Source organism: Pipistrellus kuhlii, unplaced genomic scaffold (genome assembly GCF_014108245.1).
Source record: "Pipistrellus kuhlii isolate mPipKuh1 unplaced genomic scaffold, mPipKuh1.p scaffold_m20_p_11, whole genome shotgun sequence".
Lineage (NCBI taxonomy): Eukaryota > Metazoa > Chordata > Mammalia > Chiroptera > Vespertilionidae > Pipistrellus > Pipistrellus kuhlii.
This window is the reverse complement of record NW_023425416.1, coordinates 10,887,912-11,162,332: the sequence shown is the minus strand read 5'-3', so window position 1 is coordinate 11,162,332 and position 274,421 is coordinate 10,887,912. Positions and strand designations below refer to the sequence as shown.

The 274,421-nt window shown below is 38.9% G+C and overlaps 1 protein-coding gene and 2 pseudogenes across 5 annotated transcripts; 2 read left to right on the top strand and 1 right to left on the bottom strand.

Annotated features, from left to right (window-relative positions):
• Positions 1 to 35,840: 35,840 nt before the first annotated feature.
• On the bottom strand, positions 35,841 to 243,068 carry CFAP20DC (CFAP20 domain containing). 5 transcript variants are annotated; one of them, XM_036430673.2, is made up of 17 exons: positions 242,698 to 243,068; positions 240,035 to 240,124; positions 238,414 to 238,507; positions 228,908 to 228,980; positions 166,150 to 166,264; positions 152,634 to 152,790; positions 144,186 to 144,350; positions 126,585 to 126,721; positions 125,757 to 125,919; positions 124,077 to 124,199; positions 122,800 to 122,919; positions 120,124 to 120,443; positions 106,437 to 106,814; positions 89,474 to 89,677; positions 79,884 to 79,945; positions 48,294 to 48,388; positions 35,841 to 36,413 (listed from the first exon to the last, which is right to left on the bottom strand). In XM_036430673.2, exons 1-17 carry the CDS (start codon positions 242,716 to 242,718, stop codon positions 36,301 to 36,303), a joined length of 2,430 nt encoding a protein of 809 aa, XP_036286566.1. In that variant the 5' UTR covers positions 242,719 to 243,068; the 3' UTR covers positions 35,841 to 36,300. The 5 variants fall into 5 exon arrangements, with proteins under 5 accessions (XP_036286566.1, XP_036286567.1, XP_036286571.1 ...); XM_036430674.2 differs by having other exon boundaries at positions 124,077 to 124,193; positions 242,698 to 243,067; XM_036430678.2 differs by lacking the exon at positions 106,437 to 106,814 and having other exon boundaries at positions 124,077 to 124,193.
• LOC118715810 lies at positions 67,586 to 67,734 on the top strand (annotated as a pseudogene).
• Positions 243,069 to 250,996: 7,928 nt separating the features above from the next.
• Positions 250,997 to 251,547, top strand: LOC118715068 (annotated as a pseudogene).
• The last annotated feature ends 22,874 nt before the right edge of the window (positions 251,548 to 274,421 follow it).

Here is a 274,421-nt window from a genome sequence, read left to right as displayed (position 1 = left end):
CAGTATTTGAAGTGGGAAAATCGCTTTAAATGTTCTAAGAATTATACAATCAATGCTTGTTTATGATAAAATATTCAGAACAGTGCACAGTGCACAGCTATATGAAATAACAATTTAAATGTCCACCTTTATCTGTTCTCCAAGATGGAACTACTTTCACACTTTTTAAGCATCCTCCTAGAATTTCCTATGCACGCACAAGCATCTATGCCTCTCTCTCTGGTCTCTGTCTCTGTCTCTGTCCCCTTCTATGCCTCTGTTTTTCTCTCTCTCTCTTGCCTGCTATCCATGCTGTCATCCATCAATCTACCCACCCATTCAGCTGGTATGAATTGTGCTCCACACCACGGGTATGAGAAATGCCACGTTTCTTTATTTCTCTAAATCAAGTTAAATCTCACTCCAAACCTCTACTTGTCAGGGTGCAGAGAATTTCAGTACCAACCATCATTCTGGAACTCCCTTCCTCCTTGTCAAAAAAATGGGGGAGGGAGGAGCTTGGAGATGTGGAAGTGGGATCTGGCCTCTCCCCTTCTTTCCCACAGATTTCTAACAGCGTCTGCGAAGGAGCCCAGTAACGCAACGTGAGAGACAGGCAGGCACATGGATGGAAGACAGCAAGGCTGCCAGGACCAACAGCTTGTCTCTTGGAAGTGGGACTATAGCGATTTTAATTTCCTTCTTGACACAGCTCTTCTCCCCCACACTCCTTACATGTTCTAGGCCAGTGGTCAGCAAACTCATTAGTCAACAGAGCCAACTATCAACAGTACAACGATTGACATTTCTTTTGAGAGCCAAAAATTTTAAACTTAAACTTCTTCTAACGCCACTTCTTCAAAATAGACTCGCCCAGGCCGTGGTATTTTGTGGAAGAGCCACACTCAAGGGGCCAAAGAGCCGCATGAGGCTCGTGAGCCGCAGTTTGCCTACCATGGTTCTATGGTTAATAGATATCTCTATTTTTTAAAAATATACATTTTATTGATTTTTTACAGTGAGGAAGGGAAAGGGATAAAGAGCTAGAAACATCGATGAGAGAGAAATGTCAATCAGCTGTCTCCTGCACCCCCCCCACTGGGGATGTGCCCCCAACCAAGGTACATGCCTTGACCGGAATCAAACCCGGAATCCTTCAGTCTGCAAGCCGACGCTCTATCCACTGAGCCAAACTGGTCAGGGCCAGGTATCTCTTTATAATTATTACTGTAAAGCTCATTATCAGTTTCCTACGTCTCCTCTGGCCTCTCCTTTCAGCTGAGAGCTGGCTCCCCAGGGCCACAGAGTGGCTGCAGGCACAGGGTCAACAACGCAGACAAACCCTGGGAACGTGAGCCCAGGCCGCCTGCTTTCCTAGGCCCGGGGTGGGGCACACAGGGGGAGCTGGAGCTCCTTGGTCTGGAAAGAACATGGTGTTTATGGTCACCTCAGAGCTTTTCAATTGGAGCTCAGAGCGGCTGTCCTTTCCCTCTGAGGGAGGCTCGCCTTCTCCAGCTCCCAGCCACCACACTCAGGAAGAGGAGTCTGGGCTCTGCCTCCTGGAACCCACGTCCTCTGCTTTGGGAGCACCCCTGCCACCAGCTCAGGATGCATTTCCCCAGGACAGAGAACTCAGGTGGTAACCCCATTCCTGCGGCTTCACTTCGGTCTTCATCCCAGCCCAGGCTTCACTCTTGGCTGCCTCCCCAGACGCACGTGGCCACTGGGGACGGTGCTTGAAATTCGTTGCAGAGGCCAACCTTGACCTAAATCCATAAAGAGAGCTGAGTAAACTCACTGACTTGAGTCCCATTTAGACTCTCTATTGGAGGATAATAGCTTGTTAGTTTTGCTAAGCCTCCAGTCCTTTGATGAGAAGTGTTCAGAGAAAATATTGATAGAGGTTTTGTCCCTATGTGCATACAATTTGTCAACATTTACTTGTGAGTCTTGCTCTCTCAGGGACCGGCAAAGTGACAGATTTCAGCAGATGGGTAAGCAGGACCACAGAGAATGGGTGTGCCAGTGTCTCTTTTTTGTTCAGCATTAGTCCTTCTATTTCTCTAGATTTCACCCATCTGTTAATATCTTGGTTTACTTTCCCCCCATTTGTGTGCATATGACAAACATCTGGATCCAGCACTAGTCTGCTTTGGGCTGTCATTTGCTAGAAGCCTTGGCCTTAGCCTCCAGAATTCCCTTAGCTATTAATTGTTAAAAATAACAGCCAGCCCTGGTACTTGCTTATCACTTTATGGTTGACACATTAGTTCCTCCTGCATTGCTCAACTTGACCCCAGTGAGGCAGGAAGTAGTGTGTCCAATAATTAGCAGCATCGGTTTTGCGGTCAGAGAGACATGAGGCCAAATCCCAGTTTGACTACTGACTAGCAAGCTGCTTAACTTTCTCATCAGATATGAGGATTCTGGGAATAAACCATAGCCTACTTCCTGGAGCATGGCTGATAGTCAATATACAGGGACTTCCTAGGACCATTGTTCCCATTTTACTGATAAAAGCAAAGAGAAGCTAAAGAACTTGCCCAAAGCCATACACTCTCAGTCCTGGGTTCTTTCCTCCCCACGAGGCTTCCCAGCTTCCTCCAGAATGCCAGGCACCAGGTATCTGATACCTAAAACCCTCTCAACACTCACCAGTGCATCCGGAGGGCATATTTCATTGCATGTTTCCCAATGGGATGGAATGCAACGTCTGGTGATGTATAGACTTTGCCTCTCCCAACACCCTACTCAGTGGTTGAGCTTATCCCCATCTCCTGCCCAGCTGATGAGGACCTGCTAGTGCTTGGGGCGGGGGGTGGGGGGATGGGGGTGGGGAATCCTGATTGGAAATGGGTCCTCTTGCCTCCTGCTCTGCTCCGTCTGTCTCTGCTCACACCCACAAAGAGTAAACATTCAAAACAAATGTTTGGAATAAAATGGGTAATTTGTATGTGAAAAAACAACAGATGTTTGGCTTCAGTAAAGGGCATTGGGAAAACTGGACAGTCACATGCAAAAGCATAGAACTGGATCACTATCTTACGCCGGGCACAAGAATTGACTCAAAATGGGTGAATGACTTTAATAGAAGACCTGAAACCACAAAATACATGGAAGAAGCATAGGTGCTAAGCTCCTGGACATCAGTTTTAGTGGCGTTTCTGCAGATTCAACTTCAACAGCAAGGGGAGCAAAAGCAAAAATAAAAAATGGGCCTATATCAAACCAAAAGCTTTTGCACAGCAAAGGAAACTACCAACAAAACAAAAAGGCAGCTTATGCAATGGTAAAAGATATCTGTAAACCATACATCCAATAGGAGGTTAATATCCAAAATAAAAAGAGAACTCATGCTTTTCAACAACAAGAAAACAAACAACCCAATCAAAAAGTGGGTGGAAGATCTGAACAGACATTTTCCCAAAGAAGATACACAAATGACCCAACAAGGCACATGAAAAGATAACCACCCTCACTGATTATGAAGAAAATGCAAATCAAAATCACAATGAGGCATCACCTCACACCTGTTAGAATGGCCACCACCAAAAAGATGAGAAACAACAAGTGCTGGAGAGGATCCGGAGGAAAGGGAACACTAGTGCTCTGGGGGTGGGGGTTAAATTGGTGCAGCCACTGGGAAAACAGTACGGAGGTTCCTTAAATGAGTAAGAATAAAATGGTCATAGAATTCAGAAATGGTCACAAGTACTCTTATGTTCATTGCAGCATTATTTACAATTACCAAGATATGGAAAAATCTACATGTCCATCAATAGACAACTGGATAAAGAATTTGTGGTACACACACACACACACACACACACACACACAATGGAATAATATTCAGTCATAAAAAAGTGAAATTCTTCCATTTGTGCATGTGTCCTGACCGGGAATCAAACTGTGACCTCCCAGTTCATAGGTTAACACTTAACCATTGAGCCATACCGGCCAAGCTGTGACACACGGATGGACCTTCAGGACATTATGTTAAGTGAAATGGAACAGATGGAAAAAGACAATTACTGTGTGATTTCACTTATACTATACAAACAAAAGCATCCTTCCATCAGGACAAGACCTTCAAGTGAACATCTCTTGCCATGGCCTAGCTGCCTGCACCCATCCTTCAGGGAGATGTAGGTCATTAAAGGAAACCAAACACTGAAAAAAAAAAAAAAAAAAACACAAGCAAAAAAATGAAAAATGAACAAACAACAACAAAGCAAACTCACAGAGGCAGACAACAGATCAGTAGTTACGTAGGGAAAGGGGTGTAGGGAGGGTGAAGCAGGCAAAGGGGGCCACGTGTATGGTGACAGATGGCAACTGGACTTTTGGTGGTGAGTACAGAAATCGGAGTATAATGTTGCCCACCTGAAACTTACATAATGTTATAAAGCAATGTTATTGTGATTAAAAAATTGAAAACAAGGACCAAATATTTTAGAGGCCACATTCATAGAGCTGGATGGCTTCAGGTTATATATAGAGAGTAATCATTACCAAGCACACTTCCGCCCTAATTTCCTGCTAACAAACATGCCTTTTATTGCTGGGTGGATTTTCTCCACACGTAACCCAGCTTTATCAGAACTGGAGGTTATCTGGGTTTTTATAGGGTTTCCACCTGGCTGCCTGCGGCACCTCTGCTCATGGAGCTGGAGCAGGAGGAGGCAGGAAGGACCATGATGTTTGGAGAAGGGGAGGATTCATGTGGCTTTTATAGGCCGGACTTGGGAGAAACGGGAGCCTTACAGGCCAGGTGCTCTGGCTGGAAGTGGAGGCGTAGCTTCTGGGTGTGTCTGCCACCTGGGGAGGAGAGCACCAATATCGTGGCTGCTCCTGTCACTTCCCTCCTCCCCTCCGTGCCCCTCACCATTCAGGGATCCCACACTGGGTTCGAGGTGCTTGACGGCAAACGCATCTTATTGTACATCTGGGACCTGGGCACACAATGTAGATACCCACGCAGCCATATGGTACTCAAACTGCAGATCCATACTGCCATTTGATGCAGCCTGCTGCTGCTTCCTGTGGTAAGGAGGCTGGTGCACGGTGACAAATAGGGGGGATGCTGTATTGTTGGGCTCACTGGTGCCCCACCTTTGACAACTTTATTAAAGGGTCCTTTGGTGACTCAGCCTTGGTATATTAGTTATATACTTCTGTGCAACAATTACCCCACAGTGAGCAGCTTAAAAAGACCATATATATATATATATATATATATATATATATATATATATCAATTGTGTGTCTACCACAGATGATGTATTATAGAATTGTACACTTGAAACTTATACCATTTTATTAAACAATGTCATCTCAATAAACTTAATGAAAATAAAAGGCGGTCACGGTTCAATACCTGGTCAGGGCACTTGCCCAGGTTTTGGGCTCCATCCCCAGTGTGGGGCATGCAGGAGGCAGCCAATCAATGATTCTCTCCCATCATTGATATTTCTATCTCTGCCTCCCTCTCCCTTCCTCTCTGAACTTAAAGAAAATAATATATATATATATATATATATATATATATATATATACACACTCATGTATAGATAGATAGATAATCTTTCACATTTTTTATTTGTGGGTCAGGAATTTAGGAGAAGCTTAGATGTCTAATTCTGGCTCCTAACTGGTTTGCTATAAACTAAATGTTTTTGCTCCTCCCCGCCAATTCCTATATTAAGTCCTAATCTTCAATTTGGAAGTGGAGCCTTTGAGAGGTGATTAGTTCATGAGGTGGAGCCCTCAATAATGGACTGATTAATGCCTTTATGAAAGAGGCCTCAGAGAGCTCCTCCTCCCGCCCTCCCCCTATGTGGGGACACAGCGACAGGATGGCCATCGAAGAACCAGGATTGGGCTTTCACCAGAAACTGAATCTGCCAGCACCTTTATCTTGGACTTCCCAGCCTATAGAACCGTGAGAAATAAATTCCATTGTTTATGAGCCACACGCTTATGGCATATTTGTTATAGCAGCCTGAATGGGTTATGACAAGGTCATAGAGAAAATGTTGGCTGAGGCTGCAGTCATTTGAAGCTTTGATTGGGGCTGGATAATTCGATTCTAAGCCAGCTCACTCACAAGCCTGGCCACCATGGCCTGGCTGCTGGCTGGAGGCCTCAGTTCTTTGCCTTCTGGGTCTCTGTGTAGAGCGGCTCCAGACCTCCCAGTACATGGCAGCTGGCTCCTCCAGAGAGTGACCTAAGAGCGGGCAAGGCAAAGCCACGTGTCTTTTATGCCTCAGCCTCAGGGGTCGCGTCACTTTTGCAAGATCCTAACGGTGACCCCGCTCAGCCCTATCCAGTATGGGCGAGGGCACTGAGAGGCAAAAACCACTGGGGCTGCCTTGGAGGTTGGCTACCATGTTTGCTGCACACATTTTAACAGCAGCCCCTTTTCCTACCTGCTCGCCATTTCCCCGGGAATGTCGGTGTGGATGACCCCTGCCCAGAGACCTTCCTCCGCCCCCCCCCCCCCCCCAAGCCAGGACCTGGGGGCACAAGGGCCTCTCCCGGCACCTTCCTGCTTATCTGTGTTTCACAAAACATTTCAGGAAAATGCAGGCGAAAAGGGAAAAGAACCACATTTTGCTGAGCACTTTTTATGTTCTAGGCATTGTGTCGAGCAGTTTATATGCTCATGTAAATGAGTATACATGAGGCAATGTTGTTATTAACCTCTTTTTTTACAAAAAAGAAAACGGAGGCACAGAGCAGGGCGACAGCCCAAAGTCCCGCAGCTGGAAAGTGGTGGGTGGGGCTGGGCCACAGGAGTCTGTGGAGGGCCCACCGGGTGCCTCCTGACACGTCTCATCACGGCCAGAGCTCAGGGGGCTGAGAGAGCATTGGAGACAATGGCGAGGCAGGCTTCCCTCTTACCCCAAACGCAGCCCAAGTCAGGGGGCTCTTCAGAGGTTGCTACAGATGGACTTACATTCTACACGTGGACTTCTGGAAACTTTAAACCAGATCTCATTTTAAGAAAAATAATTTTTTGGCTCAGCGGTAGAGCATCGGCCTGCGGACTGAAAGGTCCCAGGTTTGATTCCGGTCAAGGGCATGTACGTTGGTTGCAGGAACATCCCCGGTAGGGGGTGTGCAAGAGGCAGCTGGTCGATGTTTCTCTCTCATCGATGTTTCTAGCTCTCTATCTCTCTCCCTTCCTCTCTGTAAAAAATAAATAAAATATATTAAAAAAAAAAGAAAAATAATTTTTATATCTCTTTTCTCTCTCTCCATAAAACAAGCTGTCCCACTCATTTCCAAAAATTGGAATGTAAACCCAGAGAGAATAATTAAAGCCACATGGTTCTTCTCTCCGGAAAAGAAAACATTTTGAACATGTTGGGGTCCAAACTGTGCCCCCCTCAGGTGGGCGTTATTCCATATACGTGCTTGAAATAAAGATGGGCAAAGGTGAGAATCTTAACCAGCACATTGCGCAGCCACCCCGGACACGTGACCGTGCCCGTGGCTGATGCACAATTGAATGTGACCTTCTGCTTTGGGGTTGGGCATCATGGGTTTCTAAGCACTGCTGGCATGTGCTCTCTTAAACAAATGGATTCTTCTGCCTGGCCCGACCCCTTTGGCAAGGCCAAGATCAAAACCTGTGAGAAAGAGGAAGAGGGGAAGGCCCAGGGAGGAAGGAGGGTTGGGGGGGCACTTTGGGGCTCAATAGAGGGGCACCTGCCTCTCCTTTGCTACAGAAAGAAGCCCCCTTATTCCTCTTGCGCTGTGGTGCTCAGCTGAGGCCCCGAGCAGCTTGGGCAGCGTCTCCCTCCTGCCTGGAAGCTCCAGGGGTGAACACGCTAAATGTGCTCCAACAGCAAGGAAACTGGGAAACCCGTCCTGGGCTACTAGGGACAGTGCATTCAATTACTAACCAGCGAAGAGGGTTTGGTGATGCCCTCGGGTGGTGTGCGCCAGAGTAGGAGCCCTCCCATCCGGTCTGATTAAGATCTGTAGTGGGAGGTTAATCAAACATCAGCTCAAATGAGGGACTGGCTGGAGGGAGCAGAGAGCACCTTCGAGCTGCTGAGGATGTTTGGAGCGGGGTGGGCAGCCGGCACCATGCACCTGAGATGTCAGTGAATTGGGTGGGTGGGTGCGTGTGGTTGGCGACACCCTTAGGCGACAGCCAAAAACCAAAAAAGCACAAATGAATTTTGACCTAAACCTGACACCTTGTAAAAAAAAAAAGAACTCAAAATGGATCATAGATCTAAATGTAAAACTATAAAACTTTGGGGAGAAAATAGAGAAGAAAGTCTTTGTGACTAGACTAAGGCCAAGTGATCTTGACACTAAAAGCACAACCCATAAAAAAATAATAATTTGAAAAATTGGACTCCATCAAAATGAAAACCTTCGCTCTGTGAGAATCCCTGATCAGGGATGAAAAGACAAGCTAAAGAATGGGAAACAATATGTTGAAGTTACATACTGAGAAAGGACTTGTATCCAGAATACACAGATAACTCTCTAAACACAATTTACAGAAGCAGTAGGAAATGGTCCTATTAAAAATGGACAAAGACTTGAACAAACATTTCACACCTGGATGGGGATACAGGTGACAAATAGGCACATGAATATTTGTTCAACATATTATCCATTAGAGAAATGTAAACTAAAATCATGATGAGATACCATAACACACCTATTATATTTGTTCAGATAAAAAATACTGACAATTCCAAGTGCTGACATGAACACAGAGAACGTGGATCACACGTACATTCCTGGTGAAAATAAAAATTGGTACAGCTATTCTGGAAAACAGCCTGGAAGTTTCTTGTAAAGTTAAGTATATATTTACCATGCAACCTAGCAATTGCACTGCTGGGTATTTATTCCAGGGAAATGAAAACATTATGTTCACACAAAAACCTATTCCCAATGTTCATAGCAGCTTTATTTGTAATACCTCAAAACTGGAAGTTGGCCAAATGTCCTTATCTTTCAATAGGTGAATGATTAAACAAGAGGCATTAAATCTGTACAACAAAATACCATTCAGCAATACAAAGAAATGAGCTGTTAACACAGCCAACAACGTGGATGACAGATTATAGTGATGGGTGCCAGGGGCTGGGAGTGGTAGAGGGTGTGACTGCAGAGAACATGAAAGAGTTTCTTTGTGGTGATGGAACAGCTGTGCATCCTGTTGTGGTGGTGGCTGCACAAATCTCTCCATATGATAAAATGTCATAAATCCATACACCACAAGAAGTACATGTAAAAACTGGTGGAATCGAACATTAGTTTAGTTAATAGTGTGCCAATGTCATTTTTTGGGTAAAATGTTAGATGTTACCATGTGAAGTGTAGATGGGAACTCTGTACTGTTTTTACAGTTTCTTGGGATTATCACATTTCCCCCACAAAATAAAATATGATCAAATACACAAAACTGCAAAACAAAGCACTCTGGGGGTCTTCTCACTCCACATCTGGGCTCTGCCTACCTGGCAGTGACACCCCCATCTGAAGCTTCATGATTTGCCTTTGCCAGGACATAGGAATTAAAAAGAGAGTAAACTGACATTTTGGATAAAACAGTGTTTCCCAAAGGGTTCTGTTAAACACAAATTCAGCAGGAATTCTTATTAGGCAAGAATAACTATTCTGTGTCCAGGCAAATTTGGGAAACTCTGGGTTAACTAACTTCCTTGCTGAAAGATTGCTTCGTAAGGACATGAACTTACGTTGTGGATCTCCAAGAGGGGGCTACAGAATATAGCAATTCCTTAACATTTGTCCACAGAATCTTTCCCCCCTCCTCTGGTTGTCCCAAAAGACTAGAGGTCCATGTGCTTAAGAAACATTGAGCTAAAGCACTCAACAGAGAAGAGAAGAGTGAGGCGGGGTGTAGGAATCCAGTGTTTACTCTGGAGCCGGGCCTATGGTTTCAGGCAGGGGATCTGTCAGCTTTTGCCAGGTGGTGAGTATAGCGACATAGGAGATATTATACGTTGGAGAAAGAGAGTCAGTACTTATATGGAAAGGTCTGAGTTTTATTTTTTTGATTCTCCACGTTGAGTTGAGGCTTTGGAGAAGATTGTTCCTCCCCTTCCTCTTAGGGATGAAGGCCTTCACAGTGGAATTGGATGGAGTAGAGACAACTCACCTGGAAGCTGAGCATGATGAGCTGGCCTTTGGGAAAGTGGGGTGGAGGGGCATGAGGAAGCAGATCCATGGGTGGAGTATTTTTTGATGATTAGAGGGTCGGTCCTATGGAGTGAAACTTGGGGATGGAGGAGACTGAAGAAGTCACCCCAAATCTCTATCTTTCTGTGCACTTCTTATGGGTTATAACATATCTCTAGTGCACTCACTCTCTCTCATTGCAGCACATTACCATAAAACTTAGCAGCAATAACATTTAAAACAGAAATGACATTGACTAGCTCCCGTAGTGTCTGTGGGTAAAGGGTTCAGGAGTGACTAAGTGGTTCTGGGTCATGGTCCCTCAAGGTGCTGTGATCATCTGGAGGTTGGTTTGGGGCTGGAGGCTATGAATCCAGCATGGCTGGCCGGTTCATGCTGCCTGCTGGCAAGAAACCTCAGTTCCTCCAGGAGGACCGCTCCTAAGGCTTCTTGAGTGTTCTCATGACATGGCAGCTGGCTTCTTCCAGAGCAAGTGACCCCAGAGAGAGCAAGGTGGAAGCTGCAATTTTTTTTATGATGTAGTCTTGGAGGCCACACTCCATCACTTCAGCAATATCCCATTGGTTACACACATCGACCCTCGTCAGTCCTATTCAGTTTGCTTTGGACATTTGCAGAGGGAGCCCTACTACAGAAGCATATCCCAGGGGCACGGCCAGGAACCAGGCGGGCAGGCTTAGGAAGAAGTACCACCTTGGCTGGTGACCAGACCTGCATACCTTGCCAGCTATTCTCGTCATTCGAAGCAGGGGCCTCGAGGTGCACACCAGCAGGAACAGCACTTCTTCCCTCTGTTTGTTGGCCAATGACTTCATTTCCAGTGCTCTGCTTAAACGGTCACCTCCTCGCTCCCTCCTCTCTTTTTGGTCATAATTCTTCCTGTTCCCATTTTACTTGCAGACGGGTGCCCTCCAAACCACACTCCCCACATGTACTAAAGCTAAATATTGTAGTTTCCTGCTGCCTTCTCCCATATTTCTAAAAGCAAGCTCCTCTTTCCTCACACAGAGAGCCTACCCCAATGGGGAACTTGGTTAAAGCAATTTGCCTCTTCCCTCAGGCTATGTATGTCTCAGTCAAAAGTCTTGGTTGCCAATGAGCAATAAAATTCTGCCCATCTTAAGCATAAAGGTATTTCTTAGAAGACATCTTGAGTTCTCAGAATTGATAGATGTCTTGAAGGTCAAGCTTAGGAAATGGGTGCAAATCCACCTGGTCGGCATCGCTCAGTGGTTGAGCATCGACTTATGAACCAGGAGGTCATGGTTAAATTCCCTGTCAGGGCAAATGCCTGGGTTGTGGACTGGATCCTCAGTGGGGAAGTGTGTAGGAGGCAGTCGATCAATAATTCTCTCTCATCATTGATGTTTCTCTCTCTCTCCTCCTCCCTTTATTTCTAAAATCAATAGCTATGTTAAAAATAGATTTAAAATGTTACAAATGTAAAAAAAGAAAAAGAAATGGGTACAAACCCTGGACCTCCTGCAGGGCCAGGCAGCAGGGGCGATGTGGTCAGCGCACCACTGTGGCCACTGTACCAATGCTCCTTCAAGTGCTCCTCCTCCTCCTGTTATTGCTTCACAGCCTAGGATCCCAAATCCTGGAAAATCGCATCTTTGGTTTGGTCAAGGTCAATACTGGCCTTAGGCTCCAGGAAAAAATAAGAACTGACCCATTTTGTATAAAACAAAATGAAAATTAAAAAGCCAATGTTTTTACGTTTACTAATTCTTTCAATGGCTCTCACTGATCTGTCACCACGTCTCCAGTGCTCAGTGAGTAGACAATTATTTCACCATCCTTAGGATCCACCCAAACCTTGCATTTTTCATAAATGAGCCCTCTAAATTGGCAAACACTCTCGAGAAGTGGTTTAATTGGATGTTCTGTTAATTTACCAATAATCATCTCCTAATGCCATTTATTACAGAAAATTAGATGACTGTAGAACGAGCAGAAAAATATTGATTGCCGCCCTCTGAATTTTTAATGAGTATTTGATTTATGAATTAATTCTTCATTTCATTAATTAGAGTAGCAAGGCAGTCTCCCAAACAAGGCCACGGTGCTGAGGATTGTTGTGACTTTCTCATCAGCAGTTTCAGATAACGATTCATTAAAATGAATTTCTTTCCTGGCCCTGGTTTTTTTTATCCTGCTCTAGCAGGAGCCTTATGCTTTGTGGTTTTTTATGTTCCTTCACTCATCCTTTGTTTTTGATCTATTTGCCCATTTTGGGCAGCTTTTTTCATCTCCCAGAAGGGGTGGCCTGGTTGACCTCTACCATGCCCCGGGGTCCTGTAAGTTCACTCAGAAGAGCATTTGGTCCTAGTTGGCTCAAAGACCCAGGCCCCTAAATATGCAAATACCTGTCCCTAAAACTTAGCCGCAGCTTGGTATGTATTATAGCAGGGGCACAATTAATTACTTGAGGAATGATTGAGAGACTCAGTGAACACACGCTTTCTGTTTTCCAGAGATCTCCCACATGAGTATCCTGTTCCGTCTTTTAAATCACTGGTAGAAGAGGAGAAAAGATGGCCTGGTTGACTGAGAGTTCAGGTCCTGGGGTCAGACAGAATCCTGTCTGTGCTATATGCTAACCATGTGATGAGGCAGGTAGATTTATCTCTCTGGTCTTCTGTTTCTTCATCAATGAAATGGGAAGAATAGATTCTCTGTCTCATGGGGTTTACTTTGTGGTTGCCCTCTGCAACCCCCAAATTGGTTCAGATTTGAGACGGATGATGTCACAGATGCACCAAAAGGGTATAAAATATTTATTGCTGCACGATACTTTCTGGGGAGGACTGGGCAGGCACCTAAATTGGTCTTACTATGGTTAGGGGTGAGGCTGGGGTGAGAGTTTGCACACATGAGCAGGGTTTGCATGGTCTGAATTTCCCCGTGGGAGGAAGTGTCCGGGCTTTTATCAGCTTGCCCAGGTGTGGGGCAAAGGAAAATGGGAATAGTGGGGGCTTGAAAGCTGTCAGCAGGCAAACATTAAAGATGGAGTCTGACTCTCATGAGAAAATAGCTGCTTAAAGCACATTATAGCCCAGTGTAGGGCTAAGTGTTTAATAAGTGGATTATCAGTGCAATGATTGGTTTAATCCTTCTAAGAAACTTCTGCACTTATTAAGTCATTCTCTCTGTATATCAGTGCAAGAAATTGAGAGACCTGCTCAGAAGTTGTCCTGGCAGAAAGAAAACAGCTGACAAATGGTACCTGCTGACCTCACTCTCACCATTGCCATCCTTATCACCAGCTTTATCATCACCATCACCATGATCATCATCACCATCGCTATTGCCGCAATCAGCAGCAGCAGCACCAACACCAACACCATCCCATCGTCCCCAGCAGTGCCCCTTCATTGCCACCACCAGCAGCAGCACCAGCGCCATCATCACTATCTCCACCACCACCACCACCATCACAGGGTTTCTCTTATATTACGTATAGATCTACTTTCTTAGTTTGGAGAACTATGTTGCAGACAAAAGGACATAACAAAGAATAAAGGTCCATCTTGCTTATGAACAAGGAATTTAGCCTCTCACGTAGCAACAAGTCCAAGAAGGGTGGTTCCAGGAGCTCAAAGACATCTTTAAAAACCCAGGTTCTTCGTTTTGCTCTGCTATCCGCATCGCGCTATCTAGTCCTCCTCGGTTGGTTTACCATTCACACATACAAATGCGTGTTTTGGTAGAAAAGAAGGATGTTTCTTCCATGAGTTTCTTTTTCATCATCAAGTAAAATCTTTTACAGAATCGTCTCCCCACAATTCCCCTCCCCCTAGCAGTTTCTCCCGATGGCTAGAACGATGTCACATGGTCATGCATAAGCCCATCACTGGCAAGAGCTGTGCTTTAGCCCAATCCTGGTGTAGTCCCTGGGCTGTGGAGTGGAACTGATTCCTCTGAAGTTCACAGGGGGTGCAAGTCAATCCAACAAGGAGGAAGGGAGGAGGGGCTCCGGTGGGCAGTCAGTGGAAACTGCTGCAGGGTCTATTGACTGAGCTCCTGTGCCAGAAAGACAGAACATGGCGGGACCTGCTCCTTTGGCCAAGGTAGGCAGTGATCTGTCTTCACCAAACATCATTAGGCTGTCAGACAGAGAAACTCACTCCAGTGAGCCGAAGAGAAAAGAAAACTTATTGGGATGATACCGGGATATATCAGAGTCTTAGAAAATGCAGGCGTGAGGGCAGGTCTGGGAACTTCATTCTAATGCTCTGCCATCAGTGTGTCAACCATCAGACATCTGGACACAGAGGAGCTGCATCCTCCCAACTTCTCTCTGTGCATCTGTTTCACTCTCCTGCCTCTGCCAACTTGTGTTGTTGGCTGTGCTCTGCCCGCACCATGCCAGCCCTGGCTTTATAATGCCTTCTGTTCGTAATTCCAAGGGAGCTGACTGCAGGTTCTGAGGAGAGAGAATTTGATTGGTGCATCTTGAACCAATGTGGCCCACCAGTGTTCACCCCAGCTCCAATGGGCAGAGACTGGAGGTTGGATCATATTGCCACCTGGTCACTTTGCTCATCCCATCAGGGGCCACGTGAGAAAGTCCTCTGAGAAGGGGTCAGGGAGTTTCTCTGGAGGCGTCAGGCAGGGAGGAAATGACTGTGGAGGAAATGTGGGGCCCTTCTCTTGTTGTGAAAGGCTGAATAAATACATTGGAGTCTGCACACCACAGCAGTAGCCATGCCTCACCTGAGGGACCTGTTGGCATAGTGGTGTCTCCCTCGTATGTGTAATATGTAGTCAGCAAAGACCCAAGAAAGGCACTCCAGCGAAAGGAACAAGCTCCTTTATAAGTATTATTCTGAGCACTCTCACAATGACAGAGTTCTCACTGATATTCTTGAAATCTTATTTTATAAACCCCTGTCATCTACTTCCTCCCATACCACAGATTCTCTACACTCATAGCCCTCCAAAAACACAAAACCAAAAGCCTTCTTCAGATTTCACCTTGCCTGCCACCTGTTAAACTGCTCCACCCTCTTTTCCTCTCAATTTCCCCATCCCCAAACCCATAGAACCCTCCTTGGAGGGTGGAGTTAAGAAGTGGGCTACAGCCCTAGCCAGTGTGGTTCAGTAGTTAGAGTGCCAACCTGTGCACGGAAGGGATGTGGATCAAGAAAATGTTCCTGGATTGCAGGTTCGATCCCTGGCCCTGGTCAGGGTGCATGCAGGAGGCAACCAATCAATGTGCCTCTCTCATATCAATGTTTCTCTCTCCTCTGCATCTCTCCCCCCTTTCCCTCCTCTCCCCTCTCTCTTTTCAAAGTAATGGAAAAAATATCCTCAAGCAAGGATTAACAACAACAACAACAAAGAAAAGTGGGTTGCAAAGGTTAATTCTATGTGCAATCTTGGATAACCATGGAAAGCAGATATTTGCTGAAACATTATTCTGAATGTTCCCATGAAGGTGTTTTTTGAATGAGGTTAACATTTAAGTCTGTGGACTTTGAGTGAAGCAGATTGCCCTCCATAATGTGGGTGGGCCTCACCTACTCAGTTGAAGGCATTAATTGAACAGAGGAAAAGGTATTCTGACAACACACTTGAACTAAAACTTTCTTAAGTATCCAGCTTGCCAGTCTACCTTGCACATTTTGGACTTATCAAACCTCCATTATTACATGATCCGATTCCTTATAATTAATGTCTCCCACGCTGTATATGTACACACATCTGTTGGTTCTACTTCGCTGGAGAACCCTGACTAGTGCATTGGACCAAGCCTGAACTCTCTTGTGTGGGCAGGGGGTGAGGAAAGTCTAGGAATACATTTACAGTTAACATTGATGACATCACAGGTGGGACGATTCTGGAAACTGCATTTTGATTTCTGCAGCTGCAGGTCAGATTTCCTGTCCTGAGCGGATTCCTTCCCGGGGCAACACTGAACACCCTGCCAGCGCACAGAGACGCTGTGGCCTGTCTACTCCTTGTCTTCTGACCCCATCGATAACCTCCAAGAGTCTAATCTTGGCTTTAGATCAGTGTCTCCATGGGGACATTTGGATAAGTGTGGAGACATTTTTGGTTGTCGCACCTGGGACGCAGGTGGCATGTCCGGTATCTAGCAGGCAGAGGTCAATGATGTATCTAAACATCCAACAATGTACAGCACAGCCCACAGCCACCCCAACAGAGAATTACCTGCCCCAAATGTCAATAATGCCAAGATGGAGGAACTCAGGTCTAGACAATTCACTGACATAGAGCAGGCCTCCTTTCAACCCAGGCGTCCTCAAACTTTTTAAAGTGGGGGCCAGATCACGGTCCCTCAGAGAGCTGGAGGGCCGGACTATATGAACTACTAATTCCTACTGTAACACCTCGGCTGCGCTCACTGCCCAAAAAACCTGGCTGGCCGGATCAGACTCCTCTGCGGGCCGCATGTGGCCCGCGGGCCATAGTTTGAAGACGCCTGTTTCAACCCAACTTCCGGGAGATATTTACTGTTCCTTTCTGTTGTGCCCCCCCCCCCCTGACACACACACACACACACACACACACACACACACACACACACAGTCTTTTTCTAGCGTCACTCTGTCAGTTGAGAGAATATGACAGACACAGAAAAGACAGCATTTTATTTCACTGTATCTCTTGACCTGTAACACGCCAGTGCTCACTGCCCAGGGATCTGGTACCCCAGCATAAAGTCTGTGGGTCTGCGGAGCCGTAGAGAACACACAAAATATGAGGTGGCGAGGTCCATTCCCAAAGCCCTCCCCCGCACAGAGTCGCCAGGTGGCAATCCGATCAGGGCTTTTGTCCTATTAACATGGGTGTGCGACACCACCCCCGCCCAGACTGAAGCGGTGTGGGGCAGTCAGCGCTGTGCATTCCCTCCTCTAGGTAACGGGCTTGGCTTTACCCAAAATGAGCACTAAAGAGGCACCGGTGTTTCTCACGATGGTTCTAAGTGCCTTGGGAAACGCGAGACATTGCCACATGATGATAACAATCATTATCTTCAGGCTTATTCTGGGGTTGATGGATTATTAGAATGCTGTGGAAAATTATTTCCAATAAATGTTGAGTCCGTGTTTTTCTGAGCCCCTCTCTCTGCCATGTTTAGTGTTTGCGCCTGCATTAAAGATGTGTGATTCTCAGACTAACGGCTGACAAAGGCTGCTGTGTTTTCTTTACCGTTTCTGACTCTTTTCAAAATATGTACCATGTTAATTATTAGGTGGTATTGGGGGAAAGGGATGGGATTTGGGCAGCCATCATAACACACATCATGCACAGAGTCAGCTACCATAGAGCACGGGGACTACCAGCAAGGCTCCCAGGGACGGAGGGCTTACCTGCTGATGACAGCACAGGGGGGGAAAGCCTCCATTCACTTTAAACCTCTCTGGCCCTGGGTGAGGGGCTCCGCACTGACAAGAGGAAGCCAGTCCCAGCTTGTCAGCTGGATGCTGTCCTGTGAGTGGTAGGCAGGCCCAACCTCTTTCACATGCTCTGCATGGGCCAGGAGAGGGTCCTGTCAGAGCAGGTGAACTCTGAACAAACTAGACACATAAACTGAAAAGAGACCTTTCAAACCCTGAGGAGCAGAGGAGGCGCTTATGGGGGAGATCAAATATAGATCTGTTTGCAGGAAACAGACAGCAGCGTTTCCTTCACCATCTGGGGCACCGTCACCTGCCGGAGACACCTCCTCATGCTGGGGGCCGTGGCGCAGGGCGGAAAGCCCACCCCAGCCTCCTATGCGTTTCCCGTTGTCCCTCAGTCACCTGGGCCACGTGCCCAGGGCGTCCTCTCCTGGCGGTGGGTGCACTCTGCTCTGTTCCACTGGCTGCTCTCGGTGTGTTAGGGAAGAGCGTGTTAGTTAGAAATGGGTTGGTCTCTTCCACCAGATAAGCCAAACCAGTAGGCTCTGACCAGTCTCAGCATTTGTAGGATCTGGGGAGCAGCATTTAGGGGTGTGTGTGTGTGTGTGTGTCCGTCCATGCGTGCATTGATTGACCAGAGAAGGTGGGGGATTAAAACACATGGCTTTGCTATTGGCGGTAGATCATCACTTTCACTGGAGGAAAGAAGAAAGGAAGGAATGAGACCTGTGTGCACACACGCCTGGCTAGGACAGAGGACTCAGGGGCGTGTGGTGGGGAGAAGGGCTTGGTGGGTATTTCCTTTCCTTCAGAAAGCATTCTCAGATAACAAGGCTATGTTAGGGGCCCCATTTTCTCCCCCAGAGCCCTTTTATTCCGACTCACATCCCCTAGGTTTGTCTGTTTATCATGTCTCCACGCCTATGTGAGTTCCAAGATGGCAGAGTGGGATTGTATTTGCACCCCAACACAGCACCTGGTGGATAGGACACACTCATTAACTAAATAAATCTATCCCACACCTGCTTATAAACCCCTTTTCTGGGCCAAGGAGTCCATAATTGTGTGTGTGTGTGTGCGTGTGGTTTACAGTGGTCATAAAAAATAGAATTATTGACCTTATTTACAGTCCAGATGAGAAGATTGACATTAAATATTAAAAAATTATAACTCGAATAAGGAATGTAGTGCTATGAGTGCCCCAGTCAGGGGCCTCAGGAAAGTTCTTCACAAAGAAGTGGCGGGTGAGCTGAGGTCTGAAGCCACGTGGGCATTGACAAGCCGAGGGGCCCAGGAACAAGTGCAGCCAACCCACGCGGGTCAGTGGCCGAAGAGCGAGGGGTCGTGTGACCCAGGTGAGTCTCGTGGGCGGGGGAGGACTGTCTCACGCAGGACCTTGACGGCGAGGACACACCGTAGCTGGTTTGTTGATGGAATAAAGAATGTTCTGAAAGCCGCCTCTCCAGGGACCTGTGTTCCTTCCTCAACACCGTCCGGGCGCCAGGGCTGGAATCCCCGGAGGAGACTGTGTGCTCTGGCCCCTGGCGCTGCCTGGGTTTCTTAGGATTGCCGCTGCAGCAGCTGCCACTCCTCCTGTCCTCTGCAGCCCGGCCCTGCCACTGCCCCCTGGAGCCTGGCAGGCTGAGCTGCCACCAGAACACAGTGACTCATGCGGCTCTCACCGGGTTCTGTGGAACACCTGCTTCCTGGTGCTCCCTCTTGGGGAGCCCCCTCCAGGCGATAGCCCCAGGCACAGCCAGCCTTTGCCACCCAGTCCTGGCACCCGGCGTGTGCATGAAGAAGCCGCCAGATGGTTCCAGCTGCCAGATGCCTGTCACCTCCGCCTGTTTCAGTCTTTCCAGCGGACGCCCCCTCAAGGTGTTGCTGAGTTAAGCTGTCCAGCCACCGCCTCTGAATGTCTGACCCACAGAGTCTGTGTGCAGAGTAAACACCGTGGCTGTGGTTTTACACCACGTAGGCGTGGGGTGGTTTGCTGGGCAGTCGTGAAAGCAGAACACAGGTCAAAGGGGCCGAGATAAGCCGCTTTGCCAAGAGCAGCAGGAGGGAGCTATCACTGGGCTCTGAAGGTCAGCCTGGACCTCAGGGGTTCTCTCACAGGACCCTGGTTCTGCTTGCTGATGGGAAACCTGCGGGAAACCATCTTCAACGCAGAAGCCCACCTCGCCCCTTCCCGGCAGCGTTGAGGCAGGAGCGGGTGTTGAGCTGATGGAGCACTTGCTTAATTCTTTCTTTTTTTTTTTTTTTTTTTTTACCATTCTCCAGGTGTGGAAGTCACACACGGGCTGCGGTTGTCCGCCCGAATCCTTATTTAATTGTTGTTTTCGGATCAGTTGTTTCTGAAAGATCCCTCACCTGATACACACTGCTGGCATTTTGCCAAGAGAGATAAGCCGTCCCAGCTTGTACTGCGGTTGGGTTCAGTGGTAGCAAAGGGCAGCAGCTGCCTCCATCTGCCCTGGATCCGATTCAAACTCACCTCTCTCAGCCTTACCTTGCCAGCCAGCCTGGGTAACCCGGAGCTGCCACGGGCCGGCCACGGCCACGTGATCAGGGTCCTAAAACCTCAAGAAGCTGCAAACCCCTGAAAGACAGGCTGGTGAGCGACTCCTCTGATCACCACAAGCACCGGCCACGATCCTTTCCAGCCAAAAACAGGGACACAAAACCCGATGCTAAGCAAGCGTCCGCTTTTGTGGTCTTTCACACGTTATGCACTAAATTGAAAATATTCAGCACGACAATAACTTCTTCCTGAGTGTTGTTATTCTGCACATCAGGTGGTAGGACTGTAGCTGTGAATAAATTGCTTATAGTAAGTTCCCCCCTTCAGCGCTGCCGCAGCAGATGGACTAATAAAGAGGCAACACTTTGTGCCCACATTTGCAATTTCAGAGGGAAAAAGGCTCCCCCATTCACACGCACAAAACGCACAATCATCCAATGTTATACTTTTTAATGGAGAAACCTAACTCGTAATGTCAGTAGCGCCCCCACTTGCAGCCATTTCCCTAGTTTAACGGCAGTTAGAATGCGGAAGAACACATGAGCTGCTCTTGACGTCCTCTCTTCGCAAAACATCGTCTTTCCTTCTTGGAAACTTTTCTGAAAAGTTTTGAATTTAGGGCATATTCTTGCACCTTAACTGGCAACTAGGTGGGTAACCGTTTCTCACGTGGCCCACTGAGCCCAGTGCATGAGGCACCTGCGCAGTGGGCAGGAGCAGGCTGTGGTGACCGCAGGTCTCTGCCCGTCATCCGCTGGGTGACCTTGGCAGATCCCATTCTGTCTCTGGCCCTCGGTTTTCCCATTTGCCACAGGGGGTGTAAGTGGTACAGTCACTGCAGGGCTAGTGTGAGGACTAATAACATGGGTAACAAGGCAGTAAAGCCTGGCCCGGGGTAGTACCCAATGACTGTTGGCTTTCATGATGATTAAGGCAGTTGAGTGGGGTAGAGTTTAATAAAAACTTTTTTTTTTTCCCCTGAGAAAGGGCAACCACCATACAAAATATGCTAGTGACTACTTATGGGAGAGACAAGTCCCTCAAGCACACATTTGGTTGCCCTGGTGGAGTATCTACCATGGAAACGGCACACAGTCCCTCGCTGGGCTCGGAGGAGGGTTGTCAGGGTGGCCTATGGACGTCAGGAGGCTCTCCCTCCTCCCGGTCAGACCTGGGGCTCGGCTCCAGTGAGCAGCCAACTGAGCTGATTTGCGGAGCCTGTGAGCACTGCTGAGGGAGTCCCAGGAAGAGCAAGGTCACATTTTGATGGTGGAGGGAGGAGCAGAGGGGTCTCTCATGATCATCCTGGAGGGGGCTGCTGAATCACTAAACATTGGAATTATGTGACCCGTATTTTCCGGTGTATAAGACGACTTTTGAAACAAAAAAAAGTCAACCGAAAATCGGGGCAAAAGACCAAAATTGCACAAAAATTACCTGCAGATCTTGACGGCAAAGTAAGTCTTTTCTTTGAAGTGGGGGGTAGTCTTATACAGTGAATATAGGCCTAAACCTATGTTTTAACTGTAAAATTAGGGGATTGTCTTATACGCCGGAAAATACGGTATTTAAATTTTTTTTTTTTTTTTGAGTTGATGAGTATGCACCTACATAACCAGAAAGTAGTGAGATTAAACTGTAAAATTAGTGACTTTTGTTATTCAGGCAAGTAGGGTAAGACTAAAATAGCACGTTTATGAAACAAAGAATGCCGGGACCTCTCTTGAAGGTCTGCACCGGGTCTATGCCTTTGGCTGTCCTATGCAGAGGTCATTGAAAGAAGGTTCAGTCCTCACGGCAGAGGAAAAGCTGGCAAGAAGGAAGGATTCTTAATCATTGGTTGTTCCAATAGGTTTATGCCAAAGACTAAGGAAGTTTGGCAATTTTGTTGTTATTCAAGCCATTTGGTTGGGTTATAAAAACATTTTCACATGGTTGTAGATAAAAATGCCTCCGATGTTATTTCGGTTAATGAAGAAATTAGACATGACGCTGGGATGAAATGAAAGGGAGGTACAGATTTTGATCACTGTTGAATTAACACAGAGCTAAGTAACCTAGAGAAATGGATGAGTGGCAGCATTCCATTGATTTTAGGCTCCTGACATCAGAGCTTTGATAAACGTATTGGCGCTGCACGTCATAAAGGAAAGAGCTGACATGCGATAAAGATGTATCTGTTCCTGTGGTCTTTTATGCTTTCTTGCTTGTCAGTGATTTCGATTTGTCTCCTTGTACGTAATTTTTGGGGATTAAATTTTAGAAAACTTGTAAAGGCTAGCAGGAGGCTCCAGGTAGTGGTATCCTCGTACAGAGAGGGCTGTTCGCTTGCCGTGGGCAGTGTGGATGGGTGTAGGTAACTGATCCAGCCAGCGACTGCAGAGTGAGTTTCCGTGTTTGTGAGACCTAAGCTGTCACTAGGGCACTGTCTTCGGGTCTCAGAAAGCTGGTGGTGCCGAGCAGAGCTCCTTCTTGGGAGGTTTCCCTGTCTCTCTGGGAGATAGGACTTCAGAAACCTCTGCTCACGTTCTCAGGTTGTCAGCAAAGGAAAAAGCAGGGATGTGGGAATTGCCCCTTCTTCCTATTGTTCTATCTTCTTGTCCCCTGAGTACCTACTGTCATGTGACTCTCTGGTGCCTTCCAACAGGTTTCAGTTGGTTGCTGTGGACTGAATATCTGTGTCCCCTCAAGCCTTAATCCCCGATGTGACAGTGTTGAAGGAGGGCCCTTTGGGAGGGGATTGGGTTTAGATGAGGTCATGGGGCTGGAGTCCCCATGATGGGACTGTGACTTCAGAAGCAGTTAGAGAGACCAGAGTGCTCCCCCCCCACCCCCCCCAATTCCCTGCCATGTGAAGATACAAGCCAGGCCGAGGGCCCTCACTGACACTGAATCTGCCAGCACCTGATCTTCAATTTCCCAGCACCCAGAACGGTGAGAAATAAATGTTGTCCGTGTCACACAGTCAGTGGTATTCTGCTATAGCAGCCTGAGTGGGCTAAGACAGATTTTTCGGGGATGGGGGTAGGCTTTCCAGTTGTTCCCAATAGAAGGTTTGGTGTACACCTAATTAGTCACCATTACTGAAAGTTATTGAAATCCCCTGGGGGCTTTTGCACAGATGAGCGTTCTGATATGCTGTATTTTAAAGGGTTGCTCTGGCTGCTCTGCTGAAATGGACTGGGGTGGGGCCCCGTGGCGCTGGAGGGAGCAAGCAGAGCAGCTGCAGGCTGTGCGATGCCACAGGAGAGAAGACAGTAGCGGGAGTGGCCAGCTTAGTGAGGAGGAGTCAGGTTGTGGATATATAAGGCGTGGCCTGAAAGTGAGGTGAGAAAAAGGGGGAAGTCAACATTGCTTCCCAGTTTTCTGTCCTCATGGATCTGCCATCAGATGAGGTGGGGAGACCGGGGCTGGAGAAAGACTGAGTAGTGGTGCTGGTTTGGTGAATTCTGAATGTTTGCATTTGACAAATTAACCCTTTCAATCTTTCCAAGTGGTGAATGCTAGGCAATTGGGTGCTCATAAAATAATTATAGAATTTATTCTTAAAAAAGTAATCCATCATCCACTGCAGGTGAGGTGGTTGAGGAACGCAGAGTCATTTTGAAGATGAAGGATGCCATTCTCTTTGCGGGGGGCTGTTCAGTCCCCGTGTGTGTCTCGCCCAGGAGGCGATCAGGAATGTGTCTTGTGGTCACGAGGCCCGTTAATGGCTCTTCTGCCTCTGCCACGCCAGTGCCTGATTCTAGAGGTTATTTGATTATCGAAATGACAATAGCCTGTCATATACTGTTCTGGAGACAGCAGAGTTAGAGGCTTGACAGGGGAAAACCCCCAAAACATGGACTTCAGAAACTTTCTTTTCTTGGACGTGACTGTGTCTCTGGTCAGTTTCGGTCTCCATCGTGTAAGTGGCAGGAGAAGGGGGCAGGGGGGGCGGGCGAAGGTTGACGCCCACGATCCCAGAACCCAGCTTGGTTCTTTTTATTGGTTGTGAAGCTGAAGGCTAAATCCTCCAGCACTACGCTTCTTGGTATTTTCACTCTCCTGAACACGAGAGTTTCAAGATGAGAAGTGCTCCAGGTCCTGTTAAACTTACACACTGTCGGTTGTGTTATGAAGTGGAGGCACATTTCAGAACAAGTGGAGGACTGATTATAAACGATCTTTTAGTGCCAATGAAAAGGTGGAAGCCAAGGATGCCAGGTTACTATAGAAACACCAGGGGAGTGGGAAGAGCATTGGAGGGTGCTTTAAGGAGAAGAAATTCTTAAAACGATACCTGTAAACATCTTCCCTTTACAAAATGTGCAGATAATAGGAAGGGACACTCCTAATATGCAAACATAGCGATAGCTTTAAAAATGATTTAGGTATATGTAGTAAATTTCTCATGGACTTAAAATGTGTGTGGACTCTTCTTTTTCTTTTTTCAGTATAAGATACAACAGATAAACAGGGAAAGTATTTTTCAAGCTGTAACCATGGAGTTCACACGTAGTCAGGAAGCAAGGTGCCATAACGAACATGTTCCTCGGTTAACAAAGCCTCCAGGGTGGGTCGTGGCCATCACAGAGCCATTGCTGGCCAGCAGCACTGCCCACAGGCAAGCCGGGAGATGGGACCGGCCTGACCTGAGAGATCCTGCATCGTCACTCAGGAGAGCTCCCAAACCTGCCTGTAACTCAGCTTCCTGAGTTACAACGGGGACGAATGAGCATTTCAGAGCTGTTACGAGAATGAAGTGAGAAAATGTATCCATACAGTTCAGTGCAATACTTGGCAACACAGTGAGAGCTCCATACCTGGCTACAGAGATGACAAAAAGAATTGGACACACACACACACACACACACACACACACAATGGCCAAGTCATTTCCATGCAGAGTAAAGCTTTGGGCAGAGCCTAGTGAGTCATTAGGTTAAGTGAGCCAAACGGACCATTTTCACTCTGACGTGTGATCTGATGGTATTTGTAATGTTCAGGTGGGAGAGGGCTACAGGAGAACGGAGAAGTGCATGCTATAAACCTACGGGTCTCGCAGACAAGCAGGAAGCAGTAGCTGTGAGGCGCATGATGCAGACGCTGTTTGTGGGAGGAGGACACGGGCCTCGCGTGGTCTGGGACGCATCCAGAGGCCCATCCAACGCTCTCAGCTCTCCAGGAAGAAGCAGAACTTTCAGAGAGCATCGCAGGACATTTACTGGACACGCGGTGTCAGAGGCTGCGTACAATTTCTTTTACAGCTTGGTATTGAGACGGAAATAAAACCTGGATGGTGTTGGAATTAATGGAAGAGTGAAGAAAGGAAGAAGAAAAACTGCTTCTCACCCTAACAGGTTCATAACACTCGACAGGGCGTAAAAGCCTCGGCAAAAACATCTACTGAGGGGAACTGTGAATTCCCTTCCTCTTCTCAGTGGTTGAAGGCAGCAAACACCACAGAAAGGGATACAAAACTCCGAATTGATATTTCTTTTGTGGACTGTTCTGTAATTACTAGAGGCCCGGTGCACGAAATTCATGCACAGGGAGCGTAGGAAGGAGGAGTTATCCCTCAGCCCAGCCTGCACCATCTCCAATCCAGGACCATTACACTTTTTTCTTATCTGGCTAACCTCTTCACATTTGGGGGGAAAAATTAACTGAAATACCACCTACTCTAGGAAATCCTCTTTGAACAAATCTCTTTACAATCTGTATGAAGTATTTGCATAGTATAGCATTCTTTTTCTTTAGCAGCATCTTAGAGTGGATGCAATCTGCTCCTCATTCTTGCCTCTGAATTCTTTCATGTTGCTCTTGTAATAGCAAAGCTAATGGAATTTACATTTGCCCTTCAAGGGCTTATATTAGGTTCAGTTTCTAGTTGGCTCCCTCTTTTTTTTTTTAAGCAATAAATTTGGGTTGTGATAGTAAACCTCACTTGTAACCAAGCCTGTAGGTCTCCCTATCTGAATATTTCTATAATACCTATCACTTTAGTATACCAGAGATTGTGTTCACTTATAGAAAATAACAATGTCATCTGATCATTCGATCTTCTAGTAATATTTTATAGCAAGATGTAGTATTCTAGTAATTTAACTGTTACAAAACTGAGGCGTACAGAAATAAATCACATTGAACAATAAGGAATGTCTCAAATACCAAAGCATAGCACACTTAGGGCCTCCCTTGTTCTGTGCCTCAAATATAGCACAACTACCCAGTACACATGGAACTGAGCTTCCTTTAAATAGGAAGGGAAGCCATACTCATGAAGCAGCTACTTCCACACATTTATATTTTTTAAATCACAGCACATATTCTTTGTACTAATTGTTGGAAAATCTAGCAATTGCAACTGTTCGTCTCTGTATTGTTGCCTTACATTCTGATGTCATTACTGCGCTTTTATCACCCACTCGCTCTAATAAGAGTGTGAATTACTTAAGGGCAGAGATCATGACGTGAGCGTGTGTTTCTCTGTCAGGGTGCCTAGATAAATACTCAAATGCCTCCCAGTCCAAATGACTGTGATGAGAGAGGCCCACCGTTTCTGGAGACCTCTGATTTTTATTTAAGGGGCCTCAGTTGTTCTGCGCCTTTACAGAGGGGTGAGTAGGGGCCAAGAGAATTTGGGGAAACCCAGACAGAATTCTCCTCCTGCAAGATTGTGCTAAGCTGGCTCCCGGGCCATCGACAGCTTCTTCCCCTGGACCACGAGGCATTTGTCCAATTACAACCCGGACACACAGCAATAACAAAGGCACTGGTCTCCTGGCTAATGCTTGGTGACCAAACCCCAGCCTGCGGGGACTCACCCCCTCGGTCAGGGCCCGCCGATGGGTGGAGCTGGGCTGGTGCACCTGACTCTGGGCAGGGAGACTTCCATGACCCGGGAAACTGCTTCCAACCGAAAAGTCAGAGAGGCACAGAGGATGGTCCAGAAACAAGAAAGACAACGCTGGCGCTGGCGATTCCTTCAATCTCGGGGGTACAAACAAACCAAAACAAAACCCTGACCTTGTGCACGCACGGGCGAGGGAAACGTTGCTCCGGGAGGAGCGATTCAGACCGGCCTGAGGCTGCGGGCTGGAGGCCCCGATGCCGCGCGCGCAGGGCCCGCACTGTCCCGCTGCCCCGGCCCGGCCTCCAGCGGAGCCCTTTCTTCCTACGCGGCGAGCATGGCGGAGCTCCCGCTCTGGGCAGCAGCGCGCACGCGGGGGCCAGGCCAACAAGCACGCTTGTCCGCCTTCTCCGACCCTCGACCTCCCGACCACCTCAGGCGCCCGGCCTCCAGGCCGCCACCCCGCCCGCCCGTCCCCTCTCCCCCGGGCAGGGCGGCCCTCACTTACCCGCAGCCCAGGGGCGCTCAGGTCCATGGCAGAGGCTGGTGGGCAGAGCGGCTTGGCCGGGCCGCCAGCGGCTTCTCCTGGGCCCGCCACAGCCGGAAGGCGGTCCAAAAGGTTCTCCGGAGGACATCCGGTCTAATTAGCATATTACCCTTTTATTAGTATAGATAACTTGTGATTATGTTCTAGATAGACTTTTGGAAAGAAACACTAGTAGAGGATGGCTGATCTTCCTAATAGCAGATAAAGGCAAAGCTGAGCATGATTATTTCCATAATTCTTAACCCAATCTTAGCCAATTATTAAAAAAAAAATCCTATTAATTTAGTCCATGGAGAAGAGAGCCAGATTACAGTGTTTAAACCTACAGTGTAAATACTTTTCATATGCCCCAGGATAAAATATGTATTAACAGATGAAATACGATGAGTTAGAAAGGCAGCTTGCAATAATCCTACACCACCATGAAGAGTAAAAGTTGAAACCCTGCCGGGCTGGTGTGGCTCAGTGGTTTTGAGCGTATACCCAGAAACCAAGAGGTGACTGGTTCGATTCCCGTCAGGGCAAATGCCAGGGCTGTGGGCTTGATCCCTAGGAGAGGGGGTGTAGGAAGCAGCCAATCAATGTTTCTTATCATTGATATTTATCTCTCTCTCTCCCTTCCTTCCTAAAAATCAATAAAAACATCAAAGAGAAATAAAAGTAGAAACCTTCTTTAACACACACTAGCTGCTTGGCTCGGCATTGACCATGTCTGAAATCCTTGTTTTGAGAATTGCCATTTATTTGTTTTTTACTGAGGAGTAAGACTGAAAATTCACAGTGGAGTCAATGATTTCAGCCATACAGGTTAGACCTAGGTTGTTAAAAATAATGAATAAATGCAGCTTGAAAGAATTTCTGGAGTGTTCATTTTCCAACTACATGGCCCTACATGTTAAATCTGTAATCAGTGTTGGCTGTATTTCCCTCAATTTTAAGGAAACTGTTAAGTTTTCTTGGCTGCTTATTACATGAAACGGATGTTTCTATCTTTCAGCGTATGGATAAAACATTTGTTTAGCTTAGTTTTATAGCAAAATGTGAAATCCTAACTTACTATAGAAACATCATTAAAACGATATTGTTTTAATTTCATCTCTTGATTTAATATGTTCCGCTCACATTCTGAGGAGCAATGCCATAGTCGTGCATCTCTTGAAGCCCACAGGCCCGGGCATAGGTAGAATCCCAGCAGAAAGCATTTGCGGAGTGCTCACTGAGTGTTAGGGGCTTTACATCGGCAGGTCACTTATCTGCATCTTGGATGTCTCTAAAATTCTTTTTTTTAAATTAGAAAAAGAACTAACCTAGGTCTTACTCCACAAGTAGTTGTCACCCCATTTGCATTCTACACAGTTCCTTGGGCGGGGCCCATGCTCCTCCCAGTCCCTCTGACTTGGTCACTGCCTTGTTGGCTTTTCATCTCCCTCCCTACTCTTTCCCTCTCTCTTCTGCACAGTGTTCCTCACTAGAGAGCAATTGTCTTAACTCCTCCACAGCCCCAAAGCACCTCCCATTCAAGGCTGTGAACAAAACAGACTTTACAAAAGGTTTATGACTCTGAAGAGAGTGCTTTAAGCAAGGTTTTTAATCCTCAGTGGGTCTCCTGTAGTCTATTTAGAAATATGCTATAGATACTGAAAAATTGAAAGCCATTGCTCTATACCTTCACTCAGATGGGGGAAAATGGCATTTTTATGTGGAAGAAAAATAGATCTGACCCACTAAGAGCTACTATATAAGTGAGGTGACTCCAATTCCTAACAGCATTTAACTTAATGATGGTAAGTCATAAACCGTTTTGTGAACTGATGAATTCTAGTTACAGAATACATACGCAGACATGTGCACGCACTCCTTTCGTAGCCTGAGACAGCGGCTCCCGTGATTTTCACTCATCACTTGATAAGCCATCTCCCCTTTTATAATTTAGAGTGGGACCTAGATATGTTCACTAACAAAATATAGTCTGAAACCCAGGAAGGAGCATGAGTAGTTTCGCTTGAATTGTACAAAATGCAGAATCGGAAAGCTAAACAAAATAAAACAAGTCATGTTTTCCACTCTAGTAATCAGCAACCGCATGGCTGAAGCCCACTGTGAGAACACTGTGGGGTTACCAACAGATGAAAGCCATCAAGTGACAGTCTGTGCACTGGAACTGTCCAAGGCCCCTGCCACCCTGTGCACTCGGGAATCTGGCCCCACAGGAGGGAAGAGCAGTGGTGACACAGAAAGTAAGAATGGCTGGGGGCTGAGGTCTCAGCCTTGGCTGCTCTTAAACGTTGTGAAGCCCTGAGGAGGTAGAAAATCCTCAGGGCAGGACCCCCTCAGCAGCATTATCGAGTCCCCAGATGATGCAATCTGCTGGCAAGATTGAGTTTTCAAATTAGACTGAAAGTAACAATTGGCGAAATATAGGAAGGGTCTCAAAAATTCTGAGAGAGAGATGCAAACAGTGATATCCCTTACGAATTAAGGTTACAGACATTACCAGGCTGGGGATAATGCATGTTCTGATTAGAGAAAATTAGGACAGAAATCTCTGGAATTAATTTCTTTTCTGTTTGTCTGGACTCCGAAGCACCTCATAGATTGGTATGTTTAGCTAAATGGAGCCATCACTTTTTGATAACAGCAGGTATTCTTGTGAAGTACCTGACCTAAGAGTATCACAATCTTCTGAAATAAGTGAACTTGGAGATGTAAGTATATTGTCCAGATCTAGACACCTAGATGAATTTTAGATACATTTAACTACCAAAAGTAAAAGAAAACACAAGTATTAGGGGAAAAAAGGGATTCTGATATTAGAATTAGTCCACAATAGAAGGATATCAGTTTCTTAAAAGGTTTTATTTTTATTTATTTGTTTGTTTGTTTGTTTGTTTGTTTCAGAAAGGAAGAAAGAGGGGAAAAGATGGAAACATCAATGATGAGAGAGAAACATTGATCGGCTGCTTCCAACATGCCTCCTACTGGGAATCGAGTCTGTAACACCCGCACTTGCCCTTGACTAGAATCAAAACTGGGACCCTTCAGTCCACAGGCCGATGCTCTATCCACTGAGCCAAACAAGCCAGGCCCAGGCAAAAGGTTTTAAAAGAATTCAGGTGGCTAAAAGGTTTGTACATTTTGAGGGTTTGAAATGTCTAAATCACGTTTGCATATAAAAGGAAAAATGAAGGGTGAAATTTAGATTTTCTTTAATTAGGATAATTTTTAGTTTAGGAAGCCATAAAGTAAAACCGGAGCTTGTTTTAATCTCATCTCATGATTGAATTACAGATTATTGCAACTCCATCATTAGTAGAAATTATATCCAAAATGGCATATTGTCAGAAATAAAGAGTAATTTCCCCTCATGGACTTCTGAAGCCAAACACGCTTAGGTGGTTGCACTTACCTCAGTTATTTAGCTCCAGGCACACCTGCCTGCTCCCTGCCTGTGGTAGTATCCTTTGCAGAAAATCAGAGGTACAACAACCCACCTTACCCGCAGTTTCACTTCCTTTCACACTTCCAGTTACCTGTGGCCAACAAAGTCCAACAATATTAAGTGGAAAATTCCAGAAGAAAACAATCCAATAAACAATTCATAAGTTTTAAATCATGGACTGTTCTTAGTATTGCAGTGAAATCTGGCACCGTCCTGCCTGGGATTCGAACCATCCCTGTGTCCAGCGTCTCTGCACTGTGGATGCTCTCTGTGGGTTAGTCACTTAGTGTCATCTCAGGTATCAAAGCAGCCTTCATGGAATTGCATGCTTGTGTTCAAAGAACCCCATCTTACTTAATAATGTCACATTCTCCTTTTATTACAGTATATTGTTATAGCTGTTCTATTTTACTGTTATTGTTGTTAGTCCTTTACTGTGCCTAGTGCACAAATTAAACTTTATCACAGGTACGTATGTTGAGGAAAGAAACATAGGACAAACAGGGTTCGGTATTATCTTTGGTTCTAGGTATCTGCTGGGGGTCTGGGCACATGTCTCCCTTGGACAAGGGGAACGGTAATAATTCCTCCTCGTCCACAGGTTAACAGATTGGCAGTACTCATTACTATTAGCAGCAAGTTTATGTGCTTAAATCTTGCCAGGTTCAGCATAAACACTGACAATGATAAGTTGAGCTGATGAAAACCAATCAATACCATTTCCCACACTTCACTTCGGTAATGTTTCGAAGGATTACAGGAGATTAACTGCAGAAGAATATGTCAGCAGTGAAAATTAGTGTTATATGTGGGCCATGTTTATTGGTTATTTAATTCTTATAAGTCAAATTAGTTTGACTTAATGTGATTTTAAATTATATTAAAACCACCCAACCCAAAGCAAAATATTCATTAAGATGTAAAGCTCCAATATTCATGAGAAATGAACTTGAACTTAGATTTATCCTTTGTCGTAAGTTAACTGTATTGCCTACAGTTATAAGTTTGTATAATTTAAAACAGGAGAAAGGACATTCTTCATCTTAGGTTACCAAGGCCTCTGACTTAAGAAGTGTTCAGCTCCAGCATACCTTGTTTTAGAGAAAAGAGGCTGAAGGGGCCTGTGAAATAACTGAGCAAAACCAAAACTAAAAAGCCATCCACCACCATCAAACAGCAAAGGCATACACAGACACACACACACACACACCACAGCACACACACGACCAGCCTGGGAGACACGTTTTGGGAGTTCTAGTGGAGTCAGGGTTCTGAGAGAGAGAGTTCTGTGGGTGGATCAGCCCCTGAGACCTCTCTCTAAAAAGGACTCTGAGGGCGAAGGGATTGGACAAGTGCTGCATCCACCACCTCTCTTCGGAGCTCCCCTGCATATTGGTCTATTAAAGCCACGGAGAACTTCTCCAGGAAAGACAAAGACAGTATTTCCCAACGTGTTTGATTATGGGCTTCTTGCCCACTTCCATTAAATGGATTGACCTCGAATGGAATTTCTTTCTTGGAACACACTTTGGGAAATGCTGATCCTTGATGTGAAAAGCTGACAACAAAGGGAAGAAAGGATCTGCACAGAGCAAAAGAGAAGGGAATGCTGGGAAATTCCGGCACGGTGTTTGGTGCCCACAATGTCTGTGATGTCGCTGTGAGTTGACATGAGGAATCATAGATTCCACTTTCGCCTTTGCAACCGAGTGCCGGTAGACAATTCATGTCTCCATCTAAATCCCACTTTTCTTAATTGTAAAATCAGAGTTAAAGAAATGATCTTGATTGGCCGTTCTAGGCCCAATTAGATGATTCTATCTCAGCTATCATAATGGAAGAAGAGAAAAATAGAATTTGCTTGTCAAGAATTCTCTTTATAACTAACTTTCTTAGAATGCAAAATAAATGGTGTTTGAAGCAGAAATCCTATGATTCAACCACATGTGGACAGATGATTCTTAACGCTCATTATTGTGATTGAAAACTCAGTCACAGGATGCAGCCTGGAATACTCCTTAGTGTTGGCGCTTGCTCTCATTAAACACTTAAAAAAACAACAGCCCAGAAATGTTCAGCAGCTAGCTCTTTGATTAAAGCCAAGGGCCAACTTTAAAATTAGTTCTTTAAATTACTTGTCCTTCAGGTTGTACAATATGTGACTACACTATTCTTGGTTATTAATCACAGTTTGCACTTCAAAAAAATCAAGATGTGGTTGAAATAACTGACTTAATGAAGCTAATATAAAATATGGAGAAATACAAGAGTGCAAATTATCTTGCAAAAGTATCTATACTTTGCAAATGTCATTGTTTTCCTTTAACAGACAATTAGAGAGAGGAGGTATAATTGCTAGGGAAGTCAATCACTGATCTGATGTCACCTATGAGCTGACAGTTTCTCCCATACCTTTCATTACCTGGGCTCTGTAATTAAATACGTTAGAGATTGAAGACTTCAAGTCACCTGCAAGTTGCATCCCAGATTATATGAAATAGGAAACTAGATCAGCCCCCAAATGAACTTAAGATGTATTTCCATATTGAACCAAATTACTTTTTCGGGATCCATTCGTAATAGTCACTTTCAGACACACAGTTGATTAGGGAAGTAGAAGTTGAAGTCTTAACAATGGAAACGGAGACCTGTACCATCAGGCACCTCTCCTGCCCTCATCATGTTGGATCTGATCCACCCTGTGGTTCTCAACTGGGGCTGCACAGTAGATTCACCAGGAGAGGTTTTTATTTATTTGATTATTGTTAATATTTTAAAATATATTTTTTATTGATTTCAGAGAGGAAGGGAGAGGGAGAGAGAAATGATGAGAATCATTGATTGGCTGCTTCCTGCACGCCCTCTACTGGGGATCGAGACCACAACCTGGGCATGTGCCCTGACCGGGAATCAAACCGTGACCTCATGGTTCATACGTTGATGCTTAACCACTGACCCACATGGGCGGGGACAGGGGAGGTTTCTAAATTTTCCATTACTCAGGTTGCAACTGAGATTTATCAAATCACTCTCTAGGGTGGAACCTAGGCATCAGTATCCTTATAAATTTTCCAGAAGATTCTAATATGCAGCCAAATGTGATAATCAGTGAAGCAGAATAGGCCCAGTCAATAAATTTTCAAGTAAGCTTGATGTATCATTTGGTTTGAAATCGGCAGTGTGAAGCACGCCTGCTTCTTTTCAACCCTTCTGTAGAAATCTCAACAGCGATGAACAGTCGAAGGTTCTCGTGGACACCGAACCAGATTGGGCCACTTGGAATCTGTCTGGATTTTTGAATAGAAAATGAGAGCTAATGTTTCTGTATGATGGGAGGTGTGGGCTATGGAATGGCTGAGTGTTCTGGCAAGTAGAATGAGAAGCTGAGAAAGTTTCAGGGGGGAGGGGAGAGAGACAAAGAGAGTGAGAAATGGTTAAGAAAGAGAAGAGAGAAGAGGTGGGCAAGATGAATCAGAGGTAATAATGTGTCTAGATCCCCAGGCAGACAGCTGTCATTTCTGCCTGCTTGGCACCCCTCTCCACTTTGTTAACAGTGCCTTTTTCTCGGTCAGGGACCATACCACTCCCATTCCAAACAGGTTGGCGATAACAGACAAATGAAGGAAGCCCTCGAGCCACTTGCTCCCTGAGCAGAGGCTCCAGGCAGAAAGAGGTGATGCTGTCATTTTGGTGACTATCATCAGGAGAAAATATGGTTCCCGCTGCAGGATCCCCGGACCTGCCCTGATTCCTGTACCTCCTGTATCCGATCACTCAACAGATCCTTGGATTCTGGGATCAAGGGTGTATGTTGCTTATAATTCAGTTTCCTATAGTTTTCTTGTTCTAGCTCCAGTTCCTTTGGAGGCTTTGTAGTATTCTGTTTTGGGGTTCATGAGAGAGACTTGTACCCTTAAGGTTTTTTTTTTAGCCTAGATGTTTTTTATATTTGTAACTACACATCTCAGCTAGTACAGAGTTGACTTCCCCATGTATATGGATGTTTTGAGACTGACTAAAGCAGGAACAAGGCCTTCTAAGCCCCACTCCAGCCTTCAAGGTAATAACCAGGATAACCCAACTAGATTATAATTCTGCATGCTTTCTGAAGTCCCAGTGATGGATTTGCATTTTGTAAGTATAAAAACCTTGGAGAGAAATTCTTAACAAAGCTATACTTTGTGAACAATAAGATTAAAAGCTTATCATACACAAACATGGTCCTACATAATGTATGATCCTTTGCATAGGAGCCCCAATCTACTCCTGAAAAAGGAGCTCTTATTTCCTCTATCAAACAACATTAAATAAAATTACAGCACTGCCATCAAACCCAACTGAACACCCGTACTTCTTCATCCCCAATGGTACTCTTCTCTATTAAAAAATCTTTATTAAATAACAACATGTGCCAGTTAACAGAAGTACTTCCTTGAGCTCAACATCAATATGTTTGGCACGCACTTCAAGGCCATCCACTCAAGTTCAGGAAGCACACAAGTTCCCTCTGCTGCATTGCAAGGTTACAGTGACATGACCTTGAAGACCAAAGAAAGCCTCCCCGATTTCTCTGGGCTCAATCATAGAAGCGGCGAGGCGTATGGCATGTACGCCTGACTTCTTGTAAAATCTGGATCCATGGAGCTAGGTTTGGGTCATATTGTTAAAATTCAGAGGTAATTGGTAAAACAAAACAAAACAAAAAAGCAGCAAAGCAAAGCACAGTGCTAAGCAGCTTAAGTGATTAACAATGTTGTGATCTCGGCAAACTCTGGATGAACTATAATGAAATGGAAATAGTGGGGCCAGTGCCAATAAAATGTGATCATTAAGTCTGACCAGTGCACATTTCCTTTCTTAAGCGTCTAAGAAAAGGTAAATAGTACTTAGGAATATTCTGGTAAAGAAAGTGGGATACATAAAAAGGAGCAGTTTAAAAGGTCATCTTCTAATCATCATATTTTATTTTTAATACAAATAGGTAATAAAATAAAAGGTACCCAGGTATTGTTTAAAGAAGAATACATTTTCTATACATCCAGCCATCATTTACAGATTAACACTGCAAAGTATTTGAATTAATAACTCTTAATTTTTACATAAAATTATATGAAAAAAACACACACAAAATTATATGTAAGATGAGAACCAAAAAATAAGAACCAATTCAAAACCCTAAAATCTTGCCTGTGTATTAATTCCTTCACAGTTCCAAAAAGGCACACACGTCTACGAAAAGGATGTACTTATTCTTAACATCGAACATTATTTACAAAAGTAATTCACTCCTCTCAGTTACTTCTGATTCTGCGGGCCTGCCTGATACGCACACTGTGGTGTCCACAGAGTCAGAACTGCTGTCCTGCACGGCCTGGGGGTGGCCATTCTTTGCCCTGGAAGGAGGGCTTACACCAACTCGTAGTATTTCCCAGTCTGGGGATCAAAGTAACAGTTCAGACATGGGTCATACAGAAGAGTCAGCACTTCCTCGTCCTCTTCCGCACTCAGGTCTTCTTCACCTGCGGGAAGGGGAACCACAGACATGTTAGCTACTGGCCTCGCCCCAAATTCCTAACCGGCAACATCGGAAGAGCGAGGAAAAGGGAATCGCCATCTCTCCCCGGGGACTTTCTTTCTGTGGGTAGATGTTGGTTCTGATGGAGGAGTGCTGCAGATGTGATGAGATGATGCAGTGCAAGGAAGGGAAGAGTCAGCAATCACAGGCCTGCTTTGGTGGGAAGGAGAAGGAAAACCGAGTGTGGAGAACTGGCGGGGAGGGGGAAGGACCGAGGGTTATGTGAATCAGGGTTAGGGAAACCAGTAGGATTCAAAGCAGCCGTCACGGTTTTATGCTTCTTCAGGGGCCAGAGCAGTGCAAATGCAAAAGTGTGAATTGAATGACATAATAAAAAACTCAATCCCCATTCATACAGCCTAAAAAGACTACCAAATAAGCACGAATTAGGATAAAATGTTTAGAACACACAATATATAAGATGAAGTATTGTAGAATTGTTGATCTGAAACACAGATAATTTTATTAACTAATAGATTAAATTAAAACAATTAAAAATATTTAGAAAGATAAATAGGATATATAAAGCACAGAAGCCATACGGAAAAAACAATGCCAGGTGACCTGTCATTTTATTAGTGGTGGGAAGTATGTGAACTTTGCTGGGAATAGTGAACATGGCTGGAGGTTTTTTGTTGTTGCTGTTGTGACAGCCATTTGGATGGTTTGCATGAAAAGAATTGCTGCTGCCCAAATTTTGCTTGATTTCCTACAAATGACATGGAATGAGAAACCTGTTTTACTAGATGACTCCCTGCACCTTTTCTGTGCCCAATGTGTGCTATGTACTTGGGTACCTGACACCATCACCAGCGAGTGCCTTCTGGGGACTTCGGAAAATCCACGTAACAGAAACTCAGAGGCTGGGAGGCAAGATCTTCCTGAGCTAGAGAAAACCAGAGCAGGCTCAGGTGGGAAGGGAGATGAAGACAACACTCCTCTGTCTTCCTTGCATAGGCTACCAAGAACCAAACTTTTGGGTCACAGGCTTACAGGGGACAGTTTGGGAAGGTGGTGAGCACAGGCAGGGCTGGCATGCAATACAGGCTCAGTAAATACTGAATGTTCTTTGAAAGGGTGAATAAATGATTGTGAAACAAAGCCCGTGAGCTTAAGTGTCTTTGCCCAGAGTAAGGGAGTGTAGTGGTATTGGTGGAGCTTCATTTTACCCCCAACCCCCAAAATCAGATCCAGCTGGTGCTTGTTGGGACAGTGACGGGATGGACTTAAGTCCCAGGAAGTGGAGCCAAGATGGTGAAGAGCAGGCCTGGAATGACACAACAGCCATTCCTCTGCTCATCCTCCTGCTAACCACCCCAAACACTCAAGGTCATTTCCCCCTGCACCAGGCTCCGAGCCAGGTGTTGGGGATGCCGTGATAGGAGAACCAGGCAATCAGGAGTGTGAAGTGACCTGGAGGTGGGTAGGGGGAACACAATCAGCAGATCCGCTAGGCCCTAGAGTCTAGGGCATGTAGTCTGGCAGTCCTTAGAGTGAAGTCTACCAGAAGAATGATTGTGTCTGCCCTGCTCACTAACCTCTGGCAGAACCACTGGCATGAAAAGCAACTTCTCATGCAGGAGCTCATTTGGCCCTCACTGTTTTGTGAAGTAGACAGGAATTTTTGTACCCAATTTACAGATGAGGAACCAGGGTCCGAAAAGGTAAATAGCTCATCTGTGGTTACGTGGTTGCTTAGAGGCAGATTCAGGGATGAACCTGGGTTTCCAGACTCTCAGGTATTCTTTCGACCATACTAGCTTGCTGTTTTATTACAAAGGTGGTGTAACTCAACTCAGTTGGGAGCTATTTTATTACAGGAATTTAAGCAAGAAAAAGAGTAAAACTGTGAAGGTGTCCTACATTTTAAAAAATCAGGTTTGGAAACAAAGGAAATTTGATTTGCCATATTTCAAACACCACTGACCAAGATGAGCATGTCCACGTGGGAGAGCAGAGGTGAGCAGCTCAGTGAGCCCGAGGGAACGTGACTGACTACATCCAGAAAGGACACAGCTCAGTGGAGGCGACAGCGGCCTCCGGCTTCAAGTATACAAAGATGGCTAATGAGCAAAAGAGGAAGATTCCGTGTGGTTCCAGCAGAAAGCAATAGGGCGGCCAGGTGAAAGTTACAAAGGGACAGATTTTGGCTCAACAGGAGGAAGAAATTTCTAAACATCTGAGTGACCAGGGAATGGGACGTGGACCTTGGGGCAGGTGAAGCAGGGACTGGGCAACCGTTTGGGCGCAATTTCATAGCTGAACCTTCCCTACGACAGGGGACAGGCTCCAGTGATCCCCGAGGTGCCTCTGATGAGTGTCTGTGACTCTCGTCTGCAGTGGCTTATGTCCGAGCACTGTGACCGGCTTTAGCGAACAGCCACCTCACAGTGGCGCCCTGCAGTTTCTTACCGGGAACAGGAGCGCGGAGAAGCAGGCTGCCTGTCCTTCACTTTCTGTTGTCACCTTAAGAGTGGAGCCCAGGGCCTCCACCTGCTTCCTCTACGTGTCAGAGGTTGGGAATGCTTCCCAAGAGGCCGTTTTATAGGGAAAAGGACCCCGTGAGGTCACTTCTGTACATCAAAGGGGTGTGTGCACTTCGTTTACTTTCACATATTCAACCCATCACTTCTTCCATATTGGGGCGACTGCAGAGAACAGAACCATGCCAGTTTATCAATAGGACCTACTGTGTGCCTGCCATGTGGCTGAGCAGTCCAGTAGTGAATGTGACACACACACACACACACACACACACACACACACACAAAACAAAAGCAGCCACTACAGGTAGACAAGGAGATGGACAGGGAGGCACAATGGCAGAGAGGTGAAGAGGCTGCAGGAGCCACCAAACCTGGGAGGGATGGGAGCCCGCTGCTTCGGGCCCACATCACCTTAGGCTGCTTCTGCTTACATCACCTTAGGCTGCTTCAGGCCCACATCACCTTAGGCTGCTTCGGTCATTTCACCTCACAAGCCCTTTGCTTACTCATTTATGAAGCAGGAATAACGGTGCCTCTCTCACAGGGCATGGTGGCAGACACTGGACACTGGGTGCCAGGTATCGCACAGTGCACTCGGTAGCTGTTCAATGATGGTCATTACCACCACTATTAAGGATAATAACAATAAAATAAGTCATGAACTATAGGCTGTGACTTTTTAGTAATTCAAAACAGGGGCACTGACAAAGCTTCAAGGATGAGAAAAGGGCTCATGGACACAGGCAGTGTGACACTGAGCCATGGCAGTGGGGCAGACCTGGTCCAAATCCCATTTCTACCACTTCCCGGCTGTGGGACATTGGGAAGGTCACTGCTTGAGCCTCGCATGTACGGTAAGGACAGTAACAGTGCCTGTGACAGTACCTGTGAGAACTACATAAGGTAACACTCATCACACTCAGTAAGCATTCAATAAGTACTGTTACAGTCGTCACCATGGGAAACTTAAGATATTGGAGTTAGACACGAGTGGAATATGTTCATTAATACCTTATTCCCCACCCCAACTTTATCTTTTGGATTTTTCAAAAGAAAAACAAAACAAAACAAAAAAAAACCCCAGTTGATTTGAATGAACAATGAAGACCACAGCTAGGAAATAAAAACAGTTCTTACACTATCACATCTTTTTCCAAAAGTAAAATAACTTTTCCATCAGGTGTAATGTTAAAACCACATATCTCGGACTATGAGTAAAACCAGCTCAGGGAGCTACACTGGGCATCTTTTCTTGTGTCGACAACACCTCAGGGAGATTCTGACATCGGGCACAAGAGTTACAGGCTATTTAGTGACTTAGTGCATTGGTGCCTGCACTTTCCCAAAAGATAAAGTTTTAAAAAAAAAATATATTTTATTGACTTTTTACAGAGAGGAAGGGAGAGGGAGAGAGAGTTAGAAATGTCAATGAGAGAGAAACATCGACCAGCTGCCTCTTGCACACCCCCTACCGGGGATGTGCCCACAACCAATGTACATGCCCTTGACCGGAATCGAACCCGGGACCCTTCAGTCCGCAGACCGACGCTCTACCACTGAGCCAAACCGGCTTCGGCACCAAAAGATAAAGTTTTAAGCTGATGCTATTTTACTTAGAAAACAAGTCTTTTTATAACCAGCCAGGAGTTTTTCAAGTTGTCAGTAAGGGTTGTAATGAGCCCTGGGCCTTATCGCCCATCTGCCAAGGGGTGGAGTGGGCCCAGCCCTCAGGAGGGGCCCTGCTACGTCACGCAGACAGCCGGGAGCAGTAACTGCTGCAGACACGTGCTCGTCCCATACTCATCTCTACAGAACTGGGACCTCATGCGTGATAACCATGGGCTTAAGGCAGGTTTTGTTTGGTTTAGTACTAAAGCCTTAAATGGATGAATTTTAAATTCTACCAACACTGGCATTCATACAAAAATTGGGTGACCTTATGTATAATTTTACATGGAAATGAGTGCTTTAAACTACATAAAGGTTTTGTTTTCATTACAACTTAATTTTCAAAGCCTCCAACTTACAACCTTTTGCCACTGTAATCCCTACGTAATGAAATTATAATATCATTAAGCAATTGCCTCTATGATATCCAGCAATGGGAAACGTTTTGAAAGGTAATTATTGTGCTTGGGCATGGGGTAATTTTCAATTATATTCTTGGGTAGTGCAGAGTTTGTTTTTCCCCCAAATGTGAAATTGCTCTATTTAAAGACTGGCTGCAGAAGCTCTAAAAGGACAAATTAACAAATAAAGCCATTCTCTCCTACTAGACTAAGAGCATCTGGTCAGGGATCCAAATTACATTTTTTACACTTCTGCACACAATAAAGCCATTTCTAGTGAAATAAAATTGCCTTTCAGATAATAATCTATTTATAAACTTTCAGCTTCATCCACGTTGAAATTGGTTAACAGCAATAACTAGAGAAAGACCAATGGAGCCAGCAGCATCCTTACCCGCCCTCCCCTCACAGGCCCTCCACTCAGAGCTGAAGGAGTGAGCGATCCTTCCAGGTGACCCTTTGAAAGTCAATTAATACAAGTGCTTAATTACCTATATTTAATGCATTGTAACTGAAATAATAGAAAACCTTTACGCACAAGCTAAGTCTTCAAGCTTAAAAACAAATGATGTGGCACCACTTTATCAGATTTAAAATCTCTGAATCAAGACACTGTACTTGACTTTCAATTTTCTGATGCTGCCATCTAGAATTAAAAAAAAAAGTTAATGCATTTTCTCTCCTATAGATCTTGAGAACAGATTGACTGTATTTTCATGTGCATACTAATACACTATTATTTAAACAATTCAATGGGGAGGGATCACCGCAGGGAGCAGTCAGCCTAAGGAGCAATAAAGATGACATTTTAGATAAGATTTTCCCCAGAAGCAGGTGCTTGCAAACTCTACCACCAGCGTATCTCACAGGAGGGCAAAATCCACTTGCACTAGAGCCTGAGGAAGTCCACTGAGAACTGCTGAAGTTTGGTTTTCAGCAGATACGTACTCTCAACGGGGAAGATTAATGATCAACAATGGAATGAGAAGAGTGAAAAGATACTTCTCTTTTAGAAAGCTGTATTGTTCTTTGGAAGGCAAATAACATGCTATGATTACAGTTCCGGTTCCATTTGGGAAATAAGTACTTCGCCCCTTTGGTAAACACCGTGGCAGTATTTTACTTGTAAAGTGCCATTTAAAGTGACACGTTGAGGATTTAGATGATTAATTAGGAGTTAACTGCAATTTCATTCTTTCTGGGTAGCTCCCACTTGTAAATGCACACAGTATATCAAATCATCATGTTGCGCACCTTAAACTTACACAATGTCATGTGTCCATTATGTTTCCACAAAGCTGGAAAACCCCCACAAAACAATCGCGCGGCTTTCAACTCTGAATGCCTTTTGGTCTCACCGAAGGAAGGTCCCTGCCTGACTACTGGGCTGGGAAGCCTCAGAGCCCATCCCCTCTCAGGGGTCTGGTTTCAGGAAGGTGCTGCACTGCAGCTGGTGGAAAGGCATCCAGTCCCAGCCAGGGGCACGGGACCACTTCCTGGGCCCCACCCTCTGGGTGCAGGTGAGGGGTAAGTGGTGGGGTGTGGTTCTGGAGTAAGGGAGAGCGCCCCAGACACCAGCAATGTGTTCACCTCTCTGCTGGAGGATCCCCTCCTGTGCTGGGGCTGGGGGAAGGCATCTGTTTGCCTCAATGATAATGTTGACCCCCCACCTCCCAATCCCTTCTGTGCAGAGGACACCCTGGGGCCCTGCGCAGCCGCACAAGAGAAAACATCTTCGAGCTCCAATGTCAGTCAGGGAACAAAGGGCGACCCTTACCTCACAGGGAAGGGATTCTGGATTCAAGAATGTCATAAACACTAATGAACAGTCACAGGCTGAGTTCAGGCAGGGGCTCTATGGATAAGGAGAATACTAAAGAAAATATATATTTTTAAAACCCAGAAAGCTTCAAGAAAAAGAACTTCCTAAATTAAAAGACATTGCAGGGGACATTTCCGCCATCCAGTTCTCAATGACCCGTAAATGGGAACTCTGTGGTCCTGTCACAGCACAGGGACTCAGGGTGTGGAGCGGCCTGGTCAGCGACTTCTCCACATTCAGTGGGTCGGTTGACCCAGGCTGTGACCTTCACCTCACCTGTAAGGTGGGGACACGACAGAGCCCCATCACTGGGAGTGCTGGGACTAGTGGTTGTGAGGAAATATATGGGGAAACTCCAGCCAGTGCCAGCACACGGTGGGTGCTTTATTAAAGCTGACTTCTATTATTATTTTTTAAAAATAAATATACTTTTATTGATTTTAGAGAGGGAGAGGGAAAGAGAGAAACATCAATGATGAGAGAGAATCATTGATTGATTGCCTCCTGTATGCCCCCTACTGGGGATCCAGCCTGCAACCCGGACATGTGCTCTTACCAGAAATCGAACTGTGAACTCCTGGTTCAAAGGTCAATGCTCAACCACTGAGCCATGCTGGCTGAGCTGTTATTACTATTAATCATCAGTACTGGTTTTTCTGGGAGAAGGGCTCTTTTACATCTTAAATAAATCTTCAAGATACAGGATGATCCAGAGTAGACCAAATCCTCCTCCTGTTTCCAGAGAAGAAGACTCACTGGTCCACTCATCAAGTATCTATGGGGTGTTCACTGTATCCTAGGTGCCACTGAGGGTGCACAGTTGTTTGATGAAACAGAATGTCTGGTGTGGTAACGAACACAGCGATTTTAGGAGACTGCTGTAGAGTCAGCATTAGTTAAGTGTGAAATAATCGTGTGGCACAATATGGGACTCAATACCAGGAAAGTGTGAAAGTAGTGAGTGGGGGCCAGATTCCCCTCTCGGCTGGCTGCGAGGAGCCATGGGATATCCCTAAGTTCCTTACTAGGAATTTAGATACCACATCTATAAAATAAGCATCTGTTGCCTGTTTATGTCTCATGTGAAATTAATAAACATTCATAAAGGAATATCCTATGTGGTTTTGCCAAGCAAAGGGTACACAGGTGTTGTTTTAATGAGACTGGTAACTCCAAGAGTCCTTCTGAATGCCTTTCTTGGTCCAGATCTGTGTCAACTGCAAAAGAGGCTGCAAGCCTGAAGACAAAGGTTGTTTTTGTTCTACTCCGGAGCTGGTAAGTGTGAATAATTTAAGGGTCACATTTGTAAAGAAACAAATGTCAAATACAAAAGGACAACTATCAATATATTTCAAACAAAAGGACAACTATATTTCACTTTCAAAAGATCAGTTTGGTAGTTTTCTTGAGAGAGTTCTGAAATCTTACCTTCCCATTGTTACATTTCAGAGGAGCTTCAGGAAAAGACTTTTTTTAGTAAGTGTCAGGGCTCTGTGTCTATGGCAACTGATTTGCAAGCACACTGTGGCCCAGGAGGTTCTGGGAAGAGCCGTCCACTCCTCCATCCAAATGGCCCGAGCGCAGGCTGCTGGCTCGGCTGGAAGCTGGGCTTTGATACATTGAGACATTCTGGTCCAGAGCGACTGTGTCTTGACAAAAATGCAGTAGAGACTCAAAGGCCAGGTAAGGGGTGACCTCACTGTTGTGGAGCCTGGGGCAAGTTTTCCAGAGTTCTGTCTTGATCATGCCAATGTCCCCTGCTGTTAAATGCAGTTATGCCTCCTGCTGCACAGTGCATCTCAGCCTCTTCATCTGATGCCCTCCTTGCTCTAAGTCCCAGTGTCCGCGTGTATGGGCCAATAATAGTATGTGCCTACACCTCGTAGGCTATCCTGCGGATTAAGGTGCACACGTGTCCTGAGTCACAGGCAGATGAAATAAACCTTAGTTATTAGTGTTGTTACCCTAGAAGTCAGAAGAGGGGAGACCCCTGTTCCCTGTGAACCAGTCTTCGCAACGACTTCACTTCCCAGTGCTATGGTTCTGCTGAAAGGCACTGATGTGGAGGAAGCCTGGGTCCTAATCCTCCTTGTGTTCTTTTTTTTTTTTTTTTTAAATATATTTTATTGATTTTGTACAGAGAGGAAGGGAGAGAGATAGAGAGCTAGAAACATTGATGAGAGAGAGTCATTGATCAGCTGCCTCTTGCACACCCCCTACTGGGGATATGCCCGCAGCCAAGGTACATGCCCTTGACCGGAATCGAACCTGGGTTCTTCAGTCCCCAAGCCGACGCTCTATCCATTGAGCCAAACTGGTCTCGGCCCTCCTTGTGTTCTAACATTTGACCTTAGGCAAGGTCAAATTGACGGGATGGGCTACATCAGTGTTTTGTTTTTTAAATATATATATATATATATATATATATATATTATATATATATATATTAATATATATATATATATATATATATATATATATATATAATTGATTTAAGAGAGGAAGGAAGAGGGAGAAACAGAAACATCAATGATGAGAGAGAATCATTGACTGGCTGCCTTCTGCACATCCCCTACTGGGGATTGAGCCCACAACCCGGGCATGTGCCCTTGACTGGAATCAAACCTGGGACCCTACAGTCCACTGGCTGACGCTCTATCCACTGAGCCAAATGGGCTAGGACTACATCAGTGTTTTTAACTGGTTCATCAGAGCCCCAGGGCAGATTTCTGAGACTCTAACTTCCCCTTTAGCCAAAGTATTGTAGTTCTGCTTTTATCTCTTATATAATATATTGGGATTGAAAGAACGGGTTTTCACTGCTTATAAATAAAGTTTAAGAGCCATTACATAATATAGCCTATAACTGCTTTAATGGCTCTAAATTTAATGCTCTCATTAGTGAATTTTAGAAATATACCTAATATACTGAAAAATTAGAATTAGGGAGAAAATGGAAAGTCACATTTCAATGAATTAGCCTACTTGGTTTTTCAAGCCTATGATAAGAAATGACCAGTTGAACATTTCTTTCCCTCTTTTCCTCCCCCTTTCCCTTCCTGTATTCCTTCCAGTGAAAATACAGAATATCTGATATACACCAGAAAGAGCATACGGTACTCGGATCCAGGAGCGAGCAAAACTGGCAAAGTCTCTGTTCTTGGAAATTCAGAGGCTACTTAGGGAAAAAAGACAACAAACAACAAATTACAAGTTGTAAGTAGGCTGTGAAGAAAGTATACACAGCAAAGTGAGAGCGAAGGATTGCCTCAGATAAGATGGTCCAGAAAGGCCCATAGAAAGGTGGGCTGCCAGCAAACACCAGGCCTGGCGGTCCAAGTCCAGTGTCTTGTCCTCCATTCACCCCCTCAGTCCCTTGTCCTTGCCCTAGAAATGGTCAGCAGTCACCTCACCCCTCAGCCACTCCCATGGAGGCATTTCTGACAAGCCTGGGAGGGGAGGGGAGGCAGGTCCAGGGCTGAAACAGGTGACCAGAAGTCTGTTGTTTTTTTCCTTAAAGGACTAAGCTACTGAGCCCTTGAGATATTTTAATTTGCTTTTCTATTGATTAGGAATTCTCAATAGAAGAACAATCTTTCACTTCTGGGTTTTGTGCATATTTTACAGTAAGTAATCTATTTACTTGGTTCAAAACTAAAAAAAAAAAAAAAAAAGAAAAAAAAAAAAAAAGAAAGAAAGAAAAAGAAAAGAATAAAAACAATGATTGGGCTCTGGGACCGAGCTGCTTGGATTCACATCCCAACTCCGCTAATGACTGTGACCTGGGGCAGGTTAATCAGAAACTGTGCCTCGGTGTCCTTAGCTATGAAAAACAACTACACACACACACACACACACACACACACACACACACACACACAGCCTTCCTCATGGTGTTGCTGTGAGGGCTTAATGTAACAACTTAGCACGTGTCTGGCACATAGTAAGTGCTAAAGTAATGGTATCATGGAACCGAAACGCAGAACGAGCCCCAGGCTGCCCACAGCTGTTCCTCCCTTCTCCTTCTGATGATGTAAACTGAATAACTGACCCCATTATTTTTCCTTGAGAAGCACATTCTTTATAAGATCAGATAAAAATACTATTTTGATATATTGGTAAATATGAACTGTTCTATGTTTTTAAAAATAAGCCAATAGCATGTAAAGATAAACCAAATAGGAGACACTGGTTTTTGATGGTTTTAATTAGCTACAAACCACCCAAACATATCAGAAAAGGAGAAAGGGACCGCTGACAAAAATCTAGGCTGATACGCAGAAGGGGTGTCAGATCTGGTTAACTTTAACCAGAACATTTTTATAATCCTCTGAGTTTAATTTGTTGGTTTGTCATGAATGAAAGTTTTGTTTACCTTCAACGTAATTGAGCTCCTGCTGACAAAACCCCCCTTTGCAACAGGGACTGACAACATCCTTTCACCTGCTCCTCATAGCACTCCTCGTGGGTGCCTTTGCTCAAGGACCGTGGTCTCCGTTCCTGTGTCTTATTTAGGACACTTAACAGAACACGTTATTTGTTTCCTCACAGCAAGGTCTCCTCTGACAGCCAAGATTCTAGTTCTCTGTCATAAGTAATTATAAATGTACGCCTCTAAAAAGATTCCCAATTTGAGGGGCATAATATATTTCAGATAGTAAATCACAGAGACATCTCTATCCCTGGGGCAACCCAAATGTACAACTCAGATGTATGAGCTTTCACTCCAAATTATCCATATCTGAAGAAAAATGGATGTTCCACTTTCTCCCTGGGGCAACTAAGAACCCCGCTCCCCCTCCCCCCAAACTGGTGTCTTCGTTGGAGCAATTTATATTGGTTAAAAATTGTTTTAACCTCAGATACAGAGCTTCAGTCATCAAAACCCAACTCAGAAAACCATCTCAGGGAAGTCCTGCTCTGAGGTGGTCACTCCAGTTACGAACTTGAGATCCCCCCCCCCAGCCCCCGCTCCCTCGCCCCCTACCTCAAGCCCTCTGTTTCCACCAAACGTGCTTTTGTGTTTCTTCTCTCTACTCACCTGACAACCATGTTCCCTACTCACAACCAGAAACTAATGGTTTGTCTTATTAGGCTGAATTTACAAAGGCAGTAACCAAAATCGTGAAGGTCACAGCAGAAATTGGTAGAGCTGGAATTCAAATGAGGGTCAGTTTGACACCAAAGTCATGTTCTTCCTCCTTAAATCATATTTTGTCCTGGAGTAACCTTTAGAAGAAGGAGGAAAATTTCTCTCTTTGTTCTTTTTAGTTGTAAAGAACCCATCGTTGTATGAAACGAGGCACAGGTAACTGATTTTGGGTGTGGGAGTCTAGGCGTTCAGGATTTAATAAAAAAATAAAAGTGGCATCTCAAAGTGACCAGTTTTCTCTATTTATAGTTAATTATTTTTATTTTTTTATGCATAACACTTTTCATATTCCCACCTTGAGCAGTCAAACTTCCAGAAGAATCCTGATGCTGCTCTGCTGGCTGCCGACTGGGGGGAACGATGGGTGGGCTCAGCATGTTTAGCCAGTCCCTAAAGAGAAATGAAGAGCCAATGAACACACACGCCTGTGATTCCATAGGCAGCTTTTACCTTTCCCTGAATCTTTTGCATTTATATTTCAGAAAGACAAGATGTTCAAAAGTTAATATTTATTTTATAAACTGGTTAATGTAGAGTCAACCACTTAACTAACTACAGAGCTCCTTGACTTACCATGGAGTTACCTCCTGATAAACCATCATGAGGTAAAAATACTATAAGTTGAAAATGCATTTGATACACCTAACCTACTGCATATCATAGCTTAGCCCAGCCTACCTTAAACATGCTCAGAACACTTACATTAACCTTCACTAGGGCAAAATTACAGTTTTACAGTAAAGTGTTGAGTAATTTATTATGCTATTGCTTTCATATCACTGTAAAGCTGGAAAATTAAATCGAACCATCATGAATTAGGTATTGTCTGCAGTTGTTCAATAAATACATCAACTACATAAAGGGGGGATTCTTCTCAAAAGTTTGTTATTAAACTGTAGCACAGTTTCTCTCACATAAGAACATTATTTTAGTAACTCAGAAAAAATGCAGCAGAAACAAAGCTCCTTATAACCTCAGGGTAAGAAAGCCTGACAAAGACACATGTCACATGCCGTGAATGACAGCACTCTCCATGGTGACTAAAAGCAGAAGTTACTCTTGGAGTGATCGTGCACCAGCCATAGTGGTGGGAGTCAGTCTGCATTAATATGGGCTCTACAGCAGCAGGGGGTGAAGGAAGGCAGAGTGAGGGAGCCGGGCCCTTGAGTGACTCACTACGTCAGCTCTCCCATTAGGCCTGGGGACAAAACCATTCCAGAGCACCTCCTACATCCCATCTCCCTCTGCCTCCAGCCTCCTTTCCCAATGGCTTGACTTTCCTTCCTCTGTCATTCTTTTCCAGTCCCTGCTCCCCCTAGTAGACACCTGGGAGGGTGTGATGTGAGGGGTGACATGCAGAAGATGCGAGTCCCTGTGTACTCTACTTCGCCCCTTCTTAGCTCGAAACTTGCTCCTGTGCTTCTTTAGAGAAGGGAGCAAGCAGGGGAATGTGAAGGATTTTACAACATGAATTCTATTTCTTGCGTTGATATAGTACCCTGTGGTTTACCTTATTCTTCTCAACAGGAGCATGTCATCCTGACAACAATTTTTTCCCCTGTACTTCCTTTAGTCTTTATCTATAATGGGAGATAGTCCCAACCATAACTAAGAGTGGTGGTTCTCCAGGCCAATTCTGGCTCCATCTTTCCTAATGTAAGAACTTGGCCAGATCACTTAACATCGTAAGCCTCATCTATAAAAGGGAGATAATACCTCAGCATTTTGTTGTTAGGATTGAATAAAAATATGGATGAGAAACATGTGGCATGGCTCTGGGTACAGAGTTGCACTTTATAAATTTTAGCTATTATCATCACCATCTTCATTATCAAGGAAGATCATAGTGTTACTATCTACAATGATAAGCCAAGGTAAGAACTGGATTCTGTTGACATTAAACCAATAAAGGATGGTAGAATGATTACAAGTCTATTCAGTAGAGATTTCCCTTGCAAGCCATTTACTCTTTTTGTATAAAAAGTACCTTAATGTAAAAATTATCCATTTCCTATTTGGAATATTTTAAGCTACTTTAAGTAACTGCACACCTCAGCTATTACTAGATTATGGCTAGTGAAATAAGCAAGGTGAGCATGCTGTGTAATTGAATTTCATAGTAACACATTAAGGACATCAAAAAGGATTTGTCACAGACTTCCAAGCTTATGGGGCATTTTCTGATAAGCACTTTTTATTTACTAGTAGTCCATTTAATTATAGTAGATCAAAAATTCCTACATTATAGAAAATTACAAGGTCACACACAAATTATCAGCTCACTGACCTCATTACTCAGTAAGAATGATGGAGAGCAAGGATGAGTGAACAGGAGAAAAATAATGTTGTCCTATGATGATACCCCCAGAGACAAATTAGAAACTCCACCCAATTGCAGCAGAAGCACCTATGCATGGTTCATGGACATGGGAAAGAAGGTCCGTGTGGTTATTGTGTGACTGTTATGAAAAGCAAGGCATTCACTCCTTAAGCGAATGATTTGATTAATGTTTTCCCTTCTTAGCAGTAGCCATGAAAAGTATAGGGATCTTTAAAAAAATATTTTCAAAATTATCAAAAAGTTGTAAGAGTAGAATTCCTTAGTCCTTCACTCAGGTTCCCCACTAAACATCACACTTGCTTGTGATCTACCTGTCTATCTACCTAATCATCACCTCCCTGTCTATCTACCTAATTATCACCTACCACTACTTCTTCGTCTAGATGGGCTGGTACAGGATGGCCCTTGGACAAAGCCTGTCTAGCTGACTGCCTGCTCTGTCCAATCTGAAAACCAAGAATGGCTTCTATAGCTCTACATTTTATTTTATATTAATTCTACATTGTTGAAAGGTTACCTATGTCTCCTTTCCCCTCCACTGACCTCTCCCAGCCTGCTCCTGCCTCCCAGCACAGGCCCTCACCCCTGTTGTGTCCACGGGTTATGCTTATATGCATGCATACAAGTTTTTTGGTTGATCTCTAACCCTACTTCCCTCCCCTGCCTTCCCTCTATGGTCTGATGGTCTGTTCTGTGCTACTGTGTCTCTGGATCTATTTTTGTTCATCAGTTTATGTTGTTCAGACGTTTTTACATTTTTAAATGGTTGAAAAATTTTAAAATAATGCTTCATGACACATGATAATTACATAAAATTAAAATGTCAGTGCCCATAAATAACTTTTATTGGAATGCAAAAATGTTCACTTGCTTATGTACCATCTACAGCTGCTTCTGTGCTACAGGAACAGAGGGAAGTATTCACCAAGGTCCCTGACCTGTCACAGGCTCATGCTGATTTCTCCAATTCTAATGCAACCACAGGTCTGTCTCCTCTCCCCTCCTTCCTTATTTGTAACTCCCCTCTGCTGTGGAGACCTGGCTCCCATTATCTGCACCATTTTTACTATTTTCTGAACTATAGAACACGCCAAAAGTCACTGCAGAATTGCTAAGCAAACAAAACAAATTAAACAACCAATAGAAAACCTCTAACCTACTCCCTAGGGTTCTGTTTATGGTTCTTCTTATTCTTTAGTCAAAATACTAGGTCCGAATTTACTTGGGCTAGTTATTCCCTCTGCCCCCCTTCAGTGTGGTTACACAGACAGTCCCTGATTTACGACGGTGTGATTTACAATTTTGACTTCACAATGGCGTGAAAGCAATAGCATTCAGGAGAAATTTCACTCTGAATTTTGGTCTTTTCTTGGGCCAGCAATATGCAGTATTATTTTCTGTTGTGATTCTGGGCAGTGGCAGTGAGCCACAGCTCCCAGTCAGCCATGCGATCACTACTGATACTCTACAGTGTGTTCATATGTGAGATGATTTTGCCCGACTGTAGACTAGCATAGTGTTTTGGGCACATTTAAGGTAGGCTGGGCTAAGCTATGATGTTGGGTAGATTAGGTGTATGAAATGCATTTTTGATTTAGGATCTTTTCAACTTCAGATATAACCCCATCGTAAGTTGAGGAGCATCTGCATTATTCATTTGAAATATAGAGTCATCAGCTTTTGTTTGTATCACATTTTAGGTTTTATTCTCCATCCTTAATGATTTTTATTACCTGTGTTGTTGAGAATGTTACACATTAACAGTTCAAAAGTCAAAACTACACAGGAAGACATATTCAGGTAAGACTTACATTTCACCCATCCTTCCAGTCTGTTCCCACCCTCATCGCTTCTATGTCATCACACCCATCGCTCCATAGGTAATTTCATTAGTTAAAATTTTCCTTTCTATTTTTCTTTTTGTAAAAAATAGCAGATACATGTCTGTTTTTATTCATTATTCTTCCTAAATAAAAGGTGGCATACTATAATTAATTTCTTGCATTTTTATAACTTAAAACATATCCTGGAAATCACTTACACTAGTTCATAGCTTCCTCATTCTTATGGCTGCATAGTACTACACTCTGTGGGTGTGCTATCGCTTGTGTCACCACTCTCTTATGTTTGGGCATGTTTTCAATATTTTACATTATTACAAATTAACTGAAAGAATTTTGCTATTAATGCTGCAATGAATAACCATGGGCATATCTATTTTTGTATATATACCCTGAGTGGCCAGATTATTATGATCTCTGAACACATAATAATCTGGCCATTCAGTGTATATCTTATATAATAAAAGGCTAATATGCAAATTGTCCCCTCGACCAGGAGTTCGACCAGCAGGTAGGCCTGCCAACTGCCCATGCATGAATTCATGCACTGGGCCTCTAACACACACACGCACACACACACACACACACACACACATCAGAGATCATAATAATCTGGCCACTCAGTGTATATCTGGAGATATATCTTTAAGGTAAATTTCTAGAAGTGGGATTCCTGGAAAAAAGGTAAATATTTACTTGGTTTTGTTAGTCAAATTCACTCCACCAGGATTGTTCACATCTGTGTTCCCACCAGTCATGCATGGAAGTGCTGGTTTCTTTACAGCCATGTCACAAGAACATGTCACAAGTTTTTAATGCTTTCTAATATGAGAGATGAGAGCTAGTATCTTAAAGTAGTTTTAATTTGCACTTGTTTTCATTATGAGTATCATGAGTGGAGGTGACTGCACTTTATATTACTATTTATATATATGCATGTGGTATTTTATATCTCTGTCTATATAAATATTGTCAGTTCATATCTTTTTCCCCTTTTATCATTTTTATCTCTTTCTTTTACCTTGTAATTTGTGTTCATTTACTTTGTTTTTGTCATGCAAAAGTTAATCTCTTTCCCCCACCGTGCTCCCCCCAAAGACCCCCCTAGTCAGATGTATAAATCTTGTGTTTTATTGCCTCAGTATTTTGAGTCATACTCTATGGTATGTGTTTCTTCTGGTGTAAGGTGCCTCTGATTTTATCTTGTAAAAATGACTGCATAATGCTCTTGATAAGTGATATTTTAACTTAATATTTAAAAGATTTTATACCACTCAAAATTTTTGATCAAAGCAACTCATTTGTTTGGCTTTTTAACTAAGAAAGCACTTACAAAGTATATTTTGAAGAAAAAAAGGTTTCCATGTTAGTAATAAAATATGAAACCTATCAGCTAAACAAAGTCAACCAGAACTTTTTCTTGCAGGACTTTGAGTCTTTAAGACACTGACTCTACTGAGGGAGGACGGAGTATACAGCACCACCCACATGTGTGCGTCTGGAACTGTTACATCTCTTGGTATCAGGAGTCCACAGACCACACTTTGAAAGATGCTGTATCAGGTTAGAGTCTAAAATATAAAAACAATGTCACCAGGAGAAAATGGTCTAACATTAGACCATTTTCTCCTGGTGACATTGTTTTTATTTTATTTTACGTATGTTTAATAATTTTTCTTTTTCAAGAGCATCCCTTTTTGGTGACTTATTAAAAAGCAGAATTGTATAGCCTAGTACCTGTATCTTACATGTTTATATTTTAATGTGATAGTTAATGCTGATCCATTGCCTTGACTCCCAATTGGCTCCTTCAAACCTCCATGCCTTCCCCACAGCAAGCAGCGGACATCTAATGCGGGGGGAACATCTAGTAACACTGGCCTTCTCTCAATTCCCCATTTTGGGCTCCCTCAGGCATGCTGTTCTTGACTGTAGTTCTGAGCCATTTCCTGAACCTGTTTCTTACCCTGACTACCCATGTCCAGAATCTGTTCTAACTCTTTGTCCCACCATTTCCATACTTGCCTTGTCTTTGTACTTGATACTAGCACTTTATTTAGGTTGCTTTCCTCAACCCCAACTAAAATCTCTTACCCTGAAAGAAGTTTGGGTTTTAAACATCTGTGGCCAGGAAACAGATAGGGGAGAAATCACAGATACTATTATAATAAAAAGCTGGTAAAACCTTTTCCCCAGAAACATGTACATAGACCCAAATTTTACTTCCAACTCAAGAGGTCAGAGATCATCTGAAGCCCATTCAGAGTCTTCTGGATGCCTGAATTAGGACTTCTGAACCTTGGAATAGCATGGAGGCAGTGTTTCTAGCAGAGTAAAATCCCTGCTTGGCAAAGTACTTCCGTAAAGAGCCAGGCAGTAAATACATATGTTAGCCTTTCCAAGCCATAAGGTCTCTGTTGCAGTTATTCAACTCTGCTGTTGTAGTGTGAAAGCAACATAAAAAATAAGTAAGTAAATGAGCATGGCGGTGTTACAATACAATCTTACTTACAAACCATGTCCTGCAAAGGGTAGGATTTGGCCCCCGGCTGCAGCTGAGTGACCTCTGCCTCAGAGGAAGGAGCTGAAGAGGAAACTTCTTGGCTGCTAGGAAACTTGCTGTCCCTGTTCCTCTCAGTGCCTTTTGAATCCACCCTTTTCACCATCTCTACTTCCACTTCCAAAGTCCAAGCAACTATCTTGCCTCATGTTATCTGTAGAAAAAGCTCTTAATTGATCCCTTTATAGTCATTCACTCTGGCTTCACTTCTGTTCTCCACACTGTAGCCAAAATTCTAATCCAATTCAAGTCAACCCTATGTTTACAACCCTCCCAAGTCATTGGGAAGCAATTGCACTCAGGAGAAAGACCAGAATCTGGCCTTGGAGGCTTTGCATAGAATAATCTCTATGTATTTTTCCAGCCACACCTTGCATTATTCTCCCTCCGACTCACAGTAGGCTCTAGTAACATTGGCCTTCTCTCACTGCTGGGATATGGCCTACTCCCTACCATCATAGGGCTGTTTGTCCAGGCTGTGCTCCCCTGCGAGACCTTGGTCTCCTCCACTCTCCTACCCTCCCATGGCCTGGTGAAACCATACCCAACCTTCAGATTTTGGCTCAAGCATCTCTCTTGGGAAGTCCTCCCTGATGCTCCCTTGCCATTCTAGCCAACTTCCTTTATTACTCCTTTTAATAGAGCAACTGTGATCTTCTCATTAGAGCTCTTGTCTCAGCTCATAGTTAATCCTCATTTGTTTGATCATCTGATGAATGCAGTCTTCCCCATTTGACTCTAACCTGCACCTAGCAGAGTGTCTGACACAAAGAAGACACTCCCTCATATTTACCAAATGCTTCTCTGTCGGTCTTAAATACTGAGTGCCACTCAGTGTTCCAAGTTTCCATAACAGTAACCACATAGCTGCTGTAACCTACTCTGTATTTGCCCTCCACCTTGCTCTTTCTCCACCTGCAGGAGCATGGGATTGTTTCCTCTAATGTGTGTGGTACATACACACTTTAGGGAGAACCTGGGATACATACCTTGTTTCCTTATAGCAAGACTGAAAAATTTAAGTTTCTGTCTCAGAAAATGAAATGCTTGTTTAAAAATATATTTACTAGTATTACAAAACTAAGACAATTCATGTTTCTTTAAAAAAAAAAACTTATACATACAAAAAAGAGCTCTTAGTAGTTTTCTTTATAGGACTCATCCTCCATTTGAAGTAGGAAGTGCAAACCATAAGTTAGAAACACAAGCTATCAGCTGGGAACTCTTTTGCATATTTCTGAAGAAGGACTAGAACAGGTATTAAGATACTGTTCTTAAATTGTAGTTTGTTTTCCACCGGGTGTCTCTCAGTGATGGAAGAATGATCCCCATCTAAGTGTTCAGGGCTGCTTTCTCCATATTCTCACCACATGGTTATCTAATCTATAGTTAATTACCATTAGTAACTGTACTTACTACTTCCAAAGACCACATTTCATCTTCAAACAGCTCTTACTGTTAAAAGGCTTTTTCCTCATGTTGAGGCAAAATCTGTTTTCTTTTCATCTCCACCTGTTTGTCCTACTTTTACGTAACCTTGGCCCTCTCAAGAAATAATTCTAATCTCCCTCCAAGACACAGTAGGAGAGCGTAGGGACTGTCTCTCCACAACTCCTTTCTCCCCTTGTTCTTGGAACAGCTTCCTCAAACCACATGACTTCCTGGAGTTACCATGTTCCTACATGAGCCCACAGCGTCAGTTGATGGGTCCAGAGGTGGTCATATGACCTAACCCAGCCTATCACTGTGCTTCCCTAAAACTTCTGAAACTGGATCTGAAAATCAGACAGTCCCCAATAAAGATGGAAGCCAACAGAAGTGAAACTAGATGCCACTGGTTACCGTATTTCCTATCACATTGAGGAAGCTTATCTGGAAAAAGAACGAGAAAGTTTAACATCTAGATTCTGGGAATGAAACATTGTTGGTACCTCTGAATGAAATGGGAAATCAGGGAGAAGAAACCAGTTTGGGTGATATAGGAATTCAGTTTAGTACATAAGGAATATGCAGTCTTGGTAGTTTCTCTAAGGAAAGGTATGCTGGAAACATTTAGGGATCTATTACTGGGTCCCAGCCTCAGCTTTTGAATATGCTGTCATAGCTCCATACCCATTGCCACCATCCTAGCCTGTACTTCCAGAATCTCTCCCTTGTTTATCCTGCAGCCAAATGCCTTCCTCTAATCCAATCCAGAGTGAGCTTTTAGGGCAAAATCCAAAAATCACTGCATTGGTTTAAAGCACATGTGTCAAACACAAGGCCCGTGGGCCAAATCCGTCCCGCCAGGCCTTGCAATGTGGCCCGCACCGCGCTGTCATCACTGCACTCCGCTGCGTTTCCATCACAATGACAGTTTATGACTGTTCAGTAAACCATTCGGCCCGCGATTTAGGCTGGATTTTAGATTTTGGCCCCTTCTCTGATTGAGTTCGACACCCCTAGTTTAAAGCTTTGCAGACTCTGGTCCTTACTATCTCTACAGAATATGTTTGTGCCTTTCCTTCACTTTTTCTACCATACCACCCCCAGCTACAGAGGCAGAACAGCCACATCTTTAATCCTGTTTTAAAAAAATCTCCATGTTAATATTTTATTATTATTGCACAATAGACTTGAAGACATATGTATATACATACATATATGCCCATGAGTAAAAACAATTTAACTGTTTAATTATGAAAAATTTCAAACATATGTCAAACTCTGAAATTTACACTACTCAGATTTAACAATGTTAACATTTTGCTCAATAATCTTTTTCTTGGTGCTAACTTTTTTATTCTTTCTTTATTTTTATTTTTAAAATTTTGTTTTACAGCCACAGTTTAGATTTAACACTACAAGTCCTCTGCTTTAACAGCTGAGCTATAAAATTCATTCCTTTTGTCATAACGGCCTAGTACTATAGATTTAATGTTAGTATCCTCCTCAGATTCGTATGTTGAAACCTACTCCCCGCTGTGATAGTGTTGGGAGGTGGGGCCTTTGGGAGGTGCTAAGGACATAAGGGTGAAGCCCTCAGATATGGATTAGTGCCCTTATAAAAGAGTCCCTAAAGAGCGCTCTTGCCCCTTCTGCCATGTGAGGTTATGGTGAGAATGCAGCTATCTAACTATGAACAAGAAAGAGGAGCTCTGGCCAGACTATAAGCTCCATAAGACAAGACAATCATGCCTGTCTTCTTCACCTTGGGCTGGACACATATTAGATGCTCAGTAAATGCTTGTTGAGTGATGAGTGAATTCCTGTATGAAGCCACGGCTAGGAAAGAAGGACCTAGAGGTAAGAGTGAAAAGATTGGGAAGTGGAGTTCTCGGAGGAAGACCTGGCAGAGAGGAGGGTAGGAGAAAATACTCTGAGTGCAGTGGGAGGGATAGCAGGAGCCAAAAAGGCATCTAGTGGAGAACTATATAAGAGTTATTCTTCCCAGGCATTTCTTTTCTCCTCCTAAAAATGCTCCCAGAGGATGTTTGCTTTCTGGTAACATCTGGAATAGGATCACATCTCTTTCACACAAATGTGGGGAAATCTATTGCATCAACAAGTGCAATATTTTCATCTCTCATCAATCCCTGCGTATTTGAAGACACAAAAAATTACTCATACAAAAAGGAAATCATGCTCTTTCTCCTTCTGGCCTCTACAAAATCACCTCTCCTGCCCATGTCTTTGTCAGAAAATCCTTAAAAGAGAGGACTCAAGTCTCCCCAAGTGCTCAATGCTCCAAGAAATCACAGGAATGATTAACTTCCCTTACTCTAGTAAGCATATTTTATATGTTCTCTGCAGAACTGAATATCTTTCCTGCTTGGCAGTATTTTCCCTCAGGTTAAGAAAATATTAATGACATAGCATCCTGGGACCATTTTACACACACCGACTCATTAGACATGGTAGATAATTCAACTCTGGAGGCACAAATCCAGGTATCAGCCATCAAATTCAACTACAACATGTGAACAGTAATATCCTATCTACTTGAGACAATCTGGAAAAAGTCCAGTCCCTTCTGTGACTTCTCAGTGGTGATATCAGCATTGCTGCTCTACAATTTTATGTTGAATCAATGTTTCTCGGGCCCATGCTGTGTCACAGACTTTGTGCTGGATATTGAGGAGTAAGATGTGGCTCTGCTCTGAGGAATTTAGTCTTCTGGATGCAGACTACTAGACCAGCACTTAGAAGACACTGAAGTATGTTAGATAGAGGTAAGCCCAGAGAACCCTCACAGTTAGGAAAAGGGTTCACAGAAGGCTTTCTAGCAAAAGTTGAAAAGGTTGTTCCTGAAAGGTGAGGATGAGGCAGCAAAATAGAGAATAAAATGGGATGATATCCTAGAAGGAAGAGCGTGTATCCCAGTAGAAAGGGGTAGAGGTTTGGGGGTACCCATTGTGAATTTATGGGCACTGTGAGTACTGTGTGCTGGATGATGCGACTATGGTCAATTGCTGAAGAAGGCAGGGCTCTATGATGGCAAACAAAGGAGTTCCTACTTCATTCTGAAGGCCCTAGGGGTCTATTCATGGATTTTGAGCTAGAGGAATCTTTGATTTGCATGTTAGAAAGATCACAGAGGCAGCTGTGGGGGGAATAGATTGGTGGGGAGAAGGGCTAGAATGATCAATTAGGAAGTTGTACAATCTAGGCAAGGAATAATGTTATTTTGGAAACTTAATACACATGCATATGAAAATACAGATAAGGAACACAGAGCTTTCCCTTTGACAAACTTCATTTCCCATTGTATCGAAATAAGATTGTGATGTACAGAAATCCCCAGAGGTCACATCTTGTTTTTATAATACCATGCTGTGACAGTGAAGATCTTTAGCAATGGCAGTTTGCCTTTAGAACCTTACACTCTAATAAGGACTATTTTAAAGTCTTTCAGTGTGGTCCATATACTATCTCAGTCAAATTCAAACAGTTATTGAGGGTACAAGTGCCCAACACTGAGTTGGATATATAAGAATACTGAGTAAATACAAGACATGGTCCCAATCCCAAATAAGTGGGCAAAGATATGAGCAGGCAGGTGAGAAAAAAAAAGACATGTAAATGCCTCCCCATTCCCTTCATGGAAAGATGTTAGACTATATATATATATATATATATATATATATATATATATATATATATATATATAGGCAAATCAAAATAATGAGTTACACTGACATACAACAACTCGGCAAAAGTTCTAAAGTGTCATGAAGCTCAGCGTGAGCTGCTAAGAATGTAAAGTGGTGAACAATTAGGTAATACTCAACAAAATTACCAAGTAATTTCACTGCTAGACATTACTATAAACACATACTTGCCAAGGTCACAGAGATGCCCATGAGGATGTTTATCAGAGCACTGTTTACAATAATGAAAAGCTGGAAACCACCTAAATGTCCATCAGCAGATAACTGGCTGAGTAAATTACAGTAATATCCAGCAATTAATGAAGAATGTGTTCAATTATATATGCAAATTCAGAAAGATGTCCAAAATTTATTCTGTAAAAATCTAAAAAGCAAGTTGTATAACAGTATAGAGACTCATCTTATTGAGTTGAAAAAAAAATATATCAATACAATACTTTCTTGTATATTCACATAAAGTTTCTGAAGGATGCCCACGAAACTTAACTGTCATCATACCTGGGAGTAAAAAATGTGGAGTGGGGGTGGGGTGGGGTGGGAAGAATAAGACCTATTTTTCACTTTCTATTTTTCTACTCTAGTCGAATTTTATTTTACTACTTTCTTTTTAAATGTGGATTTTCTCTCTTCAGGAGCTTACAATTTAAAAAATATATATATATTATTGATTTTTCACAGAGAGGAAGAGAGAGGGATAGAGAGCTAGAAACATCGATCAGCTGCCTCCTGCACCCCCCTCCCCCCAATGGGGATGCGCCTGCAACCAAGGTACATGCCCTTGGCTGGAATCGAAGCTAGGACCTTTCAGTCTGCAGGCTGACACTATTCACTGAGCCAAACAGGTTTCAGCAGGAGCTTACAATTTGATGGCATCTATAAGAGGACTCTTCTGAAACACAGCTTCAAAACATCTTTTAAAAAGTGTTTTAGGTGACAGCACTTACTGGAAACAGCAGTCCCACTGGTCCCTCAACCAATGGAGGAGAGAGGAAAAAGCCAACGTCATCTGACTGATCCTGGCAGCCTTCCCCATTGGACATATGAACTTCAATGATAAAAGCAGGACGTTTTGGGTCTTTATAAATAAATGCTGGTAATGTTCCTGAAATTGTCAAGTTTCTTTGCATAAACAGCCACTTTATCTAATGCGATAGATATGACTTAAAAAACAGATGGTGGCTTATTATTTTTTTTTTTACACATCATTCATGAGCCTAATTATTAAAGCAAACAGTTCCTGGGCTGACCTCTGCAATGTCAGGTCTGACAAGTCGATGACACAACCTGACAAAGAGGATTACAATGGGAGAGCTGGAAGATGCTCTACGGGAGAGAGGAGGAGAGGCTAAAAGCCCCAGGAAGCAAACATACTGACTTTTTTCATTCTAGGAGCTGCATTCATGAGAGCATGTGAAAAGAAGCTTAATATGTTGTGATCTGCTGTTCAAAGGGTTTCTTTTTTTAGTTGCTGGGAGATAAAGGGTCTGAATGTCATGGAAAACTAAGCAGTGACTCACTTATCCTTTACCTTTTACTGGAGGGGACTCATTTCGGGGTGAAAATTCTCAAGGAAGTCAGTTTATCTCCTCAAAACAGAAAAAACTAATCAAGCATTGTCTGATTAATTAGAGACACTTGAAAAAACTGCTATCAAGGCCCTACAGCTGTAATCAATTTAATCAACATGCACAGAGCGAATCTGGTTTTCTTGATTAACAAAGCTGAATGTTAAACAGAAGAGTTTGACATTGTAGTGCCATTAGCTAAAGCTGCAAATTGAACACTTTCCCTAAATGTTCAAAGTCAGGTCAGGACAAAGTGAAAACTCTTTTATGAGGACCACGGGCATGAACATTCTAGTTCTTCCCTTGATATTTCCAAGCAGAAGAATAGTTTAATCTAAGTAGCAGAAACTTCAGGATGTTTCAATGAAGACAAAAAAGTGATGTGAGATTTCTCTCAGCTTATTGTCATCCAAGCTGGTTACGGAATTCATGAGGAATAGACATGCCAGACACAAAGAGATGGCATTTTCTTATTACATTTTTAAGATGTGAATGTGAAATGCCCCTATATAGTTTCTGATGAGTAAATTGAAAAGTTCAGTTTGGCTTATTTTATTTGCCTGAAGTTAATTTAAATGTCAAGATGTTTAATGTAATACTGGTTTAGTAACAGTTTTGTTTCTGGCTCTTAAAAAGCACATTTACAATTATAAAGTTGTAATACCATTCCCATGTATTCTTGAAATGAAGGGGAAAGAGTGAACATGGCATATTGTAGTCATTCAATAAATACTTATGGAGTGAACCATTGCAGAGTTAAAACTTACCCACTGGTAATATATTATGGTAGCTATGATTTTGGCCAGCCAATTCCTTTTTTTCTGAGAAACGAACTCTTCTCTTCTATGGGTAACCCACTTCACATTGTTTTGGATGCTAAGCTTTTCCTCACTCCCAATATGGGGGCAGGCATTAGATCCAAAGCTAGGCCAGAGTCTATTCCTGGACTTTTGCTGGGTATATAAGAAAGCTTCCGACTCATGTCCACCACAGAGTGCACATGTAAATGACATCTATTGAGTATATTCTCCCAACAGAAAGAAAAGGATGAGAAAAGCTATATGAAGCTGTGATGTTTTTCCAAGAGGTCCTTTAGAATCTCTACATTCTTATGGGAGACTTAAATATTATTCCTTTATCCAGTGGAAGGATGCACATAGGATGAAAATTTACATTCCAAATAAATACAGCATTACTGAAGATGCAGGGGAAACAACTACCCCTGCAAATATCTGGGGTAACAACACAGCATATAATTTAAGTTGCACAGTTTTTGATATGAGCTTGCAACCTTTGGGTTAAACTCTATGCTTCTGTTTCTTCACCTGGAATAGAGGGCTGACAGAATTTACCACACTGGGTTGTAGCAGGGCTTAAATGAAATAATATTGCATATGGAAACTCTCCCTATCAATGCTTGCTACAGAGATGAAACCAATAAATAATAGATGCAGTAAAAGTAATAATGTTAGTAGTTATTATTATTTGAAATTACAGAACAAGATTCACTCTTAAGCAACCTTTATAATACAAAACCCTTTACAGAGTTATAGGACAGGTATGTGTTAAGTGATTTGTAACTAAGTTATTATCAAATCAAGAGCAGAAAACTTTGCAGCCCTTTCTAACTTTAACTAGAGAATAATTGCCTTAAAATTAGAATACAAAATAAAATCTTCTTAACTGTTCTGCAGAATGATGGGATTTAATGGTGCAGAAAGAGTAGGTGGCCTAACTTAATGCTCTAATTCAGCTCTCTGTCTTTTGTAAAGAATAACTGTGGGCATCATTTTCATCATTAAGTCAGATTACCAGATGCCGCACTTATGTACTGATTTCCATTTTCCTTTCAAAGTTTGGTTATTCCTTTATTATGTTCAGTAGTCAAGTGAAACAATGATATGCTAAAAAGGCTGCTCTGTGAGGTGAATGACAATTTAATTTTCCCCCAGCGTTGGCTGGCTGCACAAGAAAATAAAGAACTGGAGAAAGTTGACAGGATCCTTAGCTGTCTAGATTTATTTCCTATCAGTTGCAGGGTGTGTTAATTGTAACATTTCAGTTAATGAAAAATATTGTGATAGAACACTGATGTGGGTGATAAACGGACTTCTAAACAGATATGAGGGTGAAATGCTATTTTTAAAACATTGGGAGGAAGTAATCAGAATTCTTTTGTTGCGTGCACCATTCTAGTGAGTAAATTGGGCCTGCCAGGGAGGGCAATAATTCTTTCCCTTGCCAAACCACCATCATCATCATAATTATTTATGGTGTTACTGCAGCTGCTATTCAAACTAAATATGGACCTTGTTCTATAGAAAGCTGACATGCTAAATTGTAAACAAGGCAGAAAGATAGAGACATAAAATACTAGAAAGAGCAAATAGACTAATTACACCATTGATGGATTCTTTTATTCAAGTGTAGCATACATAGAAATGCACACTAATAAATGTATCAGTTCAATTAAAAATCTCAAATTGACCATAACCACCACCTGGGCCAAGAACAGAACCTCACTAACTCCTCCTACTAGTATCACATTCTGGGTTAACAACATCATATAAGTTTCAGGTGTACCACAGCAGATGGTGACTTCTAACACTACCAATCAGTTGGCCTGCTTCTGAACTTGGTATGAGTGGAATGATACAATATGTATTCCTTAGTTGTTTTACCTTCTTTCCACAAATACTACATTTGTAAAATTCCTCCATGTTTTTGAGTGTATATTGTATAAATATATCACAATTTACTTTTGCTTTCTACTATTGAAGGAGGGCAGGTTATTTCCAATTTGGGGCTGTCATGGCTGTGTTTATATTGGAAAGCAAAATTTTTTCTTTTTTCATTTGGGTCTGGTGGTTAGATGCCTAAAAATTAACTGACAATAGCCCGATTAGTAGGAGAAAAGACAATTTATTTACATGTGTACCTGGGAGTTGTAATCACTAAATAGCCAGAAATAAGAGGTTTATATGACAACTTAACAAAGGGGGTGAGTTTAGGTCTTCAGAGAAAAAGTATGGAAGGTTCTATTGATTTTTTTATGCTAATGGGAATGGACAGTCTGTATTTTCAAGAGGTCTTGCTTCAGTCAGATAATGGAAGTGCAGATAATATTTCTTTCTGCATCTTTTACAGCTCAAACATTTTCACTGGAAAATTATATTTATATCAATTCTTGGGGTCTGAGTGAGTCCTCACAATTTATATATGCTTTTGGGTGAACATACATACATTCCAATGATCCTATATCTAGGAGGGTTACTGTTGGGTAAAAAGATATGGTATGTTCAGCTTATGTAGATGCTACCTGAACAGTTTTGCAAAGTAGTTGTGCTAATTTATACTCTCATCAGCAATGTGTGAGAGTTCTAGTTTTTCTATATTCTTAATAAACTTATTGATATTTTATGTATCAGCTATTGTAACAGGGCATAGTGGAATCACAGTGTGCTTCATCTTCCATCCTGGGCCATGCTTTTTTACCTTCTTAAGTAATGTTCTTTAGTAAATTTCTAATTTTAATACAATCCAATTTATCAATATTTTCCTTTATGAATTTTGAGACTTGTTTAGGAAATCTTTTCCTACCTCAAGTCCATAAAGCTGTTCTTTAAAGTTTCTTTCTAGAATTGTGTTGTTCAACATGGTAGCCACCAACTATCAGTAGCTACTGAGCACATAAAATGGAATTAGTCTGAGTCAAGTTATGAATATAAACACACTGCATTTCAAGGACTTAATACCAAAAACTGTAAAAACTGTAAAGTATTTCATTCATACAATATTTTTAATTATTTATTTATTTAAGATATACAGAGGAAGATATAGAGATATAAAGAGAGATATTATATTAGATATAATATCTAATATCTTAACTTATTAAGAGTGAGTGAGTATGTAAGAGAAACTTAGATTATGCATTCATTGGTTGATTCTTGTAAGTGCCCTGACTGGGGATTGAACCCCCAATCTCATATTTTCTCTGGCTTTTCTGATTGCCCTCAGAGGGAAGTTCAGAGTGAAACAACTAAGTATGCCATTGCCAGAGGCAGAATTTAAATTAATTTAAAAATACAAAATATATTATGCTTATCATCTAATGCTGTAGGATTTTAATTATGGTTTATGCGGGGAACTGAGTCAGGGCTATGGAGAAGGAGCAGTCCCAATCTCACTTTAGTCATGAAAGGTTGTACAGAAGAGGGGGTAACTTTTAGAGTAGACAGTATTAGCAAGGTGATAATTCTCAGGTTCAGGGAATGTTATGTAGGTCAGGAATAGAGTCCTTTCGCTAACCTAGCTGATTAAATAAATACAATAGAAATTCTAGCTCAAAGAAATTATAAATCACAAGCTAATTCCAATTGGTAGCATTGCCTGGAGAGCCTTTTTGAGAAAGATTTTAAGTTTACAGTGATGCTCAAAGGGCAAGAAGACTGTGAACCACTAGCAACGCCTGCATTGGACAAAGGATGGGGCATAGCTGCACGTGTGTGTGAGTCATAACATTCCAGAAATCATATGCAATGATTGAATTATCATGCATCAAGAGTGTGTTAGAATTGGACTGTTTGTAAATTAAAATAATTTAGAAACACCATGTAAGAGTACCAAACATGCCATCACCAATTTATGCTGCTTTGACCTATTATTTTTGACTGAAGATACTTCAGAAACAGTAGACACAGGGAGAGTTCTATGACCTCCCCCTTTCTACCTAAAAGCAAGACATGAAATTTCCCATGAGGAAGGTGCCCTTTATGGTACTGGGCACAACTCAATCACCAAACGTTCTAATTAGCCCAGAGACAGCACCGAGAGGAATCTATTGTAATAAAAAAAGTTTTACTGAAACAACCCTTATCTTACATTAGTTTCCTCCATATATGTTTCCTCCCACAGTCTGCCACCTCTAAAAGCCTAAACCCAATTCCCTTTGTTGTCACTTCTCTATAAATTTATTGTTATGTGTTAAGATGCTATATAAGCTCCAAATTCTAACACTCCATTGAATTACTCATCACCTGATTTTCTCCCATATATATGAGCACTGCACACATAAATAACTTCTGTATGCGTTTCTTTTGATAATGTGTCTTTTGTCAGTTAAACTTTCAGCTGCAGAACCTAGGAGGATAGAGAAAAAAAGTTTTTCTTTTCTCCCCTACAATTTGGCTATTGATCAATATTAACATGGTGGGAGACCCAAAGGACTTTCTACTCAGCTATGGTCTATTAAGGTTGTAATAAATGTCCAGCAGAGACAGTGACTGTGCTTTTCCAATTTATGGAAGCACTGGGCTGAGAGAGAGAACAGGTTGGATGACAGAACTGAGATTCAGAATGAACTTGATAGTCAAGAGAATTGGTTCAGACACCAATATTTATTCCACCAGTATTTACCAAGTTCAACTTTGTGTCAGATCCTGGCACAAAATCCAATGACGAGCAAAAATAGATTTCCTGCCCTCTTTGAACTTACAGTGTGGAGGGTGAGACCAACATTAATCAGATAATCACACACAAATGTGTGAGTGCTGTAGAGTTAAATAATATTATGAAAACACATGGTCAGGAGCTTGAGGGTTCTCTACAGTGAGTGATGCTTGAGAAGAAATCTAATAAAGCCTGTAAGTATTAACCAGGCAAGATGGAAGATAAGGAAAAGAGAAAACATTCTAGGAAGAGTGAATAATGGGCAAAGCCCTGAGGGAAGTCATTTTGACAAGGCTCCGAGGGAGGCAATTTTGAAAGTGTAGCTAAAGCAAAAATCTGGAGGGGAAAATTGCACAAAATAAAGCTGATTCAGTTGGCATGCGCCAAACCACTCAAGTCTTGCAGGTCATTGAACGATTTTGTCCTTATCCTTCCTATAAGCAATGGGAAGCCCTTGGTCTTGATATGGGGATATCACAGTCAGATCTGGGTTTAGAAAAGGTTACTCTGGCTGCTCTGTGGGGATTGGTTGTGGTGAAAAAGCACACGTGGATGCAGGAGACCACAGGAGGCTATTGCAATGGTCTTGGAGAAAGATGGTGACAGTTTCAGGTGACCAAAAGCCCAAGATAAGCCATTAGTAGGATATGGATACTAAAAAAAACAAAACAAATGTGATTTAATCCCCAGGCAATAAACAAGGAGACACCTGATTGGTGGTGTTGCTCTTATATCAATCAGGGAGGGGCAAAGCAGATGTTCAGTCCTTAGTTCATCTTAGCTTGATGTCTGTGTCGGTGGCCAGAGCTGTTTCATGCCTGAGGCATATAAAAAAATAAAATGAAAAACAAAACAAATGTGATTTAAGCTACACTAACAGACATAGTGTCCTGGTCAATGGTTTAATTGTAGTCTGACTGTGAGATCATCTTATTCAATTTAGATAACATCAATTTGATAAACTCAAAAGTGTCCAAAGGAAGGCAAGTAGGACTATGCCAGAACCTGGAATGGTAAAGTGGACTTAATGCCGGAGAAATGAGACTGAAGGAGAAAATGGTACAACCTAAAAGCTATATTCAAAAGTTTCAAGGGGGATTGTGCGAAAGAGTGATGATTCAAATTACTGTTCTGGAAAGACAGCTAGGAACAAAGGGAGGGGGTATAAGGAAACCTAGAAGACTCAGTATAAGTAAGGAATGCTTAGTAAATGGACTGCCTGTCTCGTGCCACACTCAGCTTACCTCCCTGGCCCAGGTGTGTACAGGAGACTTTTGAACAGATGCTGGGTTAAATAATTTCTATGATCTCTTTAAACTCTCTAAGATTTTCTGATTTGCTCAAAGTGTGATCTTTTTTGGGAGGAACTTTATTTCTCACATTTCTATTAATATCCTACCATACTACCATCACTTTCTCCCATTTAATAAAAATATATACATCAGGCCCTGTGAAAACTCTTTACATTCATTTCCTCATGTAATCATTATAATAGCACTGTAAAGTAGATAACTGAATACAACCCCTATTTTTTAGATAACTTAATTAGGCTTAGAGAACTAATTTCACAAGGATCTGAATGTGGCATTTTGATTCCAGAGACTGTGCTTTTAATCAATGCATTATGTTACTTCTTACACCCACTTATTCTACTACATGTCAATGAATAGCATTCTAAGCTTAACAATTTTAACCAATTTCTAAACCTTATATATTAAAGTATATAAAATGTCTTTTTACAGTGACAAAATATAGTCAGTCTCATAGCTGCTAACTATGTAAGTCAGAATAAGGCTAGCTTATGCTGGGTAACAAACAGCCCTCAAGTTAGTGTCTTAAAAACAACAAAAGTTTATTTCTTGCTCATGATAAATGCATATAACAGACAAGCAGGGAACTCTGTTTATCATAGTCATTTAGAGACCAGGCTTATGAAACCACCACCACTTTGAATGCTCATGGTTGATGGCAGAGGAAAAGAGAACTCTGGTAGAGTTTACACCTGCAATTTAATGCTCCAGCCAAGTAACAATGTAGGCGATTTTGATCATAGTTCATTGATTAGAACTAGTTGGACTAGTTGGCTCCACCCAAACCAGGTGGACTTAGAAAAGCAGTCCAAAAATATGCTTGAAATTGAGAGAGTTTAGAATATTTGGCAAATCATGTTAATAACTACTGCAGACAATAAATATGCAAGGAAGCCAGAAAACACAACATTTACTATACACATTTCAGAATTTCTACCAAAAGAATATGCCTACTTCTTTACATAAGCTTTTTTACTTATCCCAAGTTGAGAGTGTTAATACATTAGGAGAGGGAAAAATGTACAAAATGTGCTGAATTCTGAAGTCCTCATTGTATACATAAAAAACAATTTGAACCATAATCATGTCTGTGATTCAAGCCCTGGGCATGCCATATTAGTGTACTTATTTGCACTTGGGTTACATGCAAGTGTTTAGACAGAAAATGTACTATTTTACTCCCTTACAAGTTTCATTGTACCTAATTATGTAAAGCCATCATTGGTGAGCTAAAGAGAAGATAATGTGAAACAGCTCAAGGCATATATCAGGTTTTGAATATTAACATATAGAAAAAACCCATTTACATACATTATATAAATTTTATTCTGAAAAATTTTTGGCAATGCCACTCCATCATTGTGAAATTAACTAAAACTATGTTATTCAAATCCCAATTTTATTTATATAAAAATGTAAACCTCTTAACACTTTTGCCTTCTAATAATGTTGGTAACAACAAAATAAAACAAATAATTCACCTTATTTCTTGCTATGAGTCAGAGTACTCAATTCAGATTTGAACTATGTTTATCCACTATCTGTGGGGAAAATATAGCTGTTATTCATTAAATACTCCATGATCTCAACTACAAAACTAAATCCTACAATGAAAATATGAAGACAAATCAATACTATCTATGAAGCATTTCCCCGGAAATGGTTGTTAAAAGATAATGACTTCTTCTTGTAAGTGATTTAAATGCCCAAAGAACAAGTAAATGTGGTATTAGTGTGCTTAAAACACAGTTAAAGTTTGTATTACAATACATATGCTAGTTTAGGAAAAAAACTGATTTTAAAAGCCAGTGATATTTCCTATAAGATCATTGCTGTGATATCTTAGGTTAGACGGTACTTTCCCCCCCTAATTTTAAAGCCACATATTTTAATAGAGAATGGTCTAAAATGTTTTTAAGGTCAAACTGAAAATATGTTGATAATTTAAAAATGCAAGCAAAGTGCTTTATTATATTATACTACCAGAATGTTATTGTGGTTTAAAAATATCATTAAATCAGCACAAACCCACACTTATCATTTCCTGCACATTTTTCACACCAAGCTGCCTCCTGACTATGAGTAATCTGTTAATCTGCTCTTCGCCTCACAATTCGTCAAAATGACAGATTCATTCCTTCTCTAATACATAATATCTTCATTTACTGTACGCCTTGCTGCATCTTTCTTTTTTGCTGGCACTGAAATTTAGAAAATCACAAGTAAATTTAGAGAATGTCACGTGGGTGGCTGTTCCTGCATGTTTCCCATTTCTTCCAGTATCCCAGCAGGAGAAACTCAAAGTTCTCTGGACTCAATGTGAGTTAATAGTATTTCTGATATGAAGGCAATTTCGGGTTTCAGTAAAAGTGCTGTTAAAGAGGTTGGAAGAGGGAAAATGGTAAAATATAAAGTAATTGTACCCTTTACCAAGTCAAAGCACTGACAATAACAGACTTTTTCTTCTAATGCAGTAAATAGATTGTCACCTGCCACCTCTCACCACTAGGTGGGAAGAAAAAGATATCATTTTAAAAGAGGAAGAAAGAAAGAAGAAAGAAGGAAAAAGACAGCATCCAGTAATTTAGGGATGATTTTACCCATGCAAAGACAGGGCTGCATTAGCATAAACCACCGCTTAAGGGAAGTCACACTGTGGTTTTATTTAAGCTGAGACCTTCGTTTTTATCATGATGCTGACTGTCCTCAGGTCAGGCCAGATCTCAGCCTTCTTATTCTTCGCTATTTTGATAATACAAATGATTTTGCTGTTTAAAAATAGTTTGCTATCAATTCAACAGACGGTAATTTACTCTCCCCTCATTTCTTGCTTTGATCCTGTTGCTTGTTAGTCTATAAACTCCACAAATAAAGAGAATGAAGAGCTGAAAAATATGAGAATATGTATAATTCTAGATAGCATTCTTTTATTTTAAGTAAGAGATAAAGCACATCATCTACAAATCACCATGTGGCTTCACTTGTTACTGATCCAGGAGTTCACACATCATAAAACCAAAGTCACAATTGTTAAGCTCAAAGGTCAAAAGCAAAGACATTGTTTACAGCAAAATGAGAAGCTGCCTTCTAACCAGTCTTGTTTCAGCACACACACATATGTATTTCCCATGCACACACCCAACACTCAACAGCAATTTCTTGTCCCAAGCACCAAATTTCATCTGATTTGTCTTAATCAAAAGCAAGGGAGTGGAAGGCTTTTAAGAATCAATGGACAAGAAAGAGTCAATAGAACAATAGTGTTGGTGTCAATTCAATCAAATCAGCTAGAGGTTGTTTGCCTTTTCTCCTTCAAGTCATTTGAAACAGGCTGGATGTTTGACTTGTACGGTATTTATTATACTGAGTGGGTTTTTATGCGGTAATGAGCAACGAAATGCGGAGTTGTAAACATAATATATTGCTTGAGTGAAAGTTATGTTTTAACTTAATAAATTTCAAAAGTACTGTTTTTCATTAATAAGAGAAACAAAAGAATTATGTACGAGGAAGAAGTAAAACTAACTGCTAACAAAAGCAGAGGGTGTGAGGGGCAGAGGTCTGGAAAGGCTGCACTGGGGCCCCCAGCACCTTTCCTGAGACATTCACACTCTCACTGCCTTGATGACACACAGGGAGGACTGGTCTGCAACAGGCGGCTGAGAGCTCCCTGAAGGCACACTAAAGCCATCTCTCCACGATGCTCTGCACATAGTAGGTGCTTAAAAAACACTGAATGTTGCTGAAGATGTGAACCGAAACACTTTGAATCACTTTGTGCTGTAGAGGTTCCTTGTTTAAACAGGGAAGCTATTCTGCATTTACCAAATGAGGGATGAGGTGGCGAGTCCACGGATATGACTGGCTGTGGCCATGTAACCCTCAAGGTGGTCCTCTTCTCCTCAGGCTCATGTCATGCCTGCAGTCCCCCATTGCATCCCTCTCAGGTAGAATGGAGGTGAATGTTACAAACTGAACTTAGTACTTCAACTTTGTAAAGGTGGTTGTTACTTCAGAAGGGGAAGCTGAATCTTTTAATTAAAAGCTGAAACTGTAAAATGTTGGAATGGTCAATAATGGCTTTGGTAATTACTCTTTCACCAGACCCCACGCCAGAGGTAATCTGAGTTCATTATCTGGATGGACAGCAGGGGCTGGGGAGGCGGGAAACTGCGGGAGTGGAGCGCTAGTCAGAAATGCTAGGACTCTTCAGGAGCCATCATTTCAGACCTAGAAGCCGTGGGGAGGTGGGGGAGGATGCACTCTGTTGTTCTGGATCTCTTCTAGGAATGAGTTTCATGCGTTTGTAATTCTGGAATACGTGATAATAACTACAATATTGATGAGTATTTCCTCAGTCCTAATGGCTTAAGTCTCTCATGGAGCACATCTGAAGGGGGCTCAGAGTGAGGTCCGAGAGACCTGGTCTGAAAGCAGGCAGACATCTCACCGAGACACTGAGAGCTGATGCCCAGGCAGCAGGGCCAGAATGAACAAGCGGAGAGAGCAAAGAAAAAAGATACTGGTCAGGTTGACAGGGGTGGCACATAGCCCTCTAGGGTGATGGCTCCTTGGGGTTTGGGTCAGGGTGATTGGGATAGGCATGCGATCTGAGCTAACTGGCTCTGTAGAATAAATGTCCAGATTCAGAACAGAATCAGACAGGCCAAGAGCAGAGGCAGAGGAAGGGATGGGGCAGAGCATCCATTGGTTGGTGCACCATTGGGTCCCAGGGAACTGCTGGGTCCTGGGGAACCCAATGGGAATGGCACCCTTAAGTAGTGCAGGGCATGGTCCTAGGTTCAGAGTGTTCAAGGTGAGAAACGGAAATTCTTGGTGGATTTGGTTTGATGCCAGCGTGCCTTTAGCTTGGGTTTTCTCTGGGGCAGGGCTAGAGAAGCCGTCTGAGCCTGGCATTGGCTGTAAACTGGGGAAGAAAGGGGCCCAGCTGGGTCTCTTTGTAACTGGTGTTTATAGAGCCTGTTGAAAAGGCTGGACCAATGGACTGCAGACCTCTGGGAGCAGGAGGGGCATAGAAACACTTGAGTTTAAGAGGCACCAGCTCCACTGGCTCAGATTATCTAAAAATCTATCTATCTATCTATCTATCTATCTATCTATCTATCTATCTATCTGCTTTCTATTATATATCTATCCACATCTACCTACTTATCCTGTTTCCCCCAAAATAAGACAGTGTCTTATATTAATTTTTGCTCCCAAAGATGCACTAGGTCCTATTTTCAGGGGATGTCTTATTTTTCCATGAAGAAGAATACGGTACACATTTACTGTTAAATGAAAATAAAGAAAATTTATTACCTGTATACGGTATGGTAGTACGGTAGTTGTCAACACAAACCAGACAAACAGTATCAAGAATTTACTCATTTATTCAATGATAATCATGTCATCATCTTCTGGAACATCATCATAACAATCCAATTCCTGAATTTCCTGGTGAATTTCTTGTGACTCCATTTCTTTCAGAATCAGTGGGCCAAATCTCTCATGTTTAGCCTAGGGGGGCCTTATTTTCAGAGGATGCCTTATATTTCACTCAGAAGGAAACCTGTAAGTAGGTCTTATTTTCGGAGGATGTCTTATTTTCGGGGAAACACGATAACTATCTATATCCGTCTATCTACATTCTACATCTATCTATATCTATCTACTTAAATATATCTATCTATCTATCTATCTATCTATCTATCTATCTATCTATCTATCACAATTAACCAGGAAATTATAGCCTGTGCTTTTATTCGAAGGAGAAATATTTGTTAAAAATTTTAAAATATGATCCAAATGTAACCATTTGAAGAGAAGCAGGACATGCAATTTCTGTATTTCATTTCATTTATTTACACCTTTCTCTCATTTGTACTGGCTGGACAGAAACGTAAGCTGTAGAAGAGAAGCCCATCAGGCTGTCCCGACAACTGGTGAGAAAAGAAAGATGAAATCACTGTGATCAGCCCAGAGCAGGCTGGTAGGTTACCACAACAGGCCAGCTCGCCTCCATCAGGCGAGCCAGTGGAAATTGAGGTCAGCGGCTATTAATCATTTGTCAAAGTCTTCAGGGCTTTATCAGATAATTACAGTTATAAGTATGTTTATATCACAAAACATGTGGCAAAGCCTGGAAGGATTCAAGCCCTAACACAATCTGCACTGATATTTAGAAATACAGAAGATGATAAATCATAAAGCAAGCACTTGAGAAAACCATGCCCTTCATTACTGGGCATTCCAGAATTATCTTCTATATTGTTTATTTCCATAAACATTTAGAGCTTTATGAAGCCTTAGACTACCTTCCCCCTTCCCCTCTAATTTTCCACTGAGTTGTAAAAATAGCAAGTATAATCATCATTTGAAGGATTGGTTATCAACTCCATCCATATAAACAGACTACTAGAAAGTAATCACAGCTTATTTTATAAAACCCATCTCTGAGTAAAAATATCTTGAGCCATTCTGAAGAATCTACATAAACACATTCATAGATGTGCGTAAGGGACAGCTCTAAACCCCACAAACCAAGAGAAGGCATTTGAAAATAAAGGACTTAAGGCTGCAAACAGCATCCATTTTCTTCCACTTGGCAGCAAGTTTACATGCTAGAAAACACTTCTCAACACGAGTGAACTGTGAAATTGTTTCCTCCTACCCAACACTCCTCTAAATTGTATTAGATTGTTAGCCACTTCTGCACCTTGTCATTGAGGCTGTCAGCGCCCCAAGAGGCAATGCAAGTGGACTGGAGGCCAGGGCCCCAGCATTTGAGGTGCTGCCTAATGTTAGTCAGTCTGTTAGGAAAATACAGCCGGAAATATCATGCCCATGCCTAACAATGCAAGGGGCTTCGTTGGAAATCTAGATAAGCAAGATATTATGGTCAGGTGAACCATGAGTATTTTAATTCCTAGATCGAAAACATTCAGGAAACGATTACCTTTATGTCTTGCCCAATGAGTGCAAGTGAATTATTTTACTTAGAGAAAAACAATATATGAATATATGCAGTGTTTTAGCTATTTTCATCCTAGTCAACACTTCAAAACCCAAATTTACCTACTTTGTGGATTGCATACTACCTTTAACTTTTTAATAACTTTATTAATAAACTTTAATAATAATAAACACAAAAAACTACAAAGGTAATTATGGTGCAGAAGTAAAGACCTTTTCAGAATAAAATGTAAAGGAAAGACTTTGGGCGTATTGCTTGTTCTGTTACATTAATGAAACTAATTGAGAGTTGACTCTGTATGTATGTGGGAGAGAGTGATATAAACTCTCAGGTCTCTGGTAGTGCAGATATTTCCCTGAAGCTGGTGTGGCATTTCACCTCCGGAAGGGCTCCGCCTGCTCTCCTCGCCAGGGACCTGCCTGTGCACACGCCCCAGCACCGTCACCTTTGCATTCTGTGATCACAGCCACATGGAGCCCAGGAACTCAGGCAGACCTTGCTTTTCATCCTTATTCAAAGCCTCTGGAGGCTCACCTTTCAGATTAGGTGAGGTCAGGTGCTTGTTTATCCAAGAGGGTGGACTTACAGACTTCTCTTTTCATTTTAAAATAGTTTTTTCTTATTTATTATCAGCATCTTTTAACTTTAACATTTTGCATTTTAGAGTCTAAGACATGAGATACTATTTGTAAGAAATATAATACAAATCTTAAGAATCATAACTTTTAATTTTGTTAAATTATGTGTATTACATGATTCAATTGATTCCATTTTATATGATGATCTATGCTACCCCTCATAATTTTATCATCTTTCTTATTTATGGCCCAATAATGCCTTTCTGCCAGTTCTCCAAGCTGCTGAATGTATGAGCCAAGAGCCACACCATATAATCTTCAGGTTTCCTGCTGCAGAAAACTGGTGGATAACTTGTTGGCAAATGAAATTAATGACATTTTTTTTCCTTTAGAATTTGGTTTTTAATTTTATTATGTAAAAATCTAAATTAATTTTTCCTAGACGAATGGACATTTAATTAGTTAAATAAGCATACTATCTGTTTAATTAGTGAATTTTCTTATATTCTATCTTTGAGAAATGAATTTTAAATGTGGTATTTAAAGTCACATACTACCACATCTCAACATTAATTAATTCATCCAATATTATGAAGAATATTTTCTATATAGGGTTCTCTTCAACAGTAGGTCTGGTTTTCCTATGTAAGATCTATGAGTCTCATTAAAGTCCCAGAATATCAAGCTGCAAAAGATTCTCGAGAGCATGTAACTCAAATCCTTTCTAGGACACATTAGGGTGCTCATGTAATTAGGTGAGGTTTGCATAGATTGAGAGGCTTGTCTAAGATTATTTATTGTGTTAGTGGCAGAATGAGGATGAGAATTAGGGTCAGTTTCCCCTTTTATTGAAACAAAAGTTTCCACTTAAAATATATATATAATTAATTTTTACAGAGAGGAAGGGAGAGGGATAGAGTTAGAGACATCAATGAGAGAGGAACATCGATCAGCTGCCTCCTGCACACCTGCTATTGGGGATGTGCCAGCAACCAAGGTACATGTGCTTGACCGGAATCGAATCTGGGACCCTTCAGTCTGCAGTCCGATGCTCTATCCACTGAGCCAAACCAGTTAGGGCAAGTTTCCACTTTTAACATGTCTTATTATCACTATCATTTGTTCAGACTACAAATTCTGACTTTGTCACAATTTGGACCAAACCTTCAAAGTTTACTCATATATAGAAAAAGAGTTTGTTAGTCAAATCTAGATGAACTACATGATTACAAGGAACATATTCACATATCAAGAGATAACCGATTCTAATGATGTTAAAACACCTTTTATATATACTAAACCTACAGTATCACTTTTGAAACTACTATTATATTTATTTATGATAGTGACAGGTCAATTTAGAAGAGGTCATCAATAAAGAACATTTACTCTGCCCATGTCATGGATATTCTGGTCCCCATTAAAAGTGCTGTGAACTGCGTAGGTGGTCTCCTGGCTTTTACATGGCTTTGATTTGCTGTTCATTGCTGATTAGACCAGAAGTGGTTACTTGGCCCAAGCATAGTCAATCATGTTCTCCTCCCTGAAGTAGGAATTGGATTCAGGCATAGCTTGCCAGACTCAGCATGTATGTGTAATATGTAAACTCCAGAGCCATCAGCCAGCCATGTGGCTGGAAGCAGAGAGAGCTGGTGCGCAGAGAGAATGAAGCGGACCCGGGAGTGAGTTTCAGGCTCTCCTAAGGCCTGGTTGCCCTTGCTCCCAGGATATAGTCTATATTCTTATTTAACAAATCCATGCTATCTATCTGTCTGTCTCTCTCTTTTAATATTAGCTAAGTTGTTTTTGATACATGTAACCGATGAGTCTAGTTCAGACACTCTGTAACACAGGTCACACTCCGGAGCCAGAGCAATGATGCTGTCACTGGTGTGTGGCTCCTTCAATGGGACGAACCACAGTACAGGTGAAAGAGCTTGATAATGAGGTGCATGAGGATAATGAGATGCATTATAATAACTAAGACTTTGTGTGTGCAGCTCGAGATAGACTGATTTTTAATAAATTCCTAGTATACAATAAATAGTAATAAAGCAATACTGGCTTATACAGATAAACTACCTTATTTACTAGTAGCTATTAGAAAGCCGTATGATACTACATATATTTCAAAACTGAAATTCAGATTTCCTTGTCCCTAATGAGCCTGAAATAATGAGATTTCTTTATATCGGGTCTAGTAATAATTAATGTCGTTTTTAAACATTAGTTTAAAATCTTGCTTGGTGTTGACTTGTATTGACATAACCTTCAAACACGTGGTATCTACAGAACGTGTGAAGTGCAATTAACAAGTTTTGCTTGAAAAAGTTTGTGTTTGGTTTGGTTTTTGATGCAAAACTAGGGCTAAGAAGATGGCGGATGAAGAGCATATTCAGCACTGCATGCTTTACGAGTTCCAATTAGGAAGAAAAGCAAGTGAGGCTGCAAAAAACATCTGTAGTGCTCTTGGTCAAGATGCAGTTAGCGCCAGAAAATGCCAGCGTTGGTTTGAGAAATTTCGTGAGGGAAATTTTTCATTAGATGACAAGAGTGGTCGAGGCCGTGTGTCCAATTTTGATCAAGAAGCTCTTTTGGTACAAAATCCTCAAATTACCCAACAAGAGCTCGCGACAACTTTAAATTGTTCACAAAAAACAATTTCCAATCAATTGCGTGCACTTGGCAAAGTCCAAAAGTTTGGAAAATGGGTTCCTCATGAGTTGACTGACAACAACCGTAATCAAAGAGTCACAATTTGCAGTTCGCTCCTCTTTCGTCAAAACCGTTTGCCGTTTTTAGAGCAAATTGTTACCGGAGTTGAATGGGTGCTGTATATTAATTTGAAAAGGTGGCCTCAATGGTTGGACAAAAATGAGGCTCCGCAGCCCACACCAAAACCTGACTTGCAGGCGAAAAAAGTGATGTTGTGTGTTTGGTGGAATTTTAAAGGAATTCTTCATTATGAACTTTTACCATCTAACCAAACCATTACAAGTGCAGTGTATAGTGCCCAATTGGAAAGGTTAGCCCAAGCTTTAAGAGAAAAAGAACCCGCGCTGATTAATCGGAAGGGCGTAATTCTTCACCACGATAACGCACGACCGCATACTGCAAGAATCACTGCTGAAAAACTGCGCCAGTTGGAATGGGAAGTTCTCCCTCAACCTGCATATTCTCCTGATATTGCCCCTTCTGATTACCATTTGTTTCGTTCTTTGCAAAACTTTCTTCTTGGAAAAATATTTAATAATGAAGAATGCCTCAAAAATGCATTGACCGAATTTTTTGCATCAAAATCACAAGAATTTTACAACAGAGGGATTAAAATGCTTCCTGAGCATTGGGCACAAGTAGTAGAAAACAATGGCAACTATATTGTTGATTAAATTTTGTTGTATTGTTTAAATAAATTCGATTTAAAAAAGGTATTAGAAAACGACATTAATTATTACTAGACCTAATATTGACAAATGACTCATATGCCAATGCCATTTTTAAAAAATGAAGTAATTTTGAGATTATAAAAATTTGAAATAAGAGAGAATAACTATTTATACTTGTATAAGCTATTTTGATAAATTTAAAGGTACCAAAACCATAAAAAAGATTTATGCTTAAAATGTACTAAATATCAAATACCTATTAAATTGAAGTATCTAAGCAAGTAGAATAACAATGAGTAAAGTAATACTTACAAGAGTTTGCCAGGAACTGTGCTAGTAACTTTTCACGTATTAATTCATTTGATCCTCCCCAAAACACTATGAGATTATGATGCCTGAATTTGAGTTTAATGACCTGCTCAGTGTCCCACAGCTAGGGACACTGTGCTATTTAAATAGCCAGAGTGCTATTGAAAACTAGGTAGGTTGTTAGCCAATACACCATAGTCTAGATAACAAAAGTAGATTGAGATAGGCATGCGATAATGTTGGTAACAACAAAATAAAACAAAACAAGTTGAGTGATGAGTGAATTCCTTAAAACAAAACAAAACAAAAAAAACCTTGGAAAGTTCTTTGGCAGTTTTGAAAAACAATTTCATGAAACCAAGAAAAATGCAGAATACAACTAATCTTTAAATAAGGAATTTATATTAGTGATGATTCTTACCGGGGGTTAGAAGGAGAAGGTGGATTCATTTCTTTCTGATAGTGCCGACCCTGGTTGACAGGCTGTAAGAGACAAACCATTTGTGAGTAAAAACTAATCAGTATCATACTCCTGACATGTACTTTCACGGACACTCTCATTACTGTAATTTTCCTCCCAGAAACAATCTGCAAGAAGGGGCTGGCTTATTTTAAAGAAGAGTTGCAGGCTGTTTTGGAGATCAAGCTAATAACAAGGTGATGCATACGAGGAAACCGGTCATTTTAATGGCCAGTCAGTGTGCTAGATAGCATCCATGGTGCAATCAAAGTTCATGGTGGATCCTCCTCCTTTCAGAATTTTGTGCTATTAACACTGGTTGAAATTTCCAGATACAGCGAAACCAAACAAAGTTTCTTGTTGTATTAATGCTGCATCCCAAGTACAGGCAAGAGCCTGGGGCATATAGATTATATATATATTTCTATCTCATTATTAGTAAGTTTGCAAGGAGAACATCCATTTTCATTAATGGAATTACACATGTATTGTAGATCTTGGGTTAAGGTTGTCATTTCCCCCAAGTGTATAATAAAACCTCAGGCATTAATCAGAGAGCTGAAAAATGTGGTGCCAATACCCAACAAAAATGTGAACTCTCAAGTTTTCCCTCCACAAGAGACCTTTAAGTTACTATTTCAAAACACAGATAAACCACCATATCCCATGCAAGCCTTAACTTGCCTCCATTAGAACTTGTTCTATAAAAGGAGAAAATTCTATTAGACCTGACACAAATTCCATTTTTCAACATTAGCTCCAAATATTTTCCTATGTGACCATCATGTAATTATAATATGAAAATCATTTTTAATGTTTTTATTTCATGATGAGTTGAAATTTGGTAGACATTCTTGAATTGCACTCAGAGGGCTTCAGTTAGTTCCTTACCCAATGGGGCTGGTTAATGTTTTCTCCCCCAAAATGTGACCCCACGGTGCGACACCAACCAAGAAAAAGTGTGGCCAGGGTGCCTGAACATGGAGAGCACATATTGCTTATTTTAATAGATCATAAAATATTAATGACATGCATGATGGGAATCCTTTGGAGTAAACTGTCTTCCTCTATAAATAATGTCTTGGAAGTGTTCCTTTAATTTAAATCGAACACCCTGTATGATGATCACACTCACTTAGCCTGCCTCTCGGTGATGTGCCATGAATGTAAATGTACTCAGATACTTTGGTAATTGAACCAATATCAATACATCACCATTTCAGTGATAAGAAACAACAGCTGGGAGACCAGTGGAAGGAAAAACATAAGACGTATTTGATCTCACTAGAGAAATAAGATTTTTAGCAATTTGCAAGTGAAATTTAGTTCTAATGATTTAGGCTTTATTATTTCACAGCAGAAAAGGATTAGCACACAAAGTGCCAAACAGGTTCCCTAGACCAACTCACACTGGTGCCAAAATACTCGAAATAAAGTCTTCATTGATATTCTAGTACTTCAGCAGGATTAGGCCTCCTGTGAATGGAACTCTGCTATGACTTTAAGAAGAATTTCTATAACTCTCTAGGCATCACAGATCTGATTTAGCCAAATTTCTATTTACTTAATTTTATACTATTGATTCTCATTGATTCTATTTACACTTGTCCCTATCCCTGTATTTCAATGCCTTCTCCCACCTCTGGGGAATAGAAATGGCTACAGAATCTACTTTGTGACTCAGCTACATCTTAGCCCACATAGACTTGCCTGCCCATGTTTGCTCATGTTTATATCAAACAGATCCAATGATACAAGGAATAAAAGGGAAAACAATTATTGTAATAAAAGGTTCACATTTACAATGATTTTTAAGTGTCAGAAAACAAAACAAAATAATAACCACTGGAAACTTTTCAAAGTACTAAGGATTACAGATATGAATAGATAGAAAGGTAAATAAAAATGTTCACTTAAAATAATTGTAGGCAATGTAATTTGTCTGAATACTGGATTTTTAAATTTAATTTGTACTTTTGAAACTTAATGACCAAGTTGTTACTCAAAAAACCTTATCCAAAAAGGAACTTAAATTTAATAATAGCATTTAGACTTACGCATGTAGCTGCTATAAAGGGACTTAAAAACCTCCCTGCTAATGACTCAGTGGGGGAAGGATGCAAGTGCCCTACAAAATGTTTTGTGGCCCACTTCCCTTTCTCTGCACATCTTCTAATTTTATAATCCAACTCAGGAACAGAAAGGGATTATGGGAATGATGCAGATAAGGAGCTCCTTCAAGATATTGCTGTTCCCATGACTTTTGCTTTGAAACTTTGAAAGGGCAGATCTTTCACTTGGGTGAGGTCTTTTGTCTTCTAGGCCCAAATCAGAATGCATGAGCATGTGCCCAGTGGTTTCTAAAGCTCTCTGACCATGGGTGGGGGGAGTGGGAGAATATAGTGGGTTGTATGAGCCAGATATTCCTATCCACAGGTGGAAATAGACATGTTTCTATACATATGCAGCAGTAAACCTATTTCTACTATTTCTAGGTAGGTAACATCATTTGAAAGCACCAGTTAAAAAACTAAAATTGATTTTTTGATTTTGGAATTCAGCCATATTTAGAGAATACTATAAGAAGAAGCCAAGGAATACCAACCGATACCTACCAATAACTGTGACAATAATGCTAATGGTGGTAACTGATATTTATTGTTCACTTACTGTGTTCAATCCTTGACAGATATTATCTCATTAGATTTGCACAGTGATTCTATGAAATGGATAGGACAAACAATTCTATCTAACAGAAGAGGAAATCCAGCCTCTGGATGTTAACCAAGGTCATGCCAGCCAGGATATAGTGGAACCATAACTGGAAACCAGGCCATTTAGTTTCAGTTCACTCTCTAACCGCTAGAGTATGTACTTAATCCAGCTGGGGATCACCTGGTGTGGTGAATACCTAAGTTTTTAAATAACAAATATGACAAACTCAGTTCAGTTTACGTCAGGAAAAAAAGAGGTACATTTATTTGAAATGTATAAGACTACCTCTTTACCATAAATTCATTTGATTTCATTACTCTATATTTAACATTAAAAAAACTAAGTGTTGCTACATTGCTAAATTTGGGACAAATGCAAGATGTAATAGACAATACTTTGAGAATGAGGAAGGCTAATTTCATGCAGCTCAGTACTGTACTGACTCTAACACCAGTTATATAACCCTATAGTGCCATGATGTCCGCTCCTCTGAGTTATCTACAGCTTAGCTCAATCAACTATTTACCTTTTTAGTTCAGGATTAAAAGAAAACTCATTACACTTAAAGACGGCGGAGAAATTAATGAATCTGCAGGTCAGAACAAATTAAGACCTATTAGAGCTTGAAATGCCAATATATTAAGTATTATATATTGGACACAGAGCAGCCAGCAATCATCAGGTAAAAACTGATATGCTGATGAGCAAAGAAATGGAACAGATCCTAGAAACTCAGGAGCTCGTCCTTTTGGTGGTGCTGTTGCTATGCACTAGTGTCAGAAAACCACTGTCACAAAAAACTAACTACCACTAAGCACAAAAGAAGCTCTGCTTTTCCACGATCAAGCTGCTAGAAATTTGGGGGTGAGGGAGAGAAGTAAAGGCTAATTAAAAGAACAGGAGATAAGATAATTGTCATGTTAAAAGGTAAAGACAATATTTTCATGTTGTATGTAAAGTCTTATGAAAATGGCAATCAAGTTGCAAGGTTAATCAAGGCCATAAATAACGTGCCATCATATTTTATTAAGTGCGTTTTGCCTCGTGTTCGTCCAAATATACTCTGCAATATGCCATTTGATGGACGCACGTGTTGAGTTTCTCTCTCTCTCTCTCTCTCTCTCTCTCTCTCTCTCTCTCTCTCTCTCTCTCTCCCTCTCCCTCTCCCTCTCTCTCTCTCTCCCTCTCCTTCTCTCTCTCTCTCTCTCTCTCTCTCTCTCTCTCTCTCTCTCTCTCTCTCTCTTTTAAATGAGCTGAGGGCTAATGTACTTGGTTACAGGAATTCCTCTTAACTTGAAGGAATGGTGGCTTTGAGGGCCTTGCTTGCTTACAGGCTTGCATGCCTGTGAGGCATGCTTTTCCAGAATGTAGGTTATAGATGGGAGAGAGAAATAATGAAATAATGAAAGAATTGATTTGTAAAGTTCTGAGGGGGTCGGTCTGGATTCTAATGATTAAGGTCATATTAAAGAACAACAGAACCTCTGCCCACCCTTACAGCCCTCAGTGGTCATAAAAAAGGGAAACGTCCTAGAAATCTTTTATGATCGCCCAAGTGGCCCTTGGAGAAGCGCAGCTCTGGGGAGCAGCAGTTATAGTTAGCCTGAGTGTCCTCTGTTAGGCACAGGACACATGCACCCCATGCTCTCATTCAATTTTCATCATGCCGAAACGAGGAAGGCTCTTTATTATTCCAATTTTATAGGCAACTGTGCCAGTAAATGAGCCAAGGTTGGCTGATGCAGTCTATATTTTGGTCATCACATGAACCTGTCTCCATTAATAACTATCATTTTTTTAAAAAAGAAACACACACACACACACACACACACACACACACACACACTTGATATGGTTTTATGCATTGTCAATCAAAATCCCTCACCAAAATAAAATGCACTTAGAACTCCATTGTAACCAACTCCTAGTGCCCCTCCCAAGCTTGCCTGGGCCCAGCTTACAGCTAAATCTCATGAGGGCTACTCCTGACAGAAACCCTCCAAAATTGATGAGCTGTAGCTTGGTTTCCACAGAAGTTGTAGAGTATTGTTTTAATTGAATTTAGTTCTAAGTTAGAAACTTTGAAAAATTTGTCTGTCAAAGGCCAGAGGATTCTCAGCAGGCTTGATTTATTTAGCAGGAGAAGCCAACAAAAGCCAATCTGCTATGAGAAATATGGTTACATTTAAGTACTCTTTTAAATGACTAATTTATAACATCTAAACACCATTTAAACAGCACATATTACTCTGAACTGTACAGATGCTGGGGGAAGCTGAGGAATCAAAGCTTGTAGTAAACACAATAGACTTTGCTAAAGACCTCATTCTGGTTCCAGACTGCAATGTGTGTGAAGTCCTGAGATAAAGATGCTAAACTAAATGTGACCTGCCTAAATCTCCTTTTAAAATTATTGGTCATTAAGCCTTGTCCAGAGGGAGATTTCTCCTTTATGAGTATATATATATAATACCCATTAATCAAATCTGGGATGTAAACTATTACCTGCCTCTTTAAGAATTTATTTAAGCAAAGGAAAGCTAATTTATTTTAAGATTTTGATAAAAACTACTATTTTAGAGTAAAAAAAATATTTTAATATTATTGATTGATTATTCAGCCAATGAGTTAACAACCAGCCCAGACTGAGTGTGACCTCATGCCAGGCTCTCTGCTCAGCATAGTCCTGCCTTCAGGGAGCTTACAACCAGGTGTGGGGGATGCTGGCCACAAGGGTACCTGATGTGGTCAGTGCTATTGTTGAGCCTGAAGGCTACGGGAACCCAGAGAAGAGATAGTTCTGTGCATGGTGGCTGAGGGTCAGAAGAGTTACATGCGGCAGGGACACTTGAATTGGGCCACAAAGAGTGTTTAGGAGAAGAGGGATAGACGGTCCCCAGGCAGAAGGAAGAGGCATGAGCAATGGCATGATTGACATGATCTGGATGAAAGGCATGGCAGGCTGCACAGAGTAGCTAGAGCGTGGAGTAGTTAGTTCCGTGAATGTGGGGTGGGAAGTGGGTGGTGATGCTGAGACAAGTGAAAACTCATTTCAAGTCTGGTTCAAGGTAAATGAAGAAACAAAGGTACAGCCACGAAGTTATCTTGTTAAAGGAGAGACTCCACCCTCAGTTCCACAGATTTACTGCTGTTCCTTTTCGAACTTGGAATTCCTTTCTCTTTCTTTCTACGTGGTGAGTTTGCATGCATTCCTTTTAAAAACATTTAATTAATTAATTAATTAATTAATTTATTTATTTTTGTTAATCCTCACCAGAGGATATTTTTTTCACTGATTTTTAGAGAGAGTAGAAAGGAGGGAGAGAGAGAGAGAGAGAGCAACATCGATGTGTGAGAGACAAATTGATTGGCTGTCTCCCGCCTGTGCCCTAAATGGGGCCAGGTATCGAACCTACAATCCAGGTACATGCCCTGGATTGGGAATTGAACCCAAGAACCTTCAGTACATGGGCTCACACACTAACCAGTGAACAACACCGACCAGAGCTGCACTGATTCTTGAACTCTGGTTTAACGACACCTTTTTTATGTGAAGCATCCCTGAAACCAACATGTAGAATGAATGTTCCCAGAACTTTTATTCTGTCATCACTTGTTCCCAGAACTCTATTCTATCATCACTCACTACCCTGACTGACAGGACTCTGCTTCCCTGCAGTTTGGTGAATATCTCAAGGCAGGTAAGGCTTTATTTGTATCCCCAGCATAGTTCACAGCATGTGGTACCACTCAAACAAAATGTGAAATAAATTGATGTGACACAGACAAGCTAGGCTGAAGTGAGAGTCACCATGGAGATATTCCTGGCTGAATATGGAGAAAGGAAGTTATATCTCTCATAATGAAGCCTATAGAAGGGCTGCAAAAGACTCTGGAGCTAAGTCTTGTGGGATAAACAGGTATAAGGTACAAGGATATGTGAGAGTGCATTTCCGGATTCACAACTGGGACTAAAGCTGGGAGTGAAAGGTGGGGAGCAGTGAGAGATGAGACGAGAGGGGGGCAGGTGTTAGATCATCGGGGGCCCTGCAGGCCAAACTAGAGGCTGGGGGGTTATGAAAAGGCTTGATGCAGGGAAGAGATAAAACAGATCTGGGCTTTAGAAAGATCACCAATGTGAATAATAATAATAAAAATTACCACTAACATTAATTTATTAAGTGCTTATTATGCCTCAGATACAGTGCCAAGTGCTTTTCCAAGGTCATAGCTTGGATGTGAACCTTGGCAATTTTTCAGAGCAGATGCTCCTATCCCTCAGGCTATGCTGCTTGGACTGGAGATACAGAGGTATTGGGAGACTGTTGAAGAAATTTGCATAAAAAATAAAGTGCCAAGGTTATGGTATAAGTAGGGAGGATCAGGAGGTAACAGGAAGAGGTGAGACTCAGGATTTGGAGACCAAGTGGATGTGGACCCCAAAATAGGGGGAGGGGTCCTCCAAGTTTCTAGTCTGAGTGCCAGCCTGGATGGCAGCCATCACTGAGCTACAAGAGAAGCAGGATATTACTGAGATAAATAAAGTTATGAGTTCTTTTGTTCTTTTTCACGGTCCCTGTACAACTTCTAAAGGGAAAGGTATGAGCTCTCAGAAAAACCACAATAGTTCTTGAAAATTGCTATTTAAACTCTCTATGAGCAACAAGATGCAGTTCATTAAGAAATGTAATTTTCCATTTGGTGATAGTTCTGATATTGAACTTGATGCAGTAATAAATACATCTTATGAATACCATAGGTAGGCTTTTCAATTATTTTCTCTATCTAAAATATTTCTATTTTTCATTTGGTCAAATAGAGGGGTTATTAAGTTCATTATCAATGATGTTGTTTTTGGCCAAATACTTTTAGAGAGGATTTCAGTCCTTGCCAGACAGGACAGTGATGATGAGAACAGTGTATCCAGGGCAACCGAGAGCTCAGCCTTTTCAGTCCATAAATAAGCATTCCTCAGCTTGCCCTTTGTAATGCTGGCCTCCAAGCTGCTTCATGACGGAAGGAGCTTGTTCAAGAGGCCACTGTTCCCTTTCTTTCTTTTGGTTTAAATAAAGCTGATGAATGTTTTATAAGAAAGTCAATGTTTCAATGCCATTGTAAATAGCATTGGCAAAAATCTGCAACTTACACTGATGCTTTTAGCGCTGGCTGCAAGGGTACTGTGAATACTAACCAGCACACAGGGTATTTTTGCTGCATGGGTACTCTTTGGTACTAAGGCTGCTCCAGCCATTATGCATGCTTGGACATTCAATTAATGAAAGCACAACTAAGGCAAGAGAAACCTGGAGGGTGGGCAAGGTGAGGAAAAAGAACACTAATGAAAACTGAACACCATCTCACTCTATGTCATCCCCACCCCTCACCACCCCCCACCTCCTTAGAGTCAATTTGAATTCCTCCTCCATGAAGACTTTTAAGTCCCTCCAGAGCAAGAATTTCACCTTCTGCTGGATATTGGTAGCACTCATTAGACAAGTGAGCCGCATGGAGAAGCCACTGGCTCACGGCGGTCAGGAGCTCAGACTCAGGAGTCATGCCACACTAGTTCTGAGTCTCTTTACTCAGGACCTCCATTTTCCCATCTGGAAATGGGCCTTCCCAGCGCTCACCACAGGGGACAGCAGTGAGGAGGAAGGTAGGTAACACCTGTCAGGCCTAGTGCTAGGGCCTCTGAGATTTCTAAGATCTACAAAGATGTTGGAAACTTGGAAAAAAGTTGGCTTTAAAATTCAAAAAGAAAATTGTAAAATTAATAAATATTTAATGAAATACTTAATACAGACGTTATCAATTGCCAACTACACTAGAACGTAATCTTTATATATTTTAATACATTATATAAATATGAATCCAAGTTACACGATTTTCTATTTCCTTTCAAAAATTGTTGTTGGATAAAATGTTTACTGTTGGATTAAAGTGTATTTTAATACGTTTGATCTGATGTTGAATGTGGCCTTATATATAAATGTCCCTTGGACCTAGCTAGGTCTTAAAATGTCTCTAGGTGCTTAATAATTATGACTTTTATAGAAAATGATTTATTATTCTGCTTCACAATAGTTCTTGTGCTGTGCAGACTGTTTTTTGAAGCTTCAGCTTTGTAATTCCGATTAAGTCAGAAGGTCCCGTAGGACAGTATTGTGGGGAACGGACCTAGTCAGAACGCTGGGCTCTGCTCTGGGGTCCAACGCTGACCGGGGTGGAAGGTGGGCCTATTGCAGTTGTTTCACCTGAAAACCAGGAAGACTTTGAGCTGCTCCAAGACCTCTGCCGTCCTCGTGTGGATGCTGGGCCGTATTAGAATGCTCCACCTGTGTGAGCAGATGGGCAACCAGGAGCCCCTGAAGCATCCGCAGGCCGATCATGCCCTCAAGCGCAGGGTAGAGTCAGTAAACATCTGTGGTTTCTACAGAAGGTTCTTTTCTGACCTTGCATCCAAGCAGTCCTTAGAATATTTATAGTCTCTTTCTATTTGTTCATTCATTGAACAAATATCAACCCTCCTGTGTGCCAGGACTTGTACAAGGAGCTGGGAATGCAATGGGATATCTAGAATCTACAGCTAAATTATTCTTGTTTCTTTCAGTGTGTGGTTTTATATATTAACACACAATGAGAATGCATTATTTGAGGCTAAGACAATTTAGAAAAGTCATTGCCCCCACACCTGACAGACACTTTCTGAATGGGCTCTGAGTGTTGCTCATAGAGAGGGTACTTGTTGGGCCCTGGTTTTCCCAGGCAAGGTGGCTTTGTAAGGAAGGAGCTTGCTCCTTGTTAGGGCAATCAACAGACCAAAGCCCGGGACTTACAGGCGGCAGGCAGGAGTTCCAGGTGGTGGTGTCGTCACTGCTGGTACTGATGCTGACGTTACAGTTGTCCACCTGGGAGGCACTCAGGACATGTGCAGCCCCCATGTCCTCCAGATCATCATTCTGCTGCTGCCGTAGGCTTGCCAGCATTTGCAACTCAGATTCACTCATTTGGCTGGGCTGGTAGTTTCTCCAGTCATATTCCTGACCAAGAAGGGAAAAAGGTGACAGAGCAAAGGGTCATTTGGCCTTTCTTAATTTTATAGGCTATCATCAAGTGCTACAGCCTTACCACTGCGATGGCTCCCCAGTGACAGAGGTCATGCCTTTATTGATGCCTACCTGCCTGACCTTGTCTTTTTGCTCCTGACATGTCAGCCACACTGTGCTTCACTAAGATTCTCTAAAGCACCAATGTCTGCATTACTGCCTGTTCTCATGCCAGTCGCTGGGCCCCATCTGCTGTCTAACTCCAAGGTGTTTTTTAGTCCCAAATTATGTTACTACCTTGAGGAGGCCTTTTCCAACAACCACAAACTGGGTCAGCTCCTCCACTTTGTGGGCTCACACAGAAGCTTAAAGTGCTCATTTTTAGCATCTATCATAATTGCAGTTAGTAATTGGTCTTGGCATTCACAGGTGGTCTATGAGCTCCACAAAGACTGACTTATTCCCATTATACTGCCCGTGTATGATGCTCAACCACTATTTGAGGACTGACTATATAAACAAAAATTCAAAGCAGTTAAAAAAAGAAAATGAAAAATCACTTCCCATAAAAATGCCCACTTTATAAGACATTGATGAATTTCATCCTTGTTATCATGACCAAATACATTCAATTTACAGTAAGACTGAGCATGACTAATGCTGTCAAAAGTCATCAAATAAAATATGAACTTAAGATGCGAACATGTAAGTCTGAAAGCCAGAAAGACCTCACAGCTATAATAAACACTTTTACTGATATGGACTTTACTATATTAGTGCATGAAATCTGTCAGGCACAATTCCTCCCACCCCCTCTAGAATAGTGCTACAAATATTTAGAGGCTAATGTAAATATTCTTTTACTGTACAGGGAAGAAACTGGCATATGGAATTTTTAAAACCTTTCCTTTCTCTCTGGCCTAAACCAAATTTGATAAAAAATGTTAATTTCAACATTGCTGCCGAAGCCAGTTTGGCTCAGTGGTAGAGCATGGGTCTGCGGACTTAAAGGTCCCAGGTTCGATTCCAGGCAAGGGCATATACATTGGTTGCGGGCACATCCCCGGTAGGGGGTGTGCAAGAGGCAGCTGGTCGATGTTTCTCTCTCATCGATGTTTCTAGCTCTCTATCTCCCTCCCTTACTCTCTGTAAAAAATCAATAAAACAAACAAAACAAACAAACAAACAAAAAAACAAACATTGCTAAGTGTTAGCATCATATATGAATGAGCATTGTGATGTACACCCAGGCCATGCAATCTCTAACAGGAGAGTTCATGAGCACTTGATAGCTTTGAGAATTTTGGAACAAAATAGACATCATGAAAAGATGAACAAAATTTATATTCCAATGAAAAGCACTAAAAAGAAAAAATAGGGAACTATAAATAATTTAAATTAAAAAAAATTGGGGAGAAATAAACACAAGAAGAGATGCTCAACATCACTGTCATTAGAGAAATACAAATCAGCACCACAATGGATACCATTCAGACCCACTAGGATTGTTATAATACAAAAGACAGTGTTGGCAAGGACACAAAAAACTGGGATCCCCATACACTGCTGGTGGCAATGTAAGATCATGCAGCCACATTGGAAAACAGTTTGGTGGTTCCTCAAAATATTAAACCTGGGCCCATGGCCCAGCAATTCACTCCTAGCTATATATCCAAGAGAACTGAAAACATGTGTTCATATAAAAACTTGTAAATGAATGTTCATAGCAGCATTATTCATGGTAGCCACAAAGTGAAAACCCCACCATGTCATCAACTGATGAAGGGATGTTTGTTTAGCCATACAATGGAATATAATTTAGATATAAAAAATAATGATGCACTGATAAACCTTGAAAACATTATACTAAGTTAGAAGGTCCTAGAGTATATAAGTCCATTTACATGAAATGTCCAGACTGAGGAAATCCATAAAGACAGAAAGCAGATTTGTGGCTTGGGGGAGGAGAGGGAATGGAGGGTGACAGCTAATGGGTATGGGGTTTCTTTTTGGGGTGATACTAATGTTCTGAAATTATGTTGTGGTGATGGTTCCAGAATTTTATGAATATACTAAAAATTCCTGAATTGTATGCTTTAAAAGGGTGAAGTTTATGGCATATAAGTTATATTTCAGTAAAAGAGCAGTCAGTAATCACATGTGAATACAAGAACAATCACTTGACTTTGGGCTCAACAGTGATCAAGTGAGTTGCTGTTCTTCTTCTGAAAGAAATGGAACTAAATGTTCTCATCTGTCAAACAGGTATTAATATGTGGTATAATTAACCCATCATTTAATTTATTTATTGACTCCACAACCTATACTGTGCCCGAGGTATACCCCACATGCTAGCCTGGAAAAACAAGAGAGAATGGGCAGTGGATAAGCCAGCCAGCTACATTCTGGGCCCTAGTTTCACCATTTACCAGTTGTACATGATGGGGCAAATTACCTAACTTGTGCCTAGTTTCTTCACCTGCAAAATAGAACCATAGTATATACCTCATGGAGTTTTTGGTTCACAAAATGAAATACTGTATATCAAATGCTTAGCACAGTATCTGACAAACTAAGGGTCTTCAAACTTATGATTTGTACTTTTATCAGAAAGTGTTTGAATATGTACTTTCCAATATGTAGGTTTATATAAATTAAACACATGTACAACTATATTAAAATAGCATGTATAGTATAAAACATACATAAAATTGAAATGAAAATGGTTAGGCTTAAAAAAAGAAATGGAAATAGTTAAAACATTTTCTTCCTGAAGCCCAATGGATTGTTTCTGGCACATCTTCTAGTGAGAGCACAATTCTCTTAGGAGACCACTGAGTTGGCAATCAATACATATGCTCCTGTTATTATTATTCTTTCCTCCCATTTTCTCTGTCCCCCTTCGTCCAGTCATTCATCCATCCTGTGCTATGCTGGGAGCTGGAGTATAAAAAAAAGTAAGACACACATCTGTCCTCATGAACCTCAAGTCTAGAAAGGAAATGTACTCTGATCAACACTACAACAGCGACATGTCTAAGAAGCAGCACAGCCGGACTAAGTGCTCAGGAGATTCAGAGTCTCCCAGAAGTCAACAGTGGCATTTGAGAGTAATTCAATTTATTGACAAATGGAATGGGCAGCCTTCATAGGGAGTGAACTCTCTGTACCACCCACAGAGATGAAGCAGGGGCTGGGGAAATAATAGCTGGCTGCAATACTGCAGTAATCTGGCATGGTGAAAATGGCTTGACATGTTAATCCATTAATTTATTCCATAAATACTTACTGAGACCCTGTTATGTGCCAGGAACTGTTGGTGCTCAGTTTTCTTAGAACTCTGTATTTCTATGACTTTATGTCATACAGTAATAATGTATTCTGACAACACCTTGGAAGGGGCAGCCAAAATTGAGCTGAGCCAAAGAAGTGACTTTCTCCAGGTTCATGAGTAGAGCAACTGGTGGCAGAGACAGGTAATTAACTTAGTCCCCTGATACATTCTTGATTTGCAATCTCTTAAACCATATCTAAATCACCAGAAAGGCTAAATTATTCACTTTTTAAAGAAAGAAGCGCAAGAAAGTCTTCGCATTAAAGTGTACTTCAGCCACAAGATGTCATCTAACTAAACTATGCAACTGCTGAGAGGCAAAGTGCTTTATGAAATTCTATCTCTGAAAGTCTCAAAATGCTATGTATAATACAATTTCATCTCAAAATATCCTTGTAAGAAAGAGGGGAAACTTTATCAATCAGATGTTTTAGGAACAAGGTAATAGGCACAGGGCTATATAAATCAGCTGTGTTCAGATTCCACGCAAGCCCTTCCATCATGAAGCCATTCAAGCCTTTTGTTTCTAAAGACATTAGTAGGAGCCTAAGACAGTGAAGATGCAAACGCAAGGAAGATGTGGCCCCTTCTCTCGCAGGCCTTCCAATCTACTAGGACAAGCTATCAAGAAATGTGCATAAAATAAAGATATATATCTGAAGTATAGTATTAATAATCAAACAGAACACTGATAATAGTTAAAAGGAAAATAACTCCAGCAAAATCATAAAATACAACAAACAAAAATAACCTTTCAACTAGAGGCCCTTTGATCTCTCGACTAGCTTAATTAATCAAACATCGACCTACAGAGTTTTGTGAGTCTCAGATAGGAACTGTGGGAGACACAAGGCTAAGTTTCCAATGGTGGCATAGAGCCGAAATGAGGCACAGCCATGGTTAATAGATCAGATGAAGAACCTCATTCTATCCCACAAGGATGGGAGTGTAATAGAATTGGGAGAAAACTGGGTCACTATTCTCATTCTGGAGCCTGTAAAATCTCAACCTCTCCTACATCAGGTTTGCACCGTGACAGTGCCTGACACCCACGCATAAGGAACATCATCTAACAACTCTTAGTAAAAGGTCTATAAGCAATCGCTGACTATGTGAATTCTTTTAAGTTACAGCAAGACTCTAAGGGATGGTGGGTGTTAGAGTAGAATACAAAAGGCAATGTGAGAAAAGGGAAATAGTCAGAGAGTCTGCCATTCAGAAAAGAGAGTTCACTTATAAAATCAGTGAAGGCTTCATGAAAGAGATTTAATCAAAATCTTATAAGACCAAATGGCTTCCACTTTGCTGCCCAAGTCTTATGAAGAATCTAAGATACCAGTTCCCAAATGGAAACTGCAAATGCTATAAATAGTAGAATGGATGGTGTGAGAATCCGCACAGTAAAACACAATAAGCAATAAAATGAGTGATATACCGAATCTCACAAACAAGATGCCAAGTGAGAGAAACCAGACACAAGAGAGTATACATTGTGAAGCTAGTCTTGGGAGACAGGGGCAGGCTGTGAGGGAACAGTGACAGAAGGGGGTGAAGACAGGGAGGGAGCTCAATTAGGCTTCTGGCGTGCTGGTATTGTTCTCTTTCCTGATCTGGGGGATGGTCACTAGGACTTGTTCAATTTGTGAAACTTCTTCAAAGTATGTGTTTTCTTCTTCAGGACCAACGAAAGCACAAAAGTCTAAGACTTTCCTGAAAAGTGATTAGTTGTTTATCATTGGCACTTACTCGGGGCTGTCTCAGTGAGAAAACATGTGGCTGGGGTGTCAGTACCATTGGTAGTTCAAATTTGCATTTATTGTTAATAAATATGATGCTGTAATTAGAAAATTTTGGAAGTTTTTTGAACTCCCAAATGACAGCAAGAAAAGTAGAAGTCCATTTTCCGAAGCGAATTTTAAACTTTAATTTGCATTTAATTTGAAGATTAATGTCCTCTCGATTGCTATTTACTGACACTGTTTAATTTCTATGCTGATATTTTAAGTAATGGCTGATAGTAAATTAGTGATCCAGGGCATCTCTTTGCCAGCTAGCGCTCCATGAAGACTTGTTCTAAATTCCTGAGCTATACACCCCACACAGCGTTTGTTCTGATTCATTGGGGACATAGCCCACTGACAACAGAAGCCACGACATGAGCTATCAGTGACACATACTTGAGGACATTGCTCATTCACAATGTATGGCAGCTTGCAGCATGTGTTTTAACAGGCAGAGCGATAAATCAAAACTCAAAGACCAAGCCACGGCACAACTTGGAAAATTTTGCTAAACTTAAGGGATGGAATTTACACAGAATAAATCAGGAGTCAGACTGTTAGAAAGAACCAACTTTATGTCAATGGCATACACAGGGCAGGCTTACCCAACTTCACTGCTACCTCTGAAATGTGTCTCACAAACATTTCAGCTTGAGACCTGGAGACACTTCACAATCCCTGACTCAGCCTGTACTTCACTCTCACACACTACTCTCTTAAGAATGTCTCAGGTAGAGAATTCTTGGGTAATTAAACCCAACAGTGGCAAAATTCCTTGCAAAGAGAGTCCTTTTTATCTCATATATGTGGATCTCTCTTCTTTTTTGGGGAACGGGGGGGAGAAGAATTTTTTAAAAAAGATCTTTGTATTGATTTATTATATTTATACAGACTATCCTTTTAATATGTGACCTAAAAATGAATAAATATACTTCCATACAGTTTGCCTTGGTAGTCAGAAAGCTAATTTCAGGAAGGATTCTCTGACAAATTAAGCTGAACTCTTATTAACCTAAAAGAGTTGATAAACAATTAGTAATTTCTCAGCACCTATTTTCTGAGTTCAAGGTACTCCATGATTTTCACAATAAGCTAGAGTGGAAGGAAGCTAGTAAAATAAAAGGGAACCGGTTTTATATTACATCCAAGGATATCCCTTCTACAAGGCGACTGTAGCCTTGTGCATAGACAAGCATAGTAGCCATTCAATAAATGATAGATTAAACTATTATTTAAAGAACCTGGAGGAAAACAATTTCTGAGACTTCTCATAGAAATGAAAATAGCAGAGGTAAGCCAACTGACACTCTTGATTGGAAAGGCGATAAGATTGGGTTTGAACTGTTTGCGAATGTAAAAGCCTGCTTGTGATACAGTGATGACAGACTAACACCTGTGCATGGCTTCTGCACACTGAAATACTGCAGAGCTGCACATGGCAAGAGAAGTGATGTTGTCACAGGAACATAGAATTTAATTCGGGGTTGGATGACACTCTTCAGTCACTTACTAGATGTGAACAAGCTAAGGCCTCTCTGCTTCCCTATCTGTTAGAAAGGAATGAGTAAGGCCTCATGTGTGTGTATGTGTGTGTGGGGGGGAAATAGAGACTGCAGACAAAGTGAGGGGCACTTTGTAGAGGCTCTAGCATATGGCAAGTACCCCAGATCCTTAACCACCACCAAGATTCTTTTTTTTTTTTTAAATATATTTTTTATTGATTTTTCACAGAGAGGAAGAGAGAGGGATAGAGTGTTAGAAACATCGATGAGAGAGAACCATCGATCAGCTCCCTCTTGCACACCCCCTACTGGGGATGTGCCCGCAACCAAGGTACATGTCCTTGCCCGGAATCGAACCCCGGGACCTTTCAGTCCACAGGCCGACGCTCTATCCACTGAGCCAAACCGGTCCCGGCAACCACCAAGATTCTTAACCAAAGACTTTGATCTCAATGTGTTTAGGAAATACTCAGTCTAGTGTCTGTTACTTAAAATGGGAAAACTGTAAGTCTGACTTGCTGCTATTTAAAATTAGGAAAAGCAAGACATCAAAGACAATGGATTTCTTCAATAAACACTTGATTAGTAGGATTCATCAGAACACTGGAGAACAGACGGTGAAATGTTAACAGTGTGTTGGCTAAATAACCAATGCATTTTCATTGATCCGTACTTCTGATAGTCTCTTAAATTTTGTCAATTCTCTCTATCTATAATTCCTGAAACTTTTGAGAACTTGAAATTGCTTGCATATCTAGTGCTCAGAAATGAAGACATCAAAATGTTTGGATGACATCTGTAATTCTCTATCAGTGCCCAAATTTTGGACCATAATTCCACCTTAAATTATTTTAACATACTTCTACTCTAGATCACTTTGCCTTAGTCAACAACTAAATTAGACATTAGGTACAAAGAAAGTGAAAGGAAAAAACAAACACTCGATAGCATCAGTAGGAGTTTGGATTGAAAATATTTAAAAAGAAGGCAGAAAGCTAGGAACAAGTTCCACCTGAGAAATTTCTATGCTTAATGCCAATTCTTAATTAGTAGCACAATTGTTATTTGATTACCAAATTCTATAGCTTCAGCAATATGCCCAGCAGTACAATGACAGATGAAACTGAGATAATTATCTTGTTTTTCAGAGAAAAGGAGTGCAGTTTTGAGAAAACTTCAAATATCAGACTCTTTTCCAAAGGCAATTAATTGGTAGGCGTGTCCAATTTAATAAACAAAACATTCCAACCATGGTTAATATGGTTTATGAAATGCTACTAGTCCTGCCCAAGTTCAACTCACTCTATCAATCCTAAAGCTACTCATCTACAGCTGAGCTCTGGGAACATGGTTGGCACACTGAGGGTGGTCTCTGTGGAATGACTGAATAGACATCATATCCAGCTTCTGAATACTTTTCTCTCTTCAGGGTACCTCTGAGAAAATACCAATGTGTAATCTGGCAGAAGTGACCCATTAATTCACTCTGATGTTAGCATTCAATTAATTTATAAATAGAGGAAGCACACATAGTTATCAGTTACTGAACAGTGCCCCAAACTAGTTCATGGAATTTTACTAAATTTGAAAAGGTTTCATTTATGTCAGCACACCAGGTAAACTGATTACACTTCTAACTACTCAAATAGAAGAAAATATCCTTTTGGATTATGGGCTAAGTGTTCTACATGTACTATGCCATTTAATACAACAATCCTACAGAATAAGTATCATTTTCTTCAAGTCTATAGATAAGGTAACTGAGGCTCAAAGAGGTTAAGAAATATGTCCAAGGTCACTTAAGTACAAAAAAGTAAACCAGGACTCTAATCCAGGTCTGTCTGATATGAGCTGCTTCTCTAAACGAGGAAGTCCACTGCTCTTGACTTCTTGGTTTTAAAGAATGAAAATGTAGATACACTTGACATAGAATCCTATTTGGGGAAGGCCCTGAGGGGAAAGCTGCACCCCAGGTGGCCCAGAGCAGCATGAGGTCAGTGAGCACTTGGGGTGGAAGCTGCTGAAAGAGGGACAGTCACCCCTAAGTAAACATGCACCGTTGGGCCAGGGCAATGAGCAGGTGAGTAATACACAGGGCAACTGGACCCAAAGCAGGTGTTTTGCAACAATGCAGTATTGTTGTAGCTAAAGAAAGTCAGGGGTCAGAAAGACATTTATGAATTCTTCAAACAATGGAGTATTGTTGGAATGACAGCTACAAAGGCATACTTGAGTGGCAAATTCAAAGGAAGACAGATGGCTTTCCTTTGAACAGAGTATTATATACCCTAGAAAACACAGAACTTTATATACTAAATGGAACAATGCTTTAAAAATTCTGAAATAACTTACAAATTCACTTTTCTCAAACTTTGTAGAACACCAATTGCATAGAGGAGTAAACTTTTATTACTTTTTGAAAATATGATGATAAATATGTCCTGCTCCACTACTGGGCTCAAGTTCCTCAAGACAGCAATGAAATTCATCCTTCTTCATTATCCAAAGTAAATTGCTTGACCTGGAGAGTATTATGCTAAGCGAAATAAGCCAGTCCGAGAAAGATAAGTATCACATGATCTCACTCCTATGTGGAATCTGATGAACAAAATACATCCAGAGACATAGAAGCATGGGACAGACTGTCCAATCTCAGATGGAAGGCAGGTGTGGGTGGGAAGAGAGGAACCAGGGAACTTAAATGCATATAGTGTGGTGGAAGCCTGGGTGCGGGGTGGAGGGGGCCCATGGGTAAAAACACCAATAACACCAGGAACATCTGTAATACTTTAAACAATCAAGATAAATTAACAAACAAACCACAAAATGAAGTGCTTGATGATTAAGGGGAAAATATTATTCCATGGCCTAAGATATCTTTAAAAGTGTCCTCCTATAGTTCAGTTTTGATTTTTAAACATGAAAATGTGAACATTAAACTCAAAAGTTATATATGAATCATTTTATAATTTTTTACCTATAAAAAGTCAGATTTTTATTTTTTCCCTTACAGAGAATAGCTGGATTTGTAATTGGTAGCTTATTTTTTCATTATGAAAATAACTATTTTTCCATAAGCTCAAACTTTTTCTGGAGCCATAAAGCCTATATATACATTTTTTTGTTTGTTTGTTTAAATATGTACATAATGACACTTGTAGGCTTAAAATTATTCACTCAATGCCAAAACCGGTTTGGCTCAGTGGGTAGAATGTCAGTCTGCAGACTGAAAGATCCCAGGTTAGATTCCGGTCAAAGGCATGTACATTGGTTGTGGGCACATTCCCGGTAGGGGGTGTGCAGGAGGCAGCTGGTCAATGTATCTCTCTCATTGATGTTTCTAGCTCTCTATCTCTCTCCCTTCCTCTCTGTGAAAAATCAATAAAATATATTTAAAAAAATTATTCACTCAAAATTGTTTGAATGCAATTATTTATGTGGAAAATTTGAATTACCAGCTATCTACATAGTTGCAATATTACCAAGATAGCTGCACTTCTTTCTTTTTATTTTTTATTTTTTTTAATTGATTTTGTACAGAGAGGAAGGGAGAGAGAGAGTTAGAAACATCAATGAGAGAGAGTCATCGATCAGCTGCCTCTTGCACGCCCCCTACTGGGGATGTGCCCGCAACCAAGGTACATGCCCTTGACCAGAATCGAACCCAGGACCTTTCAGTCCCCAAGTCAATGCTCTATCCATTGGGCCAAACCGGTTTCGGCTGCACTTCTTTCTTATTAAAAATATCTGAACTTGCCCTAACCGATTTGGCTTAGTGGATAGAGCTTTGGCCTTCGTACTGAAGGGTCCCAGGTTCAATTCTGGACAAGGGCATGTACATTGGTTGAGGGCACATCCCCAGTAGGGGGTGTGCAGGAGGCAGCTGATCGATGATTTTCTCTCATCGATGTTTCTAACTCTCTATCCCTCTCCCTTCCTTCTGTAAGAAAAAAATCAATAAAATATATTAAAAATATATATGAACTCTATTAAACTATGAAAGAAACATTTTAAGGAAGAATTTACCAAGTAGTTAGCAAGTCAATTTCAGTAAGCATTCTTTAAAAATTATTAGTACCCTCCATATCAGGGGATTAGAAAGAAAGTTGTCCCGTACCTTCTTCTTCTTCTTCTTCTTTTTCTTTTTTTTTTTTTTTTTTGTATTTTCCTTTATCATAAAGTTGCTTCATGCTGGCACTTTGCCGGAGCTCAGGAATGTCCACTTATAATTCCTAATTGCAGCACCTAAATGGCTAAGTGGATGCTCAGATCTGCCTGCAGTGATCCACAGCCCAATAAATGACATGACCATCCACTCCTCTGGTTGCTCAAGTTCCAAATCTAATGTCATCTTTGATTCTTCCGTTTCCTCTTCCTTAAATCCTGTCAGTCCTACCTCTCAAATATGCCAGTAATCTGCCACTTCTCTTCATCTCTACTCTGAACTATCAGAGTGATGCCTCAACTGCTCTCCTTGCTTTTGTTCCTGTTCTGTGGAGACTTTTTGAGTTGAAATGCCATTGCTTGTTTAAAACCTCCCAAAGACTCGGAATAAAGGCCACCTTTCTCACTTTATGTGTTCTGGGCTCTGTTTACCTCTGACCTCATCCTCTTGTTCTTTCCCCATGCCAATATATCCCAGTTACCATGGACCTACTTTATTCCTCAAAAATGCCATTTCAGGAGTTTTCTACCTACTGTTCCTGATGTCTAAAGCACTGTTCCCAGGTTCTTTACAGAACTGGCTTCTTAAATTACATCTCAAACCCAAATGTTACCTGAGACCTAAAGTACCACTATTCTGCCCAACTCTGCCACTCTATTACATCATCCTGGTTTCCCCCCACACTTTTACATAGTTTACAATCATTTTATGGATTTGGTTGTTACTGTCTGTAACTCCCAACAGAGATAAGTCCCCTGAGGAGACGGGCCTTATTGTCTTGGTCAGAATATCTATAGCACCTGGGAGAATGTCTGCCTGATAGGTGTTAATGGAAGAGGAGATGTTCTTACTTATCCCAGGAGTGGAACCAGAATATCTGTATCCCACCACCTGGAGATCCTTTATTTAGCAGGCCCAGCTTAGGTGGCAGAAACTGCCATGAACCCGTCAGCACTCTACATAAAGGGACTACCGCTAGTCAGCCAAGATAACTTCACACCTGCATTAATATTAATATTAGATGGACTTCTAGTCCCAGGATAACTCTCAAAATTTTCATTCTGCATTAGTACATTACCTATGAGTCATACCAGTAGAATTCTTGTAGCCTGTCTGAGCTGATCATGCCTGTGTTAGAATTCAATTCTGGAGCCACACTAGTCAAAAAGTATTAAGTCTTAAATATCTTGAAAGAAAGAAAAGTTTTCCATTCAAATTAAATCCATTTGTGGAGGCAATTAGGTAAAAGAAAAAAGATCCAGATGGGAAAGAAAGTAGAACTATATTTGCAACAACATCATTTTATATATAGAAACTCTTAAGGAATTCGCAAAAACATGGAGAGAACTAATGTTCAGAAAGGAAGCAAGATAGAAAATCAATAGAAAAAACAATTGTATTACTACACGCTAGCAATGAACAAGTCAAAAATAAAATTAAGAAAACAACCCCATTTACAACAGCATCAAAAAGAATAAAATACTTAAGAATAAATTTAACAAAAGTGTAAGACTTGTACACTGAAAACTACTAAAAATTGCTGAAATTAAAGACCCCAATAAATAAAAAAAATGGCTTACTATTAAGATGGCAATGTTCCTCAAATTCCAGCTGCCTTTTTTAAAAACAGAAATTGACAAGTTGATCCTCAAGTTCATATGGAATCTGTGGAAGCAAGGGACTCAGCCAAACAAAATCAGGAAGAATAAGGTTGGAGGAGTAATACTTCCAGATTTCAAAGCCTACTGCAAAAACTGTAGTAATTAAGGCAGTGTGGTACTGCATGAGGATAGTCATATCTATACATATATAGAAGCCTAAGTGACTGTTTGACCAGTAGCTATGATGTGCACTGACCACCAGGGGACAGATGCTCAATGCACAGGCAGGGAAACATGGTACAGACCGATGAATCCCAGAGGGAAGGGAAGAGTGGGGAAAGCAGAAGAGATTAACCAAAGATCTTATATGTATACTAGAGGCTCAGTGCATGGATTCATGCAATGGTGGGGTCCCTCGGTATGGCCTGTGGGGATGCGGCTGAAACCGGCAGTCCAATATCTCTCAAAGGGTACCAGATTGTGAAAGGTGCAGGCCAGACCAAGGGGCCCCAGTGGGGACCGATTCCGTGCACCAGATCTCTAGCAGATAAAAAAAAAAAGAGAACTGAGAGGTCAGAAGTAACTTTGGCATGTATAGTAAACTGATTTTCAAAAAGGGTGACAATTCAATAGAAAAAAAAAAAAAAGTCTTTCAACCAATGATGCTGGCACAAATGAATACTTACATGCAAAACAATGAAGTTGAAGTTTCAAAATAATTAACTAATAAAAATTAACTCAAAATGGATCATAGGACTAAATTTAAGATGTAAAATTATAAAACTCTTAGACAATAACAGAAAAAAATGTTCATGACCTTGGATTAGGCAAGGATTTTTTTTTAAATATATTTTTATTGATTTTGTACAGAGAGGAAGGGAGAGAGATAGAGAGTCAGAAACATCGATGAGAGAGAGTCATCGATCAGCTGCCTCTTGCACACTCCCTACTGGGGATATACCCGCAACCAAGGTACATGCCCTTGACAGGAATCGAACCCGGGACCCTTCAGTTCCCAAGCCAACGCTCTATCCATTGAGCCAAACCCGTCCCGGCAGGCAAGGATTTTTTTTTACATATAACACTAAAAGCACAAACAACTGAAGGGGAAAAAATAGATAAACTGAACTTCAACAAAATTAAAAACTGTTGTTTTTCAAAGGACACCATCAAGAAATGAAAAGACAACTTACAGAATAGAAAATTTATCATATAACTGACAAGGAACTTGTATCCAAACTCTTACAACTGAACAATAAAAAGACAATAATCCAGTTTAAAAATAGGCAAAGGATCTGAATAGGCATTTCTCCAAAGGAGATAATATAAATGGCTAATAGGCACATGAAAGATGCTCAACATCTTTAACCATCAGGGTAATGCAAGCCCCAAACACAGTGATACCACACCCCAGGAAGGCTTAAATAAAAAGACAGACAGTAAGAAGTATTGTCCAGGATATGGAGAAATTGGACCCCTCCCTGTCCCATTGTTGATGGGAATATAACGTGGCACAACCATTTTGGAAAACAGTTTGGCAGTTTCTCAAAAGTTAAAAATAAAGTGCCTATAGACCAGCAATTTTACCCTTCGGTATATACCAAGAGCACTAAACCGTATGCCTACACAAGAAGTTGCACATGAATGTTCACAGCAGCAGAATTCATAATATAGTTCCAAAATGAAAATAACCAATGTCTTCCAACTAATAAATGAATAAGCTAATATGGCATATCCATATAGTGAATTATTATTCAGGCATAAAAAAGAAAACCTGACACCACATGGATGAACTTGAAAAACTTAAGCTAAGTGAAAGAAGTCAGACACAAAGGCCATGCTTCCACTTACATGAAATGTCCAGAATAGGCAAATTCATAGATACAAAAAAGTAGACTGGCAGTTTCCAGGAGTTTAGGGGGACTGTTAATAAGTATGAAGTTTCTTTTGGGGTTGATGACATGATTTAAAATTAGATAGTGGTGATGGTGGCACAACTGTGTAAATATACTAAGAAAAGACTAAATTCTATATTGTGAGAATTAAATTTTAGTAAAGCAGTCCATAAAAACATGGGTTTCTGGGACCTGGGGGAAATCCTTCTGTGGAGCTAATACACACATGACGCTCTTTACAGGACTCTTGTTTCCACAGATTCTCACCTGCAAACATCAAGTGGAGAGAATGTCGCTCATTAGAACCTCTTCGCTATGACCTCGAATTGCCTTTGAATGGTATCTCTGGAAGAGCGCTCCACTTTCATTGTAAACTCCCTCTGAAACAGGCAGACCGCTAGGCCTTCAATACTTCTATATCCTATTAAACTGAAATGATCACATTCACAAATTGAGCCGTAGATTGTAGTGATTTTGTGGGTTGTCAGAGATCAAATTTTATTAGTCTGAGTGTTGACACTGAGGTCAAAGCTCTCTGCACAAATGGGAAGCAATGCCTTTGTGCCTCTATCCCCTCATTAGGGACAAAGCTCCTCTCCCTCTCCTTCTCTAAAGCCACTGCTGTCAGGGTTTGTGGCTGGAAAATGGACTAGTACCAACTCAGAGGGCTCCTGAGCTGAGCAGACACGGGTCAGGCTTGTGCTGTGAAGTCTGCAGTGCGTGGCTGTAAGAAGGCTCTCCTCAAATAATGCAAATGACTTCTGGAAACTGTCTTATCCCAAAAGCTTCTTAAACGAAGAGAATGGGAGGGCAAGTTCCTGCTCTCCAAACTTCAGCCCCTTTGACCCTTCACTTATTCCCTGGTATTATCAGAAAGCACTATTTTTCAGGCAGTGGACTTGCTGAGTGTCCAGGTACTTAAAGTCCGTTTATGCCAAAGTCCCCAAGCTGATTGTGGTGCTCTGATTTTTATCTCTACAGGAAGATTTAAAAAATGGAAACAAGCAACCTTTGGGATATATAGGATGACAGATTCTACTTAATGGCAGATTCTACTTAATGGAAGGTGGAGGCAAAGAAATTCGGGAGAAAACGGAGTGGAATGCTTCTCCAGGACCTGCTCTGATTCTGTTTCTGGCAGCCCAGCACTGTAGAACAAATCTCTAAGGTTAGTTTATTGGCTGCATTCCAATCATTAGCACACCAAAGAAAGAATGACAGAGAGAACAAGAACATTTGTTTTAGAACTATTTTCAAAAATAAAACATGCAAAAATATTATAGACTACTTTCATCTGAAATCACCATAAAACAAATCCATTTTTATTAGGCTAAAGTGATTTACTATTTTTTTTTTACACGCACACATACAACATGCACACAAGCATGAGAAATAAAAAGGGGAAAGTTCATTTGTTTATTTTTGGATGTTTCTTAAAGAGAGACCATTGCTTTTATGACTTAGCACATGTTTATGCAGAATAGGATGGTGGACACAGCCAGTAATCCTAGACACAGAAAATTTAGCTTCAAGTTGTGACTCTCAAACCAACTGTTGTCCTTGAAAAAGCTGTGTAACTATTCCAAACTGCAGCTTCCTCATCTGAAAAAAGGGGATGATAACAGTCTCCCTCTCAGGGTCATCCTGAGGATTAAATGGAATGCTTCATGGAAAAGGCTTGTTTAAGAAATAGCAGCTATTTCTATTTTGTTGCTGATGATGAATATATGTTTTACCTGTGCTAGGTAATAATTGATCCACTCTAAATTGCTTAAAATATAATTGAACCCAAGCTTTACATTTTAACACATTTGGAATACTTAGGACGTGACAAATAGAAACAGTCTCTAATGTTTAGAAAATGGAATATAAGTGTCTTCTTTTCTGCAGAGTCTCTGGTTTCTAAGTGCAGCTACGGGGGAACTGAAGGAAGGAAAGGACAACACGGGAAGAAAAAAATCAATGTGATGGACATGAAGATAGCCACCAAACCAGCCTAGGGATTTATTCAATGACATTGCTTTACTGTTAACCTTCACTCATGCCATTTATTATTTGGGGAACTGCTGCAAAGTGAATAGAATAATGATGTTTTTATGGCTCCTAATGTAGATTGTTATTGAAAATCTGTCAACTTTACTGGCAAGCCTTTGGCTCAAAAATAAGATCTTCATTTGTAATTTGCAAGCAGTGATGACTAAAATAATGAGAAGTAACTGGGAAATAAAAAAATAACTATTATGATAATTATCTTTCTCATTAAAAACATGAGGCATTCTATTATCATTGGGATGTGCGATACTCTTTAACAGCTGCTGTTACTGAGCTAAAACACATCTGAATAGGAAAGCAACTACATTACTGATCACCCAAATGATGAAAAATAGATACTGCTGAGAATGTGCGCAGAGTGGAACGGAACAGAACACAGGAGGGTGGGCGCCCGCATATGCAAACCAGGGTGGAACCACTTACTGCTGCGCCAGGAATCAGTCTCAGCTTCTCCTCTGAGATTTCCTTCAGGGAGGCTTTGTTTACTGAAGCTGGCACTTGATGGGCCGGTGGGTCCTTTGCTTTGATAATAGGATCTGGAGCATTGTGAGAGGGTTCACTGCTTCTTCCAGGGGGAGAAAGCGATGGCACAGGCACCAAACTCGGTTGAAGATTGTTTCTATCTATCTGCTGCACCAAGAAATTCTGGCTTTCTGATGCTTCTGCTTCTGTGTAGGAACTTTTTAGATATTCTTTACTTGTCCACCTTGCAGTCTTTCCCAGCATGCTCTCTAATGTTAACTGAGTTAACCCTGAAGGACTAGTTGTTGAACTAGGAGAATCCTGGACACTGTAGTTACCCTATACAGGGGGAACAAAGTGAAAATCATTACGAGCTGAAACATGTGGTAAATAAATTATTGAGTACAATTTCTTAAGAAGTTAATATATTCTATGAATAAACCAAATATATACATACTAGAGGCCCGGTGCATGAAATTAGCGCACGGAGTGTGCTTGTGTGGTTGTGTGTGTGTGTCCCTTAGCCCAGCCTGCAACCTCTCCAATCTGGGACATCCCTCTCACAATCCAGGACTGCTGGCTCCCAACTGCTCACCTGCCTGCCTTCCTGATTGCTCCTAACCACTTCTGCCTGCCAGCCTGATCACCCCCTAACCACTCCCCTGCTAGCCTGATTGATGCCTAACTGCTCCCCTGCCAGCCCGATTGCCCCTAACTGCCCTCCCCTGCAGGTCTGGTCACCCCAACTGCTCTTCCCTGCAGGTCTGGGTCCCTCCCAACTGCCCTTCCCTGCAGGCCTGGTTGCCCCCAACTTCCCTCCTCTGTCAGCCTGGTCACCCCTAGGTGCCCTCCCCTGCAGGCTTGATCACCACCAACTGCCCTCCCTTGCAGACCTGGTCCCTCCCAACTGCCCTCCCCTGCTGGCCATCTTGTGGCAGCCATCTTGTGTCCACATGGGGGCAGGATCTTTGACCACATAGGGGCAGCCATCTTGTGTGTTGGAGTGATGGTCAGCTACATATTACTCTTTTATTAGTTAGGATAGAGGCCTGGTACATGGGTGGGGGATGGCTGGTTTGCCATAAAGGGTATTCCAGATCAGGGTGGGGGTTCCCTTGAGACATGGGGTGGCCTGGGCAAGGGGCCTGTAGTGGTTTTCAGGCTGGCGACACCTCCCGGTGACCCAAGAGGAGGTCCTGAGATCTGAGATTTATTTATCTTCTATAATTGAAACTTTGTAGCCTTCAGCGGAGCACAGAGCCAGCCAGGGCAGGCCAGGAAGTTTGGCTTCCTCCATTGCGAGGGAAACCCAAGCCTCCTGCTCGCTCTGTGGCCAGCCACCATCTTGGTTGGGTTAATTTGCATACTCGCACCTGATTGGCTGGTGGGTGTGGTTAGTGGAGTGATTGTTAATTTGCATGTTTCTCTTTTATTAGTGTAGATATTTTATTTTATTCTACAATAAAAAAATATGATTTCCCAGACAAGAAAAAGCTAAAGGAGTTCATCACTACCAAACCACTACTGCAGAAAATACCAAAGATTCCTCTTTGAGAAGAAGAAAAAAGATGAATAGAATGTCAATAACTATATATCAACAGTTATTTTAGATGTAAGTTGATTAAATGATCCAGTCAAAAGACATAGGGTGGCTGAATAACAAAACAAGACCCTTGCATATGCTGCTTATAAGAGACTCACTTCAAATCAAAAGACACACAGAGACTAGAATTAAAAAGGATGGAAAAAGACATTTCATAAAAATGGGAAAGGAGCAGGAGGGAAGAAAGCTGGGGTAGCAATACTTATACCAGACAAAATAGACTTTAAAACAAAGGCTATAACAAGAGACAAAGAAAGATCCAACAACTCCACTTCTGGGTATTTATTTGAATAAACCCAAAACACTAATTCAAGAAGACACATGCATTCATAAGTTCATTGCAACATTATTTACAATATCAAGATGTGGAAGCAATGTAAGTGTCTATCAATAGATGGAAGGAAAGGAAGAAGTGGTGCATACATACAATGGAATATTACTCAGCCACAAGGAAGAATGAAATTTTGCCTTTGCATTGACATGAATGGACCTAGGAGATAATATGCTAAGGGAATTAAGTCAGACAGAGAAAGACAAATACCACACGATTTACTTACATGTAGAATCTAAAAAGCAACAAAAACAAACAAACAAAATAGAAACAAACTCATATACACAGAGGACATTTTGATGGTTTCCAGATGGGAGAGGGGTTAGAGCAATGGTAAAAAAGGGAAGAGATTAAGAAGTACAAATTGATAGTTAGAAAATAGTCATAAGGATGTAAAGTACGGCATAGGAATATAATCAATAATATTGTAATTACTATGTACAGTGTCAGATCGGTACTAGATTTATCAGAGTGATCACTTTGTAAAGTTATAGAAATGTCTAATCACTGGGTCATACACCTGAAAATAACATGATATTGTATGTCAAATATAATTGAAAAAAATAAAAGTAAATAAAAATAGGTCTTTCTGGGGAAAAAAAAAAAAAAAAAAAGAGCAATTAAAAACAGCAATGTAAAAAGATACAAATCATTTGCTAAGATGCCCTGTTATGTCTACCTCTGATCTGAGTAAGGCACATTTTTTTAAACCACTGAGTAACAAGAGAACATTTAAAAAATAGTCATCAAATATATTAATTCATTCCAAAGAATGTCTAAATAAATAATTCATAGGAAGTTATCTAAAATATCTAAAAATTTTATATTTGATTTCTTGACAAACTAACACCATGGGAAGAGAAAGGAGTAGTACTTAAGGCAATTAGCATATTTAAGCAGGAAAATGCTACTCTAAAAACAAGTGGGCCTACTGAAGTATTTTTGCCTTGTATTATTGTAGGACAGTTTTATTGTTCAAAGCAGCAGATAATAGAACATGTTTGGTGAAATAGTTTTCTTACATGAAAATTTCAATTACAAAAAGTGTTTTCCCTCTACAAAATATAAACCTCATTAATATAATTATTGGGAAAAATGAAAGTGAAACCTAGGATTTTACAAATATACAGTTCTGGGATTACCCATAGAAAAGCAAAATTTTTAATTTTTAAAATTTTAGAAAGGAGGGATTAAACATAAAATCAATATCCATAAGGTAAATATTGGAAACAAGAAAATAGTACTATTTTTTTAAAATATATATTTTATTGATTTTTTTACAGAGAGGAAGGGAGAGAGATAGAGTTAGAAACATCGATGAGAGAGAGTCATTGATCAGCCGCCTCTTGCATGTTCCCCACTGAGGATGTGCCTGCAACCAAGGTACATGCCCTTGACCGGAATCAAACCCGGACCTGCTCTATCCATTGAGCCAAACCGGTTTCGGCAATAGTACTATTTTTGTTGGTAGATTTTTTTTTTTTTTTTTTTGCTATAAAGTAAATTTAAAGAAGAAACTAAAGTAATCATTGCTGATATTTGCCATGGTAGATTTTTTTCAATTTGTATTATCTACTCAAATATATAATACATAAATGGATGTTAAAATGATAAACTTAGAACAAAAAGTATCAGTAAAAACAGACACCGTATTTTCCGGTGTATAAGACGACCCCCTAATTTTACAGTTAAAACATAGGTTTAGGCCTATATACACTGTATAAGACTACCCCCCCACTTCCGAGGCAACACCAGTTCTTTTTTTAATAGACCACCTCTCTGACTCTGGCCAATCTGAGCAGGCTTTTTATTAGAACACAGTGTAGCTTCGGGTACAGAACATGTATAATTTGCATGCATAAAAAGCCTGCTTGGCTTGGCTGAGTTAGAGAGGCAGTCCGAGCAGCCTTGTAGTGATTGGTGCGGGATCAAGTTGGAAAATTCATTTAGTGGCATATCGAGATGTTTTTCAGGATATACTCGGTGTATAAGACGACCCCCTATTTTTGGTTGACCTTTTTTCATTTCAAAATCGTCTTATACGCCAGAAAATACGGTACATTTTAAAGATATTACTTGCTATCTGAGAATGTGTATCTTCTTCAGGAACAGTCACAAAGAATCAAACCCCAGCAATTTCCAATGTTTGGCATTTGTAAACAAAATATTTGAGTGACTAATTAAATTGTTCAGTTTCTTCCTGAATGTTTCGCCACCATACATGCTCAACACACAGATCACTATCTAAGGTGACATTTCCCTTTTGGTAGAAGTGAAGTATGTATGTGTAAAGAAAGATGAGAGAGCCTGCTAATGGTTGGGCACAGGACAGGAGAGAAATTTATCAAACCTTTCCATTGGAAGTGATCTACCTATCTGTGTATCTATTTATCATTGTTCTGCCTCTCTTCCTTTCTTCCTCATCATGGGCTAAGATGTTGCTCCAGGCACTGCAGACACTGGGAATATAATGGTAGACCACAACTTAATCCCAGCCATCCAAGGACTTTTTTCTGAAGACAACCAAGAGTCACAGAATGATTTGAGGCAGAGGAACACCACAGTGGCACAAAATAGAAGGCAAAGGTATGAGTTTGTGTGAATATTTTTTGTGGGATGTCTAGAATATTCTATGGAGATAGTAGAAAGGGAGAACAATTAGGAGATGATTCAATTGTTATAACCAGAAACAATGAGGTGGCTGTTAAGGAATGGTGGTGACAATGGGGAGGTTGGCCGACTTGAGGGATCCATAGAAGATAGAATGTTATTCTTTGTGACTCTGGAAAGCTTACACAGAGTCTGAGATCCCTAATCATACCATGTTATAATTCTTTCTTATAGGAAGTAGGTGAGATTAGCAGACAACAGGGCTTTTAAGAAAGGTACACTCAGCTCTTAGAACCTCCCGTAAGAAATAGCTTGCCTCTCTATAGTAAGGAATGAAAATTGTGGCATGTTTAAGGATCTTTTATGAATATTTATTTTTCTTTTAAAATATATTTTATTGATTTTTTTACAGAGAGAAAGAGAGAGGGATAAAGAGTTAGAACCATCAATAAGAGAAACATCTATCAGCTGCCTCCTGCAGATACCCTACTGGGTATGTGCTCGCAAGTAAGGTACATGCTCTTGACAGGAATCGAACCTGGGACCCTTGAGTCCACAGGCCAATGCTTTATCCACTTTGCCAAACTGGTCAGGGCGTGGATATTTCTTCTTGGTATTCATTCTGGGCCTACATTTTCCTTCTCTATGCTGGCTTAATCTTCTGATACATATATGTATTTCTTCATAAATGATAGAGAAACAAATTTTCTAGAGTCCCAGAGAGAAAGAAAAGATGGTGGGTTGGTGTCCCTCCATGGGCTTTTTCACTTACGAAGGGAAGACTATTTCTGCACTTACAACAGTCCTGCAGGCGGTGGTTAACCCTCTCTGTTGTCACTGGGTGAGCTGTCCTTTACCATCAATCACTCTGCTAACTGAGGATATTCACAGGGTGGAAGAACCCTGCCTTCAGGCAAAATCAAACAAAAAACCAAACCAAACAAACACAGAGAGTGCCAGAAACCTAAACAATGCCTGTTGCCCCAAATTACTAGGGAATCCAGTGGTGACTCTTACAATTTTTGTTTCATATGGATAAAAAAGAATAAAATTGTTATAACCAGAAACAATAATTCACAAATAATTACTCTTATTTGGAGAAGGTAAACAAAGAATATCAATATCCCTGAGTCTTTGTTCTGAGAAAGTATGGGTGGAACTCAGATTTGTTTTTGTTTTGTTTTATTAAATTCAGTCTGCCTACTAAATAGTGCTCTGCCTCCTCCAACTTTTTAAAATTCTAATTTCCTGTAATTATTACAAACAATTGGCAGTGAAATTTCTGTAACCAAAAGACCTTCTACATATTAATTTCCATCGTATTAAAAAAATTAAAAGCATATACTGTGGATTTAAAACATACTGGATCTAAAAAATAGGCTGGTAAGTGAAGAAGGTATAATGATGAATCTTTGGCTCAAACCTTTGAGTCATCCTGGGATTCCATTGTATATATGACCTAGGCAGAAATTAAGAGCTTTTGCAATAAACAGTTCAATAAATATTTATTTAGACTCCTGCTCTGTGTAAGGCATTTTCTAAGTACTATGTAAGAGACACAGGTTCAAAGAACATGGACGCTGTCCTCAAGAGAAATAAAGTCTATAGAGAGATAGATACCTACAAAGGTACTGATTTCATAAGGAAGAAGTAGAAAATATAATTTTAAAAGCTTCAGATGTATTGTACTATGATGAGAATTTAGCGGAATGCATGAAAAACCAGATGTTTGCTACATCATTTAAAAAACACTTAAAAAGTCAATCCATTTGACAGGAAGCCTAGTTCTTCCATCTGTGGTAGGTCTCTTCCTTTCAGTAGTTTACTCAGTTGTAAAATACTTCTTTTTGCTTGGAGTGAGCAGTGATTATATACAGACATATTCATGAGCATGTACATGGACATTCATCTCACAGTTTGCCTAATGTGATGGGCCAAGAAGTGGAGATGTGCCAGGAAGTGGACAGATTTAGCTGTGTTCCCTGGTGATCAGTATCATGGTTGTATTGCATTTCCACAGTAATATGTTTCCATGCTATTTTAAATATATGGAAAAGACAAATAACTGGAGAATCTGGACAGGATACAAAAGGCTAGCTTATATTGGCTGCCTCAGAACCACTAAATCTGGTTTATCCCAGATTCTGAAAGGAGAATTAAGATAAATGAGAAAGGCAAGATGATATATGAGACTGATATTTTGATTTAAGTTGGGTCAGTTTCTTCTTTAGAGAGGAAATAAATGGAGAATAAAAAATAGTGCAGTATTTACTAAAAGCAGTGCACTGGTAAATCCTATTTCTTTCTTTAGTAACTAGAGGCCTGATGCAAGAAATATGTGCAGGGAAAGGTGGTCCTGCAGCCTGGCCTGCTGTACCCTCTCTAATCTGGGACCCCTCAGGGGATGTCCAGGTTAGGCCTGATCCCAGGACAGACATCTCTCTGGCAATCCAGGACCTCTGGCTCCTAACTGCTTGCCTGCCTGCCTGCCTGCCTGCCTGCCTAATTACCCCTAACTCCTTTGCCTGCCTGATTGCCCCTAATTGCCTCTGCCTGCCTGATTGCCCCTAACTGGCCCCCTGCCAGCCTGATAACCCTTACCTTGCCCCCCTTGACAGCCTGATTGCCCCTACCTTGCCCCCATCCTGGCCTGATCACCCCTAACCGCCCCAGCCTTGGCCCCTAGCCAAAGCCACAGTCTGGCCTCCCTCTGCCAGAGACAACCTAGCTGATAAGAGGAAGGTGCTGTCCCAACACATTACTGCTGCTGCCACTACTGAGCTTCGGGCCGGCCCTGGGTGGCTTGCCTGAGCCTCAGGCAGCTGCTGTGGCTTTGTCTGGAAGGATGCCCGGATGGTTGTTGGGAAGACATTTGTCCTAATTAGCATATTACCCTTTTATTAGTATAGATGCTTTTGCTGCCTTACTAAAACAGATGATATAGGTATAGATGATGTTTATTGATCTCACATATGTAACTCATTTGGGTTCAACCATGCTTTTGGATTAATTTTTTTTATATAACATACATTTGTTATATGCAAAAGAAGTCAGCTTACTATGTATGATCTGATTGAAAAACAACCACTTTTTTTCTCTTTGGTTTATGATTTAGCTACTGAAACCTGTACAACAATTGCATATAATTTGTCAGAGTAGTAAAGAAATTGTCAAGCCATTTTCACATTCCAATCATCTGTTCATTTGTTTTTCAGAAGAACAAATACAAAATGCTTTTGATTTAACTTGATATATTTTTTTAAGTCCCAAATCTCTTGAACTGTTTGTCTTCTGGGCTAAGAAGCATTTGCTTGTTAAATATTCAATCCCACCCCAGTGCCAGGGACATCAATGGAGTTTGCCTGATTAACTGTAGCACAGCATATGCAGGCTGAGGAGAGAATGATTTCCCCAAGGAGCCAGCACTTCCTCTGTTGAACTACTTTCTTAAAAGGACATGCAGATGGGCATTTGGATAAGTTCTGGATGCACAAAACCGATTGCTCTTGCTGAGCTGCAATTTCAAAAAGATAATTTTAATGACTCTTGAGGGTCATCTACTTGGAGCAGATGGGTCCCAGGCTCTTTGTATCACAACTCTAATGTTGAGCGAGTCGGGGTGGAACTCTGTTTTAGGCTTTGTAAAAATGAATGACTGTATTTATTTATATTTCAATTGAAGTTTTAATTCAGTCCACCATGAATAATGTCTCATATAATGTTCTTGAAAGTTCTGTAAAAAATACATCTGCAATATTCCAAACACACTTTGATGGCAGCTTTGAATGTGTAATTGAGATCGAGTCTGCGGGGGTTTTCACTTTTGTCCAATATTTTTGACTAAATGTGTGAACTGACAGCACCTTTTAATTGGACTAGCAGACAATAGAGATGATATAGGTATATATTTCCACTGTCAATCAAAGAACACAGTTATTTGCATAAATATAGCTGAAGTATTAGTTATAACAGAACAAAAAAATAATATCTTCTTTGATAATAGCAAGATTAACTATTCAAATGTATCTTAAATGTCCTTAACTAAAAATCATCCCTAAGAAGTATTTCTACTTCAACCTCTTGATTTTATAGGAACTATTAAAAAAAAATCTTTAAAGTAACAATATCAGTAAAGCTGAGAGGAAGGACTAAAAGAGTTTCCTCAAAAAATTAAAAATGGAATTGCTGTGACATAGCAATCTCACTTCTGGGAATATAGCCTAAGAAGTCAGAAACACCAGTCAGAAAGAATGTATGCACCCCTATGTTCATAGCAGCATTATTTACAAACCTAAGATCTGGAAACAGCCTAAGTACATCAGTACATGAGTAAATAAAACAAAACTGTGGTACATTTCCAAAATGGAATCCTATGCAGCTATTAAAAAAAAAAAGGATTTCTTACTCTTTTCAATATCATGGAGGGACCTGGAAATTATTATGCTAAATGAAATAAGCCAGACAGAGAAAAACATCACATGATATCACTTATTTGTGGAATATAATGAACATAAACCCATGAACAAAATAGGTCCATGGAGGCATGGAACAGATTGACAGACCTCAGAGGGAAAGGGGTGGAGGAGAAGAGATAATATTAACCAAAGAACATATATGCACATATGCATAATTCATGGACACAGACTATGGTGTGGTAAAGACCTGGGGAAGGGAAGGGACTGGATGAAAGGGAGAAAAGGGAGAAAAAATGGAGGGCATCTGTAATACTGTCAACAGTAAAAAGAAAACGATCCTTTTACTTTGATGTTTGTAGTTTTGTCCTTTAGGCCTCCAAAAGTCAGATCGAGAGAAGATCTAAAAGCTTCCTAGCTAATCTGAACACTATAAGTAGTCAGGACACATAATTCATGTCCAAATATGGGTAATTTTTGGCTCAAATGTTCCAATTTGGACTGTTATACAAGACAAATTACTTGTCCTTGCAAATATCTGCTTCAGTATGTGATACACAACCAGAGTTTGGAAAATGTCAGCATTTCTACGTCAAAAATTAAATTAGGGGAGCAATAAAATACTACTATAAAGCTAACTATTTCAAGTTGCAAACCAGATGCATATACTTAGAAGCCATATTGAGAATAATGGTAATAATACAAAACAGAGACAATAGCAGAAACACGCTTCTTTCTTTTGGAAGCTGCAATAGTGTGCAAGGCACTCTGTTTTGCTAGCTATCCTGAGATAATTCATTTTACATGGCAGTCTTGATTTTACAGCTCTCTACAAACTGTATTTCCATACTTTGCTTTTCCAGTAAGATGTACAACTTCAAAATTAATTGAGTACCAGGGATATCTGTATATATGACTGTGTAAAGAATAAGAGCACATACAAAAATAAATCATACTTTTGTGGCTCACACAGTAATGAAGATCCAAAATGTGAATTAATTATTTTAGAAACTTAAATTACAAAGACAATGTATCACTTAAAGCTTATTTTAATTAGCCTTTACTATCAAATATGCTTTCCCTCTATCATAACATGATTTAATTTTGCCTAATTTATATGCTACCAAATCCATCTACTTTCCCTTTAAAAATACTCAATTGTCTAATAGAAAATAAATTCTTTTAACTACAAGTTATAAACAAGTTATAGTAAGTGATATAATTATTACTTATTTATCTATTATCGTAACATTAGAGGCCTGGTGTACAAAATTCGTGCACAGTGGGGGGGGGGGTGTGTGTGTGTGTCCCTCAGCCAGCCTGCACCCTCTCCAATCCGGGACTGCTGGCTCCCAACTGCTCACCTGCCTGCCTTCCTGATTGCCCATAATTGCTTCTGCCTGCCAGCCTAATCATCCCTAACCACTCCCCTGCCAGCCTGTTTGCCCCTAACTGTCCCTGCCCCTTCAGGCCTGAGTCTCTTCCCCCCCAACTTCCCTTCGCTGCAGGCCTGGTTGCCCCCAACTTCCCTCCTCTTCTGGCCTGGTCACCCCTAACTGCCTTCCCCTGCTAGTCTGATCCTCCACAACTGCCCTCTCTTGCAGACCTGGTAGCTCCCAACTGCCCTTTCCTGCTGGCCTGATGGCCCACAACTGCCCTCCCTTGCAGACCTGGTCCCTCCCATCTTGAGGTGGCCATCTTGTGTCCACATGGGGGCAGGATCTTTGACCACATGGGGGTGGCCATCTTATGTGTTGGAGTGATGATCAATCTGCATATTATTCTTTTATTAGATAAGATAGAGGCCTGGTGCATGGGTAGGGGCCAGCTGGTTTGCCCTGAAGGGTGTCCCAGATCAGGGTGGGGCTCCCTTTGGGCTTGGGGGGGCCTGGGCAAGGGGCCGGTGGTGGTTTGCAAGCCAGCCATGCCCCCCGGCAACCCAAGAGGAGGTTCTGGTACCTGGGATTTATTTATCTTCTACAATTGAAACTTTGTAGCCTTAAATGGAGGCCTGAACTGGCCAGGGTGTGCGGAAAACTTGGTTTCCTCCATTGCCAGGGGCAACCTAGGCTCCTGCTCTCTCCAGCTCCATGGCTAACACCATTTTTGTTGGAATTTATTTATCTTCTATCACTGAAACTTTGTGGCATTGAGTGGAGGCCTAGGCCAGCAAGGTCAGGTGGATAGCTTGGCTTCTTTCATTGCTGGAGAAACCAAAGCCTCCCTCCTGCTCTCTCTGGCTGCAGCCATTTTGGTTGGGTTTATTTGCATATTTGCTTCTGATTGGCTTGTGGGCATGGCTCGTATGTGTAGCGGAGATACGGTCAATTTGCATATCACTCTTTTATTAGATAGGATATGCTTTTCTTAAGTATAATTATGTTACTCTAAGGATACAACATTCTAAAATAATGCAACTAATGGTAAGAGAGCCTAAAGCAACTAAACTGATTTTTCTTCAAAGACTGTATGTAAATAAACATTTTAAATTTGGAATATAATTTCTCATTGACTTATATAATTAATAAATGGGAGAAGTAATCTTACAGAAAAAGAATTTACAAAAAGAAAAACCTCAAGTGAACCAATCTGACAAAGAAGAGATCATTGAAAATTCTAGAACGTGTTTAAACATCGCCCGGCATTTTTGTTATTCATATTTTTTTGTATTTTAGTTTTTACTTTGTTATTTCCTCTAACAGCAAACTTCAAAGCTTGCATAATATGGTGAGGCTTCTGTCTCTCTTTATGGCTGTCCTACTTAACAAGCTCCAACTAAAAGTAGGCCAGGGCAGGTGTTAGCAATGACATGGCCCTACTACAGACTCGAGCCATCTGCTCCTTGTCAGGGCACAGGGGTACCACATAGCTATGCCAGTCAGAGCTTAGGTAATGCATGATCAATTTCTCTTCAATTTCATGTAGTTGGTAATAAGTACATGCGTGCATAATAAATGTTGAAGGATGTCAAAAGTACAGTAGCTTATAGCAAAAGAAAGTCATAAAGTAGTAACATTAAAATATCCAGAATATTTATTTTCCCATGAAGTTCTATTGCTTCTTCCCAAGGCTTATCCTTATGTGGTGTTATTTAAAGGTCAATTTCCCCATAAAAATATCTCAAAGTTTGCCAGAGAGCTACCCTTTCCTATCTGCCATCATAGTGACTCTTTTGGGTTAGGTAAGAAAGATGGTGCTGTGGATATAGGAAGAAAATGGGTCTATCCAATAATTAATGAAATGGTATGAATTAATTTATCAGATTAGCCAATTAATACTGTAGAAGAATTGACTGCTGCAATGGGGGCAATACTAGATGCTGAAGACAAATGTTCATTTTACAAAGTTTTATAAGCACACACAGGTTTTCTAATTATTTCTATAATTTCTGCATAGAAATGATTTGTATGATTTTACTGATTAAACCATAATTTTACTATAATCTCCTTTTTAAATACTATTTTTTCTAGAAAATATTGTCTATTATTTAAGCTTAAAGTTATTCATGGTGAAAGGAACAATGATGTTCATAGCAACATTTAAAGTGTTGGTATCAAATGCACTATTTTATGCATAAAAGAGTTTGTAGTAGGTTAATGTTTGATATGACTGATAGTTTCATCACACTCAGAAGCAAGGGTATTATTAAAAAATGATCTCCCCATGCACTTTGCTACAGAAACTCATTAAAAGTTGCAAAAAACCATAATTACTGATTGAACAATCTCACCATATTCTCAACTGGCTCTGAAGATAGGAGCTATGGATTTAATCTACATCCCACTGTCCAAAGGGGGATTTTTGATCAGTTATAATTATTACAACGAAGTTTCATAAGCATACACAAGTTTTCTAATTATTTATATAATTTCTGCATAGAAATGATTTGTATGATTTTACTAAACCATAATTTGACTATAATCTGCTTTTAAATACTATTTTTTTCTAGAAAATATTTTCTATTATTTAAGGATAAAACTAAAGAAATTTCACAAATAAATTCATTTTATATAGGGAAGAAGGAGTTATAATGTTTACTTATAAATGTTTCAGAACTATATTCAGTTTGTTTTTTTAATACATTTAAGAAACATTTTTATGAATTTTCTAATTTATAAGATTTATTTATATTCTAAGTAATTGCAAACAAAAACCTCCTGTAAGGCAAGTTCCAGAACTAATCCATGATTCATTATCTAAACTTTAATTGGCACAACTTCTGAAATTCTAGGACCATATGGAAAATAATGAGTCCTAATAGGTCTAAGGTGATAGGATGGCAGGGGAGCAAGGCAGCCAGAAAACCAATTCAGAATGCCTAACAACTGCAACACCATTTCCCCAGAGATCCAGAACAATGTGTTCTCAATGTTTTACTGGTTTTGCTATCATAAAACTAACCCGCATATTACTTCTCATTCTGTGTGAGACAACGATGAAAATGAAAAGACAAAAACAAACCAAAAACTGGTTTCTATAATTAAAAATGAAACTGGCTGACTGTTAATAAAAAAGGCAGCAATTTAGAGTTACCATAACAACTTGAGGCAACTGTTGACTGACATTGCAATCTGCTGCATTTTTATAAATAGCAGTTGATTTCCCCTCTTTTATTTTAACTAGTTTTAGTGCTTATTGGAGGTGATGGGACAACTGTGCTTTAACATGATTTCACTCATCAAGAAAGTGTACCTCTTCGCTGCTGTCTTCATTATAAAATTCATCCTCCATTTGGGTCACACCGGTATCCTCTGTTAGATCCAGAATAAATGGGCACCCCTCTGGGGACATGTTCTGAGTCTTTCCGTGAGGTGCTGATCGCGGTCTTGATGAAAAGGTAAACACGTCCTTTGGGACAATCCAGGTCTCCTCTGCCTGCTGGTCCTGCTCACTCTCCTTGCTGGTTTCCAGCCACAAGTGTGAGGTGTGGCAGGAGTCATCACCCAGAAGAGACTGTCTGCTGGATTCCAAATGGGGAATGTGATCATCACTGTTGGGAAATATCCATTCATCTGAAGTTTGGAAGAGATGACAAAAATTAGAGTAGTGTTCCATGAATGTTATTTTAGGCAAATAGGTTAAAATTTCCTGTTATTGAAACAGATTTATTAAATAAAACAAAAGCCAAGAATGGCAATTTATCCACCATCATGTAATCTGCCAAACATTTAACCCATAGATCAGTGCCTACAGCTCTGGGCAACTCACATACACTTCCTTAGCATTTGAGTTGAAACACTGGCCAAGACATTTATAAGTTTGAAATAATTATAACCTGTCTTGAAGCAAGTTCTTTACAGCACAGCTTCATTAATTTGACATCCCAGAAGGGGGAAATCTTCCAGAATTAAAGGGGCTGACTTACTAATGTCTTCTTTTAACTGTAGGGCAAGGTGCTAACAAGCCTCTTTAAACAAGTGTGTAGGCACTGTCTGGATTATATAATAAATCATGGAGGAGAGGAAACCATAAAAAAGATAACATCCTTTCCTCTCCATTCTACCGAATGAAACAGGAAACTTCACAGACTAAGCTGAGTAGACTTTTCAAGTGATAGTAAATCCACAGAAATATTTGCTAATGTGACTGATAGATTCTGCTGGTGAAAAGACCTTTATATTTAATTTTAGGAGAGAATGTTTTGATATGAATTTTTTTTTTGCACAGCATTATTTGTTTTCTTTAAAAATACAATATACTACCACTGAGATACATTTTTAAAAAAATCAAAACTTTAAAAAATTATAATCTTTTCTCAACACTGAGGTAGATTTTATAATTATGATCCAGGCAAGCTGGAAATGACAACTCTATATAAAGACATAATTAAAAGCATGCCTTTGTTTAGAAAGACAGCAGAAGAGTTGAGCATTTTTTCTAACTTAGTTTATTTTTCATGAAACTTACTTTTTGCTGCATTACGTCAATGGTGACAATCTTACTAAAATCTGTGTTCTGCAGAACCACACTGTGGACATGTTTATTTTACCCCCGATTCTTGAATCCTATTATATTTACCATCACAATAAAAATATTGTAGAGATAGCTAAGATTTGCTAACTTAGTTTCAGTGCTTGAAATGTTGAAGCTTTTACTACAAAAGCACGAGCAACAAACAAAAAGACTTTTAAAAAATAACATTAGTGACACAAATAAAAAGGTTTCTTAATCTAAGACTATCATTGTATAACAGAACTTGCCTATAAAAAGGGTGATAAATGCACATTTCTTAGAGAAACTCTATTAGGGACAGGCTTTCACATTTTCAGGGACGAAGTCCAGGGAAATGGCTAAAGGCAGGCTGTATGTAGTTCACTGGAGCACCTCCATGGGGAGTCAGTGTAGCTATGGGCAGGTGGAATGAATAGATTCACTGGGCTGTCCTCTTTTGGACAGCAAACCCCTTTGCATGGTGCTAAGCACATAGCAGGTGCTTTGTAAACAAAGTTGGTGTTTTGATAAAGGTTGAGAGAAAAAAACACACACACTAATGTGTTGCATTATGTTCATGGATATGTAAAAAATAATGGAGGAAAAGATACAGGGATCTTCATTATGCAATTAAACAACTTGTATAACCTATTGCCAAACATATTACTAACTGTCAAAAAGTCAAGGTAAAAGGAGTGCTTACACCAAACAAACTCTAATTATCTTACTACCACATGCTTTTTTGGAATTTGTAGTTTTACCTCAAATATTTCCATATCAATGTAATGAATAATTTGGTGTGTTTTCTTAGGAAAGTATGTAAATGACTGTGTAATCACAATATTGCAGCAAACAAGATAAATGCAAGAATGATCACCTAAACATCTAATTAGTTTTTCTACACAGTCAGATTTATGCCGAAGACACTAATTACGCCTAACATTTTAATGACGGTTTCAACATTGCATAAATAAGACTGACAAACTACAAACCATTATAATTTATTTTCCCTTCTCCCTTGCTCAACAACAATTTGAAAAAAAAAGAAAGAAAGAACCCATGAAACAATTTGCCTTTGTTAAAAGCACTACACACCTGCTAGGCAAGATAGGTGGATGGGCTTAATGCTCTACAACTAGCCATCTCCATCACGGAGAGGACTGAAGAAATGCAACAATTACCTTTGGGCAAGGTGACAATGTCATGTGAAAACTTCAAAGACTTAGACTTTCATTCTGAACAGGACAATCAGTGCATTAAAACTTAAAAATAAAAATACTCTTTCATCCACTAAAGTTTAACATAAAATTGGGGTTAAAGCGATAGATTTTAGCAAATGACTGCATCATGGCTTTTTAAAAATGACTGGGTTTGAAATATTCAACACATTCATATCTTATTAATTATTGACAATTATAGCATAAAAAAGATGCAAACCTGATTCATCAGGAGACTGGGGAGCTGGAGTGCTGGGGCTCACCGTCCCAGCTCCTTGCTGGGACTCAGAGATGAGGACAGCTGCTTTAGCTCCATTCCTGCTATTTCCTGAAGAACTGCCTTTATCAAATAAATAGTTTCCATTATATTACTTTTGTGATATTTATAAAAATTATATTTTGAATAATGGTATTAATTTGGTGTACTTTACTATATGATTATTGTAAAGCAGCTAGAGGTGACACTGCAGGTTATATGCAATTTCTTTTCAGTAGAATGTATTAAGATGAACTCAGCAGCATTTTTGTAGAGGCTCATAATATAATCCCTGAATATTTGCATGGGGACATTTTAGATTTAAGTTTCACAATATGTGATAAAAGTAATTCTAAAACCCATGTAATTTTTAAAGGGTCTTATATTTTTTCCCATTGATTCTACATAAATTGGAATGTTTTTCTTTACATTACAATTGTTACTGAACTCCCTCTACTCTTTTAAACCAAGCTCTTTCCTTCAGGACCTTTAAGAAAATGGGTAAGGCATTAATTACTGATGAATTAATGTTTTTATCCACTACTCTGTAAAAATAACCAAAACCTAGCATGCTGAATTACGGCCTACCCAAGAACTCTACACTTTTGAGAAATTATGCTAACAGGTGTGCACATGATACATTCTGGGCTTGATTTAGGATAAACTAATGCAGGTGTAAAGAAATCTACATATACATGCTTCAAATCCAGCATTTAAAAAAGTAACTACAGTAGCCACCTATATTTGCTTTACTAGCAAAGAGTTGGAATTTTAACCTACATTGTAGTATCAGATGGCAAGGAGTTCAAAGGGAGAGACAGAAAAAACAACCACCAAAAAAAAAAAAAAAAAAGTGAAAAGATTTCAATGTAAAAAGAAGAGCCATAAATGAAACATGAAAAATTATGGGTTAAGCCCAATTTCAGTAAAGTCTATAGGCAGGAACTTCCTCTATCAAATGTGGGCTTTAAAAAATAATAACTTAAACTTATTCAGCCTTTGAGAGTAGAATCAGAAAGTCCTTTATTTCTGTAGTACTGTCTGTTTAATCCAGCAAATTTCTGTTAGGCCTCTAGAGCAATTCTTTTGCAGAAAATTTGATTTCCACAATCCCTATAGAACAGACATTTAGATTTTAAATGAATTGGTTCATATTTCTTTGAAACTTACAACCTGCAGAGAGAGATTGCATTGCTCTGAATAATATACTGATATAAGATAGCATTGAATTAGTGCCATACCGCTGGGTGTCTCTGTCCTTTCTCTGTTGGTGCTTTTTAACCGTAATCTTCTCCTGTTATTATTCTTATCTGCTGATGGTTCTTGAGGGGGATGTGGATGCATAATATGCAGATTGGCTGGTACATTTTCGTATCAAAGAACAAAAAGCCAGAACAGAAAGTACTATATGGTTTGAAATAACTCTAAATATAATTATAGCTATAATGAGAATGTTCATGTATCATTTTGACATTATGTAAAGCTGAATAAAAACTTATTCCTTCACAGAAAATAGGTGTTTATTCTTATTCTAACATTAGGATTGTATCAGGTTTTCAAAATTACCAATACATTTTATTCATGTGACATAACCTTATAGAGAGAGCTACAAGTAATCTGATTAATGTTAATCATGCAATATGCTATATTAAAAATATAAAAAATGAAATTGACAGCCAATACCAAAAAATTTATTGCTTCCTTTAAAAGAGAAAGCATAGTTGCCTGGTTGTAGGCTGTGGGCTTGATCTCCAGTAGGGGGAGTTCAGGAGGCAGCTGATCAATGTTCTGCCCTCACATGGATGTTTCTTTTTTTCTCTCTCTCTCTCCTCCCCTCTCTCTCTAGAACTCAATAAAAATATTAAAAAATAAAAGAAAGCATAGTTAAGTATGATGCAATGAGAACTTAGAGGATAGTTTCCAGAAGAACGCTAGAAGACTGATATCAAACCTAAAGAATTCTTAAATATAATTTAATTCTATAATAATATATTCATAGTAAGCAGCATTTAATATTTACTGAATGCTTAATTTCTTGGCACAATATGACTGAGTTTTTCTCCTTACAACCTCACAATGACCCTTTGAAACAGCTGTTATTGACCACTATTACTATGGCCAGTAGTAATTGTATCCCCATTTTACTGATGAGGAAACTGAGGCTTACAGAGTTTAAAAAACTTGACCAAGGTCTCACAGATAGTAGTAGGTCTCACAAACAGGTAGGGCTGGAACTAAATATCTATGTTATTCATTTCCCTGCTCAGTTTAATACTCCATGGAAGATGTAATTTATAATAGTGTTCATTAATTTCTAAATCAAATAAAATAAACTCAAATGTCTCCGTTTCAACTCTCACAAAGTCAGACCAGTAAGAGTAGAAAAACTGACAAGAAGTGAATTTGTCTCAATTCCTTCCAATGATTACAGACTGAAAATTGCTATACCTCTCGGTTAACTTTGAACTCTCAATCTGTAAAATGAGATGAAGTCTTTTCTTCACCAACATGGATGTTTTAGTATTAATAAGAGAAGACAAAGAACACTTTACAAATGGAAAAGATTAATTAATAGATAAAATTAAATTAAAAAAACTTAAAATGCACATGAAATTCCTAAAATGTAGTGATAAAAGGATGTTATATTATTTCCTTAGCAGTCATCATAAAGTAAAAACACTGGGTACTACAGGAATTTGAAATAATGGAATAAATATAATGATAGTTTTCAGAGGATTCATATATATATATGAATACACACACATACATACACACACATATATGAATTCTAAACATATTTCAATATCTATGTGGTAATTGTCTGGACTTAAGATCTAGTCATAAATATAATTTCAATTTTAACAAGGTCACTTCTCACTATTTTCAGTAGCTACCAATCTTTATGCATGATTCATTCTTACCACGAACAGGTACAGTCAGCTTTATTTGGCGAATATTTTCTTTATCTCCTTGCTCCTCAGACTCAGAAATCAGCAAAGCTGACATTTCTGCACTGTTAACACTCCTCTCTACTGTGGACGGCTGGCATGCTCGGTTATTTTTGGACCCAATGGATCTTATTGTCTATAAGGAAAAGAAATTAACTTGCACATTTTAAAATATAGGAACTACACTTATTTCTAATACCTACGTGGAAGCAATAATATTTAGAGAAATTAAGAATGAGGGGGGAAAAGTAGAAGAAACGAGAAATTTAAAAGTTGTTTGAGAGGGAAGTTATGAAAGGAAATTAGAAACCAGGGGAGAAATAATGAGACAAAAAGACAAGCCTCCTAGACATGCAAACTAAAATGTGCTTATTTGCTACACTCCATCTTTAGGAGGTAGGAATTGAGGTGAAAATTACTGTGATTGTCAGAAATCCAGAGGAAATTAAAAATAAAAATATAACATTTGAGAATCTGTTCAGCGTAAGGTTTCTGGTGAGGATCCAACTCCCTCCTGAGGGAGACCACAAACTGTGCTCACATATATTTTTACCTTTAAGTTTTGTGAACATATTTAATGAAAAGAATACTCAAAATTGTTAAGTGTGTTGACACGACAAAAAGGAAACAGTTTTAAGGTCTTTTAAAGTCCAGAGTTTCTGTTCAAAACTTACTCAAGCCTTCTGCTTTGGCATGGAGTCTCTCAAACCCCCTCATGCTGCCGCATCCAACCCCGCACTGGAAACCACCCTTCCCTCCCTGCCACTCACTGGAGATAGGGTCCTCAACCCATGCTCCTACCTCACTGGACATCCTCAGGTTATTTCTTCTGCCAGAGAGTGGAGGTGGGCCAAGAACCTTGGATCCAAAGGCGATATGACAAACATCTTGATTTTTACTGTTCCGCACGCTACCTGTCCCTCTGTTAAGGAACAGATCTGTTTTGTTAAAGGAAGGTAATAACAGTAAATTAATCAATGAAATGGCACTTATTAAAAATACAGATATAGGGGCCCGTTTGGAGGGTGGGCAGAAATCTATCATTTTAACAAGCTCACTATCATTTGAGAACTACTATTAATACCACAAATATTTTTCCTCAAAGAAAGAGAGAAAGAAAAGTGGAAAACTACTAAAAAATACATCTTATTTTTCTCTTTATGGCAATAATTTAAATAAGACTATGCAGCTCACCTGAACAAATATTTGCTTGAGTGCTCTCTCAGGCATTTCCTAGAGGTTGTCAGTGACACAAAATAGATAAAACATATTGCTTGCCCTCAGGGAGTCCGAAGGGAGGTGACAGTAAAAGTAAACATAACTATAACATAAGGCGGACCAGTGGGAATGGTGACCTCCTGAATAGACCTTGAATGACTGAAGAGTTAAAAAATAAGAGATGTGCCGAAACCGGTTTGGCTAAGTGGTTAGAGCGTCAGCTTGCTGACTGAAAGGTCCCAGGTTCGATTCCAGTCAAGGGCATGTACCTTGGTTGCGGGCACATCCCCAGTGGGGAGTGTGCAAGAGGCAGCTGATCAATGTTTCTCTCTCATCAATGTTTTCTAACTCTCTATTCCTCTCCCTCTCTGTAAAAAAATCAATAAAATACATATATAAAAAATAAGAGATGTAGGGTGCCCTAGACCAGAGAAAGGGTCTGAATAAAGGCATTGGAAGAGCAAAAGGGTAGGGTATGCTTGGGGAATAATGAATGTACCAGTTTAGCTGGAAGGGTGGACTAGGGCCACATTGCAAAGAGCCTTTACATGCTAAGAGCTTACTCTAAAGTTGGTAGGCAATCACTGAAGGTTTGAGAGAGAAAGAGACAACTGGTATCACCTCCAGAATTAGGCAGGTATGCTCACCACACCCTGCTGCCTTTTCCTTCCGGGCACACAGATAAATTATATTTCTGAGCCTTCCCTGTAGTTCCATGAACCATGTGATGGGTTCTGATTAATGGAATGTGAGAAGTGTAAACCACTTCCTAAAACCCCCTGCATAATCCTCTGTGCTCTCTCTTCCCTCATCACTTGACAAGATGCAAAAGATTCAGTGAAAGGCTTTTCCCAGGGAAGCCACTAGATGAAAGGAGCCTGGGTCTCTGAGTGACCTATGGAAGGCTGCCTAAGGAACGCTTGATTAGACCAGAACTGTGGTTCCTTGTGACTATTGTTAGCCTCCACTCACCAATACAGCAGGTGAGGGTGATGGGCCTTGCCTCAAAATACTGCCCACAACCTGAAAAACCTTCTGCTGTGCCCACTTGCAAGACAGGACCAACTGGAATAAGATGCTGGCCCTGAATGAGTTCACATTCGTTCTATAGTCCTGGACATGTAAGAGCTACTGACCAAAAAAACAAAAACAAAAACAAAAAACCCCAAAAACAAAAACCCAAACCTAACGAAATAAAAAGGGCTTCCTCACATATCCATAAAAACAGAACATTACATCTGCACAAACAATACTTCCAAACAAGCAACCATGATTAAATTTCCCTCATCAGTCCATTCAGTTCTCTGTAATTGTCCCTCTGGATCTGGGGTCAGTGAACTGCTTTCAAGAAGCCATCTGCTTTCAGACTAAAGAGTCCTAGAAATCCTGACTCAGTCCACTGGTGTGGCATGAAGTTTGTCTAAGCTTTGCCAGCATGGAAGTCTGGACCCAAGAGGCTTTGCTAAAGTATCTATCAGTAGTTCAAAAAAAATCACCATTGTAATTAGCTAGGTATTAATAACAGGAACAGAACTAAGGGGAGGCCGGACATTAGAAGCATGGCCATCTGGGCAGCTTCACTAGAAGCTGCAACTTTTCTCTCCCCTGGGAACCAGTGATCCATTCCCTCTGCAGACCAATCACTGAGGGAAGGGACTGGACAAAGGGGAGCTGGGCACATGCGCAATAAGGTCTGGATGACATAGGAAATGTACCTGTCAGTCTAAACTGGGACAGAAATCATTGGCCAGAGGGGGTGGAGGCCACTACAAGCTAGTGAACATGTGAAAATACATGATTCCCATATAAAGCAGTTCATACCCTTGGGACTCTTGGCTCTTGTTATCCTCTTGCAGTTGCCTGTGTTCCTAGAAGCTGAATGGCCCATGGCCATGTAGACCCCATGTCCAATGAAAGATGGACTGTATTGGGGACCACAAGCTAAACTAGCTGATGCTGGATTAGACTGTTGGATGAAACTCTGAACAATGGCTCTAATCCCAGCTCTGCTGAAGGCAAAATGGACTTCTTCCTTGGTGGGACAGAGGGGAAATGGGACCTGGGAAATTCAGGAGTTTAATTCCACAAAAATAAAATTTTCTACAATATCTTCTCCTTCTGTACAAGACTCAGAAAATTCCTTTTCTTCTGACATCTCAAGAAGCATACTTCCCCCGGCAACTGGGGGGCAAGGTTAGCTCCCCAAGGATAACAAAACACCTGATCTTTTCTGGAAGTTTCCCTGAACACACAAACCGTGGCGTGTAGCTTAGAGCACAGCCTTCTTGCTAGCATCAGAGTAAAACAGAAACTGTCTGTAGATGATTACCTTAAATCAGGTTGTTTTTAACAATACCACAGAACGAATGGCAAAAGAATAGAAAAAAAATGAGCACTGGCTTTCTGTCTGACCTATTCCCCTGAAACATTCCTGCAGACAGCTAGCTGGTCTCATTAGCCTCAGCCAAAGAGCTGTAATTTTATGGTGAGGGAATTAAAAGCCACTTTTCCAGGCAATAGCATGAGAAAAGGAATAAAAGTTGTGAAAACATGACCTACTTAGAAAGCTCCAAATATTTTGATCTGAGTGGGAGCAAAATGTGTGTGTTTAGGGTATTTTGGGTCTGTTTTAGTGTTTGTAATAAATAAAGGAAGCCAAAGAGATGGGCAAAGGCTAGATTATGGAATCCATTTGAGAGACTTTTGCTGAACAAAAGTTCTGAGGTGGATGGCTAGGTGAGAAGATAAATGATTCCAGTTTTCTTCAAATTCCCGAAGCCCTAGTAAGTAGAAGACATATTCTATTTTTCCAAATGGCAGAATCAGAAGAAATGAGTACAATTTAGGCAGTGATTTTTCTGTCACTTGGAAGGTATTCAGGCAGATGCCTGGAAAGCTATTCTGAATATTGTAAGGCACGTTCAGATATCAAGTAATCTCCCTAATTTCTGTCTCTAGACTGTGCTCTCTTTTGAATTTCACTCCTGTATTCAGTGCCTTCTTGACCAGGGACTCTTGGATGTCTCCGAAACACATCAAACTGAAAACCTGGCCTAATGAGTGGTACTAAATCTATCCAGGTTGAAAAGTCAGGATCTGGGTGTCATTCTTGGCAGTTCTCTCTAACCTCTCCATAACCAATCTATGTCTACTTCTCTCCATCTTCTCCACCAGCAATGCAATCCAAGAAACCATCATTCCTCTCCTGGATGATTTCAAAACCTCTCAAGTGATCTACTGTATCTACTCTGGCTCCCCGTCCCATGCCTTCTCCAAAATATAGCCAGAATGGTTTTACTCAAACATAAATCTGACTGGGTCATTCACTTTTTTCACTTAAAATGTTTCAATAGCTTCCCTGCTACTCATAAAATTAAGAAAAAGAAAAAAAAAAAAACGCTTAAAATCACCTGCAAAAATCTGCATGTTCCATCCTCATATCTTATATCCCTCATTTTCTGCTCTCTCCGCAGACGGGCATCCTCAGTTGTGGCTAGATGTACTTTTCCTCTTGGCTGTTAGGTTTCTGCTCATGTATCACTTCCTCAGAATAATCTTCCCTGACGTCTCTGACCAGGGTAAAGTCCCCCAGTACAGGTACTTCCATAAACTTTCCTTTGCATAACTTGTCAGAATTGCACTTTTACATGCATTTATGGGTTCCTCTGATAATGTGTGCTCCCATAGATATAAGCTCAGTGGCCTGTTTTGTCACCCCTAAATTTCTAGCACCTAGACCTTTGCCTGACACAAAGTACATAATAAAACCTTGTTGAGTAAAATGAATGAATCATTAAATGTAATGGGTCAGAATAGAAGTTGGATTGAATGACTAAATATTTCTAACTATGATTAGAATTTCATTTTAAGAAAAATCCAATGGAAGGTTTTATGTGTAAAATTAGGAGGAAGACTGAACAGAACTGGACAACTGCCAGGAAGTAGGGGATGAGAGAGAAGGGTCAACAGTGAGCAAGACATCGGTATTTACATAAATGGTGTGTGGCTCTCAACAGCAGCAGTGCTATTGTACCAGAGTCAGATGCCTATTCAGGTTATAGGAGAAATTTCGTAGTGTTAACAAATAGACATGGCTATGTGTGAATCTGTATTTCCCGCCCCCCACTTCCCCCAGGTATTTACAAATATCCATTTAGTCAACAAAACACTGTTAGCCTCTCAGGATCAGTAATAGAAATAAATAACACACAAATTATAGGTCTTTTGTGACCAGTAGAACAAATTCTAACCTATTGATTTTGTTCTCAAATGTGTATTTCCCAGAAAAAAAGTAGCCACTCAGAGTACTGAAGGGCTGTATGGAATATGGCATAGATCTAGATGGCAATTTTTGGTACCATAATAAGAATCGCCCCTCCCTTCCCCCCCAGTGATGGAAACCATGAGGGTATGGGTGTATCTTTCTGTTCAAACATCTTACAGTGGCTATTTCCTTGATGTTTTTTCATATTATTTATCTCTATGCAGGTTCCCTCATGAAGTAGTTAAGTTCTAATAGAAAGACCATTGATTTGGTACTGTATGTACTCCCATCTACTGAACCAGCATAGCTCATGGTAGACAATGGAAAAATCTCATCAAAATTGAGGCTAGTATCTATGACTAAAAAGAGGATTTTGAGGAAGGAGTATTAAAAAAATCATATTGAAAAAGGAACAACTGTCTTGGGATGCAATGTATATAGTTAATACTTTATGACATGTTTGAAAGTTGCTAAGAGAGTAGATCTTAAAAGTCCTCATGACAAAAAAAACTTTTTGTTACTATGTTAAGTAGACTTATTGTGGTGATCATTTCATTATATATGCAAATATTACATCATTATGCTGCACCCTGAAACTAATATATAATGTATAATATATAATTATACCTTAATAATTAAAAAAAACATTATACTGATGCAGTTCCAATTATAATTACAACAAAATAAACATATCAACTAGTTAACAGTTGTTTAAAATATTAAAATTCCTAAGTACCTTGAATTTCTCAGGAATTTCTTGCTTAGTGGTAGTTACCCATTGGATATTAAAGACATATTTAAACCTGATATGATATAATCCCCTAAATCACATTATTCTGTATTTTTATAAGAGCATCTACTATTGCCGAAACCGGTTTGGCTTGGCTCAGTGGTAGAGCGTCTGACTGAAAGGTCCCGGGTTCGATTCCGGTCAAGGGCATGTACTTTGGTTGCGGGCACATCCCTGGTAAGGGATGTGTAGGAGGCAGACTGGTCGATGTTTCTCTCTCATCGACATTTCTGGCTCTCTATCTCTCTCCCTTCCTCTCTGTAAAAAATCAATAAAAAAAAAAAGATTAAAAAAAAAAAGAGCATCTACTATTGAATTTCTCTAAAGAATAATATAACATCGTGTATTTAAATTTACATTTATTTTTTAACTTTTACAAATTTTAATACATTTTCACCCCACAAAGCAAAGTATACCAATACTCCACTACTTAGTTTCTCTTTTGTTGTTGTTTCACTTATTTATGCATTTATTGGTTGACTCTTGTTATGTGCCCTGACAAGAGATCGAACCCGCAGCCTTGGCATATCATGATGACACTAACTAACAGGATATAAACATGTATCATACTATGTATTTACTATAATAGGGTCCTAATTAAAACCTACAAGGAAAAGTAAGTGAGACCTTTGGTTTGTAAAGTAAAAAATAGAAGGGACAAAGTTTCTATAATGATAAAAATCTTAAAAGAATACTAAAAGTTGAAATGTATGCCTTTTGAATTCTAAAAGGAGCTCTTTTAAGAGCTGACATCAATATGCATAACATAAGGTTAAAATCAAGATTAGATTAAAGCCATGCTCTAAGCAGTTCATTTTTTTGAGTTTGTGGAAAATGAACTTGGGGTAGGTCAGAAACGTTACCATTAATTATTTTGCTATTTTACTGAAGGGTACATGCCTTTGTAGTTAGATTATAAAACCCGAGGGTTTACTCTCTAATTGTCTTTTAGAAAAATAAACATTCATTTTTGTCTCAAGATACAATGTTGTAATAATTATAGTCATTTCTGTTTGCAGGGATTTCAAAGCTTAACCAGAAAATCCGGCTGAATTTTCAACTCTAATCATTGAGGGGTCATGTTCAAGACTTACATCTATTATCTAATAATCAAATCAAAATTAAATTTATACTATAATCCAGACTTTGAATTAGATTAATTTTATTTTACTAGATGTGCATTGGTATAAAGAATGTGAAAAAGAAAGGCTTATCTAGTAGAGCAATATTATTTTAGACAAGGTACCCTTTCTAAACTTCACCTTCTTCAGTTATAAGATTGGGAAAATAATAGCACTTAAGTAATGTATTTTTTTGTTATATTACATAAAACATGCTAAATACCATACATAATTTACAAATATAAATGATGTAATATTTGCATTTATAAATATGTAATAAATATCTTCCCTCTTGAATAGCATTTAATAATTTGCAAGGTCCATTCATAATCCTTTATTGTCCCAGTAGTGACTGAGGCTCACAGAGATAAAGTAATTATTGAGTGGTAGAGCTGGGATAACCCGGCAGTGAGGTTTCACCAATGCATTCTTAACTACTGCCCACCATTATGATGCAATTTCTCACTATTACTTTTAAGAATTAGTTTCAGGAAAGCTTTCTTCTGTTATAGGAAACTTCTATTTCTAAGCCAAATGATTCATATATGTATATGAATATGTATATTTACACTAGAGGCCCAATGCACAAAATTCAAGCATAGGTAGGGTTCCTAGGCTTGGCCAGTGATCAGGGCTGATCTGTGGGTTGACCAGCAGGGCAATTGGAGGCCCCTGCTGGCACCTGCCTTGACTGGCCTGGGGCCTGTGGGCTGGGGCAGCTCCTACATTGAGCATCTGTTCCTTGGTGGTTAGTGTGAGTAATAGACTGGTTGTTCCACTGGTAGTTCTGTTGTTAGGTTGATTTGCATATTAGCCTTTTATTATATAGGATGTATAGGATGTATACATCTGGTAAATGTTGACTATTATACTATGTAAAGGGTTTAGTGCATGGAACATAGTAAAAAATAAAATAAATTTAGCTTTAATGATGAAGGCAATGATGATGATGATTTGTTGCTTAATATACTTACTTGCTCAAATTATTTGGTTAGCATTTGATTCAATAATTTGATCACTAAATCAACCAACTTACTGAGCTCCTGACATATAAAGCATTGAGTTAGGAGCTAGAGATATTACAATAAAGAAGATTGAAATTTTTAAGCTCAAATTCCAGAATGGGGGACAAAAATAAGCAAACAAGTAAACAAGAAAATATCAGGTAATAAGAGCTGTGATGAAAATAAAAATAGGGTGATATTATAGTGTCTTGGGAGTTATTGGAAGTCATTGATGATTCTAGTCCTATGTTCACTATTAGTAAAAAGGTATGTCAGCATAATTCATATTGATATAGTATGAATTATGATATAGTATATTTCATTATTAATTAATAAACAAATTTAATATTTATTTATATACTTAAAAGAGTTTATTTTGTCAATAATTCTGGATCCCCTTCCCATTACGTATTTTATTTAATTAATTAATTTTTTTTGCCAGGTTAGTGTTAATTTAAAAATACACAAAATAGAAAAATTTTACATCCAAGTGTGATAACCTTACTTATACACTCTTCCATACTCACCTGATTTTGTTTGCATCCTTATGCAAACATTGAGAATAGATAAATTTGATTCTGTTTTTTTGCTACAGTTCATGTAAACAGTTGAGAGACTGCTACATAAAGTAGGTTGTCTCAGTTGACTCAAGAGTGTGGAGAAGATCTGAGTAAATAGGAGGTGGATAAAGTGCTAAAGGACTGCTGTGGGTAAAGGGACAGTACAATCTTGACAGTTGTCACAAACAACTACCCTATTGAATCTCAGCCCTAGGAAGGACAGCAGAGCCAGCAGAGGAGGAAGTAGAGTCTCAGTTGCTTCAGAAGACAACAGAGCAAGAGGGACTGACCATCTTGAGGCCTATGGCATTGCACTGCTCAGGGGACAGAAGGGATTGCATTCAGCCAGTGCTGGGGTCACCTTCAGTTGCATCACTCCAAGAAGAGACCATCAGAACCCTCTTTGCAGTACAATTTGAAAATCCTGGTTATTTGGTTTCATTCTCATAATACAGTGTATTCTGACATGGGCAGGATGATGAAAATCATGGTTTAATATTCTACTTTTCCAACTTAATACCAACAAGGTCTAAGTTATGTTTACAAGATAAAAAAAACCCTCAAAGTTTTTAATATTTAAAATGCCTAGAAGCCAATTTTTCATCTTTGATGATCTATCTATCTGCTAAGACTTCTGTTAATTTCATTAAACAAACCAAATTGAATTGTTGTTTTTTAAAAATATATATTTTATTGATTTTTTACAGAGAGGAAGGGAGAGAGATAGAGAGCTAGAAATGTTGATGAGAGAGAAACATCGACCAGCTGCCTCCTGCACACCCCCTACTGGGGATGTGCCCGCAACCAAGGTACATGCCTTGACCAGAATTGAACCCGGGACCTTTCAGTCGCAGACTGACGCTCTACCACTGAGCCAAATCGGTTTCGGCCCAAATTGAATTGTTTTACTATTAGGTTTCTATGGCCACTCTACCTTGAAAAACAACCCATTATGTATTTTAAATGCAAATATTGATATAAATAGATAAATATATTTTAATTTAATAATAATTCTTTGGATTTTTAAAAGACAGAAAACTGTACAGAAGTTAGAAATGCCTCATAATTGTAGCAATATACAGCTGCTGACATAATCATGAATATATGAATATATTTAGAAAATTAAAATTCTCTAATAAAGAGATATGAGAAATAAAAGTCTTATCTTCCCTCCACTGCCTCTACTAGTCTCTGTTTTAAAGGTAATTAAGTTTCTCGTGTTTCCTCAAAAATGTATACATATACCAGCATCCACAAGCACTATCACTGAGATCATATAGAAACAGCATTCTTTGTCTCAATTTTTTGCTGATTGGCATGGCTTAGAGACCTTGCTAGACCATCACAAGAAGATTGGTTCATCTATACATCTGCATACATAATATCTTATTGTGTGCATATTTAATCTATTCTCTGTTATGCACAAATAGTTTGTCTCTAGGTTTTTGTTATAAGCAATGCTGTAATAGACATCTATGGGAAAAATATAAAGGTTGGAATAAGTCAATCCTGCAAAATTAGCACAATTATCAAACTGATTAAATGTATTTTCATATTTAATATTATGTTTTATATATACAAGTGTTTTTACATTTGGCAGAAATACCACAAAAAATTAAAATTGACTCTATAAGTGATTTGTGCTATTACAGACACTGGATCACCATCTATACTAACTTCCTTTCACATCTAAAAATTTTTAATGAAGAAATGTGGTTAATTATGCCTCATTTTTACTAAAAAAAGAGAAAGAAGATATACATTTTAAATATAAGAGGTGGCTGAGTTTACTCTGAATTAGGATCAAACATTGCAACTAGAAATTGTGGCATCTCTATAACCAATAATCCTAAAACAAGGTTTATCAAAGGTCTGAGTTTAGAAAAGAAGTAAAAATAAAAAGTGTCTTGGTTTTTCCTGAAGTCAGAATCTTACTCTTTTGTTTTTAGATTCTACTTTACAGTAGATTTTGTTATTTGACTCAAATTTTACTTTCATAATGTGGAATCCAAGAAGAAATTTTAATAAGAACCTTAATAATGCCAACTACAGCTAGATGATTATTTCCTGGTTTTGCTATCGAATAGATGCATTAATTCACCTATTCACGGTTGTGCTAGGAGATTGGGATGCTTCTTATTTAAAAGGAGCAAAAGTCCAATGAGACTGCTGCTGTGGAAAGAAGGGCACTTGAGAGAACTGCCTCCTAATTTTTAAGTAAATTATGAGTTTTGATTTGTGCTTAGTGGACTATCATGTCTTGTCATTAGTAGCTGAATGATCAACTTCAATAATCAGACCTGATTCTCTGGTTCAATGAAACTGGGGTCCCATTGATGAAAATAAGATAATCAGGTCTCACAGTCTTCTGAAGATTAACACTCACTAGCTAATGTGTACCAGGAATGGAATTGACAAAGGGAACAAGTGCACAGTACAAATGTGTGGTAATACTGGCTTTGTGGAAATACAATTATTTTATTAATTTTGTTAAATTCTTTTGATCAAGTTATAAAATATTGAATAAAAAGTACTCTAAAACAGAAGTTTCAATGTTTCTTTTAAAAAATTTATATTGATTTCAGAGAGAGAGAAAGAGAGAGAGAGAGAGAGAGAGAGAGAGAGAGAGAGAGAGAGAGCGAGCGCAACATCAATAATGAGAATCATTGATTGGCTGCTTCCCGCATACCCCCTCCTGAGGGTAGAGCCCTGACCAGGAATCAAACTGTGAAATCCTGGCTCTGAGGTTGATGCTCAGCCACTGAGCCACAGTGGCAAGGCTGGGCTCAATGTTTCCTTTTTTGCTTGGGTAAACATCCTGGAGAGCATCTATAGGAAACCCCTACTTCTTCCTGCAGCAGCTTCATAAGGGATCTCTCAATATGTGCATTTATAATAAAATATAATTTACACAAGTACTGCATAGTCAATTACAAAAACACAGTCAGTTCTCATGCAATTCAAATCTCAGCAGGGGAAGTCCATTTTTTTTAGAAAGACACAAAAATACCTAGTTCATATAAAGAAATATCTCCTGGTTTTTATGTGATTAAAAAGTCTGTCCTTAGGCACTATTCATAAGCTACATCTCTCAGATAAAATATGTTACACAGAGAACAAAATTATTATTATATTAATCTAATTTCAAAGCCCACCCATGTAAAATAATTGAAAATTATTTATAGGTTCATGGCCTCTATTTCCCTTTGTATGCTATTGTAATTTGCAGTAAGTTCCTTAAGCATCTTTATAACCATTAAAAAAAATTATATGTAGAAAGAGAGCCACAAAGTTCAATATATGTTCATGTAATCTTAGCTGCCATACAAGTGCAATGAGATTTACTTAAGAGAAATAGTAATGATCTCTATAATTTTAAATAAATATTAAGTATAATTGGGATTCACAGGACAGAAGAAATATGCTATTATTTTGTATATATAACTCAAATTATGCATTGAGAGCCCATTTTTGGAAATTTCAAAATATGAACTAACATCTTCTACAAGTTGGGATCAAATATGGCCTATGAAAAAGTTTCTGTTTAATTTTTATTTAATGATGCAATTAATATTTATTCAAATTCCTTTTTAATCTCAGGCATCATGTATCCTTGAACTGTAAATAAAAAGGACACTTAAAATATTTGGTTATAGGTTTACATTATCTTTTAAAGACATAATTAATTCTTTTTATTTTTTTATTTTTATTTATTTTTTATTTTTTAAAATAAATCTTTATTGTTCATATTATACCAAAAGTTCCTCATTTTCCCCCCTCCACCAGGTTCCCACCCCACCCTCTGCCCTTTCCCCACCCCCCACTGTCCTCATCCATAGGTGCACAGTTTATGTTCAGTCTCTTCCTATACCCCCCTCTCCCCCTTTCCCCAAGAATCGTCAGTCCACTCCCCTTCTATACCTCTGATTCTATTATATTCACCAGTTATTGTTCATAAGATTTTTTTTAATTCCCTTGGTTTTTAGATTCACGAGTTGATAGTTACATATTTGTTGTTCATAGTTTTTATCTTTATTTACTTTCTCTTCTAAAAGAACCCCCTTCAGCAATTCATATAATTCTGGTTTGGCTGTGATGAACTCCTTTAGCTTTTTTTTTTATTAGTGAAGCTCTTTATCTGGCCTTCGATTCTGAGTGATAGCTTTGCTGGGTAGATTATTTTTGGCTGTAGGTTCTTGCTATTCATTAACTTGAATATTTCTTGCCATTCTCGTCTGGCCTGCATGGTTTCTGTTGAGAAATCAGCTGACAATCATATGGGTGCTCCTTTATAGGTAACTACCTGCTTTGCTCTTGCTCTTGCTGCTTTTAATATTCTCTCTTTGTCTTTTGCTCTTGGAATTTTAATTATGATGTGTCTTGGTGTGGTCTTCTTTGGATTCCTTTTGTTTGGAGTTCTGTGCGCTTCCTGGACTTGTAAGTCTAATTCTTTCACCAGGTGGGGGAAGTTTTCTGTCAATATTTCTTTCAGTATGTTTTCGATATCTTGCTCTCTCTCATCTTCTGGGACCCCCATAATTCTGATATTGGTTCGCTTGAAGTTATCCCAGAGGTTTCTTAAATCATCTTCAACTTTCTGGATTCTCTTGACTTCTTGCTTCTGTGGAGGAGTATCTTCTCGCTCTTTATGTTCCAAATCTTTGACTTGATTCTTGAGATCTTCCATTTTGTTTTTAGGACTCTGTATAATATTTTTTAATTCAGACAATGTATTCTTTATTTCTTGTTGATCCCTTATTAGTTCTTGTTGATCCCTTATTAGTTCTTGTTGATCCCTTATTAGTTCTTGTTGATCCCTTATTAGTTCTTGTTGATCCCTTTTCATCTCCTCATAGGTCTTATCGACCTTTTCTAGGAAATTCTTAAAAAACCTTGTAAGTGTGGTTTTGAACTCTATATCCAGTCTCTTCTTTTCCTCCATTTCTTTTGTTTGTGATCTAATTCCTTGTCTTGGCATTTTCACAGCTTCCCTGAGTTGGTAGGGTGGCTTTGTTTGCTAAGGTGTCCTATATGGTTCAGTGAGTCAGCCTCCCAGTTACCTGAGGTGGACAGTCTTGGTGTAGCCCTTTGTGGGATGGGTGGGCAGTCTTGTTGTTAAGCCTTGCTTGTTGTTGGTATCACTGGGAAGCGTTGATGGCTATGAGGATCAGAAGTGTCTCAGCTAGGAGGATTTCTGTATTCTGCTTGGATGGGCAGAGTCTCGGGGTGGCACAGACAAGCTTTGTTGAATCCCGCACAATGCACAATTGGTTGTAGGCACGCACACCTCTTTGGTATAGGCGCAGACATGCTTTAGATTCCTGTCTGCCCCTCCCTGGGAGAGTCCTATTGGCAGCGAACAAGGAAGCTAGCCACTGGAAGGGCCTCTATGCTCTGTTTGGATGGGGCATAGTCTTGGGTGGTGCAGACAAGCTTTATTCAGCCCCTCCTTATGAGGGCCTGGTTTCTGAGTCCCGCAGTAATGGCCGCTGGCTTCACACACCTCCGAGAGATCTCTGCCCACTGCCTGACAGACTGGCCTCTGTCAGCGCAATAGGGTGGTTTTGTTTTCCTCCCGAACAAGAAAGCCAGCCGTGCATTAGCTGTCCGCCCTCTCAGTGCACAGGGAGTAAGCCAGTAGCGAACTCGGCCCGCTCTCTCCACGCTCTGCAAGCCAGCCGGCAGCGAACTCTGAGGCTTTTTCGCGTGCACAGTTTTCCGTACCTTCACAGTTTCTGAGGGTCAGTGCGCCTTCTCTCTCCTTCCCAGATGGTAGAGCCTCCCTTCAGCCAGCCGTCCGGCACTTCAGGGTGATGTTTCCCCCGGTTTTCAGTTCTAAATTCAAACTTGTTGTGGTAGGCTGCATTCGGGTGTCTGCCCTATGCCGCCATCTTGGTTGTCTCATTAAAGACATAATTAATTCTTAAAACATTGAGATACAGAGAAGACAAATAGCATTTACAATCGCATAGAATTATCTGATAGGCTTTACAGCTTAATCACTTCTATTACTGAAAACTATCACAGCCTATTAGATACACATAGTATGTTTGCTTATAGAAAATAGTCCTAGTCATTTCATTCTGTGGCAAATCTTCCATTAAGATTGAATTTTAACTCAATGTGTTTAAAGTGGTTGTCTGGGTAGTGGAATCTTTTTCATTCTTTTATATCTTTCTAAATGTCATGTAATGAAAATGGATTGTATATATCTTTCTCTCCAACCCATCTAAAGATAGTGCATATAATAAATGTACAAATTCTCACTACTTATGCCTTCATTGTTATAAAAAATTTGGCCCAAAGTTGGTAATTGTGGAAGCAGGTAATGGAGATATGGGGGTCCATTATATATTCTCTCTACTCTTCTGTACGTCAGTGATAGTAAAGGGCTTAACAATGTAGTGCCTATTTACACATGGTCTTCTGCCAGGGTTTACACTGAAAAAATTATAACATCAATCCCAATTCTTTAGGAATATATCATTTAGGACATGTAGTGCTGATGATATATTAGAAATTCACCAGACTAAATGAACATAGGATAAATACAGAGTAAAACTGAGTCCATTTTTGCAGCTCATTCACGTCATCCTGGGTATCTCCTTTTCCTATTTCTACGTTGACCTCTCAAACTTTGGCCACTCTCCCTTCTCCCGCTGCTTTCTGAGAATCACAAAGCCCTGCCAGTTTTTCACTGCAGTTCCTCTCAGTGTTATTATGTCCCACTTTCACAGACACTTGCTGCAATTTTAGTTGTAATCCTTAATCTCTGGTCTCACTTGACTTACAAATTCATATTGAATCCTGACATCAACTTCAACTTCTTAAAAATAAGTTATCGTTACTCTTCTTGTTCCCAACATAGCCGTTCTGCCCACTCAAGCTATTCCTCCTAGCAATCCCTCAGGAAACTCCTCCATGAAGTGTGCTGTACCATCTCTCACATCCATAAATCTTATACTTACTTATTCATCATAAACACCTATACAATAATTTACTGAATACTTCCAAAATCTACTTCCTCCACAAGTGCCTATTAGGACCATTTCACCCCTTCTAAATCACTACAGTGTTTATGAGTGTCATTTAAACCATAGGACCTTTGTGAGGATAAGTGACCCAATGGTTCTCAACCCTGAGCATTAGAATTGGTGGGGGAGCTTAAAAAAATTCATCCCAGGCCAATTAAATCAGAATCTCTTGGAATGAAGCATAGACATTATAATAATTTTTTGTATCGGTTATTTTTAAAATATCTCAGGTGATTCTAAAATATAGGAGGTTGAGAACAACTCATCTAAAAAGTATTAGGCTACTTGATTTGTAGAATATTATTCATTCATTTGGTCAATAGCTATGGTGACTACTGCAGGGGCAGAGAACTGGCATGCACTGGCATGTTTTGTTAGGCTTACAAAAAATTTAGACTGATGATAATATTTTAGAATTGGGAGATTTCTCATAAACATCAGGATACCATTCTTGGGGGGGGGGGGGGGGGGAGGAAGAACTGTGAGATTGGGCCTGCATTCCAGCAAGGCAGCACTTGACCAGAACTGAACTGCAGTTTCCCCTTCTCCAGCAACAATGAGCTTCTAGTTTGCTGCAGCCCTCACCTCTCTCTACAGCTCCCTTAAAGGGGCTGAGTGTTATTCCCCACTGACTGGATCATTTGCATAGTAGTTAATGTTACTGCTTTAATAGTAGAGAACCACACCTTTGATGCAGTAGCTCAACCTCCTTCTCTAATTCCCTCCACTCCCAATAAGGCTCACTATTGAAGTAGAAAATGTTTCTATGTGTCAAATATCCAGGCATCCAGGTCACTATTTGTTTATGTTTTCTGACTGGCCTCTTTTGTAATTTGAGTCTGCAGCGCCTGGCTGGGGGTAATCTGCAAGCCCTGTGTTAGAAGCCAGGAAAATAGAAGAATAAGGAAGTCATATTTTATTGGGGAATGCAGACATATGAAAAAGTACTGCAAAAAAAAAAAAAAAAAAAAAAAAAAAAAAAGAAAGGAAAAGGCTGAAATGGTTTGGCTCAATGGATAGAGCGTCAGCCTGTGGACTGAAAGGTCCCAGGCTCGATTCTCGTCAAGGGCACGAACCTTGGTTGCGGGCACATCCCCAGTGGGGGGTGTGCAAGAGGCAGCTGGTCGATGTTTCTCTCTCATCGATGTTTCTAACTCTCTATCCCTCTCTCTTCCTCTCTGTGTAAAATCAATAAAAATATATTAAAGAAAAAAAAAGAAAGGAAAAGAAAAGGGGGAAAGTCATGGAAAGAGAACAGTGCTTGTTAGAGTTAGGAAAGGCTGCATAGAAGAGGTGGCCTTTGAGTTGGGTCTAGTACAGTGGTTCCCACCGTGGGGCACATACCCCACAGAGGGGCAGTTTGATTTTTAAGGGGTCAATTCAAGAATGAGTTATTAACAGTGAATGTTTTGCATTTCTTATAGTTCTAGGGGCCTCATATATAGTATATAAATATATAAATACATATTGTGATATATTTATGCATTTCAGTTCTTTGTTATATGTTTTGAAACTTTATTTGCTATTTTTTCATATCATTTCATATTATTATTTTTTAACAATTTCTTAGCGATTTCTTCCTCAATACTTCAACTATCTTTTCGTTCTTTTATTTTTCTCTTTCATGGATGCCATGTTAGGACCAAGTTAATGGTCTTGTAGACTTCTTCCATGCAAGTAGGAGTTAACTTTTTGAAATATAAGAATTATATGTCACGGGGGGCATAAGAATTTTAGAGATGCTTAGGTGGGGCATGGCCAAAAAAGGTTGGGAGCCACTGGTCTAGAAAGAAAAATGGCGATTTTTCCAAGCAGAAAGGCAAGCTTTGAAGCCATTTTAGACCAACAAAACAGCAATATCCAAATATGAATACGTGAAAGCCCACAGAGTGAGCAGGAGTGAGAGAAAGGTGTCGGGAAAGAAAGCTGCTGCCGGCCTGGGGTAGGGGAGGCTGGCTCTGCGTGCATTCCCAAGGGTCTTTTCGCATTGCTTTCTACGACAGCTGGAAAGGCATTTAATTTAAAAAGTCTTCAATTAGAGTGGCAGGATCATATTTCCATTGTCAGAAAGAGAGTTCTTACAGCAATGTGGAGATTATCTGGGAGGCTGAGATGAATGAATGAAAAACAAGACAGAATAGACAGATTTAAGAGATGTTTGGGAGGTATAAATGGCAGCATGTAGGAAAAGGAGAAGAATAATTGAGGATGTTTTGATTTGTTATGTAAAAAAATCCAGGAAAATTTTAGTTGCTAAAAAGAAATTTAAAATAATATGTCACTGACATGAGTCAATGCTGAAGTGTAGTATTTAACTTCAAGCTACAAAGATTAATTGCAAGGTTTTTTCCCCCCTTTTCTTTTGGTCTTAGAAATAATTATGCTTATAATTTAGGTGCCTAAGTGGATACCTGATTCTGCTGAGCTTAGAGGATGACCTCCGAGTTTTATTATAGTTTGGCGGAGCTTGGTCATGTTTAGCAGCTGTGTGACTTGTGGAACATCTGTCGTTAGTTGGCAGCTCCGAGGAATAATGTCTGTAGGCTCATCTGTTGGAAAAGGTACACCATATCCAGCTGGAAATAAAGACAAACATTCAATCCCCAAATGTAAGCCATTTCTGCCAAATGGACAGATCTTATAAATGAAACCAATTAAAGGAAATCATTTTAGAGTATGATTTTGGATGCACTGCTCAACCTTGTATCCTTGGCTTTCTCATCTGTAAAATGAGCCTGATAATTTTACTGCTTATTTTGTAGGACTGTACAAGGATTAAATGAGAGAGTATATAACATATGGAATAGGTTCAGAGACTTGTGCAATAAGAAAGAGCATTCACTGGAAATAGCTTACATTTATTTTTAATACTAGAATGTACCTTGAGAGAAGAGCTACTTAGGTATACTTCATTGAAAGTTTCTGGGATTTTCACTGGCTCATTTCTACGAGATCAGTAAGTTCAATGATGTTACTGAATAAGCACTATAGCTATTTATGAACAAATTAAAATTTTTACTTTTTATATTGAAATAATTTTAGATCTATAGAAAAGTTATCAAAACAGTACAGAGTTCCTCTATGCCCATTACTCAGCTTCCCCTAATGTTAACATCTTACCTTTGAATATTTTCAAAGGAAAAGATATTATAATTAATACTAGAGGCCCGGTGCATGACATTTGATGGTTACTTTAAGTATAATTTTTATTTTCTTCTTTATATAAATCTTAGAATATAGTGCAAAAAATTGTTTGTAAATATGTGAATGTGAGTAGTAAGAAAAATTCAATCAATTATCCCTCAAAAATTATTACATATAAGTGTAAACACTAACATTAAGACAGGCAATCTGAATCTTACAGGAATGTGGTTGACATGCAAATCAGATTTCACATGAAAAGGCTCAAATCCCCTCTGTGTCACATTCTCTTTCTATATATCTATTCTCTCTTTGTACCCAGAACTGTTTCACTACTTATTGGATTATTGTTTGAGAAAAACTCTTGGCAGTATAAAACCTTCAATAAAAGGAGAGATAAAAAACTATTGGCTTATTAATTTAATATAAAGCCTAATCATTAAGACCATTTAATTTAGCAACTACTAACTCTCAAACTTAGTTTAATTTTTGTGAAACCACACTATGCCCTGGTGTTTGGATGTTCTGATAAATCTAAGTGGATGTTAACTCATCTCCCTACTACCCACCTCACTACTAACCACCCCCTCCAAGTTCAATTCCTAGGTGATTTATTTTATTTTATTTTTTTTAGCATTTATAGCTTAATTTAAAAATAAGAATTCTGAAAAAGAGTACAGATAATGCAATAGAAATGAAACTGCTATATTGTGAATAAATAGAGGGCATGGTCTGTTTGCATCCATTCATTTACTCATTCAACAAACACTTATTGAGCCTCTATTCTGTGTCAAACACTCATGTAATGGCTGGGAATCTAATGGTGACTCGGTGGTTCTGTCTTGGCTTTCTTGAAGTTTATACCTAGCAGAGAATAGGAAACTAATTATAGGTAAATAACTATTTAATTATAGTTCTGTTAAGTGCTCTGAAGGAAAAGTTCAAGGTGTTATGAAAGATGTAATGGGAAATCTACCAATATAGCATGTCACGAACATCTCTGATAAAGAGACATTTAACCCGAGTCAAAGGATAAATAGAAAAAGGCCTGGTGAAATGGGGTGGCATTCAGATAAAAGGAACAGAGCCTTTGAAGACTGAAGGCAAAAGGACTCTTATGCATTCTAGGAAATAAAAGAAAGACAATTCTGTCAAAGTGCTGCCAGCATGGAAGAGAATGGAGGGATAATCCTACTGTATATTTAGTGCTGCATCTGGTTCAAAGAGGATGCTCAATAAGTGGTCATGGACAAAAGACCTTAATAACAGCTGACCCAGATGAAACACAGCTGCCAAGCCCTCTTTGGTTGTTCTTTGTCCAGCTACATCCTGAGAAGCAGTACTCCATACACATTTTATTTGGCTATCACAACTTTCTCCCTACATAGCAAATAACAAATCAGGCTGGCAATCAGATACTATGGGGCCAGGGCATGGTCTGTTTGCATTGTTCCTCCAGACAAGTTCTATCTTCTGGAATAGATTTTTGTCTCCAGACTGCTTGATTAATGTCTGAAAAATGACATAGTTGAATTTAAACTGTTTTGTCAAAATACTTCAGATTTTAACAAATCTGAAAGAACATAATGTTGGCTGGAATGGTCAGCTCAGAATGACAAAATGGAACATGAAAGGGAAGGCCATGAGAAAGCTGCCAGATTTGCTCATGCAGTATCCAAACACAACCAGGTGGTGTCTTTATTTTAATATTTTCTATGTCTCTACTCCCAGGATAAGTCAATGTATCATTAGGATGTCTGAGTGAACTTGCAACCTTGTTTGCCATAAAGTCACTAGAAAATGAACCATTCTGTAGGTGTTTATTAACTTTGACAAGTATCTTAACTAGCTTTAAAAATTAAGTCATCAATATTAATACATACATAAAGTACTTTATACATTAAAAATCATCTCCCTTGTAAAATAGGGAGATTTATAAATCTGTTTTCGTCATGGTTTCTCTTAATTCATATGGTTTAAGTAAGGACTAATTTTATAGTAGTTTACTGGTCCCATAGTCAATTATATTACTCTTATTAATATGAGGATAACCGCAGTGGCTAGCACAGTGCCTTATTTATATAAAATCTCACCTCTCTAAAACACCAGGGAGAGACAAGCAGAAAACACAAAAGTCTCTGCCAAAATATTTGTGTTAGTTTGTTGGGCCTGTTATATCAGAATATGGTAGGCTTACAAGCAACAGAAATTAATTCCTCACAGAAGTTAATTTCTTAGCCTCCATAGACTGAGAAGTCCAAGATCAAGGCACCAGCAGATTGGTGTCTGGGGAGTGTCCTATTCCTGATTCAGAGATGACCATCTTCTTGCTATACCTTCACATGGCAGATGGCGTGAGGGAGCTCTGGGGCCTCATTGATAAGGGTATTACTCTACCCCCATGAGCTAATCACTGACAAAAGTCCCTCCTCCAAATATCGTCACTTTGGGGATTAAGTGTCAACATATGGATTTTAGGGGTTATAAACACTTAATCTATGAAAATATTGATACAAAGTCAGTTTACTTTTTGTTTGTTCATTCATTCACTTGCCAAATAACTTAGATTTTTCTCTAGGCCTGGCATGGATTCAAATCCCAGCCTTTATGAAGTTTACTGTATACTGAGAAAGATATTATTATACAGTATACTATAGGGGTTAACAGTAACAGGAGCAAGGGGCTCTGGGTTCACATTCTAACTCCACCACTTATTAGCTGTATGGCTTTGGCAGAGTAGTTTATCTTGTTGTGTCCTACTCTCCTTATCTCTAAAACATGGATATACAAATACCTTATATCGTTATTGTGATGATTAAATGTGTTAATGAATAAAAGGGGCTAAGAATAGTCCCTGTTACCTAAAAAGTGTCACATAAGTGTTATTATTAACTACAGGCCTGATGCAAAAATTTGTGCAAGGAGCTCAGCCCTCATAGCCCCTCATAGTCTCAGCCGGCTCACACAGCCTCAGCTTTGTCTGGAAGGTTGTCTGGATAGACATTCTGCTGTTTGGTCTAATTAGTATATTACTCTTTACTATATAGGATAACAGACAAATACTTATGTAAAATTTTTCATTACAATGACGACAAAAATCACCACAAGAATGTGCTTTTTATAATAAACTAGTGGTCTGGTGCATGAAATTCATGCATGAAGGGGGAGGTTCCCTCAGCCCAGCCTGCACCCTCTCCAATCGGACATCCCCCTCACAATCTGGGACCACTGGCTCCTAACCGCTCACCTGCCTGCCTGCCATATCACCCCTAAATGCCTCTGCCTGCCTGCCTAATTGCCTCTAACTGCTCTCCCCTGCTGGTCTAATCTCGCCCCCAAAGACCCCTCCCCTGCCAGCCTGATCTTGCCCCCAACTGTCCTCCTCTGGGACCCAGATTTGATTCTGATTGGTCGGTTTCTATGCCAATCAGCATCTCTGGGCCTATCAAAGAGGCCTGATCAGAAAGGCAGGGCTGATCTGCACCCCTGGTGGAGGCCTGGAGAGAAATGGAGGTATGGTTGCTGGCCAGACTGGGAGAGAAAGAGAGAGGCAAGTGCTGATCAAAAGCTGCCACAGAGGCAACATGTTGATCAGTCCCTGCTTCTCTCTTCAGGCCTCTCTCTTGCCCTGATTCTCAGCCCCCTCAGCAATCAGTGCTGTGGCACTGGGTCTGCAGCAGAAGCAACCCAGCACTGACTGCAGGACCAACTTCCAGTTGGTTGAGCCTCGGTCATTACCAGTCATTACGACCCATGGTTTTTATATATTAGGAAGGTCTTGATATTTATAGAGACAAATAAACCTGGAATATAACCAAAACTTAGCTATCCTGAATGATAGCTGGTAAATGATAAATGATAAGTGATAAATAAACCTGGAATATAACCAAAACTTAGCTATCCTGAATGAATCCCTTTGAATTTTTAAAGAACTAATTTATTGAGGAGAAATTCACATTTACATAAAAGTAAGCATTTTAAAATGAATGATTCAGTGGCATTTAGCAAACTCACAATGGTGAGCAACCACTACCTCTATATACCTCCAAAATATTTCCATAATTCCAAAGTAAAATCCCACACCCATTAATCAGCTACTGCCATGCCCTCCAGCCCTCAGTCCCTGACAACTACAAATATGAATTCTATCTCTACAGATTTATCTACTCTGGACATTTGATGTCTGCATGTATACCACGTACCACATTTTGTTTATCCAATCATTGCTTAATAAACATTTGGGCTGTTTCCACATTCTGGTGACCATGAATAATGCTGCTATTAACATATATGTACATGTATCTGTCTACCCTCCTTTTTAGTAGTGGAATTGCAGGGTCATATAGTAATCTATGCTTATGTGTTTTAGAAACTACAGCAACTGTTTTCACAGCAAGTGAACCATTATGTATTCCCTTTAGTGATGTGCAAGGGTTCCAGTTTCTCCACACCCTTGCCAACACTTACTTTCCATTAAAAATCATTATAATCATCTCAGTTAGTAAAAATCATTATAATCATCTCAGTGAGTATAAAGAGGTGTCTCACTGTAGTTTTAATTTAATTTCCTTAATGACTATGATGTTAAGCATCTTTTCATGTTTGTCATCCATTTGGAAAAATGTTTATTCAAGTCCTTTGACCATTTTTTAATTGGGTTGTGTGTCTTTTTGTTGAATTATGAGTCAGTTACATATTCCAGATACCAGATTACATCAGAATATACATTCCCTATATGTAGAATCAGAATATATATCCTATCTTACAAATATTTTTTCCCCACTTTGTAGGCTTTTCAATTTGATAGTCTCCTTTATATACTAAAGTTTAACTTTTAAAGTCCAATTTATCTATTTAAAAATATTTGTTGCTGTGCTTTTGGTGTCAGTCATATTTAGAAATCCTAGGCCAAGTTGAAGATACTTAAGATTTAGCTCTATTTTTTTCCTATTAGTTTTTATAGAGGGGGAGGGGAGGCAAAAGTAGATTTACAGTTGTGAGTATGTGAAACAGAGTTTATTCTTGTATTATTGTTGATTACTATTGTGTTATTTGAATTACACCTGTAGACTTACTTTTGCCCACTCTTGTATTTAGGTCACTGATGCATTTTGAGTTAATTTTTACATATGGTGTGAAGTAGGGGTCCAGCCTCATTCTTTGCATATGGTTGTTCAATTGTCCCAGAACCACTGTTGAAGAAACTGCTTTCTCCCCATTGAATGTTCTTGGCATCCTTACCAAAATCAGATTTATCGGTTCATTTCTGGGCTCAATTCTATCCCACTGGTCTATTTGTCTATCCTAATTGTGTTATACTGTTTTGATTACTGTAACTCTCAGGTAAATTTTGAAATTTGAAAGTATAAATGCTACAACTTTGCTATTCTTTTTCAAGACTATTTTTGGCAATTTGAGTCCCTTCAAAGTTCCTTATGAATTTGAAGATCAGCTTTTCCATTTCTGCAAAAAAGGCCACTGAAATTTTGAGGGAGATTGTAATGAATCTTTAGATCTCTTTGTGTAATACTGACATCTTCACAAAATTGTCTTGCAATCCATGGACATATGTCTTTCCATTTATATGGATTATCTTTATTTTATTTTAGCAACGTTTTATAGTTTTCAGTGAAGTTTTTCACCCTCTTGGTTAAATTTATTCCTCGGTATTTAGTTATTTTGGATGCTGCTATAAATAGAACTGTTATCCTTAGAGTTTTTGAGATGTGAAGTTCTATCATAAATATTATATAATATTTAATTATAAAATTGATATTTTAATTGAATAATTGTGTCTGGATATACAGATATTCATGACCCATATTTGTGGGACCTATTACTGGCTGCTGGGCACCTCTGAAATGCTAATATTTTATCCCCTTTCTTGTCCTACAGTAGTTTGTTAGGGAAGAACATTTTCAGTTCAGTTCCCAAATAGGAAGGAGTGGGAATGAAGCTTTAAACTGATGAGATTGGGTCTGATGTGCATTCACCTGACCTGGAGATAATAGAGAGGTAGGAAAATACTCAACAATCTTAATTATTAAAAACACTAAACCATTCTAGTTATTAAGAAAAGTAAACTGTGCACTGTGGGGAAGGAAAAGTTAGTCAGACACTTGGCCTCAGGTTCCACCTTTGTGACCTCAACAACACAAGATGCCTCATAACTAATGGGCCTGGTTTTCCTCCCATGTATAATTAAGACATTGGATTATATGACCTCTAAGGCTCTTCTCTGCTCATTGAGTCTGTTAATGCAAGACATCAGTGATTCTAGTTTTTTTCTGTGGCCTTTGAAGAGATAATTTTCTTCACATTGCTTGACACTCAATAAAAATTTATTGAATGTAGACAGTAAATGAATAATTGAATGAATAAACAATTAGCCAACCCTACTTCATTAATTCATCAAACATTTATGACAGGTAACTGATGTCAGTTTATGTGGGAGAGATAAAAATATTCACTTTTTGCATCTCTAAACACAGAATGCACATTTTCCAATATTGATACTTTAGAAAAAATACTAAATTGGGGAGTCAGAAGACCTGTAAAGTCATCATTGCATAGTATACATCTATTTTTAATGGACAATCACTTGCTCTTTCCAGTCTTCTCTTTTCTCTCCTCTTTCTCTTACCCATCTACACATATTCTATTTTTTTTAAATGCAGAATAATACAAGTTAGTTATTAATTCAGCAAGTACCTAAAAATGCCACTCCATGCCCCCTCAGGGGCCATAAAAGTAATAAACTAAGTTAAATCAGCTGCTTTACTAGTTGCCTAGCATAAGTCATTCTTCTAGGAAAGTGAAAAATTAGTTAATTGCTATTTTAAGGCTTCAGTAATTCACTTTCTATTATATCCACTGTATAAACAGAACAACAAAGGATTAGGCAGCACTTTCTAGCTTGAGTGAGTTTAAAATGGTACAAGTTTATAAAAATAAACATGTGATCCAAAGTAAAGAATGCCATATGCTACAACATGGATGAACCATGAAAACTTATGCTAAGTGAACTAAACCAATTGCAGAGAAACAGTTACTATATAATTCAACTTATATGAGATAACTAAAATAGCCTAAGTCATGGAATCAAAGAGTTGCCAGGGTTGGAGAAAGGGGAAGTTGGGAGTTATTAATCAATTAGAGGCCCAGTGCATGAAAATTTGTGCACTTGGGAGAGTCCCTCAGGCTGGCCTGGGCCCTCTGGCAGTCTGGGAGCCCTTGGGGGATGTCTGCCTGCTGTGGGGGCAGGAGAGGCTCCTGCCACCACCACTATGCTTGCCAGACTTGAGCCTTGCTCAGGGCTTCTGGCTGAGTAGCATTTCCCCTGTGGAAGTACACTGACCACCAGGGGGCAGCTCCTGCATTGAACATCTGCCCTCTGGTGGTCAGTGTGCATCAGAGCAACCAGTCATTCTGCCATTCAGTTGATTTGCATATTAGCCTTTTATTATATAAGATGAGCATAGAGTTTCAGGGGAGATGAATAAGCTTTACAGGTCTGCTGTACAACATTATACCCATAGTCAACAATTATATATTGTATAGTTAAACTTTATTAAAATGATAGGTCTCATGTTAAGTATTCTTTCCACAATAAAATAAAATTTAAAAACCGCTACCAGGGGCTCATAGTCTTCAAAAACATGTCTAATGTTAGAAGCGTATCGGAGAATTTAAAAATCTAGATAGTGATTTGAACATACCATCTTTATCAGCAGTGTCTTCAGGTTTGGATTTTAAGGTGAAGATCTTCCGCAGCTTACAGTTAGCTGAGACAATAATTCCATCCAATGACTGGAAAACTGCTCCCTTGAATATTTCACTGGTAAATGCCACCAAGTCAATGCATAGGTTGCACCACTAAAGTAGAGGGGAAAAATAAGTAATTTTTATAATCACATAAATGAATAGGCCATTTTGGAAAAGTCTAGATTCTAGAGAATTGAGGCAATTATCTGGGTCAACCAATTTTCCCATACCAATTTTTCTCCTCAGGTAAATATATCTCTGTTTTGGCTTCAATTTTCTTAAGAACTGCCATGATTTCTCCAAAGAAATGAACATAATCCAAAGTATCCACTGGTCATCTGACTACAGGTTGCCCATCGTGAGACAAAGCTTTGACAACTCTGGGAAAGAACTTTGGATCTGTAGGCAGGATGCCAGTGGGAAGCTAATTGCCAGTGCATAAGACCACTTAAATCTTGAAAATCAGGGATAAGTAGCCAATTGCTCCTTGAAAGGGACTAATTTGAGCCCAATTAATCACTTACAATTGCTTGAAAAAAAATAAAATAAAAAGCTTGGGTGAAATTAAAAGCTGGGTTTAAATTGTGGCCAGTGCTGTCTACTAATAACTAATTAAGCTATTGTATAGAAATAGATTCTTCTAAAGAATTTGTAATTATGCCTGGTATATGCCAGTTTTTAAAGTGCTCTTGGCAGGGGCTAATTTCTGCCTATTAAACAATTAGACCCCTCAATACTTCATCAAATTAATTCTTTAAGTGATCTGACTGAGTTAAAGAAAAGGAGAAAACAATCATTTAGTAAGAAATTAAAACTGCAGAAGAGAAGCAGGAAAAATAATTTTTGAAATGAAAACAAAAGCAGTATTTATAGTTGTGCTGCTTTTAAAATAGCAGCCTCTTCCATTACTTGTCCAGAAGCACAGTTTACATATGTTCATTTTATTAATCCATAAAATCAAAAACTATATTCATTGAAAAATAAAATAAAACATTATTTCTTAAGGCAAGTTCTATTTAGGAACAATTTTAATATGGAGAGGTTGTTTCTACAGTAGAAAAGTAGAAGAGATTGCAACAAATTATTGATTAAGTAAATGAAATTGATTTTCTTTGTAGATATCTCAAAAGAAACATTATATTCTCAGGCCATGAATATGCTCTGGTCTTTTTGGGGAAAGGGAGTGTGGAGTAATAAAAGACAGGAGGTAGGGCTGAGTGTGTTGTAATAATGAGGATGGTGAGGTCTGGGGAGGTATAATAAGTGGGACGGTGAGTCTGGGAGCTGTGGGAAGTAATGTGGGATGGGCCAGTGAGGCCAGGTTCTGGAGGAGCTGGAAGATCAGGAAAAGAATCTTGGGCTCCAGGGGTAAAGTGTGACGACAGAAGCCGAATATGACAGAGCAGAATATTGGAAAGTTTTCACTAATGATGATACAGAGCTATTTTGGGGTGATACAGGGGTTTTGGGGGAAGGCTGAGGTAAAGTTAAGACAGACAGAGGCACAAAAGATTTGTTTCTGTCAGTAACTTAAGCATAAAGAGGAGGGTCTGCTTAGAAGGTTAGCATAGTAAGTGGAATGTAAGAGATAAATCTGTAGGCATGCCACAGGTAAAAAAAGACCATGCCTTGGTAACATCCAGGTTATAGGAATGAAGGTCATCAGGTTTCCAGATATGCAGTAATTATTATTAGCATTATTATTATTACATTAGCAATATTATCATTGTTGGTCCTTATTCCCAGAATTATGCCCCAATTCCAATTATTCATAAGGTCTGTCCCAGTAATTGCATTCATCTACCCTTTCCCACAGTCCTTCCAGTCTGGGAAGGGAGCAGATATTTGGAATCTATTACATACAGTTAGAATATAGGGGGCTCAAGGTTGGAGAATGGAGAGGTTCAGAAAAGGTTTCTTTTAAAGAACATTTTAAAAATTAGATCATGATAATATGTGCATATAAGCATGTATACATACTAGAGGCCTGGTGCATGAAATTCATGCATGGGTAGGGTCCCTAGGCCTGGACAGCAAACATGACTGATAGGGGCCTTCCTTCATTCCACGCTGCCCCCTGGTGGTTAGCACACATCATAGCGAAATTGAACTCCTCGTTGAACTTCCAAGGGGACACTTTGCATATTATTGTAGCTTTTTATATATATCTATAATAATAAAAGCATATATGCTAATTAGACTGGACAACCAAACAAACATCTGAATGTCCTTCTGGATGACCTGAACTAAGCCAGGGCTGCGAGGGCCAAGCCCCTTGCATGAATTTTGTGCATGGGACCTCTAGTAAATATATAATTTTATACAAAATTTCTCCATTTCTCTATTCATACTGTCAACTCTTAACTTCTCTCTATTTTTATATAACACATCTTGTTTTATTGATTTTAAGTATTATCTACCTATTTTGGTAGATAAGACTTAGCTCACTTACACATACTACTTCCCCCATTTTATTCTCCCTAATTAAGTATCTCATGCTTTCCCCCCCCCTCAAAATCCATTTTCTGTGTTTTCCTTGTGACTATGTAAATACTGTGTACAAATGAGCCAAGTGATACTCTATGATTACCTTTTCTTAGTTATACACATCTTTATATTTCTAGAGTTACAGTTGCTGTTTTAATTATTTACTTTATTTTCTTTGAAGCTAAGTCGTCCCAAATTTGGGAAACGCTTGTAGATGACTTCTCAATTTGGTGTGAACAGTGAGTTTCCAGACCCAGGGAGGTATGCAAACATGGTGGGCATTTCCTTTCAGGACCCTGCCTGTCCTTCTTGCTAAGATGAGCTCTCCAATTGGCTGCACCTGAACACTCCATCAGACCCTACCAGCTCTGGTTGGAAATTGGTATGCCCCTCTTCCTGAGTAAAACCAGGCCCTTTACCAATACATACTTTTCTTATCCATCACAGTCAAGTTGGTTTTCCCTCTGTCTGGACTCATGGTTTGTGGAAAATACTCAACTAATAATGGTATGCATGTGTGTGTGTTTGTGTGCGTGTTTGTGTTATTTAATATATGAAGACATGCATGATTATATACATGTCTATCACACTTTCAAACTTTCATTTTACAATCATTCAACAAACTCCATAATGAGTGGGAACTCATAATGTATTTAGTGAATCCACCTATTAGAAGTACAAATTGAGGAAGTTCCTGAAAAACATAGAAATTATATTTTTGGTTTAGCTGATATTTATACAAGTTCTAATTTTCATAAGTTTCAACAAATGACTCATTACTCATACAAATGCTGTGGTATATTTTCTGAAGTTTTGTAAAGAGCATAAACTTTCAACTAGCAACAGATGGATTATATGAATTACAGTTGATCTTTATAAAATATTATTTTCATAATTCTTGGTGATATTAGACATTCTTAAAACACCCGCTTTTGACTTTTTCTTGGTCTGTTATCACTTTATTTTTATGTGCAACTCTAGTCCAACAGGGAAGAGCTCTTGATCTAAATATCTATAATCATGGGTCCTTAGGAAGACTGCACCAGAAAGATAGCAATGTGACAGATAAAAGGCAGTGCTGTTTTTTATTTTTTATTAATAAGAGAAGTTATGTTACTTATTTCCAGAATGTAGTTTTGCATGAAATAATTGACTGGAAAAAAGGGTAAAAGAAATTATTCAAAGCATGAATTTCTGTTTTTTATTGACTCATATTTTGGCAATGTGGCTTTATTATACCAATAAAAGGGTGGCACACTTTGAACACATACAAACACACACACATGCATGTATGCATGTGTGCATTCATACACACACACACACACACACACACACTCAAAGGCATGCTCTTGGTTGTCCCAGTACTGCTTTGATTTCTCAAGCCATTACTATATAAAAGCTCTGAAAATAATTGAATTCATTCTGTTAGGGTAGAAAGAGCCTGAGTCATAACAGGGCACAGCTCTAGCCCTCATTGCCTTTTAGGAAGCACAATTTCATAACTTAGCAATCTATTTTCATGCTCCTAAAATGATAACGAAGAACAAAGTTTTAAGATGTTTATTATGCCTTTCAAAATAAATTTTTACGTTTTAATTTCTCAAAAGAAAATATACTTATAATGACTTTATTAATCTCTATCACCATCATATTGTGTTTATCAAATACTGCAAGCAGAGACTGAAATAGTAATTTTATATCCACATGGAGAAGGAATTACCTATTACTATTAAAAACAATTTCCCCAGGAGGAGCAAGTCATGACAAGTTCTATATAAAGAGAGGAGAGCTGAGGAGGGAGGTTGGGATTGCAAGTGGCAGTTCTTGGCCGAACCAAGGAGAGGCAAATTCATGGTGGAAATATTGTCATTATACCTGTTCAGCAATTAATTCCTACCTCCTAATTCCCATCCGCATCAAATAAGCTATCTCTTCCTGAAATAGAAGCCCCATCTTTCTCTTGCTAATCCTCAACTCACCCTTTCACTGTGCCTTCTGAAGTCCTTACCTCTGAAAAGTACTTACACCTCTGCATTGTTCTAAGGGTCCTACATATCTTACCATAACTGACACCTGGCTTTCCTCTGGGACCTTACTTCCTCTTCAACACTAGAGCTAGTTTACTTAGGAAGTCACATGTGCTTCTCCAGCCCCGTTTTGAGGCTGTGGGGCTGAGTGGCATTGGGAGAAGGTATGCTCTATTGCTCTTTGGAGTCTGCAGCACACATTGGCAGGTTCTTCTATCCTTTTAGCTTCATTAATCTTCCAGCTACTCTCCAGTTACTCCTACTCCTTCCGACACACCCTAACCAGCCTCTATATTCATTCCTGAAAAATGCTGTGGTGGTGTTGAATCACAAGGTTTTTGCTTGTTTGTTTGTTTGTTTGTTTTTAGGCTCTCTTGCACTTCTCCAGCTTTTCAGATCTCTGCAGGGAGGTGGAAAATGATTGTGTTCCCTGGGAAGGTGGGCATCTCCTGTGTGATCCATTCGCCCTGGGCCTAGGAGAACACCCCGCAGGGGAATGCAGTAGGCAATGGGGCTCCAAACTGTGAAATCCCAGTGATGTCCCCCACATCCATATGCCACTAATGCAGCCTCAATGTGCTTGGGTGGGGTGAACTTGGGGAATCCAGCCACCTCCTTTGTAGCTTTGCCCTCCCAACATTGGTGACCTCGGGCCTCCATGGAGTCTCCGTCATGGTAGTGTGCCTCCACGTAACCTGGGATTAGTTGCAGACTGCTCCCTTCGGTTCCATAGTACCAGTTCTTGGATTTGCAGATAATGTGCTCTGCAACAGGACAGAAGGGTGAGGGGAGGTGACCAGGCTCTGTGGCTTTGTTTATCTGCCTGGAATGCTGATTGTCAGACAACCATGGCTGCACCTCTGACACTGGGCTTAGCTGCAGCTGATATTGTCCACTCCTGCAGGAATGCTCACTGCATCTCTCTGCTCCTCCCTGCTGAAGGGAGCACTAGCCACAACCTAATTCCTCCCCTCTCCAGGCTGAGCCCTCAAAGGTGGCAGGGCTGCATCCACGGCTCATTTCAGCTTTTCCTCCTTCTTGCCTCCCCGGCCCACCTTTAGATGTTTCAATGTGCAGATCTCTGACATGTTTGTGCACTGAGCCAGGGAATGCTTTGTTGCATTATAGCTGTTCATACTGTTGAAACTTCCAAGGGAGATACCCAAGGGATCTATTATGATAATATTCCTAATGTTAGTCAGGATTTAAAAAAAAATTTATTTACTGATTTGAGAGAGAGAGAGAGAGAAAGAGAGAGAGAGAGAGAGAGAGAGAGAGAGAGAGAGAGAGAGAGAGGAATAAATATTGATTTTTGTTGTTCCATTCACTTATGCATTCATTAACTGAGCCTAGGCTGAGGACTGAACCTGAAACCTTGGTGTACGGGAAGGGCACTTTAACCAACTGAGTCACCCAGCCAGGCAGGTTTTTTAAATGTATACCTAAATGACATTGTATCTAAATTAACCTGGCTCCTCCATTACCTTTTCATTCAATAACACTGAAGAAATTAAATATGGTTTTAAAAAAATGTCTAAATCACTGGTTCTATGGGAAAAAAAATGATGTTTGAGGGGAATTTTAAAAAACATTATACTACACTTTCAGCTTGTAATAAAAGAATAAGATATTTCATCAGAATTGTAATTCAAGAAAGTGGAACTCCTAAAGAGCAATTTTATCTATTTAAATGACAAACACTGGGTATTTGAGTGGTAAAAGTTACTAAAAAATTCTGGCATTATAATCTATCATTCCATTGTTATATCTCCTATGAATGATTCATTCCCAAAGATATGTCATACCTGAATTTTCTATTCAAATGGAATTAAATTTACTGTACATGAATACTTAACTTTGGTGGCAAGACATTGATGTTCATCAGATACTATCACTAACAAATTGAAATTATTTTAAAGAGGTAGTAAGATTGATTTCAGTGAGTCTTGACTAAGTGGCTATATCCATTGTTTAATCTGATGATCATTAATTTTTATAACAATTCTTCACATTGAAAATCAAAGCTAAAAGTATAAATTGTTGTAATTTAAATGGTAGAGTGAATACTTCATAATTAAGAATAACACAAAGAAGAAAAATTTTTATTAGCAAGGTTGAACATTTAACAGTAACTGGAATAGTAAGTGGACTATAAGTATTTATATTGGTGTGGCTATAAGAATATTAACTTTATTTGCTGCCTCTGGCTCTGTAAAGATTTTAGCTAAAGAGCCAAATCAAAGTGGACCATTTGGCAATTATCCTCTAAATCAGGGTTGCAAACTATATGCCTAGAGGGCCGGGTATATAAGTTAAATGAGTAAAGCAGGAAGGAGCTGATATACCTGCATTTCTTAAAGCTCTGTTAAAAGTGTACTGTTGCCCTTCAGCTCCAGCTGACTGCTTGCTCTGCAGACTTAACATAGATAACTTATGACTTAGAAATGTTAGCTGAATTGCTTTAAAAATTCTGTATTACGAAGTTTATCACTAAAATATCTATAGTTCCTAAAAAGCAGGAAAAAGTGAAGAATGTTTTGGCAAAAAGCAGAGAACTGAGGCCAACACTACATCAATACCCAGGAGGACCTTAGGGATGGTATTTTGAATGGGTGAGTGCTCTCTGTCACCTTGCTGCTCTCTATAGAAATTTATGCTAAAACATGGCGTAGCTTTAATTCAGTAAAAGCTATTGGGAACCGACTGTATTAGCAGTGGAAAGGAGAAGACCCTCTGTTGTTATAGCATCTCTTGGATTAAAAGGAAACTGAGGGGAAATGAGAATAAGTCTTAAAACTGAATTTCATAATATTTATCTGAGTACTCTAGATAGTAATACTTCTGGATTTACCAAATATTTAAAGAGTTTATGTAATTTCTCCAAGATGAACTCATTATTTTATCTCCTATGTCAAGAGGCACAATAAGACTTATTAATTTGCTCAACAAGCATTTATTGAGCACTTTCTATGTGTCACGCACTTAAAGGGACTAGAGATAAAAAGCAAGTAAGACATGCCTGTAAGTCTAAAGGGGGATATAGATAAGATGAAGTATGGTTAAAATATAGGGTGAAGAAATGCTGTGAAAATTATGATTTGTGAGTGGCAATAATAAGCAATACTCAAAATACCCAATCCACAGAGGGGAAATAACAAAGTGCTTCCTGGAAGAAGTAGCACCTGAAGAGTAAATAGAAGCTATAATCCATACCTAGGGGCTTGGTCCATGTTCGACATTGTTCCAACTTTAGGACCTCATCACTCACATATATCATCCATCCATCTGCCCATCCATCCATCCATTATCCATCCACCCACTTACATTATTTATTGAGTGCTTGGACGAACCAGCTACTGGTAGAGGCACTGGTGATACAAAAGTGACAAAATGGAACTAAAACCGCTGCTCGCATGGAGCTTACCTTCTTGTGATGGCTGAGTGGTTTTAACTGGTCCTGCAGGTCTCCAGTTCTATCCTTCCCACCCATCCTCCAAAGTGATGTTCTATCTAAAATGCAAACCTGACCATGTGAAGCCCTGCTGCAAGCCTTTCCCTGGTTCCCTATCCCCTGTGAGATAACGGTCCAGGCTTCCTGCTAGAAATACAAGGCCAGAGGGTTGCCCCTGCTTACCTCCACAACCTTACAACTTATGTATGATTCTGACCTGTCTACAGCAACACCAAGTTATTGGGTTTGCCTACACATCTCATGCATCTACTCTTTTTTTTTAAATTTAATTTTCATTATAGTTGACATACAATATTATATTAGTTTCAGGTGTAGGACATAGTATATGTGTGTACACACACACACACACACACACACACACACACACACGCACACACACACACACACATCTTACACCTGATAAACAAAACAGAAACAAATTTAGATACCGAGAACAAATTGATGGTTACCAGATGGGAAGGGAGTTGGGGGGTGGGTAGGTGAAAAAGGTTGAAAGGTTAAGAAGTACAAATTACCAGTTATAAAAATATTCACAGGGATGTAAAGCAAAGCAGAGGGAATATAGTCAATAATAATGTAGAATCATGCAGTTACTCTTAATTCTGCCTTTTTTCTAGGAACCCTCCCTCACTTAAACTGGTTAACTCCAATTCCTCCAAGGCCCAGCTCAGGCATCCTTCTACAGGGCTCTTCCCCGACCACTCGCCTGTGATTCACAGCTCACTGGTTCCTGCTCTCTCAGCATGTGCCACCTGACAAGGAAGAGGTCTCCTTACAGATGCTTTAGCTCATTTGCTTATATGCTTCTGATGTTGCTTCACATCCATTCCTCACTGCTGCAGCCCTAGTCCTCATTAACCCCGATTTGGATTATTGCAAATGTTCTTCTCATCTCTACTTTCTACCCTTTTCAAATCACTCCAAATATCACTATCAGATTAGTTTTCTCAAAATAAAGACCCGTGTTTTCCTCTCCAAACCAAAGGTTTAAATGGCTTCCTTTTCTCTACTACAGTGGCTCTCAAAGAGTGGAACATGCACCATTTGTGAAGTGATCTTAAGTGGTACACAGGAGTGGCATTAAATGACTCCGAGGACAGGAAGTGGAGAGCAGAAGAGTTCCCATCACCAATAGGGTTGTCACTTCACACTGGTGTGGCCCTTAGAAACCAAGTGGGCTGAAAAGTGAGGCTGTGTGGACAGAGATGGCAGGCACTTGGGCCTACCACCGGTGCAACCAAACCTGGGCATCTATTCTGAGCTTCAGAAGATTCCCATCACAGGGATATCAGGCGAGAGGACGGGTGGAAGGGGAAGAGGAGGTGGTAAGGTAGAGAAGGAATTACAGCTGGAACGTGATCTTGCTTTCTCACTCACTAGCTCAGAACCTTAAGCAAGTTACCTAAATCAATTTGAGCTTCAGTTTTTTCAAGAAAAATGGCAGTCATAACCATCTGCAACTGATCTAAGGATTAAATGAGTTACTATAAGTAAAAAAAAACTAATTATTGTTTTGTTTTCAGTATGTTTATTTTGATGCTTACATTTTATATTTTTGTAAATTTACATTGGTTTTCCATTTGTAAGACATATAAAGTTTTCCTTTTTACTTTCTTCCAGTTTTACTGAGATATAACTGACATATATCAGTATAAGTTTAAGGTGTATGGCATAATGGTTTGACTTATATTTTGAAATGACTAGTGCAATAAGTTTAGCATCCATCATTTCATGTAGATAAATTAAAAGAGAAGAAAAATATTTTCTTTGTGATGAGAGCTCTTAGGGGTTATTCTTTTAACAACTTTCCTATATCTCACAGCAGTGTTTACTATAGTCATCATGCTATAGATTACATCCACAATACTCTTTAATCTTATAATTGGCAAGGTTGTACCTTTGGCCCACCTTTCTCCAATTGCTCCTTCCTCTCCCTTAACTTTGGTAAGCACAAATTTGCTCTATTTTTTTCTATGAATCTTGTTGTTATTGTTATTTTAGATTCCACATATAAGTCAGGTCATATTGTATTGGTCTTTCTCTGTCTCACATATTTCACTTAGCATAATGCCTTCAAGGTCCATCCATATTGTTACAAATAGCAGGATTGCCTCGCTTTAAAAATATATATATATATTTATCTATTTCAGAGAGGAAAGGAGGAGAGAGAGAGATAGAAACACCAATGATGAGAGAGAATAATTGACTGGTTGCCTTCTGCACACCTCACACTGAGGATGGAGCCCACAACCCAGGCATGTGCCCTGACCAGGAATCAACCTGTGACCTCCTGGGTTCATAGGTTGACGTTCAACCATTGAGCCAGCTGGCTGGGCAGGATTCCTTCATTTTTAATAGCCGAAAAATATTCTGTGTATATATTACACACAACATATTTATCCATTCATCTGTTGATTAACACTTAGTTTGTTTCCATGTCTTGGCTATTGTACAGAATGCTGCTATGAACATGGGAATGCAAGTATATTTTAAGTTAATATTTTCATTTCCTTTGTGTATATTCCCAGAAGTGACACTGCTGGACCATATGGTAGTTCTATCTTTAATTTCCTTGAGGATTCTCCATAGTGGCTGTCTCAGTTTACAATCCCACCAACAGTGTAACAGAGTTCCTTTTTTTTTTTTTTTTTTTTTCTCCCTACATCCTCACTAGCATTTGCTCTTTTTTTCTTTTCTTTTGTCTTTTTGATGATGGCCATCTTAACAGGTATGAGGTAATATCTCATTATGGTTTTGAGTTACATTTCCCCAGTGACTAGTGATGTTGAGCATCTTTTCATATATCTGTTGGCTTTTCATATGTCTTCTTTGAAAAATATCTGTAAAGGCATTTTGGCCATTTTTACATTAGGTTATTTGTTTTACTACAGGTTTTTCTTTTGCAGATACCATGAGGCTTACATAAAACATCTTAAAATTATAGCACCCTTTTTAAAACTAATAACTTCAGTAGAATTCCTAAGCTTTACACTTTTACTTCTTATCACCCTTTCATTTAGGTTATTTTATACTGTGTAACTAATAACAGATTATTGTAGTGATAGTTGTTCTTACTACATTTGTTTTTGAACTTTAAATTAGAGTTTTAAAGGAATTACATACCACCATTACCCTATATAGAATCCAACTCTGATTATGTATTTACCCTTACCAGTGAGTTTTATACTGCCTTCTTATTCTATATAATAAAAACTTAATATGCTACGTGTCCAGTCGTCCATTCAACCAATTAAAGTGTAATATGCTAATGATATGCTAAGGTCACTCAACTGCTCACTATGATGTGCACTGACCACCAAGGGGCAGACAGTAGACTGCTCTATCAGTTGCTATGACGTGCGCTGATCACCAGGGGGCAGACAGCTGATCAGTCGAACAGTTGCTATGATGTACACTGACCACCAGGGGGCAGATGCTCTTATCAGTAGGTTAGCTTGCTGCTGAGGTCTAGCCGATCAAGACTGAAGAAGACAGGCTGGACATACCTTGGAGCCTTCCCGCAGTTCCTCCCCCATGTCCTTCCCCAGTTCCGGTCTTGCACCAGTGAGGTCCCTCCGCCTGGCTTGTACTCACTCACAATCTGGAACCCCTGGGCGGGCGGGTGTTGGAGAACTAGTTTTAACCTGATCCGTAGGCCAGGCTGAGGGACCCCACTGGTGCACAAATTTGTGCACTGGGCCTCTAGTGCTTTTAAAATATTAATTGGTATCTTTTATTTCCACTCAAAGAACTCCCTTTAGCATTTCTTGTAAGATGGTAACGAATTCCCTCAGCTTTTGTTTGTTTAGAAAAGTATCCCTCTCTCATTTTTTGAAGGGCAACTTTTCTGGGTAAAGTATTCTTGGTTGACAGTTTTCTTTTTCAATATTTTGAATATGTCATCACATTCTTTTCTGGCATGAAAAACTTCTGTTGAGAAAACTTGAGTTTATGAGGGGGTCTCTGGCATGTAAGTTCTCTATTTTCTCTTGCTGTTTTCAAAATTCTTTCTTTGACTTCTGACAATTTAATTATAATGTGTTTCTGTGAGGCTCTATTCAGGTTCAACCTATTTGGGATCCTTTGAGCCTCTTGGAACTGGATGTTTATTTCTCACCCTAAATTTAGAAAATTTATTGCTTTAAATACACTGTCTCTGTCCTTTTATCTTTCTCTTCTCCTTTTGGAATTCCCATAATGCAAATATTCTTTCATTGTGTTCCTTAATTCCTATAGGCTTTCTTGACTCTTTTTCATTCTTTTCTTTTTACTCCCCAGACTGAATAATTTCAATTATCCTATCTCCCAGGTCACTGATTTTTTTCTTCTAAATGGTTCAATCTGCTTTTGAAGCTCTCTATTGAATTCTTCAGTTCAGTTACTGTAATTTTCAGCTGCATGATTTCTGTTTGATGTTCTTTGAGGTTTCTATTTCTTTGTTGAACTTCTCATTTTGTTCATACATTATTTTCTTAATTTCATTTAGTTTTCTGTCTATGTATTCTTGAAGTTCATTCACTAAATATCTTTAAGATGAATATTCTGAATTCTTTATATGAGAGTTCATAGATTGCTTTTACTTAGGATCAGTTATTAAAGCTTTATTAGTTTCCTTTGTTGATGTCATAGTTACCCAATTATTCATGAGCTTCGATTCCTTACATTTGTATCTATGCATTTAGGGTAGGTGCTTAAAGTTGTCTTTTAAAATAAATTTATTTAAGCCTACCCCTCCTCCCCAAAGTGAGTAGATTTTTAAAGGAAAATATTAAATACATATTAGAACAAGTAGTACACAAACATGGAAGTCATGATAGAGGTATTAAAATGACTGAAGTTTGAGAGACTAGTCAGTCATAACAGGCACAAGTTTCTTAATCTATAGCCTATTGCTTATCTATGCATACATTACCAGTATATGCTGCTTCAGCTCTCAGAGGTTATACAACAGACATAAAATTTGAAACCTATTCCAGGCCGTTATAAGACTGATTTTTCCTAAAAGCTATTTTTTAAAAATATAGTTTTTAAAAATGATCAATTGTTCTCTGTTCTCCAAAATATGTACTACTTTCCAGCCCCCAAATTGTTCCTTCTGCTTGGAATGACTGGCTTTCTATCTCTATCTGTTAAAATTCTACAATCCTTCAAAGTCCATTAAGTGCAAGCATGCAATCTTTTTCATGCAACCTTTCCGCATCCTGAAAGCAGATGGATTTCTCTGCCTTTCACAGTACCAATAGCACCTTGCCTTTCGACTATCCTTCCCATTACAGTTTTGGTGTTATTTCTGATATTTAAATAATTATACTCTTCTAACTAGTAGATTTTAAGCATTTTCATGTGAGAAAAATAGAGTATGAATTTTATTCACCTTTATACAATCATAGCACTTAACAAAGTGTCTTATACACAGACTAGGCACATAATTAATATTTGCTGAATTGAATTTAATATTTTAAGCAAAGTTCATGTGACACTTACAATTTTACGCTTGATCATGAAGAGTGGAATTTTTGCATGGAGAGGGGTTGAGGATAGTTCTTTATGGACCGTTGATAAGTACAATCTTCTTTTGATATTTCCTAAATCAGTAATTCTGAAAAAAAGAAAGAGAAAAAAAGAGAGAAAGATTTCCATCAGTATAATAACCATGTCTTTGGATAATCATGAAAATGATATAATTTATCGTATAGGCTCTTTCCAACTGGGAGATCAAACACAGAATTTAAGAATTGCCTTTTTTTCTTTCAAGAAGTAATAAAATTTCTTCCTTAAATTCAAAGTGCTCACAAGCTTGAATGTATAAATTCACTCAATATGCTAATTTATTTCAGTACTTTATACTAGATTTCCAGCCTGCCAGCCTATGAAAAGAATTCAATTTGTATGAGCTGAGAAACTGCTAGCCTTTAATAACCATGCTTGTTCCAGACCCTTAAGTTTGTATTATCTTGGGACATACTGTCACCTACTAAATAAGAAAACATTATGGGTTTCTTTCCCTAAAAATGCACCTGTCATTTTATATAGGGTGTTAGTCTGCTTAGAGACAGACACAAAACACTGACTGTCGGTTTCACTTCCTAAGCACATATCTTCAAACCAGAATTATAATACACAAGTTTATTGCTCACTATTCAGGTCAACCTGCAGTGATACCAAAGACACTGAATTTGAACATCTTCAATAGATTTAGAGAATAGCCATGATCAGAAAGATTAGGTTTTCTTCAAATTGATAGGAGCTCATTTTTATGTTCTGCTTCCTCTAGGTCTCAGAGATAACACTGCAGGCTTAAAACCTCCAAACTTGTCTCAGGCTGTTATATTGTAGATAGAATCGATGCTTCCTGAAAGGCTATCTTTTTATTGGAGTATAGTTAATTTCCCCCCTATTTTTAACAACCTTGTCTACATGCACCAACTGCTAATTTTCTACAATTAGCAATTCCCAAAGGAGAAAATATTTAATTTGAATATTTGTAGTGTAATTATTTTTTAGTCAACATAGCTTTCTTTTCTACTTTTAAGTGAGTTTATTGGTGTGACACTGGTTAACAAAATTACACAGGTTTCAGGTGCACAATTCCACAACACATCATCTACACACTGTATTCGGTTCACCACACCAAGTCAAGTCTCCTTCTACTATCACTTCACCCCCATATACTGGCCCACACCTTTCCCAACTCCTTTCCCCCCTCCAATTAACAAACTCTTGTCTGTGTCTATGAGTATTTTATTTTTTGTTCAATCCCTCCACCTCCGCATCTCCCTCCGCCCTGCAAGACCCCAGCCTTTGGACAGCTGTTAGCCTGCCTCTATTTATGAGCTTGTCTCTATTTTGCTTGTTAGTTTTCATTTTGTTCATTAGATTCCACATATAAGTGAAATAACATGATACTTGTCTTTTTCTGACTAGCTAATTTCATTTAGCATAATGCCCTCCAGTTCCATCCAGAAAACTGCTGTCACAAAGGATAAGATTTTTTTTTTCTGCCAAGTAGTATTCCATCATGTAAATGTGTTATAGCTTTTTTATCCACTTGGCTGTGTCCAAATTTTGGCTATTGTAAATAACACTGCAATGAATATAGGGGTGCATATATTCTTTCGAATTAGTGTTTTGGGTTTCTTCAGATAAATTCTCAGATGTGGAACAAGTATATCATAAGGCAGTTTCATTCTTAAAATTTTGAGGTAACTCCACTTCTTCCCACAGTGGCTGTACTAATTTGCATTATCACCAACAGTGCACAAATGTTCCCTTTACTCCACATCTTCATTAACACCTGTTTGTTGATTGATGATAGTCATTATGACAGGTGTGTGATGACACCTCATTGTGGTCTTATTTTGCAGTTATCTGATGACTAGTGATGTTGAGAACCTTTTCATATGTCTATTGGCCATCTATATATCTTCTTTGGAGAAGTGTCTATTCAAGCCCTTTATCCATATTTAAAACTTTTAGTGTTGAGTTTGATAAGTTCTTTACAAATTTTAGATATTAACCCTTATTAGATACATCGGTAAATATGTTCTCCCAGTCAGTGGGTTATCTTTTCATTTGTTAATAGTTTTCTTTGCTGTTCAAAAACATTTTAGTTTGATGTATTTTGTTTTTTGTTTCCCTTACCCAAGGAGATATAGCAGAAAAAATATTGCTATGAGAAATCTCCGAGATTTTACTGCCTATTTTCTTCTTGGATTTTTATGGTTTTAAGTCTAACATTAAGTCTTTAATAAATTTTGAATTTATTCTTGTATATGGTGTTAGTTGGTCTAGTTTCATTTTTTTTTTTTGTGGCAAAAATAGGTACAATTTTCCCAACCACATTTATTGTATGTTTTTGGTTCCTTGTCAAATAGTAACTAACTATAAAGGTACAGGTTTATTTCTGGGCACTCTATTCTGTTCCATTGACCTATATATCAGTTTTTATGATGGCAGCAAGCTGTTTTGAATATTATGGCCTTGTACTATAGCTTGATATCAGGTAGTGTGATTCCTTCAACTTTGTTCTTTCTCAAGATGGCTTTCGCTATTTGAGGTCTTTTGTGGTTCCATATAAAATTTATAATATTTGTTCTAGTTCTGTGAAAAACACCATTTGCAGCTTGATTGGAATTGCACTGAATCTATAAATGCTTTGGGTAGTATGAACATTTTAATGATGTCAATTTTTCCTATCCATAAATAGGGTAAATGCTTCTACTTATTTGTATCTTCTTCAATTTCTTTCTTTAGTGTCTTCTACTTTTTAAAATACAGATCGCTCACATCCTTGGCTAAATTTATTCCTAAAGTATTTTATTCTTTTTGAAGCAATTGTGAATGGGATTGTTTTCTTAGTTTCTCTTTCTAATAGTTCATTATTGATGTGTAAAAATGCAACTGATTTCTGTATATTTATTTTGTATCCTTCTATTTTACTGAATTGTTTTATAACTTCTAGTAGTTTTCTGGTGGAATCTTTAGAAATCTCTATATACAATATCATGTTCATCCACAAATAATAAGTTTTACTTCTTCCTTTCCAATTTGGATGCCTTTTATTTTTCCTTCTTGTCTAATTGCTGTGGCTAGGACTTCCAGTACTATCTTATCTAATAAAAAAGTAATATGCAAATTGACCATACCTCTGCTACACCCACAAGCCACACCCACCCACCAATCAGAGAGAGTATGCAAATTAACCCAACCAAGATAGCTGCAGCCACAGAGAGCAGGAGGGAGGTATGGGTTTCTTTGGCAACAGAGGAAGCCAAGCTTTCCACACACCCTGGTGGCCCAGGCCTCCACTCTAGGCTATAAAGTTTTATTAGAGAAGGTAAATAAATTTCAACAGAAATGGCGGCAGCCATGGAGCAAACAGAAGGCTTGGTCTGCTCCAGGCTACAAAGTCTCAATTGTAGAAGGTAAATAAGTTCCAGATACCAAGGCCTCCACTTGGGTTCTGAGGGGTGTGGATGGCCTGAAAACCACCATAGGCCCCTGACTTAGGCCACCCCATGTCCCAAGGTAACCCCCACCCTGATCTGGGACACCCTTCAGGGCAAACCAGCCGGCCCCCACCCATGCACCAGGCCTCTATCCTATCTAACAGAAGAGTAATATGTAGATTGACCATCACTCAAACACACAAGATGGCTGCCCCATGTGGTCAAAGATCTGCCCCCATGTGGATGGACACAAGATGGCCACCACAAGATGGCCAACAGGGGAGGGCAGTTGGGAGGGACCAGGCCTGCAAGGGAGGGCAGTAAGGGTGATCAACTCTGTAGGGGTGACCAGGTCAGCAAAGGGAAATTGGGGGAAAATAGGCTGGCAAGGGAGCAGTTAGACATCAAACAGGCTGGCATGGGAATGGTTAGGGGGTGATAAGGCGGGCAGGAAAAGTGGTTAGGGGTAATCAGGAAGGCAGGCAGGCAAGCAGATGGAAGCCAGCAGTCCTGGATTGTGAGAGGGATGTCTGACTGTCCTGATGGGATCGGGCCTAAATGGGCAATCAGAATCCCTCGAGGGGTCCCAGATTAGAGAGGGTGCAGGCTGGGCTGAGGGACACCATCCCCCCCGCCCCTGTGCACGAATTTCGTGCACTGGGCCTCTAGTTTTTTATATAGTTGTGCCTCCTATGTCCTCCAAAATTCTTGCCTATCCCAAAGTTGCAAAAATACTTTCCTATTTCTTTCCAGATCTTTAGTTTTTATAGTTAGTCTATGATCCATCTTTAATTAATTTGTGTACTATGTGAGGTAGTTTTGAGTGTGGGTCTATTTCTTTCTGTTTGTTTAACCAGTCATCACAGCACGATATTCCTCACTGAAATGCCTTGGCACTTTGTTGAAAATCAATTGACTATACATTCATACTAGTATGTGTGAATCTATTTCTGGACTGTACTTATCCATTTGTTTTACTTTACCATTTGTTCATTCTTATAACAATGTCACATTGCATTGATTACTATAGATTTATAGTAAGTCTTAAACTAAAACTAGTTCAAAAAAACTCTTCAAGTTCCCCCTCCCCACCCAAGGTTTGTTTGGCCCTCACCTTTCCATATAGATTTTTGGACACTATTATTTTCTATTAAAAAAAAAAAAAAAAAGGTGTTGAGAGTTTAACTCAGATTGTGCTGAACTTAGACATCAATTTGGGAGAAACAATATTGAGTTTCCTAATCAATTTACATGATATATCTCTCCATTTATTTAGTCCTTGTTTAATTTATTTCACAATGTTTTACAGTCTTCAATTTGGAAGTTTTGCACATCTTTTGTTAAATTTATTCCTAAGTATATTTTCTGACATAATGAAAAAGCATTTGAAAATACCAATTACCAGCCAAATGTTACTAATATAAAGAAATACCATTGATTTTTATATATAGACCTCGTTTCATGTGACCTTACTTAATTCACTCCTAAATACTAACAGCTGTTTTGCAGGTTCCTAAAGATTTTCTACATAAATAATCATGTCTTCAGTGAATAAAGACTTTTATATCTGTTTTTCCCAATCTTTATACCTTTTCTTTCTTTTTCTCACATTACTGCTAGGACCTCCAACATATACTAAACAGAAGTGGTGAGAATACAAAACCTTGCATTGTTCCTGGTAATAGGGGGAAAGTGTTCAGTATGTTTCGATGAAATATTATGTTAGATGAAAGTTTCCTTTATCAAATTGAAGATGTTCTCTTCTATTTCTAGTTTTTGTTTTTTTCTAAATGAGAAAAGGGTGTGATATTTTGTCAAATGATTTTTTTCTGCCCTAATTGAGATGATCCTATTGTTTTTCTCCTTTATTCTGTCCATATGATTTATTTTCATATGTGAAACCAGCCTTGTACTAGTGTTCTTGACAGAATTTTCAATTGTGCTAGCATTTTTTTTGGAGGATGTTTATAGCAATGTTCATGGAGGATATTGGTCTGTAATTTTCTTGTACTGCCTATGTCAGCCAACATCTGAGGGTGGCTGAAGGCCAGACCAGGGTGAGGGGATGCCTGGGTGGGAGTCTGCAGTCCCTTCTCTCCAGTCACTTGTTACCTCAGAGAAGTGCCATCCCATAGTTTCACCCAGCGGGTGTGCACCAGTTCCAGGAATCCAAACCTGAACACAGGAGGTAGAAGGGGGTACCTGGACATTTTGTGTAATGGGTTCCCAGGACTTGGGCTTCTCTATGGAGTTTTCAGGGTCAGAGCAGGGTCTGCAGGGGGTCTGAGTTGGGTGCAGTCACCTTATCTGGGCAAGGGCTTCTTGGATGGGGATTGGCCACAGCCACTTGCCCTCAGAACGTACATGAGCCCTGAGGAAGGCCCAGGGGAGAGTGACATGCACCACTGATCATGGACTTTAGTGTTTTCTACCACCTGGAGTTGAGAAAAATAATTTTTTTTTCACACATCCCCAAAATATAGTTCCATAAAGTGATTTGGAAAGTGTTTACTCCTCCTTTATTATTGGAAAATTTGTTTACAATGGTGCTAGTTATTCTTTAAATGTTAACAGAATTCATTCAAGTCTGAAATTTTCTTTGGGGGAAGATTTTGGTTACACATTAAATTCTTTAATAGATTATAGGGCTATTCAAATGTCTAATTTTTATTTCAGTTTTGATAAATTGTGTTTTTCATTAAAACTGTTGAGCTTATTGCCATAAAGTTATATTTTCCTCATCATTATCTTTTTAACATCAATAGGATCTGTAGGGGTATCCTCTCTCTCTCATTCCTGACATTATGATAATTTGTATCTTTCTTTTTAAATTAATAATTCCTGCTATAAAGTTGATCTTTTTAAAGAAACAACTGGCTTTGTAAAACTTCTCTATTCTTTTTTTTTTTTTTTTTTTTTAAGATTTAAAAAATTGATTTTGGAGAGAGGGAGGCAGAGAGGGTGAGAGAAAGAGAGAAACATTAATGTGAGAGAAAAACATGGATCTGTTGCCCCCACACATGCCCTGACTGAGAATCGAGCTCATAACCCCCCTCCTTTTTTTTCCTTTCTTTTGGTGTATGATACCCCAAGCAACTGAGCCACCTGGAGCTAGAGCAAAATTTCTCGTCTTTGTTTTCAACTTTATTGATTCTGATTTTATTTTTATTATTTATTTCCTTCTACTATTTTGATTTAATTTGTTCCCCACCCTCTCCACCAGCTTCTTAGGATAAAAAATTAGATCATTAATTTTAAACATTTCTCTTAAAAGTAAAAGGTCTTCTCTTAGCATTATGTTACCTGCATCCCACAAATTCTAATATGTTGTATTTTTTTTCCCCAGCTTGTAATATTTTCTAATTTCCCATGTGATTTCTTCTTTGGGTCTTGGAATACTTAGAAGTGTGCTGTTTAATTTCCAAAGAGTATAGTCTTTTCTATATAATATATTGCATTGCTATTGACTTTTAATTTAATTCCATTGTGGTCAGAGAACATACTTGTAAAGTTTCTTCTTTAAAAAACAATGTAACATGACACTATATGATTCAGTATATGACTAGTAAGTTGCTTATATGCACTTGAATTTCTTTGATGCTAATATTTTAAAACATTAAAATCTATTTTCCCTTAAATCTACTCAAGACTGATTTTTCATCTATTGACCTTTAGCACAATCTATCATGTTTCTGGGCAATTTAGCACCTGTATCACAATTTCCTTTTATGACATCAGTCTGGATAATTTTATATATCCACACGGAGAATAAAATTTAATCTAAATCTAACCTCTTCCACATATGAACAGTCTCACTTTGTAGCCCATCATTACTAAGAATTGCTCGACTTTATGGTCTCTTATTTAACTTTTCCTCCTGATCCATTAATTCATTCAACTAACATTCAGTCAATGCCTTAGTAGTGCAATACAGAGATATGGAAGTAGCTAAGGCATGAAAATCATTACCTAGTATGATTTCCAGTAGAGGGAAAAATAACCATTCTTTAGCTGCTTTTAGCATATTTTATAGACATTATCTTAAATCTCAGAACAATCCTTCGTTGCAGGTAGTATGCTTATTCTCTATTTTGCACATGGGAAAACTGCACTTTTGGGGCGCGGGTCCCTTTGAAAATGTCACACAAACTATAAATGTAACAGCTCCTTTTGGGTGAGTGATACTCTCTTAGGTACTGCTCTCTTAGGTACAGGCATACCTCAGAGATATTGCAGGTTCAGCTCTAGACCACCGTAGTAAAGTAAATACTTTGATAAAGCGAGTCACACCATTTTTTTTGGGGGGGGGGGGGTTTCCAAGTGCATATATAAGGTATGGTTACATAATACTGCAGTCTAGTGAGCACAACAGCATTATGACTAAAAAAATGTTCATATATTACTTAAAAAGCACTTTTTTGCTGAAAAATACTATTATCTAAGCCTTCAGAGAGTTGTAATCATTTTGCTGGTGGTGGGTCTTGCCTTCAACTTGTTAAAAAAAAAAAAAAAAAAAAAAGGCAGTATCTGTGAATGTGAAGCCCAATGAACTGAAGGGCAATAAAAGGAGGAATGCCTGCATTGCTCAGAGAAGTCATCTGTTAAATCTGGGCCAAAGTGAAGATAGAAAGTGCTGGAGAGCTGCAGTGGTAGCCCTGGATCTCTTTCTGCTCACGTGCGCTTCATTCCTGGCTGAGATCTCTGATTCCTGTGAATCTGTGGGACAATCTAACCCTTTGAGCTATTTCCTGTTCCTGGTTATGTGTGCAGCCTCTTTAGGAAGCAAATCCTCAAAAGCAGAGTGTGTTAAAAGGACATAGGTATGAAGAGCTTGTTGGAGGAGGGGATTCTATGAAGCGGGAATGAGGTAGAAGGGACAAGGAGACAACAAAAGAAGAGAAGCTAAGATTAAGGACACACTGTCGATGACACTACTGTAGGCCTCCATTCCACCGGGATGTCTGGAGACATCTCTCAGAATTGTCCACCTGAGGAGTGGGAGCAGGGAGTATATTCCTACTGACTCCCAAAGCCCAGTGGTTAAGGCTGCCTCTGGTGGCCTTAACATCCCAGTATTCCTGGTGGCACTATAGTACGCTATCCAAGCAAGCTTACACCAAACTGTCCAATGAATCTACAACAGAAATCAGAGGACGACTCAGAGGATCTGACATGGAACAGTGGAATGAGCTACCACAATAACAATACCATCATGCTCACTGCTATTTAAACATAATCCATCCTTTTGTATTTTTTGTGCCTTTGCTTCTGCATTTCTCTTAGAGAGCCCCTTCTGTCACTATGCCTACTGAAATTATATTCATCCATCACAGTTTGGGTTAAAATGCTATCTCCTTTTTGAAAACTACTCAGATTCACAAATTAAAAATAATCACATTCTGTTCTGACTTATCACAGCATGCTTTTGACCTCTAATATTGATTTTTTTTCATTTCCCCTTGGTGTTCTAGGTCAGTAACTGCAATACACTTTATGGGTCATAATCTGATACAAATATGCAAATCTTTTCCTTTGTTCTCATGGGTGAATAATATGCAGTTCCATAAAGTTCAGTTTTACCACTTCCTAGTAACATTCTGATTGAGTTTAAAAGGGTTACTAAGAATTTTGTTATTTCAAAGTCCATTTTAGAGTTTAAAAGTTTCTCAAAAGCCAGAATTCGAATCCAGAAAATCTGGCTTCAAAATTATTGCACTTAATCATCATAGCATATTTCCACACTTGTCTGCAATCTGTCTCGTCTAGCTTGTAAGCTTCCTGGAAGCCGAGACCACATTCTGGTTATCACAAGGCTCTCACACAGGTAGAGTTTTGTAGTTAATTGGGAAATATCTGCTGACCTGCCCTTATGGAAGCCCTACTGGAGTGATACATTTGATCATCTAGTTATTGAACACTTACTTGGTGCCAAACATGAAAGGAGATACTGGGATATCACAACGAATAAAGCAAATCCCTGCTCTCATGAAGCAAGTAAGTACACATGTGGTATGTCAGCAAGCAAGTAAGTACACATGTGATATGTCAGCCCTCAACAAAGCCTATGGAAAAACAACAATACAAAGTACAGTAAGTGATAGAGAGAGGTGGGGTGGGAAGTTTTATTTTTAAAGAAAAGGTAGTTAGAAAAGGCCTCCAGAGAAGGTGACATTTGAGCAAAGAGTTGAATGAAGTGAAGGTTGGAACCATGCAGATATCTGGAGGAAGAGGATTCCAGGCAGAATACTCCTGAGGACTGTGTGAAAATTCAAAAGAAAGATCTGTTCCTCTTTATAATGGATCTTTTTAATATAAGAGAGGTGGGCCCCCTGAGCTGTAAGGCTTACAATGAGTGTGTGGCATGTCTTTGCCCTCATGGAGGACAGGTTTTAGTGTGCACAAAAGAGTTCTCAGTTAAATCTAATGATCACTGGATGAGTTTCTAAATTTATCCAACTTAGGTCAGAGGTATCAGGATTAAGCCACTCATATGGTGATGAGGATTTATTCTACTGTTTTTGCAAAAATAAATATGCAAACCTTCCCTTCCTCATAATTAGGAAGAGTTGGTTTTGGAGGGAAAATAAAATCGTATGCTAAGCTTAAATGGTTCTAAAAGCAAGCTGAATTGCTACTTTAAAAAAATTAAAATTAGTCATTCATGAGAGAGAATATATAAATATATGTGTGACTACTTAAAAGCTTCATTATGCATATGTCTTTTTTGGGGACAATTTAGTTGCTGGAAGGAAGGCTGCTTGTAAAACAGCTCTTTACTTGTATTATAGGCTTGGTTTTCACCATCTAAAATCAACCGTGACCTAACAAAGCAGAAAAGACAAGCAACACTGGAATCGTTTCTCCTGCACTTAAAGATACTAAAAAAAAAAAAGGCAACATATGAGCTCATACATTTTTATATCTCTAAGTGGGCGTTTATAACTAGGGGTCAGCAATGTGATAGAAAAAGTAATAAGACCATATTGAGAAAAAATGGGGTAGTCAACAGGAAAACCAACCTCATTTATTATAATATTCTAGAGATCAGCAGGTGTATAATTCTCACAGCTATGGTCATTAACGACATTCATTCCAAACTTAATATCTACATTTGCAAACCATTTGAAAGTAAAATTACTTTTCAATTCAATTTTCAATTCACTTTTATATCTTCATCTTTGATTGACAATTTTTCACAATGGCAACCTCAGTGAGTATTTGAGTAAATGATGACAACCACCCAAGAGTACAGATAACCTCATCTTTTCAGATTACCCATTTACTTTTCTTCTGTATGAACAATCAGTTACAAACATTTGTGAATGTTCATTTAAGATCAGAATGAACTTGCAAAACTGATCAGACTTCTAATGATTTGATTCATTAACTAGAATCATTTTTTCCTAAAGCCAAAATGGTATTTTTAAATTATAACCTAAAAAAAAACCCCACAAATTTGAATGCACATTTTCAGCGATGCTACCAAATAACTGTCAGTATAATTAGAAGAAAGAGTGAATTTACAAAGTAGTATATTTAAATATATGCAATGATGTTTAGGTGTATAGCTACTATGGCTGTGTACTGGAATTTAAAATAACATATATAAAAGAGGTTCCATGCATAAGGTCTCCTTCCACATTTGTTCCTATGCTTCACAATTACCAAAGAAAATTTTATTCCTTTAGTTTTTTTCCTGGATCTCTTTGGCTGAAGTTTAAATTCATTTAATATTCTTTTATTCTTAATAAAGAATATTAGTAATTATGAACCTAAGATGCTTTCAGATACTTATTAAAACACAATGTAGCCCTTTAAAAAATATTTAACATTCATTACAATGCATATTTCGCAAATGCTTTTAAATTAATACCTGGTGCTTTGGAATCTTCCCTGAATACCGTCTGATTCCCTTTCTAAAAACAGCTTTAATGAGGTATAATTTACATTCCATAAATACCATTTTAGTGTACACTTGAATATTTAAGGAGTTATGCGAAAATCATCAAAATTCAGTTAATGAACATTCCATTCCCATTACCGCCCCGCCCCCACCCCCAATCCCCTTGCAAAAATCCCTCGTGGCTGTTTGCAATCAATCATACTCTTACCCCAACCCCAACCTATCACTAATCTCATTTTGGTCTCTAAATATTTTCTTTTTCTGGATATAAATGGAAAAAAAATACAAAGTCTTTTGCATCTGACTTCTTTCCATATGTAGCACATATTATTTTTTACTAAGGAATAGTATTCCAATACATGGATGTGGCATTTTGTTCATCCATTTTACCATCTGAGATGTAAACTGTCTCCAGGTTTGGCCTATCTAAATAATGGTACTAAGAGCTGTGTGTGTGTACATACTGTTTGCATGTTTCTTAGGTACATACCTAGAAAGACAGACATTGTGGTGAGTATGAGGTAGTATCTTGTGGCTTCAATTTGCATTTTGCAATTGACAAATTATGTTGAGATTATCATTAAGCCATTCGTCCATCTTCTTTTATGATATGCTTATTAAAATTTTTTACCAAGTTTTTAATTGTGTGCTACATTTTCTTATTAATGAACAGGAATTCATTTTATCATACTAGTATATATTATTTGTAAATATATTCACCAGTCTGTGACTTGCCTTCATTTAATTAATGGTGTGTTTTGACATGAAAAACCTTTTAATTTTTATGAAGTCCAATTTATCCTTTTTGTTGTCTTATCTATAAGTGTGTTGCCTAGTCCATCAGGGTCATAAGAATTTCCTTCTAGTTTCTTCTAGAAGTTTTATACTTTTAACTTATTTTTAGATCTACATTCAACTTTGAGCTAATTTTTGTATATGGTGTGAGGTAAGGTGTAAATTATTATCTTTGCATTTGTATATTCAAATGTCCCACCAGAATTGTTTAGCCAATATGGAAATGCAAATCAAAACCATAAAATACCACATCATACCTACTAACTCTAAAATGGGTATAATAAAAAAGACTAATAACATGAGTTACTGATGATGATATTGCTTTTGGGAATATAAAGTGGTACAGCCATTTTGAAACAATTTTGTAGTCCATATGACCTAGGAATTTCACTCTTAGGTATACACTCAAGAGGACTGAAAACACATTCACACAAAAATTTTCATATGAATGCTTAAAGCAGCACTATTAATAATAGTAAAAAAAATCCAAATGCCTATCAACTTATAAGTGAATAAACAAAATACGACTAAATAAAAATCCATACTATTAATTACTCGTACAAAAACAATTAATCACAGATACATGCTACAACATGAATAAACATTGAAAACATGATGTTAAGTGAATGACTGGTGTCCTCATAAAAAAGAGGAAAATTAAGACAAGATAGGGAGAGGATGCCATGTGGCAACAGACACAGAAATTGGAGTGATGTATCAATAAGCTAAGAAATGCCACAGATTGCTGGTGACTGCCAGAAGCTAGGAGAGGCATGATACAGATTCTTGTTTGGTGCTTTAAAAATAAACAAACCTGCTGACATCCGGGTTTGGGATTTTTAGCGTCCAGACTGTGAGACAATAAATTTCTATTGTGAAAGCCATCTAGTTTGTGGTAATTTGTCATGGCACCCATAAGAAACAAATGCAGTAATATTTACATCTTTATTACTAAAGGGTTACAGGAACTAGAGTCAACCTGTTGGAGTCTCAATTTCTTCACCTACAAATTGGGGACAATAACATCTATTCGTTCATTGTGTTGAGAAAATGAAATGAAAATACTTTAGAAACTGTTAAGTGCTTTATAAATATAGGGTATTACTTTTCCAGATGTATGCTTTTAATGGATTTATTATCTCCAATTAATTGGGTTTTCTCTTTCTTCAAGATCATCCATTTTCAAGCAACACTTACCTCTCTCAGTTTGGTTATAAACTGCTTACTTTAAAAGATAACAATCTTTAACATAGAATGGAGAATTCAAATTAAGGAACTCTCATACCTAAGACACTCTCCTAACCTTCCCAAAATACACTTTCCCATAAATTGCCAATGAATTTCACCTACCTTTTAGAAAACACTAACCCAGGCACTGTACTCTTTTGTTTATACACAGGGTTAGAGTATTGATTTTTCCAGTTAATTGACTATTCTGTTCAACTGAGTAATACCATCATAAATGATCACTTCCTGAAGACCATAATAAATAATATGTACCACAAAAAGTATATTTTAAAAAATCAGTTAAAATGCTCAAGTTTCAATATAAAATACTACTGATTATTGGAGTTTCCCAATTACTTAATGTCTGAAAACTTTTTAAAAAATTTGCTGTAAGTTGTGTTCGTGAAAATTTGACAGTATCCAACTCTGGGGAAATCCATCAGATGTCCTTAAACATCTCCAACATGTATGTACTCTTTAGATTTTCTCTCCCCCTCACCTCTGCTCACCTAAATGTATCACTATAGTGTAGACAATTCTGACTCCTTAAGTATTATTTTCTATTCTATTTCTACATGAAAATCTTAAATATCTTTAAATGCAGGAGATTTCATAAGTACTTAAAGATACATTTGCATGGATATTCATTATAACATCAATAGAAAAACCAAGAAACAGGAAAACTGTGAGGGCCATCAGAAGGGTCTATCTAGAGATAAGTATCCTATGCTATAAACATGAAATGATACACATGGCAGCTATTCAAAAAAAGGAGGCAGATTAATACGTAGTTATATGGAAAGATTTCCAAGATGGATAAAGTAGAAAGCCCAACTTTCACCACACCAAACAAATTTCCAAGCAGTATGAATAGTATAATTCTATTTGTGGGAAAAAGGATTGTAATATCATTTACACATACACACTCCTACACACACAATCTCTGTAGTGATTCACAAACTTAAAAGCAGTTACCTTTGGAGAATGACTCCAAATTTTCTTATTATATGCATGGATTGCTTTTACTATGTAATATAATTTATAAGTAGAAGCACTTAAGCCTATAAGTACAAAGGAGTGACTAGTGGTTAACTATTTGAAATAAAATATCCTACACAAACAACAATACACAGAAAAGAATGTTTAAAAAATCATTTACTTCAGGGTACCTCAAAAAAAGACATTATGCGACATTTTTTCAGTACCTCAAGGGAACTATAGCTAGGGTCATTCTGCTAGGCCGATAGTCATGTGGAGAATCAATAGACTATCCTTCGAGATTAAGAGCACCACAATTTACTTATAGTGGCTTATTGAGTGCTAAGTTCAATGGAAGTGGACATTTTGTCAATAACATTCTAATGGATCCTACAGACGACAGTTCAATGCTGTAACACACAATCTGGAGGTCCATATTATAAAATCTTTAAGTCTTCGAAGTCAGAGGATGATCCTTTGTAGAGGACCGAAAGAACACCAAGAAATATATCATTGCAGGTTGTGATGGTTGCTCTGAAGTAAATGGCAAATGGATTCGGTTATTACAGATTGCATTATTGGTAACAGATTGGTGCCATTTTCATACACTCTTTAATTTTTTTTTAATTCTGGTAAATGAAGGTGAAAGTAGAAAGCTTTCCTTCAATTGAATTGGGCTGGGAGCTTATCAATGTAAACACATTTCCCAATTAAGTTGGACAATATGCAGAATTCACCACCTGACCATAATCCTGTTGGCTAGAAATAAGAGCTTGAGATGAGGAGGCAAATTAACTCATTTAGTTATATAGTCAATTCACAAGTTTCCAGCACAAGGGTAAAGTGGCCACATGAGCTGTATTTGTGTCAATTTTCAAAGCAGAAATAAGGCAGTGTTCCTAGAAGGCCCAGAACTATTGCTCTTTAAAAATATATCAAGCTTATATTATGGGGAGAAGTATACTAATACTTAGCATTTTCACATTTGATTTATGAAGCACTCATTATTTTCATTTTGCTCTTTTCTAAAGCTGGATTTATATATTATTAAAGCAATATTTTGAGAAGAATTAAAATGTGCCTTCAAATAGCTCCAAAGACTTCTTTCTACTGTTTTTAAACTGTTTTCCTGTCTTCTCTTTTCTACTGTTTTTAAACATTCTTTTCCTTGGGAATATTTGCACTCCCAACTCTGATTTTAAATGTTATCTTTATGTTGACAGTTCAATCTACTTACTTGAATCTTTTCCTGGATATAGCAGATGTTTCTATGAAACCCATAAAGGCAAGAACCCTAAGTCCCAAATAGTCACCATTTCCCAGTGGCTCAAACCAGAAATCTAAGAGTCACTCTTAATTCAATATGTCCTCTTTGCACTTTACGTTGAATTCACTCATTTATCCATCTCTATACTACCATGCTGGCCCAAGCATCACCTTTTCTTACCTGAACAGCCTTCCAGCTGGACTCACTGCTCCCATTCTTTACTCCTCCCTTCCCCCAGTCAATATTCTCAAGAGCAGCCTGAGTGAACATCTTAAGTGGGGATCATATTTCAGTGACTTCAAGCTACTTCAATAAAATAATCTAAATTCCTAGCTTACCAGGTCTCTAAATTACCATGCCTCAAATCACCAGGCTTTATAGTCAGGGATGTAAAAGGAGACAGAATTCAATCCACATGATACAAATGTAAAGACTGTCATGAAATAACTCCTTATGGAGGTGTGGGGCTTGAGGAAATGAACAAAGGAAATAATAACAAAAATTAAAACAGTGGGCAGCCAGTACCATTCCTAGGTTTACAGGGCAACTAGAAATTCACAGCAGGGATTATTGGCAGAAAGAAAGGGAAGACACTGGTTTCTCTCTTCCTGCCCTCTGATATGCTGGCACTTCCCATTGGCTGGAAAGCTTTTAGGTCAAAGGAGTTTGAGAAGGCAGTGCATGGATCAGGAGTCGGGGAAGAGGGATTAATCAGCACACACAGAACTCTCATTCATGTCACTGTACCTCTTCCTTACTGCTCTGTTTCACACTTGGTGTGTTCTTGTACAGGAATTTGCACAGGCCTTTTCTTTCTGTGGGTGTCCTCTTCCTTTTACTCTTCAAATGGCTAATTATTCATCCTCTTTAATTTAAATATCCTTATCACCCTATCTAGGAGTAGGTATCTTCTTGGTTGATCCTTTGCCTGTTTCCTTCAGAATACTCATCAAAGTTAACTATTTTATTTACTTTTTTTTCTTCTTCTGTCCTCTCCTCCAGAATATGAGGACAGTGGCAATATATCTAGCAGAATGCTGGCACACAGGAAGTGCTCAGTAAATACTAATTGAATGAAGATTGGACAAATATATAGCAAAATCATGAATGCTGTGCCTAGACACAATATATTCACAGAAACATCTGCATAAATTCTGAACAGATTTAGCATTTAAGACCCACTTAACCTTTATTTTTCTATATGGCATATTTTAGGTTAAAATAAAGTCTTTATGTAAAGTAAAAATCCACATTGACAGATGTTCCATTTCTTATTTACTTAAAAGAGAATGTCTATTAATGCACCAATGGTCTAAAATAGAATAACTGAATCATTTAAAAGCAAGGTTTATGCTCATTTCTCTTACTGCTGTTTCTATAGCAATAGCATAAATTCACCATTTTTTTCTGTGATGTTCTTAGTACTAAAATATTAATCATTTAAATATATTTTTTCTTTTAACTAAAGAAAGGGAACAAAGGAACATGGAGTAGCTTTAAATATAGGGACATTTGACTGTAGGTAACATTTTTTATATGTGGTAAGATGACAACTGCGAAGCACAATCTAGAGTGGTGACGACACTTCCAGACCATTGTAGATTTAAAAATCCAGGCACTTCTCTAGCCTTCTCTGAGAGGAGCATCAGCTGATCCTAGATTTCAGAGTACGGCAAGGACCCACACTTGTTTTGTGCAGAAACAGTCTGCTAAAAGCAACCATTGGCTTCACATATATATCATGCTATTTGTTAGAGAAACTGCATTTATCATGGGAAATCTCTATCTAAGATTCATTCAACAAGGTGCACCTCATCATCTAGCGATGAAGAGAGATTAAAAGTAATTTTGAGTGTTGGCAGGAGAGGAGAAGCCAGGAAATACCCTAATTCTAGAAGGAGGTAAAAGTAGGAAAGGAAACAGAGCTCATCAAGGAAGAGCTAAGGGCTAAAAAGTGGATGAGAAAGAATGTGGCTACGAGCAGACCCAATGGCAGCATGGCCCTGTGAGGGAGCAAGAGCAGCAGTAGCAGCAGAGAGCTGTCATGTGATTAGGATCATTACTTTAGTCACCAGAGCAATTGGAGTGACCACAGGCCATGGGTGTGGCCATCTTGGCTTGAAATCCTGGTTCTAACACTTCTTGTCTGTGAAACCTGAGCAGGTAATTTGTCAGGACATTAATTTCTTCATTGGTAAAATGTGGCTAATGCCTAACCTGCAAGGCTCTTGTGAAAACAGAAGGCTAGCCTCTTTAATATTCCTATTCCCAACCAAACTCTTGCTGTCCTTTGACACTTAAATTGAACCAAAATACCTAAACAATTCATCTTAGTTAGAAATTCCCACGTGGGTGTATGAAGGCTGAGGATCAGAATTAAATGAGGTACAACAATAGAAGCAAATCCCACTTAATAAAAGAGTAATATGTAAATTAACCATCACTCCCCTACACCCACAAGCCACGTCCACCAGCCAATCAGAGCGAGTATGCAAATAAACCCAACCAAGATGGCTACAGCCCAGAGAACAGGAGGGAGGCTTGGGTTTTCCAGGCAACAGAGGAAGCCAATATTTCCACCTGCCCTTGCTAGCCTAAGCCTCCACTCAAGGTTACAAAGTTTCAATTATAGAAGGTAAATAAATCCAAACAGAAATGGCAGCACCATAGAGCTGGAAAGAATGGAAGGCTAGGGTTGCCCCTGGCAATGGAAGAAGCCAAGCTTTCTGCACGCCCTGGCCAGCCCAGGCCTCTACTCCAGGCTACAAAGTTTCAATTATAGAAGATACTGCTGGCCACTGAGTGAGCAGAAGACCTGGCTCCACTCCAGGCTATAAAGTTTCAATTGTATAAGGTAAATAAATTCCAGATACCAGGGCCTCCTCTTTGGTTGCCAGGGGGCATGGCTTGCCTGCAAACCACCACAGGCCCCTCGCTTGGGCTGCCCCACACCCCAAGGGAACCCCCACCCTGATCAGGGACACCCTTCAGGGCAAACCAGCTGGCCCCCACCTGTACACCAGGCCTCTATTCTATCTAATTAAAGAGTAATATGCAGATTGACCATCACTCCAACACACACACCCCATGTGGTCAATGATCCTGCCCCTATGTGAACACAAGATGGCCACCACAAGATGGCCAGCAGGGGAGGGCAGTTGGGAGGCACCAGGCCTGCTAAGGAGGGCAGTTGAAAGGGACCAGGCCTGAAAGGGAGGGCAGTTGGAGGCAATCAAGGCTGCAGGGGAGGGCAGTTAGGGGTGACTAGGTCGGCAGAGGGGAGCAGTTAGACATCAATCAGGCTGGCATGGGAGTGGTTAGGGGGTGATCAGGCTGGCAGGCAGGCGAGCAGTTGGAAGCCAGAAGTCCTGGATTGTGAGAGGGATGTCCATTTAAACAGGCAGTCGGACATCCCTCAAGGGGTCCCAGATTGGAAAGGGTGCAGGCTGGGCTGAAGGACACCCCCTCCCCGCCCCTGTGCACAAATTTCGTGCACCAGGCCTCTAGTGTTTTCCATAAGAAACAGCAATCATTAAACACAGAGTAACTTCTGAAAGAAAATACCAGCCATCCTAGCAAACACTGGGGTAAGCCCTGACAGCAGTCAAAAAACCAGTATGCTCACAGTTTGTATATTGGCCTTGTGGGTATCCTGTGGCACCAATGGCACTTTCTGAAAATAAACATCCAGGGCTTGCATGGTGAGGTGGCAGGGCTTAGATATAAAAATTGTGGACATAGGTTAGTCCTCAGAGCTTCTTTTCTGATAGCAGGTGGTAAAGACAAAAAAGGGATGTAAGGTGAAAAGTGACAGCAGATCTGAACACCAGCTAGGACAGGGTGAAACCAGCTCCCCTTGGCAAGGAGGAGCTGCCCCAGGTTGTGCTTCACTTATTGTTTCTCTTCACTCCACCATGGAGCCAAGGCTAGAAATCTGCATAAGAGCCTGAAAGAAGTGTGAAAAGGTAGATGCAAGGAGAGGAGAGTGACCTGTCACCAAAAGCAGTTGGGTGCTCCTTTCCTAGAGTGAGTGGAATCCAAAAGGAAAGAGTCTGAAGATGTCTGCACAGCTAACTCTTTGTTCTGGGGTACATCAGGGAGATACCACCTCCACCCACAAAAAACCCACGCAGCAGCTTCATCAGCATCCTCACATTCACCACTCCCCTGCATTCCAATATCCTCTTGCCTCTGCCCTTCATATTTCCCATCTTCATTCTAAACTTCAGAAGCCATGGCTTTACCATGTTTCTATTTTCTCAGGCTGCAAATCTCAATTAAAGCAATCTAATTATCTCACAGTTGATAACTCTACAAATATACAAGTGTTAAGAAAAGTCTTACTTTGTTAAAGTAATATGGGGGACTTGCTAGCACTTCTAATGCAGGTGGTCCAAAGACCACTTCACTGGGAAATCATGCCCCTGGCTTTTAGTTCTCTTTAATTCCTTCCTCTTCTCGGCTACATGCAGAAATAGCCACTCTATTCCCCGGATCTGGAGTATTCTTGGTTTATTCTTCAAGCCCAACTTTAATGAGGGTTCTTTGTTATCTCAGTGGTTGTAGTTGAGGCTATGATTCACCAGAAACTTTAACTTCAGGGCTATGGTTCTAGAAGTTACCTTCCACAAGGTAGAGCATGACCAAAGGCCTTACCTCTTTGGAGCCAGAGACAGGACCAGATGATATGATCAGTCAAATAAGAAGAATTACAAAACCTGCAATTAGAGTGAAGGGGGAGCATTGTGGGAGTTAAGACAGCAGGCTTTTCAGTCAAACTGCCAAAACACGTCATGGTTCTCCTACTTATTAGCTGTAAGTAGTCCCTTGGGCAACTCTCTCTTCTTAACCTAGGAATTCAAGTAGGCTCTCTATATTGTAGAATTGCTATGAGGATTAAAGTTGATAACGTATGTAAAGTGCATGGCATAGTCTAAATAGGCCATCTATGAGCTTTATGTTAGTCATTAGAGTTTGTTCATATTCCAGGATTTTGAGGTTATAACAAAGGATCCAAATGCTAGAGCAAATCAAAACTCCTGAGAAATAAGCCACCCTATTAATATCCTTTGCAGGAAAGACAAGAATGAAATTCATATTCTGAACTTCCATAACAGAATGTCAACTCTACTTCCAATCTGATGTCTACAGTATATTGATCCCACCTTAAGCAGCAGAACTGAATTTCAGCACTTTAGGCACTTGTCAGAAAATTCAACTACGAACTGACTGAATCTAGCACTTTGCCAAAGGCTTGTTGAGGTGTCTGGTATTCTGAACCATATTATATTTCCTCCCTAGAGAAATCATGAAGCCGAGATTTAATATTTTGCCCTCAGTTTTTCCCCCCTTTCTTTATGGAGAATCAATTTGAGAAAAATTCATTTGAAAAAAAACTTCGTCTTTCACAAAAGTCATATCCTGGATGGCAAATAGGTTTCATCTTAAGTTTTGACAGCAAATGACTAGGAGTGATTGTCTGGAGTGTTCTATTAAGAAATAGGATCCGTTACCTTTGTCTGCAAGGACTATAGGGCAATATAATCCTTAAGGGTCATTTGTAAGCTCCTCCCACACAGGAGGACAAAGACCAGGAAAAAGTTGCTGGACACCAGGAATCAGGCCATATAAGGAACTGAAACTATCCCAAAGACACCTGGTTGTGCACATCTACATTCCATCCACATTCCAAGCCCACCAGCTCAGCCCCAGACCCACTGAGGACAAGAGCTTCCCGCTAGTGACCGCATAGAAGGATGAAACTCGATCACTGACCCAATGTCCCCTTGGCTTAGTGCTGTGCAGCCCTTCCCTTGAACTATACCTTCTCCCATCCCCTCTACTTAAATAAATTCTAGTTTTATCCACTGTCTGAGATGGTTATTTATCCTACCCAAGTACCACCATGTTAATCTTTCAGACATGTAGTACTTTTGTGATATACTTACCTATGCTACCATTACTATGGCTGAAAGCATGGGACATTATACAACAGACTGTGCCTTACTTAAGGACCTGCTACATGTATCATCCCTTCTTAAATTCAGTGCCACACTCACCCATGAGCCTTTGTATTTAAGGTTAATCCCTTGGTTAAGTTGCCCTCCTTCCACATCAAGTCACCTTCAGAACTTGAAGATAAGGTTACCCTAAAAGCTACTAAAATCAATTCACAAAAAGTAAGATTAGAAGACAGGATGTTTCTCAAAACAAGGCAAGATAATCTAGCGGAAGCTAAATAATATGAATGAAACTTAAGCCCAATTAGTGGTATTAAGAATATGTAGATTAAAGAAGTTTCAAGCAGAAAAAGGAAAGCCAGAGGGAGGAAAAACTTTTGAAGAAAACTGTTCTGACCCTGGGCCATTAGGCTAATGATGGTATTTCAAACAGCTCACAATGACAAGACATTGCAGTTTGTTTAAAGAATTCTTTGCTAGAACCATTTTAGTGACATTAAATTGTTTAAGTAGCCATCTGTGGAACGGTGCAGCAACTGGGTGGGTTTATGGACCAGTCTGGTACTTCCATTAAAATAGCTACACCTGCCACATGGAAACTGTTCGCAACTTTCCTTCGCCAATCATAAATCTGGTCAATTCCACCTTGCTTGTCATTTTAATTTTCTATAGATTACTTGAACCAGAAGGAATGTGGGTGCACTAAACTGTTTCCAATTTAACAACAAAAAAATTTTTTTTAAAGTAAAACAGCTATATTCAATTTAGACAACAGTTTTAGAACTTATGGCTCAGTTTTAAATCTTTTCTATTTGAAAGATTTACACGGCAAACCCAGAGCAAAACATCACAATGGGTAAGCAATACAGGAGATTGTCTATTATTATTCTTCTCAAAAATTTGTTTACTGGAAATAACCTTAATAACAATCACCATAACACACCAAAAGAGAAGTTATTGCTTATAAATAACAGGAATGACAGTAACAAAAAATAAACACTTATATAGGGCTGACTCTGTTCCAGGCACTGTTCTAAGTTCTTTACATATATTGTTTCATCTTCAAATATTCCCATGAGATGTGTCTTATTATTCCCACTTTAAAGATGAAGAAACTGAGGCATGGAGACAGTAACTTGCCTAGGATTACATAGCTGGTGATTGTCAGAACCAGGATTCAAATCCAGCCAGTCTGGTGCTAGCGACCGCTGCTCTAAACCACTAGACCACATGTGTCAAACACAAGGCCCACGGGCCAAATCCGTCCCGCCAGGCCTTGCAATGTGGCCCGCACCGGGCTGTCATCATTGCACTCCGCTGAGTTTCCATCACAATGACAGTTTATGACTGTTCAGTAAACCATTCGGCCCGCGATTTAGGCTGGATTTTAGATTTTGGCCCCTTCTCTGATTGAGTTCGACACCCCTACACTAGACCATATTCTCTCTTCATTTTTGACCCAGAAATTCTAATTTAGCCTAAGAGTAAGGCATGCTTTTAGGGGTAGGCTTGAGCTACTTCTGAACCTCACAATTGCCTCAGTGTTCCTATGGTTACTATCATTGGTGTTTAAGGAAAAAATGGAAAGAATGCTTGTGAATTTGGTTGGGAAGAAAATGAAGAATCCAGGTGGCAGGAGAAGTTGGTGATAGTATTCCATCCTGCTTATTAAAATCAGCTCTTCTTTAATTAAACAAAACCTTTCTTTTGGAAATCCCAGAAGAACTTCTGCAGTAACCAAGCAATATCTGTTACTGGCTTCCTATTTCTTCAATTTATGGTGACCCTATATTTGCCAGACATCCCTGAGTGATCACTGTGAATTAGCTTAGTGATTAGAGCACAGCTTCCGAATGAGTTTCTGATAAACTTCACCAGAGAGTGTGGAAAAAACTATTACTCTTGTCACCCAGCCCCACAAACCACATGTTGATGAACAGAAAGTGCAGGGGGGCAGAATCATCACACTAAAAAGATATCAATAGAAGTAGACACAGAGATGCCAAATCCTTTTCAACTTTAGAGTGGCTGGCCTTGTAAGATTTAATTAGTTTACAGTTGAGAAGTAATCTGAAGCTTCAGATGATAGTTATTTAGAGGCTCTTGGATTGCTCATCATTTCACTTTTTACAACATGAGGCAAAAAATAATTAAAATAAAAAACATTCCCTACGGAGTGTAGTAAATGGGCTTGGGAGCCAGATAACTCTGAGTTACAGCTCCATAGGTGTGACTCTGGGCCATTCTTAAACTTCTGAGCCTGTTTTCTCATCTATGAATCATCATTTACCTTATGGAGTTGTGAGAATTAAAGCAAAAGGCTCAGTATAGTGTCATTGTTCAGTAAATCTTGGTATCTTTATCATTCTTCCTGTTCTCGGTTTATACTAACCCTGAGATTTTCTCTTAAGAGTCCCCACTGCTGAAACCCAATTTGTCCTCTTCACTTCTGTCATCATCACTGGCATGCCTGGCTGCAATAGCCTCCTATCTTAACTCCTACTTTTCCACTCAGCAACTTAAAACATTTTTAAAGAGAGTCAACAATGTTATCTTCCTAATTTACAAAAATGATGAATCCCTTGTCTATAGAATAAAGACCAAAAATCGTTACCTATGTCTCCAGATTCATCTGCCACCACTTCTTCACTCACTCCGAATTCTCTAGCCCAGTGGTCGGCAAACTCATTAGTCAACAGAGCCAAATATCAACAGTACAACAATTGAAATTTCTTTTGAGAGCCAAATTTTTTAAACTTAAACTTCTTCTAAGGACACTTTTCCAAAATAGACTTGCCCAGGTCATGGTATTTTTTGGAAGAGCCACATTCAAGGGGCCAAAGAGCTGCATGTGGCTTGCGAGCCAGTTTGCCGAGCATGGCTGTAGCCTAACCAATAAATAATAGTCTTAGTATATTAGTAGTATGCTTTTCAAATGTTTTGCTTTTGAATTAAAATGCCTTCCTAATCTATTGTGAGTTTTCACTTGTTCTTTAAGACTTTATAGAAACATCATATACTCTATCAACACATCTCAAACACTAAAAATAAGAACTGCATTTTACTTAAAGGCTCCATAGCAACTGCATATACTTCTACCAGCATTTCTTGAATTGCATTCATTTGTTCCATATCAGTTTCCTCAATAGACTATAACTCCTTGAAAAAAGAAATTACATCTTATTCATATTTGTATCTCTAAATCTCTAGAACTGTTTCTGGAATCTTACATAGTGAATATTGAACAGATAATAAAGAAGAGAATGTTTCAGCAGTTTTTCTCAACCAGTTCACTCTCATCCCTGATTCAGCCCATCAGCTATAAGCCATTATTATTTCTACCTTTTAGTTAACCATTATTTTTTCTTTATTAGAAAGTAAGGAGTTGTAGCAAAGTGGTGGATTGAGTTAAGGAGTATGCTCTGCCTGCCACAAACTATAGAGATAGTCTGGAAAATTTAAGAAAAATGAACTTTAAATGCTAAAACTGTAGGTTAATCAGTTGTTAGAATAAAGAGGGAATAAAAGCCTCTACTGCTGAGCTATGTGTTGATGCCAAACTATGTATGTGTATAGGGGGAACAATTTGGCCTAAATATATACTTAAGGATCAGAGCCTAATGTGTGTGTGTGTGTGTGTGTGTGTGTGTGTGTGTGTGAATGCATGAATGAAAAGAACAATAAATAGATGTTTTTTATTTCTCTAGAAATCAATAAAAAATTTTAAAAAGAAAAAGAAAGGAACCAAATAGAATTCTTGAAATTAAAGACTTTTTTTTAAATTTAAAAAAACACACACCACCACCAGAGATAGGCAAAACACCATATAAGATATAGCTAAGGAATTAGTGGTCTGAGGAAATTACCAAAAATGGAGAGATAAAGGAAGAAATAAGAAGATGAATGAGTACCACTGGAGTTACAGTTTCTAAGATGCTTGTTGTCTAAGGGAACACACTCTTTATTTTCAACTTTGTTCAGGGTAAATATGAATGTTATAAATTTAAAGGTAACTACAGTACTAAAAGAACAGGAATGAAACATATAACATCCAAACAAGCCAAGGTAATAACAAGTGCTTTGTATAAAATTTTTTTAAAAAATATATTTTATTGATTTTTTTTACAGACAGGAAGGGAGAGGGATAGAGTTAGAAACGATGAGAGAGAAACATCGATCAGCTGCCTCTTGCACACCCCCTACTGGGGATGTGCCCACAACCAAGGTACATGCCCTTGACTGGAATTGATATGTATAAAAATTTTTTATGCATCTAAATGTATAGCCTTAAATTGTCTGTTTAAAAAGTAAGGTTAATCTTCTTGAGTCAAATATTTAACTCAAAACATTAAAAAATAACATACTCACAAAATTAGAAAGAAGGTAAAAATTATGAGAATAATCAAAATAGAAATTTTAGAGTATCAACTAAAGCAAAAATATAATTCTTTGAAGAGATCAATGACATAAAAAATTTCATGAAAGATTAATAAAGTATATATTAGAAATAAAAATATTAAATATTAAACAGATACAGTAGAGAACACAAAACTATTTATACTTATATATATAATATCTACATAAGTTCATATAAATAACTACGGTATAAATATGAAATAGCCCAAACCAATTTGGCTCAGTGGATAGAGTGTCGACCTGCAGACTGAAGGGTCCCAGGTTGGATTCCAGTCAAGCGCATGTACCTTGGTTGCGGGCACATCCCCAGTGAGGGGTGTGCAAGAGGCAGTTGATCAATGATTCTCTCTCATCGATGTTTCTAACTCTCTATCCCTCTCTCTTCCTCTCTGTAAAAAATCAATAAAAATATTTTTTTAAAAAAAGAAAAGAAATAATATATTAAAAATAAAATATGAAATAAAGTTCCACTTCTCTAGAATAATATAATTATTAAAAATGACTCCAGAAAAAAATGAAACCTAAAAATACCTATAGCCATTAAACAATTGGTACCAATTGTCAAAGTCTGGACCAAAAAGCACTAGGTCCAGATGTCTTAAAGTCAAATTCTATCAAACCTTTAAGGTACTCAGTATAGACTGAAGCTTTTACTTTATAGTAAAAGCTTCTCAACTTAATTTATCAAATATAAACTTGTTAATAAAACCATACAAGGTTGAAAATAAAAGTCTATGTAAATCTAATTAACAAGCATATATCTAAAAGTCTTAAATAAAGACTAGAAAAATGAATTTAGCAATATGTAAAAGTATCATATATGATGATCAACAGTGGTTATCTCAAGAACTTAGGGACCCAGAATGATACATTCTCCCATAATCACCAGGGCATTGAGATGGGAATATGGTGACTGGTACACTAATTTCTAAAGCTTTCTCCTAAAGTGACAATGTCACTTTCTGCTCAGTTTTACTGGCTAAAACAAGTCATATAGCCAATCTAAGGGATGGGAAAGTGAATTGTACTATATGTCTGGAGGAAAACTGTAATATTTGGAAAGAATCCCAATGACTATCCTTGGTATACTATAAAATATCTATTTAGTCTTTGTCCTTGGTTCCTGACACAGAGCTCCTAAACCCTTGGAATTTCCTCAGTAATAGAAGTGATAGGAGCATTTTTGCTGTTATTTATAACACACATCTTTCAATCTTACCTGAGTTTACTCTTGGTGGACCTCTAGATACTTCAAGATGGAAACTGGTTGCCAGAGGAATCAACCAGGGGATGAAAAGGTTGGGATTTTCAACCACCAATGGCCAATGATTCAATCAAATGTGCCTATTTAATGTAACTTTTGTAATAGCTCCTAAACAACCAGGTTCAGAGAGCTTCTGAGTTGGTGAACACATCAAGGTGTGCCCTCAGAGGGCTTGGAAGTTCTGCATCCCATCACTCCATACCTTGCTCTATATATCTATTCCATTGGGTTATTCCTGAGTTGTATCCTTTATAATAAACCAGTAAGAGCATAGCACTTTCTTTCCTGAGTTCTGTGATCCATTTCAGCAAATACTGAATCTCAAGAGCGGTCATGGAAACCTCAAATTTATAGCCTGGGCACACTAATGCAGTTAGTGTCAGAAGCTGGGACACTCTTATAGGACTGAGCCTTTACCCTAACTCAGTGAGTTAGTAATAGAGCTAAATTCAGTTGTTGAGCAACCTGCTAATGTTGAGGTTTCTGAGACTCACATATTTCACACACACAAACACAAATAAAAAGCTTGACAGATTATTATTATATTCTAGAGTTGAGAACCATTATATTCCATTATTTACTATTATATTCTGTAGTTCAGTTGGAATCTTTATTCTAAAAGAAAAATATCCTACCTAATGAAAGAATAATATGCAAATTAACCACCACTCCGCTCCACAAAACAAAAGCCACACCCACCAGCCAATCAGAGCGCATATCCAAATTAGCCCCAACCCACAGAGGCGTGGGTTTCTCTGGCAATGGAAGAAAGCCAAGCTTTCTCTCTGCCCTAGCGGGCCTAGGCCTCTACTCCAGGCTACAAAGTTTCAATTATAGAAAGTAAATAAATTCCAGATACCAGGGCCTCTGCTTGGGCCACTGGGGGGCATGGCCGGACTGCAAACCACCACCCCACACCCCTTGCCCAGGCCACCCCACACCTTGCCCAGGCCACTCCCACCCTGATCCAGGACACCCTTCTGGACAAACCAGCTGGCCCTCACCTGTGTACCAGGCCTCTATCCTATCTAATAAAAGAGTAATATGCAGATTGACCATTACTCCAACACACAAGATCAAGATAGCTGCCCTTATGTGTTCAAAGATCCTGCCCCCATGTGGACACGAGATGGCCACCACAAGATGGCCAGCAGGGGAGGGCAACTGGGAGGGACTAGGCCTCCAAGGGAGGGCAGTTGAAGGTGATCAAATCTGCAGGGGAGGGCAGTTAGGGGTGACCAGGCTGGCAGAGGAGGGAAGTTGGGGCAAACAGGCTGGCAGGGGAGCAGTTAGATATCAATCAGGCTGGCATGGGAATGGTTAGGGGGTGATCAGGGTGGCAGGCAGAAGCGGTTAGGGGCGATCAGGAAGGCAGGCAGGTGAGCAGTTGGGAGCCAGCAGTCTTGGATTGTGAAAGGGATGTCCAACTGTCTGGGATCTGGCCTAAACGGGCAGTCAGACATCCCTCGAGGGTGCAGGCTGGGCTGAGGGACACCCCCTAAATCCCCCATGCATGAATTTCATGCACCAGGCCTCTAGTAAATATATAATATTGTGTCTTCATTATTTCTAAACTTTTTTTTTTAACCTCTAGTCTTTTTCTAATTCATTATTTGTTATTTTAAAAGTACTTCCCATTTTAGAAAGATATTATTTTATAAATAGAAACCTAAAGAAAAAATAATGACTTGCCATAAATACCTATAGTTCTACATTTTTATGACATTTTCTTCCCTGAATTGTACTATACTTTTCAGGCTATAATCATTCATAAAATATTTTGATTCTTGCTTTTTATAAAAACAACTGTTTCCATTATAACTTAAATAACAGAAGATGAAATTAGTGTATTACATTTTAAGAAGACTCAATATAAGATTAATGAATGATAAACTACACAAATAAAGAAAAATCATGGATAAAAAATCAGTGACCATTTTAGAGTTTTTCATCACTCAAATCAATAAAAAATTAAAATTCATGTTTATTTTTTGCTTTTATAGATTTACTACTAATAAAGTTGACATTAGTTTTAACAAATCTAACTGATAATGTATAAGACACACAGAATCCAGTTCATTCTATCAAAATTGGCATTAGATCTGCAATACTAATAGTAGCACATCTTATGTAAAGAAATAAAATATATAGAATTCAGATAGCAAAGAAGCCAAAGTACTGAGTAAGAACATGCTGTTTTCAGAATTTTTGCTAATGATGATTACACTTTTAATTCTTCCTAGAATTTCACTAGATAAAGCATTACTTACATCCTAGTATGCAAAGAGGAAAACTGCAAGTAGCTCATGACCAAGTTTTCAAGATTCATTAATAAACTATCTTTCCTAGATAGTTCTCACTGTAGTCAAAGAAGATAAAATTTAATAAGATAAATCTTTTCTATAACAAATCTATAAAAATTAACATAAAGAAATGTTTGATTTTCATATACTACTTTAATAAAATAAATCAAAATTTAGTGTACACCTCATAAGATTATCACTTTTCAGTACTGTAAATAAATTCATATTCATAGCATATATGAAGTTTTCAAATAACAGTAGGATTTTTAAACAAAATGTGTTTTGTTTTGTTTTTACATAAATACCATACATAGCTTCATTAGGGGGCAAGAATAAAAAAATGAGCCATTTTATTGATTCACTATTAGCAAAGCACAAGGCAAGGTGTGTGGGATATAGCAGATGGAAATAATTATGACCTTTGCGAAAGAAAATACTAGTCGAGAATTTCAAAATGATCTAATCCTGTGGGTAATGTATTGAAAATTATAGTAAATGAAAGTCATTTATATCAAGAAAAACTCTCAATGGAATTAAATGCCTGAGTTGTGCCTGCAATGTACTGATGGATGGTAAGTAATAAAGTCAGGAGCTCATGGAATACACTTGTGCTCTGAAAATGCCCTGGAAACTCAAAATGCAGCCCTGATAAGCTCTTGGAGAGGTCCTGGGAAAATGTGGTAGTTGATGAAGAAATTAACAATCTCAAGGAGGTAGAAATGGCATAGTAAATGAAAATAGAAATGGCTTTATTTGGGTATTTATTTTTTGGGGGGCAGTCATTTCTGTATTCTTCCATTGCAGGTTATAAACAGCTAGAGAAAAGACATAGTATCTACCACTACTGATGAGTTCTTTGCTATGCCTGGTAAGAGATACAGCACAGAGTAAACAACAGCCTCGCCACCTGCTGAAATGTTCCTTCCCAGCTCTTCTTGTCTTCTGGGTCGGAGTTCAAATGCTACTTCCATAGAGTTGCCTCTCCTGACCACTTTTCCTTAGGTAGATTTTACAGTGAACCTTCTTATTACTCTATTTACTCCATAACACAACTTAATTCTTTATTCTTCCTTTCAACGTGTTTGTCTTTCCTGCCTCCCTATAAACTTCTGCCTTGATCATTAAAAATATTCTCAGCACTTAGAACTGTACTTGGTACATAATGGGCACTAATAACTATCAAATGAAAAATGAACAAAAATACTAAATATATGTTTTCTATGTACACAATCACAAACAAAAGATTGAATAAGTATCTTTTCACACGAAGGCATTTATAATGTTTTCTATACCTTTTGTTCTACACTGTAAAAAGTCCAATTGTTCCCCACACATCTTCAACAATTTATAGTTATTTCCGTAAGAAATGAATACTCATCAGTTCTGCCAGAAGAAATATTAGTACTTATTAACGAAGAGAACTCCCATTGATGATAGCATATCACTAATGCAGAACTATTAGCGATATTCATTATGGATAACTCAAAGGACTCACATTTGTTTCAGTCTCTACAGCATCAAGCATGCAGACAAATGTTTTGCAGGCTAAGTAAAATAGTCCAAGCTACGGAATCGACAATAACATCTTTGTAATCAAGAAAACAGATTTATACATCTCCAGCCAGATTTCTTCAGCCGTGACTTCCAACAGAAGCTCAGTGACAAACTGCTTACCACTTAGGAACTGGATGATGCCCTCTAAAGGTTGAATATGAAAAGGCTTGTTCAATAAACATTCAATATTCTTTAATGTTTGAGTCCTTTCATAATGAATGCATGAATCACACTCCCCCAGAATAATACCCTTGACTTAGGCTATATTTGCTTAAAATATAAGCTTTATAAGTAAATTAGCTTTCAAAACAAGTATTCTAGGTAAGTTGGCAAAATATTGAAGTTTCATGTAGGTTCAAAATTCAACTTGACTGATTTAGTAACAATATGACTGCTACTAAACATGAAATATTAAGTTTTAAGGGACTAAGTATTTTTCACACAATGCTTATGTCAATGCTATGAGATGGGTTAGTATTGTTATCCCAAGAAGTTAAAAGATGTTCCTGGGGTAGGCTAAGCCAGGTTTCAAACCCAGGCAGTCTGGTTCCTGGGCATGTGTGGCACTAATGTATCCAGTGCTACTTCAAGGAGCTAGCCTGAAAGCAGATTGTTATTGGTTCATGATCAAAATTACAAGTATTCAGAAGCTTATATAGCAACTTGACATTGCTATGACATTCAAGTAAGTAAGTGATCACTGGACTCATCTCATTGGGTGTAGGCCAGTTTAGGGGTTGTCAAAGACTCATAAATAGCCCTAAGTATTCAGCAGGACTATGTACAGTTAGTTCAACAACATATTGGTCTAAGACAAACAGGAGATTAAAATAAAAGAAACCAAAAACATCTGATACTTCAGAAAATTTAAGGAATTCTGATCTATACCAACATCATTAAATTCTAAAAGGATTTTCCCACTGGGGGTATTGTCACTTTTTGCCTGACTCCATCAGACAATAAATATAAAAATAACTTTGAGTTTGTTCAAGTTTACTATTATAAATTTAGTACATATTTTAATGACAATCCTATGTAATAAAAGCCTAATATGCTAACATTCATTTGATCATTCTACCAGTCACTACGATGCACAATGACCCACCAGGGGGAAGGCCAATCATTAGGTTAGTCTGCTGTGGGGTCCAGCTGATTGGGACTGGGTGAGATGGGCCAGACATACCCTGGAGTCCTCCAGTGGTCCCTCCTTGGCCCTGATTATGCACCGATGGGGTCTCTTGGCCTGGCCTGTGCCCTCTGGCAATCTGGGACCCCTCAGGATATGTCAGAGAGCTGATTTCAGTCCAATCCCTGCAGGCCAGGCCAAATTTGTGCCTCTAGTGTTATATAAAAGCATTTCAATATGAAATATGTAAAAAATTTGTTACCCTTACTGCATGAAAATATAGTGCTTGGTTATTTAAAGTATGTAAAAAATATCTATATAAATATCCACCCAGAACTTTTACCGTATTTTTCGGACCATAAGACGCTCCGGACCATAAGACGCACCAGTTTTTAGAGAAGGGAAATGAAGAAAAAAAGATTCTGAAACAAATAGTGTCCTAAAATATTTTATGTGCATTAAAACCCAACATCACAGTCATAAACACATGTAATCAACCCTGTAAAGTAAACAGCAGCATTTAGAACCATTTTAGAGTCTGGCAAGCACACAGAGACCACACAGAGCCGGGCAAGTAAAAAAACTTTTTTTTTTAAAGTATATGTGTAGGCTATATTTGGACCATAAGACGCAGGGACTTTTTCCCCCCACTTCTGGGGGGAAAAAAGTGCGTCTTATGGTCCGAAAAATACGGTATGTTTTTGGGTTCTACCCTCAAAAAGAAAGCCTTTTAAATAAGAGGCTAAATACAATTAAAAAAAAAACACACACAAAACACACATTTAATTTACATTTTTATTTTGTAAGACAAACACCTCCTGCCCCTCAAAATCAATTTTCCAGAATCTAACTCCTTATATTTTGTCTTTAAAGTTATTTAAATCAGATTAGAAATTATAAGGAAGAAATTTTGGGGGAGCAATTTTCCATTTGATTAAAGAAATCAAAATATATATAAGTGGTATTGCATGTGTCTGCCAATATAAAAAAAATGACAGTCCATATATATTGATTTTCAACATAAATGATGCACATCCCTTTAAAGACATTTTTTAATGGAACTCTTCCTAAAATGCAGCATAAACTTATTTGTAAAAGAGCATTCCAGCCATGATTCAGAAAACTTCTGCTAAGACCTGTAAACCCTGAATCACAGTGTGATTTACTCCTAATTCTGGCTCGAGAATGCTGCTGGACTTCTGAGATCTCTTCTCCAGTTAGCTTCATGGTGAATTTTTATCTTTCCATGAAAAAAAAAATCTGTTTTCCTAAATTACTACAGAGTGGGAAAACTTCAGAGAAGAAACACACATACACACATGTGTGTACATACATGCACACATGTACCTGCTGAATTTGCACACTGAGTTTACTTTTCACATAATTTTAAGTCAAAAGGCTTTGCCTTTTCTCAAAACATCTAGTGCTATCCTGGCTCAGCCCTTTTCCCTGCCTGTTTCTAAGATTCATTACAGATGGCTAAGGCTAGAAGTATGAAGGCTGGATAAGTGGGGCATTACTTGATCTTCTATCATTCTGATAAGAATTCTATGAGGCAGAGAAAAGGCATATGCCATTATCCTCCTTTTTAAAATGGAGAAACTGCAGCGCACAAAGAAAGTTAAGCAACTTGCCCAAGGCACTGAGCAAATTAGTGTCAGAGAATTCAAGTCTTTAAACTCCCACTCCCTCTTCTGATCAGATACTGCCTTCCTTCCCTCTTCAATCTTTTTCATGCATATTTTAATCAAGTAAACTATCTAAGTTGTGCTGTAAGTGTATGTATTTCCAGACACCTCAACCAAATATCTATACTAATAATAGACACATATGTAAATTGACCAACCCTCGGCAATGCCCACAGACAATCAGGAGTGAGTATGCAAATTAATGCAACAAAGATGGCTGGCCTGAGGGCAGTGAGCAAGGTGCCAAGTGGCCGGGGGTGGGGCCCCTGTAGCATCACTAGGGCGATGTAGTGGGCATCCCCAGGACCCTGCCCATGCTGAGCCTGTGGCCAGCATGCCTGCTCGCTGGTGCTGAGCAGCCAGAGACCTGAGGACGCCACTGGAGTGTCCAGTCCTGTCGGCCTGGCCTGGGGGTGGCTGGAGTACTCAGTCCTTTTGGTTTATACAGTCCCTGTACCAGAAATGGAAACCAAGAACATGGGAGCACCAGGAATTCTGGGAATTGTTCTAGTGGCAGCCCGATTGGAAGCAGAAGCCCAGAGCGCAGAGAGCACCAGGAATGCAAGCAAATCATAGTTCTGGTGGCAGATGCATTGCAGGATCTCCTAGACCAGTGGTTCTCAACCTTTCTACTGCCGCAACCCTTCAATACAGTTCCTCATGTGGTGGTGACCCCCAACCATGGAATTATTTTTGTAGCTACTTCATAACTGTAATTTTGCTACTGTTATGAATCATAAATGCAAATATCTGTGTTTTCTGATGGTCTTAGGTGACCCTGCTAGCAGTTCTCAACCTGTGGGTCCCGAGGTTGAGAACTGCTGCTGTAGAGCCTAAGACCATCAGAAAACACATTACGATGCAAAATTACAGTTATGAAGTAGCAACAAAAATAATTTTATGGTTGGGGGTCACAACAACATGAGGAACTATATGAAAGGGTCGAGGCAGTAGAAAGGTTGAGAACCACTGTCCTAGACACTTGAACAAAGTGAGCCTGGAGCAAGTTACTGTTGCGGGTGGAGGATGGAGGGAAAGCAAAGGTGACACATAAGTAAAGTCACAGTGTTGAGGAAAAATTAAAGGGAAGATATCCTGCAACTTCTAGGAAATTTCCACCAATGGAGCAAAGAAAAAAAAAAAGACCTCTATTATTCTGAGAGCACCAATTGGGGTTGGGGTCTCAGACAATTCGCTCATATGATTACAAAGACAGACACAAACTCCCGGATTGGAAAGGACTCACCTGAGGGCTCCCAGATTGGAGATGGTGCAGGTCAGGCTGAGGGACCCACCCCCCGTGCATGAATTTCATACCCTGGGCCCCTAATCCTATATAATAAAGAGCTAATATGCTAATTAGACCAAACAGCAGAATGACTATCTGGATGACCTTTCAGGCAAAGCCACGGCTGTGAGGGCCAGCTGGGGCTGCGAGGGCCGAGCCCTTTGCATGAATTTTGTGCATTGAGCCTCTAGTCAAATTACAATTTCCTATTATGTTTTCTTTGAAATGGCAGCTTTTACAATGATATCCATAAATCTTTCAAACATGAAATTTGTAAGAAAAGGGAAAAAAGAATGATTGGAAGCAAGAAATAAGAATAGTTTAAATGACTTTGCTGGGTGAAGAACCAAAAGATTAAAAAAAAAAAATTAAAACAAAAAAGCTGGGGTAGGGGAATCCTGGTTCTTTTTAACCTACAGTGTTTTGCTTCTTTACCTCTTCATGCAGTAGGTGGAGCTATGGTACTGTTTTTTAGGATTACAGGACCACTATCAGTGAAAAAATAATCTAATTCATTCCTAGGATATCCATTTTCTTTTGTATTTTCAAATGGTGCTTTTCTGTTTTTGAAACATTTCCCTCCATGCCCTGAGAACCTTCAGGCTGCACTACCTGCATCCCTTTTGCTAGGATGATACAGGGTTACCACCTTCATTGCACATCCTCAGGATGCCATTTAGAGAAGATACCAGGAGATATAGCTGCACAAAGCATCCTGTCTTCTTCTGACTCATCCCTCAAAGGTTTTCTCTGCAATCTATAAAATCTACTTGTTAGCTAGAGAACAGGATTCTCCTGCAACTGAAGAGGTCTTCAAGCTGGGACACCAGTCTTCAGCCTATGGACCTGGACTTGGATTGCAACTCTGACTGGAGCTTATACCATCCCCTGGTTCTCAAGATTTGGGGTTCAGACTAGAGCCACATCATGGGCTCTCCTGGCCTCCAGCTTGCTGACTGCATCTGGTGGGACTTCTCAGCTTCCCTAATGTATGAGCCAAGTCCTTATAATAAATCTCTTTTTATATATAACTAGAGGCCCAGTACATGAAATTCATGCATGGGTAGGGTCCCTAAGCCTGGCCAGCGATCAGGGCCAATCTGTTGGGTGACCAGCAGGGCATTCAGGGGGCCTCTGCTGGCACCTGGTGCCACCTGCTTGCTGGCCCCAACCCAGCCACCACTGCTGGTTGCCTTCCTCTGCAGGGCAACTAGTGGGGTGATCTGGGGGCTCCTGCAGGCACTTGCCTTGGCTAGTCTGCAGCCTGCAGACTAGGGGAAGCTCTGACACATTGAGTGTCTACCCCCTGGTGGTCAGTGCATGTCATAGCGACCAGTTATTCTGCCGTTTGTTCTATTTGTATATTAGGCTTTTATTACATAGGATATAATATGTAATATATAAAATATGTAAGTCTTTATAATATGTATTATTAGTTCCATTTTTTTCTGGAGAAACCAGACTAACAGAATGATGAATTTCATGTTAAATTGCTTTGGTATAAATGAAACTAAAAAAAAAAAAAAAAGTATTTTGTGAGTGTGAATGTGTTATTTTCCTTTTTATTGAATTTATTGGGGTGAAACTGGTTAACAAATTTATACAGGTTTCAGGTGCACAATTCCACCACACATCATCTGCACACTATATTCTGTGTTCATCACCCGAAGTCAAGTCTCCTTCCAGCACCATTTATTCTTTATCTTCTTCTACCTTCTGCACCTTCCTCTTCCCATACCCTAAATTCCTGATGGCAATCACCATGCTGTTATCTGTGCCCATGAGATTTTTCTCGGAAAAAAATAAATAAATAAAGTACTAACATAATATCAATTCCTTTCTAGGTAACAATACCATACTTGAATTTTTTGGTAAACAACAGGCATGGTTTCCAAACATATTTATTTACATAAAAAAATCTCGCCTGTATTAACTGTGCTTAGTTTTATATTTTATAAATAAATGCTAACATAATGAGAAAAAAAAATGAGGCTATCACTCTGTCTTCCTGCTACCTGGAAAAACTCATTTTAGACTTCACAAATGGCCCACACGGCTGCCTTTATCTACACACTATTGTAAAAACAGTCACAGTTTTACCCACCAAATGGCTGTGATTTACCCTATCCATAACTCTGAAGATACAGAAAGACTATAAATAAGTATAACATACATATAAGTTGTGATAAACAAGGGACTTCAAATCTATAAAATTCATTAAGTAAGAAATTTATTTACTTACCTTAATAAGACACCTTAAGAAGAAAGATTTTTCAGGCAAAAACATGTAACAAATTTACTGATTATATATATTACCTAGGCTAGGGAAACAAAAGGTGTGGTCTGTGAGCTGTTTGTTACTGTCTATAAAGAAGAGAAGCAGCCAGAGCCTGGATGTAAATCAGCTTTATCACCAAGCAAAATTCCCCCCCCCCCCCCCAAACAAGAGCTTTTCAAAGAAGTGAGTGTTGATTTACATCATGACATAAGTTCCTCATCTCACTGAAGATAGCCACTTTGAGTAGCATTGTTCTACCAGTGATCAGCAAACTGCGGCTCGCGAGTTGCCGCTCTGTTGACTAATGAGTCTGCTGACCACTGTTCTAGGCAATTCTACGTGCTTTCATATGTGTTACTTGTTATTTATAATACCTAATATTTATGAAAATATTATGTGCCCACTTACACTAACATTTAATCCTCACAATAACCTGTGAAATAAGTACTATTATTATCCCCACCCTACAGATGCGAAAGCTGAAGTTCAAAGTTTTAACAAACAGTAAGTAGAGAGGCAGGGCATAAACCAGGCAATGTGGCTCTATCTAGAGCACACACTTACCACTTCACACACTGCTCTCTCCTTAAATTGGAATCCTTGATTCAGTGATGCAGCCATAACATCCCTGTTTTAGAACAGAGGCAGTCTGTGCTCCTAGACAGGTGCTGCCCAAAGACAGGGACTGTTCCTAATTCATCTCTGCATGTTCTCTCTGGCAGCCTTAAGGATGTCCCCAAGCTCACAGGCATTGTAGGGAAATGCAGAAGGGTCATGAAACATGGTGTTCACCTTTGTGAAGCTCATCTCACCATGGAAGAAATATGACCAATAAGTGAACCAAGTATGAGGTGGAAGGGCTGCCCGGCCCTGAGTTTGGAGAACTAAACCTGAGGGCCAATAAGTTCTCTTAAGGATACACGCCAAACCCCTAGCTTTGAAGGTGAACAGGTCTGATCACATAGGATTGCAAATGCCCACATGCTTTATTTCACCTTTTGCCCTTCCTGACACAGCAAGGACCAACAGGTAACTTTCTCAATAACAATGCCTGGTGGCCTATCTGTGGGGAGAGGGCATGGTGGCCTCGGCAAGGAATTAGACAAGTAGGATTCCACAGAAAGCAAGGCCAGGGGTGGTATATAAACTCAGCTCTCCTCACATGATGACCCATACTGCTGGGGCAGAGTTCAAAAAGCATCAACTGAGTTGGACCTTCAATGAAATGTAATACATGAAAAATACCATTATTTTGAAATAGAATTGAGGGCACTGACTAGAAACTCAGCTATAAAAGGACATCACCCATTAAGAAAGTTGTAAAGTTGATGATGAAAAAACAGAGAAATCTGGATTTAAATTAAAGAGTGAAAAGAACTCACCTAGTTTCTTAATTCCAAGAGGCTTAAAAATTAAATCTTAAAGAAATAAGAGTCAGAAAAAAATAGTAAATTCAAAGGGCTGAAGCCTGCTGAGTAGAAACAGAAGGAAGGAAAGGAGAACCAGAAAAATTTAAATCACTGTTAAAATAATTAACACAGCATGATAAATTATAATTGATGTACTGAATCTGGACACTTCCTACTCCAAGATTCTTTAAATTACTGTAAAGACACAGGCCCAGAATATTGCCTCTACATGACCATCAGATGGACAGAAAGGCACACCACAAGAGAAAAAGGGTGTAACCTGGTGCTTCAGGGGTTTGGTCATTGAAGGAGAAAATCTTTTCTAATCTCTCAAGTGCAGAGAAGCAGCCAGGCAATATTGGAGATGAGGGGGCTCGGGAGGAAGAGGAAGCACCTAACCTCACTATCTCACAGTAGTCAGAGGTTCCCCAGGCTTCTGCCAATCAGTGTGGCTGGAGAGAAAGAAAGGATTCCAAAGCAAAGAACTGTCTAAATACAAAGTTACCTACTAAATAAAACTAACCTGGCATTAAAAAACACCCGCAGTGTACTAAAATGCCATTCGATTGGCCACCATCTTAACCATTTGTCTAGGAGGGAGAATAATGAAGTTAAGAGTGCATGGATTGTCAGAACTTGACAGAATTGAGCTGGAGTCCCAGTTTCTGTTAATCTGCTGAGAAGTCTTGAGAAGATATTCTTAGGACCTCAGTCCCTTCATCTACAAAAAGTATAAATACCTCCTTATTCCTGAGTGGCTGAGAATATGCTAACATGAGCATATCTTTCTCTCTCTCTCTCTCTCTCTCTCTCTCTCTCTCTCTCTCTCTCTCTCTCTCTCTCACACACACACACACACACACACACACACACACACACACGTGCTGAATAAACATCAGCTTCCCACCCAGAGGTCACATTTCCAATTTCCATACAAAAGTCATTGAGAAAAATTAACGTTTCCTAACAATGTACTTTACATATAATTAAAATGGTTTTAAGCAAGAAAAGCTGGTGGAAGTATTTTTGTCAAATGTGAAATCATTCACTCATTCAATAAATTTTATTGAGAAACTATCATGGGATAGGCATTGTTGACTGTTAATTAAACTCTCATTAAAAATGCCAAGAGCATAATTAGTAATTTATGCATTAAGGTCATTGATCATCCTACAATTTTGATTATAAGAAATACTGATGTGTATCCTGGACGTCACAATAAGGAAAAAAAGATGATACAGTTACTTACAAATTAATACCACAGAAAGAACTTTTATTCTTACATTCTATTATTCCTACTCTCAGCCACAAATCTGATAAGCTTGGTGTGATCAGGTGTAGTGAAGGATGCCAAATCAATAATCTTGGGATTGTTATTAATTGGGATTGGTTCTATTTTTCTTTACCTTTCTCCCTTACTCAAGAGGCTGGGCTGTTCCTTAAAGTTTACATAAAAAAGAGTGCTTATGACCTCCTTACAATAAGAACTAATATTTGTACAGTTTAAAAAGCATTTTCTTATAAAAATGAATACATTAAGTAGGCATTTTCTCCTTTTACACAAAAATAAACCGGGGCTCTTAGAAAATAAAATCACTTGCACAAGGTCTTGGTTACTGACAAAGCTATAAGACCACTGAAGGAAAATCCTGTGTTTTTTCTTGTGGTTATATGATGAATTAAAAGACCTATTTTATAAGCATTTCAAAAGGTACCAGGGCTCAGAGGGGACAAAAAATGCACCGATCAATCACACTAAAAATGTAGTACAAAGAGAGGTTTAAGAATAACAAAATCTATAATAATAAAAGCGTAATATGCAAATCGAACGAACGACCAGACAGCAGATCAACTGTCTGCATGACCACTCTATGACAGGCACTGGCACCAGGCCAGCCAAGGCGATTGGTGGGGGGGACCCCACTATCAGCCCACTATCGCCCCAGGATCGCCCTGTAGAGGGAGGCTCAGGCCACCCTCTGTGGGGCAATCAATGTGGAGGGGGCTCCATGATTAATTGCCCCAAAGAGGGAGGTCCAAGTTACAGAGCTGGGGGTGCTGCGGTGGGTGGGCGGGGCCTCCTTCTAGGAAGCCATTGATCTCAGAGTCCCACCATTGATTGCCCCACAGAGGGAGGCCCAGGCCATCTGGCTGCTGTGCTGTGGCAGGTGGGTGGGGCCTCCCTCTGAGGGGCGGTCAATCTGGAAGCCCTGGCCAGCCAAGCAATCACACTCTATGCCTCTCACCCACAGAGGGAGGTGACCGTGGCGGGAAGTGGGGGGGGGAGGGTGTTGCTGTGCTACATAGATGGCAAAGCAGTGGTAGCAGTGGGGGTAGAGCCAGTTGCCAGCAACTGGGGGAAGGAAAGCCCCATAGGCTCTGATCACCAGCCAGGCCTAGGGGTCCTACCTGACGGGTCCCAGCTTGCAAGAGGGCACAGGCTGGGCTGAGGGACACGCCCACCTGTGCATAAATTTCATGGACCAGGCCTCTAGTACTATAGATAAGATTCTAATCACCTGAAAGTAAATATTCATTTTATGAATTATAATAACCGACTTTGCCATTCCCCCCCCCCCCCCCCCATCTCTCTCTCCAGCAGAGAGAATGTGTAGACATGGGAAACCAGGTATCACCATTCTACAGAAGTTCTGAATAGGAGAGAAGGAAGTGAAGATTTGCTACATAGATCTATTAGTCAGAAACTTGTTGATATTTACAGATATTATGTAATATAATCTATTTAAGAGATTAAGACACAAAATTAATACTTAGGAAGTTAGATATCTTTTAGAACAGCCAGCTATTGACTGCTTTTATAGTTGGGTTATATTTGCCTTCTTAACCAATAGTCATATACATGCCAAAACAATCCACAGGTATCCCCATAAAAGATCAAGTTAAGAATATCAGAGACACAGTGTTTGTGATGATAATGAATCTAGGCACAGACAGATGAAACTTATTTTACTGGGGCAAAGTCTGAAAACATCTGCTTCTATTTTGCAGACATGATATGAAAATGGAGCAATCGATGTATGTAAGTAAAAGGCTATGCCTGATGATGGTAAAATTGGTCAATCCTAATTTCACCACCGCACAGCACTTCAGGGAAGTTGTGAAACTAACCTCAGGATGAAAGCACAGGAGCCTATAATTAAAACAAAATATAGTTCAATGAAGGTTTTCTAATTTCCTTTTCATTGCCCCCAATGACTAAGGGCTCTTTTCAAACTTGCTTATATTTAAGCTAAAAGAGAAGAGCCTCTCTTAACAGACCCACTATGTTCTCTTAGTGAAATGTATCTACTAGGGAAGGCAGATTCACGGTGTACAGTCTTTCAACCCTTTCTCAGCTGCCTAAGAATTGGCCTTGGGCCTGGAACACTTCCTTACCAAGAAATAATGAGAGTCCTCATAGCCTGTGCTGAACTTGACACATTGTACAGGAAGATCTTCCTGTTTTAGACTCAGTGTGTGCTCTCCACTGGGCTTAAGTGTGTGTGTCATGTGGTACTTGGCCAACCCACTACTAATCTATCTCCTGCTGGGAGAGGATAGGGTCCTTCTGCTATAGTACAAAAGGGATACGTCCAGGCCAACTGTCTGGAATGGTTTCAAGTACAGCTGCCCAGGCAAGCCCAGCCAAGATCAGCCGACTTCAACCCACCTCACAGATGCTCAAAAACAATATATAATACTTTTAAGCCATAGAATCTTGGAGCAGTTTCTTTTGAAAAAAGAAAAGAAAAAAAGCTCATCAATACAAAGACATTTTACACAACACTATGTTCTGTGATAAATACCACTCTCTTGAGAGACTAATACAAACTAAAATGTATGAATTTTGCTCTCATAACTTTCAAATTTTGCTTTCATGTAATTTGTAAACCAATTAAACTTCAGGATGGTATTCAATCACTTCACATCACTTTAACCACTGCAGATGCACTCAACGGATATGAAATAATACTGATAAGACCATGTTTAACATACTACCACTCTTTTCTGTCATAGAACTATCCATCATTAGCTTTTATTTCAATGTACTAATGTAATTAAATGCTTTCATCATCTGATACTTAATCTTCTTTGTGGTCATTAGAAACTACATTATTTGTGGACAAATAAAATTTAAACATTGATTAGTCTCATTTCTAGATTTGATGAAGCCTAAAAGACAATATGAATTAGTAAATCCTCATTTGCAAAATAACATAGACACACTGAAATAGGTAAAACAAATATGGTTCTCGGTAAAAAGAATCTCTTATTTCATTAGGAAAGCTGAAACATGTGACAGGCATAGGAAAATGCTTTTTGGTAATTTGGGGATGTACAGAAAGGGAAATGATACCCAAGACACCATATTTTAAAAATATCCTTACATTACACACACACACACATACACACACACACACACACACACACACACACACACACACACACACACCAGGAATGGATGGATGGATGGATGGAGGTTAGGATACAGAAAATGGCAAAGTACTTTTACTCTCATCCCAACAACCAAAACAAACCTGATAAACTTCAAAATCATTATTTTTAAAAACCTATTAGAGAGCTGAGGATGCAAAAAGACCTAAATGAGCTAAATTCCAGAGTGAATGAATGAGCCCTTCATAGCAAAGGGGAGACCCATGGCTGTTCTTATTTCTGCAGGAAAGAAGGAAGATAAAGAGTGTGCCATGGAGGTGGGTTAGAGAAAACAGTCTGTCTTTTCACAGCTGCATGTTGGCTGAACGAGGGCTCAGAATTCTGAGAGGCCTCACCCAAAGCAAGCCTGTCCTAGCCAACTTTTCCCAGGAGTCTTCACGGAGTCCTACGGGTGGTATATGGAATGCAGAGGAAGGGACTGGGAAGTAGAGAGAAATTCACCTAAGCACTCTGGGATTTCAAGTACCTCAGGCTAGGGGCAACCAGGAGATGGGAGAGACCTTCCCAAAAAATTCAAGACTTTACGGACTGTCAGGCAGCAGGGAGAAAAAGATCTCCCAAAGCACAAAAGGCCACAGGCAAGACTGAGAACAGAGAACTCTCCAGCGGCCTAAAGATCTGGCATCTAGGCTATAGCCAAGCCAGACCTCTCAGTCTCAAAAGGTGTGTGTCCCTCCATGCATCATATTAATAGTTTAGGCAAAAAACAAGTAAAGAACAAAGTGACAAATGACATAGGGATAAAGAAAAAGTGAGCTCTACGAGTCTGTTCCTCCTAAAAAGCTTTGCTAAGTGGTACTATCAAGCAAATGCCACTTGCATTTCATTGGCCAGAACTAGGACATGTGACCATCTCCAGCTACAAGGGAGTCTAGGAAGGTGTGTCTCTTTAGCTGAGCTCACTGCTACTCTCACTAAAATTCTGCTAAAGCAAGAAGAGAAAAATGGATAAGCAATGAGCAGTGTTTGGCACAAAAAGAAACATAAAACATTGCCCAACTTTTCTGTTAGGTTGCACTCCAACTGCTAAGAGACACATGCTGCTGAATACTTTGCATACCTATAAGGTAGACAATTTTCTCTTTGGTAAACAGTTCATTTGTGTTAGTAAAAATATAGGCTTCAATACATCTTCTACTTGAAAGGAGGTTCCTGGCATAATATAATTTTGGGAGTCAACTTAAAACACAGATAGTAATTTTGGAACTTTACCTAAATTGATTACATACCAAATGGCTCCTAGGAGTCACTACAAATGGTTGGCATTTTATCTATTGGGTATATCAACACCAGTGAAAACAAATCCAAGTAGCAGAAGAACAAACACCTGCACATGTTCAATAGTCTAGATGCTTACCAGGAATGACAGGATAAACCAGTTGCTACTTTCCTTCCTGCCCAAATATTTTCTAAATATTAAGCTATTTGTTATTGCAAAGAGGTAACAAAATTCACAGAACTAAGCATTTACAATTGGCTACTATATTTATGACAGATGGCTACATTTATAATTATTAACAGTCTTGCTACCGCTGAATATAAAACCACAAAAAAGCTACATAAATTATATGCTCAGTTGCCTTACTTCTAATTTCACTTAAGGGATCAAGAATTAATTTGATCTAACTATTTTAAATATTTGCCAACAGTATGAATTCAATGACGTATGAAAGGATAATACTAAATTCACTGTCTCCTACTTCTTTCCACTAAACGATATATCAGCTTGCTTTTCTACTGAAATAGCATAAAACAGACAGGACAGCTAATTTAAACAGTTGTTTGCACATTCAATATTTATAACCCGAATCTTGCATGACTGACTGGAAGCAGTGAGTTAGAAGGTTTAGCTCAGCTGCTGCCTGGAGTGATGGATGGCCTCGAAGAATTTCTTGTTCACTGACCAGATCAATCACATAACAGAATAATAAAAAAAATAAGATCAGCCTTAAACTAAATTCCCAACATTTCCATCTGTATGCAAAACTGTTGCAGGAAATGTATCATAAAATATAATGTGAAGCTACTTAAAAATAATAAAAATCCACCAGAGAGACTGTAGAATGCAAATAAAAAAGATAGGGAGACTGGATGATATTATACATTTTAACTGAATATTAACTGAAGCTTTATTATATCTATGATCCCAAAGTGTTGTCAATTTATAGTGATATTTTGATTGAGCTCAGACTCACATGTAAAAGGGTTTACAAATCATTGAAAGGGCTGCAATTTGGCAGTATTTAAAGCTGAATTTTATTGAATCAAACCAAAAGGTAGTGTTGTAGCAATTATAAACTGCTGTTTTTAATGATCCCAATGTCTGTCCTAAGAAATGAGTCTGTTAAGAAGTGAACAAACATCTTGTGTTTCAAATTATAGTAATTCACTCATTAGTGGTTAACCCCCAAACATATGCACTAATGAGGGAAGGCAGTAGTACTGCATATGGACCACAGCTGGTGAGGCCCTGCTTAATGTGTGATGAACAGGTTCCATTGGTTGGTGAGAGTCCACTGTGAGCATCAGTTCCCAGTTCCTCATTCAGTGAGGTCGGGCCGGTAGCTTGAAAGTGGCCATTACACCATAGAAATTAGAAAATGCTAAAAATCAGGGCTCCTCAATATCTACCCTCCACCCCACAGCTAACTACACTCACTAGCACAGGACAGTGGGAGATCATGCCTGGGGTCAGGGAGGGGGTGAGCTGGGAGGCTGAGGGGACTGAGAGCTGAAGAGCATAAGGTCAAGGTCTTCCTCAGACTCTGGATAAAGTTAACATATTAAAATACTTGGGTGTCTAAGGATGTGTGTGGATAGCAACCAGGACTATAGAAATGACATTTACCACTTCCTCAGGCCTTCACCTTCTCATCTTGAGTAAGTTTATCCCTACCAGGAAAAGTGGGAGGAAAAAAGAGGAGCAGCTGGTGGAGAATTACAAGAAATGAGAAGGAGAAGGAAGAAGGAAAAAGAAGAAAGGAATAAGTAGAAGACAAAGGGCAAGAGTAAAGAAAGGGGAAGAGGAAAGAGAACGCAAAGAGAAGCTAGGGAAAGAGGGGGTTGGAGAAGCTAGATAGAGAAGAAACCAGATGGAGGGAAAGGGAGGAAAAAAGGACCAGAAAGAGAAGAAAGCGGATGGAGGTGGGGAAGGAAGAGGAGACTTCTGCACATAGGCAGAAAAATGTCCAAGAAATGCTGGATATAGATGGTCTCTTGGGGTTAAACTGGAGGCTCTGGAGCTGGGGATAGTAACCTTTGGTTGTTGAAGTCTCTTCTACTCTTTAGAGGCGAGAGATTAGGGGTCTTTTTTGAAGCACTGGGTGAGGCAACTTGACCATGTCTCCACATTCGAGCAGTACCAACGTGTGCAGCTGAAACAAACACCAGAAGCGCCTGGTTCTGGCCACCTGTGCGTCTTCAGGAATCCCGAAAGCAGTGGCTTTCAAACTCCAGTGCCAGTATCACACAGCGGGCTAGTTAAAATAGGAGCTGCTGGGCCCTGCCGCCACTTTCTCTTCCTGCACTCCGGCCCTGGAATTTCCAGTTCTAACCAATTCCCAGATTGTTGATGCTGCTGTGTAAAACACTGCCTTAGTAAATTAAAAAAACTTCCTGGGAATTATTACAACCTAAACCTTAGGATTGTATTAGTGAGCATCTTAGCAAGAATTCAATGAGAGAAACAGGCTAACAATGAGGGGCAGGAGTCCTGGGACAGAAGAAAGGCATCACAGGCCATTGTTTCCTGATTGTGCCTTGAGCTGGCTGTGGCAAAACTGTTTCTCTAGTAACCAACGCTGGAGTCTGAATCAAGCCCTGAAGTCCCTGAACCTTCAAGGTTGGCCCTTCTGAAACTACTTATCTATGAATGAGCACAACTGAACTGAACAGGAATGTATGCCTGACCCTAACTCAATCATATTATTTGCCTAGGTACTTTGAAATTGCCCGGTGGAGCTGGAAATGAAGCAGAAACAGAAAAAGCTGAGATGAAAGACTGGGCACTTAAGGTTTTCTAGTGCTAGCTTCCACACCCAGCTGGCCTACTGTCCTTGGGCTTCCCAACATCCGTGCATCTGATGGCCACACTGTGTTTTCATTCACTTGGGTTGATTTGGTTAACTAAAATCAGTCCAAATCAGTAGCCTGTCGTGACAACCTGAACAACTTTATTACTGAAAATGAGCTGGTGTGCGTTTGGGCATACGCGATATGTACTGCCAATTCTTTAACCTTCCTTAGTAGCCTCTGCTTAGATGGAAAGAAAACCAAGAACCCTTATACTCATTTCTTCTTGTTGGGTGTTGAAAATGTTTTACACATATATCATTCTTACCATTTAAAAAATATCGGATAAAAATGGTAATAGCTATTACTATTTATCTGTTACCAGGAATTTTAGTTTCTCAATGTCAAAAGTTAACAGGAAGCCCAACTCAGGCTAGCTCACTTAATACATGGAAACTATGGAAGTAGCATAGACTTCAGGGTCGAATGACTTAGCTCAAAACAGTTATCAATGACCCAATTCCTTTCTTCTATTTCTCCCCTTCTGCCACCTGGGTCAGCTTTATCCTCAGGGTCACAGGATGGGAGCCATATGGATGCAGAGCTTTAGTGCAGCATCCCAAACACTCTGATTGGACCAGAGTAGCTCAGATTCCCACTCCTAAAAGAATAAATGCGGCTAAATGGCTTGTGCTGGTTGACCTATCAATCAAACCATACCAGAAACTATGTTGTGATCAGTTTTACTAGAAGTACACAGGCACCATTAGGCAGGAGGAGGTAATTTTAGGAAGAGAAAAAATGCCGGCAAAATATGCTAGGCAGAGAATTGTCAAATGTCTTCTACACTTGTTTCTTACATATGTAATTAGTAAATAACCTTACAAACCACTCTCTTTTGCAACCATTATAGTAAAAATTGGTTTAGGCCAGAATTATCATGCTAAACTAGTAAATAAAAACTTGATGAAACCAAGATATTGACACTATCAAGGTATGTTCCCTAGAAATAACTTATTAATTTTAAAGAGAAAAATAGTAACTTAACCTGGCAGGAATCACCTCAACCAAGTGATCCTATAAGAGAACATATTGACATTATGTGCCTCCTGATAAAATGCAATGAGGACACAACATCTCTTTCATACTATTTCTGCCAGAAACATAGAACCTAAATCTAGTAAGGAAAATATCAGACAAACTCAATCAAGAGGCATTCTATAAAATAATGCATAATAGGAAAGGCATAGTAAGGCTGAGAAACTATTCCAAATTAATAAGAGACTAAAGACACATGAAAACTAAGTGCAAAATGTAATCCTAGACCCAAAACTTAATTGCTACAAAGGACATTAGATCTATACTATAGATAATAGTGTTGTTTCAATGTTGAATGTCCTGATTTTAAAAATTGTACCATGGCTATGTAATGGAGTGTTTTTGTTCTTAGTAGATAACATACTAAAGTATTTAGTAAAGGGGTATGAAGTTTGCAACTTATTCTCATAGCTTTTTTTGGAAATGTATATGTACATATCCACATATGTATACATGAGAAAAAAAAGTAAAAGCAAATGTGCCAGAATGTTAACTACTGAATTTGGGTAAAAGGTTTATGACAGTTATTTGTGCTATTTTTGCAACTTTTAAGTTTGAAATTATTTCAAAATAAAAAATTAAAAATATTTAAAAATTGATTTTAGATTGCATGTCCCAAAACATTTATCAAAGTACAAGGCTTTACTTGTTTGCACTGTGTGCTATGTTTCACCAGGGCAAAAAAAGCAAATAATAAATCATAAAGTTTTCTTTTAACTTGTTTATTAGAAACTTAGTTGATTTTTCTTGTAGAAGATCATTTGTCTCAGCCAAACTCTGCTGTTTCCTTTTGAACATAGAGCCAAATTACATTTCCCAGGCTCCAATGCTGTAATGGGCAGTATATGAGTTCTGGCCAGAGGAATTTGATCTCAAATATCCTCCCATGTGATTCTCAGGGCTCTTTCTTGTCTTGTTTTGCTGAACAGATGCACAGAATCCAGCACAGGCCTTCAAGGCTTAGATGGAAGATGGAAAGAGCATGGTTCTCTACCACTGATTTACAATAGATTGTGCTTTGTTTAAGAAATGAACATTTACTGTGTTAAGCCCCTGAGATTTGGAGATTGTCTATTACAGCACATTAGCCTGACTAAATAAAGTTACCTAACTTATAAAATAGAATAACAGAAAGTGACACTCTGGGAAAATGCACTCAGTGAGGATGCCATGTATTTGCTTCAGATATACTTTAGAATAGCAGTTCTCAAAGTGTGGTAAGGACCCTTGGTATTCAAAGGGTGGTTTGGGACTCTTAAGGTTTTTCAAGACCCTTTAAAGGGTTCTCAGGTCAAAACGATTTTCAGAACAAAGTTAAGATATTATTTATCATTTTCACCCCATTTTCTCACAAGTATACACTGGAGTTTTCCAGAGGTGACATGATATATTATATCACAAGAGATTGGATATGAAGGCAGATATGAGAAAGCACCTGTCTTCTATTTAGCCAGATACTAAAGAGATTTGCAACAACGTAAAAACAATGGCACTCTTTGCCATTTTTTTCGTTTGTTTTGGAAAATAAAGATATTTTATGTTACAGTTTAGAGTTATTATGCTACCATGTAATGGGGTTACTATTTCAAAATAATAACTATATTTTAAGTAAGTTTTAATTTCTATATGGTAATTGGGGTAGATCTATTGACAGATCCACCCTAATACACAAAAGATCTTTGGGGCCTTCTATACATTTTAAGAGTATAAAAGGGTTCTGAGACCAAAAAAATTGAGAACTGCTTTCGTATAAGAAAGAAAGCATGAGCACACCCAGGAATCACAACCTTTATATAAAATAAGCCCATATTGTCAAAATACATGATAGGATAGTGATGGTATTAATTTAATAGTGTAGTGTCTACGACATAGTAGGTGTTGAATACATAATTATTAAATTGATAAATTATACAATGGTGATGATTTACACATTTAAGAGTGCTATGATAACTGAGATAATGTGTATGTGGTGGTGTATGTTACCAGTGTTCACAATCATTTACTACCCTCTTTTGTGCAGGAGGTTTATACATCCCTGTCCCATTGACTGTAGACTTAGTCAACTGACTTGCATTGGCCAATGGATGTAAGTAGAGTGACATATACCATACATATCTGAGGAGAAACTTTAAATTCAATTGTGTGGTTCTACTCACACTCTTGTTCTTCCCTTGCCTGAAGAATAGCATGTCCTGGATAGGGCATGTATGTTCGAGCCAAGTTCTGAAATGCGATGACACAGAACTGACACAGAATCTAACTATAGCTAAAGCAGAGCTATGGTTCACCTGCAGCTCTCAAGTAATATGAGGCAAAAATATATGAAATTGGTGTAAACCACTTTAGCAACCCTGGCAAGTACAGTACAGTACGAGCCTAACATGTTGTAGATGTTCAATAAACACAACTAGTTTTAGTTACTATTTAGCCAGAAAAGTACTGGAGAACTGTGGCTTAGACCTTGAGTGAATGCACAAAGCAGAGCCTACCCTGATTAAAGACAGTTTATATAGTACCACTGAGAAAACATTAGGATTTCAGATAAATTAAGTGTAAAAACTAGGACAAGAGTTAATGTGTCTTTAACTGGTTTTGAAGTGTATGATGGTGCATCATCATGAAGCAAAATTATTTTGCTGTGTCTTCTGGCCCATTCTGGTCATTTTACTATCAAAGCATGGTTCAAATTGATTATTTGTTGTCAGTAGTGATCAGTATTAACAGTTACACTTGATTTTAGAAGCTCTTCATACACTACACCATCCTGATCCCACCAAACGCAGAGCATTGTCTTCTTTCAGAAGCGATTTGGCCTTGCAGTATATGTTGATGGTTGACCTGGATCAACCCATGATTTTATGCATTTGGAATTCTCAAAATAAATCCATTTTTTGCCAGTCACAATTCGATGCAAAAAAAGACTTTCTTTCATGCAGTTGAAGCAACTTTTTACTGATTACTTTCGGTTTTCCATTTGCTTTTCATTTAGTTGATGTGGCACCCATTTTCCTTCCTTTAAAATCATCTTCCCCACTGCTTGTACATGATCAGAAATTGTTTGATGAGCAATGTTTAATCTTTCTGCAAGTTGTTTTTGAGTTGGACATGCATCTTCATCCAATAATACTTGTAATTGTTGGTCTTCAAACTTTTCCGGTTGACCTGGATGTTCTTTGTCTTTCACAATGAATCATCACTTTTAAAGTGTTTAAACCAGGGTTCACAAGTATCTTGAGATGAAGCATGTTCACCATAAGCTTCCTGAAGTATTCAGCAGAAGTTTTGAAGCTTGTTGTTAGTACAACAAAATAGCAAAGATATTAAATCGTATATCTATCAACATATATGTAACTCCATCTATTGAAAAAAAAATCCAATTAACTGGTACACCTAGTAACAGCTGTTCCTATTTACTACCAACAAATGCAACCAATACCAACTAGAGTGAGAATTTCAGATCACTGATATAGTTTAAAACAGTTTATTGTAATAGTTAAGTATGAAATAGAGATAAAATGTAAGATCACTAATAAGCTCCAATAAAAAAGGGCAAAATACTTGGTTTTAATTAAAGTTCTTTGGGAGTTCTAGTATGGGCTTATAATCAGTTTTCATCTAAGAGCTAAGGGTGGTGTTTCTTAGCTTTAGTCCAGTCTTGAAAACATTTCCTTGCATATACCTTCACATCACCATTGTGAGAAATTAATGAGACTTTATTTCTCCTCACCTAAGTTTTGCCTTTTCTTGTTCTCTGAAACAGATACCATCTGCCAAGAGGTGTGGCTAAGAGAAATGCAATTTATACTCAGTAGGGAAAATAAAAGGTTAACTTAGGGCTCAGACACTAGTTTTCCAGGAACTATGGATTGATGAAAGAAAAGCTGGATGCTTTCCTAATCCTGTTCACCTGTTCTTTGCTCATCTTGTTTCTTGTTTTTTCTTTTTCTAAACAAAGAACCACTCTGACAATATATCAGCAGATTTCAGTACAATTCAAGTATTCTTGAGGACTCTCCATGTACACAGAATTCTTCTAAGTGCTGTGAGAATTACAATGATGAATAAGACATCCTTACCCTCAAAGTAATCATGTAAACAAGTATGGAAACACCGAGGAGAATCTTACAGCAACTAGAGGACAGGGGGAGGATTTGTAAGCATATGCATTTGAGTTTGACCTTAGGGAATGATTAGAATTTCAAAAGGTAGAAAGATGAAATTGGTTTGGATGAAAACTATAGCCAAAGGCGTAAGAGTCAGGGTATTTATGGAAGGGGTTGGAGTGGAATAAGAATTGGAGGGAGAGGTATCAGATCACATCCAGAAAGCCTATGGTGCCCCGTAAACAACAACTTCGTGGGACATTAGGATGAAGAAGCTCGGGTTGCAGCGAATCTGATGTGTGTGTGTGTTTTTTTCCCCATGGACCTAGGCTGCCTAAGACTAAAATCTAAAACTGATACTGATGATTTCAAAAGTGAAAAACAGGTGTTAATAGTTCCTTGCAACAGAGAACTTAAATGCAGTTGAAGTCCGCAATGCCTGCTTTATTTAATTATGTATTATTATTCAGGTTTTAAAAGAAGGTTGAACTGTATTAGAGAATTTCAACCTTTTGAGGGAGCAATAATATCCTCTGTTCATATAGATCACATAAAGGTGTTCATCCTCAAATGCATTTAAGATGGGAAAAAGGGAGGAGGGCCTGTTCTGTTCAAAGTAACAGAAGTGACTCAGGATTATATAAAAACCAACAGATTAGATAATCTTAAATGTTCTTTCTAGCCAGCTTCAAAACTTCATTACTATGAATAGAAATTCTAAATGTAAATATCACCAAGTTACCAATTTTAAATCACCCATATCTTGACTTCTTCCTGCAAATACCAAAAACTGAAACTGACTTCAAGGAGTCTTAACAATGCAAGGAATTAGAAACTGCTGAAAGAAGGAAATGAACATTTATAGATCGTGTGGTCTGTGTCAGCGGCTAGGTTATGTCTCCGTAAACAACCTGAAGTCCAATGAACTCTGCTGCTGCCTACTATAACATCTGAGTAATGTCTTTTAGCAAATGGAGTTTAGAAATTCAAGTCAATGACAGCCTCATCAGGGTTCAAATGCATGGGCCTCTGAAGATCTCGTGGTCTAGTTAGGATAAAGAGATGGTTGTGAAGATACATAAATAACAGACTACCCTATACAATAAAAGCCTAATATGCACATCGACCTAACGGTGGGATGAATGGCAGAACAACTGCCGCTGTGACGTGCACTGACCAGCAGGGGACAACGCTCAAAGCAGAGCTGCCCCTACCCCACAGGCCCGAGGCCAGCCAATGTAGGTGCCAGCAGGGGACCTCCATCTCCCTGTGGGTCGCCCCACAGAGCGGCCCTGATCACTGCCAGGCCTACATACCCTATCCATGCATGAATTTCATGGCCAAGGCCTCTAGCCTATGGATAAATGTCATAACAGACTTAGGTATATATAAATGCTACTATAAGATATACTTGTGATTTACTACATATATTTCATTCCACCAGTCATTTCTGTGTGTTCAAATAAAGGTTCTATAATATTTATACATCCAAGTATGAAATTCCACAATTTATGAAAAAAATTACAAAAATCAGGAATGTTAGAGATACCAGCCCTCCCCATAGGAGCTTCTCTTTATATTTATTACTGGCCAACATAATCAAAGCTAAATGGCTGCACAAACCTCCATGGTATATTGTCATAGCTAACTAGCAATTATTCATCAATATTAAATAGATCTATAATGTTCCATTAATGAAAATGCCCTAAATGATTATAAATTTTATAATGAGGATTATATAGGTCCCATAACATTCATATTTTAACCTATTTTGTAGATGTTAAAAATTATTCTTATTTTGTATACTTAAAATAATTAACTGCCAGAATAAAAGTAATGTACAGTGAGAGGGAAGAAGAACCAAACCAGAGGAAACATTTCTCCTGACAATAAAAAGTGAGCGAGATATCAATGGCATTAAAGAAACATATCCTCCCAATTCTGCCATAGCAAAGAAGGGAGAGCATTTGGAAGATCGGATTGGCTGTGAGATATCTTCAATCCCTGTTAGTGAAGCACATGCGCAATGGGAAACACACAGACCTGTTTTTTATGGTCTACTACACTAGAGGCCTGATGGACAAAATTCCTGCAAGAGTAGGCCTTCCTTTCTCTGGCTTCCCTCTGGCTCCTGGGACCCAGGCTTCCCTCACAGCCCCAGCTTTGTCTGGAAGGTCATCCAGACTAATTAGCATATTATGTTTTTATTATTATAGATCGTTGGAAGTCCATCTGCTTTATCTATTTTGCTAGGTCCTGTTTCTTCACAAATGAACATTCCTCTATCTGAGATTCCACCCTTGGCCTGGTCACCTGTAACTCCCTTCATACCAGGATTAAGAGGCCAGTAATTCCTATAGTTGTCTTTTAAATAAGTTGTTAGCATTCATACTCAAACAATGCACCTCCTTCCAGACAGAGACCCTGCAGGCTCTCAAGGATAAGCTGTTTTACCATCTCTCTTCAGGGATGAGTACCATGAATATTTCACAGGGAAAGAGATATGTTCAAATTGTCTCAAAATGTTTCAGAAGCACAATTAAATATCTCTGCATTCCTATCTATATTTAGGAATGTAAAAAAATAATATTTGCGTACAGTAACTACTTGGCAGTATCCAATTTAATCCCCGTAATTATTCAATAATAAATAGGTGTAAATACCATCCCTGTTACACAGAGGAACCTGTGACACACGGACAGTTCATCAACTTGCCCAGGATCTTCAAGCTAACACATGGCAGAGCCAATTACTCCTAGGCTTACCATCCAACCTGTCATAGGACCCTGACTTGATAATGTTTAAGGCAATTATTGAACTGTACAGTGATTAACAAATGCATGGCCTTTTATTATAATTTTACAGAGTGAGAACACTTTCAAATATTTCTGTATGTGCAATTTTTCTTTTGCTAGTATTTTATTTTAGTTCTCAACATGTATTAAGGTTATCTAAAGACTTTTTAAAAACAATTTACAAAAGTAAAATAAACAAAATAAAAACAAGGAAGAAAGGATTTCTCAAAGAACATTTATTTAATAAAGAATATTGCATCTGGTTTATATACGACCACATGTGTTATCTAAAACTTCCACATAAAACCTATTTTAAGACATGCAAATTTAATATATTATTAAAGTCAGTATGCAAAGCATATAAAGTGCTTTTTGCTAATGCATGTAACAAAATATACTGATTATGCAAGAGCATTAATTAGATATAATTAAAATACTGAGATTTAAATACTGATGATTTTAAAAAGAAAAAATAGAAGTTGGAATTCGCCATGAAATGCATTCAAAATGCTAATGAAACTTGCAATGTCATTATCACTTTAGTATATAATATTTCTAGCTTAAAAAAGAGCAACCACTGGCCACTTTCACTTAGTTCTATACACATTGTTTAGAAATGTATTCACTCAGTGGCAAATGATTTCACTGGATAATATAATACATTTCACTTAGATAACACTTTCTAAAAAAATAAGTAATTTAAGAGCTACATAACAACCATTATTTTCTTCAAAGGAAGGCATCAAAATGAAAAAGAAAGATAAAGTAAATTTTCCACAGGAAGAGCTGTGCTTGGTTAAATGTAAACAACCTCAAAAGCTCTCACCAATGTCATTCTGACCTAAAGATATCAAATTGAGGTGTTTTCTCAACTCTGGTAGCTAGCTTAAAAGTGGCTGAAGGAGACTAGTGACAGGTGAAAAGAATGGGGTGGCAGCTGTGAGGCCATATTCATTTTACTTGGTTTAAAGTTTCAAAGGAGTCTACTGTCTCCAACATCACCGAAGAAGGAACCGTAGGAGCAGAATTCAACAGGACAGAAGAACCTGAAACTTCTATTAAGTTTCTCTCCTGACTTCTTTGTCTAACTCACTAGTATAAATACAAAAAAATGAAGAGTAACTTCCATTAAATTACCTTAATGCTAAAACTTACTTTTGTAGGATAGCTATGTTTCAATTTTCTATTTTATAGAAATGGGGGGAAAAGCTCTGAGAAATCCACAAAAATCTAAACCTCCTAAAATTTCTTAGGAAAAACCTAATATCACCAAGTAATTCTGGCAATTAAAACTTGAAAAACAAAAAAGATCACATTACCATTTACTGAAGAGGCAATTGAGACAGAATTTAAGTGACTGGCCCAAAGGCATATTACTAGGGGACAGAGCAAAAAGATGAAACAAAAACTGGAATAAGCATATTAAATCCTAGATTGAATTTTAGGTTAAAATCATTACACTCCACTCAGATGTACTTCAAATTCAAAATATTGCAATATATAAAGAGATCACAAAGCATCAGTTAAAATTTGTAAGGACTAGTGACCCTTTTAGGGGGTCTTTTTTTTTTTTTTTTTTAAAGAATTTCCTTTATCAGATTTCAAATGCAAGTAGTACTCCAAACAGCTATGAATCCTTTTGGTAAAAATATCCCCTAGAATCCACAGGTGAGGGCTCCCAACCTCTCCAAATAATTCATGATGCCCACCATTGGCTTTGATAGTGTGTTTATCCCAGATGTCAAAAAAAGCACTGGTTGAGCTGAGTAAAACTGAGAAAAATAATGTCAATTCTCTTAGAGGCATTAAACTTACAAATCTCACAATTCACCAAGATCAGGACAAAATAAGGATAGAAAAAAGGAATTAATGCAGATCAACAATATTCCGTAAAGTGAATACAATTCCTGTCAAAAACTGTAACAGACCAAAGCCCCTTAGTATGATTGGCACTATCAAATTTAGCAAAATGGATTTCTATTTTAAGATGCAGTTGGTTCCTTTCCAAGAGCTCTGGTTCATGAGCTCCTCCCGTGCACCAGATGTCTGCCTCCAGGCTCTGTAACACCTATCAGCCCACACAGGGGAGCTGCTGGCTCCCACTGCCACGATGCTGCAGTATGAAGGGACCACAAAATGGAAGAATTCTTAATAAGTTGTTGTTTATTGAATCATTTAACTTCAGGTCAAACAGTGAGGCACCGGTATTCTAAAATACTTTGGAAATGAAAATTGCAACTAATACTAAGAAATAAGCAAATCAAAACATAAGGTTTATTTGTATAAAGCAGGGAGGGGATTTTCTTTTGTATGTTGACGCCAAAAGAGAGAAATACAAGGGAATTCTGTTACTGTACTGCTGCGGATATTAAGTGTTAGAACAGTGTTCCCTTGGCTCTACATGCAAAATGTAATGGTTATTAAGCTCTGAAAGCACCTTACCCACAGGTGCAAGATTCTGAATGCTATTATTTTTTAGATGTTAAAAAATAATAATGATCTCGGTATGAACAAAAATAAAGAATCAACAGAGAAGTAAAGTTGATTTTTAGCTTTCATTTAAAAAAGAAAGTATAATATGAGTATTGCCACATCTGAGATGCAAAGTACTAAAACAAAAAAGATTTGGGTAAAATTCTTCCTTTAATTCTCAGGCACTTTTCTGAAAAGGGTAAAGACAGAAACAGGATCAGAATGAAGACCTTTCCTTCCTGGAACTCTAGAGATAATACTGTATTATGAGCCGCCCCTAGAGAAGATGCAGAAGGCTTAGCAATTTCATCTCATACCAAAACTCAAATAAACTATATTTACTAGATATGTACCTACTTATAGCGGTATAGAGCACAGGTTCTAGATTTAGACTACATTATCACTTTGAAGTTTTTTGGCTAAGTTAAAATATACTATAGATGTAGACTACAAGTTTGAATTCTGGCTCTAAGAGCTTAGTGAGTAGGTCTATAATCTGTAGCAGATTCCTTAACCTTTCTGGATTGCAGTTTCCTCAATGGTAAAATAGATGCAATAATTAACATTACCATGCAGGCTTGTTTTAAAGATTAATTGAAATAAGCAATTAAAGTACTTAGAGCAAAGGCCAGTATCTAGTAAGTGCTTAACAAATGTTAGCCATTGTATTTTATATAAATTTTCTCATTGAATTCTTATGACATTTCTGTGAGGTAGGCATTATTACTCTCATCTCATGGTTAAGGTGAGTTAAATAATTTTCCCCAAGTCCTACAGAGATAAAGAAGAATTTGACATTGGATCTGTCTAGTTCCCAGCCCATGCGCTTACTTCTACCTAATACTGTACATGTTCCCCATAGGTCTTGCTTTTATGTCATCATAACACTTATCAAGATGTATTTAAATAGGCTTTCAACCAATCTTTCAATCTAAGAGCAAACTATACTGGGTCCTGTTTATCTATTTCTATCAGTCCCCTCCAGTTCACTCATCCAGATTTGAGAGCTTCTAGGCGGGGCATTGTTAGGTGCTGAACTAGTATGATGGGTAGACATACAGGGTCCCAGTCCTCACGGAACTCAAAGTCTACTAAAAAAGACAGATAATCAAGTAAAAATATAATTACAAACTGGTATTGTCGTAATAAAGGAAAAGAGTCAGGTGTTAGAAAAGAGCATTAAGAGATGGAACTCATTTAGTTAAAGGAAATCAAGTAAGATCTCTCTCTCTCTCTCTCTCTCTCTCTCTCTCTCTCTCTCTCTCTCTCTCTCTCTCTCTCTCTCTCTCTCTCTGAGGAAGGGACACAAAGCTGTGATGAGAAGACTGAGTAAGAGTAGGCAAAGCAAAGAAATGGGGATTTAAAAAAGTCATCATTGGAGAACATGCTTAGAGAAAGGAAGGGGAAGAGAGAGTGTGTGAGAAACATTGATCACAAGTGCCCTGAACGGAGATGCTCTGACAATGCTCCAACCAACTGAGCCACTCCAGCTGGGCAAAGAAAGGGGGAATTAAATCACTTGTGGAACTTGTGGATAGGACCTAAAAAGAGACCTCACCTGAAGGGTGTGAGAAAGGGAAAGCCAGTGTGGCTGGAAAGGAGCCAGCATGGCTGCAAATGATGACTGCAGAGCAGAGTGGTATGAGATGAGAAGGGAGGGGTGAGCTATCAGAGCACATAGGAGTATCAAGGATTTGGGAGTTTATATTCAGTACAATGGGATTTTTGTGATTAAGGAAGATCACTCTAGCTGCAATATGGAGACTAGATTGGAAAAGCACGAGAGAAGAATCCGGGAAACTCACTGGGATTTTCTTACAATAAGTCAAGGGAGATGTGATGGCGGTTTAGGACCAGGAGGGTGGCAGTAAGGGAAGTGGAATATACAGATTCAAAGTATATTGACTCCCCCATGTCTAACACATTGCCTGACAATAACAGGAACTCAATCACTGGTTGCCTGACTGATTCCTCAAGCAGAACTGTTGCTGGTTCTGAGGCATCTGCTAACCCACAAATGCATGACCTCACCCTGAGCAGTTTAGTTATCCAGTGCACATGAGACCCACAGGAAGATGTCGGAGAAATTATTATTGAGTTAATAAGCCAGCTGGCAAGACTCCACTTATGAAAACCTCTTGATGTGTGAATTTTTCTTTGTAAAACAAAGTGTTTCCCCCACTCTGACAATGGAAAATTTTAGAAGCCAGCTAATTTTTTGCTGTGTGACTTTTTTAAACTTGTGGGAGAAATGTATTATTTAAAATAGCCTGGGGTATGCTGTCAGAAATACAGTAAAATACTAAAGGTGCTGAAAGTAAGTCCTTTCTTTTAAGAGGAAAAAATGCTATAGTTAGACAAACTATACTCATTCTATATCCTTCCTTGTAAAAAACATGGTCTCTGTCATTACTTCCTTAAACAGCAAAATATTTTTATTACCTATTAGCAACAAATGCAAATGCAAAGTTAATACATTTTCTTGTAATCTGATAAATTCACAATGTCAGAACAGAGAATGTCTTCCCTATGTTATTTAATAATTTTGACCTTGTATCTATAAGACATTTTTCCTTAATCCTTAATCCCAATACCTATGAAAATGTTTGGCCATCCTTACACAGGCCAACAGCATTAATAACAGGGTAACAAAGGAGTAGTCAGGCTTACAGCTGCTCTCTTGCTAGGACTACGATAAACCTAAGATACTTACCAATTTCTTCGAAATTAAAGTTTTGTTATTATTAAATTAAAAGCCCAATGCACAATTTGTGCTAGAATGGGCCTTCCTTTCCTTGGCTGCTGGCACTGCCTTTCCACTCTGGCCCTGCCTTACTATGCTGCCAAGAGGCCCTGAGAGACCAGGGTGGGGTGGAATGCCTGCATCATCACCATGGTGGCGATGCAGGCATCCACACTGGTCACTCAGTGTCTGTGTATGCAAATTAACAGCCATCTTTGGCAGGTTAATTTGCCTACTCACTTTGATTGGCTGGTGGCATAGCAGAGGTATGGTCAATTTACATGTTTGTCTATTATTAGGTAAGATTAGTTAAAACAATATATTACTTAGGCTAGAATTGTATATTCAAATGCTTGGGGACCTAATTAAAGCTTAGTTTATTATTTAAAAAAGTGTGCTCATCAGCAAAAACTTCAGCCAAGTGTCTTGCATGCCTTTTATCAAAAGACCACCTACCCACCAGTGCCCCTCCACTGCTTCTGAAGAATCTCAAAGTATAAATGGTAGAGATCAGGAGAATAAGAAGGGCTGAATGGGACTGCCATGCAAGGTACTTAATAAGCTTAAAAATAGTCAGTGTGGGGTGTGGCTCAGTGGTTGAGCATTGACCTATGAACCAGGAAGTCTCAGTTCGATTCCCAGTCAGGGCACATGTCCAAGCTGCAGGCTTGATCCCCAGTGTAGGGTGTGCAGGAGACAGCTTATCAATGATTCTCATCATTGATGTTTCTATCTCTCTCTCCTTCTCCGTTCCTCTCTGAAATCAATAAAAATACATTAAAATATATCTATTTATAATTCGCCTTCTTCCATTTGGTAGGAAGCCATTTCCCCTACACTCAAAAAAAGCTTTATATGATACTCTCTTGTACAAGTAGTATGTGTTTAAAATGTTCTTAAAAAGTCTTAAAAATGTTCTTTCAACAGAACCAGAAAAGGATCCTTAAGAGCATCATAATATTTTGTTCCTATCACTGTAAGAACTATTTTAAAGAATCTTAGTAACCAAGACAAATAATAATAGAAACCTTAGAAATTCACTGTTGAACAAAACAGTGAAATTAAAGTTGAACAAAACAAAGGTACAAATTGTTCCATCTATCCTTTACCAATCAAGAAAACAAGATTGTATATTATTAGCTAAAATTCATATTTTATCAACATCTGAAAAAATTGTTAATATTCTAATTCACATAAAGAGAAAAGAATTACCTCAAATTTATCTGATTTCCATTTTATTAAAGAATCTCCCTCCTTTGTTTTTTAGTACAAAATTACCTTCATTATTAGGAAAAGCCACTTATTCCAGTTGGCAAAATAAAAGCGTAAGCTCAGACCTTGGACAATTATTAATTACAAAAGAAAAAATTTAGAAAATAGCACACTTTAAATACAATGCTATAATTAAAATATACAAATTTATAGGAAGTAGCAAAAGTAAATTTATAGCAGTGAATACATGAAACAGAGCTTATTCTTATAGTATTATTTATTATTGTATTATTTTCCATATGAACTGTAATCCTATTTGCCCCACCCTGTATTAATTAAATCTTACATAATATTCGACTCTATATGAGTGTACAAATCAAATACCTTCATTCTCGAATTATCTCAGACAACAGATAGCACAACTGAGTAACAGTTGTATATTCTCATTTTTGCTAAACAATCTGTTTATAGAAAGGTCATTTAAAATGAATACATCCCAAGCCATCTATAAACTGGTATAAACAGAAAGGACCAACATTTCTAAACTGAGCAACATTAAAGCAAAGTATTTCTATCAAATTTAAATTAAACATAGTTTTAAATAGCAGAGAGCATAGAACATAACATCGACGTTCCCCATTTGAACCAAAAATCTCAAAACTTTGGATTATTTATTTCTTCAAGTTATAGTCTGCTTATTACCAAATTCATAATCCTTTGATATTTTCTTAAAACAGATTAAATTTGCTTTCTTCCCCCAGGGAAATGCCAGACTACAGTGATATCTAAGAAATATGATTAGATTAATTTAATTACTTCATGTCAACTTGATAAGTCACTGCCCTTTAATGCAAAAACTGCCACTTGTAATTAATGACTGTTCGTATTGCTTTAATTGATCAAATGTCTCATACATATAAAACATTGAAAAAAGTTCTTTATATCTTACAGCAATTCAGTGGAGAAGTCTTGTCCCAGGGGTATGTAAATCTGAAGTACAAGAAACCTCTGGATCAGTCCAACTAGAATGAGAGGAGGAAAAGACACATTCACATGTCCAAACCATTTATATGTGCATAAAGACAAACAATCGAAGGCTACCATCAAGCTCAAACTTTTAGTATTTCAATAATATAAAGTACTGCAATAGCACTGTCCATGTGTTACAACCTCATTATTCAAGCAAAACATTGATGAAAATTAAATCAAAATCTAACAACAAATGTCTTTTAATGTCCCATCTATAGGCATGGTAAAATATTTATGAAAGTTTAAAAATAATTTTTATTTACTATTTTTAATAGCTTAGGAGAGAATGTACACATAGAACTGCATTCAATAGAGACATATAAAACTGAACTATAGATTCCCATCAAGCATTCATAAAAACTTGCTGCAATTATTTTTATTCACTGATAGTTCTAAGTACTAAACAACTTAATAAAAAAAAATTGACCAAGAAAAGCAATTCACACTGAAGATTTGATGAGCCATATCTAGTTTATATGGTTTTAAACATGGTGTCCACATTGAGATGGAGAAACATATTTTCATTTATAATACCTTTTGTAAATTTAACAGTTTTAATTAATCTAATACTCATAAATTAAGAACTGATAACTTTTATTCCTCATCACTGGCTTCATCTTTATTAACAGATATTTGGAGAAATACCAATCACTTTTGATAGGTGAAGTCTATAACTGCTTAAAAATTGATTAATTTCATATTACCTCTTCAGATTCATTCACTTAATTCCTTTTCTCTTAGGTTTTGAACTTCCACTTAATCTCAAAATTATGATGCGCTTAATGGATGTTTTAGTATCACTACTTCTCAAAACATAACTTTTAGAAACTTTTTTCCTAAAATATGGAAATGTTTTGATTTATCTGATCTTTCTTACAAATCTCACAGTACAGGTTTATGCATGGATAAAAGAAGGCAACTGATCTAAAATGCATGTTATTTTCTATTTATTCTAACTTAGTAGGTTTAACAAATTTAATTATTTTAAAGTAATAACATATGTTTTTATAATCTATATAAAGACCTTCTAGGTTATAATTCCAGATAAGCTATTTAACAACATTTCAGAACAATCTGAAATTTAGAATCTAAAAATTAAATGTGCCCACTGTTTTTAAATCAAACAAAAGGATAATTTTTGCTTAAAACACTAAGTGGCCAGGTGGCTCAGTTGGTTAGAGCATAGACCTGCACACCAAAAGGTCGATTCCTAGTCAGGGCCCATTCGGGAGGCAACTGATGAATGCTTCTCTCTCACATTGATCTTTCTCTTTCTCTCTCTCCCCCTTCCTCTCTCTCTAAAAATCAATAAAAACATATCCTCAGGTGAGGATTAAAACAAACAAACAACAAAAACACTAAATATATAAACTGCACCAGAGACCTATTTGTAGAGTAAGCAATATAATAAAAAAAATTACAGGCTCTGACCTTAGAAAATTTGTCAGGAACCAGATTTTACCATATTTATGGGAAAAGCCAGTAAGGAAACGAGGGCCATGGATTACAAAACCAAAATAAGAAGCCAAAATGAGGCCAACTTAAATAAATCATTGTTAATCAATCTCTCTCTTACATCTTTCACTGATTGGCCCATTGGGTATTTTTCCACTGGACAAGGTCTCTGTAAATAGAGCTCAGGGAGCATCAGGATAAATGAAATGCAGTCTTTACAAAAGGTCCCTAATATATGTCACAAATCTCACTAAATCAGCACTGTTCTCTTCAAGCACAAAGAGCTACACATATAGGGCATTTTTGTATGAACATTTTTAGATATGAAAGACACCTGCCCTCAAAATAGAAACCTTTATAATGCAACTTTCTCACATATAGAGAAGCCCTAGTTTCCAAAAATCTCCACTTCTAAGATTAAAAGAAGTATGACAATACTATATGGTGATGATCTAACAAAGAAAAAAGTACTTTAATAACGTTTGACATCCACTGATCCTGTGTGTTAGAAAAGCTATATAAATTCTATAGTAATATTTTTTCTAGTGGCCTGGTAAATTCAAATGGACTCTTCATGTGTACATTATATTTAAAATCACTGTAAGTAATGCTGAATATGAAACTGCTTAGTCAAAAAATACCCGTTATGCACATAAAATTCATAAAAAAATGTAGTCCTTTTATTGAAATATGCAGTTTTCTAATCCACTAGAAGTCTGGTGTACAAAATTTGTGTACTCGAGGGGTAGTGGGGTCCCTCAGCCTGGCCTGTGCCCTCTTGCAGTCCAGGAGCCCTCAGGGGAAGTCTCAGTGACAGCTTAGGCCTGCTCCCTCCAATACCCCCTTGGAGAACAAGCCTAAGCCATAAGTTGGACATCCTAAGGTGGCCATGGAGGCAGAAGAGGCTCCCACCACCGTTGCTGTGCTCCTCAGCCATGAGCCCAGCTTCAGGGAGCAGCTCCTGCTTTGAGCATCTGCCTTCTGGTAGTCAGTGCGCATCAGAGAGACTGGTCATTCTCTGTTTGGTCGATTTGCATATTAGCCTTTTATTATATAGAACTTGTGGCCTGGTGCACAAAATTTGTGCATGGTGGGGGGGCTCCCTCAGCCCAGCCTGCACCCTCTCTAAGTGGGGACCCCTCAGGGGATGTCTAACTGCTGGTTTAGGCCCGATCCCACTGGCAGTTGGACATCCCTCTTGCAATCTGGGACTGCTGGCTCCTAGCCGCTCACCTGCCTGCCTGATTGCCCCTAACTGCCTCTGCCTGCCTGCCTGATTGCCCCTAACTGCTCTCCCCTGCCGGCCTGATCTCACCCCAAACAACCCTCCCCTGCTGGCCTGATTGCCTCTAACTACCTCTGCCTGCCTGATCACCCCTAACTGCCTTCCCCTGCCAGCCTGATCTCACCCCCATTGCCTTTCCCTGATGGCCTGATCTCACCCTCAACTTCCCTCTTTGTCTCAACCCCCATCACCATGGCTTTGTCCAGAAAGAAGTCAGACGTCTGAAAGATGACTGGTTGACCCAGTCTAATTAGCATATCACCCTTTTATTAGTACTAGTATAGGATAGGATTGCTTAAATGGGGAGGGGAGACCCTTTTTCATCAGGAGAATATGCTCTTGGTGGACATAATCCCTTTATCTGGATTGATAGACAGCCATATGCACTTTAATGCCAAGCTGGTCATTAAAAAATCGAACCACTTTCTTACACCTTACATTAAACAGCTGTTGTCCTTAAAATTCCTCCTCAGACCCTACCTTGGGTTCTGCCTTCGTAGTTCACCCAGATTAGGTTATGATTGTTCAGTTTCTATGCCAGTGTCAAAAGCTCCGCCTCCTAGGCAGCCATTAGCTCCTCACAGTTCACCCAGATTTGGCTCTGATTGGTCGGTTTCTATGCTAGTCAGTATCTCTGCGCCTATCTCCAGGCCTGATCAGAGAGGCGGGGCTGATCAGCAGCCCCAGCAGAGGCCTGAAGAGAAACAGAGGCGCAGCTGCTGGTGAAGCCCAGAGAGAAAGAGAGAGGCAATAGCTGATCAACAGCTGCTATGGAGGCTGCAGTTCAGACCCTGCCTCTCCCCAGATCTCTTGCCAGGCCTGATCCTCAGCCCCCTTAGCAGTCAGTGCTGGGTCACCACACTCGCAGCAACAGCACTGACTACAGGACAACCCAGACAGCCATGGCAACCCAGCAACGACTGAAGGACTGACTTCCAGTGAGTCGAGCCTTTGGTCATTTTGGACGTTTCGGACCCTGGGTTTTTATATATTAGGGTTCCTGCCTGAGACAAACTACCTCTATTTTTAAGGGGTCAGGTCCTTTTTTCTTTTGAATATTTTAGAAACAAATTTAATGAGTAAAGTATCATTAGATGTTTAAACACTGGTGTTACAGTTATTTCCTTATAGAAAACGAGAGGCCCGATGCATGAAATTCATGCGAGTGTAGGCCTTTATTCCCCTGGCGGCTGCCACTGGCTTCCCTCTGGCACCTGGGACCCAGCCATCCTCCTGGCCACTGGCAGGCACCTGGGACCCAGGTTTCCATCATAGCCCTGGCTTTGTCTGGAAGGTCGTCTGGAATTAGCATATTACGTTTTTATTATTGTAGATGACAGCTGTACACCTCATATACAAGGAGTTGGGACTAGTCATCCTTTAGGAGTGACCTGATAAATCATGCTGAAACTACTTACTGGTTCCATTCACAGCCCTGGCATAAACAGCACTGACCTGTACCTCTCCACTTCAATACAGATGACAGGAAACACTTAATGCCTTCATTGTGAGTTATTCTGCAACCCTTGGGCAAATGAAAAAAACCTGTCTGGGCCCTTTTACTTTTCATGTATAAAACTGAGTCAATAATTTAGAATTATAAATTATAGACTTATTTATATGGATTAAGTTAAATCTATTCAATAAATATTTATTGAACATCTACTATGTGTGAGACAGTGTTAAAGTTTTTTTGGTGGGTAAGATAGACAAGGTCTCTGACCCCTTAGAATTTATTGTCTAGTTCTATGAAGGAGGAGGTCAGGGTGCTGTGAAAGCATATAATCATGGGTCCTTAGAGGGAAAGTGACAATGAACGAACATTTTCTTGAAGAAATGACACTGGAATTCAGGTAAGAACACATTTTACTGGGAGAAGGGATATTCTATCATATGATGAAAAAAGGTGAATTTAAAGGCCTAACAGGCAGATAGGAAAGTCAGCAGGTGAAAAGCAGCAAGAAATAGCCTGGAAAATAGCTTCCCATTGATTTTAGGGTGACCTATGGGAACTCAATCATTCAGGGCCTTGAAGACCATGTGACGGGCATAGGTCATTCTAAATCAATGGGAAGCCACTCATATATTCTCTAATTTATTCAACAAAGTTACCGGATGTCTACTGTGGAGCCAGGCACTGTTTTAGGTGAACAAAAAAGACTAAATGTCTGTGCCGGTGGCAGTTACTTTCTGGTAATGGTGAGAAAAATAAATAAACAAACAAATAAATAGATAGATAGCATGTTAAATGGTAGTAAGAGCTATTGGAAGAAGCAGAGAATGGTAAAAATGATCAAAAGTGTGGGAAGGATCTAAAGCACAGGTCAGGGTTAAGGCCTGAAGAAGGGGAGCTTGGGAAAATGAAGCTCTAGGCAGAGAGTACAGTACAGCTTGAGCACAGGCGCTAAGGTGATAGGCACCAGGCTATGTTTGAAAACAGCAAGGAGACCTGTATAGTTGCAGCAGAGTAAACAAGGGAGAGAATTATAGAAAACAAGGTCAGGGAATTAAGAGGGAACCGATCCTGCAGGGTTCTATAGATCTTTGGTTTTTACTCTGAGAGAGATGGGGCATTTTCAGCAGGGGAGTGCCTTACATTGATTGACAAGTATCGCTCTAGCCACTAAATTGACAACAGAAGACAAGTCAGAAACAGGGAGGCCAATTAGAAGTCTACTGCAGTATTCCAAGCATGAGATAATGGTGGCCTGGTCCAGGGTGGTAGCATTAGAGGGTGGCAAGAAGTAGCAGTTAGAGAAAGAATATAACTTAAACACAGAACCAACAAGATCTTCCTAATGGACTGAATGAAGAGAAAAAAGATCAGGCTAATTTAAGACAAGTTACTAACGACTGAGATGGGGCTGTGTGCTAGAGGAGGAGGAGCAGGAGGAGGAGGAGGAACTTTTAGGGCAAAATTTGTCCAAGTGGAAATGTCAAATAAGCAATTGAAAATTCAAGTTGGGAGTTTGAGAGAGAAGCATGAGCTTGAATAAGACAGAGATGGTATAAACAAGGGAGTAAATGTAAATAAAGAGCCAGGGACTAGGTCCAGGCACACTGCAACATTAAGAAAGAAGAGGAAGAACCATGAAAGGAAACTAAGAGGGAAGACCAAAGAATCAGGAAGAAAACTAGCAGTGGGAATCCTGGAAGATGAATTGAGAAAATATATCAAGGAAGTGGGTGTCAACCTGGTCAAATGCTGCTAAAATGATAAGCAAATGAGGGCTGAGAAATGATCAATGATTCAGGAATACAGAGATCACTAGTGGCTCTGACAAGAGCACTATCAGTAGAGTGATAAGGTCAGTGCCATTGAAAAGTTTTAAACAGAGAAATTCATAATGAGATTTATTTTATAAAGAATATCAAATGGGGGCAGGGGAAGGTTTGGGGAGCATCTCATAAAGATGACTTCACCCTCCAGAGCAGCTGAAACTTGGATTAACACAGGCTGGTCCCCAGACATGCCACTGGGCTCAGACACCACAGGCAGAGAAAAAATGGTTTCAAAGCTGAGCCTCACACAGGAAGTTCTAGTCCCATAGGGGCATCCCATATAATACAATAAAATCCTAATGTACAAATCAACTTAACGATAGAATGACTAGGTGAAACGACTGGTCACTATGATGCGCACTGAACACCAGTGGGCAGATGCTCAACACAGGAGCTGCCCCCAACCCACAGGCCTCAGGCTAGCCAAGGAGGGTGGTGGAGGGGGTAGGCGGGAGGGGGGGGGGCAATTGCCCCACAGGTTGCCCCGCAGAGGGAGGTGACCAGAAAAAGGTAACTGGTGGTAGTGGTGGGGGGCAGGGTCTGTAAGGGGGCAGTGTCAGGCTGGCCAAGGCAGGTGCCAATGGGAGGGGGTCCCCTCCCTCATTGCCCCGATAGTTGCCCCACAAATTGGCCTGATCACCATGGGCCTGATCATCATTTGTGCATGGATAGGGGCCTAAAGACCCTATCCATGCACAAATTTCATGCATCCGGCCCTTAGTCTATATAACAAGTACCAGGGTGAAGATCAGGGTGGACTTATTTATCTGGCTAATAATTTACTCAAGTGTCCTTATCAAGGGAAGCTGGTTACATTTAGAAATTATAACCTAAATTGTTATAATTTCTTTATGTGACAAATTTAACATACTTATTAAACACCAATTTTTTACAATACACTAAACAGGGGTATAAAATAGATGATGCAAGATTCCTACACTGAAGAAATGCACAATCTAATAATTAATATCACTTTATTTGATAAGTAAAAACAAACAAAACCAAAAAAACTTTGACATATTGAGAGATACTGAAGTGTAATTCAAAAATAGTACTATTTAAAATGAAAACTTTAGCATACTTAATTTAATTATTAAACTTTCTTCAGAAGCACCTAATATAGTAGGAAGCATATAATGGGGTATCTAATTTCAAATCTGTATAAATAAAGTGAATGTTTACTTTTAAAATAGAAATGCATAATGATAACTGAACTAAATTTAGAAATAGTAATTGAAAGTCAATTCTCTATTCAAGGCATGCCATTTAATTGAAATTTAACCACAACAACTTCACACAGAAGGTCATTTAATATAAGCAAAAATAAGTATAAAGCTTTTATCAAAAATTACAAATAATATTAAAAGCATTAGTATAAAAATTAAAAATAATTTTACAGACTGTATAAATTGTTTCATTTGTTACAGTGTTGCACATCCTATAGAAGAGCCAGATTAATTTTTAATTACAGGGCATTGTACAAAAAACACATTAAAAGATTCTTTCATTTCTTCCAATTAGAACTATCATCTTTCCATTTAAAAAGCAATTATAACAAGTTAAAAATTCATAAAAAATTTTTTTAGATAAAAGTAGGAAAAGAAAGAGGGTAGAGGGAGTAAGAAAAAACTAAAAAAGAAAAAAAAAGTAGGAAAGGGAACTTGTCTTTAAACACTGAATCTTTGGTAGAGGAGAAATTTTTCAGAGCCAACTGAGAAAGGTTACAAGGAGTGGTTCAATTTTGTCAATAATATGATTATGTACATTGATGCTGAGGGCATTGCATGGAAGTATAGGCCAACAATAAGAAAAACAACAACCAAAGAACACTGGATTACATAGTCATGTTTCTGCAAGTCAAATGTATCTCTCTCACATAGACAATATCTAAAAAAGATGGAACTTGTCTAATGTAAGAATAACTTACAGTTTCAGAGACATTTCCCTGGCTCATCTTAGTTTATCTCACTTATATGTATACATTTTTGTAAAAATGAAAAAAAAACCCTCTATTACAAAAAGGAATCGTGAGGAAATCATAATTTGTAAAACTTATATAATTTGTAAATTAATAAAATTTATTTTAACGATGATTATTCCTTTTCTTCAAGGTTCTGCTTTTTATTTTATTTTATTTTAGGAAGAAGCACTAGCAAACCATTTTAAAGTTAATCATCTTCCATCTATAACTTCTATGGCCTGGTTTATGTCTCAGAAATCTAAAATATGCATGTAGTAGCTTGAAATGGTAGATAAAGCACAGAGTTTATAAAAATAAATGATGAATGTAAAAAATAACTGGCTACTTATATTTACTAAATTACCTAAAATCTATGGTTAAAACATAGGAGAAAGTTGATGAAAATCTGATTAATCATTTTGAAAAATTCTATTTCTTAAATCACATCAGTTTACTCAAAGCCTACTTTAGTGGCAGAGCCTCAGATTTTAACCCATTTTGTCATTAACTGGGCTTCTGATCCTAAATATAGGTGATCTCTCAGGGTTTCTTCTGCTTTAGAATGCTGACTCTAATTTCCAAAGTAAGAAAGAATTGAAATCTACCCCTTGGGCTTTTGTTAAAGCACATGTTAATATCTACTACATTTATTAGCTATTAATATTTTTAAAGATATATAAATTGATATCTCACTAAATAGTGCCTTTTATTACATTTTATATAACTGTTTCCTAACAAATTAATTTCTTATAATTTAGGAACTCCTGAGTTTCTTTCAAAACTTTGTCTTAACTACCTGATTTCTTGATAAGGAACCAACCGCAGTATGCTTATCTATAGAAGAGCTACAGTGAGGATTAAAAGAGTAAAATGAGAAATGCTTACGAAGTCATAGGCACATAGTAAATGCTCAATAAATTCCATTACTATTACAACTAATGGTTATTAAATAATTCTTTAAATCTGCCAAGACCGGTTTGGCTCAATGGATAGAGCGTCGGCTTGGGGACTGAAGGGTCCCGGGTTCGATTCCGGTCAAGGGCATGTACCTTGGTTGCGGGCATATCCCCAGTAGGGGGTGTGCAGGAGGCAGCTGATTGATGACTCTCTCTCATCGATGTTTCTAACTCTCTATCTCTCTCTCCCTTCCTCTCTGTACAAAATCAATAAAATATATTTAAAAAAAAAATAAAATAAAATAAATAAATAAATAATTCTTTAAATCTTAAAAATCTGGTAGATTTCTAGTAAACAGTGAAGCAGAATATTATAAAAACAACAACAACAAAAAAACAGGCATAAGGTTACTTTCTAAATTAAAAAAAAATCCTATTACTTAATGTCAACAAATGCCAGTAAGAGTCAAACTAATGTATGTATATGAGATTTAAATGCATAATTTCAAGCATCAAATGTTAAGTTTCAAGATTAAAAACTTACTTACGGATTTGCTTATTCTCTTTTGGTAACTGAATTTTGTTTGTCTGGCTGCTGCCTTCCAGGACAAACACAAAACTTTTCACTTCTTTATCAAACTCCTATAGAACAAAAATGAAAACAATGGTAATTGAAAAAGTATTTTGTTTGGCTTCTATTATAAAACTAGAGGCCCGATGCACGAAATTCATCCTCGGAGAGGGCGATCCTGCACCCTCTCCAATCTGGAACCCCTCTAGGAATGTCTGACTGCCCGTTTAGATCCAATCCCTCTCACTATAAAAGGGGCATAAATGTAACTATCTCACAAGGCTAGTGAACAGATTACATATATAATGTACTTGATGCTATGCTTGGTGAACAGTAAGTACTCAATTAACAGTAGTAGTTTTAAAAAGTTACCTATAGAACTGAGTCCTTAGAACTCAGGACTCTTCAGTATACAGGAGAGAAGAGAAAAAAAAAGAAAGTGATAGATATAGGTTTTTACATCTAGTGGCAGCAAGCTGCGGTAGTTTTCTACCTGATGGCACTGGTTTTTCCAGTGAAATGGGGTGTGGTCTGGTGAGTGAGTGAGGGGAACCTACCTGGGTGTGGACTGGGGATGGGGGTAGGGAGTTGGTGGTTAGAAACCTGAAGAAAATTGAGAAAATTATTTTAAAGACTAAGAGAACTTTCTGGGATATTCAGGATAAATTTATAGCATCATCAATCTAAGAGGCTGTAGATATTTTCTCCAAAAGTAATGAGAAGCTGGATGCAGACAGATAACTGGGAATTCAGAAAGGTTCAGCATTTGCTAGGCAGGCATGATGAAAGGACGAGAAGCAAAGGCATTCAAGATCTTTACCAGGCTGTGATTGAAATCATGAACTATGGATTCTGGGCTAGAGAGAAAAGGAAGTGAAGACAGAAAAAATACACAAATAAAACACTGAGGAAAGTAGAATGTCCTAAAAGTCTCAATTAGGTTGAAGAACAAATGTAGTGGGAATAACTGGAAAAGCAGCCTTAAGAACTGAAATTGGGGCCAGAAAGCATTTAGTAAATTTCAGAGTCCCTGCAGTTTATGGTGATGAGGTACAGGGCATGGCAGAGGGCATGCACACCAAAGTAGAGTGGGATAGGTCATTAGAAATGAAGAATTCAAGAAAATGAAGCCCTTGCCAGGAAGCTCGATTGGTTAGTGTGTAATCCCCATATACGAAGGGTACAGGTTTGATCACCAGTCAGAACACATATTAGAATCAATTAATTGGATGCATAAATAAGTGGTTCAACCAACTGATGTTTCTTTTTTCCTCTCTCTAAAAAGCAATCAGTAAGTAAAAAATTAAAATTAAAAGAAACTGAGAAGCTTAGGGTTTAGACAGATTTTCCTCACAGATACTGAAGTCACTTAAAACGGCAGGACTTGGTGTTTAGAGAAGGGCTGTGAGCTGCATGCCTAAACCTTAAACAAGTGAGGAGTGCTGTCTGGGAGAACTGCAGCCCATAATGTCATGAAAAGATTTTGGAGTGAGCAAACAGGAAAAATAGTTCTAAAATCTGATTGAGCCCTTTTTGTAAAAAACAGTCACTCTCAATTTCTTTCCAAGTTTTAGGTGGCTCTCATTTCTCACACTTACTTTCCAAATCACAGATGGGCTTCCAAGAATCTTCCACTTTGCTCCAGGATTTTTTCCCTGAGCACTAAAGATTTCAACAAATGCACCTCCCTAGAAAACAAAAATGAAGTATTTACATTAAAGTGAAAGACAATGCTAAGGAGAAGACACTACCCTTTACAGAGCCTACAACCACTGTTCAGGCTTCTGTCAGGTAAGTTGATATGGGGAAAACATGATCCTACTCTATACCTAGATTGTATCTAGCAACAGCAGTTCTGATTTGAGTCACCTCTGATTAATAGAAATTTTAAGAAATTTTTAAAAGCAGGATAAACACTAAATGAATTGTGTCATACAATCTTCTGATAGCTTAGTGTAAGGTTCATTTATTTGACATGTATAGATCATGCTTACAAAACATGCTATTCAACCCAGACTAATACATTTTGATAATTATTATTTTAGTCATACTGGCCTGAGCTTCAATATCAGCTTTGCCATTTATTAACTACCTGACTTTGGAGTTACTTAACTTCTTGATTCTTCACTTGTAAAATGGATTGTCGGATTACACAGGATAGTAAATATAAACCATTAAGCACAATACCTTGGACATAGCAAAGCTCAATAGTGCCAGCAATAACTGTTCAATAAAGGGCATGTTAATAATTTAGTCTGGTTGATAAAAAAAAGTTTGGGAGGGAGTGAGGAAAAGAATGATTCTTATTTTGATCATTCTTATAACTCTTTCCATACAGGGTGGGCAAAAGTAGGTTTATATTATAGTTGTTCATATGGACAATAATATAAATTTAATATTAATACAAAAATAAATGATTTTGTATACTCACAACTATAAATCTACTTTTGCCCTACTATGTATATTTAATACAAATTAATTTAGAGATTTATAAAATCTGCAAAAGCCCCTGGCCAGGAGCTCAGTTGGTTAGAGTGTTATCCAGATATGCCAAGATTGTGGGTTTGATTCTTTATCAGGGCACACACAAGAATCAACCAATGAATGCATGAATGGGTTGAGCAAAGTCAATGTTTCTCTCTCTCACTCTCTCCCCTTCTCTCTATAAAAACAAATCAACAAATATTTTTTCTTAATCTGTACAAGGAAAATAGAGAACCTTATCTGTAGATATGCTGTGTTCCCTATAGTACACCTGAGAACAAGGAAGGACATGCTTATGTAAAAACACCACACACATTACTGAATTTCCATGTCCTTTAATTATGGAGAGGAATTAAACAAGATGATTATCTTTGAAGAAGAGTTTATTATAAGAACTTGAGAATCTGAAACAAAGACTAAATATGGTTTTATTTTATGGACTCTGAATAATAAGCAGCATATGAGCAAATCTGTCTGATTTTTGTAAAGAATTTCCAACTTTAAATTTTTCTCAATACTATATTTTTGTTTTTGAATTTTAACACATAATCACTTAAGACATTTAATTTCTTCTTCCTTAGGCATTTTATGTGCAGACTGTGTGTGGATAGAATTACTATAGCTTCTGGAGACAGGTCATATTTCACTATGAATTTTAAATGAGGCAGCTTTTACTTATTTAAGAAAAATCTTTATACCCTGGTGAGACAGGAAGAACTGCCACTCCCCGTTTCTTTTTCTCCTATTTTCCAAGTTTCTAACAGGAGTATGCTTTTTTTAAAAAACAAAAAACAATATGTTTATCCTATATTAAGTGAAACTCTCTAAAATCGTTCTAATAATTGGAATAGAAGATAACTACAAAATACTCTCGCGGCACTTATATACGAAGGCAGTAGTGTTTGCTGAAAAGATAGAAGCAACAAAGAGTTGGAGACCAGTGGAGGACTGTTCTGGCACGGGGAGCACACAGTAGGACTAGAATGGAAAACAGATTGTAAATGGAGAGTGCAACCTCAGAAAGATGTCGGGAGGGGAGGGCTGGAGACCAGAGAGAAGGAAGTGCAGGGAGAGAGAGAAGCCAGTAAAGTGAGGAAAGCAGGTCAGGCCTTGAGATACTCAAGGATCCTCAAGGTGACTGACGAAGACCCAGAACCAGTTTCTCCCTGTTATCTTTGGACCACTTGCATTGGTGTGAACTGGGGGTGGTGGTGGTGGTGGTGGTGGGGCAGTTGTTACAAAGGTAGATTAACTGGCCCCATCTACAGAGATTGATTCATGAGATCTGGGGTGAGGGTCAGGAACCCTGCAGTGTTTACAAGTTCTCCCTAAGTTATCCTTTTATGCCCCAGTAAATGTTTAAGAGAAACTGAACCCGTTTTGGAGAGAATAGCCTGTGGCCAAGGCTTATTTTCTTTCTTGATGTAACCCATTCATTCATTCCCTCTCTTCTACAGAGCTCACTACACAGTGTGCATCAGTAGCGTGTGTGGGCACGGATTCAGGAGTCTGGTTGGGGTGTAAGATCTGTATTTTCATTAGAATCTCTGGGGTTCCATACACCTTGAGCAGCACTGCGCTGGAGACTGGAACAAAGTCGGATCCTGCGTCCAGACGTTAGTTGCTTTGTTTTTGCATCAAGGCCACTCATGCATTAAATTTCTTCTAACCTCGGAAAAAGACTGCATAATGGGAAGCTTTGCCCTCATCCCAACCGGCCACACCTCCCCCAAAAGGAGAAAGCTGTATGGACAGGGTGGAGGCAGTTTGGGGTTACCTGATACTCATTTTTGAACATTCCCGCAGGGGGACCAGGGCTTGGGGGACACGGAGTTCAGGGCTTCCAGCGAGCAGCGCGCCCCAGATGGCTGGAAGTCGGCGGCAGGGAAGGGCTTCGTGCTTGGCCCCCGGTTCGGCCAGGGTCTTCCCAGCCGCGGGTCAGCTCCACCTCGGGCCCCCGACCCGCACCATCGCGGCCCCGCCTCTGGGGAGCCCGAGGTGGCGGGCACAGCGGCGTGGGCGGACCCCGGGAGTGATTGTATGCGTAACCAACGTGACGGGGCGCTGCCAGCTACAGACAACCGCCCACTGGCCGGGGGAGGGAGGCGCGCTCCGCGGGGGCTCCGCCGGGCCCGACCGGAAAAGGGCGCTGAGCGGCGCCAACATCCCGGCCGCGCCCATTGGTTCTCAGCAGGCGCCTGCGCGTTGCGCTGCGTGGGCTTCTAGCCAATGGGCACGAGAGGCTACGTAGTGACGTAAGCGTTACCCAGGCAACTGAGGGAGTCTCTCTGAGACTTTGCAGGCCATCTCTTCTGTGAAGTGCGACCTTCTTAGGTCAAGTCCAGTGTCTGCGAAAAAGCTTAAACTCAGCCAGGCTCTTCTGGAGGCCTGTCACTTCGGCTCTGGCTGTCTTCGTTGTAAACACTGATAACTGGTAGGTTGCTGAAGGAAAAAGTCATGGAATCATGGAACCCTCCCCACGTGGCCTTTGGTTCAAAGGCTCCCAAACTTGGGATTCCGTGAGGCAATAATAGGATTTGGTAGCCCCTTCCATTGTTTTAAAAGAGGCCCACGGAAGTGGGAGTATTTATTGAAGATGAGCACGTGTTAAAAAGACAAGGTTTTTTTTTGTGTCTCCCCCCCCCCCCCAAAAAAAAAAAATAATTACATTAGTAAGCTAGGCTTTCTAAGTTTAACTCTTTGGTTACTTCATTTAGTTTCTGTGTCAAGAACTGCTTTTACAAGGTAGACATTCTTGTCAGTTTTTCAAAGTCACATGGCCAGGAGGTAATGGAGTTAGTGTGGAACTCATGTCTGATGCTGCACTCAAGGTTGAGTTAGGTCAGTGGCGAAGGGTTCATAATAATCAGCTACCACTCATGGAGCCACTTCAGGCCAGGTAGTTCACAGGTTCAAAACCCTCTGAGGTAAGGCTTAGTTGAGAAGACTGAGGTTCTCAACCTTTCAGTTGAGAATATTGAGGTTCAGAGTTGATTAGGAATTTATTCAAGGATGCAATGTTGACTTTACGTTATGGCTTAGTCTGATGTTCTAATTCACCCAAAAGTCTCAAATACGTGTTGTCCCTACAATGTGCCAAACACCGTGGATCACGAACAGAGTGCAAAAATGCTATCTGGATGTGCTCCTTAACAGCACTAAGAGAGCAGCCAAGGAACAAGCTTACTTGAACACTTCCTTGAATACTAGATATGGACAAGATAGAGGTACAATATCTAGAATCCAGACTTCCTGATTGCTAAAGCTCAAATTTAGTTCAACAACAGTTTTTGGGTAGGCTCTATGTTGGGAGTTTTAGGAATTATGGTGAATACATATAGTCTCTATCTTATAAAACTTGTTATCTAATGGTGGGATATCTGTTCATTTAACAGCTAATTATTAGGAATGCAATATATTCTAGATAGACACTATGCTAAGAGCTAGGGGCATAGAGAAGGCCCCCGTCTTCTTGGAGCTCACATATTAATAGGGTAAGACACAATAACAAGTGAACAAAAAAGTAATCACAACTTGTGATAAATGCCATGAATCCAGTGATAGGAAATAACATCGGAAGGATATGTTAGTTTCGTGTGATTATTGTAACAAATTTCCACAAAGCAGGTGGCTTAAGACAACAGAAATTCACAGTTCAGAAGTCTAAAATGAAGGTGTTAGCAAGGCGGCACTCCTTTTGGAGGATTTAGAAGAAAATTCGCTCTTTGCCTCTTCCAGCAGCTAGCAGCTGTTGGCTTTCCTCGATTTGTGGCCGCATCTCTCCAATCTCTGCCTCAGTGGTCACACTGCCTGTTTGTTTTCTGTGTATGTCTTCTCCTCTGTGTGTTTTTTATAAGGCCAATTATGATGGCATTTAGGGCCCACTTGGATAATTTAAGGCAATTTCCTTACTGCAGGATCTTTAACTTAGTCACATCTGCAAATACACTTTTTTTTTTTTTCCCCAAAAAGTAAAACGTTCACATGTTCCAGGGGATAGATGTAGATATCAATGGGAGGGTTGTGGGAGGAGGATGTGTCATTTTTTGGCCTGACCCAATGTTGACTTGCATTATAATAGAAATTAGCTTTTGATAAATTCTGTAAGAGAGGCAGACAACATAATGAGAGTACAGGAGAATCTAGGAAGCAACTTAAGGCTTTTAACAATCTACTTGGGTCCCTGAAATGGTATTTTGATACCATCGCTGAAGAGAAACCTACAACTTTATCCTGTTATTTTCTTTCTACCCCTTACTATTATCTGAATCTTATTATCTGTCTTCAGCTATTAGAAGATAAATTCCATGAGGGTAAGGACTTTTTCTGTTTTCCTCATTACATCTCATCTCCTACAGTACTGTGTGGTACATAGTAGGAATGTTATAACAAATTGGTTGATTGAATTAAAGAGGCACGTAGTCCTTTCAAACTCAGCATCCAAAACAAAACGTCTCCCAACTTGGGCCTTTTTCATTCTTCCCATTCTTATTAATACAATAGTGTCTTCTCTTCCTCACTCTGTATGGTAGGCAGTTTCTAAAATGGCCTCCACTGAGCTCCATCGTCTCGTATGCATGCCTCTGTGTAATCTCCCCTGTCTGTGGACTGGACCTAGTGATACTTCTAATGAATACAAAATGGCAAGAGTCCCGAGATGTCACTTCTAAAACTGCTTTTCTTGCTTGCCTTCTTTCACCCACTTTATCTGACTTCCCTCCCCTTCTCTGTCCTCCCTCAGAAGGAAGCAGGTTGATGTGCTGTGAGTAGCCCCCTGGAGAGGTTCATGTAACAAGGAAGTAATGCTCCTTGAGGACTTGAGGCCTGTCAACAGCCACATTAGTAGGCTTGAAAGTGTATCCTTTTCTAAACGAGCCTTGAAGTGACTGCATCCCAGGTCAACAAAAGTCTTATGATAATCAGTGTCTGAGTTAGAGGTACTCAACTAAATTGTACCCTGATTTCTGACCCACAGAAATTATATTCATTGTAAACTGGTAAGGTATTTGTTTTTTTCCTGGATATTAAACACATTTTATTTACATATTCATTCATTTATGTTTATTCACACAAGGAATACAAACTCATTTAAATGCAGATATTATGGATAATAAGCTGGTAAGTTTTAAGGTAATTTTTAAGCGCAACAATAGGTAACTAATACACTTCCCATACACAATTCATCACCCAAACCTATTTATTTTATCTAAATACTTTAAAAATTGATCTACATTTCCTCCACTGTAGTTTATACAGGCATCTCTTGGAGGTATTGTGATTTTGGCTCCAGATCACCACAATAAAGTGATACTTACTTATGGAGAGTATTGCCTTCAATTTGTAAAAAAATGCAATATTTGTGAAGTGTAATGAAAGCTATGCCTGTACTCTGATTTTCCTATGATTTCTCTTCCCTGAACTAATTTAATAGCCTCCTAGTTCACACACCACTTTGGCCCTCTTTAAATCTATTGCAGACATAGTCATCTTTATAGAACACAAATTTAATCATATTAGTTTCTTCCTTCTAACCTTATCATAATTATAGAGCCTGTCTTTCTCTCTAGTTTCTTTGTACATTATTCAGTCCCCTTCATTTCAGTCACATTGAATTTTCTTTTAGTTCCTTGTGTCTAACATGTTTGCTTTCACTGTAGGGCCTTTGTGCTGTTCTGCATGGATTACTCTTGCTTCCTTCTTTTTTTGGTTACCGTATTTTCTGGCGTATAAGACGACTTTTGAAACGAAAAAAAGTCTGCTCAGATTGGCCAGAGTCAGAGAGGCAGTCTATTAAAAAAAGAACTGGTGTTGCCTCGGAAGTGGGGGGTAGTCTTATACAGCGAATATAGGCCTAAACCTATGTTTCAACTGTAAAATTAGGGGGTCGTCTTATATGCCGGAAAATACGGTAAGACCTTTATGTCCCATAAAGGGACCCTTTCTCAAGGATGCCTTCAGACCCCCCCCCCCCCCTTATAGGTTTTCATAGTATCTTAATACTTAACATATTGAAATAATAATGGAAATTTTATATGTTTTGTAATGTTGGCCATCTCTATTGTGCTTGGTATATTAGTTCAACCTTGTACCTGCTATAACAAAATAGTAATTGAGTGAATGATTGAGGGAGAAGATGAAGGATGAATATAGTCTTAAAAGACAGCCATAGACTTTGGTGTTGAGAAAACAAGAAGAAAGCAATTGAAAATACATTAAGGTAAAATGTGAAGTAATCACTTTATCAATAGAAAAACTAGTTATAGAGTTGCAATGATTAATCACAGCATAGTAGTAAGATTCATTACTCAGGTGTTTTTATTTTTAATCACCTGTTTATTCAATTAAAGGCTGGAAGGATCCATTAACATTTACTTTAAACTACTTATTTCTTTGAGAGAATAATTGTCTCAGGCCGTGCCTTGAAGTGACTGCATCCCAAGTCAACACCTTGCATTATATAATAATAGAAATCAGCTTTTCTACTATAGAAAAGTTGTCCAAGGGTTAGGTCATTCACTACCTTCATAACTCCTTACAAGTTTAGGACACTTATAGTTGGATTTTTATTCAAGAGTATGGGATAAGGGCCTATTTAGGCAATGGACAATTCTAAAGGCTGCCCAGTTCAGATAAAAATTATTTTGTCTATGGTGAAAACTACCATTAACACTAACAGTGGTGGCTATACAGCAAAATAACTATACAGCACTATTTTAACAATATGAATTCAAAGCCAGAGATAGAAAGAGATCCAATGTTATTATATCAAACTAGAGGCCTGGTGCATGGATTCATGCACAGGTGGGTTCCCTTGGCATGGCCTGAGGGGATTGAGCCAAAACCAGCAGTCCAATGCCACCTGCCGTTCCTGCCTGCAGCTCCTGCTCATCCTGGCTCTGCTGCGCCTGTGCCCAGTCAGTCCTGATGGAGAAAGGTTTGTGTTGCTGCAACAGCACTCACCAGCCATAAGCCCTCCTTCTGGCCCCTGTCACAGGGGTGAGGGGAGCCAGGATGTGATTGGCCCTCCAGTCAATTGGGACGCCCTTGACTGCCTTGTATCCAGTTCTGTCCTGCTAATGTTCACACCGGTTGTTGGAGCCATCTGGCAACCACTCTTATATCGTTTCTTCCTTGTGGAGCATCTAGGGAGGGAGGGGAAGTGGCCACGGTGCCCGAGGCTGACTTCCAGGAGACTGGCAGTGCTATCAGGTTTGTGCCAGCGATGCCAGTCCCTTGGTGCCTGGCCTGTTCTCTGGAGATTGGACCTGTAGAACTACAGGGAGTGAGTGGCTGCTAATAGGCTGATGAGCCACCAGGACTGACCAGTCAGCTGAGCAGCACTCCTGCTGTGGGAGCACACTGACCACCAGGGGGCAGCTCCTACATTGAGGGTCTGCCCCCTGGTGGTCAGTGCACATCAGAGCGACCGGTACTTTCGTAATTAGGTCACTTAGACTTTTATACTTATAGATGCTTTTGTTGATTTGGATGAATGAAAGTTATAACTTCAATAATGGCTAATAGAATTCAGTACCCTCTATCCTCCCCCCAAAAGGAGTCAACCAGCCCAAACCACTTTGCTGAAGCCAAGTTATTTATGTGCATTATAAATGGCAGTAAAAGTTTCTCTAATTACTACAATATTTAAAAAAGTCAGTACATTTAGTAATTACATTAAATTGCTTAATTAATTTGACAACATTAAGAATAAGTCACTTTACAAGCTTTAAAGTGCTTGTCTTTGTTCTACAAAGGAAGTAAATTGGTGATGTATTAATATTACAAAAGGATACTGGATGGTATTTAAAGTGGGAGAGACTAGAAACAATTTTTAAAAAATGGAGCCTTTGTATGTCAAGGTAGTCAATCAAGTAGATGGTATTATAAATTTGACAAAATAGTTTATTTTTGAATAAGCAATGTACAGTGTTCACCACAATATAATTATAATTTATGTTTTGGCTGCAGATTATAATCTAATCATTTAGCATAGTAGGAAGAAAAAATGTTGGTTTGAACAAAATTTGTTTTGCTATAAAATAATCAAAATGTTCAATACTTGGAGGATCATTTATTATTTTTTTCACATCATGGAATAACTTTATAAATGGCAATAATATCACCTTGATAGAATAATTGTAAAACTGTGCCTATTTAATAGTTTTAAGCAATTAAAGTTATTGATTATTTTAAATTGAGAAAAATTAGTGATATCAGAGTCATCCATTTGACTTCTGATTTGAGAATAGTGATGTCTTTTTTTTAAAGAAGATATGTTTTAGGGAAAGTTTTTGATATTGTTTGTATATTTTCTTCTTGAATGCTTCGTTTATTTTTTTCTCTTGTTTATGAGATTCTACAGAGACTTATTCCTGCCTGTAATTTTAGATAACCAAGTACTTCAAAATTTATTTATAAACTTGAAATTTCCAAAGTCAGCTATTACTCAAGGGTTTTCTCAACAGAAACATGTTATTCTAGTACTTAAATACTTAGGTATGAATACTTTCGCAAATAAAAGTTTTGTACTGCATCCACTTAGTTTTAGAAAAATGAACATCTTTGAAGATATTTAATGAAGTGAGTTGATATTTAATACCAATTTGTTTTTAAATGCTTTTCTTTTGTCAAAAAGTTAATTATGATCCAAACAAGTTTTCTTAACATAACTTTCTCTAACCTAAAGATTGTGCTGATTTGTGATAAGAAAGCTATAGAAAATTGGGTATCCACATGCAAAAGAATAAAGTTGGACCCTTAACTTACACTACATAAAAAATTAACTCAAAATGGATCTAAGACCAAAACATAAACTTAAAACTTTATGATAAAAACATAGAGGAAAATCTCATGACATTGGATTTGACAATGATTTTTTGGATATGACACAGAAAGTATAGGCAACAAAAGTAAAAGAAGAGAGAAATTAGACTAGATCAAAATTTATTAAAACTTCTTTGCATCATAGGACTCAATCAACAGAATACAAAGGCAACATATGGAATGGAAAATATAGGGTGGGGCAAAAGTAGGTTTATAGTTGTTCGTATGGAAAAAATACAATAATTAGTAGGTAATTATTTAAATAATGAAAGAATAAACTCTTGTTTTATGTACTCACACTCTATAAACCTATTTTTGTCTCACCATGTATTTGCCAATCACATATCTGATAACATATATATTCAGAATATACAGAGAACTTCTACAACTCAACAACAGCAACAAAAACAATTACCCTTATTTTAAAAATGGGCAAAGGACCTGAATAGACATTTCTCCAAAGAAAATTACAAATGGCCAATAAGTACACAGAAAGTTGGACATCAGGGATTTGCAAATCAAAATCTCAATGAAGTATTATCTCACACCCATTAAGATGGCTATTATCAATAAGAGAAAATAACACTATTGGTGAAGATCTGGATAAATTCAAACTTTTGTGCACTGTTGGTGGCAATGTAAAATGGTTTAGCAGTAATGAAAAACAGTACAGCAGTTGCACACACACACACACACACACACACACAAAAATATATATATATATATACACAATATATATCCAATTACTACTTTGAGGTATACTAGTATATCCAAAGAGTTGAAAGGAGGGTCTCAAAGAGATATTTGTACTTCTGTCTTCTTAGAGCATTATTTACAATAGCCAAAAGGTGGAAGTAACCTAAGTGTCCATGGGTTGATGAATGAGAAAACAAAGTGTGGCATATACAAACAATGAAATAGTATTCATTTTTTTAAAAGAAGGAAATTTTGACACATTCTACAAAGTGAATGAAATGAGGGTGACCACAGACCACAGTGAGCCCAGCCCACCCTTACCCTAGGGTAATGCTTGGCAGATTCATTAGTCAACAGAGCCAAATATCAACACTACAGCAATTGAAATTTCTTTTGAGAGCCAAATTTTTTAAACTTAAACTTCTTCTAATTCTACTTCTTCAAAATAGACTCGCCCAGGCCGTGGTATTTTGTAGAAGAGCCACACTCAAGGGGCCAAAGAGCTGCATGTGGCTTGCGAGCCACAGTTTACCGACCAAGGCCCTAGGGCCTTGGGAATGGAAATATCGGACCCACCAGCAGAAGCCACATTGCTAGAGACAGCTTGCCACTCCTTGTTCTACAGTGCCTAGCCTCTGTGTGTGTCATCAAGAGACAAGCTTGCTGAAATGTCCGCATCCACAGCAGGACATTCCGAGTCTCTGAACCTTATAGCATTTGTTAAAAAGCAGCCATGGTGGTACAAGCTGTTTAGGCAGGAATCTGGACCCTCAACTGAAAAGTAGAGCATGGTAACCCAGCTGTTATTGGAGGTGTCACTGGATGATGCACAGGTTTCATATTCCAGAAGGTTGGAAAGTTGGTGGCAACAGCTGTCGGAGGAAGACTTTTTTCTCCTTCAGCTTGCAGACCATACTGGGTACATCAAAGTTGACTGGCAACAAGTAGAGAAGGACATGAAGGAAGCCAAGGAACAGCTGAAGATCTGTAAGAGCAACCATCTCTCGCACAGGTGAAACACACAGCTGAGGAGATGCTGTCATTTGTGAAGAAAAGTCTAGTGATAAATGTATTTTTCAGAGGCTTTCTGCTTGGCATGGCATCCTAAAAATAGAAAAGGATGAACTATGAGGACATTGTGTTAAATAAGCCAAACACACACACACACACACACACACAACACAAACAGAAACAAACAAAAAACAACAACAAATACTATATGATTCCACATAGATGAGGTATCCAGAGCAGTCAAAACCATAGATTAAAAAAATAGAAAGGCAGTTGACAGGGAATAGGTAGGAGAGGAAGAAATGAGAAGTAGTTGTTTAATGGATATAGAGTTTCCGTTTCATAAGATGAAAAGGTTCTTCTGGAGATTGTGCAACAATGTAAATATCTTAACAATACTGAACCATACACTTAAAAATGTTTAACATGGGAAATTTTATGTATTTTTTACCACAATTTTTAAAAGTTTTATGGGAGGTAGGGTTCTAATTAGTGGGGGGAAAAATCTAAAAAAGGCTCCTTAGAAATAGTTTGAGAAACACTGGTATGCAGTAATTCTGTGTGTGTGTGTGTGTGTGTGTGTGTGTGTGTGTGTGTGTGTGTTGAAATATTTAAAGATAAGATGCAGGCATCATGACACTTTATTGCTAAGTACATGGTATAATAGGATATATTTCCTAAGAACAAGGATAATTTCCTATATACCATAACACTACATGTATAGCATAACTTCCTATCATTACCACACTCAAGAAATTTAATATTGAACAAAAATATATTCTGACACAGTCTATATCGAGTTATTTATAATTCGAATATTTTTATTTTTCTATACAGGATTAATCAAGGTTCATATTTCAAATTTAGTTGTAACATCTTTAATCTCCTATAGTCTAAAACAGTGTTTCCCAAACTTCTCTCATGATGAGAATCACCTGGTGGAGTTGTTAAATTATAGATTCCTGAATCCTAACTAAGAAGTGCTAAACTAGAATTTTTGGGAACATATAAATATACAATTTTACCTATATGTTCCCAAAAATTTTAGTTTAGCACTTCTTAGTTAGGATTCAGGAATCTATATATAATAGTTTAACAACTCCACCAGGTGATTCTCATCATGAGAGAAGTTTGGGAAACACTGGTCTAAAACAATCGGTTGCTTATTTTTAACCTCATTCAAGGATATGTATTGATTTTTAGAAGGAAAGGAGAGAGAGAAACATTGATTGGTTTGTTGCCCATACATGCCCTGACAAGGGATCAAACCCACAACCCATGTATGTGCCCCAACTGGGAATTAAACCCACAGCCTTCTGGTGTACAAGATGACGCTCCAAGTAATTGAGCCACCTGGCCAGGGCTTTTTATTTTTAAAGATATTGACATTTTGAAGAATTCAGGCCAGTTGTTTTATAGAATACTCCTCAATATGGATTTGTCTGATTGTTTTCTCATGATCCAATTAAACATTTAGGGCAAAAAAATAACATAAGTGATGTAATACATCCATTTTGGAGATACATAATATGAGTTTGTCCTATTATTTTGATGTTGAGATTAATTACTTGGTTAAAGTTGTGAGTAAAATTTTCTATTAACATTTGGAATTTGTTTTTAAGGCATACATTTGTTTTTAATTTGCTTTTAATGCTTAGTTTAGAAAACTTGAAAAATGCAATAGAAAATAAAATCACTATAATTTCACCACATATTAGTAGACATAAAACCATTGTTAATGTTTTTTGTATATATCCTTAAGCAATTTTCAATTATGGACCATCTAGTTAATGCAATTTTGCTTTCTAAAATTTTTGTTTTTGTAAATAATCTAATAGTGAATGAACATTATTTCCCCCTCCAAATCTTTGCTCTATTTTTAAAATTATTTTTGTAGGATTTCTAAAAGTCAATTGTTTGAATTAAAGTCTAAGTTTCCAATTATTGTTTCATATATCCTGATATTTTTGGGTATATAGTATTAAAAAATTCCTTTTCAAATGTAAACACTGTTGTTTCAACAGAATAAGCAAATTACTTTAAGGACCCAGTAGAGACTGATTGGCTATCCCCTTTCCATGTAGGTAGTAGAAAAGGCTTTAATGGCTTGACCAAGGCTATGGTAAGGTTTTTTTGAAGTCAGGTATCCACAACTGAGGGTAGGGCAAAGAGGGGATAGTACAGAATTATGGGACCTAAACACAGCTGTCAGGGAATACATTTTCTATAGGTATAGTATAGCGAGAAGAAATACTTGTCATTTCTAGTATATTTAACACTGCATTAAAAAAAAATCCTGCTCTTTCTCAATGTGTTTGTTTGTATATTTGATATGTAACATTCATTAAAGTGTCATTTCCCCCATGGTTTCTCCCTCAGTTCAGGTGAAAATAATTTCCTATCTGTGTTACCTCCACTCTACCCTCCATTATGAAGTTAGAGTAATCTTTCTGACATATTCTTGTTCTTGTCCCTTCACTGCCTAATGCCCTTCAGTGAGTCTTATTGCTGCTAAGACTAAGCCTTAGCTCACAAGCCCTATTTGGTGATTGGTTGGATGTGAGAGATAAGGGAAAGATCAAGTCACAGTTTATGGTTCAGGTAACTGGGTGAATGGTGGGGCTATTCATGAGGAAGAGCAGGTTATGAGTTAAATTTAGATGGATTAAATTTGAGTTGCTTGTGGGACATGCAATTGGAGTTATTGAATAGGCAGCTGGGTATATGGTTCTATAGCCCAGGATGGAGATTTGGTTAGAGATATAGAATTGGGAGTTATCAAAATATGGATGGTAATTAAGGACTGAGAATAGTGAGGAAAGAAAAACTAGAGAGATTATAAAATAAGAAGAAAAGGTTTGGGCAAAAATAGCATGTAAGAGATGGGTAAAGGATCAAAAGGGAACACTCAAAAAAGTAAGAGAAAGAGCACATGTATTTAGTAATTTTTATACCAATGGTGTAAAGAGTCTTTCAAGAAAAAAATAGGTCAGCAAATGTCTGTGTTTCTAAAATGTCAAGATAAAGCTTGAAAAGCAACTCAGAGATCAACAATGTTCTCTGAAAGATTACTTTTGTAGAACTGATCACAGAGAAGCCATATTCCAGTAGATTGAGGAGTGACTGGCAAGTAAGAAAGCAGTGACAGCAAATGAAGACAACATTCAAGAAAATTGATAGTGAAAGGGAATAGTAAAACTCCAGTAGCTGGATTGTTTGGAAGTTTACAGAGAGTTTTTATTGTAATTATTTGATTCTAAGGGGAGATACTTGGATTTTAAAGATACATATAAGGAGAAGAATAATTACTGAAAGGGAAGAAATGAATGAGATTTGGAACATGGATGGAAGGATTATGCTTAGACAGGAGGAGGAATATATGATCCATTTTAATGAAAAATATTATATAATTCATAGGTAAACTAGCATGTGGACTCTTACTATAATACATTTTCCTGTGGGATTATTTGAAATTTAATTTGATTTTCTTGAATAAAATCTTAGTGTGCAGGTTCTTTCAAAGGCTAAAATCATAATATACTTCCCCCCTACAAATAGGAGCAAAAGCAAAATAAAATATTTTGTATCAGAGCTTTAAATTAATGTGGTTTGAGTGAGAGGTCCCAGGTTCTTTTCTGGTTAGGGGCATGTGCCCAGATTGTGGGCTTGTTCCTCTATGAGGGGTGTATGAGGGGTGGCCGATCAGTGGTTCTCTTTCATTGTTGATGTTTCTGTCTCTCCCTCTTCCTTTCTCTCTGAAATATATATATATATATATATATATATATATATATTTAAATGTGGATATGAGCATGTGAGGAGAGTATAGAGAAAAAGATAAGTCATTTACACATAATATACCAAGTATTGAAACATATTCACTCAAAGCAAAATAATACATTTTTTGGCTACTCTGGCATTCAATGGCTTTATTTTATAATAGAGGCTCAGCACACAAAATTGTGCACAGGTCAGGTCCCTAGTCCTAGCCTGCGATTAGGGCCATCTTCCACCTGCTCTCCAGTCCCAAGTCCCGCCCCACCCCCTCCACCCACCCAGTTCCCCATGGCCAGGCAATTGATCTGAGCCTCAGGCAGCGGGGAGGAACCAAGAGTTGGTCAGTGCATCTCATTGCTACTGGTCAGTTGGTCATTCTGGTCTTTATGCTATAATGGTCACTGGCCTTTTATTATATGGGCTATCTAAAACTACAAAGCAGGATTGTTTTAAAAATATAATTTAGATCCCTAGAAGTTTGAGTGATGCTATGCTGCATTTCTGGGGTGCATGGTTGGAAATGCACAAGCATCAGTACTGTCCTCAAAGGTCTTTGGTGTGTTCCCAGTCCTAGAATTTCTCTGTTGGCCTGACAAGTTGCTAAAGATATTTTTCAAATGGATAATCATGAATAATGCACTCTTCTAAATTAAAATTAATTATAGCAATATTTAGATAATGAAGTGGTTCTATTTAAAATAGAGCAAAAATTCAATCTGTGTAATATTGCATAGGGAATCAGCTACTTTCTGATTATGGGATTAAAATTAAGTTACTTAATACTTTTTTTTAGCTTTTTAATTTTTTCTCTCCATTTCTTACCCAATTTGTTAATCTATTTGTTTAGCTTGTTAGGGCTTTTTTGAATCCTTGTATACTTAACAATAATATTTCTTACTAATTCCTTCCTGCTAAAATGTAGACATGGGCAAATCTGTAGTAGTAGGAAGTAGATTGGTGGTTGTCTAGGATTGGGAGTGGGGACAAGGAGTGACTGTGAATGGGCATGACGTTTCTTTTGGAAGTAACACAAATGTTCTAAAATTAGATTGTGGAATATATGATCCATTTTAATGAAAAACATTGTATAATTAAGGAAACAAAGTGTTCCTTAGTATATTATGGCCTCTTTAGATAAATTTAAAGAATCAGAAGGGCAGAGACACTAGTAAAATACCATAGTCATCTTTTTTGTCAGCTGAGGCCATCTGTGCTGTCATAACAAAACAGTCACAAAATCATAGAAGCTTAAAACAACAAAAATTTATTTCCTGGTCTTGTAGTATTTCTTTTGTTTGTTTGTTATTAAATTTATTGGGATGACATTGGTTACTGGAATTGTTTAGGTTTCAAGTGTATGGTTCTATGATACATCATCTATATATTGCATTGTTTGCCCGTCTGAAGAGGGCACTGGAGAATATGCCTTTCCTGAACGCTGTCCACCTTCCTCAGTGTGCCAGTGAATCAGTTACCTCAGAGGGCTGCCCTATCTCTGGGCTTCTTATATGAAGTAATACATTTTATTTTTATTTAAGCCATTGAGACTTAGGTTTCTCTTACATAGAGAAAATATCCTAATTTATAAAAATTTAGTATCAATTTCTTTGGTAATATGAATAGAATAATGACAAAGACGTTTCTTAGGTTGGACTACAACTATATCAAGGTGAATATTAAAATAATCTAAAATGGAAAATGCTTCTGAAATTCTTTTAGGTATTGTAAATATGAAAAGATTATTTAAAGACTTAACCATCAGAAACAAATGGATATAGTATTACCATTGCAACATCATAACCTGGTATTTTATTATTTATGACTCATGATATTATGATGGTGCAAAGATCACTCAATTGGGAAGAATAATCTTTAAAAAAAATGGTGCTGGGACTACTAGATATCCACATGCAAAAGAATGAAGTTGCACCCTTATACCACACTATATTTGTAGTACATTCAAAGATTAACTTACAATGGATCAAAGACTTAATTTTAATAGCTAAATCTACAAAATTTTAAGAAGAAATCGTATGTGTAAGTCATCATGACCTTGAATTAAACAATGGGTAGTTAGCCCTATCACTAAAAGCACACCCACAAAGTAAAAAAGTACATAATTAGACTCAAACCAAAAGAAAAAAAGTGCTTCAAAGGACATAATCAAGAACATGAAAAGACAAAAGAGTGGGAAAAATATTTGCAAATTATTTATATGATAAGGTGCTTATGTCAAGAATATATTGATATATAAAATACTGTTATGAATCAATAATAAAAGACAACCCAATTTGAAAGGGAGCAAAAAATCAGAATAGACATGTCTTCAAATAAAATATTCAAATGGCCAATATGCATATGAAAAGAAGTTCAACTACATTAGCCATCAGAGAAAAATCAAACATGTAGTGATATACTACTTCACACCCACTGCAATGGCTATAATAAAAAAGATAAATGTTGGTGAGGACGTGGAGAGATTGGAACATTCATACATAGCTGGTGGAAATGTAAAATAATGTAGCAACTTTGAAAAATAGTTTGGAGTTCCTCTAGAGATTAAATATGTCCACTCCTAGATATACTCCCAAGAGAAATGAAAGAGTATGTCCACACAAAAACTTGTACTTGAGTGTTCAAAGCAGCATCATTCTTATCACCAAAAAGTGTAAATAAATCAAACGTCCAATAATTGGTTAAAGGATAAATATGATACATCTACATAATAGATTATTCAGTCATAAAATGCAAAGAAGTATTGACACATGCTACAACATGGATGAACCTAAAAATTATTCTGCTATGTGAAAGAAGCCATACACAAAAGACCACATATTATGTGATTTATAAGGTATACAAGTCTATAGAGACAAAATTTAGGTTATTGATGAGGGCCTGGGGATCAAGGGAAATGAGGAATGACTGCTATGGGCACCTGGTTTCCTTTGGAAGATGATGAAAATATTCTGGAATTAGATAGGGGGGAATGGTTGCACAATTCTGTGAATATACTGAAAACCACTGGATTATATATTTTAAAAGGTAGATTTTGTGATATATGAATTACACACCTATTAAGCAAAACTGTATACAAGCTGAAAAAATTTAGTAGTATTTCTATGCATTAACAAATCAGAAAAGAAAATATTTTTTCTATTCAAAAAGCATCAAAATGGTTAAAATACTTTTGGAATAAGTTTAACAAAAGAAGTATAAAACACTAAATATTTACAAACTTTGTTGATAACAATTTAAGAGGATCTAAGTAAATTGAGGGACATTCCATGTTTATAGATTGGAAGATTCAATATTATTATGATGGAAATTCTCCAATAATTGAGCTATAGAGATTCAATGCAATTCCTATCAAAATTCAGTGTGGTATTTTTTGAAAGGCTAACCTAAATTTATATGGAAATGTAAAACGCCTACAATAGCCAAAACAATTTTGAAAAAGACAAGTTGGAGGACTTGAACTTTTCCATATCAGAACTTACTATAAATATATAGTTATCAAGACTGTGTTATGGCATAAAAATAGACATGGATAAATGAAACACAATTGAGAGTCTAGAAATAAACCTTTACATTTATAGTTGATTGGTATTTTACAAATTTGCCAAGGAAATTCATTGTGAAAAGTATAATGTTTTCAACAAGTGGTATTGGAACAATTACATACCCACATGCAAAAATATGAACTTTCTTATTTCACGCCATACATAAAAATCATAGTCTTAAATGTAAGCTAAGAAAATAAAACTGATCCTATAATAAAGAGGTTATATGCAAATTAACCCTCACAAGATGGCTGCCTACAACCAGGTAGGCAAGGGGAGTTAGTGAGGGACGACCAAATGACTGGACAAACAGGCTGCATGGGTGGGGCTGTGGGGGCGACCAGGCCAGCAGGAGGGGCATTTGGGGGCGACCAGGCCAGCGGGGGGGCAGTTGGAAGTGATTAGGTTGATGGGGGTGGCAGTGAGGGGTGACTAGGCCGGCGGGGTGGGGGGGCGGTTATAGTTGGGGGCGACCAGGCTGGCAGGGGGGGGCAGTAAGAGGTGACCAGGCGGGGGTGGGGGGAGAGTTGGGGGCAATTAGGCTGTCGGGGGTGGGGGGCAATTAGGGACAACCAGGCTAGCAGAGGGGGCAGTTAGGGGCGATCAAGCTGGCATGCAGAGGCAGTGAGGGGCGATCAGGCCAGCAGGATGGTTAGCTATTAGGAGCCAGTGGTCCAGGATTATGAGAGGGATGTCCAACTGGGTTAGATAAAAGTTTCTTAGCCATTTCTTAGCAATACCAAAACACAACATATAAAAGAAAAACAATTGATAAATTGAACTTCAGCAAAATTTAAAACTTTTGCATTTCAAAGTCACTATTAAGAAAATGAAAATATAAGCAGTAGTCTAAGAGTAAATATATCTGATGAAGATCTTTCATCTAGAATTTACTAAGAACCCTTAAAACTCAACAGTAATAGAAATAATCAAAATAAGCTATACATATAAACAGACATTTCACTAAAGAATATATAGGAATGACTGTTGAGGAAATGCAATAGCCATTAAGGAAATGTAAATTAAAACTGCATGAGATACCATATTTTTGTATCCGGTAGAATGGATATAATAAGTAAAATAATAACAAATATTTGTGAGGATATAGAGAAATGGGGATGCTCACCTTATGTTGCTTGGGGGAACACAACATGCTGTAGCCCTTTAAAAAAACAGTTTTTTTTTTTAAAAGTTAAACATGAAATTATCATATAAACCAGCAGATCCACTCTTCATTATATACTTAAGATAAATGAAAAAATAAATCCACACAAAAACTTGTATGTGAATGTTCATGGCAGCATTATTTATAATAGCCAAGAACTGGAAACAACTCAAACATTTTATTTAATAAACAGGCAAAATGTGATATATCCATATAATTGAATATTATTTAGCAATAAAAATAATATACTATCTATTTGCATATTCTATATCATGGAAACCTCAAAAACATAATGCAAAGTTTAAAAAGCACATGTTGTATGTTTGTGAATACATATTGTATGATTTTCTTTTTATAATATGTCCAGAGATAGAAAATAGATTAGTGATTGTCTGTGTCTGGGAGGGGGAATCTGGATTAACTGTAAATAGGTATGAGAGATCTTATTAGGGTGCTCAAAATGTTCTTAAACTGATTTATGCTGGTTTGCACCACCTGTTAAATTTAATAAAAATCATTTAAATTCTACACCTAAAATGGATGAATTTTCTGATGTAGTTTACATGTACCAATAAGGCTGATTTTTTAAAAAATATACATGATGTGTCAAAACATAGCAACAAGATGAAGACAATAATGAAAAGTAGTATCTTGGATTTTGCTGCCCATTTAGAAGGATCACTACAATCACAACAACAAGATGAAACCAAACTGACTGAAAAGAATTTCTCGTTTGTTGTTTTGTTTGTCTTTTATTTATTTATTTTTTTGCCAATCCTCATAGGATATTTTTTTCATTAATTTTTAGAGAGAGTGGAAGGGAGGAGGCGGGGAGAGAAATGTCAATGTGAGAAATACACATAGATTGGTTGCCTCCTGCACACACCCAGAACCTGTTATCCTTTGGTGTGCAGGCTGATGCTCTATATACTAAGCACACCATCCAGGCTATTTCTGTCTTTTGTAGCTAGATTTCATCATGACCAGAGCCTTTGTCATTTAGGAACCTAAATATGCACAGAGACTGACGTCTAAATTTATTAAAAAATGAAAGTCACAGAAAAAAAATGTACAAGGGAATCTTTTCATCTTCCAAATTTCATGAGCTGCTACTATATATTTTTTTTCTCTTTAGGTCTTCATTTTGTGGATTCATTTATAATGCACATAGTTTTATGTGGTGGTTGTTGACTTTAAATTGTCTCTAAGATCATTTTCCAAAATCCAGATACTGCCCCACAAGCTAGGATTTGTGTGTTCTCTGTAATGAAATATTTTTCTCTGAAGTCAACTTATGCAGATAAATATTTTTTAAACAAAGCATTGTAGTGCTAAGATTAATAATCCTTTGTATATGAAAGTTGCTAAGAGTAGGTCTTAAAAGTTCTCATCACAAAAGAAGACAGATTTTTTTTTTTTGTAACTATAAGCTGACAGATGTTAACTAAACTTTTTGTGGTGAAAAAAAAAAAAACGCACACAAAACTGATTTCAGAGAGAGGATGGGAGACGAAAAGAGAGATAGAAATATCAATGAGAGAGAAACATCAATCAGCTGCCTCCTGCACAACCTCTACTGGGGATCCATCTGGGAACCCGTTTATATACCCTGACTGGGGTTCTGTCTGGTGACCAACTAGTGCATAAGATGAGGTTCAACCAACCAAGCCACACTGATGGGACTATGGTGATTATTTCTTAAAGTACACTCACATTGAATTATTATGTTGTATACTTTAAACTAATATGCTTTCTGTCAATTATACCTTAATTTTTAAAAACTCAAAATATGTTATAAATGACAAGAGGATAAAAACAGGGTTACAGGCAAATAAACTCAGGCATTCACAGAAATCAAACTCAAATAAACGCAAAGACATTCACAGAAATTAAAACAAACAAACAAACAAACAAACAAATAAATAAAAACAAGAATTGTGTTTCCCAAGAGAAAGTTAATTTGGATGGCTCATCAGATAGTTTATAATAGCTAATACTTCCATTAAGGTCTGCTTGGTCTCATTTACTTATTCATGGACGTAGTCATGCATTCAGCAAATATTTGTTGAGCACATGTTCTTACCTAGCACTAAGCTAGATACTAAAAATGTATCAATGAACTCCACACAAGGAAAGAATATAATAAACAGGGAAACAAACAGGGTAATTTCACAAGATTGGGGTGATAATGAGTAAAAATGGCCAAAGGCTCTGCTATAGACAGGTGGGTCAGAAAAGCCTCTCCGAAGAAGTGATAGGTGAGCTAAGATCTGAAAGATGAGAAGAAGACAGCCATGTAAGACCTGTGGAAAGAGCATTTCAGGCCCAGAGAGTATAAAAGACTTGTAGGAGGGATTGTGCCTGCAGTATTTCTGAGAATATAGGAGCCAGTGTGTTTGGAATGTGATGATGCATGTTATATATTTTATAAGTCATAATAAGAAGTATGCATTTTAGTCTAATTGTAGCAGAAAGACCCTAAGGTTTTTAAGTAGGGTGGTAATATAATGTGATTTATATTCTATACAGATAAGTTTGGCTATTAAGTGGAAAATGCAATGGAGCTAGAGATAGATGTATAGTTAAGGCAGAAAGACCAACTGAAAAGCTTTTGCAACAGTCAAGAAGAACAATGGTGTGATACTGTGGATTGTGATAGTAGCAATAGAAATGGAAAAAGTGAGTAGATTTGAGTGTGTGTGTTTTTAAGAGTTAATAGTGCTTTTTAATGAGTTACAGGAATGGGAGAGAAATAAGATAAATCAAAGCAGACTCTAAATGTCTGATCTCAAGAACTAGAAGGATGGCTGTATCATGTATGTAAGATTTGAGGTGCAGGAAACTGACCACCAAGATATGTTAAAGTAAAGTTTATTCCCAAGTAATGAGCAGGACTCATTACAGAGGTAGAGAAATCAGAATTGAAGGAATGGGGAGGGGAGAAAGGACCCAGCTGGGCTGCCTCCATAGATGGCAATGGAGAGAAGCAACACATGGCTGGTCTGGAGGTCTTTTTAAGGGGAGGAACAGGAGAGGGTTGGACCCAGGGTGGAACAGGAAGGGGTGGGCTCCAGGGCACTTTGGCACGTGCTGATCGGTGGCTCAATGACCTGGGGATGTCTCTGTGACAGATGCCAGTAATGCCATAACTCTGCCCACCAGTTGGGGGGAGAGAGGATCTCACAATTTACTGAGACGGGTAAGCCTGGAGGAGAAACAAGTTTGTGGGGGGAAATCAAAAGTTTTTCTGTTTTGAATGTGTCGAATTTATACTATTCATCATCCTCATAAGCAGTTGTATATTTAAATCTGGAACTCAGAGGAAAGTTCACATGACTGGACACATACACTGAGGGTTACTGGCATATAGATGCCATTTAAATCCATAATTTTAATCCCTGGGTGAGATTAACTAGGGAAGAGAAAAGAGCTCAGCTTTGAATTCTGGGGCTTGCCAACCTTTAATAGAAAGTAGAGGAAAGAAGAAGGCCTAGTGAAGAGGGTTGAATGGAGGCTATCTCTGACCAAAGACTATTGTTACTGGGCCCCACCTGTTGCAGGCAACACCATGCAAAGCCATGTTGGAGCCTGAGGCAAAAGGAAAAGAGTGTATCTCCATGTATAACAAAATAGCTTCCTATATTTTGAGCTAGGTGGAAAATTTATTAAAGGACCTGCAGTATAAAACTTGACTATATATAAAGCCCCGTGCTGCTTAGTTAGTTTGCATATACTAGTGATTGTCAACTCATAAATCTGCCTAGTGGGGAGATTTGAAGGGCAAGTGACCCAGAACAGAGCAACGCTTGGATATGTCTGTTCCCATTGCACAATAACAGAGGGCTATAAAATAAACAAAAAACAGCCTGTCTTCATTTCACATTTGATTACTTCATTCATCATGGATCTTTTAGCATTAATTTTGATTCTTTTTAAAGATTCCATTACAATATTTATCTTGATTACTGAGGTTTTGGGCACCCCTTGATACGTTGTGACAGCAAAGTACCTCCTTTGCCTCACCCCAACCCTCTTTTTATAAAGAGAAGCTGGGAATTGAGATTTTTATGTGAATCTCACATTTTAAATATGTTGTCTAATTCAAAAAATTAAAGACTATAATATTGGCCAAACAAAATATTAGGAATTGTACCATAAAAGCATTGTATTGTAGTATCATAGAGAGCTTGTGAAACTGGCCATCAGAAGATTTGGTTCTAGTTTTAGTTTTGACCTAACCACATGACACTTTCTGTAATTTTCCTGGGCTCATTTTTTACATTATTGAAAGTAAAGGTGGATGACCCAGTTTCAGATACAAAAATGAAAATTATTATATATGGAATACTAGTGTTGATTAAATCAAATGGATCTGAAGTATGAATGTTAGATTGAATCATATGAAATTATTGATAATTGATCCTTTAGGATCTACAAAAAAATTAATTTCATGTGGTTCAACTTATAGTTTTGTTGCACATTGAGCTTGAGAGTATGACGAACAGATAGTGTTGTGTCAAGCCTTATTAGACCCGAGGCAGAAGGGAAAAAGTGTCTCCCTATGTTGTACTTCAAGATCAGGAATTGTTGATCAGAAACCTGTAGCCAGAGGACAAGGGCACCAATGGGGCAGGATAATGACTTGTTTTTTTTCTGCCTTAGCAGCAGCAACTTTTGTCTGGGCTCCTGTGCTCGGGGATTCTCACCTAAGTACTCATTCTCTGTACGGACTTCTAAGTGGCTCATATTTGAATCCATTTAATTTTCTAACTTGCATCTGAGTGATTTATATGTATGAAGACCGTAAACCTTCGTTGTTTGCAAAATAATACAACTTTGAAATTAACAGCTCAAGTTCAAGGTGAAAAGAAATGAATGAGTCTATCAACACTTGTACATTCATTTTTACCCAGAACAGTTTTGCATTAATCAGCAAGCATAAAATGTAGCAATGCACCAACCTTTTCCCATTTGAGTGCAACTACTCATGCATACCAGGTGTAGGGTACTTACGATTATGCCATTAGTTTAAATTAGGCTTTGTGGTAATCCACATTGTAGTTTTTCCCACTCCCTTAGGCAATTAATTTTGAGCTACAGCTAATGCATGCAGTTCAGATATACATTGATTTCAGGCTGGATTACTTGTTGTCAAATTCAATTCAGTTCTTTAGTTCATAAGGAATGTGAGAATCCTATAGCATTTGTATGAGTACAATATTTTGTGCTTAAATTGTAGCATATATTAATAAAAAAGTAGAATCTCTTCATATACATAGGATGCTAGAGGGTTTTTTAATTCAAGAAGCATAATAAATGTTCAATATATATTTATTGAATTAATAAAATATACTGAATATTTACTATATGTTTGATATGGTGATATCAAAATACAAAAGATCCTGCTCTGGCAGGAAAGTATGGGGATATTGGAGTATCTGAGTGGGTTGTAGTGCAATAAGCATCAGTAGTAATTTCCATCTTAGCAGTTTTACAAAGTGGTTTAAGCCCTTTATCCTGGAATTACTCTTAAACCTAGTCCTCCCATTCCTAATCATTAGTCCTCCTAGCAATTCTATGAGCCTCCCAATATTCCTTTAATGAACTGTTTCTTTTGATTAAGTGACTAAAGTTAGTTACTGTTGCTTGCAAGTAAAAGCCCTGACTGACAGACTCAAAGAAGAACCCCTAGTACAAGGAAGGTGCCCTTTTTGTAGATAGGATAATTTTGCAGTGAACCTGAAGAGTGTATACCTAAGGGGTAATCAGGACAAAGAGTTTTGAAATATTGTAATTGGGGCACAAAAGGTTTTCCAGTGAAATCTTCTAAAAGAAAATGAGTCCACTTCCATAGGCCTCCTATTGTGGCATTCAAGTCCATCAACCCTGTTGTCTGTGGAAATATTTAATGGGTTGGCAAACTAACTTTTATTTACTTCACTAACATCATTATATGGAATTTTAAAAATGATGTTCCTGATTCATCAACAGCTCTTAAATTATGTATATCTATTGGCTATGCCAGTGAAGTCTGAAACACCTTAGATAGATTTAGAGAGATTTTAGTGAGAAATGTTCCAAGATATATCTCTATGAATTGATTACAACAGCATGTTATTTGTAAAATTTATTTATATGGTAAAATTCATTCCTCAATCTTGCCAGATAAATCTTCTGTTGCTGTAGTTCCCAGATACCTGATTCATTCATTTTGGTCTAAATTCAGTAGTAAATTTTTGCTACTGTAGTAGCCATATATAAACTTTTCATGGATGGTCAGTTCATCTAATAGAGAAGAAATGGATTCCTAACTTCATTGAGATAATTTACTTTCTTTACATGTAAAGATAAAAATGTATTAAGAAACAGTTGACAAAATTATTTGTAAAAATAACTAATTTATTTAAATATTAATTTCTTTATAGTATTTTTATATAGTATAGCTTCAAAATGCTTATATTTTAAGAATCCACTAAAACTGTTACTATCCAAACTAAATCTTTGGAGATGTCAAAATTCCAATATCTTCTGATTAATAAATATTAAACATTGATAGAATAACAGATCTGGTCAGCTGCTGGTCAAGAATGTTATAGAAAAAAATCTCATCATTGGATAGCAGGTTCATTGGACTAAATGAGTGACTTTTAAGTTCCTTCAAATCTTGAAATTCTGTGAGCATCTATGATGTACAGTTAGAGTTACCAAATTAGAACTCATAATTTAACAAAAATGTTTTATATTTTTTGACTTTCATTCATATCAAGTTTTTAAAACTTGATAAAATTTTAATAATATAATTATTCCTTATAGAAATTGCCTTTATTAAAAGAATAGGGTCAGATGAATTGTAAGTTCCACCAAATTGTCTAGTTCATTACAGATTCCTAGTTAAATATTAAATTTTGTATTTTTAAACAAAAACAACTTTTTCATAAAATACTTACAATTTTTAATTTTATTTAAATTACATATATTTACTAAATGTTTGATGCTATGATATCAGAATGCTTGCTGAGATATATATATATATATATATATATATATATATATATATACACACATATATATACTTATATATATATGTCCCCCACACTTTAACAGCAGATAACACAATTTTGAAAATGAAGTGTATTTTAATAAACACTGTCTTTATAATTATTCAAAGTATATGTATTGCTTTTGGGGGACACCCTATATTTATGAATGTTCTAGCTCTAAAATATCTCCCAAATCCATCTGTTTTCTGCATCTTCTTTCAATATCTTCTAATTCAAATACCGTCCTGTTTCACCTGGGCTTCTGCTGTAATGTCTACTGCTCTCCCTGCTTCCACTTTTGCCCCTTCAAGCCATTCTCTAGACAGCAACCAGAAGGAGCTTTTAAAACTGTCAATCATATATCATCCCTTTTCTTAAACTCTTTCTGTGGCTTATTTCTGCCCTTAGTACAAAATCCTAGTTATATATTTGGCCAACAAAGCCCTCCAAGTTTTCACATGTTCCTACATCTTCAACTTCATCTCTATCCCTCACTCTTTTTTTCCTCTCTGCGTTTTTTTCTGGTTACAATATTGAGTTATAATTTACATCTCATACAATTCAGCCCTCTAAAGTATACAATTCAATGAGTTTTATTATATTCAGAGAATTATGCAACCTTCACTACAATCAATTTTAGAAAATTTTCATCACTCCTAAAGGAAACTCTGTACCCTTTAGCGATCACCTTCAATTTTCCCCAACACTCTCAGCCCTAAGAAATCACTAATCAACTTTCTATCTCCACAGATTTGCCTCTTCTGGATCTTTTATATAAGTGGAATTGAATGATACAATATATAATTTTTGTGACTGACTTCTCTCACCTAGCATAATGTTTCCAAGATTCATCCATATTATAGCATATTTCAGTACTTCTTTCCTCTTTATTGCTGAATAAAATTCCATTGTGTAGATATTGTTACGAAGTGAGTCCCCAAGAGATAATCCACCGGAGCCAATTTGATCAAGCATGCAAGAGTTTATTACAGTTTCGAATCCGGGCTCAAACCTTGGCTGACACAGCAGCCGGCAAACGCCCAGGCAAGAGCCCCGATGGAGGGGCAGTCCCTCCTCTTATACCTCTTTTTCCCATCCCATCCCACTGTTGGTCTCTCACTCTCTGATTGGCCCCTCAGGACAAAGAACTGACCGTCTTTAGCTGTTCCTTAGGTGATTTACACAACCTGGCCTGTTTTGCTTCAAACAGAATGTCTGTCCTGACTCCCAACGGGAGTGCAGGATGCTGCGGTGTTTTATGACCCCAATTTCCCAGCCTAATCTGGAGGGAGGCCTGCATGTCCCACCCAAAGGAACTCCCGGCACTGAGTTACGACTGACTTTATTTTTTTAAACTTTTTCCCCCTGGCCTGGTCTGTCTCCAGAGTCCTTATCTCTTGGGCAGACGGGGCCGACTGTCACAGATATGTCACATTATGAATCCATTCACCAGTTGTTAGATATTTGAGTTGTCTCTACTTTTTTTTACTATTATGGATAATGCTGCGGAGAGTATTCATGTACAACTATTTGTGTGGACATATATAGTATTTTCATTTCTATGCATATCTAGGATTAGAATTACTGGGTCCTATGACAATTCTATAGTTAATCTTTCAAGGAATTGCCAAATTATTTTCCAAAGAAGCTGCACCATTTTATATTCCAACCATCTGTGTATGAGTTCCAATTTCTCCAATCCTTGCCAACATTGTCACTACCTGTGTTTTTTATTATAGCCATTCTAGTGGGAAATGCTTTCTTATTGTGGGTTTAATTTGTATTTCTCTGATGGCTAATGCTATTGAACATATTTTTATGTGCTTATTGGCCATTTATATGTTCTTTATATGTTCTAGATAAAATTCCTTACCAGATAAAATTTGCAAATATTTTCTCCCATTCTGTGGATTGTCTTTTTCCTTTCTTGAGGAAAGAATATTCATAATTTTGATAAAGATCTATCTATCTATCTATCTATCTATCTATCTATCTATCTGTTTTATTCTTTAGCTCTTACATTTAAATGTTTAACTATTAGCCAAGACCGGTTTGGCTCAATGGATAGAGCGTTGGCTTGGGGACTGAAAGGTCCCGGGTTCGATTCCGGTCAAGGGCATGTACTTTGGTTGTGGGCATATCCCCAGTAGGGGGTGTGCAAGAGGCAGCTGATCGATGTCTATCTCTCATCGATGTTTCTAACTCTTTATCTCTCTCCCTTCCTCTCTGTACAAAATCAATAAGATATATTTAAAAAATAAATAAATAAATGTTTAACTATTAATGGCAGACTTACGGTAAGTCTGCCATTAAGAGTTAATATTTGCATATGTTATGAGGAAAGGTTCAAATTCATTCTTTTTGCATCCAGTTATCCCAGCACCATTTTTTGAAAAGACTACTATTTTCCCATTCAGTTGTCTTGGTACCTTGTTAAAAGCAGTTCATCGTAGAAACAGATTTATTTCTGGATTCTCAAATCTATTCCATTAATCTGTAAGTATATTCTTATGTTATTACTACGTTATCTTGATTACTAGTCATTGTAGAAACTTTTTAAATTGGAAAGTGTTAGTCCTCCTAGTTTTTTACTTCTTTTTCAAGATTGTGTGTTCTGGTTCTCTTGCATTTCCATAAGAATTGTGAGGTCAATTTGTCAATTTCTGCAAAAAATGGCAGCTAACATTTTAATAGAAATTGCCTTGGATCTATCCATAAATTCTTAACAATATTAAGTCTTTCAATAAATCTTGTAACGTGATATTTTCCCTTTTATTTATATGTTCTTTACTTTTTTCAATAAATTTTTTTAGGCTTTAGTATATAGGTTTTTTACTTTTTTGTTAAATTTATTTCTAAAGATTATTTCTTTGATGCTTTAGAAATGAATATTTTATTAATTTTATTTTCAGATTGCTTATTGAAAGTTTGTAGAAATATAATTGATTTTTGTATGTTGATTTTATATTCTGCAGCTTTCCTGTACTCATTTCTTAGATCTAATGGTGTTTTTGTATGATTTTTTTTTGTGAACACCTTACATTTTTCTATGTATAAGATTATGTCATCTTCATGTAGAGATCACTTTACTTCTTCTTTTTCAATCTGGATGCCATTTAGTGTTTTTCTTGCCTAAAAATCTTTGTTGGATGAAAGCGATAAGAACCAATACCTTTGTCTTGCTCCAGGTTTTAAGGGGAAAGCTTTTAGTTTTTTTACTTTATTTGTTTGTTTGTTTGTTTGTTTATGTTTGGTGGAAGTTACCCTCAGTTTTATTACAGCACTTAACATACAGCACTGCATAGGTATATATAATAATAATGTGACCTCATATAGGTACAAAAATAGTATTTCAACATTAAGTGTGATGTTAGCTATGGATTTCAACTCACAAATTTCTTATGCACCAACCACCCACAGTTTCCAGAACTTCCCAAACTTTTCCACCTCATGGCCTTTGTAAGCCTGGTTCTTCTTATGTTTGGCTTCTTTTCATCCTTTAAATTTCAAAAAAAGCCTTTCCTAACTACTCCAGCTAAAATGGACTGTCTCCTCCATCAAGTTTTCCCTAAAAGAACAATCTATTTTTGTTGCAGTAATCCCAATCTGTGGTTATTTTGTATATTTATTTGCTTGTTCATTTTATGTCTCTTCATGTTTCTTGAAGACCATCTTGGTTGCATCTCTAGTTAGTATTCAGAACAAAAAGTACTCAATATATTATGTGGAATGAACGGTATATAAATAAGTACTTACCATGTATCCATGTGTCTTTGAGGTCATGTGATAAATTTGAAAGACCTTTTTTAGTCAGAGCAGCTATTTTAGAAACTACCCAGTTGTTTCATGATGGAACTAGTTTTTAAAATGTTCCTAGAATTCTTCTTTTGGAATAGGCTTTATAGCCTGTGGCATTTTCTTTGCATCATATAGGTTCTTTAAAAAATGAGTTGTATAAAATGAAATCTGAATCTATACTACGAAACATAAATACCTGATGATATGAAACAGCAGTGAATTGGCAGTTAAATTTTAAATCTCCAGTCTACAGAGGGCCACCTGTAGCATGCTCACTGAGAGAGCAGTCATGTTATTTTTTCACTAGCATTTTGGAAAACTCAGTGTATGCTTCTGGAGTTAAAACATTTAGGAATGTGAAAAAAAAGAAAGAAAAAAAAAAAAGAAAACCTGCAGTTAGCTCTTATCTGAGATCCACTTTGTAGTATTGTATCATAAATCAGCAAATGAGATACAAGATGCCTTAATGAGCCAATTAATTAGGAGTCATTTATTGTGCGGCCCAGAGGGAGGTGTCTTTTCCAAATCTCTGAGCACCACATACAGGAAGTTTCCCATATTTATACTTTTCAAGCCTCTTTGTTTGCAGCTATTACAAAGAGCTCTGTGTGAGTTATTGTTACAGACAGTTGTAACCTGGGATACATAATGAGTTAGTATTTGGCATAAGAATATGTCAGTATTGGTCTCTTACGTTGAATGGCAAGCTTGCAAAGTCAGTTAAGTTTATCTTTTTCTATTATTTGAGATAAAAACAAAGTCATTTTATAGAATAAGAGACTGTCTTAAATTGACAGTTTACAATGACAGTTTACAGTGACAGAGTTTACAGGACTAGGGACTATCTAACAATAGCAGAGAATTCAAACAGCAGTTTTATACAAGGTGGAGGTTACTATGCTTCAGTAGATTGTTTTTTGTTAGCTTGTAAATATGCAAGAAGCAATCACAGATGGCCTTTTAATTGAGATCCCTAGTTCTCTCCTGGCCCCAAAAGCTACAGCTCTAGGACTTGTAGGTTATTTGATCCATCCAAGCTTCAGCTTCTCTCTTATAAAATCATTCACTTTTAGGAACTTTTAAGAATTATATGAGATAATGCAACTTCAATGCAATTGCTAGGTACATTGTACATAGTAGTTTATCAATAAATGATGGTTGCTGTTATCAGTATACTGATAATCACCTCTTTAGCCCAACCTCCATCTTACAGCTGATAAAAAAAAAGACTCAGTGATATGCCAAGAATAAGGACTGTTATTAAAAAGCTGAAATTCAAAACTGGATCTGTACATTTCTATTTCATCATGCGGAACAACTCTCAGTTTGCAAAGCCTAACACCTGGGAGGGACAGGCTCATTTCATGGCTATAAATAGACAGAAAAGAATGTGCCGTATATACTTTCCCAATGAAGAGTGAATAGAAGGACCTTTTTAGTCCTTTGGTTGCGAATCAGGATCTTTTTGTGCAAATTGAATTTATTTTGTTATTGCTTCAGGATAAAATAGATTCCATTACCATTCTTCATCACTGTGTTTTCCATTTTCCCTGCTCTGAGTATATTCCATCTCTTAGAATTAAACTGGGGGAACTTGAGTTGATCACAATAGCCATTGGGAAGTCATAGAAAGAAATAAAAATAACATCCATTGATGCAAAAGAAGAAGTAAAAGAACAACCTTGGCGTAGCATTAACATTTTATTTTGAAACATTTTCATAAGATTAGACTAGAAAGTCTTTGTGACCATGTATAATATAGTACATGTATGACCCTTTTAATAATTTGATTTCATTGGCCTTCAGGAAAAATCTTATTGATAAGAAAAATAGGTAGAAAATACTTTGAGAGAAATTTGAAAGTTTAACATTTAAATATATTCTAGTAAGTGGTTTTTAAAGTTATTGATTATATAATTTATTAGAATCTGTCCTTTGGGAAATGACTCCACAAAACAAAATAGCAAGAAGTTCTGATTTTTGCTTTTTTTTCTCTATAATTATTCTGCATTTTTCATAGACTGAGCCAGGGTTGTACCACTTATGCTTTTAACAGAGATGAGGATATGGGGGTGGAAACTTAACCCAATCCCTTGCCACCTCCCCAAGTATTCCAGAGAATTGGCACCTTTTATCTTTATACCATAGTTCCACCTTTTCACCAAGTCCTATGGCTAAGGAGCTACATTCATCCTTGAAGGACACTTCTAACTTGTCCAAAAACCCTGTGTGGGCTAGTATGGCTCTGACATAGGCATTATAATCACACTAAAAAATGGCATGGCAACGCAATCAGAAATTAGCTTACATAGCAAAATCTTTTTTGCAAGAATAAGCAAACACTCCAACTCTTGATAATAAAAGTTCATAACAGAAAATTAACTCTATGTGAAAACTTCCGAAGTTCAATTACTAGTTAACTCACTTCATGCATGCATGCCTGCATCTATTCATTCAATACATATAATAAAAGAATAATGCCATTGTTGATCTAATAGATGAGGAATTTCAGAGAGAGTTCCATAAACAGTGAAAGAAATTTAACCCATTGCTATTTTAAGCTATCACTGTTTGATTACATGCATATTACTATGATCACTCATTAATTTATAACACTACACATTTAGCATGATTGTTAAAAAACATTCCTGTTTTCTAAACTAGCATTTTATGATTAGCCTCTGGCCCCATTGTTTTCTGTTTACCCTTTTGAGAAAGTCCCTGCTGATGTTTGCCATTCTTGCCATTGTTAAGTTCTCAGAATGTGTTCTTTTGGTTGGCTGCCTGAACTCATTAGGCTTCCATACCTAGCTCAGGAAGCATTAGCCAGTAGGTTTATTTTAATATAAACAATGTTACTGAATGTGTTCTGTTGTATTACTTTTCTGGAGTCTTTATCTCTGTATGAGTTCTCTTTTTATTTCCCCTATGCCCACAATGGAAGCCTTTCAGAGCTTTTTAATGAGCAGCCAAATCTTTTCAAGATCACAGCTCTGACTTCCATGGGTGCCCTCTTTGAAATCATAGGAGTTAGTACTTTATATATTTAATCATGTCAGTACAGTTCTTCACAGATTAATTTATCCAGTGAAAACATTCCAAATAATCAAGCTTCCTTTTTCTTCCTTTTACTTACAACTGATTTTTGGGCACTGCTGAGAAAGATTCCGTACCTTTGTGATAATAGGGTGATACTGATCTGGGGCTGGTCACCTTTTGTGGAAGCCTTTAAATATTAACCAGGTTCTCTAACTCTCAATGCTTGACAGGGTTACTAATATAATAGGTTGTTGAAATATTTTGGATTCACAATACTTATTTCCTTCTCCTGATAACTGTATCCCCATTTTTCTTTACACTTATGAGGTAGTATTGTTTTGACACCCATCTAGGTTTGAGCAGTACTTATGTCAGAGCCAATTAGTGTATCACATTTTCTGGTTGTAATGACTTGTTCAGAGAAGGTCATATGATCATTGGATCATTGGAGATAGCAGGGCACACGAATCCTTGTTTGGGTGGGAATGCTGGGACAAAAACTCTCACTCTTTTCTGCTGGATATGAATGAGGAAAGTTATAGTCCTCTGACCTCCAGGGAGCTGTCTTAAGACTACTATGAGAGAATCTATC

Bases quoted from the DNA above. Each gene is read 5' to 3' on its own strand.
- CFAP20DC (XM_036430673.2), bottom strand. From the start codon at position 242,718: ATGTTCAAAAATGAGTATCAG. The intron at 166,265-228,907 runs GTAAGATATAAA...TCTTTTTTTCAG, and splicing joins GACTTCTCCACTGAATTGCT to AATTACTGATTTAGGAAATA. The intron at 48,389-79,883 runs GTAAGAATCATC...ATTTCTCTTTAG, and splicing joins CCTTCTCCTTCTAACCCCCG to GGACTGGCTAAACATGCTGA.